The 270,000-nt window shown below is 40.8% G+C and overlaps 10 protein-coding genes and 1 pseudogene across 19 annotated transcripts in view; 3 read left to right on the plus strand and 8 right to left on the minus strand.

Annotated features, from left to right (window-relative positions):
- The window catches only part of rbbp8 (retinoblastoma binding protein 8), a 7,315-nt gene extending 5,946 nt beyond the window's left edge, over nt 1-1,369 (minus strand). Inside the window, exons 1-3 of the mRNA XM_072451330.1 lie at nt 1,076-1,369; nt 193-235; nt 17-112 (exon numbers count right to left, since the gene is read on the minus strand). Of these exons, the coding sequence (XP_072307431.1) occupies nt 17-112; nt 193-235; nt 1,076-1,163 (227 nt within the window). The 5' untranslated portion in view covers nt 1,164-1,369. The remainder of the gene's footprint in view (nt 1-16; nt 113-192; nt 236-1,075) is intronic.
- A 227-nt stretch (nt 1,370-1,596) lies between these two features.
- Nucleotides 1,597-5,831, minus strand: fam168b (family with sequence similarity 168 member B). Its single transcript, XM_072450533.1, has 7 exons — nt 5,695-5,831; nt 4,937-5,025; nt 4,443-4,523; nt 4,203-4,345; nt 3,704-3,905; nt 3,088-3,208; nt 1,597-2,995 (listed from the first exon to the last, which is right to left on the minus strand). The coding sequence occupies exons 2-6, from the start codon at nt 5,004-5,006 to the stop codon at nt 3,096-3,098; spliced, it is 609 nt and encodes a 202-aa protein (XP_072306634.1). The 5' UTR covers nt 5,007-5,025; nt 5,695-5,831; the 3' UTR covers nt 1,597-2,995; nt 3,088-3,095.
- Nucleotides 5,832-8,190: 2,359 nt separating this feature from the next.
- slc22a17 (solute carrier family 22 member 17) lies at nt 8,191-26,066 on the minus strand. The gene is made up of 10 exons (XM_072450535.1): nt 25,792-26,066; nt 23,992-24,453; nt 21,290-21,393; nt 17,852-18,006; nt 16,175-16,340; nt 14,870-14,994; nt 13,969-14,074; nt 13,039-13,262; nt 10,472-10,583; nt 8,191-8,625 (listed from the first exon to the last, which is right to left on the minus strand). Exons 2-10 carry the CDS (start codon nt 24,430-24,432, stop codon nt 8,355-8,357), a joined length of 1,704 nt encoding a protein of 567 aa, XP_072306636.1. The 5' UTR covers nt 24,433-24,453; nt 25,792-26,066; the 3' UTR covers nt 8,191-8,354.
- A 4,787-nt stretch (nt 26,067-30,853) lies between these two features.
- Nucleotides 30,854-41,984, minus strand: LOC140364949 (polyadenylate-binding protein 2-like; annotated as a pseudogene).
- On the minus strand, nt 34,401-34,976 carry LOC140364883 (polyadenylate-binding protein 2-B-like). Its single transcript, XM_072451269.1, has 4 exons — nt 34,916-34,976; nt 34,734-34,828; nt 34,503-34,590; nt 34,401-34,418 (listed from the first exon to the last, which is right to left on the minus strand). Exons 1-4 carry the CDS (start codon nt 34,970-34,972, stop codon nt 34,401-34,403), a joined length of 258 nt encoding a protein of 85 aa, XP_072307370.1. The 5' UTR covers nt 34,973-34,976.
- Nucleotides 41,985-49,786: 7,802 nt separating the features above from the next.
- Nucleotides 49,787-53,436, plus strand: fbxo45 (F-box protein 45). Its single transcript, XM_072450536.1, has 3 exons — nt 49,787-50,285; nt 50,780-51,136; nt 52,668-53,436. Exons 1-3 carry the CDS (start codon nt 49,941-49,943, stop codon nt 52,851-52,853), a joined length of 888 nt encoding a protein of 295 aa, XP_072306637.1. The 5' UTR covers nt 49,787-49,940; the 3' UTR covers nt 52,854-53,436.
- A 4,206-nt stretch (nt 53,437-57,642) lies between these two features.
- Nucleotides 57,643-61,144, plus strand: nrros (negative regulator of reactive oxygen species). The gene is made up of 2 exons (XM_072450537.1): nt 57,643-57,756; nt 59,192-61,144. Exons 1-2 carry the CDS (start codon nt 57,652-57,654, stop codon nt 61,133-61,135), a joined length of 2,049 nt encoding a protein of 682 aa, XP_072306638.1. The 5' UTR covers nt 57,643-57,651; the 3' UTR covers nt 61,136-61,144.
- A 3,058-nt stretch (nt 61,145-64,202) lies between these two features.
- sh3glb1a (SH3-domain GRB2-like endophilin B1a) lies at nt 64,203-73,289 on the minus strand. Its single transcript, XM_072450538.1, has 9 exons — nt 73,080-73,289; nt 72,229-72,370; nt 71,394-71,522; nt 70,393-70,526; nt 69,914-70,006; nt 67,770-67,859; nt 67,569-67,669; nt 66,734-66,965; nt 64,203-65,075 (listed from the first exon to the last, which is right to left on the minus strand). The coding sequence occupies exons 1-9, from the start codon at nt 73,140-73,142 to the stop codon at nt 64,968-64,970; spliced, it is 1,092 nt and encodes a 363-aa protein (XP_072306639.1). The 5' UTR covers nt 73,143-73,289; the 3' UTR covers nt 64,203-64,967.
- Nucleotides 73,290-75,367: 2,078 nt separating this feature from the next.
- On the minus strand, nt 75,368-85,379 carry LOC140364420 (crystallin J1B-like). Its single transcript, XM_072450539.1, has 9 exons — nt 85,269-85,379; nt 83,789-83,968; nt 83,147-83,245; nt 81,242-81,334; nt 81,012-81,168; nt 80,829-80,944; nt 78,194-78,271; nt 76,496-76,635; nt 75,368-75,652 (listed from the first exon to the last, which is right to left on the minus strand). The coding sequence occupies exons 1-9, from the start codon at nt 85,333-85,335 to the stop codon at nt 75,548-75,550; spliced, it is 1,035 nt and encodes a 344-aa protein (XP_072306640.1). The 5' UTR covers nt 85,336-85,379; the 3' UTR covers nt 75,368-75,547.
- An 11,635-nt stretch (nt 85,380-97,014) lies between these two features.
- LOC140364421 (guanine nucleotide exchange factor VAV3) lies at nt 97,015-224,688 on the plus strand. Its single transcript, XM_072450540.1, has 27 exons — nt 97,015-97,223; nt 123,263-123,379; nt 163,637-163,695; nt 167,527-167,592; nt 170,360-170,465; nt 170,944-171,039; nt 172,750-172,818; nt 172,923-173,026; nt 173,807-173,906; nt 174,398-174,493; nt 177,832-177,900; nt 178,158-178,244; nt 178,370-178,455; nt 180,241-180,373; nt 195,165-195,274; nt 197,924-198,025; nt 198,950-199,041; nt 200,947-200,969; nt 202,198-202,216; nt 205,071-205,201; nt 208,597-208,662; nt 209,752-209,786; nt 209,866-209,982; nt 213,834-213,921; nt 215,171-215,300; nt 222,072-222,223; nt 224,517-224,688. The coding sequence occupies exons 1-27, from the start codon at nt 97,017-97,019 to the stop codon at nt 224,559-224,561; spliced, it is 2,505 nt and encodes an 834-aa protein (XP_072306641.1). The 5' UTR covers nt 97,015-97,016; the 3' UTR covers nt 224,562-224,688.
- Nucleotides 224,689-252,093: 27,405 nt separating this feature from the next.
- The window catches only part of ntng1a (netrin g1a), a 146,827-nt gene continuing 128,920 nt past the window's right edge, over nt 252,094-270,000 (minus strand). For 2 of the 10 annotated variants that reach the window (XM_072450541.1, XM_072450543.1), the window contains exons 6-8: nt 266,871-267,038; nt 263,343-263,477; nt 252,094-253,643 (exon numbers count right to left, since the gene is read on the minus strand). In XM_072450541.1, coding sequence (XP_072306642.1) covers nt 253,390-253,643; nt 263,343-263,477; nt 266,871-267,038 — 557 coding nt within the window. In that variant the 3' untranslated portion in view covers nt 252,094-253,389. Of the gene's footprint in view, nt 253,644-263,342; nt 263,478-266,870; nt 267,039-269,354; nt 269,415-270,000 lie in introns of all 10 variants that reach the window. The other 8 variants (XM_072450551.1, XM_072450550.1, XM_072450545.1 and 5 more) reach the window with 7 other exon arrangements.

Consider the following 270,000-nt stretch of genomic DNA (forward strand, 5'->3'; position numbering starts at 1 on the left):
TTAAGGAGAGCGTTACCTTTCTTCCAAACCACTGACGGCGTCGTGTAAGCTTTTGTTTTGCTCTTTCAGCTGCTGGTTGCGGGTATAAAACACCTCCAGTCTCTGCGCGTCTCTGGAGGAAAAACAAAGTCACATTAAAATGAATAAATAAATTTAGCATGTGTGACTTTGCTTGTGAGTCAAAGCACTTACAGACATCGCTCCTTTTTCAGCTTGGCTACTTTGGCTTCCAGTTCTAAAAACACATTACAGATACAGCTAAAGTTAACAAAGTAATTATGAAATACAACTAATATGATGTATTTTTGTGAGGCTGTAGCTCAATTACAAGGGGCAAACGCACGGTGCTGGCAAAAGCTCTCAAAGCAAAGAAAAATGCTGTAATAATCTGACCCAACAATGACAGAAAAAACTAGTCAAACCATAAATGTAGATTCTATGCAAATTTCACACTCAACACGCCGACTTACTCTAGTTAACTCGCCTTCTCTTTTCTGCTGCTGTTCATATGAATCTTTAGCATCCCAATAAAATAAAAATGTTGGTCAACTAAGACTCCATGGACTGATTAAATCGACTAAAAGCGTACGCCGCCTTGGTTGTTTGTTTGTTTACAATACGCCCTTTGAACAGATTCATACATTTGTATCACAAACTTAATTTTGCACAAATCCCAATTATTTTTCCGTTTGCTTTCTTTAAAATTTGTGCAGCCCTAACAAATACAGCTAACGTTGACAAAACTGACAATAATAATGATGAAATATTACAGAAAAATAACTTATTTGTACTTTTGTCAACTCAGATAGTCCCACAGAGTTTATTAAGAATGATTCTTAGTAACATAATACTTTAAATTTGTAAGGGACTAAGCCTGAATTATTAGAGATAATTCTTTATGAACAAATGGCGTTTTGTCAATGTTTTGTGAAGACTATTTAAGGTCTTATAAAGTGTTGATCCTGTATTTTATGTAAATTGAGATACAGTTGTAGTTTAGTTCGTGAACAAGCCTGTATCCAATCTAATAATAATCTAACGTACTTATGCAATAAACTAAACGAGAGGAAAATACCTTGAAGGACATTTTGGTGACACTCTCCGAGCTTCTTCCACAGATCTTCAAACTGGACATCGGGGTTTGTTTCGTTACTGCTGCTCATTCTGAACACTTTACAGAAATAAAGGTTTATTTGTCGTTTTACGTCGCTGTCCGTTCATTGTGACCGGAAAATCCAATCTTTGCGCAGAGCTTGTGACACTTTGCGAGTTTCTGACCGCTTTAAGTGCAAATATATTCACTTCTTAAGAGAATAACACAGCAAACTCAAGCGAGAACAAACACTAACTCACTCTTTTGAATTCAAGGCACTCTAAATACTTTTAAAAAGCAGGTTTACTCCTCATAATCCGTGTTCGAGGCTCACCGTGCGGCTGTAAACAGAACTTCAATCTGGCGCGCCGCAATGCATCCTGGGAAGTGTTTTTTTTATTTTAGGTTTTTATTGAGTAACGCGAACAACATACACGTAACCTTTTAAAGTGTGTTTTTTATGGGGGCCCGTTTATATAAGTATAGGCAAACAAAAAACAATCTTTTTTTTCAACATTTTGTATTTATTTTTGGTCTTTCTTTAGAATACAAAACAAGAACTGAAATCACAAAAATAACATTTACAAACCAGATTTGAACTGAGGTGACTGAAGCAACATAGAAAAGCTTGTCTGGAGTGCTCTTGGTGATTGCCTGGTACCTTGAGGTAAAACGGCGAGCAATGCTAAAATGTCTGGCGTTTCACACGTGGTTAAATTAGTGTCTTTATTCAGTAGTGCTAGTCACGCATGGAGTCTAATATCATGTTTTAACATCTTTTATATTGTAGTGCATCAGGTCTATCTATCAAGAATGCATTGGTTATTATTGACACAGGTAACATAGGATTATGTTTCTCTAAGTTGCACTGTATGGCACCATTTAATGGTCTTTATATATTTTTTTTTTTATCTCAGTCATCCTCACACAAGGCTACCGTTGCTCATTCACGCTCACTGACATGGTGCAAATGACCTCAAAAACTTGTTTTCCTACAAAGAATACTTTTGGTTATAAAAGCAAATTGTCATCAAAATGTGTTTCAGGCAAAAAAGCTGCATATGACCTGTGGAACTAAATCTTCTATAAAATAGTGAAAAATAAAACATTTAAACACTTAATGATTACATAATGGCCATCAAAGAGGCACAAAATCAAGGTCCCATCTTTTTCCTGAAATACAAAAATGAAAAGACAAAATGCATACACTGCATCACTGAAAAAAATATAATAAAACCCTACCATCACTTTCTAAATCACAAAGCAGTGAAATTACAGTTTTATCTGCACTTTTAGTGCAAGAATGTTTTTGCATGAGCTAACATTTCATGTTCTCTTCTTTTCACATTAAGACATGGTCACGAGTGATTCAGCATCGCAGATTATTACTTCTCCTTTGGATGTGTGCCTTTCGTTAACTTAGCATCTGTAACAGCAGGTAGATCGAGCTAGCATTATTTCATATGCCTAAATACTGTATATACACATGCATTCAGCATCATATGTATTCCCAAAGAGTAATGAAATGCATTATGTAATAAAATCCAATTCCAAACTCTATTTTCAATGCTAAAAGGATTAAGCTTCAAAACTCTTATGGCCATCACACAGAAGGGCTAACATGGAGCTTTGTTATATGTGAAATGCAGCAGGCTCTGGGGGGCTGGCGTTGGGAGAGTTGGTTTAGGAATGCAGCCTTATCTCATTAACCAGGGTCACGTGGATCAGCCAATTCCCTCCCTTTTCCTTATTTAAATTGGGACTCTTTCTACGGTATATAGGGTTTAAGATTCACATTATGCTGGAAGAAGAGCAATTGGCTTCAGACAGTGGCTGGGCGGTCTTCACCAAAAGCAAAAAACACTGGAGTATAGCATGAATGCATAACTACCATCATTTGACCTGTGGAGAGAAAAGTAGATCAGATAAATGGTAAGTTTTACTATAGACAGGGCCTTGACTTTGGAAACAAATTACATATTGATCCTGCTCACCCTTCAGTTCACCACTGTGAGGGCACATAGCTGTAGCTGGGTGTGCCCGGAGGCCGATATGTTGGCATCGTGACCGAGTGAGGTGCAACAGGCGCTGGTGAAGGAGTGGTCAACAATGTTCCTACAAAATATCGACATAGACATTAGACGAATCCAGATAAATTGCTATATGTAGACATGTAAGGAAAGCAGAAATGTCAAATACATGTTTTCAGATATTTATACAAGACTATGGTGGCACATGCAATACTTATTATATTGAATACTTGGGCTGTCACTAACGATTATTCTAGTAGTCAACTAATCAGCAATTATTTCGATTGTACATTTTTAAAAAAGCATCAACCAATGACATTTTTAAATCTGGCGACTAAAGTCTTAAGAATATATACTATTAATGTCATAAATGTTAATATATGTCATTTAATGCTTCTACCAATCATGAGCAGACTGATTAAAAGATTAAATAAAAAGTTAAATATTAATATGAAACAACATCTTGTTTCAGACTATGGGCAGCTCACATAGTTTGCTCTTTTAATAACAAGCTCTAGATGCCATTGGTATCATCATCAAATGTGTCACCGTCGAAATGTGTGTGTGACGAGACGCTCACCTGCTGACATGGCCATGGTAGTGCCGGCTACCATCCCCATGGCGACCCCATTCTGGCGATGAGAAGGAGGAATGTGCGGGGCAAACATGGTGGCGGGCATCCCATTGGGCTGGACAACTGTCGTGTGATGGATGACATGAGGCGGAGCAGCGTAGAGCGGCTGTGTGTAGTAAGTGCCTTGTTGTTGCGAGGGTATAAGTGCCTACAATAAAGAAGACGCTTTGTTTTATTCAGAAATTTAGCAACAAAAAAAAAAAGCATTAATACATTTATGCAAAGGCTTTCAAAGTGAGAACAAGACACTATTTAAATACAATATAGGCCTCCTGAAACTACTAAAAAATCAGTGCATTTCTGTGTATGGTTGTCAAAAATACACTTTGTTGCTGGTTTGTATAGGTTATAAAAAAAAAAAAATAGCAAAATAGAACATTGTGGCAACACTAGTCTAATGACTCTGGGGGGTAATAAATATTAAGATAGAAACCATGATAGAAACCTGTGCGTAGGGGTTCTGTTGGGGGTAGGTGCTCCTGACCGGATACATAGCAGCCTGATAAGGGTTTGGCGAGGACGTATAAGGAGGCACAGCCCCAGTGTTTGGAGAGCAGGTCATTTTAAACTGAGTGCCTGTAGAGTATCCTGTAATAAAAGTACAATGTTTGACATGAGAAAAGACAATTATAAGCGTGGGCTCACAGAACAAATAAACACTCGAGCAAAATGGCATGAGTCTTACCACTGGGGAATGCTGGGTTGGCACCAGGATAGACACCAGGAGTGTACGTAGGAGGTGCTGCATAACCAACAGGAAAACCAGCTAACAAAATAATAGAAGATAAGACACAACAAATCTGTTTAAGATTTAGTCATTAGTATATAGGTACTTCTACACGAGAAATGTAAATTAAATGATGATGAACATTGCTGCATGTAAACAAATGTGAGGGTGAATGAATGAATAAGAGTGAATAAGAGCAGTAACTGAGAAGTCTGGCGTTCTCTCTTGGGTTTATACTTTAAAAAAACTAAACTAACATTCTTCTAATAGTTTGGCTGTCATTGTAGCACTGCTTTTTTAAACTATGGCTTCTATGAGTCTAAATACCAGCACTTAACCCGTTTTTGTTCTATCCAAATGATATCTTGGGACACACAATTTTTCCCTATCCTTATTCTGTTCTAAAATTACTTAAAAAACAGCCAATTAATTACGGAGGAGAGAAAACATACCTGGATATCCTATGCCTTTAGTATTGGTAAAGGGGACCCCTGTCTGCCCAGGGCTGTAGACCGGATTCATCGTGGTCACTTCACAGATTCTGCACAGAAAGATGTGTGTTTGGGTATTACAACATTGTTCAGAGTCATTTACATCAACAGCTTGGGATGCACTTCATTCTATTAACTAAAAAAAAAACATTACATCTATAGACAGACCTTACAAATCCATTTTTGTTTTATCTTTTTTATGCATTTACCCAAACCAGCTCATTTCCATCAAAGCAAATAATGGCTTGTTCCAAAACGTACTGCAATCAAAACACGAATATCCTTCGCAAAAAAACAGCAGGACGTGTTTTTTATAACATTTAGCTTCTTGCATTTGTTTTTAGAAACCCCTGCTTTAGATATACTACATGTACTAAAAAAAAAAAAAAAAAGATGGCTGAGGCACCTTTACTTCACAAAGATTTATAGTGAAGGTGAACGCAGCGGGACAGCTGTCATCATCTGTAGCCGACCTAGCTCTGAATAATTGATCACAGAAATGCCCATGCGTCAGAAAACTACAGACGAATCCGCCGATGTCCGCCTCGACCTGCGGATCACCTCTTTGACCGCGCTAAACCTCTGGACTGTCCTCCCGGAGCGAGCAGCGGATTGGGCAGCGCTTGTCAACAGGCCGCGCGGCAGGTAGCGGTGTCCCCCCCACACACCAGTCCCAACGACGGATGCGCGGAAATACGGACACTAACGACGGTACTCACGGTTCGCGGATTGAGCTGCCCGTTATTCCCCGACGTTGATCCTTTTGTTGGAAATGGAATGACGCAAAATGCTGGGGTTTCGCTCTCGGATGCAGCGGAACTCTTTTTGAGCACCCCTGCGTCACTTTCGGGAAAAGTCACGTGGTTTCTTCTTATTATTATTATTATAGCGGTTGGCGAACTGTAAAGAAAACGCATTACCGCCACCTGCTGTAGAGAATATGCTAGTGCAAGATGCTCAGGCTAACAATGAGTGAAAAAGAGAAGCAAAACTATGAAGGTTATTTAGTATTTTTATTACGATTTTTTTTCTTTTTTTAATTCGATGTAAAAAAAAAAATAATGAAATACGATGTCAAAAAAATAATAATTTGATGTCAAAAAAATTCAACGTAAAAAAAACCCACATCGTAATAAAAACACAAAATAACCTTCATAGTTATACAAAGACAAAATAACCTTCATACAAAACAAAACCATATGTATGTGGTTCATTGTATCCTCTCTGGTCAATTCCCGTCGCAAAAGCTCTTCTTTAGCGTGTTATCTAGAGCTTCCCCAGTGATATCATTGACCTTTAGGAATATTTTGGCAGCATCGAGGACCATGTCAATCCATTAAGTTAATAATTAGTGATGAATGCCAAGAAACACTTTTTCTCCAGACAGATGAAGCCCTGCTGTCTTCTTTCACCGTCTCCTCACACGTTGTCTTGACCCTCTTCACAGCTTCAGCCTACGATATTTTATTTAATTTTTTCATACTTCACCAACCTGACCATCCATTTTCACATTCATACTTTACACAATTTGCACATCTTTTTTCCCTCTACCACGTGGTTTCTTCTTCTCCTGATAGGTTTTATGCATGGATCTATTATGTTTTATTGCGGTTGGCATCCACGATTGTTGCATTACCGCTGTATGTACATTTTATAGTACATACAGCGGTATAACTTTTGTAGATTTAGTTTACTTGTGGAATCTTACCGCTAGATGGCAGCAGATATGCAACAGTGATCTTTGCAATCAATACAAACAAGTACTTACTTTGTTTGTATTGATGACTCAATTAAAATTACGACGTTGCCCTTTATTGACTTCGATGACACACTATAAACTCCATTTACTGATATACTGATTTATTTATTTGAAGAATTGACTAGTTTATCTTGTGGAAGTTGTACGCGACAATGTGGAATTTTGAACAACAATGTTTATGTACTTCTTTTTTAACAATCAACATTAACCAAATAATATTGTAGCCCACCCCCAGTGGGGCAATAGACGTGGGCAACTGGCCAGGGACTGTAACCAAAGTCCACACGAAAAGCTTACCAAGCACGGGAATCGAACCCAGAACCTCTTGCTTTAAAGCTCGCTCAAAGCAAACTCTACCATGCTACTGCCATTGTGAATTGCAAGAGGGGCCCACATAACCGTCTCAGCCAGCAGATGGCGCCAATTCGGCTTCTCATCCACCTGTGCTCAGCAGCTCTACCAGGGGCCCAAGTGCCCCCACGTTCTGCCGCATCAGTTAAGTTCTATTTAACTGTAATAATTAAAACGTCATCAGAACCTGGCAGATGCAAAACTGAGGCGCTTCATTGACGGATCAAAATGGTGTCACATAAAAAGCGTGATAACAGCCCCCAAAATAGGCTGAGAATAAAGACCGAACAAAACAAAAAAGATATATGGAAAAAGAACTCACGTACATCTTCATTTAACAAATCGGTCAGATGGTTATAACGTGTTTCTTTGTTTAATTTATTTGTTAGAATAACTCCTTTTTTTCAAGCCAAAAGATTCATCAAACATATCAAAGTGTTTCCTGTGATTTTCCTTTGTGAAACTGTTTATAATTTTTGTAATCCAGACTTTGAATCTCAAGGTCAAAGGTCAGTACTAGAGAGAGATTTACCCCTCTGTTTTATTATCTTTCCTGTTAAGCCTAACACTATATACATGTTGTTAAGCATGCTCCATATGGACATTGTGAGGACTGCTTCAGAGGTGTTTATTGCGACTAATTCTGCTGTATCTGCTATAAAAAATATATATATATATTTGCTCAGCTATGGAAAAAAGTTGGATACAGCCACTTGAACTTGTCATTTGTCATTTGAGCGAAACAGTAGCTTATATGTTGCATGCATCACCTCTCATTTTAACAAGACTTTTTAATTGGACTACTGTTAGATTCTGTCACACTGGCTTAAATCTTGACGCATTTTCCCTCCTCATAACACAACTTTGCAGGATAAAAATGAACCTTCTACGTCGTAAATTCCAACCACTAACAGGTTCTATGATTAAAAGCGATGTGAGTTTTCCAGGTGACACCGCTTTGGTCATAAATAAATAAAATATAAACATAAATAAGTCACAATGTTATGCCGGAATGCGTTGATTCTCGGATTCGGAAGGCAGCAGACGACTCGAGGACATGGTTTGTGAGGTTGGTGAGCCATGATGAATGCTGGTGATGAGGAAATACAAGCTGTCTTTTATTAATAATGACGCCTCAAGTCTGAAAGTTGTAAGGTCAAAAGGTCACACGGGGGTCAGATGCAAGAGACGACAATGTTAGGAAGCTTCGTGTCTGTTAAGCCCTTTTCTCGTCCTTCTTGTGAATATGTCAGTTGAGTTTGTTTAGGTCTATGGGTTGGGCGTGGCCAGCAGAGGCACATTGTCCCGCCTCCTCCTGCCCAGCGGGGGACGTCGGTACTGCTCACCCTCCGCCAGCGTTTGGGGCAGGGGCTTCTTCTTGCTCTCGGGCAGCAGCAGAATGGACAGCACAGCCAAAAGAGCGAAGGACGCGAAGAGTACGTGGTGCAGGAAGTAGCCATGGCTGTTCCTCAAGTCCATGAGAGGAGCGCTGAGGCGCCCCAAGCAGCCCAGCGCCAGAACTGCACCCACGCCACTGCCCCTGGAGAGCACAGCGGGGAAACATACGAGTGACCAAAAACAGATATACAATCCTACCATTTTGTCTAATTATACAAACTAAACATAAATGAATGAATGGAATGAGTGGAGACTAGATCTTAGTTCCATTTTCCACTTGGGTCCATTCCCAGAGTCAATGTCATTTCTGCATTTGTCCCACGAAGCTAAGACATATAATTGATCAAATAAAAGTATTTTCTGGTTGACAAAAACTAATGGATTTCAATGACTAAATTAGCATCACATTTTTGTCCACCAAATTACACAAAAATATAGACTAAACCTTGACTAAGACAAAAAATGATTTTAGTCAAAACATGAAGACCCATATTGTTATATTATATTTCTGATAGTTAACATAACGCTCTTTACTTCTCAAAGATCAAAACGTTTTTAATTGTAAACCTGCAACATTCATGTCAATGTGAAGTTTATCATTGTTACTACTTACACACCCTTTTCTAATTTTCTTTAAGCTAAAATATTACATACATTTGTTTTTTTTTACACAATATATAGCTGGTGATAAAGTTAGTCTCAGGTATAGACCTGATTCCGCCCTCTATTCCCATGTGATCACCACTTCCATTGTAATTGCATTTCCGGTCCAGCGGGAATTCCGTTAGTTTTAAATGCAGAACGAGGGAAAAGTCTCGCTGCTTAAATATGCTAGAAAGTAGATTGATTTGTGTAAAATGTCCAACGTTCATGTGACCAACAAGTCAACAATGCACCAATTCCCTTGCCTGACCCGCCAGCCCCGCCCACATTCTGTTCGAATGCGTAAGGGTCTGGACCCCGAGTCAGAGCCAATGAAGTCGTCGGTAATCCATTTACCGATCCAATCCCAGGTGGAGGTTTTAACGGGTCACACTGAGATACGGAAGTAGCTCTTCACCCCCCGTTCCAAAACATTCAAGATGGCGGACCCGGCTCGTGACCCGGTTCGTGACCCGGCTCGCGACCCGGCTCGTGTCCGAGTGTTTACTTCTGCTCTCGCTTCGGTTTGAACAATCAGGAAAGTCCTCTCTACTCGCCGTGATGAACATGCGTTAGATGCGGTTATACGAAGGGCGTCATCGCGATTCAGGAGACATTTTTTGCATTCGGGGACGGATAACGCGGAACACGCCTTGTTGACAAGGGCTACGTAATATCCGGTTAAGCGCGTCGCGTTTTATTGCGTCACTTCTGGGTTTATGTGATTGGTTCTGTCTCTGCTCTCTAAACTCCGCCCTAGAAATTGAAACGCAGCGGTCGAGCCCCAGACCCTCACACAGTTTTGATAAGTAGTCTGCCAAAACGTGTTGAGAATGGCTGGTCAGGCAACCAATTCCCTGGGCTGCCCAAAAACGCCATTTTAATCTGTGTAGAATTTAATTTCTCTCAGGGTCGGCAGCTCAATGTTAATTTATACAACTGGACGAAGGATTACATCATTCAGTATATCCTTCTATATCTTCTCAGTGATTTTAAACAATAATTCTGTATTTATTTGTAGGTAAAAAAATATATTTTAAATTCCAGATACTTTGAGGGTAAAACAGAATAATCCAGTTTCAAGTTCATGATCATCATCTGCAACTTTTCTCTGATAATCACTGACCCAGTTTTGTGGTGCTTTGTGGAGGTGGACTGTGTGGGAGCATCAAGTTCTGCATAAATTCACTTCTGCTCATTACTAATGCATTCAGATGCTTTTATTCCCTCGCTTCATTTGCACACTGTGGTTAATTTTTCATTCATCATTACTGGAGCAAGATGTGAAGACTAAAGTCCTTCTGTAACGTGCTTCTAAAGGTAATGAGTAGAGAAGTTTGTTTTACCTGATAATCGTGGGCATAATCTCTGCAGTGAAGAAGATGCACAGAAAGGCAGCGGATTGAGACGAGAAGAGCCCAAGGACTGAAAAGACTGCGATGGCCGGCTTACTCAAATCTAAAACAGAAAAGACATTTTAGAAAAGCCTTATAGGACATGTGACAGTTACTTTTAGAAAATTTAGGGTGCATTTTGTTAACAATGTACCTAAAAAACAACCACTATGAGCATAGATCTGACCTGCAACTTGACCTAGTAACACATTGACTCCTCCATGGAGACAGTAGTGTCATAGTGCTCTACACATTTCCCACATGGCATGGTACAAGTAAACCCAAAATATTTATATTTTGTTTAATATTTTTTTTAACTTCTATTACCGCCACTTTAACATGGTGGACAGGTTTTAGTGCCCTAATTATCCAAGGAGCTTCGAGCCCCTGATAGGGTAACCCATGGCAAACAGGTCTTAGGTGACGGGTCAGACCAAGAACGGTTTAGAATCCCTTAATGACAAGGCCAGTTGTGAACGGATTGGCACAGCATGAACAAGCCACGTGGGGCTGTCATTCTATGGACCCACCACCAGCGGGAGAATCAGTTAGGGGCTGGTACAGAAAGTTCTGTGCAGAAGTCGAAGGCGGGGGGCCTTGACTACCGGCTCTCCGGTCACAGAACCTGGTTCTAGGGAAATGGAACGTCACCTCGTTGGGGGGAAAGAGCCTGAGCTTGTGCGGGAGGTTGAGCGGTACCGACAAGATATAGTCAGCCTCACCTCCACGCAGAACCCATCTCCTTGAGAGGGGCTGGATGATCGACTTCTCTGGTGTTGCCCGCGGGGAGAGGCGGCGGGCTGGTGTGTGCTGGCTTATAGCCGCTCAGCCGCCATGTGTTGGAGTTCCCGACAGTAAACAAGAGAGTCCCTACGCCTTCAGGGTGAGGATAGGTCACTCACCCAAACAAATTCTGTCAAACCATCCAGCGCCTCAAGAGGGGGAAGCAGTGCTACACCAACACCATTTATGGTGCGGGTGGAGACTTTGTTGGACAGTCTTTAGTTTATCAGGGCTGTGGGGCATGTGATTGTTTGTTTTTTTGTATCTCTTTTTTAGTTGTCACATAATTTCGGTTTATGGGCCACTGTTTTGTTGGCCATGATGCTGTGACAGTGACAGGCGGATTAAACCAAGGACATAGAAGTGTGATCTCTCAGAAGAAGCACTGGATATGTCACTCTATACTGTATTGTGAAAATGGTGGGTTTTTTTTTATATCGCCTAAGCCTACCCCTCGTGTGACAGCAGATGTGGTGCAAAAGTGAGCATTTTCCAGGTCACTGAGCCCTGAACTAACATTCTTATCACCTTGTCCACACGCCACACCACTTCAAACACCATGCAATTACTATTAGCGGTGGGCAATATTGACACACATTTTTACAGACGGTGTTATGTAAATCCAACAGAAATGTAGAACAGAAAGAGGTTTTTAAATTGATATGTTGAGGTTTAAGTATGAAACAAATTTGAAAGGTAAAAATGTACACCCTTTTGGATATTTTTACAAGTTTTAGTTACCATTTTAATTTTTAATTTGCACTTTTTGCAACATTTTTTTTTATTAGAAATCTGATCTGAAATCTAATCTGTCCATAACTAAAGCTATGTCCATACACAGTAACATGTAAAAAATATACTGCGCTAACTCCCAGCTGATTTCCTGCCATTTAAACTCTCTTTCCTTCAATGCTCCCAGGCTTTTCTTATCAACAGCACAAAGTCACCTAAAGCTTATTACTTCCTTGTCCAATGCACCTGACAAGGCTTTGACTTTGGTGCCACTGCAGTGTCCTACATGAAACTGTGAGGTCATGGGAATGTTCTGACCACTAGAGGGAGCTGGAGACAAAGCAAACGATCCAAGCATTTCCTCCATTGACATCATGATGAGGACAAACAAAGGCACTTGGGAGGTATTTTTCCATGAGCAAGGCTGTCTGACTAACACTATCATAAAGTAAAATAAATTAAAAAAATACTTTGATATAAAGCTAGGTCAGTAAATAGAGGAGAGGTGCTCTGCTCATTGCAGGTATTCATATTTTTCCAAAGTATTTTTTAGCAATATAAACCCCTGTAACTTAATAAATGCAAGACATATAACTAAAATGCCACACTGTGGAACATAAGGCTATGCAATTAATCAATCTGAATCAAGATCAAGGTTTTGTCATTCCTAATTGTCAATATTATGTGTCTTTTAAGTGTAAAAAGTATACCGTAAAAGCAGCACTTTGTGACAAATTAAGCCCACTGCCCACTGCCTGTATCTAATAATTAACCATTTGATCTCTCGTAAACCCAAAAGTAAGAAGGAGGTTTTTGCATGTGTCTTAAAATGCATGTGAATATTAAGTATGTCCCAAAGGGTTTGTAAGAACTAGGAAAAAGTCAGATAGCTATAAATAATTCCTCGCTTTGTGGTTTGAAAATCAGGGACTCCATCTTTACCTCACTGTCAGTATGAAGTAAAGTATGAAGTTTACTGCCAACTGCCAAACCCATGTACTTACACTCCATGAGGCCAAGGAGGATCAAAGAGGTGAGGCCCGTCATCGTCATGAACAGGAGCAGGATGCCACGGCGACCGCACCTGTCCACCGTCACCCTCAGCAACACCCAAGCCCCGCCCCCCGTGGTGACGGACAGCAGGAACGTCCAATAGAAACTGGGCGCTGTGCCAGTGATGTCATTGCTGAAGGAGCTGTAGCAGTGACTGATGCCGTGAGAGATGAATCTGACAGAGAAGAGTTTTTAGGTGTGACATGACACAGCAGAAGTCTGTAAATAAAGTGATGAGCAAATGGAGCGATGCTGGTTTTACCCCAGGGAAGTGAAATGTCAAGGAGTTGAATCCCTGTACCATCCTGTCCCCTATGAATGCCGTATTGTTTAAATTAACCAGATGCAAATTGTCTTTTTAAGTTTTGCGTGAGGTTTATGGGGGAAACCAGAGCACCACAGTTCATGAGGAGGCACAGCTCTTTGTACAAGGCTTTCCATTAGATCTCAATGTGCATTTTTAAATAGAAGCATGAATAATAGGAATGCATAAATTGATACACATTTGAAATTCAATCGTAATGTTTAGTATTATTATTTTCAACTATGTTTGGTAAAAATAGACAAAAGGATTACATATTAGAATGTACGAGTCAAAATAAAAAAATAACAGAAACAAAACCAAAACAAGGTTAAATTACACAGACTTTTTAAATTTGGACTCGAAAGACTTGGATTAATTTGGGACCAATAAACCGGAATAATGTACAGGACTTTTAAAAAAAGAAATGAAAAGGAAAAACAGAATTGAAAAACTAAAACGAAATTCCTATTCCTTTTAGAGATTTAACAGAAAAAACAGCAAAAACAGCAAAAACATAAACTTGTGTAACACTCACTATATTAATCTATGTTTTTTAGTTTGAGGCTGAGGCACTTACGAGGTGAAGCCGAGCACGCAGAGGTTTTTCCAGATGTTTCTGCTGCGGACGAGCTCTGTAAAGGACAGATCCGGGCGAGTCGAAAGAGAAGGCTCTGAATCCAGCTCTGCATCAATCAAACAACAAAACAATGACCCAGTTTTTATTTCCTCTACAAAGAATGTGGGAGTGACAAAAGCAAGGAATTCAGTTATTATTATTCCAGTTGTATAATTAAAAAAAACTTATTTATTAGGCATTTTTATTATTTAATTCAATACTTTAGACTAAACATATTGACACAATCTTGGTTGAAGTCCACGCAGCATTTTTATAATGTACATAATTCTCTTATCAATCATAGTCAAAAATGGTGACCTTCGACTGCGACAGGAAATACAATTTATCAAGAGTTTGTCTGACCTCTATTTCACCTCTATTGACCTCTTATCTAACCAAAGAGGGGCAGTTCACCTTATTATACTATAACTTATACTTTGGTTTGGATGTCACATTTTAGGATGAGAAATGAACACAAATCTAATTAGTTTATTACGGTCATTTGTGCACCCTTTATGCACAAAAGGTGTCAATGTAGCTAATCATCATGCTTGCAGCTCTTCTTTCACAGTCTGGGAAACACATTTACATAAAGCAATTTGAGCTCATTGTCCAACTCAGACCAGGGTTATGCTTGTGCTCTGCTATGTTCAGTGAGTTTTGATGAATTATGATGTAGCCACATCTAATTTCCTGCTATTAGAATGCTCAATGAAAGGTAGTAATGATTTTAGTTGCGTTGTGGACAACATGAATAATTGATCCACTGAACGCCTCAGTATCACAAAGCCTGCTTCCTCCAAAGGCATAAAAGGAAAGCTATTATCCTCCAAGAGAAAACAGCCTGCAATTGTGTGCAAACCTGAAAGGCTCTCTTCGTCTCTGCTGTCCCGGTTTGAGTTTCGTCTGTCGCTGAATAAGTTCACGTTTGCAGATCTTTCCAACAGAAGCAGCCATCTTGGAGACTCTGGAAAAACCTTCGGAATGCTGCAAAACGACCAACATAATCAACATATTTCATCCTTTAACCTCCACTAAAATTATAGGCATGATCTGTTTGTAACTGGGCCACGATTCATATTTCTTACAGACGTTAAAGGACTATTGCACGTAAATCTTATCTTATCTTATCTTAAAACTACTTTAATCCTATTTCATTAGATTGCGACACTTCAATAAATCCTTATTTTTGAAACAGAGAACTGAATGTGCCTGGGGACTTTTAACAATGTAATACCTTTTGACATGAGCTAAAAGGCTCAGGGAAACCAGAGGATCAATGCGATCAAACAAAGCTTTCAGCGAGTCAGAAGCCATTGAGACACTTTATCAGACATGATACAGGTCAATACTGCAAGATTTACACCCTCAGGCAGGAACAAGTACTCAGTGTGCCACAAATATAAATATAATAACTGTAAAATAAAAAGGTTGTTCGTTCCCAACATCTTTGACAGCATTATTATTTATACTTTTAAGATATATGTGCAGTATACTTTGTTACAGGCTTCATTTGAAGGAAAATCTACACATTTACATTCCCAATTTGTAATTAAAACATATTTTGGTAATTTATAATGAAACACTTAAGTACCGTAGTTAGTTAAGCCATAAGTTACTTACCGTACTTGATCTTCTACAGCTAAAATATCATTGCACTACAGAGAAATCATAACTACTTTCCCACCCGTGCCAGAAAAAAGTACACATACAAAATACTGAGCCCAGGACAGGCCTACTCTCCAGTCCCTGCTCTTCACACCCGTTTCAACCCAAGGAATTCCTCAGTTTGATCGGCTTCTGACATTGATAGTTTTAAGTCTTTAGTAAAAAATCTCCTTTTTGCACTGGCTTTCAAGACAAGCTAAGCGAGACGTTGTACCGGTATATTTATTTTAGTTTTTACCTTGTGTTTTCTTTTTATGTACAGTTTTTAGCTCTATCATTGCCGATTTAAATGTTATCTTGTTCTACATTTGCACTGCACATTGAGCAGTGATGACTGTATTTGAAATGTGTTTTATAAATAAAGCTTGACCTTTTAAGGGCGCACTCACACTTTCCCTGACTTGGTTCCGGTTTGAGCTCATTCTTGCCCTTAAGTGGACTTGAGTTGGTCAAAGGTTGGTCATATCAGAGAGCAGTATGATAACATGCCGTTACATACCCATAACTGAGGAACAGGGTGAGAAATGCCGTCCCGGCCCCCAGTAGCCCCCTCCAGGACTGACACAGCAGACCCATGGCCAGCATCAACAGCTCGCCGCACACTGTCATCAGACCCGCTACCATGGTAACCACCAGCCTGAGGGAGGGCTCACACAGCTCCAGACCTTAAATAAACAAACAACAACTATCTTAGTATCTATTTAGACCACACAAGCACAAGCTGCGGTGTGCTTGATCCGCCGATACCTGTCAGCGGCCTCAAGAGTCCCACAAGCCAATAGGCCTCCTTCTTTAACCTGACGGCATCCATTACTTCCGGTGTCCACCACCAGGTTCAGGGTTGCCGCCCTGACAGGCACCAGAGACATTGCAATCACAGCTCCAAGCAGCCACATTGACAATGGAGGTCGAGAACATGGTCCACTCGGACTAAATGTCCCCAGCCTCCCCCGGGATCTGGGAGAAGCTCTCCGGAAGTTTGAGTTGAAGACCTTGCTGACAGAGGGCTCAGCAAGATGTTCCCAACAGACACTCACAATGTACAATCCAGTTTCCTCTTACGCCAGTGGATCCAACTCACCACCAGGTGGAGATTGGTAGACAGCTCAGCCTCTCTCTTCACCCGAGTGTCCAAGACACGAGGCTGAAGGTCGATCATTGATCTCTGGCCTAGGGTGTCCTGGTGCCACATGCACTGATGCTTGAGCACAAGGGCGTGGCGAGCACAAAAGTGCAATAACTGAACACCGCACAGGTTAAGATCGGTGAAGCCGTTCTTCCCAATCACCCCTCTCCAGATGTCACTGACGCTGCTCACTTGGGTGTTAAAGTCCCCCAGTAAAACAACAGAGTCCTCAGTCGGTACACTGTCCACTACCCCTCCCAGGGACTCCAAGAAGGTTGGGTGCTCTGCACTGCTGTTTGACCCATAGGCCGACACAACAGTGAGAGACCTGTACCCGGCCTGTAGGCGTAGGGACGCAATCCTCTCGATCACTGGGGGTGAACTCAAATGCGTGGCAGCTGAGCTGTGGGGCAATAAGCAAGCACACACCAGCCTGCTACCTCTCCTACCAGAGAAGTGGACCGCCCAGCCCCTCTCAAGGATATGGGTTCCAGAAGAGACGTTCAATGTCCCGAGAGCCAGTTTCTGTGTCCGGAGATCTGGTCGTCGAGGCCCCCGTCGTCAACTGATCCGATCTCTCTGCCCTGGCCCCTTATGGATCCTCCTGCTCGTGGTTGGTCCAAGGACCCAGCCACTAGACGCTCGCAGTCGAACTCCCACCCCAGGCGGTAACGCCAATTCAGGCGATGTAACTGGCCTTGCTGTTTAACTCATTATAAGAGGCTTCTGAACCGCTCCTGTTTGCCTTGGGTGACCCTACCAGGGGCTTGAAGCTCCTGACAACATAGCTCCTAGGCTTAGGAGCTCAAACCCCTCAACCACATTAAGGTGGCAGTTTACGAAAGTGCATAATAAAACAAAATTATATTTGGATCGCTGCTGTTCACCCATGGGACAACCTGAGTTTTGGGAACCAATAGATGGTGCCAAAACTATACTCACACCGTTTAAACAAACATTTTGTTTTTCCAAATACAAACTGTATAGCTGTGAATTACAAAAGGAATCTGTATAATTTGTCTTTGTTGTAGCGCTGTGTGTGGTCCTTACGTGTGATATACAGCGTGAGGAAGACTCCGGCACTGGCAGCAGCCAAACAGAAATGCATCACAATGAACACGGAGGGGTACGGAGAGACACACACCAGCACCCCAAACACCACAGACAGGGTCAGCGAGGTCAGGAGCGTCCTGGAGCGGCCCAACCTGAGGACAAGACCAAATAAAAAGGACACATTTAGAAACAAGGTGATTGTGCCATTCAATTATCATAGAGAGTTTTGCTGTTTTCACAGTCTGATATTCATAGAGGAAATAGAATGTGGGACAAGGCTAGGTATTTATGAGCAATTAAAGCAATTGCAATGAATAAATGCAAGACAAATAAGTTTAGTTCCATACAGTGGAAAACAGATAAATCTCCATGGACACCGAACGCTCCATCAGAAAAGTTACATAGTGCACCTTTAATAGAAATTGTCACTGTCAGACACGAGTATATTCATTTGCGTAGCCTTTATACTAAACTTTTCAAAGTAAGGTCGTTTTCAAACACACTACTTGAGTAACATATTTGACAGCGTAACAGTACTCTTACTCGAGTAAAAGGTTTGGTAACTTCTATCAGTGTGAGTAAGTCTACAAGTGACAAAAGTCTTATGATGACAACATTAAGTGATTTGAACATGTGTTTTCGCATCACTCCTTCAGTTATAATTTTCTTTTTCTCGGTTTGTGTTCTTTCTTTTGAAAATACCAGATTTTGAGCTTTATTTTAATGTTTTGCCTTCCAATTACATGAACAAAATTACAGACATAACCTTCAGGCTCTTATTAATCTCACTTAAAATAAAGTTTCTCTAAGTACCTTTTACTCATGAATAATTTCTTGGAACACTACTTTGTCCACTACTTGAGTATTTTGAAATTACTTGAGTAGTTGTTGGCTACTTCATCCAACTTTGCTAACCAGTAGAAGCAAACCTCTTTATTTGACGGAGGGTTAAGAAAATATGATGTACACACTGCAATTATTATTTTACAGATGAATTGTTTTAATAAGTTCTTAGAAACGCTTTGTTCCCTTTCCTTCTCGACTCTGTGTGTTGTGCTGATAAAAACAAACAGTGCCCACGCTCAATTGACCTCAAGAGGAATTAAAGCTGTTAGCGAATTAAACTACCCCTGTGTCTCCCCCAAACTACAGCTCCCCCCGGGCCATTCTCACCCTCACCGCACACAGGCTGCACCATCAGGACAATTATCCAAAGGACCTAAACAATGTGCTGGAATTCAGGCCTGTTTTTGTGCTAATGAAACACAAGTATGTGTTTTATGGCTCAAAGTGGAAACATCTACATTTCGTTTACGCAGGGTCAAATTTAGTAAAAGCCTCAAAAGCAATTAATCAAAAGTATATTCCCTGGAATTAGCAAAATAATAATTTGTTAGATGTTTGCCGCTAGATTTGGTTGCATATGCGCCCACTAAACCAAAGATTGACAGTTCAATCCCTGCATAAGATTATTGTAAAAAATGTATTGCAGAAAAGGTCCTCCGTCTGACAAAAATATGATGAAATGTGTTTTTAAATTAAAAAAAATCAAATCAATCCAAATTAGGTGGGTTGTCTCTGTTAAGTTCTTTATTTTGACAGAATTTGACTAATACAATAGGGAATGGACATATTGTTTTGTATATATAATATATAATCTTTAATTAAAACTAAACAAATAACAATAAAAATGTATATTACGTTACGTAAGACAGTCACTCCCCACATTTAAGTAATTTGTTCTTGTTGAAATAAGGCCTTCCCCGGTACCACTACATACTAAATCCTCCAGCTCTGTACTGAGGACGTTAACTGCAGACAGGCGCAGTAAATCTGGGGCTAATTTCATTTGCACATCGGCAGCATCCTTCTCTCTCTCTGTGTGTGTAGTGTGGGCTCATTCAGTTAATGACAAGATATGAATGGACAACAACGTGATATGATTCTCAAGACTGAAATGCAGAGTGGTGTGGTCTAAATTTGTCCTGTGTGTAAAAAGATCATGCCAGTGGTAAGCGGTCAGGGCAGTCAATGACTGACCAATAAAATCTAAAATTACCGTGTGTCACAACTGTATTTAAATTGTTCAGAAATATACCCAAATAGGCCTGTTTTCCCCTCGCTTCTGCTGCTGAAGCTTGCCTGGGAGTCACAGTGTATTTTAGTGGCCTCCTCAGGCTGCAATACTGTGGGAAGCTTGATTATTCTTCTCCCGCCCTTTTTCATGCTTTGACCGTGTTCAGAGGCCCGTATTTGCTCTAACATGTGCTTTTACAACCTGAGCGGGCAGAAGCTAGTTTTGAGGGTCTGCGCATGCCCTCTGAGGACAACACAGCCTCAAACCACGCTGAATACACTTGTGTGGGAATCTTGAATGTTTGTAGGTTGTGCCTAACTGAGCATGTGCAGAGGAAAGTGAAGTGACAGCAGTGCCAAGTTTCAACAAGTGACATAAAAACACTTTTAGAGACAAGTGTTTGTTTGTAGCTAAGGCTCTGCTCAGGTTTCTATAGATTAGATGTTAGTTAGAGATACTATACTAATCAATCCATCCAGCATTCAATACAGGTATGATAGTTTAGCTCAGTTGGACAGGCAGTCGCTCTTCACTCGAGACACCGGGGTTTGAGATCGGCTTTTGCATGTACGTTTTTTTAATTTTCACTTTTGTATGCAAATGTTATCCACAGATATTGCTGTTTGCCCATCCATCACCGCACGCTGTTGGATCATGTATTTCTCGGTCAACACAAGGACATAAGGAGAGTGGAGCGAATATGAAGTTTCACACTTTGTTTATGATTTAAAAAAAAATATGCACTAGTTTTGCTTAGTTACATTTTTATAGCATGACCGCTCAACTTGGTGTATTAACATAACACATTCAAATGTTTGGATTCATGTTAAAACTTAGCATGTTGTTTCTAATTTCAGAGGTTCAAACCAAGATGCAGCAATAATTTACCGGTACATGGCTTTGTATTTCTCTTTGGGAATTGTCTAATGAAAGAAGTGAAACACCTCCATAGTAAAATATCAAAGACTTTTATGGGTATTAAGTATTAAACATAATCATTATTCTACCTGGAGTCTGAATTTCTATAATATTTGCATGTAAGCACAGAGCAGTGAGTGGAGCAGTGCAGGATTACTCAGACATGCATGAACCAATACAAATACAACTTTGAGTAAGCAAATGTTGGGGGATACACAGTTATAACATAGTTAAACACTCATTAAAATTTATTTGTCCCCCTTTGATAATGGGATGATTACAAACAGGCACTGTAAAATGTGAATATTCAAGTCAGCGTTGTAGTTTAGTAGATACTATAAATATGTGTCGAAGTTGGCCTAAGTAGACAGAGTTAGCTTCAACATCTGGTACCATTAAACAAAACAACATCATTAAAAGCTCTTGTCGCATTGTCTTACCTGTCTGCAGCATAACCCAGGCCAAGGCAGCCAGCCAGGATGCCCAAAATGAAGCACACCTTCTCCACCGGGACCACCCAGTACTGCGCACACACTAAATCCCACTGTACAACACACAGAACACAACACTGATTAATACACATGAGCATTAGATAATAAGGGCTGTTATTTAGCCAGTACAGAGAACACACTCTTATGTATCAAATGTGTGGTTCAGACATGTACAAACGTGATCTGGGATGCTTGTTTAATTGCTTGAGTAGTTTTGGGTCCAGCAAGTTATTCTAATTCCTTATACGCAGCAAAAACATCTTAATTTTTAGATGACTACCACTGAAACCTTTTCTACGATGGACCACTCCTGGACGAATGTGGAATTACATCGACAAGTCTCTTAACTCAAATGTTAATGCTTCTGTTCTGGACGTGAATAAAATTTGCACTGTGGACTCGATCTTTATTTTAAAACTCAAAGCACCGATTTAATCATAATCACAGCGCTTGTCCTTGTTCTTAATAATTCACCGTTAGCAGAAGTTTATCAAGACTTTGTCAAAATACTAGTAGTTAAATTTCAGATTTTTGAGGGAAATAATAAAACACAAGCACAAAAAGATTGGAAGAGAGGGAACACTCAATTTACACCAGAATGTGAATCCTATTTTAAGCGTTCGTAATAATCAGTGTGCAACAAAAGCACCTCCTCTTCTCTTTTCCCGCCCACGAACAGCACCTGCATGTACCATCGAATCCCACCGAAACGCTGTCTCGGGGAAATCAGCGCCCACTTATATTACAAGTAGGTTAAGAAATCTCTTAGTCTGTGAGTGGGAGCGACTGTGGAGCCGACAAAAGAAAGAGAAATGCTCCCACTGAACATAGCATTATATAATATTATTTAAAGCTTACAGTGGGACGCAGTTGAGATTGGAGTGATTTTGGCGTTTACATCCCTGATGCAACTCTCTCAGTACATCCATTCTTTTTAAGACTTTGCACAAACGTTAAACTGAAGCTAAAATTAACATGAAAACTTACTGACCAAACGTTTGCCTTAATGCATGCTACTTAATTGAGTTTAGGTTCACACAGTCACTTTCAAGAGGGACCTGTTGACCATAAAACGGAACAGAAAATGCATTCCCAAGATCTAACAAGTCATTTGTTTAACTATATGTGAGAAATTTTAACGTAACAGTACCATTTTATGTAACAAGATTTGCACTTCTAGATTCAACTCGTTTCTGACTACTTTACAAAGTACACACGTTCCTTACTATCGTGGGACTAAACAAACAGACCGCTAACGACAGAGCGAGCACTGGGGACGTTTGCAGCTGTTCAAATCACTGCATGAGCTTTAATCACATCAGACCGAGCTACTGCCTTTGCACTAACAGCTGAGGTCAGCGAAAGTCGCCTTCTGACGCTGCCCAAAGCAAAATTATTTCAGTGACGCAGAGGAAGAGGAAGGACCGGGAGCGCTGATAAAATGAACAGCGGCACAATTTTGGACGTTGCTAAGGCTACCCAGGGATTTTCAAGGGCCTGATGGGTGAAATTATATGTATGACTGGGTTCTCTTTACAAATTGCACTTCAAGCACGGTTGACAGTCTTTCCCATTAATACAGAAGCGCACAGCAGTGCAAGCAGTTCAATTTTCTCCCCTAAAATCACGTGAAATAATTAAAAGTCCATTCGTGCCGAAAAGGGCTAAAGAGTAAAGCTGTATTAACTGATCATGTAAACTGTATAGAGCTTTTAAGGTTTATGCTTTGTAAGGAAATGAATAAGGATCAGCAAACCAAGGCCTAAACAACAGAAGTATGTTCACTAAACTAACTGTAAGCTGTGAACTAACTATTCACTTTTAGGCTCACCATAAACCAACACTCTGTCTTTTTCTCATCTACATTCTACTTTTTTCCTCAGGTTACAGATGTTTGTCTTAAAATAACACCAGAGGACATAATTTTAGTTGACTTCTCTGAAGCTAGAAATCTGCACCTGACTCTATTTTTGTCCAATTTGTGCATATCGCTTTGATAGTTTTGGAGGTTTAGTTCAAACAAGGTTCATTCATAAGTACAGCTTTACTTACCAGACCCTTACAAAATTGAGAATGTTTACAGAATTATTATTATTATTATTATTATTAGAACTACAGTTGCATAAGTTATGACGACCTTGTTTTATGCCACAAATCTTGACTTATTTTGAGTAACACATTTTAATATTGTACCCCTATAGCACCATCAAAGTGTTACACAATCATAATATTGTATTGTATTTTTAGTAGTAGGAGGAAAACTAGTCAAATAATGTATGAAAAAACGTTGCGTTTATAGCGGGTCGCAAATGAATTTGTCCTGCTTATATTTGGTTCCGTCTAAAACATTTCTAGAGCTTTTATCTTGGCTCAGGCTGTATTCAAGTTTACAGCCGATATTACTCATTACTCTAGTTCTGTGTTTTTTGTTTGTTCTGTTTTTTATACATTTGAAGACCGATTTTCTTTTCAAATAAAAATTAAATACAAATCATATTTAAACTTTGACCTCATATGGAGAAACCGTGGTGTCACCGCGATATATTTAGTTTGTTGTTATAGCCAATATTGCGATATTGATACCTTGTGATATTATGCCTTAATATACATAAAATGGAAATATAGTGCGTCTGAACAGCGGTGGCATTCACCTCAGTCACGATGTTGTTCTTGAGTCCTTCTGTCACGTTGTAGTCCCATCCGTTCTCACAGTCCACGGTGCCGGAGCGGCTGCTGTTGGTGAACTGCTTGCACTGGAACGGTCCCCCGCTGTCTCCGGGCCGGGCGTCGGCCAGAGAGGAGGACATGGGCAGGCGACAGTGGTGCGGAGGCGACAGCGTTATTAAATCATCTGACGACAGAAGGAACGCCAGGAACAGGTTGGGCAAAATGGACAGGGCAATGAGGATGAGCTGCTTCCTCCGTCCCAACGCGAGAACCATGACCTCGCCAGTAGGGGGCAGGGTGGGCGGCAGAGGGAGGGAGGAGGAGGACGGAGCTGGGGATGATGGGACGGGTGAGGAGGGCAGAGACGGGGGAGGTGGGGGGCAGGGAGAGGGGGAGACGAGCGGGGGAGAGTCCGGTGATATCATTATGAGAGAAGAGGAAGGACTCTGTGGAAGACAGGAAGAACTCATGTCAGGAATATCACACAACAACAACATCAACAACAACAATAACAACAACCAAAAACCTTACCAAACTGAACAAGGTACAATCAAAGTTTTTAGGAGGAGGCGCCGAAACATCCTTTCCTAAAGCTAGAAGCCTTCAGGGGGCGTTCACACTTGCACAAACACCACTTTAGAATTAGGACTAAACTAAGACAAAACCTGCAACTAAACTTGGACTAAAACAGGACTAAAACAGGGCTAAACCAGGTCTAAAACAAGACCAAATAAAGTCTACATCAGAATTAAACAAGTACAAGTGTGACCGCTCCCTCAGTCATCATATTTCAATCTTTATTTGGTTAAGAAAGGTATTTAATAGAAGTAATCATTTGGCTATCGTCAACTAATCGAAACATATAATTGCTGACTATTCAACGGCTTTTTCTACACTTTCTGTATTTGGATGATGTAACATATTATGCTGTTTTTGTGTTGCTTTTGTTCTTGCTTGTTCAGGACAATACCAAGTACCTGAAAATATAAGCTTCCTAATATGTTTGTATTTATTTACCCATTTGCACAGTTTAAAAAAGCAATTACTAATTACAGTTTTGTAATGCAAGAGAAAAAACATTTAAACATATTTGGCTCCTCCATAAGCAGGAGTATCTTGCAAGACTATAAACCTTGCATGCATATCTAAAATCACATGAAAAGAGATCCTATAGATGTGATTAGTAACACCCAGTACCACAGCGTGAGGTTTGGTCGCCCAGTTCTTGAAGGCCTTTTACGCATGAATAATGTTAGTGTTTTTAGAGCATCCCTACAGTCACTTTCTACAGAAGCTATACTAAAAGCCTTATATACTCTTCACAAAGTGGGGGTCACGGGGCATTGAGCTATTGTATATATTGTTAATAAAACCTATTTTATGTGTGAAATTAGGTCAGATGCCACGATAAACACGTTTTGACACACAAAATATTACTTTATTCTGCAATAGGTCATTTTTGGGGAGTCCCAGACTGAAAGGTTTGGGACCCCCTGTTCTAGTATAAGTTGTTGTTGTTGTTGTTGTTGCTTTATGGTTAGTTCCAATAGGCTTTGAAGTTTTCATAGTTTTATTTATTCAACTTTAGTCAACACCATATTTTTTTGAATACCTTTGGAATGGCAATAACACTTTGCTGAAGCTCCATTAGCTCAAAGTGTCATTCACAAAACCTTTTATTAGAAGAACTATGAGGGTGGCTACAGGGAAAATGTCCCCAAAAATTTTTTCAAGCATTATCATAACCCTAAATGTGTTAAAACATTCAGTGGAGCAGCCCTGACCCTGTGCAATAGCCTCCTCTTGTGTGGTTTCCAGCTGAGGGCAGGAATGTGAACAAAGTGTGCCTTCAGCAGCCTTCCTCTGTCTGAGTCTGAGGCGGCTGCACATGCTTTCCTACAGCAGCAGCATGAAGTCTTCCAGGGGGAGAGAGAAGAGAAAGGAAAAAAAAATAGTCCCACGGGGTTACGTAAGAAGTGATTTTAAACACGTGGGCAAAGGGCGAGGAGGGGACGACGCGATCTGCTGCCAGTCAGTGTGGGGCAGACACAAAAAGGAATGTCAAATAAAACCCTAAGTGCTGTGTCTTCTGGTCCACCTGCGGCCCCAAAAATAGCACCGACACACGCCGACACCAATCGCCTATTACAGCTGTATTATAAAACTGTTCCTCAGCCCTTCAATGATGCGTGAAGTCTGCTACTGCTAAACACACAAAACAGTGCGTAGTGCGCGGAGGACCGGTCCGGCAGCATTCCTCTTTGGCGCGTCGCTATGTTAATCCATTATTTACACCAACAAAAAGAAAAAAAAAGAAGACATGTCATAAAGAAGTGTCGTGGCAAAGGGCACAAACGAGTCCAGCGAGACCTCCGGTGGAAGATGAGAGGATGGTACAGCCAGGACAGCCCGGGCACACGGTGGATGCTCCTCTTCTTCTATCGCCTGCGCTCTTCTTCTTCTTCTTCTTCTTCTTCTTCTGCGGTTCTGTCCAGTCCAAGTTTATGCCCGCAAATAAGGCACGAAACACGCAGATAAAACATGATGGTCCCCGCTGTGGTCTTGAAAAGGGAAGCAGCGTAGGTCCATGGAGCCGATCGGGGAAAGTGCGACGGGGAAACGCTGTTTGAAAGCGGCGGAGACGCAACACTGTCGCCGGTGCCTCACTTCGACAAAAACCGTCGCCGATCGTCGAAGCCCGAGACCAAGATCGTGTGTGGAAATATAAGGGGCTTCTCCGGGCGTGCGTTTGGAACAATGACGCAATCGTTACACTAAATAGGCGGATGTTTTTATTCACAACACTTTTATTTTATATGAATGGTTTATGGTAAGTTATTTAGGTATATGCTTGTCTTATATGTCAGTTTGTTTCATTTGTGTCAATTAAAATACATAATCTAAACAAAACATTACAACAGTATTTTGTTTACACGCGGAGCTCAATTATTAATTAACAAGTTTCCTGACCTGATGTGTAATTTTACAGTATAATTTACACGTAAGGGCTGTAATTCAAACGTGTTGTGACCATTGAGCGCCGGAGTGAGACGTCTGTGTATTATTCCATCACTCAATGTTTTTCTTCTTCTACGCTCGCGCCACACGATGGAGCCATTCATCAAAGTGTTTACAGGAGACAGACATGGATGGATCTATTATCAGGTGTGAACAGTGAAAGTGCCTGACAGTCATCTCTGATCACCCCATATGGATCGATACTATCATTGGCCAAAATGTTTGTTTGCACGAAATACTAACTTACTTTTCATATCGTTTGAGGGGTTATTTTTTCTGCACCTTATGATGTTCTGCCTAATGGCTTGGAGTTCCAGACCCAACAAAAATATGCACATACAATTCACTAGAATAAGACTGGAATCTGCCCCATTTGACCAAAGAGCAGCACAATATTCCTTGTCAAACGTGCGTGAAACCCTTTAAGGTACACATCTTAAGACCAGTACTTACATTTTTTTACTGAAGTAGATTTTTATGTGCTACCTTTACTTTTACTTGAGTATTTGTTTAATTCTGTATCTGTTCTTTTACACTTACAACCTGAACTTAGTTAAAAAAAAAAAAAACTGATTGTGTGGAAGCAGGTGGTCACAGCCAGACCAAAGGAGACACAGCAGCAGCCTGAAGAACCGAAATACCAAAATATTCACACTTTCTCCCTGTATTTTATCTTCGCTTTTTGTGTCTTTTTTTCCTCTTCTCGTCTGGTAGAAAAATATTTTGTCGTAGTCAACCTCAGGAACGACCTGATAATGGCTGTTTACAGTTCATCTTGAAACTACTCTACTACTAAAAAGAGTAGTTTCAAGTGAAAGCCTTTATCAGGAGGGTCTGCCCTGTGGGCAGAGCCTACTCAGAGGATAAATATCTGAGTTCCCAGACTTGATCTGGAGATTGGATGGATGGATGAGCGTCGAAACGGCTTGTTTTTCTAAAAAAAACAACAGCATGGATCACTTCTGGATGAATTAGGGATTACAGTGACTCCTCTCCTCTGCGTGTTTCTGCTTTTGATGTCGGGCGGGGGTGAAATAGAACATATGGGGACCAGGCAGGTGCCTCTGAAAAAGGAGGAGAAAAAGAAGAGTTTGTTCTGTTTGATTTAAGCAGACACATCAAAATCAACCTGAAAAAGATGTTCAAGATGGTTTTGATCAAATATTATATATTCCTCCATTTTACGCCATCAGCCCTTTTATCAATCAATCAATCAAATTTATTTATAGTACAAAGCGCAATTCAAAGTGCTTTACAATGTTAAGACACATTTTTAAAAAATAAAATAAAAACACAATGCCGTTTATAAGAATATAAAACAGTTTATGTCAAAATAAATAAATAAAAACATTTTAAAAAAAATATGTGGTATTTAAAATAGAAAAAAACAGGTAAAAGTATTTCAGTCATAGGCGCGGCTAAACAATAGTCTTTAGCTTAGATTTAAACACAACCGGGGTGGGGGCCTGTCTCACAACTTCGGGAAGGCTATTCCAGACTTGCCCCATAGAACTGGAACGTAGATTCTCCGTGTCTGGTCTTGGCTCTGGGCACCAGCAGGAGGCCGGTCCCTAAGGTCCTCAGAGTCCGAGATGGTTCTTCATATGGCACACACATGCAAGGCTGTGGAGAGACTTATACACAAGTAGAGCTGTTTTAAAGTCTATTCTCTGAGCCACAGGAGCCAGTGCAGAGACCTGAGAACAGGACTAATGTGATGGTACTTCCTGGTTCTAGTCAGGACCCAAGCAGCAGCGTTCTGGATGTACTGCAGCTGTTTTACAGCTCGTTTGGAGAGGCCAGTGAGCAGGCCGTTACAGTAGTCTTATCTACTGGAGACAAACACATGGATAAGTCTCCCCAAGTCTGATTGGAACACTATATTTTTAATTTGGGCAATGTTTTTCAGATGGAAGAAAGCTGATGTTATTGAATTGATGTAGCGGTTGAAATTCAAGTCCATTATTACTCCTACATTTTTTACCTTGTTTACGGGTTTTAGAGAGAGAGACTGGAGGTGATTGCTAACTTTCTCTTGTTTCTGTGGGCCAAAGACGATGATTTCAGTCTTGTCTGAGTTCAGCTGGAGAAAGTTGTTTTGCATCCACTCACTGATCTGTTGAAGACAATGACAGAGTGAATCCACTGGTCCATATTCACCTGCCAACAGTGAAACATAGATCTGAGTGTCGTCAGCATAATTGTGATAGGTATTAGCTGTCCCAATGGCGGCATGCACAGATTGAACAGAAGGATTGACCCTTGGGGAACCCCACAGGTCAATGCCATGCTCTCAGAGACACAGTCACCAATCTCAACAAAGTATTTCCTGTTTTCAAGGTAGGACTTCAACCAATTTGAGGCCATACCAGTGATGCCCACCCAGTCCTCCGACCTCTGTAAAAGTATCCCGGGATCGACAGTGTCAAATGCAGCACTGAGATCCAGCAGGACTAAAACAGAGGCCTTGCCATCATCAGTGCTCAGACGGATGTCATTTGTAACCTTAATGAAAGCCGTCTCAGTGCTGTGATGCGATCTAAAACCGGACAGGAAGACATCAAAGGAGTCACTTATTAGGAGGAACTGAGTAAGCTGTTGATAAATGACTTTTTCAAGGACTTTTCCCAGGAAAGGTAAGTTTGAAATTGGTCGATAGTTGTTTAGTATTGTGGGATCCAGGCTGCTCTTCTTTAGCCGCTGCTTAATTATCGCAGTTTTCAAGGCCATGGGGAATGTTCCAGATTTAAGTGACATGTTGACTATTTTAGTAAGTGGAGTCAACAAACTACTCAGCACGTACTTTAAAATCATAGTTTCTCCATGGCGCCTTCTGCTTATTCTTAACTACTTTAACCTTCATAGGGGCAATGATATCCAGAACATTCAAAACACTTGATGTAACAGAGTTTAACAAATCATTGACATTAGAACATGGGACATTTTCAAAGTTGATCCTTTCCATAAACAGTGCACCTGTACTGTCATTTATGTGTCTCCTTCGAACAAGGGCTGCGTCAGCTGGTGGTTTAGGAGTGACAAGCAGATCAAAGAAGACACAGAAATGATCAGACAGCAACATCGAGAACATTAACGTTTGATATATTATCTCTCTTTGTGATTAACAGATCCAGAGTGTGCCCTTTGCTGTGAGTGGGGCCCATTCACATGCTGAGTAAGACCAAAGGTTTCAAGAACAGTACCAAGCTCTTTAACGTTTCTGTCACAGACATTGTCCATATGTACATTTAGATCACCTGTTATAATCAAACCATCAAAGTCTGTGCATACGACTGAAAGTATCTCAGTAAAATCATCAATAAAACTTTGGCAGTGCTGGGGAGGCTTGTATAAAACAAAGAAGAGAATGGATGGAGACTGTTTTAGCTTAAAGATACATACTCAAATGATGGAAACATGGACCAACACAGTCTTATTATCATATTTAGAAAAGGTCGATGGGAAAAGGACCAGTGGGCGTCACTTTTGAGCTCTAGTAGCGTTCACTCACGGGCCAAATCCCATTCCTCCAAACTTGCCTCATCAATTCCTTTGCTTTTAGGCCCACTCACAGCAGACAGACTCATGAGACTCCCCTCTACAAACTGAGGAATGAAGGAGCTGACACATCTCCAAACCACACATTATCCAATAGCAATATATAACAATTCAAAGATCTTGACCGGCCAAAACGTACTGTTAAAAGTGGAAATAAGAGGCAACAAGTGACATTTTACTCCAAAACTTGTGTAAAACCAACCAAATTCCACCACTGCCACCGTGTAAGCTTATTGTGATGTCCATCAGATAATTTCATCTTAACCTTGTTGCACATGTGAGAAAAGCCAGAAAGCTGCTGCAGCTTACTGTCCTGTACCAGGGCTTTTCTGAAACCATTTACTTCACTGCCAACACAATAAACACGATCATATTCAACCACTGCTTTTCAGAAATATATGGGACGTTCTACTGAAACAATTAGTCACAACAACACTATTGGATCAGACATTGGAATTAGTTTCATTAATTATCTGGCTCATGTTCTGCATTTGCCCAAACATCTGCAGCACAAATAAGCGTCAGACTCAAATCAACAAAGTGAAGTTGCCCCTCTCTAAAACGGCGACCCAAAGACATATTTAGAAGCAATGACAAAAACTTTCCAGGAGAAGGGGATTTCAAAGATTTCCAGTTATTTTGAGAACTTCAATCAATCCAAATCAATAAAGACAGCCTCCTGTTTCAGGCTATACTTCACAGATTCCCCCGTTTGCCGTCTCCCAGCATGTTGGATAAGGGAGCAGAGTTGACTGTGAGTGTGAATGGTGTGGTCCCGTGCATGCAGGTGGGTGGGGGTGCGGCCCGGGTGACGAGGGGCTCACCTGAAGGCCCACCCTCTGCCTTTGGGTGTGTATCCGCTGTAGTCTCGAGCCCGGAAGCCGCTTCCTTTGGTGCTGATGCCTCGTCTATTTCGGTACTTCGCACATACCTGAGAACAGCAGTGGAGAAATATGTATTGTTCCCTGGATTCCCTGGAAAATTATTTGAATGCATATTTTAAAAATGTATAAGCGGACGAGACAGTGAGGCCAGTTGTTTTGCAATATCTATAATATATTGGGTTGTTTTATTGGCTTTCAGTGTATTGCGCTCCAATAATTAATGCACTACATATTTTATTCATGTACATATCATGCCTATTTCTACCCTTATTTTAACTTTACTTTTTTTTTTTATATATCTGGTAGCTATTCATTGTTCATCGTTTGTATTCATTGTTCAATGTTTTGTTATTTGTGTTGCATCGAATCACCAGGACAAGTTCCTTATGTTTGTGAATTTTGTTCGTTGACAAATGGCAATAAATCTTATTCTGATTCTGATTCTGACACTTGGTTTGATTCTAAGACTATCAAATCTTATCTGGAATCTCAACGAAATACAGGATGTATTCCGTTAGCATAGAAACAATCTATTGTAGTACCAATACTGAAACCAGGAAAACCCCCGTCTGACCCATCAAGCTACAGGCCGATTGCCTTGACGTCGCAACTAGGGAAAACCATGGAACGTATGGTTACCGAGCGGTTGAATTACTTCTTGGATAGTCAGAATTTGCTTTCCACTCACAAAAGTGGCTACAGCAAGGGCAGAAATACCATGGATTCTGTGTTTAGAAACTGAAATCTAAATAGCCAAGACTAACAGAGAAATAGTTATTGCAGTATTTTTTTTATGTATGGAATGGAAGCATGGAAGCATGGAAGGAAGGGCTTCTTATCAAGTAATTTTGGTGTGAAGGGAAAGTTATTTAACTGGGTAAGAAGTGTCTTGTCTGGCCAAAAAACAGAGAAGGCAGTTTACTCTAAGGTTTATGAGGTAGAAAATGGAATCCCATAAGGAAGTGTGTGCAGCCCTATTTTGTTAAATGTCTTGATTAATAGCATCTTTAAATATGTGGATCACTGTTGGAATAAGTCTTTATGCAGACAATGGTCCATTGTGGGTGAGAGGCAGAAATCTACAATGTATTGTGAAGAAAATACAAAGAGCAATACAACAGGTTGAGCAGTGGACTCTGAATTGGGGATTTAAGTTGTCCACACAGAAATCGAAAGTGATTTGTGTGATTGGCATGAGGATGTTTCTCTAAAATTAGGAAGTGTCTGAGCTCTCTGTGTAGGAAAACACGAGGTGAAGGAGTATGTTTCTACATCAACAACGCCTGGCCTGGTCTTCAGATGTGACTGTGATCTCAAAACACTGCTCTCCTGCTCTGGAATATCTTTTCATCAACTGCAAACCATTCTACTCTCCACGCAAGTTCGCCTCATTTATCCTGGCCGCTGTTTATATTCCAACAAGCGCGAACGTGCAGGAGGCACAACGTGCGTGCATGGACCAGGTTCTGAGTGTGGAGCGGACCTTCCCAAAGTACAGACAGTTTATTAAAGTCCCGATCAGAGAGCAGAACACTGTTACACAACAGTCAGCAACACCTTCTGCGCCGTGGCCCGAGCCCCAGTGGGCTGGTCAGCTCACGCCATGGTTCACCTGATCTACAGACAGAGGCTGAAGCTCTCCAAACCTGTAGTGAGGACTTCTAAGAAGTGGACCAGGCAGTGGAGGAGATGAGTGCGTGTTTGTACATTATTGACTGGGAGGTTTTCAGAGCTGCCACAGATACTGTATTTTCCGGATTATAAATTGCACTTTTTTACATAGTTTTGGCCGGGGTGCAATTTATAATCCAAAGCGACTTATATATATTATCATTGTCAGAAGCTAGATCACAGTACAATACGCGTCTGAAGCAGCAGTTCTCTAACAACAACCCTGTGTGGGTGGGCTCCGGTTTCTCACCAATTACAAGCCCAGAGCCCTACGTCTGTAGTCATGAAGTCATTTGAATGCCTGGTCTTGCCCCACCTGAAGTCCTTCACCTCCCCCCTGTGCAGTTTGCCTACAGAGCCAAAAGATCTGTGGACGACACCATCAACTTGGCACTCACAAACACTGTTAGCCCTGAACACGTGTATACTGTCATAATCATGTGCAATACTGACATAATCATGTGCAATACTGACTTAATCATGTGCAATACTGTCATATCCATACGCAATGCTGTCATATTCATGTGCAATACTCTGACATAATGTCAACCATATTGGTGCAATATTCTCTGTCCATACAACTGCTGTAAATAAGAGTGTTACTTTTGTTACTATTTTCTTTTCTTTTTTTTTTGTTACAAGAGTTTTTTAAAAGAGCTTTTCTATTATTAAAAGTGTTTTTTTTAAGTCTTCTACAAGTTATTGTTCTTCACTTTTGTACCTACTTTGCTTTGTAACATTGGAATTTCCCCACTGCGTGGACAAATAAAGGCTTATCTGATCTTATCTTATTACTTCATCATGCGGCTGGGGAAGAACGTCTCAGACACTCAGCACAGAGACTATCAGCACAGGAGCTCCACAGGGCTGTGTACTTTCTCCCCTGCTCTTCTCCCTGTACACAAACTGCTGCACCTCCAGCCATGACTCCGTAAAACTGATCAAGTTTGCGGATGACACCACCCTCATCTTGCTCATCTGGAACGGGGATAAGTCTGTGGACCGGCTGGTAACAACCTGGAGTTCAATGTCCAGAAGACAGTGGAGATGATCGGAGATGTCACATCCTGTGTGATGTGAAGACTTATGTATAAAAACTGTAATCAGCACAGCCTCTTTTGGGAAAGACTAACTCTGCACTGACGGACTTGTGTCTTTCCAATTTTTGCTGCAAATATATTTTTTATTCAAATAAAACACACAAAAGATATTCTGTTTTCTTTGTTGTTTTTTCATTCATTATAAATTAATTTACAACAGCCTCAAGACAAAGACAAAGGCTGAGGTGAATCAAACAAGAACGAGTTGAATGCTACACAAAATCTGTTAAAATACTTTAGTTACTTCTGTTAAAATCTGCTAACCTTAATCGGCTTTCCTCTGAATAGAGACTCGTCCAATAATGTGGCCGTCCTAGCAGACTCTTCATCTGCAAATTCAATATATGCAAAACTGGATAACAAGGAGAGAAATTGAATTTACATGATGATGATCTGATGAAGAAAGGATTGTCTGTTTAAAATGTGCAAACTATATTAGTGATGGAAACTGGCAACCACCTTGGATGCCCTGTGTATTTGTCACATAAAACTTACTCTGTGAATTTGTCACATAAAATAGTAACTCTGTTGAGAGGACCGCAGCCATAAAAGTGAGCCTCGAGCTGTTCTGCGGTGGCACCATAATCCACCTGAGAACAGACAGAAACAAACGGTCCATCAGCGGCTGCTTCACAAGAATCAAATGATGCATTCAACCCTATTCAAATGTAACTTACATTCCCAACATAAATCGATCTGCCGTCTGCTTCCATCTTTTCCTCACTGGACATCATGATGAATCTTATTAATCAATTAACAATTAATTAATCAAACTTAATTATTATTTTTTTATAATAATAATAAGACTCAAATATGAAACAAACATTTAACAACAGTACACTACTGAAGTCAAGTTAGCTCACCTCTTGTTGTTGTTGTTGTTGTTCTTGTGTTGTTGTTGTTGTTGTTGTTGTTGTATGGCGGTTGGTATCCAAGCGTTACATTACCGCTTGGCGGTATTCATGAATGAGATAAATAATATCTAAAGTGACGTTCTAGAGTCATGGACTTTATGACACTGCGTCATGGTTACGTGTTCTTTGTTTTTTTATGGCGGTTGGTATCCAAGCGTTGCATTGCTGCCACCTGCTTCTTCTTCTTCGACATCATGGTTACAGTTTTTATGCAAGAATAGAACAAAAATAAATCAGGATTTGGGAATTTTAAAGAATGAACACCAGACTCTAAAGAATAAAGTGGGTGGTGGTAATGTAACACTTGGATACCAACCTCGAGGGAGGAAAGGGCCTTTGCTCGCATGAGGATGGGCCATACTGGACTCAATTGGTCATTGAGTAGGATAGACAAACATTCGACCGGTCTGTGTGATCACTGTCGAGTGCCAGAGAGACGGTCGAGCACGTGCGGATTCACTGTGCGGCCTATGAAAGAGAAAGGATCGGGTTGGCCTTGTGGTTTCGGAATAATAGGCTGGAATTCAATCTGTAGAATATTCTTACATTCCAGTCACAGGGTTTGTGTGAGGCTGTAGTTGCTTACTTATATAACACAGGGTTGGGTAGACGTTTATAGAGTTGGGGTGTGTTGAAGGACGTGCCGAGGATGAGGAGAAAGAGGATGATCTAATGTGCTTTGAACTTGTGGGCTTTGAAACAACAACATAGAAGGAGAACTGAAGAATGGAGTCTATTGGATAAAGTCTAAAGAATACAGTCTGGCGTGGGAAAAAGCCAGCTGGAATAAAGTCTAAGGAATAAAGTCTGGTGGTAATGTAGCACTTGGATACCAACCGCCATAAAACATTAAGGTGTTCATTGGGTTCATGTGCCATGACGTTAGGCCATAAGTTCCACCGCCCCTGCGTTGCTTTAAGTGCCAGCGCTTTGGGCATATTGCAGCGGTCTGTAGAGGGAGGCAAAGGTGTGGTAAATGTGCAGGAGATCATGAGTATGGGAAGTGTGACGTGGGTGCAAAACTGAAGTGCTGTAACTGTGGGGAAGAACATAGCTCTGCCTACGGGGGATGCAGGTTTAGCAAAAGAGCTGCTGAGGTGCAGAAAATAAAGGTCTCTCAAGGTATATCCTATGCAGATGCAGTCAAGAAAGTTTCAAGTAACGAGTTTAGAGTAAATACAGAGAGGAGCCAGCGCTGCTCCCAGCCAGGGCGAAATGAGAGAGGCCAGCGTGGCTCCCAAGAAGTGTGAAGGTTTCAAGAGTGGAGGTCCCAAGTGTGCAGGTTCCAGAATTAATGAGAATACCCTGGTTGTGGATAGGGAGGATTTTGTACTCTTTATGGTGGATGTTGTAAACTGTGCTGCTCAGACTCAAAGCAGAACTGAAAGGATCAGGATCATTGCTAAAGCTGCAGGGAGATTCCTTGGAACAAAGGAGCTTGATTGGGCAGATATAGAAAACAGGCTAAAGGCGCTAAATGGGAGTCGGAGTGATGGGGGTCTGCTTGTGGGGAGTCAGAGTGATCAGAGTGACGAGATGGGGGTGGGGGTGGTCTCCTGTCCTCGCCCAGTCTCGTAGACGCACGGCTACCAAGCGGCGACATCAGTGGACATATTAAAGCCTATAGAATGAAGCCTAAAGAATAAAGCTGTACGGTGGAAGCACCGAACGTCAAAGAAGGAGAGGAAGATGAAGAAGAGTCTCCCTGGAATAAAGCCGGTTGGTCTCTGAAACAACAACAACTATTTTAGTCACAAAGACATATCATGACCTCATGGGCTTTGTAACACCAAAGCAATGGAAGGAGTACTTTTACGGACTACGACAGAGTCTGAGGACTACGACAAAGTCTGAGGAATAAAGTCTGGCGGTAATGCACTACTTGGATGCCAACCGCCATAAAACAACAACAACAACAACAACAACAACTACGACAAGGTCTGAGGAGTGGAGTCTGGCGGTAATGCAACACTTGGATGCCAACCGCCATAAAACAACAACAACAACAACAAGAGCTAGTCTCCGGTCTGGAGAGACGGGAGATGGCGGAGGAGAGTGGATCGGTGGTCGAAGACGTTCTGGACGGCGTGGAGGAGCAGCCTTTTCTGGCTGCACGTGCCCGGAAACGTAAAAAGTCCCTTAGCTCGTCCGAGGGTTCTGGGAATGAGCAGCAGGATGAGGCTGAAGCTATTGATATCCGGAGTGAGAGCAGAGACTGTAAGGTGATCATAAAGCTTGCACAGGATAGTGCATCCTTTAAGGAGTGGAATTCAGTGGCATTGTCAAAGAGCCTAACTGTAGCTGTGGGAGTGATCAAGAGTGCGAGTGTCCTTAGAGATGGCTCGCTGCTGGTCGTGTGCAAGGACGCGGCTCAGCAACGGAAGGCGATTGGAACTAAAAGTCTGGGTGGAAAGGACATTCTTGTGTCTGATGCTGAAAGAAACACGGTCAGAGGAGTTATCGTAGGTGTCCCTACGGCGACGTCTGTGGATGAAGTTAAGGAGAATTTGACTGGAGCTACGGTGGTGGACGCTAGGCGGTTGAAGGTGACCCGGTCTGGGGTAAGATGTGACAGCTTGTCGGTAATGGTAACACTTGAAGGGAGGTGCCTGCCTAGTAAGGTGTTCATTGGGTTCATGTGCCATGACGTTAGGCCATATGTTCCACCGCCCCTGCGTTGCTTTAAGTGCCAGCGCTTTGGGCATATTGCAGCGGTCTGTAGAGGGAGGCAAAGATGTGGTAAATGTGCAGGAGATCACGAGTATGGGAGGTGTGACGTGGGAGCAAAACTGAAGTGCTGTAACTGTGGGGAAGAACATAGCTCTGCCTACGGGGGATGCAGGTTTAGCAAAAGAGCTGCTGAGGTGCATAAAATAAAGGTCTCTCAAGGTATATCCTATGCAGATGCAGTCAAGAAAGTTTCAAGTAACGAGTTTAGAGTAAATACAGAGAGAGGAGCCAGCGCTGCTCCCAGCCAGGGCGAAATGAGAAAGGCCAGCGTGGCTCCCAAGAAGTGTGAAGGTTTCAAGAGTGGAGGTCCCAAGTGTGCAGGTTCCAGAATTAATGAGAATACCCTGGTTGTGGATAGAGAGGATTTTGTACTCTTTATGGTGGATGTTGTAAACTGTGCTGCTCAGACTCAAAGCAGAACTGAAAGGATCAGGATCATTGCTAAAGCTGCAGGGAGATTCCTTGGAACAAAGGAGCTTGATTGGGCAGATATAGAAAACAGGCTAAAGGCGCTAAATGGGAGTCGGAGTGATGGGGGTCTGCTTTTGGGGAGTCAGAGTGATCAGACGACGAGATGGGGGTGGGGGTGGTCTCCTGCCCTCGCCCAGTCTCGTAGACGCACGGCTACCAAGCAGCGACATCAGTGGAAATATTAAAGCCTATAGAATGAAGCCTAAAGAATAAAGCTGTACGGTGGAAGCGCCGAACGTCAAAGAAGGAGAGGAAGATGAAGAAGAGTCTCCCTGGAATAAAGCCGGTTGGTCTCTGAAACAACAACAACTATTCTAGTCACAAAGACATATCATGACCTCATGGGCTTTGTAACACCAAAGCAATGGAAGGAGTACTTTTACGGACTACGACAGTCTGAGGACTACGAAAAGTCTGAGGAATAAAGTCTGGCGGTAATGCAACAATTGGATGCCAACCGCCATAAAACAACAACAACAACAACAACAACAACAACAATAACAACAACAACAACAACAACCATAAAACACTGAAGAAGAAGAAGAAGTCTAAAGAATAAAGTCTAAAGAATAAAGTCGGAGCGAGAGGAAGTGGAGAAGAATACAGTCTGGCGTGGGAAAAGGCCAGCTGGAATAGAGTCTAAAGAATAAAGTCTAAAGCATAAAGCCTTATAGATATTAGATTACTAGTCAAAATGTCTCGGTCTCAATAGAGCTAGGGATTGCTATGACAATGGTGCAACATTTTATTGGGGATTTATTATCAGGGTAACAGCGGCTATGGCGTGGCGAGGGCCGATCATTGCCGCTTGCGGCTATATTTATTATTACGACTGAATATCTTAGTATTTAAATCAAGTAATGTAAACGTAAAAGGTACAATATTAAAAATAACAGATTGTACTTCACTTTGTGGGCTTTAAACGATAATCCACACGGTGGGCTCTAAACCAAAATAATCATACATTAAAATAACATTCTGTGCAAATATTTATGAGCGCATGCTACAGACCTGATGAAGACTCTTGGCTGTGGGGCACAGGTCTAGAAGACATTTCTTTCTCAAAGTTTAAGCTGGAACGTAATGCATATTACCATAAGGTTGGCTGACAAATAAAATAGAAAATGCAATACATCGTATCAGAAAAGAATACCTTTTAAAAGATGTGACAGCACATTGCCGCAGTCCGTTAGGTAAGCCGTTAACACACTTAAAAACTTCCCGCTACCTCCTAGATATTTATTCTACTCTGAGTAGGCCCTGCCCACCGGGCGGAACCTCCTGATAATGGACGTTTACAGTTTCACTTGAAACTATTCTACTACTAAAAAAGGAGTAGTTTCAAGTGAATCTGTAAACAGTCAGTAGAATAAATATCTGAGTTCCCAGACTTGATCTGGAGATTGGATGGATGGATGAGCGCCGAATCGTCTAGTTTTTCTAAAAAAAAAAAAAAACAGCATGGATCACTTCTAGATGAATAAGGGATTACTCTGACTCCTCTCCTCTGGGTGTTTCTGCTTTTGATGTCGGGCGGGGGTGAAATAGACCATATGGGGACCACGCTCATGTTCCCCCTTGGCCTCTGGAAAAGAATGTTCTGTTTGGTTTAAACAAACACCAAAATCAGCCTGAAAAAGATTTTTAAGATCGTTTTGATCAAATACTTATTCCTCCATTATTTTACGCCATCAGTCCTTCAGAGTTGGATTTTACAAACAAGACATAATTAATTTCAGTGCCAATTTTATTTCGATGACTATAAAAGTGACTTCAATATATTTATGGTGTTTTAAAGTTTAAATTCTTGATTAAATTTGAACTCGGCTCCACATTAGGATTGTTCTCAACTAAAGAAATTCTCATTCGAATAAAGACATGACAGGGCTATCAATTAATTAACTAAAATAGGAATTGGCACTGATACAGGGCTTAGAAAACCAACTATGCACACAGAGAAGTACTAGTAAACAGCGTGTTGAGTTAAAGTAAAATTATTGATTGACCAGTAAATATTTTTGGTTAGGGAAGACTCCACCAGCCAATCGACTAAAAGGACTGATTTCTTCATTGGCGTTAGGAACAACACAGTCTTATTATCATATTTAAAAAAGGTCGAAGGGAAAAGGACCAGTGGGCGTCACTTTTGAGCTCTAGTAGCGTTCACTCACGGGCCAAATCCCATTCCTCCAAACTTGCCTCATCAATTCCTTTGCTTTTAGTCCCACCCACAGCAGACAGACACTCATGAGACTCCCCTCTACAAACTGAGAAATGAAGGAGCTGACACTTTGAGGAGGCAAGTTTTGTGAAACAGAAACCAAGCACACATCTCCATACCACACATTATCCAATAGCAATATATAATACTTCAAATAATGTGATCGTGACTGGCCAAATGTACTGTTAAAAGGGGCAATAAGAGCCTGGACTTCACAAGATTCCCCCGTTTGCCGTCTCCCAGCATGTTGGATAAGGGAGCAGAGTTCACTGTGAGAATGAATGGAGTTAGGGGCTCACCTGAAGGCCCACCCTCTGCCTTTGGGTATGTATCCACTGCAGTCTCGAGCCCGGAAGCCACGGTCTGGGGTGCTGATGCCTGGTATGTTTGTCCGCTTTGCAGACACCTGAGGACAGCAGCGGATGTTTATTTAGAAATACGTATTGTTACCTGGAGAGTGAATGGAGATTTGAAAAATGTAGAAGCGGACAAGACAGTCAGGCCAGTTGTTTTTGCAATATCTATAAATTACTAGGGTTGTTTTATTGGCTTTCAGTATATTTCTCTCCAATAATTACTTTTAAACCTACTAATTCAGCTAATGTATTGTTTTGATTAGGGCTGGGACAATATATCGCTTTGTAGTAGCTTTAGGAGTATTATTGATCAAATTTGTCATCTCGATTCAATAATGCCACCGTCTCTGTGATAAAATGTCCTTTGGCATGTGTTTTAGAGTCAAACGATCATTTTAATGGTTGATTTGTCGAGATTATAGCAATCATTACAGCCCTACAAAATACTCTTCTGCATTTCATACCGACACATTTTTATTTTTGCAGGCCTTACTGTGGATAGACAAAGACTGAGGTGAAGAAGTCCCCCAAGAACTAGTTGAATGATCTGTTAAAATAAGTACCTGCTGACCTTTATCCGCCTTCCTCTGAATAGAGACTCGTCCAATAACATGGCCGTCCTAGCACACTCACCATCTGCAAATTCTATATTCGCAAAACTGGAAAACAAAGGAGAGAGCATTTTTAAATTGAAAATAGGCCTGCTCATAGCTAATGAAGGAAGAAGGGTTAGGGTTAGTTTTTTGTATTAGTTTTGGACACTTACCCCCTGGGATGCCCTGTGTATTTGTCTCATAAAATAGTAACTCTGATGACAGAACCGCAGCCATAAAAGTGAGCCTGGAGCTGTTCTGCGGTGGCACCATAATCCACCTGAGAACAGACAGAAACAAACGGTCCATCAGCGGCTGCTTCCCAAGAATCAAATGAAGCATTCAACCCTATTTGAATGTAACTTACATTCCCAACATAAACCGATCTGCCGTCTGCTTCCATCTTTTCTTCACAGGACATTGTGACAAATCTTTAGTAAAACTTGTTTTAGTGACTCAAATATGAAGCACATATTTCATGACAGTTTAACGCACACAACTAAAGTCAACTTAACTCACCTCTTCTTCTTCTTCTTTGGTGTTTTATGGCAGCTGGTATTCAAGAGTTACATTACCCCAAGACTTCATTCTTTAGACTTTATCCTTTAGACTCCATTCTTCAGTTCTTCTTCTTGACTTGTTATTGTTGTTGTTTTATGGCAGTTGGTATCCGCCAGACTTTTTTCCAGCTGGCCTTCTTCTTCTTCTTTGGCATTTTATGGCGGCAGTTGTTGTTGTTGTTGTTGTTGTTGTTTTATGGCGGTTGGCATCCAATTGTTGCATTACCGCCAGACTTTATTCCTCAGACATTTCGTAGTCCTATGGCGGCAGTTCGAGAGTGAGAGGAGAGAAGATGGAGAGAAGTAATATAGCTAAAGCAAATATTCTATTTGTAGAATCTTGGCCTTTACGACACTGCATCCTGACATCATGGTTAGTGGATTTTTCTACCTTAAGGGGATTTATTAATAGATCCAACCATCACAAGCTGGCAAGAGGCTCTAGTCACCCGCAACCCTTAACGGGAACAAGTGGTAGAAAATGAATGAATTACCGCTTCTCCTCCGCTGCACCGGCGTTTCCGTGTCCGATCACCGGCTCCACCACGAGCAGCACGCACCGCCACGAGCCGCACGCGGCTCCGTTTCTCCTCCGCTGCACCGGCGTTTCCACGCCCGAACACCGGTTCCGCGCTCCCGCACCCGCCGCCCCGGAGGTCTGTACCTGGGCGAAGGTGTGGCCCCAGCCCGCCACAGGAGCAGACACGGAGAGCGGGGCACCGGCTCCACCCGGAGAAAAGCAGCCCCATACAACCAAGGTACAGCCCCGTTTCTCTGCTTTCCCCGCTCCACAGACGGGGGCGATCTGGTCACAAAACTGGACTCAAATGCGTCTTGATTGGGCTAGAGCAACGCCGGCGTCTGGTATGTGGACTGCCGCTTCTGTCCCAACGTCTTTGTTTTGTTAGTCGTTTCCATTGTTTTGTTTTGTTCCCGCGTCTCTGTGTTGTCTTCTGTCTACATCCCTGTTCCTTAACTTCATCGGACATTACTGCACCGTCCATCACTCATCTCCTCCCTCACTCCTGGACTATCTACTGCCCTAGCCGCCAGCTAACAGCTGGCTTAACACCTGCTGAGGTCCGTCATGGTATCGCGGGGCCTCCCTGCCGTGCAGACAAGGTCTGGGGCAACCAACGCCACTCACTCCACCAGCTTCAACACCCGGTCCACTGCTGCTTTTTCACAACTCTCTGCCCACCAGCTTCTAGTTAACCAGCTTCTAGCCACCGCCAACATACTAACTGGATTACTCTCATCTGCTGCTACGTTCCATCTCCTCCTCGGACTATCACTCCCGCGCCTCCAGGCCACCGCTCCACCAACTTCTCGCCTACTCACCTACACCGCTGCTGACCTTCACCTCCTCAACCATAACCACCGTCTCCCAGCTGCTGCTGCCTCTGCAGCTAGCTCAGCTGGGATCCTTCGCCGGCCCCGCTACATCCACAGGGGCTCTGGTCTCTCCCATAACCAACACTCCAACGACGGCTCCCCTATCCCCTCACTCTGGACTAGTTTTCGCCCCCCCGTCACCCCCACCTGCCGCACTGCCAACCTCAGCAACCTCCGCCCCCCCACCCCTGCGCCCCCATCCATCTCCGCGCCCCCATCCATCTCCCTTGCACTGCTGAACTGCCGCTCCCTCTCCAACAAATCACCTGTTATATCTGAACTGCTACTGGACAATAACATTGACCTGCTTCTCCTCTGTGAAACATGGCAACAGCCCCTGGACTTCTATGCTCTCAACCAAGCCACTCCCTCCAACTACACTTACACTGCCAAACCCCGCCTCTCCGGGCGTGGGCGAGGTCTTGCTGTTATTCATAAAAAATCTACATCCATCACTGAACTGAACCTCAACCTTCCATCCATCTCATCATTTGAATACCTCGCCTTCTCCCTCCCCAACTCTATCACCGCTATCCTGATCTATCGTCCCCCAAAGCCCCACCCCTCTTTCCTCACTGAATTGTCTGAACTCCTCACCATCGCATCCTCTCTCTCTGCCCGCCTCCTACTCACTGGTGACTTCAACATCCACATTGACTGCCCCAACGCCCCACTGACATCCGACTTCCTCTCTCTCCTGGACTGCTTCCATCTCACCCAACATATTGACTTCCCCACCCATACCAAAGGCCACACTCTGGACTTAGTCTGTTCCTCTCTCCTACCCATATCTAAGCCCCACCCCCTCCCCTTCCCACTCTCTGATCATCTCTGCATCCTTTTCTCCGCCCCCCTACCCTCGCCCCACAACCCCAAAAAACGCACCATCACCTACCGCAATATCAAGTCAGTCAACCCCCTCACGCTCTCCCAGCTCATTTCCTCTGCTTTCCCCCCTGACTCCCCCCCCTCTTCCCCCGACGACTATGCTATCATGCTCAACACCACCCTCTCCGACTCCCTTGACTCCCTAGCCCCCTGGAAAACCTCCTCCGTCTCATACATCAACCCCGCCCCCTGGTACACCCCTGAACTCCGCACCATGAAGCAGACTGGCCGCCAACTCGAACGACTCCTCAAAAGAACCCGCCTCACCGTCCACGCCGAAGCTTTCAAATTACACATCTCCTCCTACCGTGACGCTCTCCAAGCCGCCAAATCTGCCCACCTCTCCACCCTCATCAACAGCTCCCACCGGAGCCCTCGCACCCTGTTCTCCACCGTCAACAAGCTGCTCCAGCCACCGGACATCACTCCACCCTCCTCCCCTGACCTCTGCAACTCTTTCCTCCTTGCCTTCAATGACAAAATTTCCAAAATCAACAGCTCCATGACTGCCGTCTCCATTAACTCCATCACCACCCCCACCCCTGCCCCCCCCCCCCCTCTCCCTGACCACCCACCCTTCCCTCCCCTCACCACCTGTCCTCTGTTAACTCCTCTCATATCATAGCCCTCATCACCGCTTCCAAAACCACCACCTGCTCTCTCGACCCCCTCCCAACGACTCTAACCAAGGCCTGCCTCCCTGCTCTCATCCCCCATCTCACCACCCTCTTCAACCAGTCTTTATCCCTCGGCCATGTTCCTTCCATCTACAAACTGGCCTCTATCACCCCCATCCTCAAAAACCCACCCTAGACTCCGCCAACCTCTCCAACTACCGCCCCATCTCCAACCTGCCGTTCCTCTCAAAAACGCTGGAACGCATCGTCGCCGCCCAACTTCACACCCACCTCCAGTCAAACAACCTCTATGAACCCCTCCAATCTGGCTTCCGCCCACTTCACAGCACTGAAACAGCCCTGGTCAAGGTACTCAACGATCTCCTCACCTCTGCAGACTCCGGGGCCCTCAACATCCTGTTACTACTAGACCTCAGCGCAGCCTTTGACACTATAAACCATTCCATCCTCCTACAAAGGCTGCGCCAACTGGGTGTTGAGGGCTCTGCACTTGACTGGCTCACATCCTACCTCACCAACAGGCAAGAGTTCATTTCCCTCTCCGGTCACTCATCCACCCTCTCCCCAGTAACGCAGGGGTCCCCCAGGGCTCAGTCCTCGGCCCCCTCCTCTTCATCTGCTACATCTTCCCCCTTGGTCACATCCTCCGCCAACTCAACCTGGACTTTCACTGCTACGCTGACGACACCCAGATATACCTCACCACCAAATCCACCCAAAACCCTCCCCTCAGCCACATCGAAACCTGCATCTCTACAATAAAATCATGGCTCACTCTCAACTTCCTCAAACTGAACAGTGACAAAACAGAGCTCCTCCTCATTGGCACCAAATCCACTCTCAATAAAACTGGTCCCTTTTCACTCAGCATCGACACCTCGACCATCACCCCCTCTACCCTGGTACGCAATCTCGGTGTCATCATGGACCCCACCCTCTCCTTCACTCCCCATGTCAGCCACATCGTCAAGACTACTGCAACTCCCTCCTCACTGGCATCTCCTCCCATTCCCTCCACAGACTCCAAATGGTCCAAAACTCCGCTGCCCGCCTCCTCACCCACACCCGGTCCCGTGATCACATCACTCCCGTTCTCCGCTCTCTCCACTGGCTCCCCATCAAGCAGCGCATAAACTTTAAAATACTCCTCCTCACCTTCAAAGCTCTTCACCACCTTGCCCCCTCCTACCTGTCTGCCACTCTCCCTCACTCACAACATTCAAATCCCGCCTAAAAACATACCTCTTCACCCAAGCCTATGACCCCCCCTACCCCTAGCCTCCTCTACCCCATTGCCTACTCTTCTACCCCCTGTTACATCCCCATCTTTTTCTCTCTACTTCTTCTGTCTTGTTCATTTTATCTGTATATTAATGTGTTCTGTACGTGTTGTCCCCCCTGTCTGTAAATACCACCCCCTTTTTTATTATGTTCAGCGTCTTTGGGTCACTGAAAAGCGCTATATAAATAAAAGTTATTATTATTATTATTAATTAATTAATTGACACTCCTGGCATCACGCTGGACTCCTAGAGCATTATGCCAATACTTATAACTGCTAAAATGAATGGAAGTCTATGGTGAGTGAGTGGGCAAGTCCGACGGGGAAGGTGAATCACAAAGCGCGTGAACACGGTGACGTGGAGGAAGTCGCAACCTTTCAAATGATGTATAATATGTTTTGTTTGTTTTTTATACTTTTTTCATCACGACACCAGAAGAGGAAATGTTCTGTCACTGCCAAGAGCCCCAGCTCCACAAGCCCCCCCTTGAGATCCAGAATGGCCCCAGCTACAAAGAAAGCTCAACATCCACCAGCTGCTAGTGGAACCATTCAAGATGGGAACACCTGAACATCAAGTTGTACAAAAAAGACAACAAGAGCCATCAAGTGAGGAGTCGGTGCAACCAGGGGAGGCGTCCAAGGTATGGCCACCTACATCATCCCCTTCTTCCCCATTCCTTCATCCGGACAGTCTAATCACCTTTCAAATATGAAACAGATAAAAATGATAGAGAATGAATGATCACTTTTCTTACAGTTTTGTCAATTAATACTAGAGGTCTAAATGACAAATGCTTTTCAACTTTCAACTTTTTGCATGAAGAAAAGAAGGATGTAATACATAGGGAGGATTACAAGAAGACAGGAAAAACAGAACAAAATACTTTTTAAAGGGGAAAAAGAAGCCAAGAGGAAAAAACATTACCTGAACAGATTACAGAAAAAATGTCAACAGTTTTACACAATACTATGCACGATTAGCTATGGTGGAAGAAATAGCTATATTAAAGAAAAAGATGAATGGCTATACAACAGAATTAATTAAAGTCCTATCTGGAGTCGGACAGGGTTGTCCACTGTCGACAGTCCTCTTTGTATTGGCAATGGAGCCATTGGCGTGTGTAATAAGAAAAGACATGTCAATAAAAGGGCTGTGCATTCCAGGGAGTGGAACAAGACGAGCAAACTCCTTAAAGCATTGCATTAGTGTGACCTTTTTTCACTGTCATCTGGAGCAAAAGGGAATAGGTCTAAGAGCAAAATACTACAATCTAACAGGAGACTTAATTGGACTCACACAAAAAGAGGAAATGGTAAAAATTCTACGGTTATATATTGGGAAAGATATGGAAAAATACAATTGGATAATAACAACATGCAAGTACCGGTAGTAAAAGTAAATACTTACATCTCCCCTGTTACCTCTCTGCTGCCATCTAGCGGTCAGATTCCACAAGTACAAAATCTACGTCTACAAAAGCTAAACATTCAGCAAAAATAGTCAAATCAATTTATTTAATGCATCACCCCTGAAGCGAAACTTACAAAGTCAATATAGAGCATGCATAACAAGATGTCTCAATAGAGTTAGGGTTAACAGAGGAAAGATAAAGAAAGCTGGATAAGACAGTGTGTGAACCCCTCTCCCTCCTTTAAAAGTTGAACTTCACAATGGTGGAATTGTAATTTTAGCTGAGAGCGAGCTTTAAACGGGCTTTCAAGCTAGTGGTTCGGAGTTCCGGGCTTGGAAAGATTTGATGTGGACTTTGGTCACTCCCTGGACAGCTGGCCACACCTATTGCCTCAGTGGTGTTTTCATAGGATGTGTGTCAAATGAAATGCAAGAGGGTGAATCTTAGGCCAGCTACAAGATTATGTGGTTAATGTTGATTGTTATAAAAATAAATGACAACTTCCACAAGATAAACTAGTTAATTCTTCAAATAAATAAATTGGTACCTCAATAAAAATTACAGAGGCATCTAAAGATAGTGATGAAGCTACCAACTGGTTCTTTGCTGTGCTGATATTTACAGTCTTAGTTGTTAAAAAGTACTCCCCATTTCCCTTCAGTCCCACATGTGTGTCCCTTATCCAGTTCTCCATTGTGCCTAGTAAATCCTCTCCGGTGATACCATCCACATCCCAAAAAAAATGTTTTTGCTGCATCCAGAACCATATTCATTCGCTCTGACTTGCTCTCCAACCCAACAGTTTTGAACCATTGCTCTAAATGCTGGTGTTCTGCCCTCAGTAAAAGAGTGAATATTTTCTTGTCAAATGTGATGTATCTCTTGATGTCTTTCCTCACAAACGCCAGCTTCTTTCACTGCCTCGGCATGTGAAAACTTTTTATTTTCCCTCAAGTCACGAAAAATGTTCTCTTAAAATCTCGCATCTCGCCATAATAGGTCAAACACAGTGAAGTGCTAAACTCACTCACAGGAACAGGGACCCCACTATTCACCCTCTTCAGCTGAACTGTTTTGTCAAATTCAAAACCTCTCACATTAATTAATTGCTGTTCATGTTTCTTACCACAAATATCTAAAGCACTCTCCAACTGTATCTTAAAGGTGCCATAACATGCTTTTTTCATGTTTCGTAGTCTATCCTAAGTGTATAATTGATAATAATAAGGGTTGTGCAACACCCATAACATAATAGTTACGATGATGCGTGCCTGTGGTTATGACGCGGTCTTGCATCCACCCCCCGTCAGTTTGGAGATTCGAGGACAGGAGATAGTCTGTAATATAGCTAAACACTGCGGGAATCAATCAAAAAAACACTCTGGGTACATATATGAAGCACAAATAGCAATGTAAGAAGGTTAAAAGCTCTGAAAAGTCAATTTTGCATGTTTTGGGACCTTTAAGAGTTACAGTCAATTATCACAATTCCACTTCTAATGATACCGGCCGACCATTTCCATCCATTTCATCAATATACTTTCCAACCTCATGCAGATGAGTGAAAACCTTGTCAACTGGACGGTCTTCTCTACCTATAGCCACCATACCCACAATATAATATATCATAAATAATATTCCCCATTCGAGTCCTTTTTGAATTTCGCTCCCAGACGTCACGTGGTTTAAGAACGCTCAAAACAAATGCAGAGATTCAGAAGTGATAAGTTTAGTCAGTTAAAATATAATAAAATGTAATACACTAACATAAAAGCATGTCCACTTTAGGCAGTGATGGAATTCAAAAAGATTATTACAATTTAAAAAATAGTAAATAAAAAACGATTATGGCCGCTGTGAGATCCTAGCAGGAAAGTAAAAACATACACACAAATATCTCGCGTTTTGTCTTGTTGTTGGATAATCTATATTAATATTTTCACACTATTACAGATCAAGTTGAAGATATATTCTAATTAATTTTGTTAATTTGTTTCTTAAAAAAGGAAGATATTATATTCAAGTTTTGCTATCGTGACTGTTCTTGCAGGACCTTTGACGCGTCCCTTCCATTCAGCCATTGAGCGAGGCAGCCCAGGCTCCGGGTGTTATGGCTGTGATAAGCAACTTAACATGAGATTTCCTGCCGCTATGCTCATATTTAGCATGTTATAAGCGTCCGTCGAGAGGATTAGGCTCAAATCTACTGAGTGATATAGTTTGTAGCAGCAGATCCGTCATGTCCGTGGCGGCTGGCGGCAGTGGGAGCTCCTCTCTCGGCGCAGCGGCTCCTGGATGTCTGTCTGCTGGCTCACCCTACGCCGCTGCAGCCGGGGGAGGAGCGGGCTCGGCCGGGGGAGCGGCTACTGGCGTGGCCGGGAGACTCCCAGCTCGCGTCCTGGAGCACATTTTCTCTTATCTGGAGCTGTCGGACCTCATGCGCTGCTCGCTTGTTTGCTGGCACTGGTATAACATCCTGTCGGATGAGAACAGCGAGGTGTGGCGCAGTCTGTGCACCCGGAGTCTCAGCGACGAGGCTCTGCGGTCTGACGTGCTGTGTAACCTGCCCACCTACAAGGGAAAGGTACGCTGCTTGATCTGTGCACGGTCTGAGGGGCTTTTAAACCCGCAACATGTCTAAGTGCATGATCTGAGAGGCTTTTAGACCTGCAACAGTCCCACAATAGCCATTGTATAGTCTACGTTCTGTAAATAAGGCCTATACATAGTCTCACTGCATATCGGCACCAAAGCAAAGCTATGCAGTGTTGTATATTTCTTTTTGGGTATTTTCAGCCCTAGTCTTATCTAAATACAGTATCACAGCACAAGAATATCATGATACTCAACAAAGACAGTGGCATTATTAAATGAAAATGTCAACAACAACAAAAAAACATCTCTGATTTTCAGCTATAATACTCTATTCATAAATATTCTAGGTGCCTTCTGTCACCATATTTCAACCTTATACGGTAGTTAGGACCAGGCCTAGAATGTCACAACGTTCAGGAATGTACTGCACTGCATTATGATTGACATCTTGTCACATCTTGTCCTGCCTGTCTCTGTTTTCAGCTCAAATCCTACCAACATGCTCTTAGTTCCAACGACTGCTCTCGTAATGTTTACATCAAGAAAAATGGCTTCACATTGCACCGAAACCCCATCGCCCAAAGCACGGACGGCGCCCGGGGTAAAATCGGCTTCTCTGAGGGACGACACGCCTGGGAGATTTGGTGGGAAGGTCCTCTCGGCACTGTAGCAGTTATTGGTATCGCCACGAAACGGGCGGCAATGCAATGCCAAGGCTATGTGGCTCTTTTGGGAAGTGATGACCAAAGCTGGGGCTGGAACTTAGTGGACAATAATCTGCTTCATAATGGAGAAGTGAATGGAAATTTCCCACAATGCAACAATGCGCCAAAATATCAGGTAAGGACTCAACATTTAGAAGTGTCTTTCTCCTCCGTACTTTCTAAGTTTGTCAAAAAATAAATAATAAAACTGTTATCAAAACTTGATAGTTATTCTAACAATCCATTCTGAAAAAAATACATACATAACACGGACAAATTTGGACCTTTTGTGTATGTTTTGGTCTTTATGGTCTACATCAGATCTATAGTAAGATCATGTAATACTAAATAAACTGTTGTTATGTCTCAAAAATGACCTTCTATTGTATTAAACAATACATATTATTGTATTGATAGTACTGTCACAATAACACATTTGGAATTGTGTAGATTGTTGATGTGGTTTAAGTGACGTTCCCATGGGGTGGTGTGTGACAAGAAGAAGTCGCGGACACTGTTCTGTACTTTTCGAAGATGTTTAATACAGATAACAGCATCAGATAACAGGACAGCAGAAAACAGCGCCCTGGGTCCGCTGGTGATCAGGAAGACGAACCCCGTCTCTGGGCACACCCCACCTTTATATACTGAAAACGCACTAAGACCGATAAACAATATCTGACAGGTATGATATCACACATGTAAAGGCTGGTTAGCCAATAAGAGATCAGATGTAAAGAATATCCATATTTGGGTAGGATGAGGACCGAAAAGCCCTCCTCTGTAAAACTGGAGAACTTACAGAAATGAGATCATGAGAAAACACAGCTGTATACGAGGCATCTCAAGGCCTCGCAGCCAATGGAGACATCTCCCATTCGGTAGTTAATCAGATGTGGGCCCCTTACATTCCGTGGAATAGACATTTTGGTAGAAACACACATATTCCTAAAAGCCAGTCTCAGAATGAGGCCTAACTTTGCATGGACCTAGTTTTAATACACTTCATTGTTACAGAAAATATGGGACAGGAAATATAAAAAAATAAACTAACAATTGGTAAGTTAGAATTTAGAACTTCATTCATTGATGTTGCTCTTGATAAATATTGAGGCCCCAAGGATATTGTCTCAGCTTGAATAAATTGAACAATAAATTGGGTCATATTCAACGATATTGAATAATAATGATACTAATTATCGCGACACGCCTTGGTATCGAAAACAATATTAAAGCTTTATCCTTTGTATTGAAGTCGAGTTTCATACATAACCAAACTATCGTGGCCTTTTCTATACCTTATTCCCAAACCTCTGGCATCAGCCTCCAAGCTTCTCATCCCAATGATTTTCTTCGAATGCAATAGTCTATAACAGGACAGAAGTAGGTCTGAAATAGAAGGGCCACTCTATTTCTTCATCATTGAACAAAGACTATCCTAAAAGAAGAGGAACCCATGCCAAAGTTTGAGAACTACAGATCAAGGTGTATAGCTCATAACTTCAATAAAAAAATGTAATTCTATAAAAATCTAGCATCTAAGAAGATATCAGCCGCCCATCATTCACTTTTCCATCATCCTGCGCTCATTAGAAAGACCCTGCATGCCTTACTTTGTTTCAGCAATATTCAATAACAATCCTCCTTTCCATCCATTTCTTGTACAGATTGGAGAAAGGATACGGGTGATTCTAGACATGGATGACAAGACTTTAGCGTTTGAGAGGGGCTTCGAGTTCCTGGGCATAGCGTTTCGAGGACTGCCCAAAGCTTGCCTGTTCCCAGCTGTGTCTGCGGTTTACGGCAACACCGAAGTCACCATGGTTTACCTGGGCAAGCCACTGGACGGCTAGAGGAGGACACTGTGCCATCGATGTCTAACGTGCTCCAAATGTAAATAATGGTTAATATTACGAGCCACGACTCCCAAGACATTACCAACTGTCGGTGGTGGCATTTGCTATACATTTTTTAACTCTTCTGGAGGCAACGGACCAACAAACTTTTACAAAAAACATTTGCAACAGGACAGCTTCGAATAACTAAAGGGAAAACATGGATTGTCTTGACCAACGGACGCTTCCGATGCAGCTTCACAAAACTGGAAAACAAAACATGATTTTAATAGAGGTTTATTAAAGTTAGCACAGTTAAATTATTTGCGTCCATTCATCGATCATGGACGAGACTCTAAATGCCTCCATGCCAAATCAAGGTTCCCTGAAATTATTTGAATTAAGTGTATGCCAACGCGATCTACACATGTGCATGGTTTATGGCAAATTAACTACTGCATTTGCCATTTTAAAGTCATCAAGTAATATATGTATCTGTACCATGTGTTTTAATGTGCTACAGTAGTTCTACACTATTTATTTCTTATATCAATGGAACTATAGCCACAATATGGTTTAATAAAGTCTACATAGTGCCACTGAACGTAATGTTTATGTTGATGGATATTTTTTTGTTATTATAGCACGAGGTTTCATTGCAGAGTGCACCAGAGTCCACCAGAGGGCGCTGTTTAAAAAACTTTTACTGTCAAATCACGAATGAAAATTATGACAAAAATAGTCAGTATTGCTATATATCTGACTTATTGGGGTGTTAAAAATGGGCTCTTTGTTCAAAAGGTCAGACCAAAAGGATATTAAGCTTTGTTTCTACCTCTACCTTTAATACCTCTGTGGTTACAGGGCCACTCCAGAACACATTACACCAAGTTCAGCATCACCACAACTTACTAAACTTTGCTAAATGAAATATTTGCAGCGTTGCATTACCATTTACCATCCGTTGAAAATACTGACATCCAAGGTCTATGTGAAGGCAACCTGTTTGTCTAATGCATGTGTTTCTGGATCGTGGCAGGAATTCAGAAAATATGTGAAGCGATAGAACATGACGACACATATGACTAGGCTAGTTTATTTGTACAGTTTATTTTGCAGAGCACAATTTGTGTTGTAATCTTGTGTACCTCCCCACAAGTTTTTTCTCACTGCAAGTACCCCCTAACCCAGGATATAGGCAAATAAAACTGTTAAAGACTGTACAATATTGTCAGTTATTATTATTATTAGGCCCGAGCGCCACAAGTTGGCGAGAGGCCTATTAATCTCGTAAGGCCGTGCGAAGCACGGCTGCGAAAGTGCGCACGAAATCGAGCGCGAAGCGCTCGCCCACTTCCAAACACTCACTAACGCACTCCTTCACTCACGCACGCCCCGTGCATACTAATTAGTAGTAGGAAAATGGAACTTTACCGTTGTAAACGGGCGAAGCCCGTGCAAAAGTACGCACTAAACGAGCACTTTAAATTGGCGCGGTCGTCATCCCCATATAAAGCACTCATTTGCGCTAATTAGCTCACGAATACGTTCCCCATCTCTTGCATGTTCCGTGCATATAAGCATGTAATGCAAAAATTGAACATTATTACTGTATAGAAGGCCAAAAACACAAAGTGGGCGGAGCCCACTCAAAATTAATAAAAGTACCCGTCAGTGACCAGGGACCCACACCATGAGGTAGAAAAGCGCGAACGCTTTCCGAAAATGTATAGTTTATGATATTTGGAAAATGGGAAACATTGTTTTCGCATCGGAATATTATTCTTTCTTTCTTCTTCTTCTTCTTCTCGGGACCAACCCCCCTATTTTTCACCCAGTGAACATTGACGAAAAGTCACAAAAAATAGCACACCTCTAAAAATCGTGCCTCTCTACATTCTGGCTATTTCCTTTTTCTAAAATTAAAAAAAATTGGCGCGTCAGCGCCCCCAAATGTACCAAAAATGCATTGAGAGATGGGAAATGACCCAAAAAAAATCTGATCGTAGAATCATGAAATTTGGCGCAGAGGTAGATGGTGACAAGAGAAGTAAAAAATATTATTACGGCAACGCCGTCCGCCCAACCAAATGTCGGCCATATTGCTTCAAAAATGGCTAAACATGACTTCGGAGTTTTTCCAAACGTCGTACTTTTACGAACTCCTCCCAGGGCGTTGGCCCTAAAAAACTGAAATTTGGTGAAAATGCTACTGAGGAGTGGGACATCAAAAGTTATCCAAATTACATTGATACCTGTCACGGTCTCTGTGCGGCGAAGCCGCAAACTGTAGCTAGAATTTCAGAAATCTCCCAAATGTAACATTTCTGCCGTTTGCGCAGATAAAGTCCGAATTGCGTCAAATTAGAATCAGTTGTTAAACTCTTTGCCCTAAACCTACTTGAAGTGAAATAAATTAATTTGGCACCACAGCGCCCCCTACAGATTTTATATGGAGGTTAAATGTTTAGTTTTGCGAAATTATATGAAATTTGACACACAACTAAATTTTGGCAGACTTTCACGAACTCCTCTTAGGGCGTCAGCCCTATTAACCTGAAATTTGGTGAGACTCATCTTCAGGGGTGGACCGTCAAAAGTTATCCACATTTTAATCTAAGAATCACGGTCTCTGTGCGGCAAAGCCGCACATTTTGCCAAGAATTCTAAATAAAATTGCTTTTTGATGGTAAAACAAAGGGGAGAAGATGTGACAGCGTCACAGATTCAGCAGTAGGCGTAATAAAAGGACAATTGGGGCGCGTTAGCGCCCCCACCTCTTGCGGCGTGGTGGCGGCGTGGCGAGGGCCGATCATTGCCGCTTGCGGCTATATTTATTATTAGGCTTGTATTGTATTATCTTGTTTTAAAGATACTAATGCCCAAAATCCTCCACCCTTCCAATCACATTAACTTCCTTCTTTTAAAATCCAAAACTATTCCAAGTACCCGCTTTGTCTCGTACCCCTGGTTGGGAAAGAAACACTGCTTTACTGAACAAAAAGGGTGTTCAAATCTCAAAACAAATAAATTAGTTAATAAACAACAAATAAGTCTATAATGTCTAGAAGAAACACTACAACTATAGCCCCTATATTCACTTCAAATATCACAAACCCTTATTGCCCATTTTCCTTTAGACAAGGCAAGGCAAATTTATTTGTAAAGCACAATTCGTACACAAGGCAATTCAAAATGCTTCACACAACAGGAAAAAAAAAGCTTTAAAATCACAAAAACATGACAGAAATCACAAAACCTTCATTTCTATTCATTCGGATGAGGAAAGTTGGGCTTAAGTGGACTGTGTGTGTATTTCTTAAGCTCCACATCACCCTACAGTCAAATACACACAGTTTAATAGCAACATAAACACTTGAAAGTCTCTTCACGTACTCTAATTGCTCTCTAAACACATTTCCATTGTTGTGCGGGTCATCTTTAACATTCTCTGCTAGCATGTCATTCTCAGGAGGCAGGAAGGGTGTATGCCCCGAGTGGTTTCCTCTTTTGTGCTCTGGATCATCAGAGCGAGGCGAAGGTGTCAGGGGTGTGCTCTATGGTTTTGCGGTATCGCCTTTGTTACCGACCTTGTGTACAGCAGCGTTACTGACACACACACACACACACACACACACAAACCCGGCTTGAACCTTGTAGCGACTGCCTCTCTCGTGCCCTGGGCTTGAGAACCTCTTTCTTGATTGCAGCGTGTCCATGTGACCTTGTTTCCGCTGCTCGTTGCTTCCGTGAGTGGCAGAAATGAGCGCTGGTTCTTCAGTCATGAGTAGAACAGTCACACACAGAGCTTAGTGCGGTCTGCAGAGGATAGGGCTCCAGCGATATGGTCCGGACGGCAACTGTCAGGGGCCCGGGAGAGCCACACCTAACCACCACTGTGAGTACATGCTGCACTTATTGCACCGGCGACTATTTGAAGAAACTGCATCCAGTCATAGTATTACTGGACATATGTAGTGCTGACATGTGTTGCATTACTGTGGTTTGTCAGTTTAACCTACCATTGCAACGTTTTTTATTGTGTATTTTTTTTTTTTTTTTTTACTAAATCCAATGTTAGATTCGCAAAAAACAAATCATGATAAATATATTGGCAATAATAGTTGTCCATGCACAGCTTTTGTTTAGTCCTAAGTCATGCATTTTGTTAATCTGTTAAAATGTTGTCCAAAAACATATATTTGCAATTGTTGATGTGTGGGAAATCTATTGACGACGCAGCAATAAGTGAAGTGTGGCAAAATGCATCTGGCATAGAAGTTCCCTTTGTGTGGACCGCTACTCAAGGGCAAATTTAGTTTTATCTTTTTATGCTGTTCTTATGTTGAAAGGTGAGGTTTTTGTCCACATTTAGTTATTAATTAGCTCTATTGTTGTTCCTGAATACCTCACGTTATCAAAATTGTGAAGGGTTTGGTGCATTTTTTAGGTTAATCTGAGCAAAACCCCATTTTTCCATCGCTTTGTGCTACTTCAGAGGTCAGAACTAAACCTAAATATTTAATAATTACTCCAAATGCAGATAAAACCCTGTAAATCTAAGGGCACGACATGTCACCACGTGTAAGGCCATGTTTTCAGCACCAGTAATAATAATGCAGAGTATGTTACCATTGAAAGTATATAATCTTCATGTATGATTAGTAATGAGTTGTCACAATATTTCAAGTTATAATTAGGGCTAGAAAAAAATCTAGAGAGAGAAAACACATGCAAACTGTTTTATAGTTCAACAACGTGTGAATACAAAGTCATAATCGCTGTGGTTTATTTTCTCATCAGTAAGAATGTTAAAATGCCCATCCATGGCTTCACCTCCCTCCTGGTCGGGCTCCTTCCTGTGTGGAGACTCCTGACCCCAGTGACCTGCCATCCTCCCCCGGTCAGCCACTGCCCACTGGTAAGACCCTCCCTCACGTCTCAACATCTTACAGAGATCATTTGCTATCATCGAATTACAACAAATTACACTGACTCTCACACATTTCAGCAAAGAATACATGACAACAAGCACCACATTTCCTACTGGAAGAGTGGTTTCCAAAGTGAGGGAAAATGTATCTGTGTTTAGTGATACTGTGGGGGTCCCGAGTTGGTTGTGTGGTTATTTTGGGGGTCTGAAAAGCTTGGGAACCCCTGTATTTGAATATTCTCGCCCATATCTACAGTAGATAAGATAATCAAATGAACTTTCCCCATGTGTGGACAATAAAGGATTATCTTATCTTATCTTATCTTATCTTATTATGTCGACAGTGTTCAGTCGCTGTACACATCACATTTGACATATGTCACGCTACAAAAAGTACAAATACGACCCATGATTACATTTGTAAAGAAGAAAACCACATGCCACATTGAGCAACATGATGAGCGGGTGTAAATCTGTGAGGAAATATCAAAAATAACATGATTCTCTCAAAAACATCATCTGACGCTACACGGACGATTGTGAAATATGGAGCATAACGTGACAGCATTATAGAATTGTTGCTACTCAAACGGTGGCAGCCAGGAGACAAACCACAGACAATTTATTACATTTTAGAACCATGTACTTGGGCCTCAAAACTCCTGCCACGGAAACAATAAACGGTTACATTTCCTGTCGGCAGCGAAAGAGGCCCTCACAGAAAGATGAATGACACAAATGGGACCGACAATCATTGACTGGACCAACATTGTACATTTGGACTCAATTTGAAAATGGCCAAATTTGGGCAAAGTGGGACAGTTGTTTGGGTTTACATGTGCTTTAGTTTCCATGGTTTTGTTGGATGTCTATTGATTCATTCATATTTTTTACTTTTTATTAAGAATATAAGATCTGTTTTTTACTTCTGTACCTACTTGTGTTGCAACACTGGAATTTCCCCATTGTGTGGACAAATAAAGGCTTATCTTATCTTATTTTAATTGGTTTCAGTTGTTGTTTTGTTTTGTTTATTGTTTATTCATCTATTTATTTTTCATTGTTCTTTAAAAATTAAAAAGAAATTAATACAAATATAATAATACTATTTATATAAAGAATTGTTGCTTCTCAGATTTGACCTACATTGACATTGATTTGACATACAGCCACTCTTCAGCGCCCACCTCAGTTTTTGTTCCCTCTTTACAAACCATAACATTATGACATGTTTTACCGTAAATTACGAACTTAGCGCGTACTGTCAAGTGTCCGAAATACTTCATAGTATCCAGATCCTGTTACTGTCTGGCTGTTTTGCACCGTCGCCTCACAGCAACACGTTTATCAGTTTGTCATCAGTCAGTACGTGAATGCAGAACTGTGCAATCTGACGGAAAACACCGCTGTTCTTTCTTCGCAGATGCAGAACACGGCCTTGTGCAACCATCTCCAGCTCTCCGCGGTCCCTCCAGACCTGTCCCGGGACATCGAGGAGCTCCAGCTCAACTACAACCACATCACAACACTAACGCAAGACTCTCTGATCCACTATCCCTCGCTCAAGACACTTAGCTTAGCCTGCAGCGAACTGGAGACGATACGATCAACAGCCTTTCAAGACTCACCTGCGTTAACCAGTCTCAATATTGCAAATAATAATCTCAACGTCGGATATCAAGAAAGCGGCGCTGCATTAAACACATTACCGTGGCTTAAAGCTCTCGATATTTCTGAGAATAAACTGGATGAAGAAATGGCCGCCGTGCTGCTTGAAAATCTAACGTCGCTGGAGTACTTAAACCTGTCCGGAAACCTCATGCAGCGATTGGACGAGAGCGTGTTCAGTCACCTTTACCATCTCAGAGAGCTGGACCTGCAGAGAAACGTGTTGTTCGAGATCGACGACGCTTTCCAGAGCAACCACAAGCTCCAAAGGCTGAACCTGGCCTTCAACTATCTCCCGTGCCTGATGGACTTCCACATGACGCAGCTGGTGGTGCTGAACGCGAGCCACAACTTCATCGACTGGTTCATTTCGAGGCAAGATCTTAACGAAACCTTCCTGTTGGAAACGTTGGATCTTTCGCACAACAATCTACTGTTTTTCCCCTTTCTCCCGAGCCGCAGCCGTTTGCAGAACCTGTATCTGTCCTACAACCGCTTGAGCTTCTACGAACACCTGGTGGACAATTCGACGAACGGGAACTTGACCACCACCGTCGAGTTTTACAATCTGAAAAACCAGGCGGCAAACACCACGTCCCAGCTCTGGGAGGAGGATCGTCACGGGGACATTTCCTCGCTGCGACTTCTGGACCTGAGAGGGAATCGCGTGAGCTACTTCCCGCGAGGGTTCGTCCAGAAGATGCCTCTGCTGTCGAGACTCAGAATGTGCATCAACTGCCTGGAGACGCTGGATTTCAGCGCGGATCGGTTTTCCGGGAGCTTGTACGAGCTCGACGTCAGCGGGAACAGTTTGAAACAGATACGGGCGAGCGACGACGCCTTGGCCGCACTCTGCAATTTGACGTATTTCAACCTGAGCCGGAACGACCTCGGTTTGCTACCCACGAGGTTATTTGCGTCACTGTCAAGTCTAAGGTCGGTGGATCTGAGCTTCAACGACGTAGACGTTTGCCTGGACGAGCCGGCGACGAATCTTTCCCGTTGCGTGGACTGGAGAGGTGTGCCACGTTTGGAGCGGCTTTATTTAAACGGCTGCAACATCAGAAAGATTCCGAATTCAGCGTTTTCGGGGATGTCGCTCACGCACTTGGAGCTGTCGGGGAATCGAGGGCTGAGCGTCGCGCAGTCGGTGCAAACGCTGTGGAGGACTTTGCAGCATCTCGGTCTGGGAAACACCAACGTCCAGCGTTTGGACTTTTCGCGGTTTAAAAGCCTGACGTTTCTGAACATCTCGAGCAACTCTCTGTCCAAAATCCCGCGTTCTCTTTTGCAAATCGGGCTCAAAAGCCTTGACTTGAGAGACAACCATTTGTCAACCATACCGCAGGAGCAGGCTGGCGTTCTGGCCCCTAAACTTAACACGGTTTACCTCACAGGAAATCCGTTCAACTGCTGCCAAACGGAGTGGTTCAGGACATTTGAAACACAAAAGACAATGTACATAGCGGGGAAATCCGATATCGAATGCGTCGATCTTTTCCACAGGACACATATTGTAGAGAGCTTGGATCCATCTTTGTGCTCAGCGGAAGGAGAGCCGGTTTTCTGGTATATTATTCTGATTGTGCCGGTTTGTGCACTATTTTTGTCCTGTTTGGTCATTTTTATTCTCACACTGAAGCCAAAAGAGTTGGAAAAATCAATCAAGAAGAACTGTCTGAAACCTACTTCGTACTGACACTTTATATAGACCCACAAACACTATAATGTTACGTGTGGTGAACGTTGCCTTATCGTTCCGTGTACATTTGGTGAATGAATAAATGTGGTGACGTTTGGACCGGTAGTTGTCGAGGACGTGTTTGTACGGTTAATCGTTGTAAACAACTAAACTGTTTTATCTGAGCTAGTCTTAAACCACGATAAATGGAAAATGATGTTAAAACTGCCAAATCAAAATGTGAGCGACTGTTGGATTCAGTTTTGTGGTTTTCGGTAGTTAAATTCTACTTTTTCCCCACGTTACTCGTAAGTCTCAAAGATAAAAGTAGATTAATCCAAGTTTTCATGCAGCGTTGAGCACGTTTTCCCCCCCTCGAATTGATCCTTCACTGTTTTTGATGAGAACTGATTTTGTCTTATTAAAAAACAAATAAAAACGGCTTCCGATATTCATTTTCTGAACATAACCAATACAAACTTTGGCTTTTACTGGCCGAGGATTCGCTGTAGCGCTGCAACAAGTCAACTGATTCATTGCAACAAAATCAATTATCGAAATAATTGCTTAATGACTAAAAACTTCACTGAAAAAGTAGTAATTGTATAATCGTTATAATCCAAAACGATCCACGAGAATGGACGTTTTGTGACTCAAACTGAGCCGCAATTGCATGAACACCCTTTTGTCCACAACTACGCTCCGTCGCGATCCTCAAACAGCTTCCTCTGGGTCAAATTTAGCAAAAAAATCTTTTCGTCACGTTGCGTTCTAAACAATCGATTAGTCTAGCGATTATTTTTTCGATTAATCGACTAGCAGGAGCCCTAATTGTGCATGGATTTATATCAACCCCGGCAGATCACTGATTATTGGAAACGACTGCATCTTGATTCAAATTTTAATGATTGCACAGCCCTAATTTCACGCACAAATGGATTTAAGCTTCTAATTAAGTCAACAAAACTATTTACAAGCTCCGCACTGATCTTGACCCCTTTTGTCATCGAAACATGAATGCAACGCTGTGGGATATTTTGGTGAATGTAAATTTAACCGTGGCCCAAACATGAGTGTGAACATACATGCAGAAGTGCTGTGATGCAAGCGGTAGCTATAAGCAGTAAAGGAAACATGAAATTTCCTGTTTTGCTCAGATGTGCTGCAACTGCCCAGTTCATAGTCTTAAAGAGGGTGGGGCTTGTCACGTTCTTCCCATCAGAGAAAATCAACTTTTGCGTCGTTTTCAATCGAGTTGGATCCAAATCTGCACATTACGTTCACCGTGAAGCCGCTTTGTTAATGCAAAGTGGCGAGATAAAGACATTTTCAGCGTTAAGACTGATTTCTGAGCGTGTGTGTGTGTGTGTGTGTGTGTGTGTCTGTGTGTGTGTGTGTGTGTGTGTGTGTGCTGCTGCTCTGGAGGCCTAACCAGAAAGTAACCAGAATACCACTGTGGTGTTGTGTATAGGGTCATGGTGGTTGGGGCAGAGCAAGAAAAAACAAGACAAAGCATTGTTTAAAATGACACAATTTAGATAAATGGTCAATAATATAAAGAATAAAGAGATATTAATATTGTTCTTGGTGTGTAAACAGTTATAAGGTGTTAATACTTTTAGATTCATGAGCAAAAACCACATGCCAAAGTGTGACATGGGGTTGTTGTTTCTTTTTAATGAAATTCACAGGGTTTGTCAAACTGTGGTCCACGCGTCCATGAAGAGAGAGTTTGTTGTAGGTGTTAATCCTGGTGTTGATGTTACGTTCTTTAACCTCTTGACTTTTATAATCATAGAGACCTGGTTTAGTCATTGTGTAATTCATGTGTCGATCTTGTTTATATGTAGCTTTAGAATTAAATGGCTCAAACAGCTTCTTGCTAAATATGTTGGGATTTTAGTGAACGCTAGATATTCTTGAATGATATTTTCTAAAAAAAATGTCGTTTATGCTGATTTGGAGCTTGATGACGCATTATTAATGGGGAATGTATTTTGATTACTCAGATCTGTGGAATATGGTGAAATGCTTTGATCAAAGGTTATCCACCAATCATAGCAGTGTGGTTTAAAAAATAATCTGTATATCTAGATCTGTATCTAAGAAAGTGACTCAATGTAAAACTGAACATACAGCTTTTCAAAAAAACAACTTTTCTTTAATGTCACAGCATTTATATTTCACATAAATTGTATTGGAGTACAGTATATTATACGTATGTGTTAAGCTTGAATACTAGTATTTTATTTTTTTATTCAAACCTTAAATGTATTATTTCATATTATCTTATTTCTTTAGCATTTCAAGGAGTTTTTGGGAAAATACCAAAATGCAAGTGAAAGGGGAAGTGCTTTTCTCAGGCTTATACCATCTGCAGTCTGTGTGAAATCGTGTGTAAAAATACAGAAATACAAAGAAGCAAAAACTGCACTCACTGTGAAAACCAGTGCCAACGTTAACGTAGTGATGACTGTTCAATTTCAATTATACTTTATACTTTTAAATTTCATTGGTTTGACAAAGGTTTTGATCGAAGCCCAGCGCTTGAGTCACTTGGAGGTGGATGGAAATGAAGTATTGCAGCATGAACACCCTCCACGGAACAAAAATATAGTTAAAAATACTGTTCTTAAAAAATACTGAAAAAAATCTCAAAAAAGTAGTCTTAAATTGTCATATCAATTTTCCCTGTTTTTTGTATTGTTATAGGATAGATTAGTCAAAATTAGATTGTATTATATGATTACTATACCTATCACAATGTGCGTATGAATGGGGTGGTTTAAATTTATCATGGAAACTAAGAACAAGGCTATATTTAGAGTTTAGAGAGTTTCTGTGAGGTCAACATCAAGTTTTTTTTGTAGTCTATAGAGAGCTGCACTTTGGGGAGTGTGGAGTAAACAAACATCTACAGGGCATTAACTCTGGTCCAACAAATTCAGCTGTTTATAAAAGAGATGACAGATGGTGAATTGGTCAAATGCATTTCAATGAGCTCAGTATTTTACCTCTGGTGCCCCCTACTGACAACATTTATGAGCACAAGCAAAAAAGGGAAAAAGAAAACACACTGAAAAGCATTTTATCACTGTTTTATTTTAGCATCTGTATTTTCTTTACAATATTATGTTTACATTTTAAACACAGAGCGCATGTGTGTTGGAAGGACAACCCGTGGATATTTTGGATCGGGTTGAAATGTGGGGATGGGTTAGTAATACAATAAACAAACTGTATATGACAGGACCTCAGATTAATTCATCTCCCAGTAGTCAATAACTTATTACAGACATATTATGGTTACATTAACAACAATGAGTCGTTGAAGTGGTTTGAGGAACAGTTGTACTGCAGTAGGCACTTCAAATTTCAAATTTCAGTTCACTTTTTATGTCTTCAAATACTGTTTAAGGGGGAAGTTTAAGGCACTAAACATGTCGGTAAATTATAATTGTCAAACTGCCACTACAGCACCAAGAAGTACAAATATAATTTATAAAATAAGACTTATAACAAGCTCATGTTCCTTAAAATGTTCTCACTGCAGGAATATTCAAGAAGCAGTGAAGCAAAAGGACTCATAAAAGCCAAAGCCGTCTGAGGAATACACTGTAAACAGAAGCGTGTTTAAAATAAAGAGTTTGGGAGATGATCAGGCACACAACGATTGTATGGTATCAAATATAAAAGGAGTTTGGATTCATTTACAAACACTAGAGGGCGGTGTTCGTCTGCCCTTTCTACAATTCAGTCCAGAGTGAGAGTAAAAATGAGGAGTTGGAGGAAATGTCTGGAGAAGGTGCAACAGCTTTATAAATATGAGATCACAGCTGTTTGAGGGGCTTTAGTTCAGGAGTTCCAGGTACGTGATGGGGACTTTTCCTTTCTGACAGCCCCTCTCTCCCATCAGCCAGTCTGAGTCCATGCCCGGGACGCTGCTCACCAGGATCACCTGCAGGACATGGTGAAAATATAGTTACGTCAATAGTCCTCAGTCCTCACGTGTAAAGGAAACTAGGCGTATGATGTAGAGATCGAGGATGCGCCACCATTTCTCATTCAAAGTCTATTTAACAAGCAGAGAAATATATTGGTATGACAAATTATACTTTTTATTATTATTTCGTGTCCTCTCAGAAATGTCAAGTTGTAAAAATTGACAGATTAAGAACATGTTTATTTAATGGGGGTTTTAAACTACACATTACATTTAATTTCTTTGTTTTTTGTTTATGTTCTTTTTTTTTTTTTTTTTAACAAAACATAATGAGAACAAAACAATGAAATTACAACACACCGCTTTGATGCTTAACTTATAACTGTGGTCTTTCCCTTTTTCTTTTTTGAACTGTAAAGCTGTAAAGCACATGGAGTTGCTGTTCTGTATGAAATGTGCTCTATAAATAAAGATGCCTTGTCTTGGTAGTGTCTTATATTGTATTTAATAAAATGATTCCAATACAAAGAGTCAGTGGGGAATACTGTTGCAATATTAAATCATAATAGAGCAAACTGCTTTCACAGCAAAAGTCAAAATTGAGAGCCCACATTTCCTTCTCAAAGCTGGCATGTTGCATCTTTCAGTGTCTGTTCTTGCAGTTACACTTTTTCCATTTAAGTGCAGATTTTTCCTTGTGCCACTGCAGCTTCTACACGTTCAGCAGTTGCTTGATTTAGAATAAGTTGTGAAATTGGTTTGCTCAGCACACGACAGCAGCCAGCTGACTCACTACAATGTGGGCCTGGAAAAAGCCCCTAAACATGAGGTAATGCTGCTTCACTCTTAAGCGACCACAGATCATACCATTCCAAGAATGGGAGGGGCTTGATTTTCCATCAATGGACTGTACTGTGCAGAAACTGTTCCAGTGTCACGCAAACCTGATATTTACTGTTAGAAACAGCAGATTAGTGCATGTGATATGCAAATATATGTCACACATCCAACGTTACAGTTAGAGCGCCACCAGGGGGTTTAGCAAAGCCACTTTTTATCATTCATTTGTGCTTGGATTAAGTAACATTACAGCGCTCAACCACCAGGCCTGAAAACAGTGCGACTTAAGTTACATTAACCAATTTTAATCATCAGTTTATTAGAAAATGTCTAATAAAAATGTGCTCATGCTGGACATAATGTAAGTGTAACATGAAAACCTTTAAACAAGCTCTTGAGTAACTTTAATGCAGATACTGAAAGCACACATGACTTTCTATCAGTCAGGTGTTCCCTCATCAGGAGTTGGTGTTAGAACTCCATCTACTGTCCGCAGAGGGAATTACCCTGGGGAAACAAACAGCTCGATTGTTCCCAACATGCTAATACAAGTAATCAAGTGTAATGAACATGATTTGAGGCAGAAATGCTCAGAACGACTGCCGATTATTTATAGACTTGAAAATAGCACAAGAGACCTCTGGATTTCTACTTATGAAGTCACAAAATTGGGAAATTTGAGTGTTTTCTGAGGCTCAGTGAAGGATCAGAGAAGACAGACTCGTAAAACGGGATCTATCAAACAAGCGTGAGTGAAGCTGAGCACGACTCCAGGTATGTTTTTGATGAGGGAGCAATATCGTAATATAATCCGTGTTCTTTCACAGACTCACCTCATCAGCGAGCAGGGACAGCTCACTGCTGCTGGCCGCGTCGTAGTCGTACAGGACTCTGGCTTTGCGGCTGCCGCTGGAGCCGCGCAGCTCGTGGAAGCCTCCAGAAGTGGCAGAGTTTCCGTGACTCGGGTTCGGCAGAGAGGCCGTCACCGGGATCGTCGGCACCGAGATACTGCTTGCCCCGCCCGACACCGAAGACTGATTGTTGTTGGAGAAAGAGGAGGGGAAACTAGAAAGGGGGAAAATATTGTTATATGAAAAAGAGAGTTAAAGTTCCTCACGCTGATATCTACAACATTTCACCACTTCATTCACTTAAGGGACTGTTAGAAAAAAATATACCGTATTTTCCGGAATATAAGTTGCACCTTTTTTCATAGTTTTGGCCGGGGTGCAACTTATACTTACATTTATTCTTATATACTTATACTCCGGAGCAACTTAAATGTGATATTATTTGTTATGTTCACACTTGCGACCGCATTTCATTATCCAGTGCAACTTATATATGTTTTTTCTTCTCCATTATGCATTTTTTTGGCTGGTGCGACTTAAACTCCGGTGCGACGTATAGTCCAGAAAATACGGTATATAGAAATGTGTCATAGTATAAAATAAAAAATAAAACATGCAATTAAAAGTCTACATATTGTCACAATTTAATGCTACTATGAAGTTCTACAGTTCTACAAATTTGACCCATTTGTTTGACCCATCAGTTTTAGATCAACAGTGTAAAATCATGAACTATATAATGTAATACTACTAAATACATGAAAAAAGCACAATATTTCGACTTTAAAATCTAATTCGTAGTGTACATTTTACCGACCTGCCCAGCTGCTTTTGAAGGTCCACCATGTACTGGTAACACTGAGCGTAGTACGTGGTCTGAGCCTCCACAAAGTCATTGAGGCAGCGCAGGTGATGTGCCTGAAAACCACATCCCAAATATGTATGTATAGATGTATATATATATATAACCCTTATGCAACAAAATAAAGCAAGCTCAGGCCGTTTGAACAATACATACGTGAGTGCTGCTGACACCTTCAAGCAGAAGTCTGGTGATCTCCGCCTGTCGATCGAACTCGCTCTGTGTCATCCTCAGCTCCTGCTCAGCCTAAAGACAGGAACATGTGCGATTACACAAAAGGCACAGTAAAGGGAGCCAAAGAAACAAGCGAGAAAAACAAAACACAAAACTCAAACAAAAGAGCTGCGGACCGTGTATTCGCTAGTTTTAATCGGAAAAAATATCAGTCCGGCTGCAGAAATGACACTTCACGACTAGATTTCACATAAATAAACCGTACCAGATTTAGACTGAGAGGAACAAAGGGCTTTACTGTCTTACAATAAACTACACGGTGGTCTGAATGACTGTGGACTAAATATCTACATAGAGTTTATAGTAGTAGCATCTGTGTGTTAGCAACAAACCAGAGGAGCAGCCGCAAACGGGGATCCAACTTGTTCAGGGTTGTATCAATGATTTTGGAATATATTTCACAATGATTTATGTTTTGAAATAAAGATTCAGTCCACTGCGCACGTTCTAAACACATCCAGGAGCACTCACATTTGAGAGAAGACTGAAAACTGGACTAACACAAGAATCACAAACATTTTACACACGTCTAAACCACAGTGTTAGCAGGTTTTGACTTAGTTTCTTTGTTCACGTAGTTAACACATCGATACCAGTGAAATTGCAAGTGATTTGTACTTGCAGCTTTAGTATCAGACGGCTCGGTTTGTGCATGTTTAAAAAAAAAAAAGGAGAAAAAAGCTGGCGGCCACATTCCACTCACCTCGGTCACTTCCTCAGCTCACATCTGCAGCTTTGAGTTTTGAAAACAGTGACAGTGGTTAGAGCTGCAGCTGCCTCGCCAGCAGAAAACCAAGACTCAAGAATAACGCCACATTTTCACATTAAACTGTCCTCATTTTAAGTTAGATTCATATAAATTAATGCGGAACCAGTGCTAGTCAATCAGCCGTAAACCACAAGCGCATAGGTGAGATTTTTCCATTTTACTGTGATGTGTTTTTGCGTCGTTGAATTGTCAAAAGTCCCCGCAAAAGTTCACGTGTTGACAAGTTGCTATGACACCACAGCTCTTAACATGTCAAAAGGAATAAACTGAAAAATTGTTCAGACGCGAGAGGCCGTTATTAGCCTCACCAGATCCCAGCCGAGGTTTTGTGGAAAATTAAACTCAAAAACGCCTTTAATTTACTGCTGCAAAATAGCGGTGTTGTGATGTGAAATGCCCGTTTATTTTACAGTGCTCTCGAGTCCGGCTCTGACCACGGCATTAATACCAAGTCGTCGTTTGAATCCACTTTACAGGCGTTTTGGAAAAGGAAGTGGTCTTAAAAAGATTTGACAAAGCAAACTTCGGAGAGGAAAAGTAATGAATGAAAACAGAGCTTGTGATTTACTGGAACAAAGTCTCAGATTCCCAGATTTTCCAGGCAAACATCACTGAATCTGCACTTCACGCTTTTGTTACACCTCAAATATGAAGAGTTGACAGTCTAAGATCATTGGTTATGTCACAAAAGGTTTAAGAAATGACGGTAACATGAATACAATCATACGGCCAGTAAACAGTGTATAACTAAACTGAATTCAAGTGAAACGTGGCTTTCTGTAGAAAAAGGAGACAATGGGCTTAGAAAGAGGAAGTGGGCTCATGTGATACACGTCATAACAGAAATATAACTTGTTTCAATCATGTCGCAGAGAAGTAACATTAACATCGACATAAACGCCAGCTGCATTTTATACTTAGTTCTCCTACAAACTGACTTATTCTACCAATGTAAACCATATTTTTAGATAGAATCAACTTTATGACGTAAAAAGCAGAAGAAATATATATTTTAATCACAAAATATCACAACTTGGGGTGCGTTCACACTTTTTCCAGTTAGGTTCTTGTTTGAGTTTGACTTTATTCCTGATTCTATTCTGATTTATTCTAGTCCAGGTTTAGTTCTCTGTTTCGTCCCAAAATGGATGTAGTCTTTGTGTAAACGAACCAGAAAAATCCAAATTGTAGAGTAACGTTTGAAAAAAAGCCTCGTCACAGTAACCAAAGAGCAAAACAACTTCACCGTTTATTAGAAAATACAATACAATAACCTCGAGGCGTGTCTAACACTTACCGCGGCTCGAGCGTCAGTCATTCGCGCTTTCTTTAGCCTCGTTTTAGCCGCGTCCAAATCCAGGCGCTTGACCTGTAGCAACTTTCTCTCTTTCTGCAGAACCAAGCACACAACAAATCATTTAATCATCTTTTCTTTTTTTTTAAAAATAACACTGAGCCTCCATTTGTATCCACAGCAGTTGTGTAGTATGTGGGCGCGTTTTATACTGTACGAGACAGACATTGTTACAGAGAAAAAGCCTCTGCGATGACAAAAGAGGCAGGAAGAGCTCGGGTCGCAGCTGATAAGGAGTTTCAAACACATACATGTCAAAATGAAACTGAAACACGGCAAATAACTGGAAAAATACCACAATAACACAATAAAAAACAGCTTGTGTTGGGCTTTGGATAGTAATTATTTCATGTTACTTGGAACATACTAAGTCAAACAATAATCAAATCAATAATACCGCAATCAAGCAAGGACCAACTCACCAGGATCGTTTTGAAGTCGCCTTCCAGAAAGTTCCTGAAAGGTGTGAGGAAGTTGATGGCAGAACTTTGAATTAACTCCCGCTCCGCTCCACCTATTTGCTTTTCCGTCTCACCGCATTTGATCAGAGCATTTCCTGCAGAAGCACAAGAAGATGTCTGACTAAACATGATACGGCCGCGGAACAGCATTTAGTGAAGCCTCAAGATTAACATTAAAAGTAGAGTAGACGTCCGGAATACATTATGTTTCATGTTTCTTGATTCTGTCTTTACTAACTGTTGACATGTACTAAATAGTGAACAAGGACACATAAAACAACTACAAATTCGGTGTCAAATTGTGTTCATCTCACATTGAAAGGCGGCGTCTTTAAACCAAACGTATCCCTGACTTTCTCAATGCATTCCTAGGTTCTTAATCATCCACTGTGATGACTTTATAAGAACTTTTCACAACTTCCACAGAACAGAGCGTGCCAACAGCGCACTTCCTGGTTCTCCAGTGGTCTCATTTTATACAGTTTATACTTATTTTTATTGCCCCTTTAGCATTTTTCTTATAGCTTTAATACGTATGATTGGTATTGTGTTTCTATTGTGTCTTGGATATTTATTGGAGCGGCATCAACTGAATTATTTCCCTAGAGGATCAATAGAGTAGATTCTGATTGAGATTTTGACCTTCAAAAATTGCTTTTACAATATATCTGTACAAACAAAACACTTATTGCTCAACCACGTGCACAAATATAAGGTACAGCAACTTAAAGGTGCTAAAATCTGACAATGCTTTGTTAAAGATACATAAACCCATCAAACTTAATGTGGAAGAACGACAGTGAGGAAAACTGGAAATAAAGGAACAGTGAATCTAAGGGAGCGTTTGTCTAATCCCCCCAAAACAAAAGCCAAAACACAGAAGCTGTAATTAGAAGTGTCTGAAATGACAGCCTCATTTTACAGTTCTTCTTTGTTGTGCAGCTTCATCGAGCGTTTCTCACCGTAGGCCGTCCCAGGGCCAAACTCGTTTCCCGACTCGATCATGGACTGGCCCAGGAGCTCGTGGTTGTTCATACGCGTGGGGACCTTTTTCTCCAGCTTCTCGTACACAAATTCTTCTAGTCGGGCATCTGCGACGAGAAAATTTAATTAGAAAGTCATGAGATTACAGTTAGGGGGGCGGAATTTGTCGGGAGAGACGGTGGACTCAGTTGGCGTTACAAAGCATAAGAAAGTAGTCTAAACTTTCATTAAAAACTAGATATAAAGTCAATTATGTTGTCCGTACGTCATCACAGTTTGGAAGTGGTTAAGTCGTGTTAAGTGTGAACAAGCGGATGGTCACATTGTTAGTCTCTTCTTTACTGTAGTTGGCCAACGGCAACGTGGTGCGAAGTCGGGATGCACAGCTGAGTTTACACGCTTCAAAGCTTGACCCAAACACCAAAAAAAGCTGATTTTAACTGGGGCTTTAAAGATCTAATACATCAAACATCAGACTAACAAAAGTTTGAGACTTATTAAGTTGGTTAGTGAAGTAGAAGGTAAATAGTAAAACTGCAAGAAAATGTCTCACTCTTTTACTGTTAAGTCAGATTGTGCCAAGAGAGTAATTTCTAATCGCCAATTTAGTCTTTTTAAATCGAGTCAATCTTCTGTAAGTAAAAGCAAGTGGTTTGGAGCAGACTTTGGAGAAAGAAATTCACTTTTTATATCGAACAGCAATGAATCAAAGACAGTGAGGAGGACATGAGTATTGAAAACTATTATGATTTGTTTTTAATAAGAATTGTCTCTCAGAGCTTTTGTGAAGTTGAATCAACGTTGTGTACGTACTTGGATTTGGCTGTAATAACACTTCTGTTTGTTTCATGATCCGCTCTGTCCATTGTTTGGTGTTCTCCGCTCGGATCAAAAGGTTCTCCAGATGAGCGTCCAACTCAGTCTTCTCCGCCTGGCCAAGCTTTTCCTCTGTGAACTAATGCACAAAAATACATATTGAGAATACAATTTTTAAAACCGTTAATGATAAAACTAATACTGCAAAGATGCTCAAACCTAACACTGAATACATACACACAAAGCAGCACATCAAAATTGATAAGTAAAGTCAGAGTTTCTCATTAATAAGAGGAGAGACTATTGTATGCTTCCATGGTCTATTCTTTCCCTCATGATCTAAAACAAGCTGAACAAAAACAAATGCTATGCAAATTATACTTTACACTTGTGGTATTGTCATAACAACATAGAAGTAGCTTTATTTAATCTATGATAAGTGCTTTTTCTTTAACAGGAAATCAATGACATTTATACTCCAAACATGTTATTCCATATAATGTGCCACCAAAGTCTCAGCATAAAGCAATTAGAAACTGTGATAAATTGGTCTAACTAACTTTATTAATTATTAATAACATTGTTTTATGTTTTGTGTGGTTATAGAGGCCTGCTTAGTGGCAAATAATCACTTATTTGTGGCTGAAATCTAAACTAATAAATCACACTATGCAATCAAATTTGAGGAGGTTTGCAGAATATACACGTTTATTGTTAGTTTAAAGTAATGCCATTGACAATAACAGAGTTCTAGGTCTTATAATGACCATTCGAGGCTAATGCTAATCGGCTATGCTAAAGGCTAAGCTGGTTAGCATCAACTTCCACAAAATAACACGGAAACTTACTTGCACCGCACGGCTCAGAAAAGTACCGGCGTCCGCGGCTAATCGCTTCACGGCAAAATCCATGGTTTAAAAAATGCACAATAAATATACTGGACAGATGTTTCGTACTGCCAGACTTTAATCTCCCATCTCAAAAGAAAATGTCATTGAAGCAACTTTTTTTTTGCCCGTTGTTCCACCCAGCTGTTGAGCCTGCCAAAGAGTGTGAAAACAACAAGATAGTAATTGTCGCAAAGCGGTGAAAACATGATAAAAACATATAAAACAACATACAAACGTCAAAGTTGCATTAAAATGTGATATTTACGCATGTTAACAGGCTTCTGAATTTTGTATAGTGAATCATTATAAAAATATTTCACAAGTTCAATAGCAAAAAAGCGACGACGTTAGCACAGAGTAGAAGCATCTTGATTTGCAGTTTTTGGCATCGCATGCTGCATTCGTGTCATGTGGGTTTCAGGCATGTTATTATTAAATTGCTGGAAAATTAGCCAGTTAGAAATATGATAAGTAAATTAGTGTACGTTTGAATTAGCACATTGAGACACAAAGCCTCTAGCACTGTTTGCATTTTCTCTTGGTTTGAAGATATAGGCTATCTGCTATTTAAATTCCATTGATCTGAACAAGAGCTGACTGACAGATTATTAGATTATTTCAAATAAATAAATAAGTGTACATCTTATCCAATGACTCTAGGGCTGCAATTAACAATTATTTTAGTCCTAGTTGATTAGTCAGCAATTAAACTACTCTAATGGTTAATTATATTGTGAATTGAGGCTTTTATGTGTGTATGTTTTATGTATGTACTGTATAAATATGCATATGCTGATTTAATGTGTAGATGGAGATTATTTCCGAACACATTTTATTGTTGATCAAAATCTCAAAGTTGATTCTTCTTTTTGACATTTTGTTTAACAGTTTTGTCTTTGTGAAAAACAAACTCTCTCATTTATTTTAGAATTTGTATTGTCCAGATAAAAATATATATAAAATAGATCTTTTTAAGTCGTTTTTGGTCACAATTATTCTGATTTATCTTTCCAGTCTTAAACGTCTCAAAAAGTTTGTCACATAATAATAGCTTACAGTAAGGTTGAGATAAGATTATGGTTAAGCTCCATAAAGAAATAGGCGATTAACTTCACACAACATATTTTGTATTCTCTCTCTCTTCTGCTTTTGCACACAAATAGCCCAGTTACTTCAGGCCTGGTTGTGATTATAACAGCAGAGGCCACCACCACCTGCTGTGTTAAAGGAAGTCCAGGCCACAGGGCACAGAGCGAGCCGGGATGACTTCCTGTTGGAGCTGTCAGTCCCAACTTTAGCCTTTACACCAGAGGGTTTGTTCATCCACGGTGCATTTGTCACTGTAAACATGCATCTATCATTTGTCACGTTTGAAATCCCTCCACACTAAGCGACTCACTTTAGGTTGTCTATTTTTGATGGATGCTAAATAGACAAACATGACAAAAATGAATATCTAAATATGTTTTGCGTCAGGAATGTGCAAAAATGTGGTTGAGTCCAGCACAAAACGTGAATGGTCCATGAAAATGTATCAAAAAAGCATAAATATCACTTTACATGGTTGTGTGGAAGATTAAACTTGAGTTTCTCTCTCTTTTTAGGTTGTATTTAATAGTTTTAATTTCAAACGATACATTCAATTGTCCAATTTGATATTAGCATTCAAAAACAACAATTGCAATGTCATCTATTTTCCAAAGTATCTCCCACTTCATGAGATTTGATCAACTCTACAATCATTTAATCTGAAATTCTAAAATGAAAATAAGCTAGAATCTACTTTCTTTAATCGTTGATGGTTTAATTTTCATTGAATGTTATTACAATAAAAGACATTGAGTAGCCTAATTTCCTTTTATTTGTCTACTGAGGATTTACAGAAGCCATAAGGCACTGCACTATGTCAAAGATATCAAGTCTCTGGCAGCGTTTCAATTCTTTTTGCATTGCTGGGGCGTTGTAGTTTTCAGCACAAACGAGTCAGCACTTTTGAAGAAGGCGGGTCTGCTCCTCGGAGGCTGGAGTCAGTTGCAGTCGTGTGTTGTTCCAGTAGTAAATCTTGCACTTCTGTTCTTTCACTTTGATATAGAATGAAGAAGAAACTCGATGGGTTATGAAAAACAAAACCATTTCATAGGACCATTATTTTGTCATCAGGGTGCAGCATGTTTTTCTCTGGAATGAGGAAACCATAACTGTCTGCTTACAATACACAAAGAGAAACAAAGAGGAACAAAGCAGACTTATTGGAGTTAAATAGTCTTTATTTCTTCTCTTTTTGTTGACACAGTACATTGACTTGGAGAAAATAAGTTCAAGTTTCGTTCAGTGCAACACTTTAGAACAAAACTGTCATGGACTCCTTCATCAAAGTAACGTTGTCTTGAGTAAAAGACAATAAGGCAGTGTATTATTAACTTAAACTAAGCCTTTTGATATTTTGCAACCACATTTTGTGCCAACTCCAACAGCTCAGGAAATCTGAACGTGCGCTTTCTCCATGACTCCGGGATTCCCTCAAGACCAGTCTGTAACAGAAGTCACAGTCAAGACGTGTCTCTCAGAATACAAATGGTGGCATCAAGTGATAAATCTTTCATTTCAACAAGCAAAAATCAAACATCAAACCTATTTGGTTTAGGAGAAGTGCTTAAGCATGATAAAAATACTTTTCATCTCACACAATTGTGAGTCATTCACCAGGAATTGGGTGTTCTTCTTATGACATCTTATTGTCCCATTTACAGTAAATGGATCCATATTTGGATGACATCTATACATTTGTGAAGATTTAATTTTAATTTTCTTTTTTTTTTTTCACTTTTAGCATCTAAGAGGTAATTGAAAGCTGTGTACATCTGTATAAAGTTATGCTTTTCATCAAATTCAGACTTCTCTTGTTCTTTGATTTTATATAGGTTGTTTTATCATAGTTCATTGTTTTATGTTGCACTGTATCACCAAAGCAACTTCCTATGTTTGTGATTTTTTTTCATTGACAATGGCAATAAAACTTTTCTGATTTTGATCCATGATTGTCAGTTGAATTCTGATATGTGATCAGCATTCAACTGATCACATATTTGGCAAAAACATATTTACTATCTGGGGCCTTCGTAGGACCCACATGTGTGGCCCACGGTCGTAGGCCTTAGTATTGTAGTATTGGATAAAGTGGGGCCTATATGGGTTGTACTTGGGTTACCCAGATGGGGCCCACATAAACCCTACTTTAGAAAGCCCACCTAAGCCCACATTGTACCCACGTGGGCCTCACTATATAATGGCTGGTTTTCCAACAACAACATCATCACTTTCTCTTTCTCCCTGCAGCCCTTCTCCCCACTCTCCCCGTTCCCTCTGCCCTGTACCTGAGCCCCGAAGCAGGCCCCGATGAAGGAGGAGCGGCTGGCAGTGCACCCCCCGCGGCGCATGGTGTCCCTCACAGCCTCCTCCATCCCCGCCTGAGTCAGGACTCCATGTAGCGCCCCCTGGAGAGCACCGGGCAAACCTGCACACAACATGGAGGTGAGTTTGTGTATTTCAATAAAGGACCTAATGTGATAGGCGGAGTCTACAATGTAAAAGAAATGGACAGAATTAGGGAAAAGATAGGACAGCTCTCTTCAAAACTTCAAGGTAATATAAACACTGGAATTGGTCTGTCATGATCATTTTTAAACAATAAAACATCTTATTGTTCAATGATAGATGAACAATATTTCAGGCTCAATATTTATTGTGTCTACCTTTGCACCAGAGTGGATTTATTTCTTATTTGGATGTAGTATTTGGGCCTTTATTCCAACACTTTAGTTCAAATTGGTCAAATAAATAACATTATCGATAGGACTAACCATACAAGGTTTTGATTCTTTGATTTTTTACTATGGATCACTTAGAAAAGGTTTTCAGATGATTATGCTTTAGAGTATTTATGTTCGAGGTATAAAGCAGTTTCAATATTATTGTTTACTGTGGTATTTTCTGTTGCACTATATTGCACTTCAGAATATACTCACAGGCCAACACTAGAGCAAAACAATTGTTTAGACCCTGAAAAAAGTGCTGACCAATGTGCAAATGTATTATTAAGTGACTACACAGCGCTAATACAAGTTCACAGGGATCAGACAGCATTATAACTCTTATTAACTCTAACTATTATTGCATTTAGTGAGGATAGGCTTCAAGGTTTAAACTGGGTTATGATACTTTTCTGGGTGCATCACATATCACATGCCTGTCCCCATGGAGATGTTATTAAAATGACTTGAATGTGCCTTAAATATATATATTTTTCTTTACATATCAACAGGAAAACAGCAACACCGAGCAATATAAACAAAAGGAGGGAAAAAACATGAATTTAAAGAATGGCACTCATTGTGAACAACAGAAACATCCCACTTTGTCCAATAGTCGTCAAATTAAATCCAAATGTTAATTTTTTGATTTGTCCAATGTCCATTACAGTCAATCGTCCGCTCATTTTGTGTCATCCATTTCTTAATGATGGCCTTTTCCCCTGCAGCCAGAAGTGTGCTCCAAAGACACACATTTATTGTATTAATGGCAGCAGTTTTGAAGTCAAGTGAGGTTCAAGTGCTGAAAACACATTTGCAGTGCTTTGTCAATCCCAGTATTTATGAACACTAAGACGGTCCTGAAACACATGGTAATGATGGACCCTTTGGCAGTCACAGTTTTGTGCCATTAAATACATTAATCATCCAATTTTTCCATCAAAATCTTGTATAGATGAAAGTGCATCAACATAAAAGAAATGGGGGAAAATGTCACACCACATTGATTCGATTTGGGTCAATATTGAACTTTTTCATGTGTATTTCTGCAGATATATAACACATTTACCGTTACTGGAAAAATGTACTTCCTCTGATAGCACCAGTTTAACCTGAGCCTCACAGCACAGCAAGGAGCAGCCAATGAAAAGACCATAGAGGATGTACGCCGTTTTTAGGCAGGAGATCAAAGAAAGCCCACTGACTTTCAGAGCAGAGCCAAGTCCACAGACCTGCTCCGCCCTTTGCCCCCCACAGGCCCACCTCAAGTGTTTGTGAAGACCGCCGGTATCAGCTCCTGTGACGACTTGGAGAGGCTGTCCTTCACCTGCTGCACTTGAGCTGTACAACAGAAAACGGCTCATTTTATCATTCAGTAAAAGCCACATTTGATTATTTATACAGTCGGGTACTTTGAATGCTGAAACGTCCTCTTTATATAAGAACATTTGCTTCCGTGGTGCGCTCAGAGTATAAGTCTGCTGCTTGTTTTGGAGATGAATTGAGAGCAGGGTAAAGAGCATAATAAAAGACTTCCTGCATTATTCAAATCAAATCAGATCAAATCCATCCTCGAGGAGTAAATAGCAACATGCAGGCTACAGGCGGCAATTTCAGGTTCACACAAAATGGGTTTTGCCTTGAGAAATGACAAAGTACATGGTTTTCTGGGAGCAAAGAAAACAAGTCAGACGTTTGCGTACAATAAACAAATATCCATTCACTCTTGTAAGACATTTTTGACCATTGTATTGTAATGAAGCAAAAGGGACATTTGGTGCTGTACGTCCTGGAAAATGGAAACTTGTGTGACAAAGATGTTGACAGATCATTTGTAATGTGTTTACAAAAATGAATGTCCTGATTCTGACAATATTATGTGTTATGATATTAGGCCCGTTTTTGTCCCTGCTTTAGTCCTATTTTAGTTTTGCTTTAGTCCTGTTTTAGTCTTGCTTTAGTCCTGTTTTAGTCCTGTTTTAGTCTTGCTTTAGTCCTGTTTTAGTCCTGTTTTAGTCTTGCTTTGGTCCTGTTTTAGTCCTGTTTTAGTCTTGCTTTAGTCCTGTTTTAGTTTCGCTTTAGTCCTGTTTCAGTCTTGCTTTAATCCTGTTTTAGTCTTGCTTTAGTCCTGTTTTAGTCTTGCTTTAGTCTTGCTTTAGTCCTGTTTTAGTCTTGCTTTAGTCCTGTTTTAGTCTTGCTTTAGTCCTGTTTTAGTCTTGCTTTAGTCTTGCTTTAGTCCTGTTTTAGTTTCGCTTTAGTCCTGTTTCAGTCTTGCTTTAGTCCTGTTTTTGTCTTGCTTTAGTCCTGTTTTAGTCCTGTTTTAGTCTTGCTTTAGTCCTGTTTTAGTTTTGCTTTAGTCCTGTTTCAGTCTTGCTTTAATCCTGTTTTAGTCTTGCTTTAGTCCTGTTTTAGTCTTGCTTTAGTCTTGCTTTAGTCCTGTTTTAGTCTTGCTTTAGTCCTGTTTTAGTCTTGCTTTAGTCCTGTTTTAGTCTTGCTTTAGTCTTGCTTTAGTCCTGTTTTAGTCTTGCTTTAGTCTTGCTTTAGTCCTGTTTTAGTTTCGCTTTTGTCCTGTTTCAGTCTTGCTTTAGTCCTGTTTTAGTCTTGCTTTGGTCCTGTTTTAGTCTTGCTTTAGTCTTGCTTTAGTCCTGTTTTAGTCTTGCTTTAGTCCTGTTTTAGTCCTGTTTTAGTCTTGCTTTAGTCTTGCTTTAGTCTTGCTTTAGTCCTGTTTTAGTCTTGCTTTAGTCCTGTTTTAGTCTTGCTTTAGTCTTGCTTTAGTCTTGCTTTAGTCCTGTTTTAGTCTTGCTTTAGTCCTGTTTTAGTTTCGCTTTAGTCCTGTTTTAGTCTTGCTTTAGTCTTGCTTTAGTTCTGTTTTAGTTTCGCTTTTGTCCTGTTTCAGTCTTGCTTTAGTCCTGTTTTAGTCTTGCTTTAGTCCTGTTTTAGTCTTGCTTTAGTCTTGCTTTAGTCCTGTTTTAGTCTTGCTTTAGTCCTGTTTTAGTCTTGCTTTAGTCCTGTTTTAGTCTTGCTTTAGTCCTGTTTTAGTCTTGCTTTAGTCCTGTTTTAGTTTCGCTTTAGTCCTGTTTTAGTCTTGCTTTAGTCTTGCTTTAGTCCTGTTTTAGTCTTGCTTTAGTCTTGCTTTAGTCTTGCTTTAGTCTTGCTTTAGTCCTGTTTTAGTTTCGCTTTAGTCCTGTTTTAGTCTTGCTTTAGTCTTGCTTTAGTTCTGTTTTAGTTTCGCTTTTGTCCTGTTTCAGTCTTGCTTTAGTCCTGTTTTAGTCTTGCTTTAGTCCTGTTTTAGTCTTGCTTTAGTCTTGCTTTAGTCCTGTTTTAGTCTTGCTTTAGTCCTGTTTTAGTCTTGCTTTAGTCTTGCTTTAGTCCTGTTTTAGTCTTGCTTTAGTCCTGTTTTAGTCTTGCTTTAGTCCTGTTTTAGTCTTGCTTTAGTCTTGCTTTAGTCCTGTTTTAGTCTTGCTTTAGTCCTGTTTTAGTCTTGCTTTAGTCTTGCTTTAGTCCTGTTTTAGTCTTGCTTTAGTCCTGTTTTAGTCTTGCTTTAGTCCTGTTTTAGTCTTGCTTTAGTCCTGTTTTAGTCTTGCTTTAGTCCTGTTTTAGTCTTGCTTTAGTCCTGTTTTAGTCTTGCTTTAGTCTTGCTTTAGTCCTGTTTTAGTCTTGCTTTAGTCCTGTTTTAGTCTTGCTTTAGTCCTGTTTTAGTCTTGCTTTAGTCCTGTTTTAGTCTCTCTTTAGTCCTGTTTTAGTCTCTCTTTAGCCCTGTTTTAGTCTTGCTTTAGTCCTGTTTTCATTGCGAGTTGAGAACTATCACTTTAAACTTTTTCCAAAAATAGTTAGTGCATTTTTATTTATTTTTACTGTTCAAAGATCTGCACAACATTCAAGCATCTGTAAGTCTGACCAATGACAGCGTTGTCCAGATCCTGTGGACTCTGCCTGTTCGGGTCCTTCAGTCGACCCAGGACCACGTTAAGGACGCTCGGATCGGGACCATTGAGGATGAAGTGCTCCAGAATCCTGCCACAGACACAAATGTGATCCATCTTCCTTTTTAATCCTCATAATGTTGTTTTGAAGCGTTTACCTCGCTGCAGCCAGAGTCACAGCCACACAGGTGTCATCGTTCTGAGTGACCCTCACCGCTGTCTCCACTTTGTCCAGCATCTCAGGACGTCCGGCGAACATGGCCACTAGGGGCGCAAGTTTGGCGACGCCATCCATTTGACAGTCCGTCTCAGAACCTTAGAAGACCATATTGAGTTGACAAAACAATAATGGAAAAAGTATTTGCAGCGCAGTGAGCAGTGAGTGTACCTGTCTCTTCTTTGCCAGCGTCCACATTTCTCATGAAGGCCTTCATGCTGCCGTTCCTCCATGGGCCATCGATGGGCAAGGTGACTTTGGGACCTACGCATAAAAGTGGAAAGATTTTAGTTTGACATAAGTTACACCCTCTATGCTTCAGTCCAGACGTTCCAGTGATGGTATTGTTAAATATCGCATAGTAAGATTTGGACACACATTTAGAAGTGATCACAATAAGTACAAATACAAATAAGCAAAGATTCTTGGATTACATTTTACATGGACTTTCTATTTATCGATTAGAGAGCAGAGGTGGGCAGTACATTTACTTGAGTCACTTTTCACATAAATTGCACTTCTCAGGGTTGTTTTCAGACATATTAATGAGAATTGGCACGATCACATTCCAAACACAGTGCTGTACAAAGACCTTCCACTAATCAGCAACAAAATAAGATAAGATAAGATATTCCTTTATTGTCCACACAAGGGGAAATGTCGGTGTTGCAACGCAGTATATACAGGGGGAAGGACAGATCACTTATAGGAAGTTATAGAAAAAAAAGAAAAAAAAACACTCTTAAATAGAAGAACTCTTATAAACAAAACAAAAAAGGGTTAGGGAACTCTTATTAACAAAACTCTTCTTATATCTTAATAGGGAATGAAGGAAAAAAATAAATAAAATAAAATAAAATAATAATAAAATAAAGTAAATAATAATAGAATAAAGTAAAGTAAAAATAGCTAGCATAAGACTAAATAATACTAATACTAATGGTAAGTAATCACTGTTAGAAGAACGGGAGTCGCAACTCACTGTTATTAACAATCACAACAAACAGGGTTGTCCTTTGGGAAACCTCACGTGGGCCCAGAAAGAAGGGAACGCTGATCAAAACTCACATCGACTTCATATCGAAACTGATATCACATCTACAGAAGAACTCGCAGTATGTGGAGAACAGAGATGACTGGAGTGAAAAACAATGGGCAGTCTATGGGCAGCATTATGAATAAATTAATCATCTATACTGTTACTACTTAATATGTTTGATAGTACTTTTACTTGAATAAGTGAGTTTGATTGATTCTAAAAGTGACAAATCCTAATGTTGACAATATTGATTTGTTGTTTCTTGCACCACTTCGTCAGATGTGATATATTTTATTTTTGTTGTCCATCATTCCAATCATATTAACTTCAAATTATAAATCAGATGCTACTCTTAAAGTTACTCGATCTTGAGTATTTGTTTCCTCAAATACATTTTTACTTTTCTTTAGTAATTTCTTGGACCACTACTTTGCACTTCCACTTGAGGACTATTATCCTTACAAATATTATATACCGTAGTCCTACCCACTACAGCATTAATAGTAGTAGTAGTAGAATTAGTAGAAGTGGGAATAACAGAGGTTTCAGAATAATGAAAAATTAGGACCATTTCCATAGCGTTTAAAACTGAATATCAAGCCTAGTTATTCTTGAAAGTGCTTTAAAATGTCGCAGATTATATTAAGCTAAAACCCATGAATAGATTTAACCCTTCACATGTAATATCAATATTTAGTACAGTCTAAGTATACCGTAGTACTTGTAGTAACTGTGGTCTTTCTTCAACCCATTCATCTCTACATGACAAGTGTAAAGGTGGCGGTCTGCTGGGATGCTCTGTGTTGTTAAAATGAATTTCCATGCTTGTACATTTACATTTCTCTTTACACCACTAAAACAAACGAGGAAGCGGAATAATTCTTGGAGAGGGATTTCCCCACAGGCTCAAACCGGAAAAACACAATCCAGAGTCAGTGCTATCCTTCAGGAGCTAATGGTTAAAGCAGGCGCACGTCACACCAGCGGCTTGTTGTTTGTTACACGACGCATGTTCCATTTCAAAACACTGTCTGTACCTTCTTTCCCTCTGTAAGGGTCGTTCAGAGGCAGGTCGTAAACTGTCCCGGGACCGAAGAACTCGTAGTAGCGCTTAGTCAGGTCTGCCACATCAACATCTGTGGAAAAACAAAGTGTGCAACATCTATTCTTTTTTCTTTGGACATTTTAAGGGTTTTGCATGGACTGCTATAGTATTTTGTTCATTAAATTGTAATTGTTTCTTTCCCAGTTGGTTAAAAAATACGCAGATAATATTGTGAATGTGTGTGTTTTTTCAAATATATGTACAATTTGTATGCATATTGAATAAATGCTAAATACAATATTATTTAGCATTTATTCTTTCATTTCAGCCTTTGCCACATTAGTTTGCTCTTTAGTTTTGCATACCGGTAATTTAATAGTCAAATCCTGCACAGGTGGAACAAACAGAATTAAATCAGATTACTTGTCACGTCATAACTGCTTATATTAATAACTCCAGAAATCAGATAATGATCAGATTTCTGGCGTACATGTAAAATAGCACATGTTTAAGTTAACAAAATGTGAATTGATTTAGATGTAGCGTCTTGGCACTAAAGTCCTTCATCAGGCATTTATACTTCTTCTCCTTTTAGACTTCAAGTACAGTCTTGTTTGTCGTAGGTCTCATGTACCTCCACAGCAGCTGAGAGACTGCAGGAGCACATAGGCCTGGTCTCCGTAGCAGGTCTGTTCTCCGGTGCTCCTTCTGTAAAAAGGGTTCGCAGACTCCGGTCTGAACTCAGGACTGGGCTCCAGCTCGGACAGGATTTCTTTGAGTTTGTCCGGGCTGTAGATCCAGTGCATGGGCTGAGCTGAACACACATAAAACACACAAATATATGCCTTAAAATGACTGGAAAACGTCTTAATTTCAGCGGTTTTCAATGGGATTGATTTGATTGCTGATGCTACTTAATTATGTTATTTGTGGAAGGCTTTGTTATAAGTTTAAATGTTTAATCCTTACAGTTTTTAATTGCATATTTTGTGTGTGTGTGTGTGTGTGTGTGTGTGTGTTTTATTTGAACAATGCATATGTATTTAAAGGTGTACAATGTATGGTGGAGTCAATGCAACCTGCTTTTGTCCATTGTTTTCACTAGAATATTTCACAGCATAGCATTAAACATTTTTTTTTTTCAATTACAGGCCTTTTTATTTCACAAAATGACCAGGGTATTTGCAGGTGGCAGATTCTCCACAAGAAAGTGACATTGTGCACCTTTAAAATGAATGATCTCAATTAAAGTCAATTTAAGCCTTGTTCCCTTTTTGCAATAAAGTAAATAGTGAGATTTTGTTCATGCCATATGAATCGGGGGAAATGAACTAACGTAATGTTTTTTTTACTGTTCAAAGCGCCATGACAACAGGAGGAGGAGGTGTCTGTATTTTGTATGCGTCATGTACCAAACACACATAACCCCGCTCTCTATGGCCTCTATGCAAATGAGAAAACCCACCCAAGCATTTTATCTGCTCACACAGATGCGGCCTGCTTCATGATAATGCTCATGTGTGGCTATAGCACTTAAACAACATCTGCAAAGACATTCAAAGATCATCAGGAGTAAATAGCTCAAAGCACGGACACATTAAACAAAAGGTGGCATAAATAAATGACCAATGCTTGTCCTGCCATATGGTGCAGTTGCGAGCATAAAAAGAAATGTTGTCATTTTATTGATTTACAATTTACAAAATGCCTCATGCTAATTTTAAGACCAAACAAAAGACAATGCACCAAAATTTGTGTATTTCATTAAAAAAAAGGAAAAAAAGTTTCAAAAAAAGAAATACTGTTTGCAAATATATATATATATTTCATTTAAAATATATATCTAATGATAGTAATAGCAATAGTCTTTAAAAAAATGTTTTGCAATATCTAACCCATGCTTTGTCTTTGTGATATTTACCATGTCTAATTTTAGATTTATTTGTTTTATTGCCCTTGTGAGTTTTACAGCAATGGTCTTAAGAATCATTTGGACTGGCAAATTTATATAGCACTGTTTCCAGAGTTTGACAGGCAAACTACACGGTGTTTATGACAGAAGGCTCCACTTGCTTGGTTCTGTACACTTTTGTGGTGGTGGTGCTTTATCTTACCTGCTGCATCTGCCACTGCTGCCCCGATAATGGCCCCAACGGCACGCTCCGCCACGCTCGCCGCCATCTGCCTCAGTCCCGACAAAATAAACACCTCCAGATGAAATATTGACGCTTTAGTCCACGCCGAAACATTACTTTTACCGTTTGTGGAAGATGGATGTCTGTAATATTCATTATAGAAATACCACACACTCTGAATGGTCATGTGTAGCCAGGAACTGAACAACTTTGATGGACAAATTGGTTTTGATTTCATATTTAGAGATGTGATAGTTGAAAAAGTCTTTATTTTGAATGGTAAACACTGCTGTGCATTAAAAAACTTAAAAAATAACTAAATGTTGGCTAATAAAACTGTCAAATATTCATATATCACATTGGAAAAAATGTAATAATAAGCTATATCTCTTCGGAAAGTATATCAAACCCATCTGTTTCTAGTGTCAAGTGTATAGACTTAATTTATTTAGTTATACAGCACTATTTGTGTGTTGTGTCTACATATTATAAGCTGAATTAATGTCATAAATGAACAATTTCTGTACAAATCCTACTCAAATTATGAAAACACATTTTGTACTAAACATACGCCAACTTTAGCATTTTAAAACACCGTACAGATGTCTAAGATAGATGTTAAAGTTACTCACCACCGTCTGGAGTGTTTCAGGCTCTGACTCTGTCCCAGTTCTAAGGGGAAGATTGGCCTGGTCACTGATAAACACATGAGCACATCCCACACACGTAATCCTCCTGCTGTTTGAAGAATACATGTATATATAATGTCATTTTGCGTTTTATATTCACCCCTACATCAATTTCCATTCATATTATTTTTACCATAACGGCACATAGTTACAAGGGCGGTGATGCAGCATGGACAAGAATAAACCTTCTATCATTAATATTGTTTTCTTTAATGTTGAGCGGAATCAAAAATGTCATCATTGAATTCATTTTTTTTTTATTTACATAGATTTGCATTTAATTACGCTTACCTGTTCAAATACTACATTAAACATTCATTATTCATTGGGTTACGGCTCAATATCTTGAGAAACTATCATCACACAACAGAAAATGGTGATTTCGCAAAACAGGAAAAAAAACACACTAAACGTTTAAAATAAGAATAATATAAAATGTTCGAAAGGTACTGAAACTGCAGAAGTCAGACATTTTACTGAATGTCTGTCCTGACCCATCCCACCCAGTAAATTAATTGTTTAAAGCTGGGGTATTGGAGTGAAAAGGTGAATGTAAGCAGCAAATTCATTTTATTATTTATATTTGAACAAATTAATGTCTGGGCTTTTCTTTCAAATCCCGCCTAGATTTGACTGCGTAAGAGCAAAGCTGCTGTTGGGAGGTCCGGCCCGACTGACAGTAAATAAAGCATTTGTTGTGTTTTGTTGACGATTCCTTTTTCAAAGCTGAAGCGGCAAAATCCCCATTTCTTTCATCTTTTGTGGGTTTGGAGTACAAACTGACCCTGATTCATCACAGACATAGATTTGACTGAAAAAAGAGGGCCATAGCGTTCTTTGTTTACTCCCTATTGTTTAATAAAAAAGGAAAATTCAAATAATTAGAAGTCATTACTATCAAACTAGTTCCTAACTCTCATAAACTCTTTTACACAGTACTTATATTCACATTAATGAGTTTTCCAGCTTTTTTTGTGTGAAGTGAAGCAGCATGAACCACCAATGCAAAATGTCCTATAACGGCACACATGACCCTTTCTTACAAGTTTGCAATTGAAAAATATTGAATAATTAGATGTGGATGACACTGTCGTCTATTTGTGTCTGGTTTTTTAAGTAAACAGTTGGATAATGGCGCTTTTAATCTCACTTCCCAACAAAACATGTCCGAAAACGCTTCAGAAAAGCTATTTCAACTGGCAGACTGATGGATTCTTCTCCATTGTCTGCAAATCATTTCTGCGCCTGAGCGTCTAATTCTGTTAACACATGTTCTGCACTACGTGGAAGATTTAATGCAACATAATTTAGTGTGCAGCAACCATCAGGCAAATTACCGCAGCTGTATTTTTGGGATAGTCATTTACAGCGCCTATATTTAATCCTGCGGGGAAACTCTCCATCTCTTTCATTGCTCTCACTTCCAGTCCGCTGCCTCTTCCCAGATGACGCCCTGCAGTTGTCCGGCTCAAAGTCTTGGCTCTCGTGGGTATCTCAATTATTGATTTCTCCTCTCCCCCTTTTAAAGCTCCAAAATAGAGCGCTGAGTCTCGGGTCGGCCGATCGATAGCAGTTAGAAAACAATAGACAAAAGAGCTACGATCTTGTCAGAATAGGCTATAAAGAGGATTGTCACTGCATTAGAAATTTAACAGGCAGCACGCACTTTACCAAATCCTCTTCTCACTCAAAATATACTACTCGAAATATTCAATCCATAAATGCTTTATGTACAGTATTTCAACAGATAGTCAGGATGAGTGTATTTATAGTTGATTGCAATGTAGTGATGACTATAGTGTACAGTATACTATGGAAAATGTATTGAATGAGAGAGCCTGCCCTTCACGCAGGGGATAATAGAGCTGCACAAATAGACTGGCCACTGTCGCCAGATCGAGTGACACAAAAGCTCTGGAAATACAGCCAGCGCGACAAGGATTCAGTGGACAATATGTGGAAGGTACATGGTCTGTATGCACTAAATGGGGTGCTGAGTGAGACAGCTAGAGGCCAACACCCCGACAACACTACTGCAAAAGGAATAAGTTGGATGGAAAAGGCGATATCTTCTGAGTGATATAGCAATAAATAATCAAGTGCAAAAGTAGGAATTAATAGGCAATATTTTCCTTTACATTATCCTGACAATATTATGGCAATCAATCAGAAATGTACTAAAATGTGCCCATAAGTTTCTTTAGTTTGAAGTATAGTATAAAACTCAAATGAAAGGAGCAGAAATATGACTTTATGCGGTTGTTTTCGTTCTCTTTTAATTGTATTTTGCGGCTTTGAATGGTTTTGTCATAAACGATACACTCGATGTTGTAATTTTGTATGTCTCCAAAACAGCAACTGCCATATTATTAAAGTGTTTCTTTTGGGCTGTGGGTGCAACATAAGTCAATAAGTAGTAAAAATGTGTATATTAATCTTCTGACATCTAAAAATGTTAAGATATCAAATGTTGTTTTTTAGCAAGTTATACGAAATTTGATAACATGCAAATCAGTGTACGTCAGAATGCAGCAGTTTAAGCTTGAACCGTAACATGGAGATCATGTAACAGTCAAATGAGCATCAGTCGATAAACAATGCTAGACTTTCTCACAAACATTTACTGTGCAATGTTTTGAATATAAAACCAGAACACTTGCAAAGGAACTCCGCTGCTTTACATACCAGTGGCGGGATATAAAGCCCAGAATATGTTGATAAAGATGAGCATAATCTTTCATTTCTAATCATTTTATTCTCATTTCAAGTGCTTCCTTTTTATATTAGTTGTGCTTGTAAATCCCTTTGTTTATCCACTATGACAGTAATAAAAAAGTATTGGCAGTAACTCCACATCTGCCATATGTGCCCAGACATTATCACGCTGTTTCCTTGGACTCTCACCCGTTTACCCATTATTTTCTCATTCTGGTTTCACTCCAGATAAAAAATTGCAGAAACGTCCAAATTGGTCATCCATGCAGTTGATGAAATTAGCTGTATAAAACGCTCCCCTTGAGCACAGATCAGTCAACCGAGCTTCGCTAAATTGATAAATATATGTTGTACCACAGTAGTGTTCCTGCAGCTGTCTGTTTCTGTGCGTCCCCTTCATCCCGAGCTTGTCCTGTAATAATCTGATAACTCGAGGTACACGGCTGTCCTTCCAGGGCCGGGACAGGAAGCTGACACCTTAGACGGCAGAGATTTGCGGGCCTCCGTCTACTCCTCACCTCGTCCGACATGCCCGCTATGCAAGCTGTCAAATCCAGTGCCCGGCACATTTCAAGAGGAAACACAATGTCCTCTTCACACGGTTGTCAGATCTGAATATACCACGGTAAAGCAATGGGGAAGAAATGTGTCCAAATCTTATCCATAAAGCTGAATTCAACTGCAGCGTTTGAGTGATAGTTATGTCTGTACAGTTACTTATAGATTCAAAAAAAATCACCATTTGTTTAGTTTGCATCAAGTCTTGTGTGGGATATTTGAGTGACAGGGTTGGTTTGAATAGTTGCAAACGTAATTAGTCTGATCATAAAGTCCATATGACACATTACACTTTCAAGTAAACAAAGGGAACATGATTATGCTTAAGTTTACACCAAATAGTTTTTCTATTTTTGCCAATTTGGACATTTTGGTGCAATTTGTTCACTGCCGCCGGGCTCCGAGTATCTGCACCGGCGTTTCCACGTCCGATCACCGGCTCCACCACGAGCGGCACGCACCGCCACGAGCCGCACGCACCACGAGCGAGCGGCGCCGCTTCTCCTCCGCTGCACCGGCGTTTCCACGCCCGAACACCGGCTCCGCGCTCCCGCACCCGCCGCCCCGGAGGTCTGTACCTGGGCGAAGGTGTGGCCCCAGCCCGCCACAGGAGCAGACACGGAGAGCGGGGCACCGGCTCCACCCGGAGAAAAGCAGCCCCATACAACCAAGGTACAGCCCCGTTTCTCTGCTTTCCCCGCTCCACAGACGGGGGCGATCTGGTCACAAAACTGGACTCAAATGCGTCTTGATTGGGCTAGAGCAACGCCGGCGTCTGGTATGTGGACTGCCGCTTCTGTCCCAACGTCTTTGTTTTGTTAGTCGTTTCCATTGTTTTGTTTTGTTCCCGCGTCTCTGTGTTGTCTTCTGTCTACATCCCTGTTCCTTAACTTCATCGGACATTACTGCACCGTCCATCGCTCATCTCCTCCCTCACTCCTGGACTATCTACTGCCCTAGCCGCCAGCTAACAGCTCACTCTCAACTTCCTCAAACTGAACAGTGACAAAACAGAGCTCCTCCTCATTGGCACCAAATCCACTCTCAATAAAACTGGTCCCTTTTCACTCAGCATCGACACCTCGACCATCACCCCCTCTACCCTGGTACGCAATCTCGGTGTCATCATGGACCCCACCCTCTCCTTCACTCCCCATGTCAGCCACATTGTCAAGACCTCATACTTCCACCTCCGCCGCATCGCCAAAATCCGACACTGCCTCACCCTCCCCGCTGCTGAATCCCTCATCCATGCCTTCATCTCCTCCCGCCTTGACTACTGCAACTCCCTCCTCACTGGCATCTCCTCCCATTCCCTCCACAGACTCCAAATGGTCCAAAACTCCGCTGCCAGCCTCCTCACCCACACCCGGTCCCGTGATCACATCACTCCCGTTCTCCGCTCTCTCCACTGGCTCCCCATCAAGCAGCGCATAAACTTTAAAATACTCCTCCTCACCTTCAAAGCTCTTCACCACCTTGCCCCCCCCTACCTGTCTGACCTCCTCATCCCCCACCGCCCCTCCCGAGCTCTCCGATCCTCCTCCTCTCTCACCCTGACTGCACCAACATCCCGACTCAAAAGTTTTGGCGACAGAGCATTCTCCCGAACAGCACCCCAACTCTGGAACTCCCTCCCCCAACCTGTCCGCCACTCTCCCTCACTCACAACATTCAAATCCCGCCTAAAAACATACCTCTTCACCCAAGCCTATGACCTCCCCTACCCCTAGCCTCCTCTACCCCATTGCCTACACTTCTACCCCCTGTTACATCCCCATCTTTTTCTCTCTACTTCTTCTGTCTTGTTCATTTTATCTGTATATTAATGTGTTCTGTACGTGTTGTCCCCCCTGTCTGTAAATACCCCCCCTTTTTTATTATGTTCAGCGTCTTTGGGTCACTGAAAAGCGCTATATAAATAAAAGTTATTATTATTATTATTAATTTATAATGTTACTTCCTGGTTGGACATGGCCAGCAATTATGACATAGGTACAAGTAATTCCACAACTGCTACCTAGCAACCAGATTGTAAACATGAGCCATTTAAATCATACAATAGTTATGATTTGACAAATAATGACACCTTTATTACAACACATTTTTTGGGTTAATATCCTAAAAAGGTGTAAATCGTCTCTGCATGTTTGATGGAATGGCGCTTTTTGATGACATCACAGAGGTGGAGGCAGTCTGTTGTCTAAGCTCTACTTCCTGAGTTACCACAGGAGATACCTAAGCAAACATCATATTTAGAAAAACATCATATTTAGAAAAACATACATTCAGACTTTAAGTTCAGCAAGTCAAATTAGTTTATCATATACTTTGTAGTGTATAATCATGCATACCGGTCTTTTTGAAAATGTTTGTAAAAATGTTTGATTTAGTAGTAGTTGTTGTAGTAGCAATTGTAGTTGTTGCAGTAATAGTTGCAGTTGTTGTTTTAGTTGTACAAATCCTTTTATTTAACCCTCCACCAGCGTCAGTTGGGGTCACATATCCTTGCAGAGGGTACAGGAGATCATTATCATCATATGGAACCGTTGCGTTGCATTATACAATATTGTCGATTTGTCATTGTTAACAAACAGCACTTTAGATATAAGCGTCTAAGTGCACGCTGCAGTCATTTGTACCTCATATTTACTGCTCTTTCAGAAGCTAACAGTTACAGCTGTCAGTGGTGCTAACAGCAAGGCAGAGATCAATAGAAATGGTATAATCTTAAGTGTATTGCAGGAGCACTCTTCAGCCTCATATAGTTATAATCCCGTCTCCGGACCGCTCCACTGCAGCTTCGGCCTAATTGTCTTGTTCAAGGGCAATATGATCCTCAGCCAGGACTTTCAGACGGTAATCTCAGAGAGTCTGCCTGCGGAGCTCTCAGTAAAATGGTCAGGAGGATGGTGCAGAATAAAGAATTACAAAACTGCAGTCAGAATCTTTTTGGGGGTTGTTGTGGTCGACTGCAGAATGTTGAAACTGTTGGTCTTAGCGGTTACTCACAAGAGGTAATTTAGATTCACTAATTCATTTATAATAATAAGTGTCTTTGGAACAGTTGAATAGAAGGTTTAGAGGTGGTGGAAGGAGAAGTGAAAATGGACTTCATTGGTAAAAGTACTGCTGACAAATTGGTGAAAGTAAGCCAATAAAATATGCAGGAAAAATACTTAAAGTACTAGTTACTTTTGTAAGCAATTTTAATCAGTCTTTTATACAAAACTTGATCAATTAATTGGTTAAAGCTGAATCAAACCACGATCTGTATCGTCTTAACTCGGGCCAAGTTTAGAGAATACACAGCACTGCGTCGACTGCAAACTGTATGTGAGTTTGTGGGTTTGGAAAGGAGGAAAGATGATGGAGACAGAACTGTGGTTTGGAACGAGTGGGACTTAGGGTCATTAACTCTGACTTTGAAAGTTACAAATTATAATTACCTGGCTACATTAATATTCAAATACAAGTTCAAGTACAGGTTTAAACCTTTACACACACCTCTTGGTATTGGACATGTGACTTCTTCTCATCTGGACAATGTTTTACAACTCAAGATGTTTCGATTTCCACCCGAAAGTAGTTTTCAAACTGAAAATGAAAAATTGAAAATGACTTTTGGGTGGAGTTTGAAACATATAGATTTTTTAAAACTTTATATGGGTGGTTGCATTTGAAACTGTTTCTTCATATTGGGAGGACATGTGGAGATCATCCTTCTACAGTGAGATGTTATGGAGCTTGTCAATGTCAACAAACTGACAGTAAAAATGCAGTTTGTTCTGCATTGTTTTGGCATGATCAACTGGCCCAACTCTACAAGAGGTACACGCGCCTAATTAACTTGATTAAACGGGTTTGCTCAATACTGCCACCTAGTGACGACTAGACACGGGGTAGGGTTTACTTTAACTATACATGGGTGAACATAGACTCTTTATCAATAGACAATATGTATATAGTAAACTCTCATTAGGAAACTACTGTAAGTAGCACAAGAGTAGATCCAGTTTATGTTTCTAACTTCATAAAGTCACCCATTCACCTTTAATGCTACAATTAAGCATAAATAGGCTATAAGATAAGATAAGATAACCTTTATTTGTCCCACAATGGGGAAATTCCAGAGTTCCAACACAGATTAGACACAGAAGTATGGTAATACAAAAAACAGATAACTTATAGAAACACTCTTGTAGAAAAAGCTCTTATAAAAACACTCTTGTAGAAAAACATGCTTACTATTCTAATGGATGATAAATATAACATAAGATAAGATAAGATAAGATATTCCAGTGTTGCAACACAGAGACACAGAGTAGGTACAAAAGTAAATAATAAAAAACAACAACTTAAAAAAAACACTCTCTGTAGAAAAACTCTTATAAAACCCTTATAAAAATAATAATGACAATAGTAGCACTCTTATTTACAGCTGTACTACAGAATATTGCACCAGGATGATTGCCATTATGTCACAGTATTGCACATGAATATGACAGTAATGCACATGAATATGACAGTATTGCACATGAATGACAGTATTGCACATGAATATGACAGTAATGCACATGAATATGACAGTAATACACATGAATATGACAGTAATGCACATGAATATGACAGTATTGCACATGAATATGACAGTAATGCACATGAATATGACAGTAATGCACATGAATATGACAGTAATGCACATGAATATGACAGTATTGCACATGAATATGACAGTAATGCACATGAATATGACAGTATTGCACATGAATATGACAGTAATGCACATGAATATGACAGTAATGCACATGAATATGACAGTAATGCACATGAATATGACAGTAATACACATGAATATGACAGTATTGCACATGAATATGACAGTAATGCACATGAATATGACAGTATTGCACATGAATATGACAGTATTGCACATGAATATGACAGTAATGCACATGAATATGACAGTATTGCACATGAATATGACAGTATTGACCATGAATATGACAGTAATGCACATTAATATGACAGTAATACACATGAATATGACAGTATTGCACATGAATATGACAGTAATGCACATGAATATGACAGTATTGCACATGAATATGACAGTAATGCACATGAATATGACAGTATTGCACATGAATATGACAGTAATGCACATGAATATGACAGTAATGCACATGAATATGACAGTAATGCACATGAATATGACAGTAATACACATGAATATGACAGTATTGCACATGAATATGACAGTAATACACATGAATATGACAGTATTGCACATGAATATGACAGTAATGCACATGAATATGACAGTATTGCACATGAATATGACAGTATTGCACATGAATATGACAGTATTGCACATGAATATGACAGTAATGCACATGAATATGACAGTAATGCACATGAATATGACAGTAATACACATGAATATGACAGTATTGCACATGAATATGACAGTAATGCACATGAATATGACAGTATTGCACATGAATATGACAGTATTGCACATGAATATGACAGTAATGCACATTAATATGACAGTAATACACATGAATATGACAGTATTGCACATGAATATGACAGTAATGCACATGAATATGACAGTATTGCACATGAATATGACAGTATTGCACATGAATATGACAGTAATGCACATTAATATGACAGTATTGCACATGAATATGACAGTATTGCACATGAATATGACAGTATTGCACATTAATATGACAGTAATGCACATGAATATGACAGTAATGCACATGAATATGACAGTAATGCACATTAATATGACAGTAATACACATGAATATGACAGTATTGCACATGAATATGACAGTAATGCACATGAATATGACAGTATTGCACATGAATATGACAGTAATGCACATGAATATGACAGTATTGCACATGAATATGACAGTATTGCACATGAATATGACAGTAATGCACATTAATATGACAGTATTGCACATGAATATGACAGTATTGCACATGAATATGACAGTATTGCACATTAATATGACAGTAATGCACATGAATATGACAGTATTGCACATGAATATGACAGTATTGCACATGAATATGACAGTATTGCACATGAATATGACAGTATTGCACATTAATATGACAGTAATGCACATGAATATGACAGTAATGCACATGAATATGACAGTAATGCACATTAATATGACAGTAATACACATGAATATGACAGTATTGCACATGAATATGACAGTAATGCACATGAATATGACAGTATTGCACATGAATATGACAGTAATGCACATGAATATGACAGTATTGCACATGAATATGACAGTATTGCACATGAATATGACAGTAATGCACATTAATATGACAGTATTGCACATGAATATGACAGTATTGCACATGAATATGACAGTATTGCACATTAATATGACAGTAATGCACATGAATATGACAGTATTGCACATGAATATGACAGTAATGCACATTAATATGACAGTAATACACATGAATATGACAGTATTGCACATGAATATGACAGTAATGCACATGAATATGACAGTATTGCACATGAATATGACAGTATTGCACATGAATATGACAGTAATGCACATTAATATGACAGTATTGCACATGAATATGACAGTATTGCACATGAATGACAGTATTGCACATTAATATGACAGTAATGCACATGAATATGACAGTAATGCACATGAATATGACAGTATTGCACATGAATATGACAGCATTGCACATGAATATGACAGCATTGCACATGAATATGACAGTATTGCACATGTATATGACAGTAATGCACATGAATATGACAGTATTGCACATGAATATGACAGTAATGCACATGAATATGACAGTATTGCACATGAATATGACAGTAATGCACATGAATATGACAGTATTGCACATGAATATGACAGTAATGCACATGAATATGACAGTATTGCACATGAATATGACAGCATTGCACATGAATATGGCAGCATTGCACATGAATATGACAGTATTGCACATGAATATGACAGCATTGCACATGAATATGACAGCATTGCACATGAATATGACAGTATTGCACATGAATATGACAGTAATGCACATGAATATGACAGTATTGCACATGAATATGACAGTAATGCACATGAATATGACAGTATTGCACATGAATATGACAGCATTGCACATTAATATGACAGTATTGCACATGAATATGACAGCATTGCACATGAATATGACAGTATTGCACATGAATATGACAGTATTGCACATGAATATGACAGCATTGCACATGAATATGACAGTATTGCACATGAATATGACAGTATTGCACAAGATTATGAAGATGAATGACACATATCGGCGACATCTTTATATTTGTCATTGATTCAAACATGTAATGCGCGGTTTACACACAGGATCACAGCGGGGCTTTTGAACACACAGTGCAATAGTTCTTTTAGCGCACGAGCGGAAGAGAAGAGGAGCGTCTGAGGGGGAGGGCGCACGCGCGGAGGGGGGAGAGAGAGCGCGCGCGCGACAGAGGAAGAGCGCTGTATCCACACACGGCTTCACTCGCGCGGACTGTCACAGCATCGCCACATCCCCCTCCTCCTGCCTCGCTTCTTTCACGCGCGGATTCGCCATGACCGCGGCGTGAGGAGCGGCTGCCGTGCACTTTCTCCGCCGCCTAACCCGTCCTGCCCTGCCCGTCCCGTCCCGTCCTGCCCCCGGGGGCTCGCGGCGCGATCATGATGGAGTACTGGAGGCAATGCGCGCTGTGGCTGATCAACTGCAAGGTGCTGCCGGCCAACCACCGGGTGACGTGGGAGTCCGCGCAGGTCTTCGACTTGGCGCAGACGCTCCGGGACGGGGTGCTGCTGTGCCATCTGCTCAACAACCTCCGGCCGCAGTGCATCAACCTGAAGGAGATCAACCTCCGGCCGCAGATGTCACAGGTGAGCGGAGCCGCAACTTCCAAAAAAAAAAGCCCCGGGACGCGCGCGAGACCCGTGTCCCGTCGTTTACGCGCGCCGGTCCCGTCAGTGCTCGGGACAGTGGACAACAGTCACTGAAACATGTCACGTTTAGAACCAAGTCATGACTGTGAATATTATGAGCAGCGCAACATTAGATTACAACTTTTTTGGGGGTGAATTTGTTGGTTCGCCGTTATTCAGCGCGTAAAAGCTTTCCACAAAACGTTCATCCTCAAACCAATCAGTGAAGTATATTTACGTTTCGTCTTACAATGTATCTTACTGAGCTTCTATGCTAAATGTGTGCCCAATTAACTCAAATGACAAGTCACGTGTAGCCCAAAAACATGTAAATTGTCTGTTAAACGCGCGCGTAATTTGGCTTGTTTCTGCCGAAGCACAAAGAGCAATTTCACATTTTAAAATAAATCCATTAAATTTTATATAGTCAACATTCTTCACCGCAGACTGCACTTCAAAATTCAAATGTTTCAAAGCTTATAGAAGTTTGGTGAATAGAGCATCAATGTCTCTCTTACACGTTTTGGGGAAATTTTGTTCAAACATTTCATAAAACGGTGAATATATTGTACGTTTTCACCTGCACACGTGTCAAATCTGTCTTATTTGGGTTAGTGTGTGAAACCCTTGTATCGATTCTCCATTCTGCCCCCTAAAGGTGATGGATCATAGTGCAAAGGTCAACGGATTATGCCTCTAACCTTTGTTTAGAGGAAATCTACACCGCCACCTGAGTAATTGCTGGCATAATCCCGTTTCCCGCTATCCTTTTAATTGACTAGACTCTCTGTGGGTCGGGCGCATCAGTCTTCATAAAAATTGGTCGACAAACGCAGTAGGTGGAGGTGGACCGTTGGCTCCGGTGCGTCTGGTACCATCTGCTTCAATAACAGGACAGCCGGAGCCAGATTAATACTATATCTGTGAATCTCTGCCTTTGGCCCGGTGACAGAACACACCTACTAAATCTGCAGCTACTGATGGAAAAAGTGGACCAAATCAGGACAAATCTGCAGAAATCATTGCAGATATTGTTTGCAAACCGTGTCTGTCATTAAGAAACGATTATCAGAACAGTTGAAGCTCTATATATTTGCGGTTTTACATAAAAAGGGGACAAATGTTTCGTCGTTTTGTTGTAATGTACTTCTATGCACGATGTTGTTTATCAATGCGAGCGCAGTTGTACCAAGTTGCAAACGGATTATATGAATAATGCTTCAAAGATAAATTTCCATCGAGACAAAATGAAGCAATCTTGAAGTTGAAAACGTAAAATGTCAAAACAACTTCTCTTCTTTCCACTTTTAGAAGAAAAACAACAACTCTTTGGTGCAAAGTAGATTACGTCTGTTTAATATGAATGTCTTTTTTACAAGCGATGAAGACATGAAATGTTCTTGTTTCCCGGAAGAGCACTCTGAAGACCATGTCACAGTACAGCAGTCAATATAACAACGTGATACAGATACTGCACGCGCTCGGATCGGTTAGACTCCTCGGACACTTTCCCCAAGCAAACACATGTAACGTTATCAGCCCTCATTTCACATAATCGCTCTGAATGACGCGTTTACAATGGACAGAGTGTATTGAGTTCGAAACAAAAGGAGCCCATCGGTCCGTTGTCGTTCGAAGTCGCTGATGAGAAAGACGGTCCACATTCGGTGTTGACGTATAACGACGTAGTGAGGCCATGAGGAGTCGTGGATGTGACTGGGTTATTTATAGTAAGGGTTTTCTGCGTGAATGGCTGGCTTACTCACTGCGGTCTAGTCATTAACGCCGCGTTGATGTGTGAGTGTCTGTAACATAAATGAGCGAGTGTGTTTTGGAGAGATATAGGCCTTCTGTTTTCTATTTAATGATCCTCAATGGGGGATAACTGAAGATAACTGGTGTAGTAACAGTGTCCACTTCTGTACTGGACTGATGGACGTGGTCAATGATTCTGACTGTGTTGTGTTGAATGGAGTTTGAGAAGTTCTAAGTCAAATCCGGAAATGCAGTTGGTATAAAAACGTTAGTTAGACTTCGTGATGGGCTCTCAAAGAAATCAAGGTGTAGGACTGTCACAATCTTCTTATTGTTTAACAAATCTTAGATGTAACAACAATAGATGAAACACAAGTTTGGAATTTAACAAGCTAAACCAGCTAACGCGGGCTACAGTAAAAAACACGAAGATACAGACTTTACACAATCCTAAAACAGCTAGTTTCAAGAGACTACGTGATGTATTATGTTTTTGTGGCGAGAATGTATTGTGTGTACCTCTTCGTTGCACTAGTAGGGAAATTGTTTGACCTTATTGCGGTGGAAATATTTGTGCTGTAGAAAGAGTCATTAAGGATACAAACTATCCACTGAAGTGTTTCTTTCTGCTGTTCATTTATTGCAGCTCGGATTTTGTTGTAAACAATGTTGTACCTTTAGAAAAAGGTTTTCTAAGATGATGCTTTAGTGTTATTGTGTCAATGGAACAAAGCAGTTTCAGTTTCAACATTATTGTTCATAGCCTATAGTTTCTGTATTTTTTAAAAGGTGTTATTGTGTCAGGTTTAGTAGTGGTGATTCCCCCTCTCTATCATTTAATCCGATTTAATTTTGAACTACAAATCCTCATTAATAACCCATTATAATACATTTAATCACACAATGAATGTCACATGTTTTGTCATATTGTCATTATCTTTGTCTTGTGGCAGTAATGTAACAACTGTCACAGGAATTCACACACAAGAATGCACACTTTTCTGTTCTTCTTTTTAAGTATTTAATTTCAGTTTTTTGAATGTATAAAACATAACCAAAAAAAAGAACACTGAAGATGACACAGAGCACAAAATAGAGTATTATTAATGTCAATTATTGTGTCAGTCCAGGCCTTAATCATTGTTTTTTGTTGGTGTCCTCCATGTATTTTTGGAGAATTCACACTTTTCAGGCAAAACCATGGTCAGGACCCTTAATTCACACAAAGCAAATGACATTTCATCCCATGTGAACAAAGCAGAGTCTATGAAACAAAGTATATATCAAGTAACGAATTCATGATTGAGTAGAACTATACACATATTCATTCTCCTCAATATCAGTTTGAACACGACGTCATATTACATTGTTATAGTGCATCTTCTTTCCCCAATATCACGTAGACATAAATTGTGATGCAAGCCCCTCCCTATGTCTCCCCAAAGTCACATTAACATAACCGAGGGCGGAGTTGCTTCCTCTTTAGCTTGCATAATTCATGAAGCCCGTGGCAGCTACTTTATCATTGGCCAATGTTAACACATGGGACGCCACCGAGGCCCCACCCTAGGGACCCCGGAGAGGCCGAGACAAAGGCAGTAACGGGACAGTTCACAAAGAGGCCTGTCTGGCCCCCGTGCAACTCTCTCTGAGGACATCACGGGTCCTAAAGGCTCTGCTGCCGCGCCGATGTTAGCAAGTAATTAAAGCACAATGCGTTTAGATTCTCCGGAGATTTCACATGTGGGATGTTGGCATCGGGGAGTACTGGCCCTCTGCAACTTCAATTATCTTTTAGGACATTTGTATTCACATTTGGAGGGAAAGGAAGACAGATTCACCAATCAACAAAGAGCGTGTTTTAGAATATAACCAAACCAATGGACGTTTAACCCTTTTGTTTGCATATCATTAACCTTACAACATGTTTTTTTATTATTAATTAAAAGTCAGAGGTGAAAAGTAACTAAATACAAAAGGTTTCTGGAATTGAGTGATCTTTTTGGGGTAATTTCTTATCTTTTTAAGGGTACAATTTTTAACTTGTACTTGTAACTGATTATAATTTGACCTACAAATACACGCACAATGCCGCCACATCGCCTGCTCTGATTGGTCAAAACACAACAAATATGCGGTTTGCAACTTAAGCCATGTAGTAACTGTACTTATACTTGAGTGCAAATGTGCAGTACCCTCTTATTCAACCAGGAAATTCCCATGAGATTTAGATTTATTATCATTTTGTATCTAATCTTGACAGAATTACACGTAACCCTCAGTAGCTGGATTATGTTCTTAGAAAACTGGAACGAAAGTAAAACTATTGTGTAACCGTTTACAAATAGAAATGTAAATAGTTTGGCAGCTTAAGATACTCACTCATTCTACAAAGGTCATAATATTTTAGAATCAATACAATGTAAGATATAAGCTTTGATCTGCTTTTTGTGCCATAATTAATGTGTTAGTCTAGACATAGCTTGACCACAGCTGCTGCCGCTGCATTTTGTATTTAACTAGAAAAAGCACCACATAATCACTGGCTGTTTTTGTCACTCAGTAAAACTCTGGGGTTGTAGTTTTCTGAGACTGAGGCTCACAGTCATGGAGCAATGAGCAGTGGCTGTGGTTAACTCTGCTTGCTCAAGTTCCCCTCTTTTGTTTCACAAAAGGATGTTTTATATTGAGATTTATACAGACGCAGGAGCATGTTTTCTCTTCTGTAGCTAAGCTGTAGTGAACATGGAGTTTTCAGCATGTAAACAGTTGATATATTGAATACATTTATACAAATTAATAGAAAAATGACTGCTTAATATCCAACAAGGCATGTGTGTGGAATCAATCAGACATTACTGTATGAACACTTGTCAAAAGTAGGGATGTAGGACGCACACAGACCTTTTGATAACAAGACAGTGGCATTATGAAAGCAAAATCAAAGAAGAATGAGCAATTTTAGAGTTTCAACAATATTATACTAAAATATTAAATCATTGAGTGAATGTTATCGATCTAGATGCCTTAAATCAGAATTTCAACCTTTATTTGGTGGAAATTGGTCTCAATATACAATAGAATAGATAATAGATATTTGATTACTCGTCGTAAACTAAAATAATCAGTTGGCGCGCTCAGCATAAGCAAGACAATTGGTGTCGTTCAGCGTTGGTCCGAAGGTGGTGCACCCGGGGTAGATTTGTGTCCAACTACTCCTTTTCTTACTCTAATATCATGTGTTGAAAGCCTGTGATTGGTCTGATTACTGTAATAATCTACATAATAATAACAACAATATAGCCCCAAGCCTCGTCCCACAACGCAAGAGGAGTCTCCCCAATCTTCCTACTTATATTATATATTTATTACACCTACTGCTGAATCCATGGCACTATTCTCCTCCTTTGCTTTACAAATAGGAGCATTATTGTTGAAAATGTTGAGCAAAGTTTGTGGCTACGCTGCACAAAGATATTACAAAATACTTGTCCCAAAAATTTGAATTTGACTCCTTGAGATCATTTTCACAGAATTTGATCTTGTTCGGGCAAACGTTGAAGGAGAAGTTAAAGTAAAAGTAAAAGTAGTGAGTAAGAGAAGAATATGAAAGCTTAACTACATGTGAATTTCAGAGATTTGGCAGTTTCCCCATAGACATAACATTGGATGTTTCTGTCATTGCTGCATCTATAAGAAATATGTTTCTTTGACTTTTGTGATTGGGATGCCAGAACTTAATCTTGTATCCACTCTCGTCGATCATCCAGGCGAGGCGCAGCTAAACATGAACGTGCTGCCTATTGTTACAGCCAGTTCAGAAGCTCCAGAATTCATCCCCTCAAGAAGGCTTCATCAGTGCTAATGATCGGCTGCAGGTGATGGGAGCGTTTAGACAAAAGGTGCAAACTGGTTTTAGTTATATAGGATCTGGCAACCCAAAGTGAGAAACTAGTCCAGCTTTTTGGATAATAAACAAGCAAAACACAAAATGAAAAAATATACAACTTTCTCACCACGTTTTGGGTAATTATGAACCAATAAACATTTCAGTTATTTTAAGTTAAATGTATTAGAACATGGAGACGCACTATATGTAATGTTTATACAATATCAAATGACATTCTTTGCAAAATCCTTCCTTTCACCTTTTTGTATAAACTTCACATCTGTGACAGTATTGTACGTCCACGTCATCAGCAGCTGTGGGCCACACCGCTGTAAGACTTGTTTTGCACAGGAAATCAGGAAATGGAAGAGAGGAAGGAAGTGAAACTCAGCGTGGCCATGTGAAGCAGAGACACGACAGACACAAAGGAGACAATGGCCACTCGGCTCCTCACGCAGAAGAGTTCAAAGTCCATGCAAATGCTGAAAGTGGAATAAAGGAAACAGCTAGTTCAGTTCAGTTAAGTTCAGTTCAGTTCAGTTAGCACCGGTGGCAATAATGACTTGAAATGACACTTATGAGTCAAACCACAGACTAAAAATGAAGTGATATACAAGGCATCCAATGGGTTACCTCCTACTGCAACCTTGTCATATTTTTATTTCTAATTTGGTTCTAACCAGTGGGCGATTTGTTTGTGCAGATGAACATATTTCTCTCTCGTTCCTTTTCATTTTGGTGATACTGTCCAAATATATATATATGCATGCCGCTGCGCACACACACATGAATGGAGACGGCCAAACAAATGCTCGTGGGAGGCGGGACATGCGGTAAATAAACCAATTAGAGCTGCAGTAATTAGGTATATTAAATGCATCTACAGTATGACCATCTTCAATGTTCTGTATGTAGCCTCATTTTTATGTCTTCAAATTCAAGTATATAAGTAATTCTCTTCATAAATACAGTTTGTTGTAGATGTGGGCGATATTGACACAAATGTCTACCTCAATCTTTTTTTGGAGTATCCTAAGAACAATAGTTTGACAATACATCAATCCAACAGAAATGTGTTTGTCTTTATGTAGTAGTTGACTTCTGGTTATCAGACAAGTCTGTAAAATGAGTGCAGTAATAGCACTATATACACCTATTTGAAAGATTACAACATAACTTATATATGATTTTAACTTTTTAAAGCATTTTTTACAATAAACAATACACTCGACATCCAAAACAACATTCACTATAGTATCTAAATTTCGCCCGCCTTTAGTGCGTTTTTAAAGCAGCTGTTTGAGAAAAAAGAAGACTGACCTATGCATTTTGAAAGACATTTTGTTGGATAAGAACTGTATAGAAGGCACCATTTTCACTTTGATTAGTCATTGTTGGATGAGAACCATATGGAAACACCTGCATGTGATTATCCCAGCCATGGTTTGTGGGCGGGGTTACGGCTCAGACTTAAACATGTTCTTCACTCATGGTTAAAATGTCATCGTTGTTGTGAGATCGTGTGATGAGGCGGCAGTTAGGACAACCAGAGCCCCCGCCAGAGGAGACCGCTATGTGAACTTTAGGACCGCCATATTTGGACAGAAGCTTCTCTGTCAAAGCAGCAGGAGCCTGGAACTCCTTATCTTCAACTCTTAGGGACATTTTAAATTCAACCTTAAGAAGTGGCTAAAACATAATCAGAAGTGTAATCATTAGGGATCAGTCCGTAACAATTATGTCAATTGTAAATATTTAAATTTGTAGTAGGATTGCTGATGAGGTGGTCCCTCTGCTGGTGACTGGTTGTTGGTGTTTGTTTGTCTTTTGCCTTTTTCTACTGTATTTTAAATATTACATGGATAATTCTTTGGATTACCTGCACGCTGTGAACCTGCTGTCACTTTGCCTCTGCCCAGTGACGACAGATGAAAATGAGTTTGTTGCCATCTCTGCTCTGTACAATATATTAAATGCGCAATGTCCCTGTCAAATAAATAAATAGTTGGATTTTCTGTGTGTGGTCACAAATTGAAATACTACTATAGTTTTTCCTCTAATACAAAAACTACAAAAAGTCTCCTCAAATTAGTTTCTGTTTCTCAAATGTGGGAACAGATAATACATTTTACATGGATTTCTCTTAATGTATATTTTATCAGTGGCAGAAGAAGCTTTGAGCTGTCAAACAATAGACGAGCTGGTTTCCCGCAACACTAAATGCCAGACGCTTCAAACAGAGAACGTTTTTTCAAATTGACACAGAAAAAACTCACTGAGTAGCTTCATTCATTTAGTGACTACAAGAGAAGTAAAAGCTTAATATATAACACAAATGTATGAAAACCTATTCAAAGTTTTTGGAGAGAGCCTGTTGCCAATCAAAGGAAACAGCTTTACATAAATAGGTAGTAGGTATTGTCTAATAATTGCAACTGTCACTCAAGCCATGATCTTTCTTTGTGCCATTTTTAAAGGAGACACATTTTCTATGTTTTAACCATGTTGTAAAGTTTTCCCTCATCACTGGTAATCATGTCAAATTTCCATCTTCGCCCACTTCTCTGTACATTCTTGCGACTGTCTGCGAAAACAAAATCCAGGTCATGTACAAATGTTTTAAAATCTGTTGCCAGTTTTAAGAAGTAAAAACTATAAATCAAAATCATTGGCTATTTGTTAAAGCGTTTTTATTTTGTTGGATGCTGCACAAATGAATAAATCCCGGAGAGAGAAACAAAGTAATATGAATTAAACAGGAAGTCAACAAACCCGTTTCTATTGTCAGATCATTTTAGATAGATGTTTACTGTTAACACAATGCAAAAGAACGCCACATATGTGATAGTTTATTGCTAAAAAGCCGGTCTTCTTTCAGCAGAAGGTTTCACCTGGAAGGACATCTGACAATGAAAGTACATCATAATGAGACGAAGAACTTGTTGCAGTGTGTGATCTGTAGGCGACTCGTACAACACCTGACCGCCACAGCGCATGAACCGTTATTAACTCTGCGTTGACAGCTTTGACTGGCCAGCATATACCTATTTTAAGCCATATATCACACATGCTTTTGACTTTCCCTTGCGTCTGTGTCGTTTTGTTGCCTATACCGCCATAACAAAGCTCGTAAGATGATTTTACGATTCATTTGATACATGACTCTAAAACAATAAATGGTGTTTAATGAATAATGCAGTGTGAGTTAAAATATGTCTACGCTAAGGTTGTGTCACTTACAAAGGTTCATAAAGCTAAGAAATCAATCCAGTGTTGGAAGTATTGCCTATGGTACAGTTACTTCTGGCCTATAAAACCTCTTTTTTCATGTAATTGCATAAAAGCTGTGTGGATCTCTGCTCTGCTCGCCTTGGTCTGTCAGTTTATGGAGCCCGTCCTCCTCTGTGTTCGTTTCTATGGGAACAATAAGACTGGTCCAGGATAATTGGGCAGTTTGTACCGCGGACCATACTTCATCATTAGCCCTGGCATCATCCTGTTACATATAACCCATTATACTTGCATATAGTACAGTCATAGCTGCTTTATCTTCCAAAGAGTGTTTTTTTGCTGTGTTTTTTCATGATTTGGCTATAGCACGAAGCCTGTTCTACACTTCTTGACCAAACTTTTCTATTTATCCAGGTTTGATTTTAACTCCTCGTGTATATTTTAAAACGATGATCACTGGTTTGTAAGACCTTTAGTCGTATCAATTAATTGGCTGATGGTGTTTTAGTTGACCAATATTCTGATTATTTGACACATTTTTGGGAGGCATTTTACAGAATTTATAGTCACAAGGGACAAAAAGAGAAGGTAATGTGAGTTATCTGGAGATTTGGGAGTTTATTGTGAGTTTAATGGGCATTTTTACTGATGAAGACACTGTTTACTATTAGTTTTCTGTTTCAATATTTGTAATTGTGTTATCTCATGTAATATCAGCAGTGTTGGACAGTAACAGATAACCTTTCCAGTAATGTAATAATCTAACGCATTATTATGAAAATGAGTAATTAGTAACTATACAAAGTAAATCTGAGAAGAGATCTGTCTGAGTTTTAGGCTGTTCAAGCTGAGGTAATACAGTGTTGTTCATTGTTGATTAGGATTAAGAAGCAACATGCGTTTCACTGTGGAAATGTTAAATGGAGCAAATTCAGTCCAGAGTCCAGAGCTGCACAGTCACAGAAAGATGTTTGTTTTTATATTTAATGAAAGCCTCTTCTTTTACCAGATTGATTGGCTTCATATTCACACCTAACACTAAGATTAAACCATTTCACACGTAATAATGATTTATAAAGCCAGCCAGTCCAGTAAAACAGAAACAGAGTGAGCTCACATGTGAAGCATTCAAAAATGGCTTACAGATCCACCCATAGATCAATAAATGTGGTTTGATCGGGTTAGAAATAAAACACCAATAAAATAAACAGGACTGAAATTTGAGAGGAACTGCTTTATAAATGAATTAGAGTGATCTTTAACAAATATAATTCAAAATAAAAATAAATAAAATAAATAAAATAAATAAAATAAATAAAATAAATAAAATAAATAAAATAAATAAAATAAATAAAATAAATAAAATAAATAAAATAAATAAAATAAATAAATCGAAATTTAATAAGGGGAAAGATTTCAAAGTGTTCATAATTTATACTTTCCAAAGTAATCTGACCAACACTGAATATCGGGTGCAGATACATGGTGAAATCATTGAGATGCTTAAAAGGTTTTAGAGTCTTTGTGATGCCACATCCTTGTTAGTCTAGTCTTTATTCTTACTTCAATTAATAAGAAAGAAGTCGATTTGTTGATGGGTTTAGAAATGGTCACAACTTGACATTTTATCACTATGGAAATAAAAAAGTGCAACAGGTAATGAGATCTGCTACAAAAGATAATGCAGAAGAAAGATGTTAGAATGTAAAAAGTTCAAGATCAAGAACAAAATAAATGTGTTTATGTCAAAACCGTCATACTTTGCATTGTCTCGCGGGAATTATGTTTTCTCTCACCAATATTGTAAGTCCCTTAACAACTGTCCAGATGCAGCTTTAGCGTGGGTTGCCAACGTTGCCTGAGCCCATTTATTTTGAAGGAGGGATTGCACCTGTCAGTTTGTAAACACCATTTCATTGCAGCCGCGCTCGGGCCGGACGTTGGCGCGAGGCGTTGCAGCGGCGCCCACATTTTGCCACTGAAGGGAAACCTAATGCAATCTCGCTGGTTTGTTCTGCTCTGTCATCGCGGTGACAGGCATATTCAGCGTGCGGCTCATACGCAGTGACACCGCAGAACGTGTCGGCGCGGGAGTGTGCTTGTGTGCAAAGGGAAAGATTAGAGAACATCACCTAGGTAACGGACTGCCACCGCTGATGTCAAACGCAATGGTCAATAAAATATGAGACATTTTTATAATTAGTGGTGAGCAAGGCTGGATGGTTTAGAGCCAGGGACGGTTCTCTGTTGGTGATGGGCATTGGTTTATTAAATTAGTGGGTGATGTTTTTATGATTATACAGAGAACAATAATCAGATGATATGTTAGCAATCGATGTTCACTGAAAAACATGAATAAGTGCTTGAAATAAGTAGCATTTATCTTGTTTTTAGTATATTTTGACTCTTTTTTTTTAAGTAAGATTGCCCATGGAACAAGCATAGGATTTCTTGTTTTACTTAAAAAACAAAACATTTTATAACTTATACATATGTTACTACACTACACTTGAAGTAAGACCAAAACTTGCTTGTTCTATTGGCAAAACTTAGTTTAGGAAAGTCAAAATATACTCTGATCATGATAAATTTTACTTAATTCATTAATTATTAGCTTGTTTAAGACTGTACAGTTTTCCAGCGTATATGATTTCTTATTTTTGAGGTTGATCCTTTGAAAATACCAGATTGTGTGTTTCATTTAATGTACAATTATGTTTAATTGAGTAATAAACCTTCCCCAAACACTTTTTTTACTCTTACATGATACATTTTTGGCTACTTTATACTTGCTCCTACTGTTGATATTAAAATGAACCACAGCACTGCAGAAATATTGCTTTTTAACTTTATTTATTACACAGTTTCTTTTTTACCAGCTCTTTTTGCAGGCTTTAAAATATCAATTACTTACATAATCGATATTTCTACACAGTAAATGGCTCACATCTTTAGGAGAATCAGATGAATGCCTCCTATAAACCTCTTTGAGATAAAGTCAGAGGCCAGACTGCATTTTGGACAAGGTCATATTCGTTACATTGAATATAATAATGATTGAAGAAAGTAAAAGTGATCTGTTTATGTACATAAAAGTAGATAAGGATGTGACAAAAAAAGCTCATTCAGTTATTTTGTGTGAGAGAAGAGGATGCAGAGGATGAGTTGGAGCAAATGATTCAAACTAGTGAAAGCACCAAAATGAAGAAAAGTGAACTACAGTGTGTGTTGAATTTGTATTTGCAAACATAACTGACATCCATCAATATTTATCGTCCTTTAAATTATAATTCTGGCCTGGGACCTGCTGTTAATCATTGTTGAGTGCTCTAAAGGCTCTATCAAAATCAATACAGTAATACATCGCCTTTACTGGAATTCATATGAACTATGAATAGCCCATGACATAGTTGTGAAAAGGGAGGGTGCTCTAAATAAAAATGAAAGTAACACTTGTATATTTCTGAATGAAGAGTTAAAGGTTATACTATGTGAGTGAGCACTGCAAATGTGTAATTCTCAAACCAGTGCAGCCGTGGTCGTAGCCAGCAGCACTGTGAGCGGCCCTTTACTGTCAGAGTCATTGTAGTGGAAACCTGCGCCGAGCCAAGTGCATCCAGCTCTGCAAGAAGAAAGCATATTTTACTACCAAACATACATCCCATATACAGTTATTCCAGTTGTGTAGTGGTAGCTGCAATTGCAAGAATCTAACATATACAAGTGCATCTAAAAATTGTGAAAACATTACCTGTTCTCAAGTATTGTTTACTTTAAAGGGGACATATTATGCCAAATCTATTTCAATTTGCTTTATACCTTGTTACAATGATGTTTCCTCATTGTTAGTGTCCTCAAAGTTATGTTTTTGATTGTTTCTTTCATGTTTGAGTAATCCTGTATTGTACTGCAACCAAGGCTCAGAAATACATGAAGGATTTTGAAATGTCACATCTGCTGCTTGTTCAGGGGAAATGCCACTATGAAGAGGCCTTTTTTTTCTTTCTATTAATACACTATTTTAGAACAATACTGCGATTTACAATAGCCACTGTAATAGTGCAGAGGAATTGAGACTTAATTATGGACACAGTTTTTAATCGTAAAACCCAAGATGCTTTTAAACAGTTCTGTCCATCATATCTGCTCATTTTATACCATTCTTTTCACAGATTTAACTTTTACAATACTAATTACAATGGGTTTTTACACATAACACTACTAAGAACTAAGTCCCTATAATCACCAAGTCTCTATTTAGACAGAAGAACCACCCAGACAGTCAATCTCTGGTTCCTATAGTTTAAACGTGTATGAAATGGGGATTGGCACACAAAAAAGTAGCAGGAATTGCAAAATGCTCCTACAGTGCAAAAGCCCCTGTGTATAGTGTCTAAATATGGGTGTCTGAAGCTCTTTTCCCTTTGGCACATACAGGGTTAGGGTTAGGGTTCCTTATTTGTGTAATGATGACAGAAGGAGCTGAAGGACAAAACCTCAAAGGTACAGTAACACCTAAACCAACAAATGAGCTGTCACTGACTATAAATCTACTGACTATCGGCTCTGTGGATAGTGACAGTTATAATATAGCCCCTGATGTGTAGGGAAGGCTTCTGTGTTGGTGGAGAGGGAGAAGCAACATTATTAACTTGTCCAAGAAATATATGGGATCGTATTGAATGGCTGGCTCACAGGAAAATAAATCATGTAGGCTGCCTTTTCTGTAATTTCAACTCTATACTGTGTGACAACAGAAATATTCTTCACTTTGTCTTCTTCAGTTAAGCAGATCATTGTATTAGAATCCTAAATCTTGTACAAAATGTCCAAATATCAAACTAATAAGCAGTAATTAGGAGTGTATCAACAGGAAAGTGTTTGTCTATTTAACAGCTGAGATGTGATTAAGAGGAATAAATATTAAGGGCAGAATAATTTTACTAATTAATAATTAACATCGAATGAATCTCTTACACATATGCAAATGAGACGTTAGTTGCTCACCATGAAATAAAGTAAACAAGCACTTCAAAATCTGATTCTTATCTGATTTCTGGACATTATTTCAATGACATGCAAACCACAAAATCTGATGTGAGTGATCAGATGGAACATGATCAGAAATATTTCAGTTGCTGGTGCCGTTTAGATATCATTTTTATCATCTTTCAACTCCAAGAATCAAATTTTTAGTGCACATGTAACTGCAGCCACTTTTAAGTTGATTTTTGCTATTCTTTGGCATGTAACAGCATGTTCCGCTTTCATTCAGCTTCACCTCACCGTTCCTATCCTTGTCTCTGAGGGCCGGGGGTAAAAGGACATCTAGTCTTGGATGTCATTGTCTCTTTTGTCTCCCTCTTGAAGGATGTACTGCATTTTATCCTTCAAGAATAAGAGTGCAGATATTTTGGGCCCTGATAGAATAGCTGTGATTTTGTAGTTTGTTTTTTCTTACATATTAGTTGTCACTCTCCCCTTTTCCTCCAAGACTGACTTTATAGTTCTCAACAACAACCTATTCTGTGCCATTCACCCTTTAAACCCCGGCTCTTTACCCTTTATAAGCCTCCTTTTGATCAAATTACACACGAATGAGCTGAGACTACTTGACCTGAATGACTGTAGCCCAATGGATTCATATCACGACGGCGCACAGTAACAACTAATTCAATTCCCTTATCTGGAAGGGGGGCGGGGCCCACACTCTTTGTATGCATGTGGGGGTCAAGGGGTTAAAACCAGGATTTAATAGAATTTAGCTGACACCATAGCACTGATGTGGGGGAGGTACAAGGTGCAGTACAAAGCATGTGGGATTGGGCTTTACATTTAAACCACCGCAAGGATTCACCATTATATCTTACAATGATGTGAACCATTTCTGAATATTAATGATCATCACGGCAGTTTCTCATTTTGTGATTCAAATCAAGGTCTTTTTTAGTATTCTCAAAGCCATTTCCGTGTTTTGGCCCTGTTGTTCACCGTTCTCTACGGCCCAGTCCATCAATCAGTACCCAGAAAACCATTTAAAAGAAATAATTATTTGTGTGTGTGTGTTGTTTTTTTAGATTAACTGAAAGGGAACTAATTGAAGTCATAATAGAGGTGATAAATGAGTTGTGTGTTCATAAATGGACTGTAGAATGTATTAAACAGTCAAGTACTTTCAGAAACTATGCAGGAAACACTGTGGACAAAACAATACAACAAGCAGAGCCATCTAAGGCCAAAGGTACTTGCTGTTTGGCCGTTACTTTCGACAATGACACAACAATCTCGCTCATGCAAATAGGCACGTCTGCTACGGGTGAGCCACAACATTTACTTAAGTGCATTATAGATTTTGCTTCTGTAACACTATACTTTGTCAGAGTGTCTTTGATGGGAGCAAACGTGATTATCTTAAGAGGCGATAGAGTCTTCTCGTTGTAAAGTGGCTGTGTAGGGCGTGTGCATTTCCCCCTCAAAACCGACAGCGGGTTTCACACTTCAAACCACTTCAAACACGACGTTCAATCCACCAGCGCCGTGCATGAGGAATCAAATTGGCTGACTACCGGTACGCTTACACTTGTCCATTAGGATAAGTGTCTGACAGTTTGGATCTCCCTCTCTTTGGAATGACCCTAACCTCAGGTCGAGTTGTGTGCAGCTTCCCCGCCCACCTCAGCGCCTTCCCTTCACTGTTCCGCCCATTTTTCCCCTGTCCCGAGACGAGCCTTAGTCATGGTTTGGGGTTGGTTAAAAAAATAAACCTGTATTAGTCCAGGGTTACGCTTGGTGCTGCAGTAGATCAAGGGTGTGTGCACACTATTACATCAGCGTTTGGAAAAGCCCTGCCAGTAATGTAGCCACTGGAGGCTTCACTCTGACACGCGCACGCTTTGGAGATTTTTAAGTTTTGAGTAAGACGTTCAGTACCACGAGAGACCTGTTAGAGCAGATGTTATGACTCTGGTTCACTGATTCATCATGGTATTTTATGACAGCGATATTGGATACAGTATGTAGAGGAAAAACATGCCAAAAGAGAAAGCGGACTTATGCTAGACAGCGATTTTGGTTAAATCTACATCTGCAGGGTTATGTAGCAATGCACAGTAAATCTAGTGCCAACCGTAAGGTCAGAATGGGGTAAAAGTTTAAGGTGATCAAAGTGTATTGCATATCAGTTGTTCAAATATATCTATTTCCTTCATGCTAATTTGTAGACAGACAGCAAGCCCATTACATTAGAACAAGTTTTTTCTAATACCGTTACTGGTGTTGGTACCACCCAAACCAAATCTTTACTATATACTATAATATAATCATAAACTGTTTTTTTTCTGTCATGTCTTTGTGATTTTAATGCATTATTTCCTGTCGTGTGAAGCACTTTGAATTGCCTTGTGTAAGAATTGTGCTCTACAAATAAACTTGCCTTGCCTTAGGTTTCGTGTGCAGCTACATATTTCACTTTGGCCCAGTTCGACCTCGAAAAATAGGTCTCGATCTCAATGGGTTTCTACCTGGTAAAATAAAGGTGGATGAGTAAATAAATGCTATTTTAGTTCAATTGTTAGCACTGTAATCCTTTAGTCGTTTAGTCGATTAATCGGTCAATGGTGTCTTAGTCAACCCACGTTTTTACTAATCAATGACTTTATTAAGTATAAGGATTTATATGAGACAACACCAAAAAGTAAAAGATAAGGAGTGTGTGTTTGCTGAAGGAGTGAATCATGAGTTTAATGTAACTTTTATCATATTTCTAATAAAAAAATACACTTTACTGTATAATTAGTCGTTTCTGCATGAACTCCTGTGCAGTTGTAGTCTTTTGAGTGCAGTTTAGGTTAGAAACATGGAGATATTCATTAATTTGGGAGCTTTTGCCACACCCGCTAATCAAACAATCGGTCAATACGGCATGTCTTATCGACCAAAAATGTATATAGTCGACTACAGCCCAAATCGTCATACTGTGATTGTAACTACGCTTAAACACAGACACTTTTCCTCATTAAATCCTCTTATTGGTCCTTCATGCAAGAGTTGTTAAATGACACATACACATCTTCACATTGCTCTGATTGAACTCTGTGGTGAACATATTGAAGAATAAGCGCAGGATTTCATTAAACCTTGTGTAATGCTCGCGGGGGCCATAACTGAACACAGCTTGTTGCTACGGGGCTCCGACTTGTATGAGTGAATACGTAAGCAGAACAAGGAGACTTACTGTGGATACGTCGCACACGGCCACTGCTCATACGAGGATGCTGCTTGTCTTATTGGAAACACATTGAATGCCTTTTGTTCCAGATGTTTGGCTTCGCTGATAAAATGCGCAGGTGGGTTTGGAGCGACTGTTGTTTAATCCCCGTTTAATTCAAGCTGAGTCAGAGAGCGATCCTGCTGGGAGGAAATGGATGTAGAGGTATTAAACTACAAAGAGGTGATTTGATATTTATGAGCGTTGACAATGTTGTATATGTATAAAGGATTAAGTGCTGTTTCATTTTGTAAACAATCTATGTTCCCGACACCTACTCACGTTAAGGTTGGTACCAGTAATAAGCAGGCAATTTGTTTTTTTTTTATAAAGAAAGTACTCATCTAAAATACATTTGTGAAGTCCTTTGGTTTTAATAGTTTGTTGATAGCCTGGCAAAAAGCAAAGACTTTTGGCAAATATTAACATTTAGTAGAAAAAGCTTCAGTTGTAGTCATCTGGACTCAGTTTGAAAAAATAGACGTTTCGACTCTCATCCAAGAGTCATTGTCAATAACAGAATTTAGGTCGAGAACTCCGATATTAATACTGTTCTGTGGTAAGACCCGCCCATTGGGAGGAGCCTTCCTGAAGTAGAAAGAGTTGTTTGTTTCAACAGAAACTCCCCTTTGTATCTACCGAGCTAGCCTATTCAGAATCTTAATGGGCTATTAGAAACCTCTTTGTCTTTGTGAGACCCTGGCTCGACCACCCTGAGTACCTGATTAGCATCTGAATGTCCTTTACCTTTCCAGGGGTTCAGAATCCCATTATAAATAACAGGAAGATGAAACCTAAGCCCTCCATTTCTGTTTAAAGAAGGTCTTTCTTTTTTAACAAAAATAGCTTCCTTGACTCCTCTTTCAAACCATCTTTTCTCCCTGCTTAAAACCTTCACCTCACCGTCTTCAAACGAGTGATTAGAGGCTTCAAGATGGAGATGCACGGCACTCTGAGGTCCTGAACTAGTATTTCTTCTGTGCTGATAAAGCCTCTTGTGTAGAGGCTGTTTCGTCTCACCTATGTAACGTTCTTTACAACTTTCTTCACTGCATTGGATCGAATAAACTACATTGCTCTGTTTTTGAGTCGGCAACTTGTCCTTTGGGTGAACCAGTTTTTGTCTTAAAGTGTTTCCTGGTTTAAAATAAACAGGGACTTTGTGTTGTCTAAAAATTCTCTGCAATTTTTCCGACAGGCCAGACACATAAGGGATAGAGACACCCTTCCTTCTCTGTTCAGTTTCCCTTTTGTCCTGCTTCTTGGTTCTCTTCACTCTGTTGAGAGCCCAAGCGGGGTAACCACAGGCTGAGAGGGCATTTCGGACATGTTTTTCCTCTTTCTTCTTGCCCTCTGAGCTGGTGGGCACACCTTGAGCTCTGTGTTGTAAGGTTCTGATCACCCCCAGCTTGTGCTGTAGTGGGTGGTTGGAGCCAAAGAGCAGATACTGGTCCGTGTGTGTAGGTTTCCTATATACTTCTATTTGGAGTTTCCCGTCCTCTCCTCTGATCGTGGAACAATCAAGAAAGGCCAAGCGATTCTCCTTAGCGTCTTCTCTTGTAAACCTAATATGTGGGTCCACAGCATTGATGTGATCAGAGAAGGTTTCCAAACCTCTCCACGATCAGAGGAGAGGACGGGAAACTCCAAATAGAAGTATATAGGAAACCTACACACACGGACCAGTATCTGCTCTTTGGCTCCAACCACCCACTACAGCACAAGCTGGGTGTGATCAGAACCTTACAACACAGAGCTCAAGGTGTGCCCACCAGCTCAGAGGGCAAGAAGAAAGAGGAAAAACATGTCCGAAATGCCCTCTCAGCCTGTGGTTACCCCGCTTGGGCTCTCAACAGAGTGAAGAGAACCAAGAAGCAGGACAAAAGGGAAACTGAACAGAGAAGGAAGGGTGTTTCTATCCCTTATGTGTCTGGCCTGTCGGAAAAATTGCAGAGAATTTTTAGACAACACGAAGTCCCTGTTTATTTTAAACCAGGAAACACTTTAAGACAAAAACTGGTTCACCCAAAGGACAAGTTGCCGACTCAAAAACAGAGCAATGTAGTTTATTCGATCCAATGCAGTGAAGAAAGTTGTAAAGAACGTTACATAGGTGAGACGAAACAGCCTCTACACAAGAGGCTTTATCAGCACAGAAGAAATACTAGTTCAGGACCTCAGAGCGCCGTGCATCTCCATCTTGAAGCCTCTAATCACTCGTTTGAAGACGGTGAGGTGAAGGTTTTAAGCAGGGAGAAAAGATGGTTTGAAAGAGGAGTCAAGGAAGCTATTTTTGTTAAAAAAGAAAGACCTTCTTTAAACAGAAATGGAGGGCTTAGGTTTCATCTTCCTGTTATTTATAATGGGATTCTGAACCCCTGGAAAGGTAAAGGACATTCAGATGCTAATCAGGTACTCAGGGTGGTCGAGCCAGGGTCTCACAAAGACAAAGAGGTTTCTAATAGCCCATTAAGATTCTGAATAGGCTAGCTCGGTAGATACAAAGGGGAGTTTCTGTTGAAACAAACAACTCTTTCTACTTCAGGAAGGCTCCTCCCAATGGGCGGGTCTTACCACAGAACAGTATTAATATCGGAGTTCTCGACCTAAATTCTGTTATTGACAATGACTCTTGGATGAGAGTCGAAACGTCTATTTTTTCAAACTGAGTCCAGATGACTACAACTGAAGCTTTTTCTACTATGGAACACGCCTGGACGAATGAGGGATTACACCGACATTAACATTTAGGTGCAAAAATATACTTTTTTTTCTCCTCATAGGCCTCTATTTGTCTTATTCACCTTGCCTGATTAAATACATTAAATGGAACCAGCTTTAGTCTCCATTAGTCCATTTGTGTTTTTATTGGAGTATCTTGAGATCGATATTTGGACGATATTATGTCTATCAGCTCTTTTTGTGGCATTTTTTACTATAAATTATAAACTGAATATTCAAATTTAGCATATCTTCAAAACAACATTCTCAATATATATATATATATATATATATATATATATATATATATATATATATATATATATTTAATCTATTACCCACTCCTAGTTGAATTGCATTATTGAGGGAAATACATAGTCCTACCTTTGCTCCATTTCAACACAGACAACATGACACAACTGTTTTTACTTTTTACGTTTTTCGAATAAGTAATAAGTAATGGGTCATATCAAAGGCTTGTCAAGGCATTTAAAACAAAAGTAGCATATCTACTATTCTGTCTTTTCCACAAAATCGAAATAAACATTGCACTGTGAGACGTATGTCGTGATAATACAGCACTGGAACGATTTGAATACAGTTACATCCCACTGCATAATATAAACTGCACTGACTCTCTCTAATACAAAAGGCCGTGCATATAATTGCTTGTAAAACTGTCAGAACTCCATTATAACGACCACATTTATGGCCCTCGATGGCTTCATAAAAACAGCCTACTCAAAGTTCAACCCTAAACCTTGAACTTCAGTGACCCTTGCTTATTAACGCACATCAAACAGTCACATCGGCCCATTAATTTCACAAGCCCCGCAACCCCATGAAATACTGTATTGAAATAGCAAATGCCTCTACCGACTTTCGCAATTCCCTCAGTGTGGCCGCCATAATTTCAGCGGACGCGGCGCTGCCTTTGCGACGCTGCTTCCCTTAGATAATTCAAGGGCGCTCCTCTGGGACACTCTAGGCTGACAAGATGTGGTTTTGTGATAGAAGAAACAAGTGTAAACATCCAATATAATTCAACCCGTGCATTACTAGTCCATGCCATCTCTTATCTTTCTCGCTGGAGGGTTGACGGTCTTGTGAAGCCATCAGTACGAGCTAATTCAATTGGAGAGCGCTGTCTTTTCATGTTTCATGCATGGACCTGCGTGCGCCTCTGAGACAAATGTGATCTTGCTTTGTGGCGCAGAGGTGAAGCGGTGTCATGAATAAAGTAGCAACCTCGACTGCTCGGCTTCCTGTATTCTTTGGTGGTTTTTGTTTTGTAACAGCAACCAAATTACTTTCTCGCAGCTTGTCGAATGTTGTTATTGTTCGAGCGTGCACACAGACATGTAACAAGACTGTGAGAGATAAGTAAGAAATGACTAAAGCAAGACACTTCCGGTTACTAAGCTGCTTGCTCAAGACAGACGGAAGCTTACTCTGTGTTAACATTTCAGAGAGGCTGTTCACTTTGATATGGTTCTTTTGGCTCTCTCTTGCCTAAAAGTTGCCTGTGGGAAAGATTTTAATATCCCAACAGATTGAATATTTTATCCCTCTAGTTTTGAGTTTTGGTGGGCTGTTTGTTGGCCAATACAATCTTTTGACGAAACGTTGAAACCTGACAAACGCAGTAGTACTTTTGGGAGTAAAGGTGTAGCAAAGTGGTTGGTGCAAGTTCTTTCCTCCCAGTTGTGGGCTCAGTCTTTGGGATGGCCAACACATGCTTTCTGTGGAGTGGAGTTGCTTTTATGCAATTAAAGCATATATTCGAGAGGTCTACAGTCGACCGAAGACGTTCTTGGTTGACTAAAGACATGTTCTCTGCATCAGGTAGTCGACTACAAAAAGGAAAATGGCGCTGACAAAAAATCTCAAACCTTAATGCACTGACAAGACCACGAGCTCACAGAAAATACAAATATCTATACAAAAATAAACTAGTGAACAATTCCAGTAAAAAAAAAGAAAAGGCAATTCACCCCAAAAGCACAAAAAACTCACCCCATGCCTTTTCTTAGCTGTTGTGGATATAAATCACTTAAAATCACCCGAAAATACAGTAATTGGTCAACCAAGACACCATTGGCCAATTAATTGAATGAACGACTAAAGGTCTACAGAGCTTGAATTTGTCACCTGTTTGCCCAAAATGAATGGGAGTGAATGACTCAGTGTCTCTGTGGCTCCTGGTTGCAAGAAACCACACGTTCCCGAGCTGTAGTCGACTAAAGACTTGCCCTGTGCATTGATCGCTCATCGACTAAAAGAGGATGTGGCGTGGCACTGGTAAAAGATCTCAGAATTGTGATCGTGCACAAAAACAGTAAATGGCATCTTCAAAAGTGAAAAGGCTGATTAAACTGTCCAGGCACTCCCAAAACTCCAAGCTAACTCACTGTATTCTGCTCTCAGCTGTGGTCCATATAAATCCTTTTATATTTCTGATAAATGAAATAATGATTCTCACTACATTCACTTTGGGAATGCAAAATATTTCATTACAGTTTATTAGTCATTTGAGCAACACCGCTTAAGCCAAGTATCTATAGTTGTCCTCATATTGGTCTTCCATTGTTTCGTATTTACTTGTAGTGTTGTGTGACCTTGCTTTGCTTCTTTATATTCAAAGCAGCAGCAGATGAGAGAACATATTTATAATGACATAAGGTGACTTTGCAGAAGTCCTTTTACCTTGCAGCTGTCCATGGTTAAATGAGCTACTTCTGAGCCTTATGTAAGAATTCATTTTAATCATAGAACCAAAATGACCTTGTAATGTTCAATTAGCCTTTTGTAATTCAATTCTCTCTCAAAGCACTAATTCCCACCACCTACATATCTTTCCTTAACTGTGGTGACATTGCCTTGCTTGTCATTTTGAAAGTATTCGAAGTGTACTGAAAAATGTATATGTGCATCTAATTGTATGTACGCCCACAATTTGAAGATTATATCCCTCCTGACGGGTTTACATGTTGCAGACGAATGAATCACGTTAAAATGCTTTGGATCCGTTGACACACTGATGACATCATTAGCTCGAGACAATCCCAGTTATGGGTCAAAAGCATCATTTCCTGATATATTTCTGTCGGCGGCATCATTTGGCCCCTTCCTTTTTGACACAGGAAAACTACAGGCTTACAGGTTACAGGCTTTCCTTTTAGCGCTGAACTTTGCCATGCCACAGCAAAAGCATATTATATCTTGTGTATTTTTTATAGTGGAGATGGGAGATTTTTCAAAAGATTGACTGTAACGCGAATGTTTTTTTTTGGGGGAGATTTGTAAAATTTGAATATTACTTTAGGCATAGTCATGAATGAAAAAAAAAACTGCAAAATTAAAACAAATACATATAAAAAAATATATAAATAAAACAGATCTTTCAAAAAAATAAATCGTAATTATATTCTAATTTATCACATTTGTTATTTTGCGATATCTGAATCCTAACCACAACAGTTGAAGACACGATTTAGCACATTTCTAATCGATTGCTGGAATATTGTCTGCAATTATTGACATTGTGAGACTTAAAATCACAATTTATGAGTTCATAACATGGATAAATTGTTTCATTCCTTGGACATTTTCGGTTGCAGTGGAGGCAGGCGTGCATGTCTGTGTAGTGTTTACTCGTGAAATTGGGAGGCCATATTGATTATTGTATGCAGTTTTCTTCAGTGCTGCCTCATGTAATTACTCTGTATGATAAAAACTGTTGACAAAGCGTGTTTCTTTCACCTATGCCATCTTGTTATTTGCATAGTGTTACATAAATGCATTAGATACAGACAGTGATTAAAATGGTCATTAATATACTGTACATCAAAACAGGTATTCTAGGTCTCAGAGGGATGTAGATGTAGAAATGCTTGAATTGAGTTTGACACAGAATAATGCAGTAAATGTGAATCGTTCATGAACAACCTTACTTTATTGTACTGCATTGTCATCATGTAATTAGTATTGGAGATATGAGGAAGGAAGTAGATTTTTTATTGAAATGGAAAATATAATTGAAGCACAGATTTTTTTTATTTGCGATAGCTATTGGACAGGATAGATTTGTGTGCTTGTCAAATTATACTTCCCTATTATAAACCCATGAATTGCTTGACTGCTGACATTTTATTTTGTGTGTCATTAATCAAGTATATTTTAGTGACAAACAAATGGGCAATATGACAATTTAAAAAAATCTATTTTCCTCATGCAATCATAATTTTCAATCCGATTTTGTCTTAAAAACTAATAAAAATGTCTTTCAATATTAATCTCCTGAACATAAACAAGATAGATTTTTAATAATTGCCATTTAAAACAAAAAAATAGTCACCTTTCCTTCAAAGACTTCAAATTTACTCCAAACTACATGATTTTTCTGACAGAAGATTTACTGCAGAACTTTCTATTTAAAAGAACCAATCATCTTATTGACAATTAGAGACGACTGAATCTGGATCTTGATTAAAATTGATAAATTGCTCAACGCTTCATAAAATATCAAGGCATTCTTTCTTGATCCAATCTGACTTGTCTCACTAACAATAAGAAATCAGTGTAATAAAATACGTGTTTTTCAAAAGTAAATAAAAGAATAAGAGTCATTTATTTTGCAAATAAACTCTTCATATGACTTTTTGTCAAACTTTTTTTTAAACAAGTCATCTTTGAATCAGAGTTGTGACTGTAGTAAATCCATCAGGCGTCAGTAAGTTTAAACGGCATTACATATCACGCTGGCACAGAATCGCAAAACCCGCTCAATAATTCAAAACCCGATGTGAAAAACCTACAAATGTGAGAGTCCATTTCATCGCGCTGTTCTCCTGAATGCATTAGCGCTTACTTTAGGGACGTGTCTGCAGCCTCATTGTTAGGAAGCATCCTAATTAAAGGCTCATTCTGGGCCATTTCAACAGGATGTAGTATTAATGAATGGCCTCACGGTGGCTATAAACAGGGATTCATGTATCTTTCAGAGCAGCCTCTTCCACATTGTCATTAGCAGCGTCCTCATTACACAACACTGTAAAAAGTACATAGACATAGCAGTCAGTGGAGCCACTCGGCAATGAACAGAGATTACACAGAGTTTTCGGGAAATGAGTGAAACTGCATGGATTTAGATACTGCATGTGCGGCGTTTTAGTTTAATGTTTGGTTTTAGTCTAGTTTAGTCTTGCTTATTCATTCGACTAAATACGTAATAGTTTGGGACGATCGCAAAATTGTATGAACAAATCTGAATATATGAATATAATGAACAGACCTGGGATGATTGGTGAATAAAAGGCAGCTGTGGAAAATTAAGTAAGTAGCAAAAGATGGAGCCGAACTTGCTGGGAAATGGAGTTGGACTGTGGATAAACATGAAAAGAAAAGGAACTGTGACATTTAAACTGTTGAGAATGCTTGTTTTGTGCTGTTGGAAACTCAAAAACACCACATACACCTAAAATATATTTGTCTTTATTATGAAGGCCAGTGGTGTTTTAATGTAGAAATATTATAGAGATTCTCCACTTACAAAATATTCTGGTGTTGTTATTTTTTTATTTATGTATTTTTTATGTATTTGTTTTTATTTTGTATACATATATTTTAATTTGTATTTAATGTATTTAATGTATTTAATTTATTCATTTTATTTATTGTATTTATTGTATTTATTTAATTGAATTTATTGAATTTATTTATTTCATTTTATTTATTTTATTTATTTTATTTATTTTATTTATTTTATTTATTTTATTTATTATGAGTGGCACAGTGATTAAGTACCTTGGATGCCTCATTGCAAAAAGGTTTGGGCTTCTTTTTGCGGGGGTTTGCATGTTTTCCCCCCGTATCTGGGTTGGTTTCTAACTAAAACATGCACACTAGGTAAAATCCCCCAACTAAGGTCATAAGATGGGTCCTCACTGCTCCTGACCCCGACATTGAAGGATGGGTCAAATGCAGAGGACGCATTTTCCTACCTTCATGCAGTTTTTCATGTACAATTGACAAAACATTCAGTAATAATCTCAAGGGTCTAACACCATTCTTCAAAGATTGCATTCAAAGCGTGGTTTAATTTTGCTCTTCTAACAATCGACTTGTTGTCCACAGTTCCTCTGCCTGAAGAACATCCGGACTTTCCTGTTTGCCTGCAGTGACACTTTTGGGATGAAGAAGAGCGATCTGTTTGAGGCGTTTGACCTGTTTGATGTCAGGGACTTTGGAAAGGTAAGAATGACTGTTTTTCTAAAGTATGAAGTGGAAGAAGTACTCCAATGTTACATGCAAAGATCCACACTCTGTAAATTGATGTCACTAAATGCAAATATGTTGTAATTAATTCAGTTGGAACAAGACAGACAAGTGGGTCCTCAATTGTTTATTGAGGAGATTTATATTAGATTTGATATTTGGTGCTTAGACTCTGGCAGCAATGTAATGAAGGAAGATTATGATGGATTTGTTTGCAGATAAATACTGTATGTCCCCTGGGAACAATGCAGTAGCAGTGATGAGGATGTATAAAATTAGAGGCTGATTGTTGTGGAACAGGCTGGATGTGAAATACTATCTTCTCAGTGAAAGCACCTGTGTCGGGAATACAGTTTATACAATTTAATTTCTTCTGGTAAAGATAAATTGTCTTTACATTATACTGTGTATTGTATATGCAGATACTGAGATTAAATGTAGAATGTCAATGTAGTCATTGGCAGGGCTAACAGTTGTGATTTATGGAAAATGACAAAGATCCGAGCGAAAACAATATCAATAAATTAACCACAAAGTAACATACATTTTACATCGTACATACATTGTAAAGCAATTTATAAACATCATGTTTGAAAGAAAGTGAACATTATTTACTCGTTTCCTTAGTTTTAACGGTATTTTATATTTGCTGATGTCATCCCCAGTACTATTACTACTACTTACTATTGGGGTGGGCGATATGATAATAACCCAAAAACGATAGCCGGACGAAAATATGACGATTATGATGAAAAACATGTCTTTAAACATATTAGATAAGGTTTAATCATCAGACAAATGTGAAATATCTGTAAAACTATTCACAAAAGTGTAGAAATATCACCTTATATCCTTTTACAAAATTCATAATCTACATTCCGATATACATATATCGTATATTTCTTTGCTTTTCAGTCATTCTTGTCTTCCATACACTATTAGCCGCAGTTTGCAGTCCCCTCATTGGCCCTCATCTCACTGTCAGTGCTGAAGTAAGCAGCGTGAGCCAGCACTTTAATAGCTTCCTCTCATTAAACTAAAACGCCATTTTACAGTGACTTTACACAGGGTTTGAAGTCTGGCCTGGGGTCCATTTCTTTGATAGGGCTCCTCAGTCGCTGTGCCGTGTCTGCTGCCTCTGAGGCTTAATTAGAACCCCCCCCGGCCCCGAGCAGAGATGGCTGATGGGACAGTAGTAGTAAGACGGATCGCAGACCAGGGAACACGATATGATGCAGCCACAAGACGACAAGGTCACGCCCTTTCTGAGGTATAAGAGATACAGAGGATTTATGAACGGTGCGGGTTTAATCTTCCCCTGCTTCATCATGATAAATCTAGTCTTCTTACTACAAAAGAGCAAACGATACACATTATACATTGTAAAGGGCTGTTTCCTTTTGTATCATGTAAGTAGTGAGTTGATAGTGCTTTTTTTCATTCAATGCTTGAAATCTTTTGGGATAGAAAGTTATTTGTTAAACGGCACTGGAAAAGCTGCACATTGTTGGAAAAAACAGAATATGGCTGTTATTTATGGATATATTGTTTTATTGCGCTTTTATTGTGCTCCTTTCACATCTAAACTTAAATGTTCAAATGTACTAGTGGAGACTTTGTCAAAATAAAAACGTAACATTGACAAAACCAAGATTAAATCCAGGCTAATTTAGTTCTTTAGTAAAATAATACATAAAATCTGCAATTTTCATGAAAAAAACAAGATGGAGAACCCTGGTGCTATTGCGATGTACTGTATTTACTTTGTTGCTATATCGATTAATGTGTCAGCCCATTTTGCAAAATGTATACTTTTGCAATATATTATGCAGCTCTAGTTTTGTCCTTATAAATAAATATAAACCTTATAAATTATTGTATTTTGTTTATTTATGTTTGTGAAATGAAGATATTTCTACGTTGCTCAACATTATTAGAAATGTGTATTGCTCTATTTGAAATCAGAAACTACCTGAACACAGTGATGTAGTTTAAATTCAGCTGTGGACCCAGGCAAAGACATAGACAGAGCTTAATATGAGCATAATCCAACGATGTTAAATCTTATCTTCACAGAGCTTGTGCGTTTCCCATTAAGTCCCATCCGACAGAACAGAAGAAACGTTTTCATTTTCCAACAGTTTAAATGAAACACCTCAGATAAGGCTGTTCCCATACGACTTCTTTTTTCTGCATTTTCTTGGTCGTAACAGTGATTTGAGGGACTGTCTTATAAAACCAGTCTCTTTTCTTCTTTTATCATATATAACGTAAACCTTGGAATGTTTAAAGTAACATAAATTCCCTATTCTTTCCATTCGGCCATAAAATATATCCCTTGTGTTCGTATTTTTGTTTCTCTTTCTGTGAGATTGTGGTAGTCCTTATAGGCAATGACAGTAGTATTAGGTATGAGTCAACTGAAGGCCATTTTGTCCCATAGCAACAATATCCATGTAATTGCACTGCTTTTCATACCTAATGTGGCCCCAATAGAGGTCTAGTTTTCTCATTTTCTCTCCATTATTGCCATTTCTGGATATTCAGAATGACTAATTGGGGCCGGGAGACTTTCACATTTACCACTGAATTAGCCGTTTAATAGTATGTAATATAAGTGTGATATTTGTTTCAGACGTTGTAGGAAATATGGGAGGAAAGAAACCTTGTGGGTAAAGAAATAAGAGGATGTGAACTTGTTTCTGCCCTGCTATGTAATATGCCAAATTAAGTCATTAATATTGTATTGATATTTTTGAGGAATATTGTTTGGATACATAAGATATTACAGATGCGTCTAACTTTTTCCATTGAGGAATGAATTATATTAAAACTTTTGATAACAGTTTCCTCAAGTGGCTGGATATATATTGTATGAAATGATGAAATAAACTGATATGTTATTGCTCTTTGAAAAGTTGTTTTTTCGTTGTAGAATATAAAGCTGTGTGGAATTCTGCTTTTGCACTGATCAGAACATCACACACTGGACTTTGTGGATGGACTCTTTTTTTTAAAGTTCTAAAGTCAAAAACACTTCCTAAAATGAATGCATCTGGAAACTAGAAATGTGGCAAAAGGTTTGTCAAAGTTTCGAAGAAAGTTTTGATTCCTCCTTCCTCATTTTACAGCCTGAAAATGAATGCAGCTTTGTTGAAATGGACACTTATCTACTGTATTTCACCAGTAGATTTCATAATGTAAATCACAGACGACTGAACCTTATTACACGCCGATGCGATCATTCTCCGCAGTGTTATTAGAGGACATTTGATTTGAACACGTCTTGTCAAAACTGTCCAAACACATTTGAGTACCAACTCCCTTGAGCTCTAGTTTAACCTCTTTCCGATCTCGTTATCCCTTCTTAAAGCTCAAAAATGAATCTCGCAGACTGATTCTCGGGATGGATTTCGCCCGTATTCCCCCGCCGTGTGGTGGGTTTGTGGGGCAGAACACTTTGATGGCTCTCTTGAGTGAAGCGCGCTGTGAATTTAACGCGTGGGAAATTAGACAGAGGGTTCTTCTCTGTATTCTCCGCTTGGCTGCCGGCGCTCGGGGCTAATGGACTGAGCAGGGCCAAACTGCCACTCACCTGCATTTCGCTGCACAGCTTTTGCCCCCTTTGTGTAAAAATAGAAGGAGGACAGCTGCTAAATAAAACATCAAGTGCATGTTAGCTGGTAAGAGTTAGTTTTGATGGCTTTTTGTGTGGAAACAAGTGCTGCTGTGGGTTATCTCAATCAGAATGTATGTTTCCATGCTGTGAACTTCTGTGTTTTAGTGTATTCAGCCAATGCAATGGTTTCTCGGACAAATGATGTTAAGATTATTGAGGTTGGATTTCTGAAATGGACAAAAGACTTTCTCATTGTCCATACATCCTGCATTTCCATACGCTTTAGCTTACAAATACATGTAAATGACATGCCCTTATTGGAAGTAGGGGATGCCATAATATCAAATGTTAGTGTCACAATGAATCTGAGATGAAACATTATAGTTTCACTACTTTTCATGATGACCAATGTTATAACCAAACAGCGAAATCCTTAGTTTTCTTTCATTTCCATTGTCTTATGCATCACAATTACTCAAGTATCAGCAAATCAAACTTTATGAATGATAAAGTGAAGGGCGTGACAGGAACATACGTTTGTTTACTTTTTACAGTTTATATTAAATTCAAATTTCTGAGTCTAAAATGCATGGTTGGTTATTACAATATTAATTTATTTTTTAAGGATTTTTGGCCCGTAGGCTTTATTGGAATCGAATGGTTATTGTCTAGTCATTGTCTAGTTTGAAAGATTATATTGTCTGTGTAATCACAATTATTGATTATATTGATATAATAATGAATCTTGATGATGGCTTAAAGGTCATTTCTTTCCTACAGCTCTAGGTGCAAAGACAAACTTATTCTTATGAAGTATGAAATGGCCTTTAGTCTGCAGACTCTGAAATGTTTGACCATTGGAGGATTTAGGAAACATTGCCGTCAAACACCTCTGACCTTTTCAGTCTAAAGTCCATCTCTGGGAAGCAGACACAATGCTTCCCCTGAGCTGGATAAAATGTCATATCAGTCACGATGTGGTGGACTGTTAAACACCCCGAGGAAGCTTCCTCCAGTTCAACATCTGCAGGAAATGTAATTATGCTTTTTGCTTTGCATGAATGTTCTACACTCTACAGTATGACATTACACAGAGGGGAATTACCAATTTGTTTAATTTTACTACAAATTATAACAAAAATAGGAAATAAATAAAAACATTTATAAATCTTAGTATTTAAATTAATTTATTCACAACACGCCCCCGCATTTATTAAATTACCGGCATTATTATTGCTAAAATACATTGAAAAACATGAATTCCAATTGTTTCACAGTCCTGTACCCTGCCTGGGGGGCACGACCTGCCTGTTTCTGACTTTAATGTCATTCTGTGGAAACTGCTGGATGAGATACTGAAATATTTGACTGTGGCTGCTCTGTATATCTGATGAATAGATATAAAGTGTAATATTGCATGTGTTTTGTCTAGCACATGAAATTTTACACTGGAAACTTTTTGGGGAATACTGTAAATTTGAACCTAAATATTTCCAAGACTTTATTGCGTCCGTCCCGGGGGATCGCTTTTATCACTCTCTCACTTAAACCATGAAGAAATCCAGACTGCGAGAGAACAACACCCTGAGATAAGAATCACGTCGGGAATCTGAACATAACAATGTGGAAAGAGATTTTGTGTTCACACTGACACAACATTACATTCACAAACCATCAAAACAAGTGTAGCGGGGTTGTGTAGGAGGCTAAACATCTGCTTTACACATCTGCGCTCTGTCCTGGAGGGACTAGAGCAACTGGCTGCGCAGGGGAAGTGTTCAAACACAGGGAAACATACTTAACCGTTACATCTAGTGTTACCTGCACCTTTTTTAAACGGTGAATAGATCAGGCATTGCAACCATAGACACATAAATAAATAGACGCGGCGTTCGATGCTCACGCCATCAGTCACTTAGCAACTCGGCTTGTCCGATAATATTTAAAGGGCTCCAGAGCGGTTCCCCTGTGTTTTTTCCCTATAGCTGTAATAACAAGGCACATTGTGAATAATCCAGTGTGTGTCGACTGGTATCAACCCATCGATCACATATATGAGCTATCAAAGCCTCAGCAAAAGTCACTGTTGAGTGCGTGAACCATTTGGTGTTTTATTTTTAATTATAATTAGCGTGTAAAACAGGCATAATGAGCTAAAGGCGAGGTTTGTGATGTTGTGTGCGTCTTATAAGCGTCCAGTGATCCCTGAACATCCTCTTTTACATGTGACTGGTGAGATGAATGACATAAATATCATGAAATTAAAGTTCTGTATACTTTAATATGGGGATTTGCTTCACCATCCAGTTGTATGTGAAGGAGGGTCCGAGTAGCAGCGGTTAGCAAAGTGATCAAGCCTGAGCGAAGAGTTGTAAATGCACAATATTGGACACGATTGCAATATGGATCCTGCGATATCAATGTTATTGTGATAGTTTAATATACTTTATAACAAAATGTATCAGTATTTTTATCATTCTCATTAAAGTGACACCATGTAACTTTGTGTTTGTAGCATATAACCTAATTGGATGTTGAAATAGAACTTTAAAACCACACTTTTAAACATTCTCCATGGAGGCAGATTAAGTGTTATCCCATGTGGAGGAAGCTGGGACGTTATCCATTGACTACTTCCTCTAAATGTTGGTTAATCTGCTTCTGTTATTGCCCAGTGACTGTTTTATTGTTTGATTGTCAAACTATTTGATGGCAAAATCAACAAATTTGCTGTTGTGATTTTGGACGTTATAAAAAATACATTGAATAGAATTGAAACGTTTGTGGATGTGCAAGCCTGCTCACGGAAAGGATGCATGTTTTCAGAGCAATAAAATATCCGACATGAAAACGAAACATGCTTTTATTTAAGTCTATTACTTGGCTTACGTGACTGGGAATTAAGATGTAAAGGCTAATTTATGGAACAAATGGGCTGGCTCAAATTGCAGAGGGTTAGTACTTTCACACGTTGGACCTTTCTTGAATAGTTATAGTTTTATAATGGTCTTTATTGATATCAGAAAAGAACAATCTATTATTTTGCATGGAAGATAAACTATAAGGCCTTAATGAAATGTCTTAATTTTGCGATGTTGTTATTGAACTATTGACATTTTTGTGACAAATATAAGGCCAACATTTTTTTGAGGATCATGATGATGTTAAATAACTAATAGTCTCACTTCTTATTTTGGGCTATTTTAAACATCTTAGATCATAAATAGTGTTTAAATGCTGTTAGAGACATCACATGATTTGACAGAGTAATAGGAAAATGACACAGTGACCTCAGCGTGACACATGCCGTCTGCTTATCTCTGAGGAAATGACTGTGTTCAGTCAACTTGTCGACGCGAGCCGCCTCCAACAGAAGGCGGGGTCAAGAGGCGGCGTCACAAAATAATGTTTAAAGTATTTTCAAGGTGTTATGATGACCTCATTTTGATAATCACAATTTTTGAATTCATTTTACTTTCTTGCCTTACTAAAACAATTACAGTAGTTTTGAATATGTATTTCCTGAATAACAAGAAAATGGATGTTTAATCTTTGCCATTCAACACAGAAAAGAGTCATAAGTCTTCCTTCTTTTTACTGACAGAGGATTGGCTGTTGTAGACCTTTTGATTAAAAAGACCCAAGCTGATCAGTGACAATTAGCAATGACTGAATCTTGATTTTGTAAAGCACAAATATTTCTGCATCATAGGACATCATACTGTATTGATTGAAGCTTAACAAGGCAGGTTACATAACAAGCATTATTGGGAAATGTTTGAAATGTTTCAGTGCTGTGTGCAAACCTCAAATGAAAATAATTATTAGGGTCTGAAAATGTTTTGCCTGGGAAAAAAATGGCTGTGCTTCACCCCATTTAAAAAAACAAAACATACTGACGACTTGAAATACTCAATCTTAATTAAAATGAGATTTATTGCACAGTTTAATTTATTCATACGGCATAGGATATTGTTTTTAGATAATTTATGAATATTCTGCTTGTTCCAGTGAAGGGAGTGGGAAAGAGAATCATTCATTTCAGTGCATTTAACTTTGGTGCATTTGGCACATTTATTCAGGCTTGGCACCAAAATAAAAGGTCTGACTGTGAACGTTTTTTAAATTGATAGTAAAAAGTGCTGCTTATGGTAATTTGGTCAAATCACCAGGACACAAAAAAGGTCTCTGAGGCCCGCATTTGGTCCCTGGGCCATAGTTTGATATTTTGGTCATGCTTGGAATAGTTGGTTGTCTAAATGCCTAGAATCTGCATTATTTTTGGATATTGGAGATGGGTTAACAGAGCAAACCATTAAAGTGTAAACCCCAAAATACAAACTCCTCTGCTTCTTTTACCTTCCTTCCAGTTTATGCTTCTCTTTTGACTGATTAAGTACCAAGGATTTCCCTGTAAAACCCCAAAAATGACAGGACATCCCCTCTTGACTTCACAGCAGCAGATTGACACGAGCAGCTTTGAAACATTGATGCGGTGAAAGTCGATATGCATATTCAAGACAAGTGCTTTAGGCGACCGCGTGCCAAAGACGAGACACCTGCATTTACTGTATCCAGATGAAGATGCTATTGTCTTGGCAGCTGCATCCCAAACCTCTCCTCCGTCTGAAATTAAATCAGTGCATATTTACAGCCCGAGTACACAATAGTATACACTTTGCACCTTTTCATGTCACTGAATACAAGATTCAGTGACATACAAGTCTCAAAACTGGGAATGCCTCTTTGTACATTCCTAAAATATGTGATAATTGGTGATAAAATGCCCAATTTGCAGTTCAATTAAGTCAGAAAGCATACAATACAGGTCATTATCTTTACTCCAGTACATTGTGTAAGTGGTATGTCTAGACTAAAAAAAACACTTCTTCTCTTTCCACAATGTAAGAATCAGCGCACATTAACCACTGTTCAATGTTATTCAACTGAAAATTTGCTCTTATTATGAAATTGCACAGAAGAAAGCAAGATTCTAGTCACAAAATCATACTAAAATGACACAATAAACCATTTAGTTAAACAAATCGGCCTAAGTACGTCTAGACTTGCTCTTCTTCAACTCAAAAGCATCTGATACTCGTTTCTCTACAAAATTTAAATACAAGATGTCATGAAATACAGGTCACAAAACCTGAAACCAAGGCCTACTTTTGTCTGTCGTGGAAGCAGGCTAATTACTGACTTTATTGAATATAAAGAATGCATAATTAGCTATTCAATTTAGCGATTTGTTTTGCGACCTTAAGTTGTCTAGACTTGTTTTAGCATTGGGTCTAAAACGCCATAAACTTTCTTAAACGTTAAACTTTTTTCTTTTTTTCAAACTTCATTAGTTTTACAAAAGTGGTACACGATGACAGTTATTTGTAGTAAACAAAACAGTAAATAAACTAACTTTCTAATCCCACCCGAGGCTCTTTTCAGAAAACAAAACTTCAAAAGAAAATACAAAAAGAAAAGTAGCTTCATGCTATTCATTTAAACATCCAAAGATATATATTTTTTAACATAATCCTTAAATGTGAAATTGAACTTGGCGAGATTCCTTTCTGTTTATTCTGAACAAAAATGCAAATGAGTAGAATTCAGTAACTAAGTTGTTCATTTAGCGATTCAGTTTCACTTTCAAAACAGAAACAAATGGTTAACACAATAATCCAAGCGACGTGTGTAGATCCTTGGTGTTGTCCAGATTTTGTTTTGGTGGGGGTTGAACCTGCCACAAAACGGGGGGATGGGAAACATTAGACGAGGAGGAAGCGGAGGAGAGAAAAGCATTATTGATTGGTGTGTCTTCTTCCTCAGCTGACTGTGATAAATTTAACTAAAGGCAGCACGGACCCCTCCCAGTCAGAAATCATCTCCTCCACTCCCCCCTCACATCCTTTTGTCCTTCAGAATGGGCTGATATCAGGTGACGCCGGCCGGAAGTCGACACATGCTCCTTTTGCATCTTTGGACTGGCTTTGTGGTTCAGAGATGCCTTTAGACAATTTCAGCATTAAACTTATGGCTTTATTCAATTGTATTAAGCAAATTATAGAGAAAGTGCTGTCATCATTATCAGTCAAATTTGGTTATATGTTCTCATAAGTGTAAGATTTTTATGAATGACATTTCTGGAACACTTTTTGCTCTTTTTTTTGGGTCGGGTGAAGTGTTGTGATTTGAATTTTGATTTGAAATGGCTCAGAAATCAGAGCAGTATTTCAAAATATATATAATATTGAGCATATCGCCTTTATCAACATAAGCTTGTCAAATCAGCTACAAATCAATACTGAAATTAGCATCAAAACTAGATGCACATTTGCGCAAGTTTTGAAAAATAAATAAACCATATGACAAAACATGACCAAACTGGACCGTTTCACAGTTTTAGAATGATCTTGAGCTTTTTTAGAAGTTGTACAAGACCACATACTGTAGTTACATAGAGAAAGTACTTTTATTCTGTGTTGAAAATGACTGTTGTATTAAAAAGAGCATATTATTATCATTGTAGTATTGAGTATTGAGACAAACTAGAGTATAAAGTGATATTTCTGCTCTTTTGTGGAATACTTGAACCTGAACCAAGACATTTACCGTCACTTTACAGCAAATTCCTGATAAATTGTTAAAATAATGGTCTGAATATCAGTATTGGAATAATGCAAATAAAGATGTGGTTGTGTTTGTTGGATGTATTTGAGTAATGCTGGGTCAAAAATAAGCGTAGTACTTTCCAGGTTTCCTTTGTTTGTTTGTTTTCTATGCCTTTTTTAAATAGATATGGGGTTGAATAAAGCACCGTGCCATTTCCTCTGGTGGTTCTCACTCGAATTTTGAGTAGCTGCAAGGACAGTTCTGTTGAGGCATGTGTGTGAATTGAAAAGTAGTGTGTGTTTTTTGTTGAAAAGCTGAATCGTTTTCTCTGTAAGTTGACTCAAAAGTAAAGCCCTGCACCACATCTTGCTGAAAGATTTACACTGAAAACGATGGATTTATTCACCTGTTCTTTCCATGTTGTGTCCACCTGTGTTATACTTTTCAAATGTACTCGCAGCAGTAAAAGACACACCTGCTCGGAGCCTTACTCTCTGTATCTGAGCCAAACAGCTGCTCCTGGACTAAACGTCTCCACTGCAGACAAAAGTGTGTCTCGTTCTTATTAAACCTTTGTCCAAGAACTGCTTTTTGATCTTTATGGACATCTGTGGTTTTCCAAATGCAGTTGTTCCCCCCAAATAATTCAAACTAAATGTGTGAGATAAACCATTCTTTGGCTTTACATAAATGCATAAACGGATGAATAAAACTTTGGATTCATATATTATGTTACATTTTATCGAAAACATTTCTTTCTAATAATAATTTAGACTTTTAGATATGTTTGATTGGATTAAACTCAAATGTAAGTCAATGTGATTTATCTAAATGATAAGGAAAACTAGATTAAACTTGTAAACCCTATCGATATGTCACGATTTCAAATGCTATTGTAATAATTGTTGATTACGATTTCAAGATTATTTGCAATTATCACGGCCAAAACAGCAATAAAATCCTAAAAATCTTTCTCCTTGTTTTTTCTAACACATTATCGCTCTTCAATATCTCACCTGTTTTATGAAATCAAACTTTCTGAAGGATTTAACATAAACAGCAAGATAAATAAGCATTATACCTTTTAGGTTTACATTAATGAGGAAAGGCTGAGCAGAAAGGACTTAATTTTGCTTCTAGAATCGTCTTATTTCCTTTATTTGAACAAAAATACCTAATTTAGCCATGAATCATTTTTCATCTAAATATGTCATTATTATATTTTTTTGTCTTGAAGATAATATTTAATATTGGTTCATTAATACATTACCACTGTTTTTCCAAGAACATGTACCCTTAAATTTTTTTTTTAAGTGTACATGTTCTTGGAAAAACAGTGGTAGAATAAAATACTATTACAGTTTGTATTCTGTATTTATTACATTGTAAAACATGATATTGAAGTGGTTTTGACGGTATTCCTCGTACAGAGTTCAGCAGGGATAAGCCACTAAACCTTTATATCCGTCAAGAATGCACCACAACTAATTATGTCTTTGGCTGGAACTTTCTGACATTTTAGCTGAATTGTGTGGATTCATTTAACGTAATCTCGCTTTCTTAACCACATCATAATGACATATTGTGATTGCTGGTATTTGAACTGAAAAGGGTAATTACTATTGATTGCAGCATTATTTATAATATGAGCTCATGCCAAAGCCTGTACAAATGTAGAAGCCAGAAATGTTGTGTTTGTGTCTGATTTTAGAAGATTGTAGTTCATTTTCGCCATTCAAAATATGTTTGTCTGCTTAACTTTAGCATTTTTCTTACAGATGTAGTTTTATTTGTATCTTTGCGTTGTGTGCTTTGTGCATAAGATGTTACATAAATGCCAGTAGACCCTAACGTGCGACCACAGAGGTAGCAGAGCGCCGAAGCTGCGCACATGTGACATTTGAAAAGCCACATAGACCTTTTCAATAGGGCATTATATTTGTGCCTGTGGAGAGAGCCGTAAGTGTCTCCCCTGAGGTCTGACTCATCTCCACTGTGCTCTGGGGAAACAGGAACAGGAAGTAGCCACCGCAGAGCTCTTCATCGAGCTGCTCAAGTATTCAAAAGTATTTAAATGTGTTAGAAGTGTAATGGCACGTTCAGGAGAAGAGCGGTGCATTATGCCACGTGTGGAAAAATAACTTGTTTCTGCCGTGATTGTCACGTTAGGGAACAACAGTAATTCAGGGAGTTTCTTCTAGTTTTACTTTTTTTTTTTCCATGTTGTTCATTTAGAGAAAAACTTAAATCGTGGCAAAATCCATCACATTAAAATAACACAATGTAACTTTCTGGTTTCATTGAATGTTTTTTTGCATTCATACATGCATTTGCATTTTAATCCTCAAAAATAACTTGAAAAACATGCATATTTACTGACCTGCCTGCTTATCTTATGAAGATAGATGTGTTTAATGCCATTCTGTGGATCGTTTTTTGCCAAGAATAAACATTTCTTCAATCATATACAATACTGGTTTCGTCTCCCCAAGTTCAGTGATTGAAAGGTGGACTAGCCAATACAATATGGTTGCTTAGAAGGTTATAAAGAAGGATATAAAAAAGGGGGGGGGGGGGAAATAGCACAGAGGACTGAAAAACATCGCTGATAATGCAGAATCAATGAGTGAAATAAACAAAGCTTAATGCGTCAGTTTAGTTTAGTTTGGTCAAAAACACAACAGAGGAAGTGGTGATCCTTGGCCACTTGTTGAATCTCCCTCAGCAAAGTGCATACATGTTGCTAAAAAATGTGCTGGAAAAAGACATTTAAATGCTTCAAAAGTCACATAGTGCAATTTTAAATGTCAAAAAAGAAAAGGAGTAGAAATAGATTAAAAAAACAATATAATGTCCAAGCATACGATCCCATTAGCATTAACAATGATAGCTTTACAGGTCTAAACGAACAGTTGTAGAATCCACTGCTCTAATGCATCATGGGAAAAGCCGTTTGATTCAAGAGTCATTTAGGCCTTTGCTTCACTTTAATATGACTGTGTTTTTTAGACTATTCTCCTATAGAGCACACAACTGGCATGACCTATATTCTGTTTGTGACCGAGATGAGTGGATTTCCCCCAAATTTCCTGAGCTTGTGCTTTGACCCATTCTCTGAAGTGCACATGAAGTTTATTAGTGGCCAATAGGAAAACGTGAGTGCGCCGGTGCCTATAGGAGGGTTCAGCCCAGAGGAGTTCAAAGGAAATCTCCCATTGCGATGTAACACGGTCTCTGCAGGATTGTGACTTCACGGAAACCTCAATGTGCTTTTGTGGAAACCCTGTGGGATTTCGCTGTGATAAAATACACTTCTGAAATAACAGGTTCACACCAGATCAAAGTGATGTTATTCAAAGACAATGGGTGCATTCAATGAAATTAGGTAGGACTAAAGTGAATTATAGCAGCAATTGAAAAACACCAGTGTAATAGTAAATTGTTCAAACTCATTTAAAGGTGCTCTATGTCAGTGGTTCACAAAGTTGGGGTGAGCTGGGATCTGGAGGTTGCGAGATACTCTCAAGATATTGTTTTTAAAAAAATATGACACTATATTTTAACATCCCTGGCTCAAAGTTTGGGAAACACTGCACTATGTAACATTTCTGGTGGAGGGTCCATGTGCCGTCGTGAAAATGTTCATGTGCAATTACTGTCGTGATCACATGCAATGGTATTTATGTATTTATGTATTCATTTTTATCTTTATTATTTTTTCCCCTCCATCCCTTGTTGGGTTTTGTCTATGGGAGTTTTTGTTTATAGGAGATCTTCTATCCTATAAGTGATCTGTTCTTCTGTATCTACCTCTGTATCTACCTGCGTTGCACCAATGAAATTTCCCCATGTGGGACAATAAAGGATAATCTTATCTTATCTTATCTTGTGATAAAGGTTTGCCTGGAATATTCCACAATATAGCAGTATTTCCCTGGAGATAAGCAGGCCACGCCATCAGCTTACATCACCTCTAAAATGTTTTTCAAGGTCTTATAAACCTTTTGCATCAACTTTCCATTTAAGCGGCTGCGTTTTGGCATTGGTGGAAACTGAATTGAAAACAAGTGGCCCTCTTCAACTGTTGAAGTGTCTCCCTCAATGTCTTACCTTCAGGTTTATAGACAAATGCACTGAGCTCCAGCTGTTCCTATGGTATTCACGTTATTCTGCCCCGCCCACTTTCGGTGTAAGCTTTCCGCACATTAAAAACAAAACGGAAGCTTATATATTACCAGGAAAATAACCCTGCATCTCACTGTACCTTGTAGGCAGCTTGTGTTATTGTGAGGTTACCTGGCCTGTGGTGTTTACAGGCTGCACTGTCGAGTGGGGCCAGCTGAGAGGAGCATGTGAAGCTAAGCCACCGTGGTCAGGATCAAAGACATGAACGGAGGAAATACAGGTCTACAAACCAGACCCCTGGGCTCTTGTCCTACTTTTACTCTCTGCCAGTAGCTTAACATGTCCTGAAACCTGAAGGAAGGAGAGGAAGACCTACCTAAAAGTCTCGGTGGAGAAGCGGTGGAGTACAGAATAGGGTTAGACTGATAGATGAGCTGCAGTTTCTTTTTGTTTGTCTTTCTGTGTGAATGGTACATGCTTCTACAGATGTGGCTGTGAAGTAAAACATAACTCAACGTCCACAATCTCCTTTGTACAGGGAGATTTATGCAATGCTCAAGTTATTCGGAAATTAAATTATGACCCTAAACAAGTGTGTAAATCATAAGAAATGATTTACTGACCTCAATGGCTTTGTACAATGAACATGAAATAATAGGACATGTATATTTGAGATAAATTCAAGTTTAAATCTACTTTATTTTCTGGTTAATAAATATGCAAGACTAATTTATTGTGCCAAGTCCACAGTTAGGAAGGACATCTGGTGTAAACATGTGAAATGCGACTGCAAATCATGTATTCAGGAGACTAAAGAGTTCCTGAGAAAACTTGTTAAATCGTGACCATATTTACAATCAACGGCATTCACAGGTTTTTCAAAGTGTTCTCGAGCAACAAAAACACCTGTAATTGAACAAATACAACACACAAACATACATACTGTGCCCACTTTATTGCAATCCCCGAGCTTTTGTTGTAAAGTGCCTCCACAACACAGACGGATACAATATTGAACAGGCCGAGATGGTAAAGTTCACGCCAGTACAAAGTGCACTCAGTCTGTGAACACGCGTCGCCTACAGTCTCTACAGTCTCTTCTTCCTCTTCCACACGAGCGGCCATGTCTGTTTATCCACTCCACTCTCCTCCACCGCGCTCCCCTGGGCTCCTGCAAGGTCTCCGGCTCCAAAACCAGAGCCGTGCAAGGATTTTTCATTCTCTAGTTGTTCAATCCCGGCGATTCACACATCTTTATGCAAACTTTTACGGTGAATCTTTTATGAGAGACTGTGGGCCTTTTCTGTCATCTCTTGTATTTTTTTTTGCCGACCGTGATAAATGGGAGGTTTTACAGTGACGCTTGTATGTTCTTGTGATCTCGTCTGGAGGTTTTGCGTAAGAACATAAAAAAAGCTGCGCGTGGTCTCTAGAGGAGCAGAACTAAGAACGTTGTCACTTTATTGAACGTCTTTGTAAGTCCTGTGATGGTTGGATATGTGTTTTTGGTGTTTGAAGTGCCCGTCGTCGCCCCCTGCTGTCTCTGGGGGGAAAACCAGCCTTACAACACTTGCCGACATCGACCCGAAGACAACTCGGCTGAGGAACTCTCGTTTTTTGTTTGGCAATGTGAATTTATGTGATTCTATTGTCTTAATATGATGGGGGAAGCACTATTGCCCACGTTTCTTGGTTCTGCTTTTTAACTTGTTTATTTTCAAGACTGTTTACTACCAGTTGTGGCCTTTACTTCGAGATGATTGGATAATGTCTATCCATATTTTTTTTTTATTGTTGATTATGACCTGGTTTTGCTTGCCTGTTGCTGGTGGTGAACCCTGGTGTCTGTCTATGGATAATTATTTCAAATGTAAGAACTTTTTGTTTATTTTTCAGATCACTTTTTTTAGAAGTTTACTTTTTATAGTAATGTAATTGCATTTATGAAAACATTACACAACAAGACATGAAAAACAACTTCACACACATCAGTCGTGGTCCTTACATCATCTAATGGTTTGACCCGCTTCTCCCAGTCATGCTTACGCTTTCTACATCTACATTTCATCTATATTTTGGTCCCACATGCATTAAAGTGTGACTAAACACTAACTGTTTTTTGGTCCCAAACTGTGTACATGGTGTTGATCATCCTGGTACACTAAAATCGTGGTAAAAAAAGAGTTATGACTTACTTCGCTTGAAACTAATCCAACAGCCCTGTAATGGGTTATCAGCTCCCTCACCACTGATAAGTACCTGATTAACATCTGAATGACCAGGGCTTCTCCCACCCCAGGGCTTCAAAACACTATTGTATACAACCGGAAAGTAGAGCCTCCATTCCTTTTTAAAGAGGGATTTTATTTGTGTTGTCTGCGTCTCATTTCAGAGCATTTTATTCTCTGCAAAGAAGCTAATTATTATTTTTTTACTTTACCGTGACAGTAAACTCTTCTCTCTGCTCTGAAAAGTGCTTGTAAATTCATCGTGGTGAATAATGTTTGGACTGCTGCAAAAATTAACTACCGGCAGTTCTTTTTTTCATGTTTTTAAGACCGTAAAAATCAGGTACAGAGCGCTTAATACATGGACGGCCTCTATTGGTTTACTTCTCATTGAGTCCCTATTTAGTCCGAGTTCAAGCTTTTTTTAGCCTGTTAAATTTGATATATTGCACTTGATGTTGAAAAGTTTGCGAATCACTTTTCCTATGTGTACACTTGCGATGCTTTTTCCAGATGCTGAGTTTAGTGCTGGTGATGGGGGGCTGAAGGAGGTCTTTCTTGTACGTCTTCCCAGAGGTGGAGGAGGAGTAGGCGGTTGCGCTGCTGTCAGTCAAAGTGTGGGTGATTTGAAAGAGCTAATCTCCATCCTCTCTCTGCACCCACCATCTTCACAAAAACAGACCTCACTTAAATTCCCCACTTATGTAACAGCCAAAAATATATACAGTTTACGGAAAAGGCATTCTGGAGCTTTAGCCAAGAAAGAGAAGTTAGATTGATTATTCGTGCAGAAAATGTTGTGGTTTTACTTACAAGAAATGTTAAAGTTGAAGTTGATTTCTATACACATAATATACTAATGGATTTTACATGAATGAGATTGTCAATGGTTTGTATTGTTAAGAGAGAAAATGTATTTGGCAGTGAAACACATTGATTGATTGCACAATAATGTTTTATATTAGATCAATGCATTCTGGTCCAGCTAATCAACATAATGGACACGAATGGATGATGTGCTGTGTCTATTTTGATACATAAATTACACAACGGCACCTGGGCAGCTCCGTGTTGGCGTCAGTACTTCCTGTCTGATTCTTCCTCTATAGTACGGCAGGGTGTGCATTCCGTGCACACCAGACACAAATGGCAATCACATTTTTTTGGTGATGTGAACGACCACATTTAAAAAAAAAATATGATTTAAACACAAAATCTGAATTGGGCATTATAAAAGTAAAATCTATAAAGGAATAAAACAAATATTCATGCTTCAAACCAGACAGTAATTCATCAATTTTAATCAAGCAAAACAATGCCTTTTATTTAAGTTAACCATATACTTCTCATTTGAAATAGTCTTTGGTTATTTTCAGTGATTCTGTTTGTATTTTTATTTCATACACTCAAATGATCAAATTTGTGCAAGTAAGTTTTCTGATTAAACACTAAACAAGCCCTAACATGGTTCTACACTAGCTATGAAAAGGATATGTGCCCTCAAATGACCACATCCTTGACAAAGATGACATGTCTCGCCATCTGTAAATTTCGGTTCTGCTTGTGACTGCCTCTGAGTAAGTTAAAATCAGTGCACAATCTTTGCACTAACCTGAATTTAAAATGTATGTCTTCATGATTATAATGGAGTTCCTAAGGCGAGGCACAGCTAACCCACTTATGCTGCTGGTTTTAAGTGAACGTGGAGTAGAAACAGCACAAAGCGAGATGTTGAAGAGTTGTTTTGCACCGCAGCCTTGTGGATTTCAACAAGATTTTGAGCACTTACCATAACTTACATCATAGTTCTACAGAGGATAGCATGGGAACAGTCGACTGCATGTGTAAGACAGCCTCATAACATAGCGCTAGGGTCATTTGAACAGATATACTTGTATATTTGAAATTATATATTTGAAGCATGGGTGTCATGGGGGGGTGGATATCTTGATAATCATGAGAACCATTAATGTGATTATATTTTGCATTGGTTGAGGTTGAGGTATCATGCAAATGCGAATAGACTGAAACTTGCCTCAAAGCACGAAAATGTCACTTCATTACCATTACAATGCAGGTTTCTTTTGTTTTTTTCAAACTCAGATCTTTTGCAGCTTTTTCTATTTTACCATGTCATAACAGAACGTGGTGTTCCAATTTTGTATAACTAATTATGAGTTGCTTATTGCTGCATTATCTGTATTTGTTGGATGGTGGTGATAACGGCTGATACAGTATGTAAAGCACCACATAACAAACCACGAGCTACAACATGTGTTAACATAAAGCCTGTAGTGAATCGTGTTGTGGCTAATGGTCCAAACCCAGTGCACTGAATATGATGATAGCCAGGTCTGGACATGATACCTCTGTTTAGTTTAGTTTAGGTGTGTATGACATCAGTTGAATACAAATGGGTCTGAAAGCATTATATCTCTGCAATGTTTAGACAAATGTGACAATAGATGTAAACATAAAACAATATAGACTGTCAAAATGAAGAAGACAAAACACTAACGTGTCTGAGAATCAGGTGTGAACCTAACAGAAGACTTATGCAATGAGTAATACATCATTTCTTTCTGCTATTCCCAAATGACAATAATTAAAATGGGGTGCGTTCTCACTTTGAGCTGGTTTGGTCCTAGTTTGAGCCCAGTTTAGTTCAGATGGTTTGTTACTGTCCTAGTCCTGGTTTAGCCCTGTTGATCAATGCTTATTACATTTACATATTATATTTGTGAACTTGTCATAATATCTGCAAATGCAATAGAGATGCTTCACTGCTGTCCCATCGCTCCTGTCCCATCGCTCCTGTCCCATCGCTCCTGTGTACCAGTGAGGAATTTGGGCTGTGATCCTGTTTCTTCCCACATGTTCGACAGCACAGTTAATCCCCAGGCGTCATGTCAGCAGTGGGCTGTCCCAAATAACACGGTCCCAAACCAAACAGAGGCGCAGGGGCCTTCTCTGACACAGCGGGATCTCACGCTCAAGGAATAAAAGGGCCAAAGATGGAGTTTTGAGTGAGCGCTGCAGGGCAGTTTCAGACAGGCAGCCCTCTCACATCAGGCCTTTTACACTGTTATGGACCCAGTCTTTCAAGTCTTGAATGAGCCAATGAGGAGATGGCATGTGCAGCTTCTGAACCTTCTATAGTACACAATTATAGTTAAACATTTATCACTGGCCAAGTACCAGTTCCAGTATTTGGTCAGTTTTGGACAGTATCTTCTGTTCAACAATGTTCATTTTGTAACCGGAAAGATGATGGTTCAATTTTTCTTCTTCAAGCAGTTCAATTCAAGTTTGTTTATACAGCATATATAGATTGGGATTGTGTTGTCACGCATCATTGAATTTACATTAAGTTTACCTATGGAGGTTAGCTGTTGCATGTGATGGGGAAAGACGGTTTAGACATTCGAACTTGCAATGCCCCAGTGCACGCATTTGCATTTGCATTTGCAGCACCTTAAACTACCCAATGGAGGTTTTGAGATGTGCAGAACGTATTCTGGCACTACTGTGATAAAAATGTATTTACCAGCCGTGATCCAGCAGCTTATGAGGCTGTTCTACAGCTCTTTACTGTTTGTATTTATTTGGACGTTCGGTACAGCTGTAATGTTGTTAAAGTTTTTCATGTTTGTCCTCGAGCTCTATTCAACACATCAGGTTACCAAAGTGCTTTACAGAAAATGCTTTATTAAAGCGAGTGACTTTGGGTTTTCTGTCAAAAAGCATAATTTTGGCCATCTAATATGAAGATTAGATGCACAAAAGGTTGTCAATCTTGTAAATGATATACATAATATACATATTATAAATCCTTGTACTTACATTACTAATATACATTGTCAAAAGCTGGCACTGCTGTCAGACTAAAGGGCCTGTGTCACGCAAAATGGATTTTTCAAAGGCGACTTTTACCCTTAAAACAGTGGTAAAACAGTGGTAAAACAGTGGTAAAACAGTGGTAAAACAGTGGTACCTTAACAAACCAAAAGAAGCAGCTATTGAAACACAGCTATGGTCTCATTTATAAACCAATAAATTTAACCAGGGCTAAACATGATCAGAATAACCACTAGCCCCCAACAAATTTAATTAAAATTAAAGCCGCAAGCGGCATCCAACGGCCCTCGCGGGCCGCCGGCCTTCCGACTCTGCGCTTTCGACTTGATAAAGATGGCGCCCTTATTGTGTTGAATTAAAAAAGAACTTGACAGACGGCGACACATTGGACATGGCCAATCCAGTGCAAATGAACACAAGTGTCAGTCAAATTTGCTGCGCCGCCGCACAGAGACCGTAGCACTTGGAATAAAAATATGGATAACTTTTGATACCGCGCTTGTGTAGATGATTTTTCCCAAAGTAAAGCTTGATCGAGCTATTGCCCACGGAGGAGTTCGTTAAAGTGTGAAGCGTAAAAATGTGGTCATTTTAGAGATTTCGCTGTTTTCCCATTTCTGACATATATTTGCGGGTCCGCCACACAGAGACCGTAGCACTTAGAATCAAAATATGGGTAAGTTTTGATGCCCCGCTTGTGTAGATGATATTCTCCAAATATGAACTTGATCGGGCTATCGCCCTAGGAGGAGTTTGTTAAAGTGTGAAGCGTAAAAATGTGGTGATTTGAGCGATTCTACGATTTTCTCATAAGGATAACATGGGATGTTTCTGTCAACGCTACGGTTACGCCGTACAAAATATGACTTTGGCTCTCATGCTTTTATGATTAGGATGGCAAATTAGAATTTTGTTCAAAATATCATGTCATTTGGAAAAACTCTGTTTATAGGCCACTCTGAAGGCCAAATAGTCAGAATTCTGGGAAACGTTTGCGGCTCCGTCGCACAGAAACCGTAAAAGTTATCCTTAAAATTTGGATAACTTTAGATGCCCCACATGTCTAGAGGACGTACACCGATTTTGAGGTTGGTGGGCAAAACGCACTAGGAGGAGTTCGTTAAAGTGTAAAACAAAAAAAATTGGTAATTTGAGAGATTTTGTGGTTTTCCCATAGGGATAACATGGGAGGTTTCTGTCATCGCTACGACTACGCCGTAAAAATTTAGGCATTTTTGTGATTGGCTTTTGTGATCGGGACGGCAAAATAGAATTTTGGGTAAAGTTTAGACAATTTTGGTAAAACAAATTTTTGACCTTCAATGTTAATTTAAAGGTCACTCTGTAGGGGGCGCTATCGCGCCCATTTCAATTTTGTCAGCCTAAACTGGTCCAAACTAGAAAGTTGAACAACTGATTCAAATTTGGTCCTAATCGGACTGGTTTTGATCAAATGGGAGCAATTTCTAGATCTGCAATATTCCAAAATAAGTTGTCCAACTTTGCGGCTGCGCCGCACACAGACCGTAAAAGGTATCTCAAAAAATTGGATAACTTTAGATGCCCCACTTGTCCAGAGGACGTCCGCCGATTTTGAAGTCGGTGGGCAAAACGCCCTAGGAGGAGTTCGTCAAAGTTTGACGTGAACAAAATGGCTAACACAGCTCGTTTTCATTTTCAAAGGAAGATGGCGGGCATAGGGTAAGTCTGGGGGCGTGGCCACAGTAATATTTTTTTTTTTGTCCTCACAAGAGGAATGCGTGTCCCGAATTTGGTAGCTCTACGACAAAGTTGACCTCGGGGCGTCTCCCATAGGCGCAATGTATTTTGACTTTTGTTGGTGGCGCTGTCGCGCCATTTTTTAACGAAAAAAAAAATGGCCCAGAAAAAACAAAATTTTTCGCCGATTCTGAATTTTGGGCAAAGTTTGGTGAGTTTTTGAGCATGTTCAGGGGGTCAAATTAGAGTTCAAAGCGCTGAAGAACAAGAAAAATAAAAATAAATATAGCCGCAAGCGGCAATGATCGGCCCTCGCCACGCCGCCGCCACGCCGCAAGAGGAGGGGGCGCTAACGCGCCCCAATTGTCCTTTTATTACGCCTACTGCTGAATCTGTGACGCTGTCACATCTTCTCCCCTTTGTTTTACCATCAAAAAGCAATTTTATTTTGAATTCTTGGCAAAATGTGCGGCTTTGCCGCACAGACACCGTGACTCTTTGAATAAAAATGTGAATAACTTTTGACAGTCCACCCCTGAAGATGAGTCTCACCAAATTTCAGGTTAATAGGGCTGACGCCCTGGGAGGAGTTTGTGAAAGTCTAAAGTGTAAACATGTTCTGGCGATTTCCCCATTGGAATAACATGGAAGGTTTCGGTCATCGTTATGGCAACGCCATAACAATTATGACATGGGTCTCATTGACTTTTTTGATGGGGATGCTAAAATTGAGTTGTGTGTCAAATTTCATATAATTTCGCAAAACTAAACATTTAACCTCCATATAAAATCTGTAGGGGGCGCTGTGGTGCCAAATTAATTTATTTCACTTCAAGTAGGTTTAGGGCAAAGAGTTTAACAACTGATTCTAATTTGACGCAATTCGGACTTTATCCGCGCAAACGGCAGAAATTTTAAATATGGGAGATTTCTGAAATTCTAGCTACAGTTTGCGGCTCCCAACGCCCTGGGAGGAGTTCGTAAAAGTACGACGTTTGGAAAAACTCCGAAGTCATGTTTAGCCATTTTTGAAGCAATATGGCCGACATTTGGTTGGGCGGACGGCGTTGCCGTAATAATATTTTTTACTTCTCTTGTCACCATCTACCCCTGCGCCAAATTTCATGATTCTACGATCAGATTTTTTTTGGGTCATTTCCCATCTCTCAATGCATTTTTGGTACATTTGGGGGCGCTGATGCGCCAATTTTTTTATTTTAGAAAAGGGAAATAGCCAGAATGTAGAGAGGCACGATTTTTAGAGGTGTGAACATTTTTGTGACTTTTCGTCAATGTTCACTGGGTGAATTATAGGGGGGTTGGTCCGAAGAAGAAGAAGAAGAAGAAGAAGAAGAAGAAGAAGAAGAAGAAGAAGAAGAAGAAGAAGAAGAAGAAGAAGAAGAAGAAGAAGAAGAGAAGGAAGAAGAAGAAGAAGAAGAAGAAGAAGAAGAAGAAGAAGAAGAAGAAGAAGAAGAAGAAGAAGAAGAAGAAGAAGAAGAAGAAGAAGAAGAAGAGAAGAAGAAGAAGAAGAAGAAGAAGAAGAAGAAGAAGAAGAAGAAGAAGAAGAAGAAGAAGAAGAAGAAGAAGAAGAAGAAGAAGAAGAAGAAGAAGAAGAAGAAGAAGAAGAAGAAGAAAGAAGAAGAAGAAGAAGAAGAAGAAGAAGAAGAAGAAGAAGAAGAAGAAGAAGAAGAAGAAGAAGAAGAAGAAGAAGAAGAAGAAGAAGAAGAAGAAGAAGAAGAAGAAGAAGAAGAAGAAGAAGGAAGAAGAAGAAGAAGAAGAAGAAGAAGAAGAAGAAGAAGAAGAAGAAGAAGAAGAAGAAGAAGAAGAAGAAGAAGAAGAGAAGAAGAAGAAGAAGAAGAAGAAGAAGAAAGAAGAAGAAGAAGAAGAAGAAGAAGAAGAAGAAGAAGAAGAAGAAGAAGAAGAAGGAAGAAGAAGAAGAAGAAGAAGAAGAAGAAGAAGAAGAAGAAGAAGAAGAAGAAGAAGAAGAAGAAGAAGAAGAAGAAGAAGAAGAAGAAGAAGAAGAAGAAGAAGAAGAAGAAGAAGAAGAAGAAGAAGAAGAAGAAGAAGAAGAAGAAGAAGAAAGAAGAAGAAGAAGAAGAAGAAGAAGAAGAAGAAGAAGAAGAAGAAGAAGAAGAAGAAGAAGAAGAAGAAGAAGAAGAAGAAGAAGAAGAAGAAGAAGAAGAAGGAAGAAGAAGAAGAAGAAGAAGAAGAAGAAGAAGAAGAAGAAGAAGAAGAAGAAGAAGAAGAAGAAGAAGAAGAAGAAGAAGAAGAAGAAGAAGAAGAAGAAGAAGAAGAAGAAGAAGAAGAAGAAGAAGAAGAAGAAGAAGAAGAAGAAGAAGAAGAAGAAGAAGAAGAAGAAGAAGAAGAAGAAGAAGAAGAAGAAGAAGAAGAAGAAGAAGAAGAAGAAGAAGAAGAAGAAGAAGAAGAAGAAGAAGAAGAAGAAGAAGAAGAAGAAGAAGAAGAAAGAAGAAGAAGAAGAAGAAGAAGAAGAAGAAGAAGAAGAAGAAGAAGAAGAAGAAGAAGAAGAAGAAACAATGTTTCCCATTTTTCAAATATCATAAACTAAACATTTTCGGAAAGCGCTCGCGCTTTCCTACCTCATGGTGTGGGTCCCTGGTCACTGACGGGTACTTTCGTTAATTTTGAGTGGGCTCCGCCCACTTTGTGTTTTTGGCCCTCTATACAGTAATAATGTTCAATTTTTGCATTACATGCTTATATGCACGGAACATGCAAGAGATGGGGAACGTATTCGTGAGCTACTTAGCGCAAATGAGTGCTTTATATGGGGATGACGACCGCTTCGCGGCCGTCATCTCAATGTAAAGTGCTCGTTTAGTGCGCACTTTTGCACGGGCTTCGCCCGTTTACAACGGTAATGTTCCATTTTCCTACTACTAATTAGTATGCACGGGGCGTGCATGAGTAAAGGAGTGCGTTAGTGAGTGTTTTGAAGTGGGCGAGCGCTTCGCGCTCAATTTCGTGCGCACTATGTGCGCACTTTCGCAGCCGTGGTTCGCACGGCCTTACGAGATTAATAGGCCTCTCGCCAGCTTGTGGCGCTCGGGCCTAATAAAAAAAAAAATTATAATATTTTTAGCAAAAACAATATAGCCGTTTCCACTATAACAACAAATTATACATTGTTTGAAAGCTCTAAGCCTTCCCCATGCCGCCATGGGGTGGAATCATCATTACGAGCGCTTACGCGCTCGTCACTCCCTATTTCGTCGGGATGCCCCGCCCACTCCCCATAGACTTCCATTGATTTTGAGCAGATACAAGCATGGCCCATGCCTGCGGCATAGACTCTCGCGTACGGGACGATGCCAGGAGGGTTTTTGGAGGAATGCAGCGCTTCGCGCTGCTGTTGTCAACAATTAGTGAATGGGCTACGCCCATTCACTAATTGTTGACTATTTCTGTCATAGCAGGAGTAAGTATGCATGATCCATGCCTTCGGCATGGGCTAGTTCACTGTACTTGCCAGGGGCGACGGGGTTAGACAGTTGCAACGCTGCCTTTGGCAGCGTTGCGGGAGCAATAGGCCCTCCGCCCTGCTGGGGCTCGGGCCTAAAAAGAAAAAACATTTATATCAGATCTTGAACGAATAAAGTCTCGAGTATCACTGAGAAAAGGCTTGCTGTTTCTCATTGATACTGCAGACATTCCCTGTGCTGCTCAGATTACTGCTGCCACATACAGGTCACGTGACTTCACATATTTTTCACACACACCTACACACGCAGCCCGGGGCCTTGATACAAAACACACCTCACTGTGAATCCTCAGCCGGCTGTCAGCTGATGTAACCCCAGCTCCGAGTCTGAGATTTCAGAGACAGTGGACACGGATGACCAAAGGAAAATGAAATCACTCAAAAGGCACCAGCGATAAAATATGAAACTATAAACAATATACTTGAGTTACATTCTTCCCTTGAATATGTCATGGCTTCCAAGTCTTTCCCATATTATGAGGCGGTGAGAATGGTGTAAAATCTCTGATCGCAATTCCACCTTACACTGATTTATGTAGAAGTAAAAGCGACACAATGTTAAACTAAAAACAAAGAGTATTAGTGTCAGTATTATGACAGATGATTGTAGTGATTAACGGTTTAAAACAAAGTAGAATACAGTTTGAATAGGAAAAAGTCATAGAAATGTTGCTTATAACACGAAGCTGAAACCCATGAATACATTAATGCACAGCGTTTTGGTAAATTCATCCAACAATATTGTTATTTTTGGTCCCTTAACTAGATTGGAGAGTGGATTCAGGGAGGGAACGTGATATAACATCATAGTTACCTAGACATAAAGTTATAAGGATAAAATCTATTGACTATAATGAAACTGGGTGAAAATACTTGTTCCAAATGACAAGAGCATGGCCAAAAAACCTTTGCTGAAATGGTGAAATAAATACATATATACTGCATTACTTGGATGTTGCATGTCAAGCGTAAATGATCAAAGATTCAAGGTCTTGTGAGAAATCCGAGGTTGATTTATTCATTCATTTGAACTCTCTGGCGCATGGAAATAAACGTGCTTCTTGTACGACACCGAAATCAAACTTTATCATCTAATAAAGCTCTGTTGATAACACCCTGGGCTCTCAGGAACCCTCCAGCGCTTCTGCCATTGTGCTCAGCGCTGTTATATTCATTGAGGAGACCACGCGAAAGACATAACCTCATCCCAGCTCCGCCCACTCCTCATCTACCACACAATCGCCATTGTTTCATCACTTTGACGCGACGCTTGCTGAAACTCTATCGCGCCGTTAAGTCAGTTTGAAACGACGAGGGTGGAAAAGTGGGCTCCCCATGGGGACTTCAAAAGCAGTCATTTCAAGAGTGGAGTTCTTTAAACACGATCTTCAGACTATTTTACAATTCTGACAACATCAATATAAGCACACGGTAGGAGTAGAATAAAAACATACATTTGACGTTAAATCATTGTGCATCAACTGTCCTTTCTGTGGTAGTACTTTTAGTTCTTAATACTGCATTACATCATTTAAAGCAGGACTAGAGCTCCTGCACCCGTGTGACTACATTTGTTTAGTGCATCTTTGTCATTGTTCAATCAGATTAAACCCAGCGAGCCTTACCTGTTAAGTGTGCCGTTATTAAAGAGTTTAGATGGCATACATTGTGTCCTAACTCTGCAAAATCTGGAATCTGATTCACTTTCCACAATCTAATATCGTCAAAATATGTTTCTGAAGATATATATATATATATATATATATATATATATATATCATTATAAAGCTCTAAATAACTTCACTGATATTGATCGTTAAAATGTTGTGATCTTGACAAAATTGTGATGAATATTTGTTTAACTCTGACTAATGTGAAGCTGTTTTACATGACAACAGGCTAATTCACTCATGTCAATGTAAAAAACACCTGAAAAGTATTGATTTAGTTTGTGATTTTCATGGTCAGTTATCAACAGTGTTTTTGTGATTGTTGACCCAGTCCATACCTAGCTTTCATCAAATTTAGTTTTCTCTCCTATTATGTTGTCAAAGCATCACTTTTTATCGAATATAATAATGAGCCTAATATGTTGCTAAAATAATAAATGTGCTTGATATATTTAAATACCTACATTCTCCTTTTACAGTTTGAAAAAGAGGAAATCCAGCTTTAAGTAAATGTTGTTCCTCTCCTTTAAATATGGATTAATGCTCATTCAGGCTTATTTCCATCAACGACGTGTAATATTATGAGAGCGTCGTGCATCTCTGTGAACCGTGTCTGTGATGGTGAGTTTGTGTGTCCTCAGGGGCCGCTGCGGTGCCGAGTTTGATGTGATTTACCTGCACAGCGATAATGACCTTGGCCTTCACTTTATTCTGCTCTGAAGTTCAAACTGAAACGCTTGTAATATTCACACATCTGAGCTCCAACAGCGAGACGAATAGAGGCTGGTTCAGGCTGGAGGAGGATAACCACGAGCTGTGGACCTCCGGACTATGCTGTACTATGTAAAAGAGCTGAAAGGGACAATAATTGACTTATAAAATCATTAAATATGGATTGTATGACAGGGCTGACGATGTGAGCAGGGCAAAATGTGATGTCATTTCTATCAGTTTCAATAAAACCATCAGTCTTCAAACATCTGTTTTTTTAATATTAGGATGATAAACAAAGACTAATAATATTTCTTGTTTCTACAGTTCCCAGTCCATTTCTATTAATAATATGTAGGCCGTATGTGTATATGATATCTGGTTCATTTGTGGCTGCACGTGACTGATATAGACTTTATCAGAAGGAGTAAAAAAAACCTAAAACTTTAACATTTGATCGTTGTAAATATAAGACTGCATAATATATGGCAAACAGTATTATTTATTTATTTATTAACCTTTTATTTAACCAGGTAAGAACACATTTGGATCGAGACTTTGGACAAACATCTCAATATGTACATTTTAATGCAATAATCAATATTAGGGCTGAACAGTCGTGTGGGTGTCGCTGCAGAGAGGTGACCGCGCACACAGAGAAGAGGCCAAATGTACAGTTGTGCGGGTGTCGCTGCAGAGAGGTGACCGCGCACACAGAGAAGAGGCCAAATGTACAGTTGTGCGGGTGTCGCTGCAGAGAGGTGACCGCGCACACAGAGAAGAGGCCAAATGTACAGTTGTGCGGGTGTCGCTGCAGAGAGGTGACCGCGCACACAGAGAAGAGGCCAAATGAACAGTCGTGTGAGTGTCGCTGCAGAGAGGTGACCGCACACACAGAGAAGAGGCCAAATGAACAGTTGTGCGGGTGTCGCTGCAGAGAGGTGACCGCGCACACAGAGAAGAGGCCAAATGTACAGTTGTGTGAGTGTCGCTGCAGAGAGGTGACCGCGCACACAGAGATGAGGCCAAATGAACAGTCGTGTGAGTGTCGCTGCACAGAGGTGACCGCACACACAGAGAAGAGGCCAAATGAACAGTTGTGCGGGTGTCGCTGCAGAGAGGTGACCGCGCACACAGAGAAGAGGCCAAATGTACAGTTGTGTGAGTGTCGCTGCACAGAGGTGACCGCACACACAGAGAAGAGGCCAAATGTACAGTTGTGCGGGTGTCGCTGCAGAGAGGTGACCGCGCACACAGAGAAGAGGCCAAATGAACAGTCGTGTGAGTGTCGCTGCACAGAGGTGACCGCACACACAGAGAAGAGGCCAAATGTACAGTTGTGCGGGTGTCGCTGCAGAGAGGTGACCGCGCACACAGAGAAGAGGCCAAATGAACAGTCGTGTGAGTGTCGCTGCAGAGAGGTGACCGCGCACACAGAGATGAGGCCAAATGAACAGTCGTGTGAGTGTCGCTGCACAGAGGTGACCGCACACACAGAGAAGAGGCCAAATGTACAGTTGTGCGGGTGTCGCTGCAGAGAGGTGACCGCGCACACAGAGAAGAGGCCAAATGAACAGTCGTGTGAGTGTCGCTGCAGAGAGGTGACCGCGCACACAGAGATGAGGCCAAATGAACAGTCGTGTGAGTGTCGCTGCAGAGAGGTGACCGCGCACACAGAGATGAGGCCAAATGAACAGTCGTGTGAGTGTCGCTGCAGAGAGGTGACCGCGCACACAGAGAAGAGGCCAAATGAACAGTCGTGTGAGTGTCGCTGCAGAGAGGTGACCGCGCACACAGAGATGAGGCCAAATGAACAGTCGTGTGAGTGTCGCTGCGGAGAGGTGACCGCACACACAGAGAAGAGGCCAAATGAACAGTCGTGCGGGTGTCGCTGCAGAGAGGTGACCGCGCACACAGAGAAGAGGCCAAATGTACAGTTGTGCGGGTGTCGCTGCAGAGAGGTGACCGCGCACACAGAGAAGAGGCCAAATGAACAGTCGTGTGAGTGTCGCTGCACAGAGGTGACCGCGCACACAGAGAGGAGGCACTTACACATGTTTTTATGAAAAGCAGAACTGGTTTTGTGCTCAGACCAAGGCCGTCACAAACATCGTTCTGCTGAGAATGACTTACAGATCTTGGACTTACAGTTAATAAGGTTAACTTGGGCTTAAATGGGTGAAAAACAGATCCAGTTTTTAACAGATATCAAATTACTCTAATACAATATGTTAAAATAAAAAAAGTTATTAGAAATTTCAGAAATGAATCACAATATTCCTTGCAAAACAATCCCAATTTAATTTTTTGCCAAAATCATTCATCCGTTATCAATACAGCAACAAATCAACACCAAGCTCCTCCATTATGTTTTACAATTAAAACAATGAAAACAGCTTTATTCATAATTTCCTTATTCACCCTTAATTTTAACCAGCCTTGATTTAGTCTCAGTTTTCTCTCTTTAGTTTTTGTTCTGTTTTTGTTTAAAAAATTAAAACAAAAACAGAACAAAAACTTAAGAGAAAAACTTCTTAATGTGTGCTAAAAGAAATACTAAATCTAAAAAACTTGTCATTTATAAAGTATTTTCCACAAATCGTTAAACTACAGCACTTATTTTAGTAAAAGAGGAGATTAAGTTAGTCGAGTGAGAAAACAGGATGTCGAATAAGGATAGAATTAGATGACTTGCCTAAATTGATCCTAAGAATAAGTGATTTGGAAATGTATTTGATGAGTTCAAACTAATGAGGAAAATGATTGAGTTTTGGTGACAATGGCAAAACGTGGTCTGCCTCCTGATCAGCTGCTCCTCTGTGTATCCAACACTCTAATTATGCATAATGGTCGTTAATGCGCCATGTCACTGATTGCCAAACATTAGCTACTTTTTTTTCTCTGAGCTAATCAGGGTTTTATTAGCTTCTTTGCACAGGCTGCGTTGGTCCGACAGAGGATGTGTTCTGCTGGAGGAGATATGAAAACACTGAATTATGCCGTGGAAATGTGTTACGGCTCGAACAGATTTGATTTCAATATCTGCAAAACAAATGAGCGTCTATTGTCATTAGTGTTTCTCTGTTTTGAATCAGTTTGAAACACTCGGTTACAATTATTTCATGTCTTTAGTGAAAATAAGAATAAATAGTTGTTCAATTTGTATTTATTTTATTTATTTAATATGGACATAGCATTGGACAAACCAGATGTTATGTTTTTTAAGTGTTATAGCAGAATATGCTAATTTTCAACATCTGTCCATAGGGCCAATTTAGAGTTTCCAATTTGTACCTAACACATGCATGTCTTTGTAATTGTCTGTAAGAACACATTTTCAATTTTTTTTTTTTTTTAAATGAAATGTATTTAAATTGCCTTATGGACGTTCATGTCGTTCTCAGTAACTCAGGATTTTTTTTTTTAACACTCACAAAAGTCGGGAAAACGACTTGAGAATTTGGGTCAATTTATGTTAATCATTTAGCTGATTTGTTAATTTATGTTAAAAGTTTAAGCTCCCTGACTAACCATTACTCAATTTGGGAGTTTAGTCAGTCTTCCACATCATAAGAGAAACAGATTTCATAAGTAATTACCTATGTAACATCAGCTAGCTTGAATAAAAACGGTAGGATGCTTATGTTAAGTGTTAGATTTTAGAAAAGCTAACAATGACACTGTTGTTCGCTTCTTTAAACGCCGCTAAATTGTGGACTCCGAGATTTTTCTAGTCTGGTCTTCTTGAGATAAAAAGCAAACTACCTGTAGTCATAACCCTGACTTGTCATCTCTGTTCCCGAGCACCTGAGGACCACATGAACGCAGCATTAAACATATCTATCTCCATGGAGACCAGCAGGTGATGACAACAGGCCAAGTCAAGGTCAGATCTGTGGAGAGGTGAGACTCCGCTCAAGAATGCATGGTTTTTAGTGAACTTTCTCCAGCAGAAAAACACCTGCAAGTTCGCTCTGTTTTACTGCCATACTGTGGAACATAATGCACCTGTGGTTGCCTATCTTTAGGACTTCTCTTGAGCTCTTGTATCTGACGTGTCTAAACCTCATAGTAATAGTGGCCACAAATAAGCTGATCCCCATTTGTCTTTGACGTACATGGCTTTTAAAGATCACTAACCACAACAGAACTAAAACGGCTTTTCCATCAACTGTGTATGTTATATTGAACACTTATGGACTGACAAAACGAGGGTGCGAATGTTGCATAACCTTTAGCCTTATGTCACTGACCTCTGGAGCACGCTGCAAGGTCTTTGGGAGGCAGTGTGGTCAGTATATTTACATGGTATCATATTAGGTCGGTGCATATCGATATAGTTACATAAATACATTAAGGCAGTGTGGTCAATGCATGAAAATATATTCAAATCTTCTATTTAGTAGGGTTGTAGTCCAAACTAAAGATATTCCCTGCTGCTCCATTAGTCGACTAAAGGGAGCAGCAGTCTGAAACTTGAAAAAGCTCTTAAAACCTTTTCCATATCTCAAATTGTACTTTGAAGACCACAAACACACAGGCGTTTATGGAAAAAAAGGGGAAAAAAACAACTACAACGACTAATTCGTGTTGAGTTTGCATGTTCTCCCTGTGTCTGAGGGACTTTTCTGGTTGAATATAGGTCAATAAAATTAGTCGTCAATAAGTTATAGTGAAATTCCATTGGAAAAGTTAAGTGTATTTATTAATAAAGGCAGCTTAAACTTATGATTCACCAACAGATCTTCAGCTAACTCAAACCCAACTTCTGCTTGTGTCCCATAGAAAGCCTTATCTAAATAAAATAAGACTAAACCGCTAAAGGTTGACAGTCCTAGTATGTCGTTGTGACTGCGGGTATATATTGCACGAAACAATTGACAGTTTTGGAGGTAATCCGTGGGTTTCAGAACGATGAGAGTCTTGAACTGTTGCCATAGGAACCGAATGATGGTATAAGTGTCTTGCATAAGGATACAATTCAGTGCAATATGATAAGAGTGGAATGGCCGTCTTTTAAAATCACCTGGACCTTGAGTTCGGAATAAAAGTTGAATCAATGATATAAACTGTGTGTGTCTGTCTGTGTGTGTCTGTGTGTGTGTGTCTGTGTCTGTGTCTGTGTGTCTATGTCTGTGTCTGTGTCTGTCTGTGTCTGTGTGTGTGTCTGTGTGTGTGTGTGTGTCTGTCTGTGTCTGTGTCTGTGTCTGTGTCTGTGTGTGTATCTGTGTGTGTGTCTGTGTGTGTGTGTCTGTGTCTGTGTCTGTGTGTGTGTGTCTGTGTCTGTGTCTGTGTCTGTGTCTGTGTCTGTGTCTGTGTGTGTGTCTGTGTGTGTGTCTGTCTGTCTGTGTCTGTGTGTGTGTGTCTGTCTGTCTGTGTGTGTGTCTGTTTGTGTGTGTGTGTGTGTGTGTGTCTGTTTGTGTCTGTGTGTGTGTGTGTCTGTTTGTGTCTGTGTGTGTGTGTGTGTGTGTCTGTGTCTGTGTGTGTGTATGTCTGTGTATGTCTGTGTATGTGTGTGTATGTGTGTGTCTGTCTGTGTCTGTGTGTGTGTGTCTGTCTGTGTCTGTCTGTGTCTGTGTATGTCTGTGTATGTCTGTGTCTGTCTGTGTGTGTGTCTGTGTCTGTGTATGTCTGTGTATGTGTGTGTCTGTCTGTGTCTGTGTGTGTGTCTGTCTGTGTGTGTCTGTCTGTGTGTGTGTGTGTGTGTGTGTCTGTGTGTGTGTGTCTGTGTGTGTCTGTGTGTGTCTGTGTGTGTCTGTGTGTGTGTGTCTGTGTCTGTGTGTCTGTGTGTGTGTCTGTCTGTCTGTCTGTCTGTCTGTGTGTCTGTGTGTGTGTGTGTCTGTGTGTGTGTGTCTGTGTCTGTGTGTGTGTGTGTGTGTGTGTGTGTGTGTATGTCTCAGTGACGTCACATTATTTTTGAACTGGGAGACCAAAAGCTATCAATTAAACAAGTTTAGTTTATCTCGTCTAGAGCTGAGGACACATTTTTATCCAGAAGGGCAGACAAGATGAGTCTCAGGTGTAAAAAGTGACCTACATCAGCCGAGTGGACGCTGTTGTAGCTGTGTTCTCTTCTATCAAGTCATTTGTGTTGTGAACGGTCCATATGTGGTGTGTGGAGGGACTGTAGTGGTCAGACATCATGTCGTCAATTACTCTGCCTCAGGAAACTGCAATTTTCTTCCTGTTGAATCACATTTAAATTATTTTAGAAAGACTAGTATTAAAAGTAATCAAATCAATTTACTGCCAGCCCTTATGATGTTTCGGGATTATGCAACACCTCCCTATTTTTAGACGCTAATCAGTAATTTAAGGAAGAAAAGACTTGGAGTGAGAGAAAAGCACTGGGCACACAGAAAGTGGGGCAGTCGCTGCGTTGTGTGAGATAAAGGCGCTTGTGCTGTACTTTCAAAGCATCACCCATTTCCCCGATGCCCAGAGACATTCAGAGATGTGTCTTTTTCTCTTTGGTTTAAAACATGTTGTCCATATGATGATGTTTCTTTAGATAAACAGACCAAAAATGAAAGATTTAAAAGGTTATAATAGTACAGTTTGATGATTTCATGCTAGTAGGAAAGTGTCAAAATGCTAAGCTGGATGTACACTAAAGACATACAAAAGGCAAAAGATCATTATTATTATTATTATTATTATTATTATTAAGACCTTTCTAGACCTCAACAATTTTGGGGAAGAATACAGTTTATAAAATATGTTTCTGATAAGCATTTTACATCTTTTGATAGGATTCTACTCTTGACCTGCTAAACTAATACAAGAATCCCATGCATTTCTGACTGATTGTAGACTGGATCATTTGTTCGTTGCAAAGGAAATTATTTCAAATGCTGTTCTAAATCACTGCAGTCTTTGCTATTTGTCATTTAGATTCAATTGCAGTATATATATGGCAGCCCTCTCAGACACTTTTGACTTGTTTTTGATTTTAATTTTATTTCATGCAGAGAAAATTGATTAGGTTCAAGCTAGGGCTGTGTAATTAATTGCATTTAGAGTCTCTAATTGTCTATGATCAGGTTTTTAATCAAGAAGTCCACTGCCAATTCCCTGTCAGTTAAAGGAAGAAATGTAACCGAAGATTAAAAGTGAAATTGAAAAAATACATTTGAATTAAAAAACGTGATCGAAAAGCCCTAGTTTAAGCATAACAGAAACATTTTATTTTCATTTGTATTTAATGCATTTGATGCTTAACCTGATTCTGCTTCTAATTAGATCTTTCTTAACACTCATTACTGCCTTTTAGTATATGATGTTAAGACATTTTTTTTAACACCAATAAGCATTAATTAAAAATGCATTTCTTTTGGTCTCTTCACAACATGCTTATTACCAAAATCTTAAGGAGTTTTTTAATAGGAAACAAGACGTGAATAAGAGCTGAATAAATACTAAAGAACACTTAATCCACCACTTTAGCAGCTGGTTAGATCTTAATAGGTTTACCCTAAAATAAAGTGTTCCCAAAATAATTTCACGCTAACATTGATCTGGTAGCACAGATCAGAAGCTTTTATCCGTTCTCTCCGCCCACACACACTCTGTCTGTTTCACGTCGTCTTTCATCTTTCCAGACGCTTCCCTCACCCTCTTTTAATTGGCCTGGTGTGGATCATTACATCAGCAGTGGTCAGACATGGGCCAATGATTAAGCTCCATCAAAAGCTCCATCAAAAGCTCCATCAGTCCCTCCATGTTCCTTCTCTCGCTCTCTTCCTCTTGCTGTGCACCTCATCTGTTACATGACCCCAGTGACCTATAACAAACCGGACAGTTCCTCTAATATGGCGCCTTTTGAACCGTCCTGGAGAGGAGATCTCTCCGGCAAGACATCAAATCATGTCAGGGATCAGCGGTTAGTGAGACTTTAAGACGGATGTGTTAAGGTCAACTCCATCTAGATGGGAAAAAGAAAAAACAATTACAGACAGGAGCAATACAAGGCTCTTGTTGCTTTGTACGTTTAAAGTGAAGGTGTATACTTTATTTTCTGTGCGGGGAAATTTGGTCTTTGTATTTACACTTTCTTTAGTGCGATGTACAGCCTGTTGTAGGTTTACTGTGCCAGCAATAAAGTTATTTATAGAAGATTACACGTTTGGATCATGAATTATTAACATGTAAAGTGCAAGATCTGTCCTTTCTGGGCTTCAAAAAACTAATAAATAAGAGGATGTGATATGGGAATATTTTAGTGGACAATAATATTGTCCACTAAAATATATGTTTGAACTTCTAAAAGTAGCGTAAATTCATCTTGATTACTGTCTCTATGACTTCAAGTTAATATGAACTGAAAATGCATTTATTAAATTTTTTACCTGCTTGTTTTGTCAATTTTACCTATTTTACTTATCTGTCCTGTATTTTGTGTTTTTATTGCTAAAACAAAAACTATTATAGGGCTCGGAAATTCATCGAAATTGAATCAAGATTAAGATTCAGTCATTTTTGATCATTCATCGAGGTCTACTCCAACCGTTTCAGAAATGTGACTATTTTTGGTGTTAAAAAGCAATGATCTAAAGTGTAGTTTATGTTCAGAAAATTCATATTGAAAGCTATTTATATAAAAACCAATTGTTTTTCCCCCATATTGCCCGTGCCCTACATAGCCTTCCACAGATCTGACCTGTAACTTGGCCTTGTGGCGTGACGTTCATAAGTTTAATTACTAACATTTCCAGCAAAGTAAAAGCATCTCCATGAAGACGAGCAGTTTGCAGACCCTCCAACAGCTTCCTTGTCTGTATTCAATTGTTCTTTTTAAAGTCTTGGAGAACTTTGGGGAAATACATAATGTGAGCGTCTAAATCTCTTGCACATGGGCAGTTTTGCTCATCTGAATCTGTGAGTCAGATGCAGCCACTGAAGCCAAAACACCTCACGACTCATCTCCTGTGAAACGCTGCCAGCGAAACGTGGGAAGACGTCCAGAGAGTGTGCGGATCGCGGACGCTCTGTACCTGCCTTTGGCCCCGAGAGCTCCTGCCCTTCGCTACTTCGGAGAGAGAAAACCTTCAGCTTTAATGTCCCCAGATTAATACGGCACGAGGACGAGGAGCAGCCACTGAAAAATGCATTCACCCGTGTCAATGTGCGGTTTGATGCAGTAAGCCGAATTTACATTTGAATTTTAACACGATAATACATAAGCATAACATTAAGAGGCAGAGTGGCTGGTTCACCTCACAGCATCTCACAGCAACACGGCCCTGTGCTTTATCCTACAGGGTTAGGATGTGTTTTAATTGATTTGATAATTGCTATGAATCATTCAAATTGTGATTTATTGTGCATTCCTAAAACATGCTTGTTGGGGTTCCTGATTTTCAAACCGTACAAAGGCGCGTGTATCAAAATCTGTTCCTGGCTTTCTCAATTCACTTTTCTTAACTTTTGTGCATTGCCAGTATTCACATGCATGAATTTACTAGTGTATATATAAAAAAATAACTAATTCCTTGCCTAATTTCTTATGAGTTTGCCATCAATAACATGTTTTGCAATTAGATGCCGACTCATTTTGCTAATTTTATCTCAAGATATTGCTTTTACAACACTTTTAATACACTTTTCTTTATTTTTCTAAAGATTTTGTTGCACGTAGGCTTTTTTAGACAGGAAATGACGGAGTGAGATGTGGGATGAGAGACCACCGGGCAGTACAAAACCACCAATATTTCATACATACGCCCACTCTTTCCTAAACACGTGTCACAGCTCATCGTCATTCCTCTCGTCTGCACGGCACTTATTAAGCTTTAATCAGAACCATAACGAACGCAGCTCCTTGTGACGGAGCGGAGGATGACAAGCTCTATTGTGAACCATGGGTCTTAAATACGATCTCTAACTTCACTCAGCATTATTTACAGGTAGAACAACAGAAGCTGCAGGGGGAAAAAACACTGTGGCTCATCGTGTCGAGCTTTCACCCACCAAAACGAAGATCAATTCCCGCGCATAAGGCTGTTGCGTCCTTGGACAAGACACTTCACCCACATGACACACGCTGTTGGAAATGCTTCTCCCCCCCTCAAACTGCACGTGTGTGTGGACATTCTGCACACTTAGCTCCTGGCCCTTGTCTTCCGCGTAGCCATCTGCAACTTATAATTAAATTGGCCTCACACTTGAAGTTTGAGCCTTGGGCCTGCTCAGCGGTGCTCCAGAAATCATGTTTTCGTCAAGACACGGGATGATGTCATTTTCTGTCGGGCGACGATCGCAATAAGCCGCATTGATGGTTTAAAGATGTATTAGGGATTCGAATGAGCAGTTTGTTCTGTCCGTTGTCTTCTTGGTGTGTTTGTGTGTTTGGCGTGTGCAGTGTTGGGGGCAGGGGCTGGTCGGTATTGATCCGTGAGAGCTTTAGCCTGGAGGCAAACGTATCTTGGTTACATGTGCAGCTGGTGTGAGCTTTTATTGTGGCGCAATGGCACAGTCTGATCACCTCAGCTTATGTCACTACTGACCCGATACTACAACCGCCGCTTTTAGTGTCGCGGGCCACTGTCCAGACGGTAAACGGTGGCGCTGCATGTCGCCAGAACAATACAGTATTTTATCACGTTTAGAAAGCGTTATGGACGTCAAGATTCCGAGGTTAATCGATAATCGGGATTGTTCAGGTCACAATAGTGAGAACAAAGAAGAAAATCATAATTGTGACAAGTTTGGGCATGGCAAGGCAGGTTTATTTGTAGTGCACATTTCATACACAAGGCAATTCAAAGTGCGGAAAAATGCATTAAAATCACAAAGAAATGACAGAAATCACAAGACGGTTTAAGAAATTAAAGAGAAGAGTGCAAAGAAAAATCCTTTCAGTCATAATCTATAGTCCAAACATACTCATACAAGTAAAAAGCTTTTTATCTGGCTGTTTTTGTCCCATAAACAGTTTTTTGTCATTCAGAAAGTTTGATTTCCTAAAGCTGGTCACAAACTTGAGCGATAGTAACATGTTAGGCAAGAAAACTAACTATTTCATTGTGCCCTGGAAGGCGCTGAACCACAAATGTTTTTTAATGTTGCATAAGTGATAAAAGATACAATAATAGATTTGGTGAAGGGAAAAGACAAATACAAGAAATCCTAGAAATAACATGTACTCAGCATTACTCACATACTTCACAAAAAACACTTACTCTTTCAATTGGTGGTGTTCAGAACATCATTACGTTCCTGAAATCGTTGTAAAATTGTTATATTTTAGTCGTGGATGTCGTCATAAACCTTCCTCGGGTGTAAATGTACAACGTGTGCCCTTTTGAATGTCCTTTTAGAAGTTTTAGAGTTTCTAAATATTCAGGGATGAACCAACCAGGCCAAATTTAAGTGTTCTCTCTTTGTCATTGTCACACTTTTATTTCCATCCAACTTTGATAAGCCTATTATAGTTTGTCGTCTGTAACTAAACTGTCAGTAGACGTCATTCCTTCTTAGCTCCACTTGTTAAACAGTGATTAGTTGCTCTGGGTCACGTCCTGCTTTTGAAAACATGCGGGTCGATGGCGGATGCTGAGCAGCGCAGCGTGAAATTGCTTGTCATACTTACTGCAAACATGTCAGCCAGTGGGACAACATGGCTGACTTTACCCCACAATCAATTACCGATCACTTCATACCAGGACGACCGCAGAAACTGCACCGGACGCTGTGACGGACACGTGGACTCTCCATCGCGGCTGGACTTGAACCGCGAGAGCCGCTTGTCCGTGTGTTTTCCCCCGTCGTTGTTAATAGTGACGTGCGGATGATGGATTTGACTGAAGTTCTTGTTGAAACTGTTAAGGTTCATTGACTGTTTGTGTTCAGGAGGGTGCCATGGTTTGTTGGAAAGTCTGTAAATGCTGCCCTCAAGTGTTGTGTTTGAAAAATACACCCTGACGTTGAATAGCACAGATTATAATGAGACTTTGGTGACATAAACGAGATAAATTATGTGTAGAATGCCTAAATTGTGCTTATATAATTGCATGGAAAATGTACTTTTATCATATAATGTCTGTAGAATGGGTATTAGTGATATAAGATAAAAGATGCAGCAATAGGATGGTATTTTTTGCTTTGCTTATTTGGAGTTAATCTTCCACCTTGATGATAATTTTGTACACATGTCGAACAATATTTAAAATGTTGTCTTTCTTCATTTCATTACAGGTTGTGGACACATTATCCAGGCTTTCCTACGCAGCCATCACACAACAAACTGGAATCAGGTAGAAGGCTTCATTTGTGATTTCGATTCAATATCATTATGATGTAGTTAATGCCCAAACTTCTTCCTTCGATGGGCCACAATCAATACGCAATCATGTCTGTGGTGTTTATTTTAACGTTATGTTTGTCTTCAGTTATTGTGTTTCAAAAATAATGCTTTGACAAATCTGAGCGCCCCATTTTGCACGCCAATATAGACCCGACTTTTGACTGCCCGAGTATAACGTCATTGAATCATATGTGAAATACATAAATGCTTCAGGTGAATAAAAACTTCTTGAATTTAGAGTTAATTTTGAGTTATCAATGTGAAAGTTCTTCTGTAGTTTACATAAAAAAATGTCGGGAAAGAAATGTCAAATGTCAAAATTGCACATATTTAGGACATATAAAGCTGAAATATTAATAGAGCCAGTTTGAAATGTATTGCTTCATTTTGTTGATATATTCGAACAAAATTATTACAAACAAGATAAGATAAGAGTTAAGGCAAGGCAAGGCAAGGCAAGTTTATTTGTAGAGCACATTTCATACACAAGGCAATTCAAAGTGCTTCACAGCAGGAAAAATGCATTCAAATCACAAAGAAATTACAGAAACAGAAATACAATAAAATTAACTAAATTAAAAATGATCAATCCAACTGATTTTCTAAACTAATAAAATCACAAACAAAAGAGAAGAGTGCAAAGAAAAAATCCTTTCAGTCATATGCGCAGCTAAACAAAACTGTTTTTAGCTTAGATTTGAACATTGTCAGAGTAGAAGCCTGTCTCACATCTTCAGGAAGACTGTTCCAGATTTTAGCTGCATAAAACTGAAACGCAGATTCCCCATGTTTTGTCCTGACTCTGGGCACCAGCAAGAGGCCGGTCCCTGAGGTCCTCAGAGTCCGAGATGGTTCATATGGCACTAACATATCCAAGATGTACTTTGGTGCTAGGCCATGGAGAGACTTGTACACAAGCAGAGCTGCTTTAAAGTCTATTCTCATAGCCACAGGGAGCCAGTGCAGAGACCTGAGAACAGGACTAATGTGATCATACTTCCTGGTTCTGGTCAGGACCCGAGCAGCAGCGTTCTGGATGTACTGCAGCTGTTTTACAGCTCGTTTGGAGAGACCAGTGAGCAGGCCGTTACAGTAGTCTAATCTACTGGAGACAAACGCATGGATAAGTCTCTCTAAATCTGGTTTTGACACTATATTTTTGATTTTGGCAATGTTTTTTAGATGGTAAAAAGCTGCTGATGTTATTGATTTGACGTGGCTATTAAAGTTCAAGTCTGAGTCCATTATTACCCCCAGATTTCTAATTTGGTTTGTAGGTTTTAGAGCGAGACTCTGGAGGTGACCGCTAACACTTTCTCTTTGTTTCTGTGGGCCAAAAACGATTATTTCAGTCTTGTCTGAGTTCAGCTGGAGAAAGTTGTTTTGCATCCACAAACTGATCTGTTGGATGCAGTGACAGAGTGAATCTACTGGTCCATAGTCACCTGCCGATAGTGAAACATAGATCTGAGTGTCGTCTGCATAATTGTGATAGGACACATTTTCACTGCGTATCAACTGACCCAACGGCAGCATGTAGAGGTTGAACAGAAGGGGACCCAGGACTGACCCTTGGGGCACTCCACAGGTCAGGGTCATGTGGTCCGAGACACAGCTACCAATTTCAACAAAGTACTTCCTGTCTTCCAGATAGGACCTTAACCAGTTTAGGGCAGTGCCAGTGATGCCCACCCAGTCCTCTAGTCTCTGTAAGAGGATCCCATGATCGACAGTGTCAAAAGCAGCACTCAGATCTAACAGAATTAAGACTGAGGCTTTGCCCGTGTCAGTGTTCAGGCGGATGTCATTTGTCACCTTGACAAGAGCAGTCTCAGTGCTGTGATGAGGTCTAAAACCTGACTGAAAAACATCAAATGAGTTGTTTATTAAGAGGAAATCTGTGAGCTGTTGGTAAACAACCTTTTCAAGGACTTTGCCCAAAAATGGCAGATTAGAGATGGGCCGGTAATGACTCAGTACTGCGGCATCAAGACTGCTCTTCTTTAGGAGAGGCTTTATGACCGCAGTTTTCAAAGACATTGGGAATGTTCCAGATTGAAGCGACATGTTAACTATGTGAGTGAATGGTGCTAACAAACTGTTCAGCACAGACTTTAGAAATCTGGTGGGTAACACATCAAGGCAGCATGTAGATGAACTCAGACTGGTGATGATCTCATGGACAGTTTTGTCAGTTACTGGTGCAAAGTGAGTTAGCTCTAAGTGTCTTGGTGGTTTTAGGGTAATTTTTTGCATTGTGGGATTTATAGCATTTTTAATGCCCTGAACTTTGTCATTAAAGAATAATGCAAACTCATTACACTTGGATGTGGAAATGAGTTCTAACGGCAGCTGAGCTGGAGGGTTTGTTAATCTGTTTACTGTGGCAAACAGGACACGCGAGTTGTTACTGCAGCTTCCAATTATTTCAGAAAAATATCTTTCCCTAGTTCTACATAAGATTAGGTTGTACATGTTCAGCTTTTCTTTGTAAATCTCTTTTTGAACCTGGAGCTTTGACTTGCGCCATTTCCGTTCGGCCCTGCGGCACTCCCTTTTCTGTGCCCTGACCGAATCATCATTTCTCCACGGCGCCTTCTGCTTATTTTTAACCATTTTAGCCTTTATAGGGGCGATGGTGTCCAGAACATTCAAAACACTAGATGTAACAGAGTTCAACAAATCATTTACATTAGAACATGAGACATTTTCAAAGTTTATCATTTCCATAAACAGTGCACCTGTGCCATCACTTATGTGTCTCCTCTGAACAACTGCAGGACCAACCGGAGATTGGGGAGAAACAGACAGGTCAAAGAAGACACAGAAATGATCAGACAGAGCAACATTGATCACATTAACATTTGAAATATTTACCCCCTTTGTAATTATGAGATCTAGAGTGTGTCCTTTGCTGTGGGTGGGGCCTCTCACATGCTGAGTAAGACTGAAGGTTTCAAGGACAGCATCAAGCTCTTTAGCGTTTCTGTCACAAATATTATCAACATGCACGTTGAAATCACCTGTAATGACCAAACCATCAAAGTCTGTGCATATGACTGAAAGCATCTCAGTAAAATCATCAATAAAACTTTGGCAGTGCTGGGGAGGCTTGTATAAAACAATGAAGAGAATGGATGGAGACCGAGAGTTAAGATATTCCTTTATCGTCCCACATGGGGAAATGGTATTTTTGTTTTCTTATTTACTATTTGAGAGTATATCTTACTGAATTTTTGAGTTAAAACTTTAATAAATTAGGCTGAGAATTAGAATTCTGTAAAATCTGTTTTCTGTGTTAGTCCTAATCTTTGAATTGGCAGAAAATGACCTTTTGACGTCACAATGTTCCATATAAATCTATGGGTGACTGAGATAAACCAGCTTTATTTGCAGACTGGACAGTTTCTGTTGTTTCCACGTGAAAGCTTTTTATGCTGAGAAAGAAAACTCACCAAAATACTAGAAATGAAAACTAAAAAAAGGCCCAACATCTGATCCGTTAAGTGCTGAGGCCTTCCCTGTTCCACTTCCCTGTTACAGGTTTCACAATTACTCGCCGCCTTTATGCAATGGTGGATTAACTGGAGTTTCCGCTACTTTTGTAAAAGAAAAATGCTTGCAGCGCTCTTTATAAATTCCCTTTGACAATCAGTATTTCATGTTGACTTTCTAGACTGTAAAACCAAATGCAGAATCAAGTAGTTTAACATGATTTGTAATAAAGAGTGTGGCTTAACCTTTCTTCTTTTAACCTTTCTTCTTTTAACCTTTCTTCCAGGCCGTTTCCGACTGAGGAGAGTGTTCAGGATGAAGAAATCTACAACCATTTGGAAGATCTCATAGAGTACGTCTCATTCTTCTGTCCATAGAGACTTGATAAACCTTTTACACCATGTTTTTGCATGGAAAAAACACACGTTCCCGGAGTGTAGCCTGGAAACCCGCCACCTCCAACTCAGTTCACAGCATGAGTAATCCGCGCTCAGTTTAACACGAGCCATATGGGACTGTGGCCGATCATCTGTTCAGTTTGCGTCATATTTTTTACAGATTTTGTCCAACGCACGACAAACTGGTCCAACTCCTTGTTCTATTACAATCATGTATCAGTTTGAAAAAATGAATCACCGTTGTCGACCACTGAAACTGTAAACGGCTTCATGTGTCGACGATAAATCACTCGAGAACAGCACCAGAAACTGAAACAGGAGCAGTTACTGTACTCACTTAAGAGTATTATCACTTTGAAATTGTAGTAGTTATCCAGGAAATGTAATATTGTCAACATAAAGCTTTTGTTACTTGTACACTTGAGTATTATTCAAGAAGAGCTCAAAGTATTCAGTGTGAAAACTACTCCAAGAAGTATAGATTCTTTAGAAAGTTCCTCAAGTTATGTATCTGAGTACTACCCACCTCTGAACTGTAGATATTCTATGTATTATTATAATATTAGTCACCAATAATTGTCATTGTATGTTTGTACTTTTGTATGTTGGTAATTGATTGGTAATAATTGCATTTTCTAATTTTAATCTAATTATGTCTTCGGAAACCTGTAAAAAAAAGTCTTAATTTAAAAGAAAAAACAAAAGCAATTTATGAAATTTGCATTGACACTGGAGAGTGAATTCATGTATGATGTTTGATACTAATTTTGATATAATTAACTTTTTTTTATACAGTAGAATGTAATGATCAACAGCAGCACTAAGGTCCAGTTTGAGAACATGTGCACAAGTCAAGGTCCTGAAGAGGATTTTGAAAATCAAGACATTTTGAAGTCATTATCAATCTGTGTTCTCAGACCAAGTCAGCAGGTTGAAAATGACTTTCGGATGGAAGTTGGAAGAAACGTCTTGATTTTCTAATCAGCGTCCAGATGACTAAACTTCAATCCTTTTCAATGATGTAACACTCATGTGAAGCAGAGTTCTGCTTTTGCACTGATCAGAACATCCCACACTGGACTCTGTGACTGACTTTAATCTGCCCAAAACGTCGCTGAATGCAGCGATGGGATTGGCTGATTGCCGTAACATACAAAAACCTTTTCCATCTTTCCCTCTCGTTTCTCTAATGAGCGGAAAAGTTAAGTGTTGCAACATCTGTCAGATAATAACAGACTGATCTCCCGCGCAGTAAACGCGTTCTCCAGCTGCGCTGCAAACTGACTGACGCACAGAGACGCTGTCTTCAGACGCCAAGAAGTGATCGTTTCATAGCAAGAGGTGATCGTTTCATAGCAAGAAGTGATCGTTTCATAGCAAGAAGTGATCGTTTCATAGCAAGAGGTGATCGTTTCATAGCAAGAGGTGATCGTTTCATAGCAAGAGGTGATCGTTTCATAGCAAGAGGTGATCGTTTCATAGCAAGAGGTGATCGTTTCATAGCAAGAGGTGATCGTTTCATAGCAAGAGGTGATCGTTTCATAGCAAGAGGTGATCGTTTCATAGCAAGAGGTGATCGTTTCATAGCAAGAGGTGATCGTTTCATAGCAAGAGGTGATCGTTTCATAGCAAGAAGTGATCGTTTCATAGCAAGAGGTGATCGTTTCATAGCAAGAGGTGATCGTTTCATAGCAAGAGGTGATCGTTTCATAGCAAGAGGTGATCGTTTCATAGCAAGAGGTGATCGTTTCATAGCAAGAAGTGATCGTTTCATAGCAAGAGGTGATCGTTTCATACGGGGCGAGTTGGCTGTCTCATGAAAGGCTGACCACTGTTCCTGCGAAACATGCACCTTTGCATTTAATTAATTTCCTCATTAGGCAATTTCTTCTGTGAATCTGAGTCGGATTGTAATGAAACACACATCATTTTGCAGCTTAACATAGATCAAACGCGTCTCTATTGTCCCCACTGTCTGTCCGCCTCCCTGTGCTCGCCTGTGCTCATCTGTGCCGGCCCTCCTTATGCCCGCCCTCCTCCCTGTGCCCGCCCTCCTTGTGCCCGCCCTCCTCCCTGTACCCGCCCTCCTTGTGCCCGCCCTCCTCCCTGTACCCGCCCTCCTTGTGCCCGCCCTCCTCCCTGTGCCCGCCCTCCTACCCCTCCTCCCTGTGCCCTCCCTCCTCCCTGTACCCGCCCTCCTTGTGCCCTCCCTGCTCCCTGTGCCCACCTGTAATTCTAACACTGTTCAGGAAAGATCGTTATGTTGTTCTGTTTAATACTCAATAATGAATATCTAGCTTTGATACTAGTTTTATTATAGATTCATATCACATTGTTTAAAACTCGATACATAGTTTAAAACAGCTTGATGCATTTTTAGCACACACTTTTCCTTCTCTGTGTCTGAATATACAGTGCACTATGTCCCTGCTTGCTGACTTATACATGGTGTGTACTAGTACTATAAAATATTGATTACTGAGATCCGAGTCCATTTACAGGGCACAAACCCCAGCGTAAAGCCTGAGTCATGCGTTTGGTGCCGTTGGTGCAATAATGGCTTCAGTCAGACTTATGTGTGTAAGCCACTTTCACAGCTGAGGATTAAGTGTTGTCCCTCTAACAAGATTTGTAGGAAAGTATTAAAATCAAGTTTGAAAGCAGCAGATGCTTCTTATATGTGATTTAAATGTCAAAATCATTGCTTTCTGTTGCTTACAGTGAAAAAGTGGAGGACGAGGAGGACTTGTACGACTGTGTTTTCGATGATGAAGATGGAGGAGAGATTTATGAAGATTTGATGAAAACAGAAGCCATTGCTCCTCCGGTCAGTCTCTCTCACATCTCTCTGAATTGCACTCCAGTATCAGTCGTGATGAGAATTGAATGTATTATTTAAAATGCTTAATACAAATAAGTAAACATCACTGCGGAGTTATCATTCGGATATAACATTGGATTTGGATGAATTGTTTGTGACAATATCTGACAAAACAATTAAATGAATATAGAAAACATACCAATAGCCATATTTTCTCAGTAAACATTGTAGGAAAAGTACAATTTGTTCAAAGTAAATTGCATTCCATCACTTCAGCTGAGGTTTATTGTGCATTTACTTGTCAATTTGAAAGTCACTAAGGAGAGTGTATATTTGTGTAAGTTTTCAAGGGCATGATTTCAGCAGAAACTTTCCTATATCTTTTTTCCCTCACTCTCTGATATGATCTTTCTTAACACGTGTCTGACATGTGTCTCCCGTGTGAACTCTGTGTGTGTTTTTATGGTTTCTGTATTATGTGCAGACATGTCAGAAGCAGTCGGACATCAGGAGTTGCTGTTTAACCGAGATCAAACAAACGGAGGAGAAGTACACGGAGACCCTGGAGTCCATAGAGAGGGTACTGAACAAATCAATACATTTGACATGAATCTGAACGAGCAGCTGAGCAATAATTCACCAGGTTATTTATTACTATTTGTTTTAATTTTGTCAGGACAGTGCATGTTAATGAACGCGCAGGATTGTACGGTAGCATGATCTTTATTGGCAAAAACACATCAATATAAAAGTCTATATATATAAATAAATAAATACATAATGTAGCCTATTAATAAATATAATAAACATACACTCATACATATACAGCGTGATAACTAGCATACATTTCAAACAGTGTCAAATCTATTGTAATAATTCTGTCTGAGGTATTATACTGATGTTATGGGGGTTAAGTCCCGGTTTGGATATGGTTTGAACAGACTTGTGCCTGGATTAGTCATATACTTGATTCTGTCCCCCTGAGACCTGGTTTAGTCCTGGTTTAGAACAGGTTTAGTTCCACTTTAGACCTCGTTTTGTTCATTCATTCGGGCTTAGTTCTGGTTGAGACTTGGTCGTGCTCGCCCTTGTATAGTACCGGTGTAGTCCTGGATCAGTTCTGGCCTAGGCTCAGGTCCTCTTCCCGGTTTGGGATGGGAACCACTTGCAAATTGGGTCTAAACCAGGACTAAATCCAAAACTATAGCTGGACTGCATCACTGAACAAGGACTAGAACAGGACCAAAGGGAGTCCACATCAGGATTGGCTCAATTTAGGCCCAAATAACGTCTTGGTTTATTCAATATGTTCTGTCTTCTTGTAGACGTAGGGTTTATGTCCTGGTCAAATCCTGATTTAGTCCTGCTTTAATCCCTGGTTCATGGTCTCGTTCTAGTCTGGTTCTGTCCTGGTCTAGTCTTGGTTTAGGTCTGGTATAGTCGTAGTTGAGTTTAAAGGTCCCATAACATGCAAAATCGACTTTTCAGAGCTTTTAACCTTCTTACATTTCTATTTGTGCTTCATATATGTACCCAGAGTGTTTTTTTGATTGATTCCCGCAGTGTTTAGCTATATTACAGACTATCTCCTGTCCTCGAATCTCCAAACTGACGGGCGGTGGATGCAAGACCGCGTCATAACCACAGGCACGCATCATCGTAACTATTATGTTATGGGTGTTGCACAACCCTTATTATTATCAATTATACACTTAGGATGGACTACGAAACGTGAAAAAAAGCATGTTATGGCACCTTTAATGTAGTGAACTCGCCCTTAGTTCTGTTGTAGATTGATTTAAAGTCCTGTATGAGTTTTGGTTTAGTCTCGCTTTGTTCCTGGTTTAGTCTTGTCATTAGCAATAAACAGACGCATCTTTGAGACCTCTACGTCCCTCATAACTCGAATGCTTTTACTTTGCGTGCGCCGCAGTCTACCTCCACCCACAGCCACTCATCTTCCCTGTTGTGTGCATCTCGGAAAAAAGTCCCGCTGCTGATTTCCCAGAGGAGCGTCGCACTAAATGACTTTGGCTGTGAAGTGGATGTACAAGTTTAGCTCGCACTTTGAGATGTAGAGGCGACCGCGCGACACTGGAAGGGGAAAAAAGTCGTTACATTTCAAACTCGGAAAGTGAGATTATTGCCGGGGCCCAGACAGACTCCTCGCTTTTGCTGACGGCGGCGCTTTGCTACTTCACATTAAATAATAGCAAGGGCCAAACGACTTTCCCCATTCGCACCATTACCCCAGAGGGACAAACCTCATTCTCTTCATGCTCTCTTGCAGCACTTCATGTCGCCCCTCGCCGGCTTCTTATCCGCGAGCGAGACTGAAAATGTGTTCGTGAATATACCGGTAAGTCATTTTACTTTGAAGTTCAACTGTCGCTCAAGGACGGTTGATCATGTTCACTTTCAATGACTGCACAAACCATTCTTGATTCTTCTTTTTTTGTTCAGGATCTGGTCAAAGTTCATAAAAGTTTGCTGCTTGAAATCCAAGACTCCGTGCTACACAGAAGTGCCCAAAACCTCTACCAGATATTTATCACTTTCAAAGAGAGGCAAGTACAACTGTCAGACTGTGTAACCTTCCCAAATCCCACCCGCTCCCATCACTCTTTATGTACACGGACTTTGCAAAAGCTATATCTGTCTGTCTATGTCAATTAAAAAATACTGATAATTGAAATGATGTTTTAGAAAATATGAATCATTATCGTGACAGTTACAGTTGATATGACTAATTGGATTTATTTCTGATTGTTCACATCCGTCATGCAAGATCATGCAAAAAAAGAACATGAAAACAACAAAAACAAAAATAAAATACATTTTTTTAAAGATTGAAAGACAAAGTATTATGGATTTTAATAAAAATACAACAGATACTTCATTTTGATGATCAAATTTCACTAAACAGCTGGTCTATTTATTAGATTATCTGATATTACAGTTATCTGTTTCTGTTCATGTAAATGTACCCAGTGTATTTATCCCATACATGTGTCGTAAGTTTTGTATGTGATAAATACTGTTCATTAGAAACTTGAAAATCTCCCAAAACTGCAACCAGAATAGTTTGAATATGCAAACCATGAAACGATTGTATATTTTAGGGTAGTAAGTGATAAGATTAAGATTACGTTAATGATTATATGTCGGTGTAATCCCTCATTCGTCCAGGCGTGTTCCATAGTAGAAAAAACTTCAGTTGTAGTCATCTGGACTCAGTTAGAACTTCCAACTGAGTCCAGATGACTACAACTGAAGTTAATGATTATAGTTAAAATAATGTCTAAAACTCCATACTTTTATGTGAACTTTTGCTCCTTTTGCTTCAGGTTATTGATCTATGGGAAATACTGCAGTCACGTGGAGACGGCCATCGCCACACTGGACAACATCTGTAAAGACAGAGAGGACGTCCGCATGAAGCTCGAGGTGAAATATATATCTTTGCAATAATAAGATCAGCCTCATTCTTTACTGTCTGTCTGTGAGTGGTCAGACACCGCCCTCGTGTGTACATCTGAGGTACTGCAGGAAACATACTGTGTTGTTTTTCTGCTTTGGTTCATTTATATGTGTTTAACAGCTCATTGAAACCATTGAATGTACAAAACATGGTGAATTGATGAGTTAAGTTGTGAGTTTTACAGTTTTGGAATGAGCTTGATCTATATCAGAACGAATCAAACAAACGTAATAAATGTATTTGTGTGGAGCAAAAGAGCAGTCACCTTGCAGAGCTGAACAGAAAGTTTGAAAATCAAATACTGAAACACAGTCATTGTTAAATAAACCACAAGCAGACTAACCAATATTTAAAATAAATAAGCAAATGGAAATCTATTATGAGACCACATGGCAAGATGAAAGAAACTACAGTTTTTTAATTGTGTTTTTAAATTATGTTTTGTGTCTTTTCTCAGGAATGTTCGAAAAGAGCAAACTACGGGAAGTTTACCCTGCGAGATCTTCTGGTTGTTCCTATGCAGCGAGTTTTGAAGTACCATCTACTTCTACAGGTACACAACAATCAAGATTTAGTGTATCAAGATAGTATTTCCCCGCATTTTCATCACACGTCTGACAAATGGAATAGACACATATATATTTCAGCTTTTGACAGCCAAATAATTCTCTGTCATCTGTGTTTCAGTCTTTTCCATTCATATCTATCATTCTCTTTTGAACCTTTTCTGTTATATGACGTCAAGACGAGCCATTCTGAATGACAAAAAGAATATAAACTTGAAGCAAAAGGCCTTGACTAAATGTGCAGATGACAGACAGAGCCCATCAGGGAGTTTTCAAGCCGTCAACGCCTCATTCACTGTCACGCCGCCTCTCAAAAATGTGAAGCAGCGTCAAATGTGTCCACCGGGGGTGCTCTTGACCACATTTGAGTCCATCCTGGGGCCCCTGAGATTTGGCTGTCTATCACGGCTGCTTCATTATGGCCCCCGCCTTGTGAGTAATTGCCGTTTTATCGAGATGCTCAAGGAGAAGTGACAGAGGAATGATGTAAGGCTGGACGAGAGCAGCGGCAGCACAAAGCAGGTGTATTTATATGGAGAGATCTGCAAGTACAAGGTGAATTAGAAGCACTGCTCTCTCTATTATAGTAACTTGATTATTATTAAGGTCATCTAAGTTACACTAGTGTCAGTGTCATCCACGCTATTAACATCTTTACATTTCGTGTTCCATTTCATCTCTATGAGCACGTGTGTTTTTAACCTTAAAGATACATATCATACTGCAATACTATGTAATTGCCATTCATTTATGTCTTTTTGATCCCACTTTGTACAAAGCACACTGTGTTTTAACTTGGCAGAAGATAGATTAATGTGTAGCACTCTTGACTCGAGTTCTTCAAATGTAAGAGGAATTTAAGTAATTGTTGTTGTGTGACGGGGCGAGACGGTCTTCAGTCATGTTTGTTTTTACTCACTGATGTGTGAATGTGACTGAACAATACATTAAACACTGACATTAAACTGCGACATAATTCTGAACTAATCCTAGACTAGAAAAAGACTAGACCAAGACTGGACTGGGACTGGACTGGGACTGGGACAGGACAGAACAGAACTAGAACAAGACTAGAACTAGAACAAGACTAGAACTAGAACAGGACTAGAACTAGAACAGGACTAGAACTAGAACAGGACTAGAACTAGAACAAGACTAGAACTGGAACAAGACTAGAACTAGAACAAGACTAGAACTAGAACAGGACTAGAACTAGAACAGGACTAGAACTAGAACAGGACTAGAACTAGAACAAGACTAGAACTGGAACAAGACTAGAACTAGAACAAGACTAGAACTAGAACAGGACTAGAACTAGAACAAGACTAGAACTAGAACAGGACTAGAACTAGAACAAGACTAGAACTAGAACAAGACTAGAACTAGAACAAGACTAGAACTAGAACAGGACTAGAACTAGAACAGGACTAGAACTAGAACAGGACTAGAACTAGAACAAGACTAGAACAGGACTAGAACTAGAACAAGACTAGATATTTCACATTTATCTGCTAATTAAACCACCACTAAAACATTTGCAGACATGTTTTAACACATTTCTGCTGGATTGACTATCATTATCAGGCTACAACAAAAATGTAGACATACATTCTTGTCAATAAGGCCTAATATCGCCCCTGCTGAAGTTGTGCCTCGACCACACTAAGACCCACTTGTCTTGTCACTTGTCTCCTCATTGCTTTTCCTTCTTTCACCTCAAACCCACCACGACACGACTCTGTAACTCCATCTTCTGTAACTCCCATCTCGGCCCCGTGGCCCCGCCCTCCCCCCTGTATCTCCTCCGTGTGATGAATAGTCCCCTGTCGCGCAGACTACTGATAATAATGCCCCGGTTGAGCTTGACTGACACAGAGGATTTGAGCGGTGGCAGTGGACGGATAGCTCCCCCCCCCCCCCCCCCCCCCCCCCCGCGCTGTGTGTTCGGGCCCGGTGTGGAGGACATGCATGGCCTCCTCCCTTATCCCGCTCGGCCCGCTCTAGATGTCTTGTTTACGCTGCAGCCGAGCGCCGGGCCAGCAATTTCAAGATGGGGCTCACACCTGAGATAGCCGACCGCATACGCCGCTATCTGATGCATTTCCCCTGGACTGGATTCTTTTCCCAATTACATTTTTTTCATTTCGTATCTAAAGCCACTGAATCAACAGTTTGTACCTCCATGTGGGGAGTGACAATTCTCCTTAATATTCTTGCTTTTACTGTTTTAGGGACATGTCACTGTAAATCTGTAACTATTAGATTATCTGTAGATGGATGGCCAGGATATGAAGTCAATTTCTCATTATTTTACCCCGTAGACTTGTCAGAATATGAATAGCCTTATCATTGCGGCTGATTTTCCCTAAAACGCTTGAACGAAATGAGCCCCAATTCAAACCAAAGCTGTTTCTGAACGCTTTAAAGTGCAAACAAAATGGCTGTGAACTTGAGTAGTTTTAATCTCTGCTGCCTGATTTAAGTGGTCACGAGCTCTACACGGGGAAATCTGGAAATCTGATTGAAATTGCGCCTATTGGAGTCTGGAACGGGAATTATTTGGGTTTTGACGATTCTTCTTTAAAAGCTCAAGCTGATTTAACAAAAAATGAGTTTAGGGATTTGTCATAAAGTAAGAAAAACTGTAATCCGTTTAAAGGTCCTATTTTATTTTAGGGTCATTTTTGTATTTGTTGGTTTGGAGGACAAACCCTGATTCATCCCAGAATGGTTGATTTGACTGGACATTACAACATTCAGGTTCTGTTTAACAGGTCTTGCAGTCACATTGTGTTTTTGTCAGTTGTTGAACAAAAAGAAATAGATAAATAAAAGGTCAGATAAGACTCGATGGAAACTAACCAGCTGTGTCGTAACTTATGTCCACGACGCGATTATTTTCAGTCCAAAACTTGACATGCTTTAATAATGTTGCAGTTTATAAAGTTTCCAATGCATATTTTACATACAATTATAGATCTTATGCTCATTTTAAAGATGAGTTTCCTTCCCAGAAAGTCTATTGTAGCGTTGCCTGGTGGTCGAATCAGCAGCAGCAGCAGCAGCACATATTATGCCAGGCTTTGTGCCAACCTCAGCATTGTGACATTGACCCCTGGCTCCAACAAAGTGCTGAATGTCCTCCCTGTTCTTCTCCCTTTTAAAGTTACACTGTCCTAAACAGTAAATGTACCTTTGAAACCTCAAAGTGGTTGAGCTTCATAACGATTCACGAGCTCTCTATTAATAAAAAAAACAGTTTGACCACAGTACAGAGGATTGTACTGTAAAAATATACTGAATATAATTTGTCTTTGTTCAATAGGAGCTGGTGAAACACACACACGACTCCATGGACAAGGGCAATCTACGCAAAGCACTGGACGCAATGAAGGTACAGAAAACATATGAGGAATACAGATACTTAAGGGATGAAAGGTAGTTGTGTCTGTTGTGTCGTTAAAGTGATCAAACTTGAGATAATAAGTCTAAAAACTGTACAATACAATCAAAAACCCAGCTGTAAACTCAGAGTATCTAACAGCGATGCAGTGCGATGGGAGAGAGTACTTTTATTATGCAGTAGCTTTGCGGTAAGCCACATCCTGTACTTGCAGTAGATCTCCATTATTGTGTATTCTGTGGGCGCAGGACTTGGCTCAGTACGTGAACGAGGTGAAGCGAGACAACGAGACGCTCCGAGAGATAGATCAGTATCAGAAATCCATCGAAAACCTGGTAAGTCCCGCGCAGTTCACCGGCCCTTATCCCGGCCCAAGCTGCGGTGGAAAAGCGGAATACCCCAATGATCATGCACACCTCTAAACTTCCTTCTCTCCTCTTTCCTCTTTCCTCTTTCCTAGAACCAGCCGCTGAAGAAATACGGCAGGCCCAAAGGAGACGGGGAAGTGCGGGTGTCGTCTGTGGACAAGCGAGCCAAACAGGATCGGTGAGATGATTGACAGGGAGATTGTAAAACTGAAAAACAGGCAGAACTGCAGAACTAAAAGGAAGGTGCTGAGGATTTAAATGTGCCACACGGGGCATTCTCTCTTATACAAACATGTGGTACAGCGCTGTGCAGGAGACTGAATTGTTTCAAATGAATAATCGAGTGCTCTACAGTCAAATATCTGTCAATAAAAGCATGTGGTTTGGAGCAGTGGACAAAATATATACTTTTGTAAGAGATGGAACTGATTCAAAGTCATACATTTAATACTGAGAGTCATATTTATCAGTTTTTATTAAGACAAAAATAAGTGAAAATGTGATTATTATTTGATGTGATCATGTAAAACTTCTGTGGAACACTTTATCTTGACAATTTTTCTGCACTTCATTTGAAAACGAGTAAAATATAAAAGAGGAGATTGTGATATTTCTAGACTTTCATTATGACATTGCTGTTTTTCACACTTTACCCAATGTGTGAAATGCGAGGAAACATTTAAGCACCAAAATGTCATCTATACCTTTGATGCATTTGACAGTTACGGTCTCCACCTTTTTCACACATGTTCATTACATAATTTGCATATTCTTAAGATACTTGCTTCCTACATATTCCATCAGCATATAGGAAAAGGAAAATGTGTACAAAGCCTAATTTAGCTGAAGGAATAAGAATAATAAAAACACAATTTGAAGCATTAAAGTAGCTTGGATTTGAACAAATTCAGCAGTACATAGACTTTTCATAACTAATTGAGCGATATTGACAGAAATGTATAGCTCAATATTTTCTGCGCTATGTCGAAAATTACGTTCATGTTATGGTTGCATCAGGAATGTTCTAAAATGTCGCTTTTGTGTCTTAGTTGAGGTTCAAGGGCAGAAATATCACTTTATACTCGTTTTTATTACACTTGGCGTTTCTGTCTCTTTTTTTGTAACGTAATTTAGAATCGTTTACACCAATTGACGATATACTCAATATTTTAATTTTGCAATTTTATACATTATATATGTTTCGATATATTGCCCACCTCTAACTAATAGTCAATCGCACACGCACACACACGCACACACACACACACGCACACACACACACACGCACACACACACACACACACACGCACACACACACACACGCACACACACACACGCACACACGCACACACGCACACACGCACACACACACACACACACACGCGCACGCACACACACACACACACACGCGCACACACACGCACACACGCACACACACACACACACACGCACGCGCACGCGTACACACACACACACGCGCACACACACGCACACACGCACACACGCACACACGCACACGCACACACACACACGCACACACGCACGCACACACACACACGCACACACACACGCACACACGCACACACACACACACGCACGCACACACACACACGCACACACACGCGCACGCGTACGCACACACACACACACACACACACACACACACGCGCACGCACACACGCACACGCACACACGCGCACACACGCACACACGCACACGCACACACGCACACACACACTGAATATACTGTGTGATAAGAAATCTAAACTTTTTTTGATGCGGTTTTTGAATCAGACCCTGGAGAACCTACATCTCCCACTTGTATCTCCTTTTGTATCTCCACACTTCACCGCCGCGTTCTCCTCCTTTGATCGATGGTGCTCGTCACCTTTGACCCCCCGCGCACAAAAGCCGACCACGACCTGCTCCTCCGCCGCCATGACCGCACCTCTCCTCTCCGCAGGCACATCTTCTTGTTCGACGCCGCCGTGATTGTCAGCAAGCGTCGCGGAGATAATTACGAGATGAAGGAAGTAATCGACCTGCACCTCTTCAAGATCACCAACAACCCCACCTCGGACAAGGAGAGCCGCAAGGTCAGGCGCCGCATTACCGCTCGCACTTCTTATTCAGCTCAATAATATATGGCTTGACTTTGAGCGAACCGTACAATTCTACTATAGGAATTGCACAGTCGCTGGGTCATGGAAGTATTTTCTGCCCTCTTGAAAGAAAGTCATGGAAAATTCATGTTATGGTGGATGGCAGGCTGGTGGTTGCCTCAGACTTCACAGGGATACGTCTCCCCTGTGAGTCTTCGCAGTGTACCTGCCAAGACACATGTTTTTTTTAAACTTCACATCTGGCCTTGGGAAGATATCGTGGTATATTTTCAGTCTTTTTGTTTCGTTCTTGAGCTGGATGTGGAGAACAATGTAGCTATTAGTGGGTATACTGTGTTTTTATTTGCTACAACTCAAAGGACCAGGTGTAGAAACCTAAAATAACTATCTATTTATATGATAAGATAAAGAAACTGTATTATTTGGTGTTTCAAATGAGACTAAGACGTCAAAATTGGGATTAAACTGTGACTAGACCTTGGACTAAACCAGGATTTGAACAGGACTGAGCCAAGTCTACAGCAGAACTAAACCAGGATCAAACAAATCAAAGTGTAAAGTTGAAATGGACGTGGCGAACAATTGTCCAGTGCCTTTAATCTACTTGCTTTGATTGGCTGCTGATTCACATCGACTTCACTTTGACAGAAATATGTCCCTTTTATCACCACTTTGCAATCACATTAGCGCATGATTCTCAGCTTTTTGGCAGCACTCAAACCCTACGAACGTTACATAAGCGCCGTGTTAAGTTTTGCATGTAGTTTGACAGTCATGAACAGAAATCACTTGTTAACACGGTGTAGAATGTGAAGCGTCTGCAGCACAAAACGGGGGAATATCTTGCTTCACTGCGTTCGGAATCGCTTCTTTATGGCCAAAGCTGGACCAGTGACTAACCCAATTAGGAACATTACACTGCGTTGTAATGAGCAGCCGTAACCATCTATCAAATAAATGTAGATTCGCAAAATGGGCTAAACCTAAGCTGTCATCGTGCATGCTACTCCTAAAATAATGAATGTTTCCATTTCAACAAATCCCTCAATAGAAAAGGCTTCTTAAATAATTTGGTGCACGCTTGTTCCAGCACATGTTTTACATCTTCTGGTTCATTTGGGACAGAAACGGTGTCAGTTTGCCGGAGTCTGCCTCTTCCCAGATGGTGCTATCATTAAACTGCGCTTTGGGCCAGGCATTCACGGGCACACAGTGAATACTAAGTGCCAAGGGGTGGGAAATATTGCCAATCAAAATGAGGAATGAGATGCCAGGACTCAATGATTTGGGTAATAATGAGTCTGTAAACAGGGAGCGTTACACACGTCCCATTCATAAACATGTTTAGAGCTCGTTTGCAGACACTCACTTTGAGACAATAGACTTAATGTGGTTTGACACTTTAACAGAACAGGTTTGAAAAGGTGAATGTATAAGAAATCACAACCCATACATGAGTTGACTTAAAGGGGAGCAATGATGCAAATAAACATGTCTCACGTTTTAATTCATAATTGCTCACACACCGTAACTGGACTCATTTTATTGCTGTCACTGTAAAGATGAAAACGGCTAACAATCCGTCCAGAAGCAATCCATTCATTTGAATGTAGAAGAGCTGCTCTATCACTTATTGTTCAAATACTACAAGAGCAAACACGGATATTAGGAGTTACTTTGTGCCAAGTACAAGAAATGGAGAAGAATAAAGTGTTCCAATGGCCCAAATTACTATAAATATTCAAGAATTCTCACGGTAGCTGCGCGCTAAATTCTACTGCGATGCTACAGCGCTGCGGCCTGCTGTGTCGTAACATCTACAGAACACCATGGCAACAACCTTCATTAATACCTCCTGCTGGGAATTTACTTGAAATTGTTTTAGGAACAAATTAGAAGAGTGAAAAAGGTGTTTCAACTGAGCATTTAGCTCACAGCCTAGAGATATAATACTGGTATTATGATTGAAAAAATAAATAAATGGCAGTGTAAACTAAACAGATAAAATTAACCTGAACTAACAGTAGCCTAAAGTTTTAGTTCCATAAATGCATTTTTAGTACCAGTTTCATTGTCAATAAATAGATAAATAAATCTTCTCAGCTCCCTCTGTCTCTCCTCTCCTCCTCTCAGCTCCCTCTGTCTCTCCTCTCCTCCTCTCTGCTCCCTCTGTCTCTCCTCTCAGCTCCCTCTGTCTCCCCTCTCCTCCTCTCAGCTCCCTCTGACTCTCCTCTCCTCCTCTCAGCTCCCTCTGTCTCTCCTCTCCTCCTCTCAGCTCCCTCTGACTCTCCTCTCCTCCTCTCAGCTCCCTCTGTCTCTCCTCTCCTCCTCTCTGCTCCCTCTGTCTCTCCTCTCCTCCTCTCAGCTCCCTCTGTCTCTCCTCTCCTCCTCTCTGCTCCCTCTGTCTCTCCTCTCAGCTCCCTCTGTCTCCCCTCTCCTCCTCTCAGCTCCCTCTGTCTCTCCTCTCCTCCTCTCAGCTCCCTCTGTCTCTCCTCTCCTCCTCTCAGCTCCCTCTGTCTCTCCTCTCCTCCTCTCAGCTCCCTCTGACGCTCCTCTCCTCCTCTCAGCTCCCTCTGTCTCTCCTCTCCTCCTCTCAGCTCCCTCTGCCTCTCCTCTCCTCCTCTCAGCTCCCTCTGTCTCTCCTCTCCTCCTCTCAGCTCCCTCTGACTCTCCTTTCCTCCTCTCAGCTCCCTCTGACTCTCCTCTCCTCCTCTCTGCTCCCTCTGTCTCTCCTCTCCTCCTCTCAGCTCCCTCTGTCTCTCCTTTCCTCCTCTCAGCTCCCTCTGTCTCTCCTCTCCTCCTCTCAGCTCCCTCTGACTCTCCTCTCCTCCTCTCAGCTCCCTCTGTCTCTCCTTTCCTCCTCTCAGCTCCCTCTGTCTCTCCTCTCCTCCTCTCAGCTCCCTCTGTCTCTCCTCTCCTCCTCTCAGCTCCCTCTGTCTCTCCTCTCAGCTCCCTCTGACTCTCCTTTCCTCCTCTCAGCTCCCTCTGACTCTCCTCTCCTCCTCTCTGCTCCCTCTGACTCTCCTCTCCTCCTCTCTGCTCCCTCTGTCTCTCCTCTCCTCCTCTCAGCTCCCTCTGACTCTCCTCTCCTCCTCTCAGCTCCCTCTGTCTCTCCTCTCCTCCTCTCAGCTCCCTCTGACTCTCCTCTCCTCCTCTCAGCTCCCTCTGACTCTCCTCTCCTCCTCTCAGCTCCCTCTGTCTCTCCTCTCCTCCTCTCAGCTCCCTCCTCCTCTCCTCCTCTCTGCTCCCTCTGACTCTCCTCTCCTCCTCTCAGCTCCCTCTGACTCTCCTCTCCTCCTCTCTGCTCCCTCTGACTCTCCTCTCCTCCTCTCTGCTCCCTCTGACTCTCCTTTCCTCCTCTCAGCTCCCTCTGACTCTCCTCTCCTCCTCTCAGCTCCCTCTGTCTCTCCTCTCCTCCTCTCAGCTCACTCTGTCTCTCCCCCTCTCAGCTCCCTCTGTCTCTCCCCCTCTCAGCTCCCTCTGTCTCTCCTCTCCTCCTCTCAGCTCCCTCTGACTCTCCTCTCCTCCTCTCAGCTCCCTCTGACTCTCCTCTCCTCCTCTCAGCTCCCTCTGTCTCTCCTCTCCTCCTTTCAGCTCCCTCTGTCTCTCCTCTCCTCCTCTCAGCTCCCTCTGTCTCTCCTCTCCTCCTCTCAGCTCCCTCTGTCTCTCCTCCTCTCAGCTCCCTCTGACTCTCCTCTCCTCCTCTCAGCTCCCTCTGTCTCTCCTCTCCTCCTCTCAGCTCCCTCTGTCTCTCCTCTCCTCCTCTCAGCTCCCTCTGACTCTCCTCTCCTCCTCTCAGCTCCCTCTGTCTCTCCTCTCCTCCTCTCAGCTCCCTCTGTCTCTCCTCTCCTCCTCTCAGCTCCCTCTGACTCTCCTCTCCTCCTCTCAGCTCCCTCTGACTCTCCTCTCCTCCTCTCAGCTCCCTCTGTCTCTCCTCTCCTCCTCTCAGCTCCCTCTGTCTCTCCTCTCCTCCTCTCAGCTCCCTCTGACTCTCCTCTCCTCCTCTCAGCTCCCTCTGTCTCTCCTCTCCTCCTCTCAGCTCCCTCTGTCTCTCCTCTCCTCCTCTCAGCTCCCTATGTCCCCCCTCTCCTCCTCTCAGCTCCCTCTGTCTCCCCTCTCCTCCTCTCAGCTCCCTCTGTCTCTCCTTTCCTCCTCTCTGCTCCCTCTGTCTCTCCTCTGCTCCCTCTGTCTCTCCTCTTCTCCTCTCTGCTCCATCTGTCTCTCCTCTCCTCCTCTCAGTTCCCTCTGTCTCTCCTCTCCTCCTCTCAGCTCCCTCTGTCTCTCCTCTCCTCCTCTCAGCTCCCTCCTCCTCTCCTCCTCTCAGCTCCCTCTGTCTCTCCTTTCCTCCTCTCTGCTCCCTCTGTCTCTCCTCTGCTCCCTCTGTCTCTCCTCTCCTCCTCTCAGCTCCCTCTGTCTCTCCTTTCCTCCTCTCTGCTCCCTCTGTCTCTCCTCTGCTCCCTCTGTCTCTCCTCTCCTCCTCTCAGCTCCCTCTGTCTCTCCTTTCCTCCTCTCAGCTCCCTCTGTCCCCCCTCTCCTCCTCTCAGCTCCCTCTGTCTCTCCTCTCCTCCTCTCAGCTTCCTCTGTCTCTCCTCTCCTCCTCTCAGCTCCCTCCTCCTCTCCTCCTCTCAGCTCCCTCTGTCTCCCCTCTCCTCCTCTCAGCTCCCTCTGTCTCTCCTCTCCTCCTCTCAGCTCCCTCTGTCCCCCCTCTCCTCCTCTCAGCTCCCTCTGTCTCCCCTCTCCTCCTCTCAGCTCCCTCTGTCTCTCCTTTCCTCCTCTCTGCTCCCTCTGTCTCTCCTCTCCTCCTCTCAGCTCCCTCTGACTCTCCTCTCCTCCTCTCAGCTCCCTCTGTCTCTCCTCTCCTCCTCTCAGCTCCCTCCTCCTCTCCTCCTCTCTGCTCCCTCTGACTCTCCTCTCCTCCTCTCAGCTCCCTCTGACTCTCCTCTCCTCCTCTCTGCTCCCTCTGACTCTCCTCTCCTCCTCTCTGCTCCCTCTGACTCTCCTTTCCTCCTCTCAGCTCCCTCTGACTCTCCTCTCCTCCTCTCAGCTCCCTCTGTCTCTCCTCTCCTCCTCTCAGCTCACTCTGTCTCTCCCCCTCTCAGCTCCCTCTGTCTCTCCCCCTCTCAGCTCCCTCTGTCTCTCCTCTCCTCCTCTCAGCTCCCTCTGACTCTCCTCTCCTCCTCTCAGCTCCCTCTGACTCTCCTCTCCTCCTCTCAGCTCCCTCTGTCTCTCCTCTCCTCCTTTCAGCTCCCTCTGTCTCTCCTCTCCTCCTCTCAGCTCCCTCTGTCTCTCCTCTCCTCCTCTCAGCTCCCTCTGTCTCTCCTCCTCTCAGCTCCCTCTGACTCTCCTCTCCTCCTCTCAGCTCCCTCTGTCTCTCCTCTCCTCCTCTCAGCTCCCTCTGTCTCTCCTCTCCTCCTCTCAGCTCCCTCTGACTCTCCTCTCCTCCTCTCAGCTCCCTCTGTCTCTCCTCTCCTCCTCTCAGCTCCCTCTGTCTCTCCTCTCCTCCTCTCAGCTCCCTCTGACTCTCCTCTCCTCCTCTCAGCTCCCTCTGACTCTCCTCTCCTCCTCTCAGCTCCCTCTGACTCTCCTCTCCTCCTCTCAGCTCCCTCTGTCTCTCCTCTCCTCCTCTCAGCTCCCTCTGTCTCTCCTCTCCTCCTCTCAGCTCCCTCTGACTCTCCTCTCCTCCTCTCAGCTCCCTCTGACTCTCCTCTCCTCCTCTCAGCTCCCTCTGTCTCTCCTCTCCTCCTCTCAGCTCCCTCTGACTCTCCTCTCCTCCTCTCAGCTCCCTCTGTCTCTCCTCTCCTCCTCTCAGCTCCCTCTGTCTCTCCTCTCCTCCTCTCAGCTCCCTATGTCCCCCCTCTCCTCCTCTCAGCTCCCTCTGTCTCCCCTCTCCTCCTCTCAGCTCCCTCTGTCTCTCCTTTCCTCCTCTCTGCTCCCTCTGTCTCTCCTCTGCTCCCTCTGTCTCTCCTCTTCTCCTCTCTGCTCCATCTGTCTCTCCTCTCCTCCTCTCAGTTCCCTCTGTCTCTCCTCTCCTCCTCTCAGCTCCCTCTGTCTCTCCTCTCCTCCTCTCAGCTCCCTCCTCCTCTCCTCCTCTCAGCTCCCTCTGTCTCTCCTTTCCTCCTCTCTGCTCCCTCTGTCTCTCCTCTGCTCCCTCTGTCTCTCCTCTCCTCCTCTCAGCTCCCTCTGTCTCTCCTTTCCTCCTCTCTGCTCCCTCTGTCTCTCCTCTGCTCCCTCTGTCTCTCCTCTCCTCCTCTCAGCTCCCTCTGTCTCTCCTTTCCTCCTCTCAGCTCCCTCTGTCCCCCCTCTCCTCCTCTCAGCTCCCTCTGTCTCTCCTCTCCTCCTCTCAGCTTCCTCTGTCTCTCCTCTCCTCCTCTCAGCTCCCTCCTCCTCTCCTCCTCTCAGCTCCCTCTGTCTCCCCTCTCCTCCTCTCAGCTCCCTCTGTCTCTCCTCTCCTCCTCTCAGCTCCCTCTGTCCCCCCTCTCCTCCTCTCAGCTCCCTCTGTCTCCCCTCTCCTCCTCTCAGCTCCCTCTGTCTCTCCTTTCCTCCTCTCTGCTCCCTCTGTCTCTCCTCTCCTCCTCTCAGCTCCCTCTGTCTCCCCTCTCCTCCTCTCAGCTCCCTCTGTCTCTCCTTTCCTCCTCTCTGCTCCCTCTGTCTCTCCTCTTCTCCTCTCAGCTCCCTCTGTCTCTCCTCTCCTCCTCTCTGCTCCATCTGTCTCTCCTCTCCTCCTCTCAGCTCCCTCTGTCTCTCCTCTCCTCCTCACTGCTCCATCTGTCTCTCCTCTCCTCCTCTCAGCTCCCTCTGTCTCTCCTTTCCTCCTCTCTGCTCCCTCTGTCTCTCCTCTCCTCCTCTCAGTTCCCTCTGTCTCTCCTCTCCTCCTCTCAGCTCCCTCTGTCCCCCCTCTCCTCCTCTCAGCTCCCTCTGTCTCTCCTCTCCTCCTCTCAGCTCCCTCTGTCTCCCCTCTCCTCCTCTCAGCTCCCTCTGTCTCTCCTTTCCTCCTCTCTGCTCCCTCTGTCTCTCCTCTGCTCCCTCTGTCTCTCCTCTTCTCCTCTCTGCTCCATCTGTCTCTCCTCTCCTCCTCTCAGCTCCCTCTGTCTCTCCTTTCCTCCTCTCTGCTCCCTCTGTCTCTCCTCTGCTCCCTCTGTCTCTCCTCTCCTCCTCTCAGTTCCCTCTGTCTCTCCTCTCCTCCTCTCAGCTCCCTCTGTCCCCCCTCTCCTCCTCTCAGCTCCCTCTGTCTCTCCTCTCCTCCTCTCAGCTCCCTCTGTCTCTCTTCTCCTCCTCTCAGCTCCCTCCTCCTCTCCTCCTCTCAGCTCCCTCTGTCTCCCCTCTCCTCCTCTCAGCTCCCTCTGTCTCTCCTTTCCTCCTCTCTGCTCCCTCTGTCTCTCCTCTGCTCCCTCTGTCTCTCTTCTCCTCCTCTCAGCTCCCTCCTCCTCTCCTCCTCTCAGCTCCATCTGTCTCTCCTCTCCTCCTCTCAGCTCCCTCTGTCTCTCCTCTGCTCCCTCTGTCTCTTCTCTCCTCCTCTCAGCTCCCTCTGTCTCTCCTCTCCTCCTCTCAGCTCCCTCTGTCCCCCCTCTCCTCCTCTCAGCTCCCTCTGTCTCTCCTCTCCTCCTCTCAGCTCCCTCTGTCTCTCCTTTCCTCCTCCTCTCCTCCTCTCAGCTCCCGCTGTCTCCCCTCTCCTCCTCTCAGCTCCCTCTGTCTCTCCTCTCCTCCTCTCAGCTCCCTCTGTCTCTCCTCTCCTCCTCTCAGCTCCCTCTGTCTCTCCTCTCCTCCTCTCAGCTCCCTCTGTCTCTCCTCTCCTCCTCTCAGCTCCCTCTGTCTCTCCTCTCCTCCTCTCAGCTCCCTATGTCCCCCCTCTCCTCCTCTCAGCTCCCTCTGTCTCCCCTCTCCTCCTCTCAGCTCCCTCTGTCTCTCCTTTCCTCCTCTCTGCTCCCTCTGTCTCTCCTCTGCTCCCTCTGTCTCTCCTCTTCTCCTCTCTGCTCCATCTGTCTCTCCTCTCCTCCTCTCAGTTCCCTCTGTCTCTCCTCTCCTCCTCTCAGCTCCCTCTGTCTCTCCTCTCCTCCTCTCAGCTCCCTCCTCCTCTCCTCCTCTCAGCTCCCTCTGTCTCTCCTTTCCTCCTCTCTGCTCCCTCTGTCTCTCCTCTGCTCCCTCTGTCTCTCCTCTCCTCCTCTCAGCTCCCTCTGTCTCTCCTTTCCTCCTCTCTGCTCCCTCTGTCTCTCCTCTGCTCCCTCTGTCTCTCCTCTCCTCCTCTCAGCTCCCTCTGTCTCTCCTTTCCTCCTCTCAGCTCCCTCTGTCCCCCCTCTCCTCCTCTCAGCTCCCTCTGTCTCTCCTCTCCTCCTCTCAGCTTCCTCTGTCTCTCCTCTCCTCCTCTCAGCTCCCTCCTCCTCTCCTCCTCTCAGCTCCCTCTGTCTCCCCTCTCCTCCTCTCAGCTCCCTCTGTCTCTCCTCTCCTCCTCTCAGCTCCCTCTGTCCCCCCTCTCCTCCTCTCAGCTCCCTCTGTCTCCCCTCTCCTCCTCTCAGCTCCCTCTGTCTCTCCTTTCCTCCTCTCTGCTCCCTCTGTCTCTCCTCTCCTCCTCTCAGCTCCCTCTGACTCTCCTCTCCTCCTCTCAGCTCCCTCTGTCTCTCCTCTCCTCCTCTCAGCTCCCTCCTCCTCTCCTCCTCTCTGCTCCCTCTGACTCTCCTCTCCTCCTCTCAGCTCCCTCTGACTCTCCTCTCCTCCTCTCTGCTCCCTCTGACTCTCCTCTCCTCCTCTCTGCTCCCTCTGACTCTCCTTTCCTCCTCTCAGCTCCCTCTGACTCTCCTCTCCTCCTCTCAGCTCCCTCTGTCTCTCCTCTCCTCCTCTCAGCTCACTCTGTCTCTCCCCCTCTCAGCTCCCTCTGTCTCTCCCCCTCTCAGCTCCCTCTGTCTCTCCTCTCCTCCTCTCAGCTCCCTCTGACTCTCCTCTCCTCCTCTCAGCTCCCTCTGACTCTCCTCTCCTCCTCTCAGCTCCCTCTGTCTCTCCTCTCCTCCTTTCAGCTCCCTCTGTCTCTCCTCTCCTCCTCTCAGCTCCCTCTGTCTCTCCTCTCCTCCTCTCAGCTCCCTCTGTCTCTCCTCCTCTCAGCTCCCTCTGACTCTCCTCTCCTCCTCTCAGCTCCCTCTGTCTCTCCTCTCCTCCTCTCAGCTCCCTCTGTCTCTCCTCTCCTCCTCTCAGCTCCCTCTGACTCTCCTCTCCTCCTCTCAGCTCCCTCTGTCTCTCCTCTCCTCCTCTCAGCTCCCTCTGTCTCTCCTCTCCTCCTCTCAGCTCCCTCTGACTCTCCTCTCCTCCTCTCAGCTCCCTCTGACTCTCCTCTCCTCCTCTCAGCTCCCTCTGACTCTCCTCTCCTCCTCTCAGCTCCCTCTGTCTCTCCTCTCCTCCTCTCAGCTCCCTCTGTCTCTCCTCTCCTCCTCTCAGCTCCCTCTGACTCTCCTCTCCTCCTCTCAGCTCCCTCTGACTCTCCTCTCCTCCTCTCAGCTCCCTCTGTCTCTCCTCTCCTCCTCTCAGCTCCCTCTGACTCTCCTCTCCTCCTCTCAGCTCCCTCTGTCTCTCCTCTCCTCCTCTCAGCTCCCTCTGTCTCTCCTCTCCTCCTCTCAGCTCCCTATGTCCCCCCTCTCCTCCTCTCAGCTCCCTCTGTCTCCCCTCTCCTCCTCTCAGCTCCCTCTGTCTCTCCTTTCCTCCTCTCTGCTCCCTCTGTCTCTCCTCTGCTCCCTCTGTCTCTCCTCTTCTCCTCTCTGCTCCATCTGTCTCTCCTCTCCTCCTCTCAGTTCCCTCTGTCTCTCCTCTCCTCCTCTCAGCTCCCTCTGTCTCTCCTCTCCTCCTCTCAGCTCCCTCCTCCTCTCCTCCTCTCAGCTCCCTCTGTCTCTCCTTTCCTCCTCTCTGCTCCCTCTGTCTCTCCTCTGCTCCCTCTGTCTCTCCTCTCCTCCTCTCAGCTCCCTCTGTCTCTCCTTTCCTCCTCTCTGCTCCCTCTGTCTCTCCTCTGCTCCCTCTGTCTCTCCTCTCCTCCTCTCAGCTCCCTCTGTCTCTCCTTTCCTCCTCTCAGCTCCCTCTGTCCCCCCTCTCCTCCTCTCAGCTCCCTCTGTCTCTCCTCTCCTCCTCTCAGCTTCCTCTGTCTCTCCTCTCCTCCTCTCAGCTCCCTCCTCCTCTCCTCCTCTCAGCTCCCTCTGTCTCCCCTCTCCTCCTCTCAGCTCCCTCTGTCTCTCCTCTCCTCCTCTCAGCTCCCTCTGTCCCCCCTCTCCTCCTCTCAGCTCCCTCTGTCTCCCCTCTCCTCCTCTCAGCTCCCTCTGTCTCTCCTTTCCTCCTCTCTGCTCCCTCTGTCTCTCCTCTCCTCCTCTCAGCTCCCTCTGTCTCCCCTCTCCTCCTCTCAGCTCCCTCTGTCTCTCCTTTCCTCCTCTCTGCTCCCTCTGTCTCTCCTCTTCTCCTCTCAGCTCCCTCTGTCTCTCCTCTCCTCCTCTCTGCTCCATCTGTCTCTCCTCTCCTCCTCTCAGCTCCCTCTGTCTCTCCTCTCCTCCTCACTGCTCCATCTGTCTCTCCTCTCCTCCTCTCAGCTCCCTCTGTCTCTCCTTTCCTCCTCTCTGCTCCCTCTGTCTCTCCTCTCCTCCTCTCAGTTCCCTCTGTCTCTCCTCTCCTCCTCTCAGCTCCCTCTGTCCCCCCTCTCCTCCTCTCAGCTCCCTCTGTCTCTCCTCTCCTCCTCTCAGCTCCCTCTGTCTCCCCTCTCCTCCTCTCAGCTCCCTCTGTCTCTCCTTTCCTCCTCTCTGCTCCCTCTGTCTCTCCTCTGCTCCCTCTGTCTCTCCTCTTCTCCTCTCTGCTCCATCTGTCTCTCCTCTCCTCCTCTCAGCTCCCTCTGTCTCTCCTTTCCTCCTCTCTGCTCCCTCTGTCTCTCCTCTGCTCCCTCTGTCTCTCCTCTCCTCCTCTCAGTTCCCTCTGTCTCTCCTCTCCTCCTCTCAGCTCCCTCTGTCCCCCCTCTCCTCCTCTCAGCTCCCTCTGTCTCTCCTCTCCTCCTCTCAGCTCCCTCTGTCTCTCTTCTCCTCCTCTCAGCTCCCTCCTCCTCTCCTCCTCTCAGCTCCCTCTGTCTCCCCTCTCCTCCTCTCAGCTCCCTCTGTCTCTCCTTTCCTCCTCTCTGCTCCCTCTGTCTCTCCTCTGCTCCCTCTGTCTCTCTTCTCCTCCTCTCAGCTCCCTCCTCCTCTCCTCCTCTCAGCTCCATCTGTCTCTCCTCTCCTCCTCTCAGCTCCCTCTGTCTCTCCTCTGCTCCCTCTGTCTCTTCTCTCCTCCTCTCAGCTCCCTCTGTCTCTCCTCTCCTCCTCTCAGCTCCCTCTGTCCCCCCTCTCCTCCTCTCAGCTCCCTCTGTCTCTCCTCTCCTCCTCTCAGCTCCCTCTGTCTCTCCTTTCCTCCTCCTCTCCTCCTCTCAGCTCCCGCTGTCTCCCCTCTCCTCCTCTCAGCTCCCTCTGTCTCTCCTCTCCTCCTCTCAGCTCCCTCTGTCTCTCCTCTCCTCCTCTCAGCTCCCTCTGTCTCTCCTCTCCTCCTCTCAGCTCCCTCTGTCTCTCCTCTCCTCCTCTCAGCTCCCTCCTCCTCTCCTCCTCTCAGCTCCCTCTGTCTCCCCTCTCCTCCTCTCAGCTCCCTCTGTCTCTCCTCTCCTCCTCTCAGCTCCCTCTGTCTCTCCTCTCCTCCTCTCAGCTCCCTCTGTCTCTCCTTTCCTCCTCTCTGCTCCCTCTGTCTCTCCTCTGCTCCCTCTGTCTCTCCTCTCCTCCTCTCAGCTCCCTCTGTCTCTCCTCTCCTCCTCTCAGCTCCCTCTGTCTCTCCTCTCCTCCTCTCAGCTCCCTCTGTCTCTCCTCTCCTCCTCTCAGCTCCCTCTGTCTCTCCTCTCCTCCTCTCAGCTCCCTCTGTCTCTCCTCTGCTCCCTCTGTCTCTCCTCTCCTCCTCTCAGCTCCCTCTGTCTCTCCTCTCCTCCTCTCAGCTCCCTCTGTCTCTCCTCTCCTCCTCTCAGCTCCCTCTGTCCCCCCTCTCCTCCTCTCAGCTCCCTCTGTCTCTCCTCTCCTCCTCTCTGCTCCCTCTGTCTCCCTCTCCTGCAGTGGGACAGTGGAGAACTGGTGCTTCTCTGCAGTGAATGAGGTGTTTCAGGGAGAAGATGCACTTCTGTTACTTCTCTGTCACAGTGGTCACTTCTATCGCAGACTGCTCTCTGCATATTGCGTACCGATGCACTCATGTAACCCATTTACCCTGAAAAGCATGCGGGAAGGGGTGGATATGAATGCACACGCAGCATATTCAGATATGACAGGCTTTATATCACCAAATGAGCAGTCAGTTTGAGGAGTTGGTTGGTCACGGAAAGGGAGGAGACAAGCCCAGTGGGACAGAACCAATGGAGCGGCAGAGGGGCTCGGAGAGGGACAGAGCACATGTTACAGGGCCACGGCTCCTAAACCCAAGGCAGACGTGTGGGAGACCAGGGCACGGAGAGACAGACTGCTCCACTCCTCTGCTGCTTGTATGTAGAGATTAATCCCGTGTTGGCGCTGGCTGTTTGTCTGTTTCTGAAAACACGTCCATTGCGCGTAATGTGTAATAAAATTCTCGCCCACCCCCCACCATGGCTCAGTGCCACCCCCCACCTGCCCGGCACGGCTCAGCGCCCTCCCCAAACTGCCGCGGCCCACACTTTAAGAAGCTCTGCTCTATAGAGATAAATAACTTAATATCTTTTGATTAAAACTTTCATAAACCTGACCAATCTGTGTCCCCAGATACAAGGTAAACAAATATAGCTTTTGCTGGCAACAATGTTAATGATGATTTGTTCTTGATTACATAAACATCGGACATGATGTCCACATTGTTTATGTTGTACTTTGGTGATTTGTTCTTAACACAATTATCCAATCTGAAAGCAGAATGAGCCTCATGAGTCTCTCATTTGGGTTGGCAGTTCTTGCACCTAAATCCAATCCAAAACCTTCCAAAGCTCAGCACCTGGAGCCAATCTTTGAACAGTGCAGCCTGTGAAACACTTGGATGTGTCTCTTCTGCAGGTGAAGGCTCTGGCAACAGCTCCAGTTATGATCGCAGTTCCTTTTTTAAACCAATAAGAACACAGGCTACATACTCTACCTTTAATGTCATTGTGTGAAATGTTCCATGGAAACAAGCAGGTGGCGGACCTCAAACGTTACACAGTGCACCTTAGGGGTTAGGGTTACTATATGAACTATATTTAGTTGTTCATTGATTTTAGTCAGAATCAGAACACTTTTTATGAATGTGAATAAAAAAATAAAAATAGACTTTCACTAAATATAATACAAAATGTACAGTACATTCAGAAGATTTTAACCTCACAGCGAGAAGTCTGCATGTTCAATTGTCAAGCACCTAGGCCTCCTTGGCACAACTAACACTAAATCACAAGACTGTAAATTCCTCATTTTTACTCCACTTAGGAGCAAAATGGCTAAACATTGTATATTCTGTCAAAATAGCTTTGGTTCCTTATCTTCAGTCTCTGTTACTGTCATTTGTCCCGCTGAGATTTCTCTCTAATCGCATCAGAACAATGTATTTTCTGAACCTCGCCACTCTATAACATCCTAATCTTATGTTTAAAACTGTGCTCTCAACAAGCCCAAAATGACAGAAACAGACAACCTCCTCCTCCCTTTTTTCTCTTTACAAATTGGTATCCAGACGTGATCTTTGTCGAGTTCCAGTCACTCCATCCACAGGGAAAAGCCTCTGTAAAAACGGAAATGCCTCAATTTTTGGGCATTTTCCTTTATGCCTTGACGCGTGTGGGGCAAACAATTACCACATTAATAGTTTAAAACCTGTGAAACAGTGAGACCGGTCTAAAGAACCTCAGCTAAGGTTTTATAAAATAGCTTTAGTTGACTTTTCTATCTTAAAAAAGCCTTTATGGACCACAAGTCGAGGTAGTGTTAACTATTCATATTACACAATCAGACAATGTATTTCATGGTCAGCTATTGTTTTAAAATCAAAGTGTGTGACTTTCTGGTTTATACTAATTTGTACAATTAAGCAATGATTTACCAAGTCTTCTTAGTGAGATAGTAGACAAAAACAAAAAGTGCTTTAGATTTGAGGAGGAGCTTTTCATCACATTGAAACAGAATTATTCAAATATTCTTAAAGGTGTTTGTTTTTCTTGTCTTTATCGAGCTGTTATATCACAGCATGTCATTAGGTTTCTCCATAGAGACGAGCAATGATACCGCAATGATAAATTACAGGTCAAATCTGTGGAAAGGCGTGTTCGCTCACAATAAGAATGTATGATTTTTAGCAACAAAAACACATGTAATTGAATAAGCGTGAGCTAAACGGGATTAATGTCAAGTGTGTGTGATTTAAATACATGTGTGGCGCTGGCATTTACAAACCAGCCAATACAATATTAGTCATTAGCAGGAGTGTTGTTGTCGAGTGATTAGCATTAGCAGCCTGTGGACTGGCTGGCGTTGCTCTGAGTGTCTGATGCCCGGCAGTTCAATGGCGTCTTCTCATCTTCTGCTCGTCTCTCCTCTGTTTGGTCTCGTCTGTCACTTCCTTCCAACTCTTTCAAGTCTTCCCGCGCCGTCTCGGAAGCATCGTTCTTTCATTCTGCATTTCTTAGCCTCCATCTGTCCACTCTTGCATCCTGCGTCGCTCTGGCTCCTGCAACCTTCTTCCTCGTCCCCCTCTTCCTGTTTCCTTTTCGCCAAAAACGTGTTAACAATGTTGTGTGGTTTTTTTGTGTCCACAGTGGTCCTACGGATTCTACCTCACGCACAATCAGGGACAAAGCGGATTTGAGTTTTTCTTCAAGACCAAGGAGCTGAAGAAGAAGTGGCTGGAGCGGTTTGGCATGGCGATGTGAGTGCTGGGCTGGATGTTTGTGCGTGACATGTGATAACAGGGTTGGCATCAAAAGACACAGGCACACGGCTCATCCTATTCCTCTCGTTGGACCACTCGAGCAGGGACACAAACCAAAAGAAGAGCCCTAAAAGAAAAGGCTTGGGTCTGCAAACACGCAGGTAGCAAGTGTAAAAGATGGAAAAAACATAAAAGCTGTAGAAAAAAACAAGACAAACCAAAAAACACACATATTTGTTAGCAAACAGTGTCATATATTGTAACATTGGCAAGAATGATCCATGCATGGTCCAAGTGAAGAAATCTCAATGATTTCAGATCGCCAACTTGTAATATATTTCAAATAAGTCAAAATGTCTTCTAATTTCACATACAGCATAATATTATGTGTATTGTAGTCATGTGGTAGACTTGAAGCTCTTCCAACAAGATACACTGGTGCGCTATTTATAGTAACACCAATAATGTGTGGGTGTTGTTTGGTGCACTCTAACTTTTCTGGCTGGAGGCCAATATGTATTGAAATATAACACAACATGGCATTATATTTAATTAATCTGTTGAGAGGAAGGCTGCAATGACAAAACGAATAATCAGGATTAATCGACTATTAAGATAGTCGTCGTCATATTTTGATAATGGTAATCACCATCTGCACTGTACTATACTACAATAGACTCTAAAACACATTCAAAAATACCAGTACGAAGTCAGCTGCATTATTAAATCCAGATATCAAGCAAGTTCTGATTTTCATCAATAATATACTGAATTTGTAAATATTCTCCATTTAGATGACTTCATTGAGCATATTTCAACCTTTATTTGTTTGATAAAGTGTTTAAAGTCTCAATATACAATGGAAATATACATTTGACATGACGGCTAATGGAAAAATATAATTGCTGACTAGTCGGCTATTAAAATAATTGTTAGTGACAGCCCTGGTGGAGAGGGGACCGCGCTCATAGTAAGAGCCTTTGTATATCATGATATTCAGTAAAAATACCTGTTGTAGAATAAAAAGATTGAAGTCAGATTGTGGAACATTAAAGAGTTTATTTTATTTATTTATTTATTTATTTATTTATTTATTTATTTATTTATTTATTTATTTATTTATTTATTTGACAGGGACAATGCAATCATACATAGTTACAAACAAAGCTTGCAGCCGATGTGATGCAGACAAAGTTTATAGCCAGAGCTAATTTTCAACTTCTGTCCCTGGTTGGGCTTTTCTAAATCCCTCCACAGATATAAAAGGCATTAAAACACATTTCCATTATTGTACATAAATGGAAATGTGTGACAGGACTGAGAAAGCATAAACAAGTGCAAACTAGTGCACTTTCAACAAGCAAAAAAAGTGTTAATAAGTTAATAAATCACGTTTACTACAATGACTCTGGCTCTCACGTTCACATACTGTTTATTGCCCAAGTCTGAGCTGGAAAATAACTCCCTTTGTTTGTGTGTTTACCTAAAATAAGTAGTGTGTGTGATGGAACGTCCCAGTCCTGTCATCTGGAGTCAAGCTGGTGCCAGATGTGACAACTGACACACTCCACGTCAACCACACAAAGTATCAGTGTTGACCAAGTGTCTCAGACCACACACACAAAGAGCTGTAGAAACACACACACTCCACATTGTTCAACAGGGCCAAGTCTCGAGTGCCGTTTTACCAGCCCTCTTTCATCTATAGTCGGGGTCCAGTGCTTAATTTTCTCTGTTTTAAACCATGAAATATAGAAGCACTTCAATATAATTAGAAATGCTTTATTCATCAAAGAACATGGCGAGAGAAGAAGAAGAACAATGGAACAATATCGAGCCTGGAGCAAAACGGAGGCGGTAGCGCTGCAATGTAATTTATGAACTTTTTTGTAGTATTTCAAGCATTTTCTTAAAAAGTTGCAGTACATGTTTTTTAATTGAATGCATCACTGTAAATCATCAAATGGAAATAAAGAGATTTTTTCAGTATTGTGTGTATAGAGTGACCATCAAATGAAATATCCCATTTAATTTAGACGCACAACAATGAACCATTTCAAGTATGTGTTATATCTTGTTTATCTGTATTTATATCATGGATTATATCAGCAGTGATGATGAACTCGGAGATCTCTAGTAAACATCCATCCTTTGTCACAATGATCACAGGGATTTCTTATTCAGGGACAACTTCTGGGCAAATGTAACTGCAGAAACTGTAATATAAAGATGTGTTCAGAGCCGGCAAAGCAGTCTTGTCCATTTCTACAGCCACACGTGCACTCTCCCACGTGCACTCTCCCACGTGCACTCTCCCACGTGCACTCTCCCACATGCACTCTCCCACGTGCACACCTACAGCACAGTCCCCTGGGCCTGAGCACACTTGAGCGTTCACTTGAAGCGGACCTTGCTGGTTTACTTGAACTTCTTTCCTTCGCACTTCAAAGAGATGGATCTGTGAACATTTTTACTGAAGAATAAATATTTGTTGGCGCTGATAACAAGATAGAACATGCATTTATAAGTGTGGCTTTCAAGCGAGAAGGAACGGAGATATTTCATTAGTTCAAAGATTATCATGCGAGTTGCTATTATTAATAAAAATCTAATGTTTCAATGTTTTTTTCTTTTCTTATTGTTTAGATCCAACATTCGTCCTGAAAATGGCACCAACAACAATCATGAATTTCGTATGCACACTTTCGAGCGGATCACCTCATGCAACTCCTGCCACATGCTTCTGCGGTAAGTCGTAAAACAAACCCAAAAAAAGTATATTTTTGCTCAACCTAAAGACTCGACGGGGCTGCCCCATTACCGCCTGAAAATCCATCCCCTCAGCCTTCCTCTGTGCACACGTGACTTAGCAACACCGAGTTTCTGCACAGTTTTGTGAATAGATTTGGTCGTGTGGAGGAGCAGCTCTTGTCACACTCCGGCTCTTCTTCAAGGAGACGATTATTACAGCTCACACTCACCTGCACAAAATGAAACACATGCACAAATCCAGGCGGCAGAGCCAGTTTAATAGCGGCTTGCTTTAGTAATGATTAAATAATTATTGTTCTTTGTGGCGCAATACTTGAAGGACTCGCAAAAGAATATCTGATTAATGCACAAACTCATTGTATAACACAAGTGGCTCTTATGTGTCAAGTGTTTTGAAGCTAACAAGGTCAAGTTTGTTGGTTAACCATTTATATAATTCACACATGTTCAATTTACATGTATGTTTTTGTAGTAAATGATGACTGAGTTCATGCAATACCAAATAAACATATTATAATGGGCATAAAACATGTTGGAAAGCATTATGTCGACCATGTGGATTGGCACTGGGCGCTCGCTGGTTGTACACAGTGTTCTTCTGACTGCCTATTGGCCTCTGGATAAAGTTTTATAGATGTTTTTAGTGTGATGGAGTAGATTTTATGGTAGGCACGCTGAATATGGGTTTACAACTTGTTATTATTGCTGACCTGGTGACTCAAGCTGAAATATGTACCGTACATCACATCATGCATTTTGTAAACACACACGTCAAATTACAAATAAACTGTAAGAAATTATTGTTTTTCACACACTTCAAAGTGACAGATTGTGTTTGATCTTCTTGTGGATTGTGTACTGTAGTCAGATTTAATGGTAGTATATTATTATTTTGTTCAGGGGAATCTTCAACCAGGGATATCGGTGCCAAAAGTGTGGCTTGGGCGCTCATAAGGAATGTCTCGGACGTTTTGGCTCATGCGGAAAAACGGGTAACTCCACTACTACTCACTCTACTCCTCTTAATTACTACTGCTTGACAAATAATTGACAAAAGTTAACATGGCATTTTGTTAACCTGCCAGAGTCATGTTGAAGACCAAATGGTTTGTTTTTCCTTCATCTTCATCCTTACCACGTTTTACTTGGGGAAAGATTTAAAATTAACCAATTAATAAGGCCCCATGGCATCTAATGGTCTAAATCTTTCTGATAATGTATTAAATTTGCACTGCTGTCCTGGAGATTCATGAATTCCTTTAAGTTTCTTTAATTTACTGCCCCTTAAATACTGTATTTTCCGAACTATAAGTCACATTGGAGTATAAAAGAGTATAAACAAATATATATAAGTTGCACTGGAGTATGAAATGTGGTTGCAAGTGTGAAAATAACAAATATTATCACATATAAGTTGCTTCGGAGTATAAATATAAGTCGCACCCCGGCCACAACTATGAAAAAAGGTGCAACTTATAGTCCGGAAAATACGGTAGTTTTAGTATTTTAAAAGACATTTAAAAAGTTTGTCTTTTTAACATCTTTAAATCTCCCGCATGCCCTTATTTCTACCTCTCAAGGTCGTTCATCTATTCAATCACTGACATTCACCAAAAAGCCATCCCTGGACACTTTTCAAAACAGAGCCACTTAAAGGCAATGTCAGAGAAGGCCCGCGCACGTCCCCAAAGTTTGAAACTCCTTTTGCGCCGTGGAGTTTAAAAAAAAAAGAAAGTCTTGACATTTTTGAGCGCGCCCCTGTTGTGTGTCTGTCAGTCAGCCACTGGTGTAGAGCAGTGACAGCTTCAGACGAACACAGGGAGAGCAGGGCATTAAACACAGGCGCTACACCACGGTGACAGGGAAACGAACAGCAGTGTTTTAGTGCACGCGTTTGTCAAACTAACTTGCAAGAACTACTCCAATTTGTGCATCATTACTTCAGTTATATTTTGTGTATTTATTTTATTGTTGCTGGTACAAAATTATACTTAATATAGTCAACAAGTAGTATAAGATGAGGGCATTGTAGGGGAAAATTTGCTGATTTTTTTTTTACCACTTCTAGTACTAGTATTCACTTTAGTTATACTTCTACCTCGTATCTTTTCCCTCATTTTATGTTTTATGTACCGTATTTGTCATTCCACAATAATTCGTGTTGCAACAAATGGTCAAACAGAAATAGTCTACTTCAACTACAAAACAAAATATCATAGGAGGATTAACACCACTGACCGCAAGTAATAGTACAATTACTCCTTTCTTCATCTGCACAAAGTAATCGTAGCAACATAACACATCAAGAGCTGATTTTGCCTTTTTTGTGCAACCCAATCTCTGAGAAACATCTTAACTATTCATGGTTAAGATGGTCATTGTTTGCACGTTCACGAAATTCGAGTCAGATTTTAGCTTGCGTTTCAAAGCCTGAGCAGATTTATTTGTTGACACGCAGCGGAGCAGACAACACATGTGTTTGTGTGGTCTGTGATAAGCCATTGTTTACTTGTCTCCGTTATCAGCTGCTGTTTGCGTAACAGGCTAGAGTTCAACCGCAGCCCTGCAGAAAGAGCACGCTTAAGTGCAGTAATGTGTGTCTGTCGGGCAGGTACAGGGGAGTGTGTGCGAGGGGTGTAACCTGTCCTCTGGGAGCCAATGAAAGAAAGCGCCGAAGCACAAAAAGCACACTAACCCTCGCCCGCTTGTTACCTGCTCTATCCCGCCTGTCAGGTAGTTGCAGCCAAACAAACTGCCTCGTCCCGCGGCCAGACAGGAGTGCGCCTTCTCCACACTAATGAGGGACTGTTGTCTTGTAGCGAGCGCGGCGTGCAAGTGTTGCCGTTCACCCGCTTCTCGCCCGTCACTCACGATGCCTGTTCTCAAACTTCTTTCAGATCCGGGCTCCATCAGAACTCAGGTGAGCTGCCTCCTCCTCCTCTGCCGCCGCCGCTCTGTTGTTCTGCCTCTTCGCCAAAGATTTGCTGCACTTTGAAGACGGCTCTCTCCCACAGCGCTTTGCAGAAGGGAGAGAGAGCCAATTGACTGCAAGCTCGACGTGATGCCGGGAGCCTCTGCGAGCTTCAGGCATCCATCATGTGCTCTGTGCTACATTACTCAAATATCTGTAGACAGACGGATCCAAACACAGGCTGTAGAGGACAGTGATCATTGATGGAACGCTCACTTTGTAGATTGTATTTCCATGCATCATCGCAGGGTTAGCTCACAGTGACATCAGTTTTTGTCTCTGATGTCAAGCTCTGTAAGCGGACAGGGCCAATAGTCCCAGTGTTTAGGCTAGAAAACAAACAAAAGTGCTCTTGCAGTTTGTTAAAGGTGTACTATGTACATTTTCTGCTTGTCTGCATGGGAATGTTATTGCTTTGGCTTGACTATTCCACAATATGGCATTAAACATGTCTGCCTCCATGGAAACAAGCAGCTGAAACCTCCTGGTCAAGTTACAGGTCAGATCTGTGTAGCAAAATATAAGGTGATTATCATCATAAAGATTTTTTTGAGCAATAAAAGTTTAATGCCATACTGTGGAACAAACCAGGAAAAACAATAATGTCTCCATGGAGATGAGCAGGTTTGCAGACTCTCCACCCTGCAGAAAAGCTACGTAGTGCATCTTTAAATAAATTATGGCTTTGAATCTATTTGGAAAACTGCTTATTTAGGTGCAATTTGATATGCTTTAGATGCTATGGACTTTTTCTTCTTGTTTTCTTTTCTTTTTCATTTTTAGTAACATTTAGTCACTTTAATAATAGTTAAAATGCACAGAAATATCCCAACTGCTTCTTCCATAGAGCCTTACTTGAAGTGCATGCTGTATTCATTACAAGCCACATTTTTAGGGGAACTTTTCCCAGTCAAAGGATATAATATATTAGTTCAAAATTGTTTTTTGCTTTGGCGACAGACCTAATTTCCCATCACTCTGACACCCATGAATACATGAAGCGCTTGCATTGTATTCGGATGTTAGTGCGCGTCGCTATTCTCTGTTTTCTTGCGGTGAATGATTGTCCAATGACCTTGCTACAGCTACAAGTAAAGATAGAAAAAGTTCTTCTTCATTGTGCTGTGGTTGTGAACAACTTTGTGTAACTTTGTCTCCTTTGTGTTTTTCTCTCCAGAGCAAGGATCGAGACACAGGTGAGACAACGCTCCATGTGCTCCGGCTCTCACATATTCTTTACTCTTTGTTTACGTTTGCGCCAACAATACTTTTCAAACTTCTAACTGCTGTCATGCACTAAAAGTCGTCGAAGCTCAGGGAATGTACACGTTTTCCTTTCCCAGGAGATAACTTTGCAGAGTCCGACAGGTATGACCAGATTTTAACACCGCTGCAGGATTCATGAGTAATGTTAAAAGAACAGCGTGTAGTGTTGTAAAGAGTTTGTGTCGCCTAAAGCTGGGGTTCTGCAATGGTGGGTCAAAACACAAACGCAAGCGGAAATGATGCATTATTCTGTAAAATAAAAACATTGGTTTTGGTTTAGACAAAGATTGCGACACCTTAATACACAAACCTGCAATTAGTGTTGAAGAGCAATATTATGCGTATTAGTACTATTATTGCATTGACATTTTTTTTTATCAGACGCCCCGTTTTTTCATGCCTTAAGTTGCATAATGAGCTGCTCTGTTGCTTGGGTGAACTTCTGTATAATGTAGATACACAGTGGTGAAAGAAGTACTCATTTTGTCAAGTAAATGTACAGATACAGGAGAAAAATCTATGTAATCTAAGTAAAGGTATTGAAGTATGTGTCTAGTAAAAAAGTAAAAGTAATTCCTGCAGATTTTGTTATTTTGGCATAACTGGTATAGAGTGAAATTTGGTTAGGTTGATACAGAATGTCTTGATTTTTAAGTCAATCAATTTCTCAATTTTTCTTTTTAAATGTATGTTTTTCTCAGGACTTGAGCTCAAAACATGTAGGTAGAATGTCACCATTAACATGCTAAAAATGAAAACCATGCCGAAAGTACTTTTCTATCCTTTTAAAAGTCATTGGAGTAGAAACTTCAGATACCTGCTCTCAAATGTAGTTAAGTCAAAAGTACCCATGACAAAATGTACTGAAGTAAAGTACAGATACCTAAAAATATTGCAAAAAAAAAGGACTAAATACTTACTTTTGTAATTCATCATTTTCCACCACTGATGATACATGAGGATACATGGGAAACTGCATTCACAAAATAATGCCAAATAATGAATTACCCCATTTACCACAAAATCGTAATAGAAAAAATGTAAATAGATGATGTCGTGTATGTTACCATTGAATAGAGAAGTCGTTTTATGCAGCCAGTCCAGTAAAAAGCCTTCAAACTGCATTGTCGGCTCACCCCTGTTGCTTTCCTTGTACTCTTTCTCAGTGAATATGCCCAACACGCTGCATCCTCTCCAGTCGTGTGTCTAAACACCACAGAAGCCCTTTAATCGCTCATGAAGCTGCCCTCAACCTATTTCTCCACGCCGCCGTCCATTATGGCTCAGAAAATCATTTTTGACTGAAGACGCATTAAAATCAATAGGCATTTGATTGGCCTTGGGCCCGTGACATTTCATAATATTCCATAGTTGTTTGTGTATTTGCGTCTGTATTTCAAAGGTGGCTATAGCGCTAACACACACACCGCTCGTCCTTGCAGTGGATTGGAATGCAGTACATGCCCCCAAGTCGCAATTCTCCACGGCCCAGTGTCTTCAGAAGTCATATTGAGGCGAGCAAGCACATGTCAGACCGCCAGCTCCACCAATGCGATGGAAACTAGACGCTAAAGGAAAAACAGCAAAGGCAGATAGAGCTGTATTAGCTTTCAATACAATGTTGACTTTCCTATTATGCGCCTTTAGCCTTATCCTTTTCTTCACGCACCGAGTTGAATGCATTTCTCTGCCTCGGCCGCATAGAGACGGCTGCACACATACATTTCATCCTATTGTAAATTTGAGATAGGAACATGCTGTTTGCCTGGGTTTACTAACTATATTAAAAATGCTTTTGTAGAAGTTTTTTTGCGCTAAAGTTGTGCGTGCTTGTTTGAATGTACTATCAAGCCAAAAACAATATTTGACAACCTGAACTAACCAGTATTTTTCAATTGCCCGTGGTGCAGTTTAGCACTCAAGCGACAACTATGTGTGCGTTAGATAACCACAAAAGGGAGGAGTCTGATTTGAGATAAGAATTCTATACAATACACTGCCTTGTGACTTTGTGTAATACTTATTGTACTATTTAGTTGCAGTTGGCAGACTTAACAGAGTTTTTGAGTCTGATTTCTTTCTGCCAGACTGAAGCTCTAATCTGCAGGATAAAGCAATAAGTGCTCTGGATTAGCTAACAAGAGTGCTTATGTTCAACTTAACAATACACATTTCAATAAAAATTATAAAAATACCTGCGGTTTTCTAGTTTTCTGGTAGTACTCGCTACTTCTCTCTCTAAAAAGAAACATCAAAATAACATAACATATTCTGTATCCTGGTCCTAAATCAATATAAACTAGGACAGAATCTGAAAACTAAAGCCAGATAAGAAAAACAACAACATTATTTCATTATAATCACTTTAACAATGTAATTGCATTGTTTTGCTTGATTAGTCACATGCTTGGGTCAAACTTAAAGTGGCATAGAAGCTAAACTTGACTTCTGCTGAATCTAATTTGTGCACCAGACATGACTGCTGTTATCTATCTGTAACGCGATAAGGAAAGTGACAAGGTAAATGAATTAGATTTGCAGGTAACAGGCGTGTTTATGGTCCATGTAGTGCAATAACAAGAGGCTTACGTCATCTTAACAAAACATGCTCTATTTTTGTTCAATTTGAGCCAGAGTTGCACGAAGAAAGGCAAACATTTCATGCAGAATTGTGTGAAAACAACTTTTGCAAAGGTGGCACGACAACATACAAATGCAAAAAAATAAACACTGTGTTGTTGTTTTTTTTTACAATATTCCTAAAAATACTATTGTTTCATCTAGATTTTCCCAAGATGTTGGTCGTCAGGAACTACTTTGGCGTCCCAAGTCCTGCTTCTGGTCCCCCTCTGAACATTCAAACTGGAGACATCGTTGAAGTGTTATGTGCCGACTTACACAGTGCATGGTGGCAGGTACGATTTCATTCATCATTTCTTTCTCTCTTTTTTTTGTGGATCATTGTTGAATTACCCTATTTTTAAATGTAGACGGTTACATAAGTCTTTCGTTTGGCTGGCTGTTTAAAGTAGCTATTATTAGGCGTGTGGCTGGCAGTGGAAAATTATAGCCTTCGTGTAAACAAGGAAATCATCAATGTTGGCACGCTACTTCCTCATGCTGCAGCTAACCTCACGCAAATGTGTTTTTATGCAGCTAAATATAATCAATGCAATATGGTGTTAACAATGAGTATGATAGAGTGGCAGAGTGGTTAGCCTCCATGCCTCTTAGACTCATACAGTTAAAGGACAAAATAGGAATAGGAAAAGATTTGTAAATATTGCCAAACGTTCCAATACTTTTTGATTGTGATGGTAATTTATGTTAATGTAAATAACACACAATTAAAAAAATAAATACTGGATTCCATAATAGATACAAAGAAGATTACAAAGGGGATTTTGGATACTTAGAATTTGAACGACAATTTACTGAAAATTGCCGTTCAAATTTGACTTTTTCATCTTTTTTAAGTTAAAATAATAAATCAGGCTTGGAGTTAGATATCAACATGTCCCTTTGTACAATCCATCATTGTATTGTTTTGTACAAGATTATAAAGTTTGGTGTGTGCAGTTGCTACTTTAAGAGATGATCTTTTTGTCTTTATGGGAGAAAAATGCACGGATTTGAAGTTGGTTGCAGTTGATTAAAAAAAAATGATCAAATATCTTTAGGTGCAGATTGAAAAATGTTGAAAAAAGGAGTTTTGCCTGTTGTCTCTCCTTTCAAATCGATTGATATTACTTTACTTTTCTTCTTCTTGCGACGACAAGCTCCTGCAATCAACAATTTCAAGCAGAAATGAAAAGAAGGTTAAGGAGTCTGTACGCGTATACAATATATCACTGCTTGTGCAATATATATACAGTACTACCGTATATGTATAAGAACTCAAGTCGTAACTCCATCAAGGATCCAGCAAAGCCACATGCCTTCACAAAAGCAGCCACAGCAGCAACATGAAATCAGTTAAAGAGAAACTATACATCCTGTACATTATATATTGTGTGGATAAACAGGGCTTGATATATAAAAGTGCAATTAACCCTTTTGTAGCAGCCCGACTAGAGCAGCGAGCACATCCAGTAAACATTCAATATCCATCACCTTTAGAGGCAGCCGGGCGTAATCGTTTCTGTTCGGGAGGATGCGTGACAAATCCAATCGATGGCTGTAATTTTATTTCATTCAGCAGCGAGCATCTGTTTACTCTGCCAATGGGAGCGGCTAGAATCATTATCACACCCTTAGCAAGCGAAGAGGAAGGACGTGCAGGAATACCAGTCCTGAGCAGGAAGAAAACTACAGACTGGACACTACAGATCCGACACTGCAGACTGGACATGACGGACTGGACACAACGGACTGGACACTGTAGACTGGACACGACGGACTGGACACGACGAACTTGACACGACGGACTGGACACTGTAGACTGGACACTGTAGACTGGACACTGTAGACTGGACACTGTAGACTGGACACTGTAGACTGGACACTGTAGACTGAACACTACAGACTTGACACTACAGACTTGACACTACGGACTGGACACTGTAGACTGGACACTGTAGACTGGACACTGTAGACTGGACACTGTAGACTGAACACTACAGACTTGACACTACGGACTGGACACTACGGACTGGACTCTACAGACCGAACACTACAGAAGGGACACTACAGACGGGGGGACACTACAGATTGGACACTACTGCTCGGACACTACAGACTGGACTCTACTGCTCGGACACGACGGACTGGACACTACAGACTGGACACTACGGACTGGACACCACGGACTGGACACCACGGACTGGACACGACAGACTGGAAACTACGGACTGGACACGACGGACTTGACACTACAGACTGGACACTACTGATCAGACACTACTGCTTGGACACTACAGACTGGACACTGCAGACTGGACAGTACAGACTGGACACTACGGAATTCACATTACAGACTGGACACTACAGAATGGACAGTACAGACTGGACACGACGGAATGGACAGTACAGACTGGACACTACGGAATGGACAGTACAGACTGGACACTGCGGACTGGACACTGCAGACTGGACACTGCAGACTGGACAGTACAGACTGGACACTACGGACTGGACAGTACAGACTGGACACTGCAGACTGGACACTGCAGACTGGACACTGCAGACTGGACACTGCAGACTGGACACTACAGACTGGACACTACAGACTGGACACTGCAGACTGGACACTACGGAATGGACAGTACAGACTGGACACGACGGACTGGACACGACGGACTGGACACGACGGACTTGACACTACAGACTGGACACTACTGATCAGACACTACTGCTTGGACACTACAGACTGGACACTGCAGACTGGACAGTACAGACTGGACACTACGGAATTCACATTACAGACTGGACACTACAGAATGGACAGTACAGACTGGACACGACGGAATGGACAGTACAGACTGGACACTACGGCATGGACAGTACAGACTGGACACTGCGGACTGGACACTGCAGACTGGACACTGCAGACTGGACAGTACAGACTGGACACTACGGACTGGACAGTACAGACTGGACACTACAGACTGGACACTGCAGACTGGACACTGCAGACTGGACACTGCAGACTGGACACTGCAGACTGGACACTACAGACTGGACACTGCAGACTGGACACTACGGAATGGACAGTACAGACTGGACACGACGGACTGGACACGACGGACTGGACACGACGGACTGGACACAACAGAGTGCAAACCTGTATAATATAAACAGGAGAAAATAACTTAAAACTTGAAAGTAAATCTTTTTTAGTCGCCAGGTCAGGCGCATCACTTCCCCACTTTCCAAACTCAATTGGACAGCGCCTCCTTTAGGGAAATAATGCTTCACTTTTCCATCTCTTCTATTCAAATGTGGTGCAAACAGTGAAAATTCAATGTGATTTCTTTTCTGCAGTGTACAGCGGGACTGGTTTATTGTCCCCTGTGAACTGAATATTTTCATTTTATTTCCAGTGAATAGCATCAGGCCACACACATTTCAAACTTCTAAAAAGCCTTAGTCTATTTTGTGTTTATAAATCTCGACATTGAGCGGAGCAAGTTGGCGCCGTGGGAGGCATAAGGAAGTAGTCGGCCTTCCTTGTTCCTCTCGCTCGCTGCTATTTCAACAATCACTAACCAGAGCTGCACATTTTGCACTGCTGCTACTGGTAATTGTTTTTGAATGATGTCGTCAGAGTCATTCAGTTGTACCTAACATCATTATCTGTCTCTGCTTCCAGGGGAAAATCCTGTCGACAAAGGAAGTTGGCTTTTTTCCAAGTGAAGCTGTGAAGCCCTGCCCTTGTGTGAGTGTTCTTTTCTTTTCCTTATGTTTGCACTGGGGCTTGTTGTGGCACTGCGGGTTTGGCTAAGCTGCGAGTTCAAGATGTTTCAGGAACAGACAGGAACGTTAGAGAAGCATTCCTGGCGCCGGCACAAAGTTATGTTCCAGACAGGTACACAACTGTTTAGGAGCTTTGATCAGCATGAAATATGTTCTCTAAAAAACACTGAAAATTTGAAATGGAAGGTATTTTAAAGCGCATGTCTGCCAAGGCACTATCTCACAATTGTAAAGATTTAGCCTTAAAAACAATAGGGATAAATGCTCTACAACGAATCATTGTTTGCTTTTTATTCATTATTTTAATTTAAAGGTTATTGAGGTTATTAATCTTACATTTTCAAGGGAATCCTGGCCAAGACAACAGCACAGTTCAGTCATAACAACAACAACAACAACAACAACAACAACAACAACAACAACAACAATACTTTTAGAAAACCATTTAACCATTTCAATTCTAACTTTCTACTTTTACTCCTTTACTTTTTATGTTCTCCCTGGTCTAGCACCTTCTATTTCCTGTTGTTCTGTTGTTGTTCTTCTATGTTCGAAATAAAATCAAACATTGCCAAAAGAAGAACATTTAGCATTGCTTTAAACTGTAAACAAATGATTTAAACTGTAAAAATATGTTTTCTTTTTCGTAAATTGAGTTAGTACTTTTGTTTAAATCACAACACGTCACAGAAATCCTTTGAAATATTCTCACCTCAAGTTTTTCTCTTCATCCTTGGCTCTTAACTGACCTGAAACTGTGTCCTGAACATTGCCTCATCGCTCCTCAACTTCCGCAGTATTGCAAATATGACAAAACGCTGGATATATCTGCTCCGTGTTTTGCTGGACCGTCAGCTGTACACGGGGCTTATCTATAGAGTTGTAAAGATAAGACGGGCGTTGCGTAGCTTTACTGCAGTGATGTACGCGGAGGTAAAACATTGCACTGTAAAATTTCACGGCGCCAAGTCTATCATTTTACTGCAAACAGATGGTTCAGCTATAACTTTATGGAAATAGACTCAATACAAGGATTTGCTCTTTGCTCCAGGTTCCAAAGCCCATAGACTACTCCACGCAGCCCTGGTAAGCTCGCAGTAAACGCAGATAAACGTTCAGATGGTGTCATTTGACTGTTTTATGACTCGCGTCGTGGTGTTTTTAGGTTTGCTGGACCCATGGAGCGCTTTCAAGCAGAGGCCGAGCTCATCGACCGGGTCAACAGCACGTACCTGGTCCGACATCGGAGCAAAGAGATCACAGAGTACGCCATCAGTATAAAGTACGTCCGGACACACTCCTGTAACAGTAATATTACATTTGATTTATCTTAAGATACTGCATTATTCTTTCCACACTTGGTAATAAGATAGTAAGTAAGTAAGGAGGTAGTTTTTATTTGTATAGCACATTTAAAATCCAAAGTGCTTCACGATGAAAAAGACAGAAATTAAAAGATGATGAAGATAAGATAAGATATTGAGCTACTTCTGGCGAGTGTTGAACCACAAACCTTTGGGTCCATGGGCAAACGCTCTAAAAAGATTATAACCTGCTTGTGAATGCCATTGAAAGTAAAATAATAAACTAATTAAATGATTGTTTTAAGGACACTGCTTAACCAAAGCCAAAACTTAAATAAGACATATCAAGCTTTTGTCTGCCATATTTATGACACCATTGGATCATTATTTTATATTTGAACATTTCATATCTCAATATTGACATATAATGATAGTGAAATGACAAACTGCGGTGCTGCATCACTGTAAACTTCATCAAAACAAAGTACTGCACTGCCGGACTTCCTGTGGATTGTTACAAATCCCTGTAGCAATCGGTAAAAAATATTCCCATTTCATTTTTCTGTGCCAAAATTGCTGAACATTGCTGACCCCCACATGGATCATAGTTTCAGAAAAAGGAAAAAAAAAGAGAGCGATCAAAGTAAGCACAGCGCAGTGGGCTTTGTGTAGCGGTAAAAGCAGGGATTTTCAGCGCAATGGAAGCTTGAACAGAAGAGAATAAAGATGACTGAACTCTAACATGCATGAGTCACTTTAAATACAGCTGTGACGGCTGAATGCGAACGGAAAACAGTTAAAACACGGTTAAAAGCACTTTACAAGTCAATATATATAGTCATGTTGTGTCTCCTTTCAAATTGACTCCCATTCATAATTTATTTTGCCCGTGTTCGTACCATCTCTGTGGTTTCCCTCTGTCCAGACCACAGTATTGACCACATGAAAGTCCCAGTCCTGCCCTCACTTTGACCAGGGTTTAGATTTTCTTTGAGGTCGAGACACTGGTTAACCACAGTACACGCTTCTAACCCACCGCTCAATATACAATTACGGGTACAAGTATTTGTTTTTTACATTTTTTCATTTATTTAAGATTCATTTTTCGGTGTTGATCTCGTGCAGTGGTTTGAGGACACCATTTTGTGACCCCAGGGACTGTAATTAACCTTTTTAAATGTAAGATGCTCTCGTACGCTTTCCCAGACAAATTAAATATTTAGTTGAGCCTATAATTAGATTCTAAGTAAGTGTACAGACATAGAACTGTTACGCTGGGTATTATCATTTGGAAATGAGGTGGTAAACTTGTCATGTGCAAGTTTAACCGCAAATGTCCTGGTGAATCCTGGTAACTAGGGATGTCGTCATATCCAAGTTTAGTGTTTCGATTATTGTGAAAAAACAAAGAAAAAACATCACGATTTAACGATTATTCACATTTATTGAGACTGTGACCGAACAACAGTGAAATCTTACATTTTATTTCTTTCATGTTACTGAAATGAACTTCCTGAAAGACAAAATAAAGTTAAATGTGACAAAAACAGCCGAGTCATTTAAATGTAAGTGTATTTTGTGGGCTGTATATTGAACAAACATACCTAATTTTGCTTCTAAAATGGTCACGATCATTATTTTCTGTTCTTACCATTACATCGTGACCTGAATAATCGCGATTATCGATTAAACCTAATAATCCTGACATCCCTACTGGTTACGCTTTTCCATCAATATTATCTATCAAAGACGGCCCATAATTATGCAAAATAGTTGCTGTTTATAGCTCAAATTGACAAGCTGAATACATTTGATGCTCATAAACAGATAAAGTTATGCCCCGGGCGGAAACACAGAATTTCCACACAGACATTTTTATTAAACAACACCGTATAAAGTAAGTGTAATCGTCGGGTTTTATTTGCTTATTTCATGAGCGCATGAGTTAGCAGGGACTTTGAGTGGGAGATAATAGTCGGGAACCACTGCCCAGATGTACTGATGACATTAAAATGGATCGTAGTGCAACAGCTCCACTCATTTGTGATAAACTTTGACGGCAGAACATGAATATTTTAAACTTCTGCCGCTTCTGTCTAAACTGTGCACTAAAATAACCCCGCTGCATTTAAAAGAATTACTTTTCAATCTCGCAGGAGCACTTTGCAGTCCGTAGTGTGAGTGTACATTATAATGGCTTCACTCGACTAAGCCTGTTCTTTTGCGTATCAACCGCTCGAGGAAAGCCCATTGGAGTCGAGTCGGTGCGTAATGGCTTGTGAGCCGCAGACAGAGGCGAGATGAACGGAGCGGAGCATGACTGTAACATAATGAGACTCGGACACATACGGCTGCAGCTTTTCAAATGAAAGTCTGCTCTCGTTTGACGTTTGGTGGTAGGGAGGTCACAATATCACATTTCCGTGTTCAGGTTAGAGAAGAAACAGCCGAGTTTTGCAATTATTCATGATTATTTATAGGATTTTTGTCGAACAGGAGGCAAACTTTATGAAATCCAGCTTTATGAATATCAAAGTAAAAGTGAATATGACATAAACAACCAGATAAAAAGTACTTTACATTTCTATTAAAAGACAAATGTTTAAAAGATGATCAGAAAGCCATAATGGGCAGTTAGAAGAGAACTACAGACTCACATGTTCACTATGAGCTATTTAGACTTAATTCCACTAAATTCCCACAAGACGAGACTTGTTTTTGGGTCCTCGAGAACAAGAGAAGATGAGATTTTTTTCCCATAGTTTATAATGAATAATTTGTGCAATTTTGGCTTCACTGTTTTTGATGTATTTCATGATTTTGATGTTGTTGTAGCATTGCTTTTTGTACCGACTTTCAAGAGCTGTAACTCAGCCGCAGTTTAATATCGGTTGTGGGGAGGTCACAATATCACATTTTCGTGTTAAGATTAGAGAAGAAACAGCCGAGTTTTACCATCATTCATGATTATTTACATTCTGTTGTCTTAAAGATTGTCTTACCTCTAACGTGTGGCCAACTTTATGAAATCCAGCTTTATGAATATTAAAGTAAAAGTGAATATAACCAGATAAAAAGTACTTTAAACTTCTATTTTGCTCCTAATGTTCTCACAAGAGTTTTATTTTTTTGTTCCTGTGATTATCTTGTGACCTGAATAATCACAATTATCATTTTAACCGATTCACCTTGACATGTCGTAAGTCTGTATCTCCAAGAAGTAAATCTTGCAGAACTACTTGTCAGTCATTTGACATTTTATGAGTAATTTGTTTGACGCGTGACATTCCTAACATTTCAAAAGCAAAATCACCTCTTTTCATATTTGCGTCGCAGTCTGAGAAATGACTGAACACATTGTAGACGAAACTGGAATGTGTTTTTCGATTCAAATCCATTCTTAATTGCATTTCATTCATTTTCCCATCCACAATTTCTCATTTCAGAGTGAGCATAATTCTCTTTGGCTTATTCATCCCACATTACCTTGGCCTTCTTTACAATATGCATTCTATTGACAAGTCTTTGAAATACGTTTCAATAAAGAGGTCAAAGGCGGCGGCGGGATCAAATAGCTCAGTGTTACACCCGCTCTTCATCCTTCGTGCCGATCATTAATTGCGGCTTCGTTGTGCCGTTCGGGTTTTTCCCCCCTCACTCCACGGAAAACAGTCAGTGGCCTTTTACATCCAGGGCCGTTACCTGCCCCTGTGCACACATCACTCAAACGCCACTGACCTCTAGGACCCGGCACATTAGCGGCAGCCTCCGATCGATGCTCTGATCAAGAGGGGGAAATTACGCTCATAACTTATTCACTGGCCCACAGGTACAACAACGACGTCAAGCACATTAAGATCCTGACCAAGGAGGGCTGCTTCCACATCGCGGAAAACAAGAAATTCAGGAGCATAGTGGTGAGTTGTTGCTGTTTTCCTTTTTCCTCAATGCCTTCGGAGAAAGGTATAAATAAGTCACGACGTTGGGTTAATGAAGTGTCAGAAGCGGGATTTTATTTTGGCGGTGCGCACCAAAATAGTGGTGATTAGAGCCCTGTTTATGTTCGCCGCGGGGTCTGTAGATAAGTCCAACGTGAAGTGAAAAGGTTGGATGCGGATATTCATGCCACAAACTGGAAATTACCCCCTTCTCAGATTTCTATTAACGACATTTAGACTATACAGCTTGAATACCAATGTGTGTAAACAACGGTTCATTTGGCGTTTTATACACACTTTATTCTGTCACATTTTGTAATAACTGCACCTTTATTTGCCTAAAAAATCATGAGAAAACACTCAACACAAAAGAATGATTCAGGCTGAGTAACTACTTCATTAATGCCCTAATCCCTAAATTACTTCACCTGAATCATTCTTAATCTTCTTATCTGTTCTGTATAATGTGAAGTTGTTATAAAGTGATGCCTTAACAAAGCATTAACAAAGAGGATGAAATCTAATGACCTTATAGTTTATAAAGTATGATTCTGGCTTAGTAACTACTTAATTAAGGTTAGAGTGTGATTACTAAGCTGTGATTATTCTATCAAACTTTAACTAAGGTGGGGAAAAAGCATGAAAGTGTTACAGACTTTTCTTGTCCTAAGTTTGTATCGGACAGGCCAGTTGTAGCGTGAAATAAGGAGAGAGAGGGTAAAGACATTCAGCAAATGACGCTGTAGTGTTGGTAACCACACAAGTGCAACGCCTTAAACCACTGCACCACCAGCAGGCATGGATGCGTGTATTCAGAGCACACTCGTTATTAGATAAATGCTTCTGTTTTTGGTCTATTTAAAACTGAAATGTTACGCAGTGAAGCTTTAAGTTTATGTAAAAATTGTGATACAAATAATGTAACTGTGTCATCCATTTAGTTCATAATCGCACCTAGAAGATGAATGGTAAACAAATAGTAAGGTTTATTTGGAAGGGGTTTTTATGGCCAAATCAATATATATTTTCACATTATACCTTTTTGCAGTTTCAAGGATTTGATTATTATTATTTTATTTTTCACATATACTGGCCCTATGTGGAAAACTAATATACAAATCACTGCTGCTGTGAAAACACAAGTGGATAAATCTCCCTAACTCAGCCAAATAAATGTAATTCCTGCTTTTTGTTAATTGTATTTCTTATGTATTTTTGCATCCAACAGGAGCTGATCGAGTACTACAAGCACCACTCGCTCAGAGAAGGATTCCGAAGTCTGGACACAACTTTACAGTTTCCTTATCGGGAACCAGAAAACACTGCGATGCAACGGCTCAACCGATCGGGCAGCAACAGTAAGCAACCATCAAATCAGTAACGTTATAATAAAAGCTATGCATATTAACAAGTTATAATGAGATTGGTGGTGGTCCTGCTTCTACAATCGTTTGAATTAGCATGCACTGACCGTTAATTTGACATAATTTACATCCTAATTCTGTCACTCTCTTCTGCCGACCATTCCCAGTAGTTTTCCCCTAGTTTGTTTTTACCTCCTTACCCTGCTTATTTCCCCCTTTCCCTCCTGTCGCTGCTTTGCCGCACACGGGATAATCTTAAAGAAGCCGCGCAGATTTGTTTGTTATAATAGTCTGTTCGTTTTGCCTGACGTTAATTGTTTGTGACGGAGCAGGGAGTCGCTGGTTGGAGAGTCCACTGACCGTGTTATTAGATTGGAAAGCGCTCCCTGGGCCATTACTGAAGATCAAGTCAGTCGTTCCAAGGGATTCCACTGATCTAGAGGGACGCTTTAACACGTTAACCAGCATTACTAAACAACTGGGCTGAAAAGACACATGTTTAAAAGACGATCAGAAAGCAATAATGGGCAGTTAGAAAAGCTGACGCAGATATAATGTAACTACAGACTCACATGTTCACTATGAGCTATTTAGATTTAATTCCACGGATTAAATTCCCACAAGACGAGACACAGGATTGACTTAGACATTGTTTATAATGAATACCGTATTTTCTGCACTATAAGGCGCACTGGATTATAAGGCGCGCTGTCAATGAATGGCCTATTTTCGTATATAAAGCGCACCGGACTAAAATACAAACAAAACGGTCAGATAAGTCGGTCAGTTGAACTTTATTAATGCAGTAAGAGCGGGAAGTGGCCAGCTTTTCTTTGTAATCTTTTGGCAGTTGCCGCGAGATATTAATGAATCCATAAGGCACACTGGATTATATTATATTGTTTTTTGAGAACGTTAAAGTCTTTTAAGTGCACCTTATAGTCCAGAAAATACGGTAATTTGTGCAGTCAGTTACAATTTTGGCTTCGCTATTTATGATGTATTTCATGATTTTAATGTCGTCGTAGCACTGCTTTTTGGAACCACCGACTCTCAAGAGATGTAACTCAGCAGCAATTTAATGTTGGTGTTTTCTTTAGTCAGAGCAGAACGTAAACACGTGGGAAAAACTCAATTATTTTCAGCTTCGTCTCTACAGTTTGCGCACAATGCGAGGAAAGTCAGCAGAAACGACCGCTGTGTCACTTTAAATCTCAAAACATGGTTAAAAAAAGAGAAAATGAAAGATAAGATGTACTTTTCGACTATTGCAGTTACCCACAATATAACTCATCTATAAGTCGCACCTTTTTTCATAGTTTTCGCCGGGATGCGACTTACACTTATATTTATACTTATATACTTTATACTTATACTCCAGAGCGACTTATATGTGATTCTTTGTTATTTTCACATTTGCAACAGCATTTCATACTCCAGTGCAACTTATATATGTTTTTTCTTCTTTATTATGATTTTTTTGGTTGGTGCGACTTATACTCCAGTGCAACTTATAGTCCCGAAAATACGGTACTGCAACTTTAAGCAATATTTGTCCTGATTTCTCTCAAAACTGGTGTTAAAAGTGCACTAAAATGATCTGCTTGAGTATGTAGGAGAACAAAACGCATTGGGAATTTATGTTCACAATACCCTTAATGTCAGAACACAATTGTTGTATGAAAAATGTCAGCAGATTCAGCCTTAATAAGTCTCAAATACACACGGTGTTCATCACAAAATACTGCCATATTGTGTATCGAGTACAGCCCAAACCTGATGCTTAGATCTTGGTCGGAAGAAGAATACTGCAGCTGCAAATCTACTATGCATGTTTTATCTTATAGTATAGTAGTCTTGATAATACTCCCTCTGTGAGACATTTTCATAACACTTTCCGTCTCAAGATTTAAACCTTTAAAAAAAGATTAGAATCCACTAAACGCTGTGGCGGCTCATCAATCAGTTAATGGAAAATGTAAGACTTGTAAGAGATCGTGTTTGATCTCGGCGGTACATTGTGGCGAGCGGATGAAAGGAAGCGATGGCGTTCAAAGCGGCTGAGAAGTGAACAGATTGTGCTGAGAAGCCAATAGTTTTTAGAGGAAACGCTGTGTTGTTTGGGACAGCGCTCATCCAAATGTCCTTTGTTGTGGCTGGTGCTTTGTCTTGTCGGACAGCTGCTCCTGGTGGAAACACTCGAATCCATTCTCCTTATAAACGGATACATTTGGATCATTCGGCCTCTGGTCCTGTCCCACAACAAGTAATAATATCTATATTGCACTAAAATGGATAGACGGAACTATACAACTATATAACTGCTGAAAGGTTTTGAGGTGACATTGAGCAAGCAAAAAAGTATAAAATCCACTTGAAAGATAAAGAAATTGATTCGAATAGCGACTGAACTCTTTATAAAAGTCACCATATTTACTTTTTCATAGTTCTCAAAGTTTGTGTGAAATAGGTTTTACTTTTTACTCTTGAAGTACATTTTAAAAGGGTACTCAGTAGACTTTTATGTGCTTCTTCCACCACAGTGCGAATTGCAAACCGTCAACATTTTTGTTTCTAATGCTTTTTGCAAATGCATTCTTCAAATCTTTATTCATAGCTTTTGCCTATACTTCAGTTCTTGAGGTACTTGATACTTATTAAGGATAATCATGAGCTGCAATGTTAGGTTTAATTAAGCGCTGTAGAGGTGTGTTTTTTGCCATTTTATTCCATTTGCTTTTTCTGCGTTGAACAGACAAGTTTACAGAACTTTCTGACTGAGCTACTGCACGATAATGGAAACAAATGATCATTATTTTGCTGTCTGTTTTAATGCAATTTAGTGACAGCAACTTAACCTTTTTAAAGTATTCAAACTGCACCTTGTACTTTTTACATGATAGTGAAATGTGGATAGTCACCGTGACGGCAAAAAGCCCATAATAAAAATGATTTTGAACAGCGCGGCGGAGCAGTCGCTGATTGTATTTTAGCTCTCATCTTCTCCCTGTTATTTAAATTGCGCCTGTGTCCTCATTCACAGTTTCTATTAGTGCTCCTCATTGTGCATTACTGTGTGTTCTGAATCCTACTTACTCAAAATGAAGCGTGTTATATTCACATCGCGTTTCTCTGGCCATTTGAAGTGGAGGGCGATTCTTCTTTATATTACTGCTGCCGAGCTGTATCCCACTGCCTGGTTAGTATTCATTTTATAAGGGCTTCCACTGGCCCTTCTGCATATCAATAACATGAGCCAGTTCACCCGGTCGAGGGAGGCACATTTTTCATGAAGTTTGGACATTTATCTGCCTTTGTGGCGATTATACGTGTTCCTATTCCTGTGTGACAGAAATGTATAATGCTGCTGATGTGGTCGTGCGGCGCCGTGTAGAAGTCGAGCGCTCGTCGTCTCCTCCATCTGTCAGAATGTGCATTTACATAAGCGGCTCATTGTTGGGATCTGAATTAATGGAAACTTAATTAAAGGGGGAATGTGGATTTGTACGATTATAGAAGACACAAGGGAAAGTAATGTGTCTTTAAGAACCATCATTGGGGGAAATAAGGGACAATTAATAAGGAAAATACAAGGGAAAAAGCATCAGAATCAGATTTAGACTGGTATTGGGCGGATCAATACTAAATATATTGAGGTATCGAAAAGTATCCAGTGTCCGGCAAAAATACCAAAACTTAAGAATTGCTTTGTTAATAATATTTTGGAAATGCTTTTCTATATTTTGTATTATCTGCACATACGTTTAAATTTTGAAATCAGTTCAAGCTAATGATAACAACTCTAGCAAAAACATTTTATCATGTGAACTTGACATACTGTATATTTTAAGAGTGAAGCCGTTTTAGGAGTGAAGCCGTTTTGCCACTCATCCAAGTAGCTTCTTGGCTGGACAGCTGAGGGACTGTACAGATTACTTCTATATGCCTATGTGAAATTCTTTATAGTAGAGACATTTGAATGCATTTTAATACAAATTGCAATGGTGAGTAGGACAAGAATGGTTAAAAAAGACCAATATGTTTCTGAAAAACAAGCAGCTAATCAACAAACAACTGCAAAAACACATTCATTTGATGGACGACTTGTGTAGTATTGTGCATTTTTAATAGAATATTGCTGATATTCATTGTAAGAATTCAGTATAGAGTCACCATAAACATAATTTTTATTGATTCTAACTTTTCAGACTTCTTGTTTAGTTGGCTGCAGGTTTTACGGACAAAACTTCCCATCTTGCCTAGCCCGAGAAGAACAAATCAATGTAGTTTTAGCAATATTCAGTAACATTATAAGATGGCAGGCTACATGGTTATGGACTTCCAGCTGTTTATGAAGAGAACGTTTCAGTTCAAAACGACTATGATCCACAATCCAGGGAAAGCCGCGGTCATAAATGGTTAAGAAATAAAGAAAACCCTTCTGAAGCGACACATTGTTGGTGCAGTATACGGCGGATACGGCTGTTACTGAACTACATCTGGCTTGTCATTATAAATATGCAAATCCCAGACTATTCCCTGTGAGGTAATTTTGCGACTGTATGTTCTCTCTAATTAAATGCACGAGTAAAGATGTCATATTAACAAGGCAAACATCCCTCCGGCAATTGTTTCGACAGAACGACAAAAAGTTGTCGTATCGAATTTCTCCGGGGCCTTTTCATAACATAAAAGTTAATTTCCGTATGATTTGTAGGTTAAACTGTTTTTTCTTTTGCTTTCCTCCCCTCCTGACCTCCCTTTGCCTCTTGCGCCCCCTGCCTGGCCTGCCCCGCCATAGCCCCATTGCTCTGCGGCCTGTCTATAGTATCTCCCACCGGCTACAGCTTTGTACCTCCCTCTTCTGCCCCCTTCTGGTCAGGTACAGGTATCACTTCTGTCTTCTTTTTCTATGTTTGCCCTCCCCACCCATTTTGTTGGCATGCTCCGCCTTGAGCTCATCATTTCATTTAATTGCTTTGTTCTTGGCTTTTTCAACTTTGGGTGTTTCGTTTTTGGCATGTGCATGTGTAAAAATGAGTATCTGTTGTGTGTTTGTACAGTTTGCATGTCAACTATTAAGACACAACCTCATTGTGCTGAAGTTGGTAGTTGGTATAGTACAAAAAGGGTAGTAAACTATCTCTTTAATAGGATTTTAAACCATAGCAGCCCACAAAAGAACAATTTGTGGTTAAAAACGGACGCGTTATGATTACACAATGTTGAGTGATTGCTGTAATTGTTGTATTCAGGTGGTAATTTTGCATTAGTGGGTTGTATTGTATTGTATTGGGATGTTAACCCTGCGACGAGTTGGCCACTGTCCAGGGTGAACCCTAAGGCCCGAAGTCACTGGGATAGGCTCCAGTCACCCGCGACCCCAAAAAAGGGAACAAGCGGTAGAAAATAGATGGATGGATGGGTTGTATTGGGGACATAATATCAGTTAGTTGGGGGTGGGCAATATTGAGACAAATAAATATCATATTATATTTTGGAGATCATAACAATCCAATACAAAAGGTTCCCCGAAAATGTCTTGTTTGAGGAAATGTTAGGAAATCTTGAAAGTTTCTCGAGTCACCAACAGTTTGCACGTTCTCCCCAGTGTTTTTTGGCTTCTTGGAGTTTTGTGGCTAGCTTTGGTCTTTGTGTGTGTGTGTGTGTGTGTGTGTATGTGTGTATGTGTGTATGTGTGTGTGTCCGTCAAGGTAAAGGTGTCCAAATGCTCGAAGCGCCCACTGTATTAGACATTCTACCCCCATGGCCGGGTTGTAGAAGTCTGACACACCATTTCCACCTGTCAGCTCCGGTGGGAGGGGATGGGGGGCGGGGGGGAGGGACGGGGGGAGGAGAACAGGCGAACCCGCTCCCAGTCTGTCTGTCAGAGCCCGGCAACCATACGAACCTGTCAGGAAAATCCATGCACTTTGCCAAGAGCTACTGTAAAAACTACAAGGGCCAGAGAATGCGATTGTTCATTTTTTTGACAAATCAAAATATAAAACTCGGTACTGCTTTAAAATAAAGCTCCTTTATAATTAAACTTGTAATAAACCATTAATACGCACTTGCCATCGTTTTATGCATTTTACTAGGATTAGTAGATGGCTTATAATTACTTAAAAATGTTAAACTTTTCACATAAAACATGTGTGTTATACAAAATGTTGAGCAAAGGGCATTCATAAATTACTTATTTTCAATTCACTGTTGTTTAAGAGATCAATTCTTGCAAATGCTTTATAAACTAATAACTAGTGCTTATTAATGCCTTGTAAATAGTTTACAAAGGAAACTTGTTTTAAAGTGTTACCAAAAAGTTTGAGGATTTCTGTACTTGGGGAAAAAACACACTGTACCTGATTTTTAAGTGTTTGCAGCAGTTTAAATTTCTCTCTCACTTTATTACTACATTATGTGCATCCTACAGTATTTTATTCATAAGTACGTTTTATCCTCTAGAGCGGATTTATACGGTAAATTCCTGGGTTGCATCTGTATAAATTGATGCACACAGCGGCCTTATTTTGACCTGAAGAGCTGCGTCTATAATACATTTGTACTGGAGCAGAACACACACAGTGAACATACAGGGCATTTGTGGAAATCATCAGATTTCTTTAAAAAAAATTATTCTTATGAAAAAAAAAAAGTTAAAACACATTGTTTCATCTAGCTTTTTCTTTACATAACAAAATCCTTGAGTTATTTATTTTGTTATTAATCTTATTTTCTCTATTGTTTTGTGTTTTCCTCTAGTGTTTACGCCCAAAGTGATCGGCGTGGCCATCGCGCGGTACGACTTCAGCTCTCGGGACACGCGGGAGCTGTCTCTGCAGGAGGGGGACGTGGTGAAGATCTACACCAAGTCTGGAGCCAACGGCTGGTGGAGGGGCGAGGTCAACGGACGGGTAAGACACCACTGGACCGTCATCCAACACGCTTATATTTTAGATTTAAGGACCGGTAATCCAACTATTCTCTTAAACCTTTAAACAAAATACAATAGCTTTAAAATGGTTTTACAATGGTTGCCAAATTCTAGGTTGTTAACTTTTCTGCGAGGGTATTACTTTGCCTGAAATGTTCCACAGTACGGCATTAAACATGTTGCATTTATTCTATGGCATTTGCTGTTATTGTTTAAAAAATGAAAATATAGAATAACTTGAAAGACGTGCATTCTTACTGTGAGTGGGGACGTCTCTCCACAGAGCTGAACTGTAACTGTAACCTGGCTTTTCCTACACTTTAATGCCACATTGAGGGGCATTCCGTAGCGGAGCCTCCACCTGAAAAGTTACGTAGTGCACCTTTAAGTACTCTTTAAAGTACTTAAGTGTTCATCCACGTTACTCCAGGACACATTCTTTTAAAAAATATTGGATTTATTATGAATTGAGTTCCAGGCGTCTCATTTATAGAACTTAAACGTGCCATTCGTACTAAAAGTGTCCGCAAACTCGCAATAAAACCCCTCAAACTTGCTCACTTCTCGAACACAAATCTTCTCCTGCCTCATCTCTAAACGCCCCAAAGTTCAGAGTTTTTGCACCAGAACGCTCATGTCCATGTCAAGTTTGCATCCATTACAAACTGTGCAAAGCGGAAAATTGCGTTTCTTTCTTTTTTCGACGTACGTATGCGTGCCCAGAGGGTCTGTCTATGCATTTCCTCCATACACATCTTTCCAACTTGCTCGTGTTGTGACTTGAAAGCGTTCATTTGCTCCCTACACGTTCCTCACATGCATAAATCTGCAGCGGTGAAGACCCTGTAGAAAGCGCACGCTCATTCTGAATGCAAATATATATGTGTCGACTCCCACAGACTCTAGCTTGGCAATGTCATGTCATCGGTTTATTTTCTTCCTTTTGTTGCTAATCATTTTAAGTGTAAATCTAGCCTCGTTTTCCTTGCTGTAAAATCTGGCTCGTCTTTAATAGAAGGAGGTGAAGAGGTGTCGACTTCTTTTAACATTTTACCTCCTGCAGGCGTCAAAAATAAACAACTTCCTCATTGTTATTTCTTCTAAATTATTGCTAATTCCCTCCACTCCTCCGCACGCAGTACAATTAGCTCGCCTGTGTGGGATGTTGAAAAGAAGTCTGCTATATGTAGGAAGTAAGAAAAAAAGGAATGTAAATTGGGCTTTAGGGGGAAATGTGTGGCTCTAAAGAACAGGAGCCAAAATAGTCACAATATAAACTGGCAATAATAATGCTTGGTTTGTTGTGGAACTCTTAGCGTGAACATAGCAATACCTTCTGAAATAAATAACAATCAACATACAAATTAGCGTCATGTTTCTTGAATTTTCCAACATAACTTTCAGCAATTTTATGAACAAACGGCTCCGACTAACAATTTAGTTTGCAAGTTTTTAAACATATATTTTTTCCTCCAAAATACAAAATGTACAGGTTTCCGGTGTAATTTTTATGCAATTCTTGCTTTTCCCGTGCCAATAGTCTGTGTATAGTCCAGATCAGGATTATTCGATGACTAAATTAGTCGACAATTATCTCAATTAGTTCCGATTCATCAATTAACTGATGAAGGGATACGGTAGACTTTCTTTGGGAATATATTCTATTTAAGGGGCTTAGATTCTGGAGGTGGTAAAGAGGAGATGAGAGGCTGAGGGGGCTGAGGATTCTGTGGTGGAGATGGGACGGAGGAGAAGTCAATTAACCAATCAATCAATCACTCAACCTTACTGCCTTTTACGACACACATCAAGTCATCAAACTGCGTTCTAATAAAGCTCAAAGCAACACAAAAGCATAAAACTATAATACAATATATTCAACAGAGCGAACATTAAAACAAATGGGGAAAAACAAATGAAATTGCAATTTTGTGATTGCGGTCAAATTCTCCTTTTATGTTTGAATGATAGGATTGTGTTCAAAGTTCTCATTTAAAACGTGTCAAATCTAAACTACAGCGTTAGCCGTTTGTATTCAAAATAACAGGGCATTTTGTTGTTTGTGGAGGAAATTACGCTGCTTCAAAAGTGTGCGATTTGCTGTTCACGTCCGTAAAATTCCACGATTAAACTTGCCGCCGAATCGGGGTTGAAACTGGTTGAGAGGCAAACGTGAAAAGACTGCAATTGTCTGACAGTGACGTACATTTGATACATTTTAACTTTCATAGCTGCTACTCAAAAAACTCGACTACTCTTTGTGTGTTCTTCAGGTCGGCTGGTTTCCATCTACATACGTCGAGGAGGGAGAGGAGTGAACACAGCGCAGACGAAGCCAAGAACATAAACTACTGGCGATGGGGCCTCAGCTGCTCACTCCAGTGTAAAGCAGGGCTGTTCCAGGGCCGCTGCTCCTGAACCGGAACCAGGCCTCTGGGACACAAACCAGCTGAAAGGGCTGCAGCACATCGCCAAGGCAGAGAAATGGCCCCTTCGTTTCCGATTGGCTGTGCGGTTACAGTAAGTGACTCCCCCCCCTGCCCCGCCCCGCCAAGGAGGACACACAGCCCGGTCCCTCCTCATCCACGCTTCATCTGCAAGTCTCCTCCCGCTCGGGTCGGCTGTGGAGTCTTTGCCAGTCGAAGAAAGGTGTCGTAACTACCACTTTTCTGTAAGATTAAGACGTCAACACATGATTTTCCTCCAATTTACAGTGAAATAGATGTGGTTAAGCTTTAAGACTGGCTCCAGTTGACTAATATTGAAAGGACTCCAACATTTGCAACCAATGTTTGTTATAATTGGTAGACTTGACAAAAACATTCACTTATCTTCAGTATTTATGGATCATTTGGGAAAGGACCAGGACTAAACCAGGAACAAATCGAGTTACATCTGAATTAAACTGGGCTGAACGCATGAAAGGTTGACCATCAGAAGAGTTGCATATTGCACCTTTAATTAAGCGTATCATGTCCACCTACTTAAAATCTATACTTTTATTCAAGTTTTTAGATGGAAAACAAGGGTGTTCATTACATTTTCAGTTAATCCTTAATTTTTTAGTGCGAACAAAAGTCAATTTTACTCACAGGGAGTCAAAGTATTGCATTTCATGAGTAAAAGTACACACACGCCTGCTCAAATATCACTCCAATACAAGTAAACATGGGTCAGTCGAATTATTATTTAAGCTCAAGTACAGAAATATCAATTACAAATCCTTTTTCAGCACTAAATTGTTGTTAATGATAACGTTGTAGCTTAAAATGATAAAATACGGTTGATTATGTTTCTAAAGACAAGATGCAAGACATATTTCGGGTTCATCTTGTTCAAAATAAAAGCAAGAATAAGTATAAAGTTTGTTAAAACCCGCAGATATTTTCAACCAACCCTAAAACATTGAAGAGTGAACACCATAAAAGGCTTTAAATGGCACAAAAAAGCAGAAAACTCCTCAACAAAATAACAAATACTTGGAACTTTGGAAAGTAATAACTGATATTTTAAATGTAGTGGAGTCAAAGTAATAAGTACTCATTTAAAACAACCCCAAGTCAAGTATAGATTATAAAACACTGTACTGAACTCGCTCTCTTCTAATGTTTCCATACACAGCATTACATAACTAAGACCACTCTTTCTTAATCCACCCGTGCCACTATCAATAACAAGCCACGACCCTGCCTGTTTCTATTTCGATCTCTTTTATCTGGATATTGACATCCCAATCTCTCCCGCTCCACACGTGCACCTCCCACATCTCCACCTCCTCAGATTAAGATACAAGTGGCCCTCTGGATCTCATCTCTGAGCGCTGCCAACAATTGATCGCTGTTGTTCCTATTCTCCTCCGCGCCTTTATCTGCAGCGCGCTCGTGTTTTCCACTTGTTACCGATCCTCTTCTCTTATCAGTGGCAGCTTTGATGGCAGGAGACGATTTTCTCAGGGTTTATCTTTTTGCGGGTATTACCTGAAAGGCCCTCGTAAAGACACTCCAGACAAATGGGAACGCCATGCAGATCAACGTTGTGTCTGTTTCGGCGCCTCTGTCGTTTGACCTCTCTGCTTTTTGGCCTTGGGAGGTTGGATTATTCCCACATAGGAGACGTAGCATACACGTTTATGCATTGGGACGTTGATTTAGTGGTTCTTTTTTAGACAGTCACTCTATTATTCCGCTGCTGGGCATTTCTTATACGAAACATTCTCCAAAAACTCATTATTTTTTAACAGTAATATCAGAATTACATATTTAATTTTTTTATAAAGGCCCCAAAGTGCAATGTTTCAGCCAATAAAGACTAGAGTAAAAGCCTTTAATAAATTAAGGTCTATATTTTGAAATGTTAGGCAGCTTATTGACTGAAAAGTTAACTTCATTTTTTCATTTTTTCCCATGTGTCCTGGTGCAAAATGGCAGGATTTATTCTTATTTAGTCTAATTATACTTTTACCGAACCCATGTTACAGTTTTAATAAGCTTTACAATAGCTTTTCACATGTTTTATTGACACATTTAACCAGTCAATTCTATGCCCATTCATATTCACCCTTGACTCGCTCTTCAAAATGGCACCAACGCTAGAAAATTTGCCAGGAAACATCTATTCCCAGAGTGCTTCAGCTCAAGTAACACATTTAGCCTTAGTCAATAGTACATTAAGAGTGTTTTTGGCTGCGGGGTTCGCCGTTCTCCCTCTCGCCACATTCAGCACCACTTTACACGCTCACCCCGTGCACTCGAGCCCACTGTCTCCTTAATCCTCGGTGAAAAGAGGATTCTCCCACTTTTGAGGGCATTCGATAGCTTTTACCGCGAAACACACTTCAGTAATAGACTTACAAATAGTCATAGAAATCACTTGTGATTGGCGTAATCCTGCACACAGTATTTCATTTTTTTTGGGGGGGGGAGGGAACTAGCTGTGCAAACAACATAGAAAGACAATATCAAGAACACATTTTGGAATATTTTGTGACATTATCTTGATGGAAACTGCCTTTATCTTACAATTTTTGCACATTTGTAACGTCGCATTTTACTTAAAAAAACAAACAAAAACAAATGCGGAATGAAACAGGATGCAAGGATAAATTAGTCACAAACATTGCTTCTGCCAACACTTCTCTTTTTTCCCACTCGCGCACACCTACTCTTGGCATTTTAAACTCCCGTCTCCAACTGCTTCACATAACAGATAATGTATATGATTGCAAACGAAACAAACAAGCTAACCACGTTTTCCTTTCTTAATCAAACGTACCCTGGTGAAATGTTGCATCAAGCGCCACGTTTGAGTTAATAGAGAAGTTTAGCGACTCGAGGGGATCAGACAGCCTTTGTGTGTCTAAGTCTGGGTGGTCTGTTTCCCAGCAGCCTCGGGGCAAAGCTTTGATTCAAAAGCCTTCCTCTTTCCCTGTCATGTCTTCTTTTTGTGCGGGTGCCACTGGGTATTGTGCAAGAAGTGTTTGAGAGAATTATATTTGAAGAAGCGAGAATGAATTGTTACGACATGCTTTTAAATGTAAGCTTAATGGGACAATTATGTTTAAAAGCCTCGTCGCGGCACTCTAAATGCTACAGGAGGAAGACGTGTGTCAATGGGAAAAGTGCCGTTTGTCAGAAGAGAAGATTCTTGTGCTCAACTTGACTAGAACTGTGTCCTTAAGTCACCACTAGATGGAAGCATCACAAACTCAACTTTTTAAAGTTTGGGGATGACGTCATTAGATTTCTCAGGAGCCTAAACTAAAGGTTAAACAAACATCAGTGTCTTTAATGGGAAATATCAAATTCATAAATGAGAAAATCTTTTTGTGTTTCAGTAGTGCTGTTTTAAACCACTTACATAAATCAAATATAACACATTGTCTTAATTATTATTGGCCTGGTCACTCTTCTCCATCACGTTATAATAAAATCGCCTTAATTAGCCTTAATATACATGAACAAAGACTTAATTCATTATGATTTTTTTTATTAAGAATGATTCAGGTTTATTAAGGAGTTATGATATTACTATTACATAAAAGAGACATATTGTTTTTTTTCCCCTTAGTATTAAACTGTTCCATTGATCATCATTTTACTCAAACATTCATGAATTAATCAAAATACAGCTAACAATGAGGATACAACATTGTAACAAGTAAACATTTGACATTGATTTAGCATATTAAGACTGAATCGTTAAATATGTATATATAAATGATTTATTCATGATTTAAGTCTTTATGCATGCTTTACTTACCCAATAAACGTGTAGTTACAAAGTGTCACTCCAATTGAAAAGTTATAGCTTGTCTTTGGGTGTTACCAGACTTCGACAGCATCATCTTCTAACACTATCATCCCACTCTTCCTCTTCCTCACATGAGCTCTTGACAGCAGGGCCATTTACCAGCGAGGCCCTTCTTTCTCTCCAGGTTCAGGACATTGTGTGTGTGTGTGTGTGTTGGGGGGACCGTGTAAGGCGGCGGGGGGGGGGGCTCAAGGGTATCAGTGATCTAATCATTACAGCATCTGCTCACCTCAACGACACGGCTGCATCCATCTTCATGTCACAACCCACAATAGCACAAACGCACAGACACTCAAAACTTCTCCTCCTCTGCTCCCGTCACTGCTCCCTCTCTCGTCGCATCTATCTTTTAACCAATGTCCGTCTGTCGTCCGGTTCAGTCGCTTCTCGTGCTGCTGGCTTGGAGACAGAGGAAGCCGTACAGTTCGATAAATAGCGGTTACAATAAGCAAAATACCATCCGTCTTAAGCTGTTGGCGTTTAGAGCAATGATTCAAATGTTGGCAGGGATTAGTGTATTTGAGATCTGATTATATTGTAGTATGTCTATTAAATACTTGGCAATAACAAATGGTCTTAAATGAGAACTACAAAGAGCTCAACCTATCTATTTCCTACTGTTATAAATATGGATAATTCAGTAAATATAAGTTTACATTGCTGTAAAATGCTTTCTAAAGATAATATTACCTCAATTTTGTTCAAACTATTACTGACAATTCTTATCTTATTTTGAACATAAAGGGTTATTCTCAGTTGAAGGTGGTACTCAAAATTTGTGTTTGAAGCCGTTTAGAATTCCTCCAAACTTGTCGTAATTTGGTCCTAAATTGAGTTAATTTTATTCTTGACGTTGGCTTGGTTTGGTCCGGTTCTAATTCGTGTTTAGTCCTGATCTAATCCAGGTTAAGTTTCAGGTTTAGTCCTGGTTTAGTCCCAGTTTTGATGAGTGGTATTTCATGTGCCTGGAGCCAGTCTTCATGTGATGTCCAAATGTCCAAAGATAAAATACTGTTTCATAAATCCAACATAAAACTTGTGTATCATCCGTTTTGAATTCCATACCTGTATAAAAATGTAACTGAAAAGTAATTTTGTCATGAATCTATTCAACTCAAACTGGAGAAACGACGGTGTTGTGTCATTGTCCATTACAACTGCTATAATCCACACTCGAGGACGTGTTTTGCCCTTATTCCTGACTGAACTTTGTCATCCACATGTTATCGCTGTTCATGTGTCATTATTATGAAGCCAAAGACGTTCGCTGTTCTTGCCTGTGTGTCGCTCTCCTTGGGACTGACCGACCGCTGTGGCCTGAAACCGAAACCGTGCAATCCTGTGTAGCATTATGTGTATTGTTGTTGTATTATAATGTAAATAATGTACATAGCACATAATAAAGTATACATTGCTTCTTCTTATTATGTCGTCTCTTTTTCATAATTCACTTTGTGTCATATAGATTTTGTTATATTCAAATAGTCAGAGCAAATGGAAGGAAAGAAAACTACAATGGCGTCGGCCCTCGTCAGAAAAGTTCCGTAGTGCACCTTTAATATCTTTACGTCATTCATTTGACCACTCACCATTTAGATCTGTAATGTATTTGCAAGTGGAGCAGGTAAAGTACAATCATATTTTACATGAACATTTTCAGAAATAATTAAAGGCGAATATCCAAAAATGGTCATAAAATATTTCAGGAAACTATATAACTTCATTGTCACAATGTAGCATCCACTTTAAATTGAAGTAGATGTGATTGGAAGGACAAAACATCAAATAATGCACAAAATATGGTATTTTTAAAGGACTAACCACAAGAATTGGACAAACTAAATCATAGCTGAAGATGCGACACAGGAAACACAAATGTTAAAATCATTTATTATTGTCAGCATCATTTTTGGTCACCTGTAGACTCTGTACCTGTAGAAAAGTAACTCAAGCGTTCACTTTAAGAGTTTTGTCACACAGTAAATTATATGACTGAAGTAGGAATAAAAGTACGTGTCTGTAAATTACTCTGTGAAGTACAGTTTTCAGTAAATGTATAGCCGAGTACACACTTCTGGATATAAAGTCAGTAAAGAACAAAAATCTTGATTAAAATACTAGAAAATATTGATGCAACACTGTATTTGCGTAAAAGAAAAGACATGAAAGAATGAGCCGTGTGTCACAACAGACGTGGAGAAGCTGCAGTCCCTCCTGTTCGCAAAGGTCACACAGCATTAGCCCAGCTCTATTGTGACTTTTAGCTAAATTTAGGCCTGAGCGCTGGAGAGCGGTGGAGCTCATTAGGCGACAGGTGGCTGATCCCCTCTGCATCACTCGCATCACCCACAAGATAAAGATATGACAAGTGTGAATGGGAAGAACGTTGAGAACAGCTCTTAATAAGCTGTTACAAGTGTATTATTAATAATCGTGTGTGCAGCATTGTAAAATGTCGCTTTCACTTGACAATACACCATTTTAGAATCCTTATAGTTTAAAATTGAGCTGGAGACTGGTCAGAAATGTGTGGTGGGATTTGCTGTTTTGCTGATTTGTTGATGTGGTTTCTTACTGGGCCTGTTCACATGAAACAAAAACAGGCAAAGGGACATTATTTTTTCACAATAGCAAAAAAAGGTGCCATTATTCAACCCCAAAGAAGACGTGATAGTTGTGAGTGGAGGAGTGTGAGTGGACTTGAATATAGGCCAGTCCCAAACAAATGATAAGGTTTAATATTCGTAGATCATAAGTTTGGATATTTCTTTCAAAAAACAAAGCTCCTCCCCTCCAGCTAAAATGAAAAACAACTTAAAATTGAAGATCACAACTTATAGAAAACATCAGACTTGTTTCAGCGAGACACATTAAGCCGTTAAATGCTGTTGTGAACGTTGAAAACAGCTTTTGTAATAAAAAAGGTCAAAAGTCCAGACGTTTTTGGCTTGAAACCTTGTCTAGACGGCTTTTAATTAACTTTGGTTTGCTTCACAAAGCCACATTCTGATTTCATTTACACGCTTTTTTTAAACAACAACAACAACAACAACAACAACAAAAAAGAAGGTAAATTAGCTTCGCCGAAGAATTGACTTTACATCAAGAGGGGGGTGGTTCTCCGGATGTGTGAAACATGCGGTGAATAGTTGTATCCTACAAGACACGCACCATATGCCACTGCTTACCGCGGGAGTTTTGTGTGGGCCGAGGCTGCTCCCTTTGACCATCTGCTTCCTGGTTATGGCCCGGCTCTGGATCCCGCCCGCAGCTTGGACACTGCCCGCCCCGGACCTGCCAGCTTTGGACTTGTTATTGGCTCCGCAGGGGGGGGACGGAGACGGAGACGCTGTATTAAAATGTCTTCCAGGTGGGTCTATAGTCTGGGCCAGGTCACAGCGGTGCACCTCCAGCAGAGAGCGCAGGCAGCTCCAGACTGACAGATGGGCAGCGAGAGCGTGACATAGCACTCTGAGAACTTCCTGCGCCGCAAAAAGGAACTTGGAACGATGCAATTTTAAGTTTTCAATATCAAATAAGACGTGTAGCCAAAGGAGTGAGAGGGATTTCAAAGTGGCAGAGGACAAGCCAGCGCGGTTACATTTGTCTAAAGCTTTCTGAATAGGGATTTTTGTGTTGCAGACGTGGAGCTTTTTCACTTTAATACTAGAATGCGTGGCCAGTCGCCGTCAGAAATCAGCATGGCAGCTTTTCAAACGCTACTATCAGGACGAGAGCCTGGCCAGCGTGTCTGCATTCACTCCTGTTGACTCCTCTTAATTACATATCAAACTTTTTAAAAGGTGCATGTTGGCAAAGAATGCATTAGGTTTGGTCCTCGAGTTGTCTGATCACCAAATGGAGTCTGCGCATGTCTCACTTCCTGTGAAACATCGACTCATTTGTCCTCATTTGTCCTCATTTGCACCGACATGCATGAAGCCATTTGTACGTTAAGCACCGTTGTTTGCAGTGCTAAGCAAAACTGAGAATGGAAAGATGAATGAAAACATCTCTTTGTGTTTCCCATTTAGTATTGTTTATTGTTTTAATTGAATATTTTGAGCATGAGTTAGATTTTTTAAACCATTTGCATGTCATAGCATTAGATGAATTGCTGCAGGAATTGACAGTTAGAAGCTAAATAGGATGTGTAGGTTATGAAACGTATAAAGAGGAAGCTGAAGCCTATGAAAGCAGAACAGGGCGTGGCTAGTGCTTGGATGGGTGACGTTTGGAACACCAGGTGCCACAGTGGGAATGCTGTTGTGCCCTTAGGCAAGACACTTCTCCCACATTACCTAGTCTGAATCTGGTGTGAGCGTGGATGATTGGCGGTGGCGCAGATGAGCAGCCTCGCGCCCGGTTCTGACAATTTGCTGAATGCCATTCCCTCTCTCACCCCCTTTCACACTACACTGCCCAATCTAATAAAGCCTATCAGCCAAAATAAGAATAAAGAAGATGAAAAGGTTAAAGAGAGATTTCTGTGTGACATAAAATAGAAAACAAATGTCCTTTTTGGAGGATTGGTCGTTGTGTCCTTCCAAACTGCTGGATGTGCCACTCCTGCTGGAACAAAGACGACTCCACAGACATTAGAGTTTCGGTGCACAGTTCAGTTGCATTTGTCTGCAGACTTTTATTGGTTCCTGTTTGAGTTGGTGTTCAGTGGGAACGGCGTGATATTTGTCCTGGTCAGCAGAAGGACATCCCTCATCTCATTGTTTGGACGACTCTCTGCTCTTTCCAAGTGTGCGGGGCAGAGGGCACGAGAAGTTTTCAAAGTCTGGCACATGATGAATGGAGTTTTGGGGGAAGACTCTGATTGTAGTTTGAGAGCGTTCAAATCGAGAAGGACACAATGACCCGCTTCTGATTCTTTGTGCCAAAAAGTAAAGTAAATATAGTTTTTTTCTATTGTCTGATGATGAGAAACAAGCACATTTTTGCAGCCACATTGAATTGTTCTGGAGCAGTTCATGTATTTGTACTGATATCTTATTCTTCATTGTAATATCATTTCTTTTTTGTTTTTATTAATCTATTACTGCTGAGCCTACATTACCATTTGCAAAGACTTGAACTAATCCAACTAATCCATAACTAATCCAAACTATTACAAACAGTACGCCTTTATACCAGGTTTGCATGTCTCGCTCAATTTTTTTGCCAAACCAGTTAAAAGTTGTAGCAAAACGCCTTATTGCTTTTGCATTTCTTGTAAAACCTCGCTCAAAACTTTCTATCTCTTGCTCGCAATCACCCAAGTCTTTTCTGCCTCGGCGCCGCAATCATTTGTCCAACTTTACTTCAATCACACTCTCTCCAAATCCCTACGTCTCCGTTCGGGACCGCGCCTCTGTCTTGCGGGGACCATCATCATTGCCAGGCGTCGCCACGGCTGCTGCGCTGTGCAAATATCAAACTGCACGTTCTCGCCTTGTTTTTCCCGTCGACTATCAGCCCTGCATAAACACTGTCGACAAAACATCCTTGACAGCCCATCACCATAAAACACACAGAGTCTCGCTTGGCCATTCAGCGCACAGTTCGCCGGTAATACCCCGCGCAGCCTGTAGCTTACTCTCCGCTGTAGTGGTTATATATATTCATGCCACATTGACTTTGGTAGTACTCGCGTCCGCAGAGGGCTCGTGTTGACAGGGCGGGAGCTGCTAAGAGGCGAAGGGTGCCTGCAGTGATTGCCTTTATTTCGACTGGGCGAAATGAGCACACAGTCGTACATATCTATAGGGCGAGGGTGAGATGGTTTGTGTGAGAAGGATGTGGAAGGATTTAAGATGGACGTTATGGATTCCTCTCAGTGTCAGCGTACACGGGAACATATACAGGTATACAGTGCTGTTTCTACCGTCAAATCGCTTTACATGAAGGACTGAATTCAACCTGTGGATCTGATCGCTCTGCATAACTATTAGTGAGAATTAGACACAAAATGTTAAAAGTGTAACTCTTCAAGATGTATAGCATGAAATTCTGGACTCTACACATCTTGGTCGGCCTAAACAACCTGTTCTCCATGATTAAAACTGCACATAAACGATTTTGTGAGCCTAAAATGTGTTACAGTATAGGTCTATATATATATATAGAGAGAGAGTTTTGCATTAAGGGTATTCAGAATGTTTATTTCAAATTTCATAAACATAATTGATCCTTGTCCCCTGATACGAAGTTGCTGAAATCAAATATTGCTCTTATTGATAGGAATTGTAATGTTGTTTAACTCTTAATTACATAAATAATGGCGTAATGGTCAAGTTGTTGCAGGCACTATCCAGTCTAATCCTCTCTGAGCAGAAAAATATGTTTTTCAGGAATTATTGAGCAACAAAAACACCTGTTCACACCTTGTAATGCCAAACTGTGGAACATTGATGTGCTATTCAGAGCAATGACATCTCAATGGAGACAAACAAGGTCTTTGCATCAGTTTTACACAAAGAAGTACTATATTTATACGTTCTCAGCATTTTTTGTCTCTACACTAATGCATCGCTTTTAAACTGTGGTGCATTTCCAGGCATAATGTTTAAACAAGTGGAATGGAGATGAATTATTATTATTTAATCAGCATAAGATTTAAATTCAAATAAAGAGGTGAGCGTTGAGATGAAGGACATTAGGCTCACTTACAATACAGTCGTACACAGTTTGAAAATACAGAGCTCTGAGTACATTTAGAAATAACACTTTTTATTCTCTTTGAATAAAGTCTGCAAAGTTCTTCAAGGACAGATGCGAGTGTGTATTTAGGTGCGTTTGTCAAGCTTTATAAAATTGACTCAGACTGGATTGTTTTCACCAAAATCCATCTTTTATTGTTGAAGTTAGAATTTATTTTGACCCCTGAGTGATGAGTTCAGCCCACAATTTATTCGGTGTTATTTCATCTGCACACAGCGGTAATTTGCAAAGACACCGCATTTGTCAGGCTGAATTGTGAAGGCAGCGCAAGACAGACATTTAACTTGATTCTGTGGCCTTGCGAAAGACGAGGGCACAAGTTTAAACTTTCCTGAATAACTCTTTGTAGAAAAAGAGTTAACAATTTTGTGAAGTCGTTTCAATCTTGTCCTCAAAAAGTGTATTGTCTTATTTTCTCTGTGGCTCTTACACTCTGTGGTGGATTTTAAAGTTACAAGTTTGTTAGAAATCTGTAAAAAATGGTTAAGGATAATCCATTCATCCTTCAATGTTGCTTTAACGTTTAAGAATACCGGTAGTCAAGTCAGTTTTATTTGTAGAGCACTTTTCATGCACACAGACAACTCAAAGAATTAAAAAAAAAATCATACAATTTACACATTTGCTGTAAATACATACTACATACATTTACTAATACATTTGACATAGGCAATGCTAAAAAGATGATTTTTTAATTTAGACTTAAACATATTAGGGCTAATTTCAAAGCGTAGATCTTCTGGAAGGGAGTACCACATCATGGAGGCATGAAAAGAAAAAGAGGCTTCACTATTTTTGGTTTGAACTTTAGGCACCACCAAGAGCCCAGCACCAGCTGATCTCAGGGGTCGACGGGGCTCAGAAGGAGTCAACAGGTCCACCAGATACTTTAGACCTTTAGACTTTAGCATTTAGTGATTTGTGGACCAATAAGGGCATTTTTAAGTTAATTCTGTGTGGGACTGGACGCCAGTGTAACATTTGTAATACTGGGGTAATATGTGGTCTTTTTTTGTTTTGGTGACAACCCAAACGGCAGGCCATTACAATAGTCCAGTCTATTCGAAATAAATGCATGAACTTTTTCAGATCTTGTCACTGAGGCGCGTAATGTTTCTTAAGTGATAAAAGGCCGACCTACTAATAATTTCAATATGATTATTAAAACTCAAGTTATAGTCTAGAGTGACCCCAAGACTCTTCACTCGCATGTGAAGGACAGAGCTTTTCACACACAGTATGTCTTTCTTTCACTGAACCAAGAACAATAACCTTGGTTTTGTCCTCATTTAACATAAGAACATGATTACACATCCACAGTTGTACGTGTTTCAAACAATGCATCAATGATTCAAGGCTGCATCATCTCCATATTGCAGTTCTGTAACAGTTTGGTTAACGGTGTAATATATTGAGTAAATAAAAGAGGTCCGAGGATTGAACCTTGGGGAACGCCATACATTGTTTGAAATAGTAGAGTGTGTTATCAAAGTTTTAAGTGCATCTCAAACTTTGTGTTTTGACTTTGTACAAATTTAAACCTCCATTTTGCAGTATTCATGAAGATAAGTTTGTTATCTTAAGTGGGAGCAGGACCACACCCCTTCCGGCGGCTGCACTATTAAATCATCCAGATCACACACACCTGTCTTCATGATTTTCGTGCCCCTCCCTCCCACCCTGTTTTAATCGTTCTAATTATTCAAATTTATCTCCTAGATGAGGGTATCGAGGCCCGGGAGCCTCCAGCCCTCATCGCAAGAAACCCCAAAATGGCATCAACTTCTGTACAATTGTGTTGTTCATGTTTCTCGCCTGCCAATAAACTCTTTGCATCGTAGCTGGGGTCGTGGTCCTTGCTAGTGACTCGGGGAGTTAACGTCCCACGTGTTTTTCAAATATTTTTGTCCCGTAGGCTTGGCTTTATTCGACAGAAGAGGAACGTGTAAAATGGGGGATGAGAGAGAGGGAGGACATGTAGTAAATGTTGGAGTCGGGATTCGTAGATCACAACACTGCTGTACTCGGAGCCTGGCATACATGTGCTGTGCCTTAACCACTCGGCCACCGGGCAGCACCCCCTGTGGATTCTACTGGCCTGGTCTGTCACTGATCTGGTCCAATTTGGCTGCAGAGATGAGCCTGCGCTGAGGAGGAGCTGCACCGAGGGCCAGAGTCAGAGCGAGGAGATTTTCTGGAAGTCTCATGTAACAGGAAACTCAAGTCTCTGTTCTGTTCTGCTGTTGGTTTGGGCTGAACCAATGAAACGTGGAGGTGACGTGTTTCTTTTGTGAGCTCCAGGTGAAAGGAAATAAACAATTAGCCAAGAATCTTGAAATCTTTGGCCCGGAGAGGACAAAGCAATGTTTATATTATGTGCTGAAATATAATGCAGAGTCATGGTAGATATCATCTTAGTATAGAGAGAAGGGAGTGAAATAGTTTTACTTCCAGCAAATAAAAAACAGAACCGGGTGGTGGGTCTGCTACTTGCTTATCTCCATGGAATAGTATGACAAATAAAGGGTTTTTAATTCTATGAAGAGAAGCAGGTGACAGGTCAGGGTTCTCATTTATAACTAGTGTGTGTACGTACACTAATTTTATGACTCTTTTAAGACTATCCACTTTCAATTTGAGATCTATAAAAAGACATCACGAGGTGGAAATGGGCCATCAGGGGCACAAACCCTGAACCCTGCCTGCAGAGAAAAGGCAGAGGCAATCTGTGCCCACAAAGACCCACCAAGTCCCACAGAGTTTGAGGAAGTTTGCATTTTGTCCATTTGTACACTTGAATTTGACTTAATGTTTTAAATATGAGAACACAAATCTGCAGAATTTTGACCCTGTTCACAGTAAGAATGCACTTTTATTCATGTGTTTTCATTTTATTTAACATTTTTCAATATAAACACCTGTGTAGTGAAGATGGATACATTTAATGCTACACTGTGGAACATTCCAATGAAAGTAATAACATCTCCACGAGACAGACTTAACCCTCACCAAAAACCCCACATACTGCACCTTTAAGTGGTTTTAAAATGTGTATGTGCGAATTCACATGACACAAATGTTATTTTTGTTGATTCTATCGTTTTTTTTGTACATCAGTTCTAAATACGCAGCTTTAACTTGGGCAGAACTGACAAACTGCTAATATTATTTGCGTTTCAGCCCAGAAGCTTCAGATTCCTGTACATTGCTGTGAGAGCCGAACACATCAATCTCTTGAGTAAAGCGTGAATTGACTGTTATTGGATTCATATGGCATATTTCATTACAGTGCAGCTCATATTGCACCTCCAGCCTCGGCTCTGCTCTGCTCAGTGTGCTGCGTGTGTTGTGTGTGTGTGTGTGTGTGTGTGTGTTGTGTATGTGGTGTGTGTGTGTTTGAAACTTCGCCTATACCTCAGGATTATTCGTCCTCCTGCCGTCTCTCTGCCTTGGCTCCTGATGGAGATGTAGAGGCCCCACTTCTATTTAAAAGTATTTTTCAGTTTTTTCTTTCCCTTTCTCTATTTCTTTCTCTTTCCCTCTTTCTTTCTTTTTTTTTATCTCTTTCCCTCTTTCTGTGTGTCTCTCTCTGTCCCTGTCTCACTCCTCCCACATTATTTGTCTCTCTCAGCCCCCCCTGTCTCTTAGCTTTATCTAGTTCTGTCTGTCGCTCTCCCTTCCCTTCTCTCAATCACTCTCTTTCTCTCTCATCCTCTTTCTCTCCATCTGTTTTTCCGTCTCTCTTTACTCACTGTGTCTTTCTGCGTGTGCGTCAAGCTCTCTCTCCATCTCTAACACCCTCTTTTTTTTTTATATCTCTTTATCGATCTTTCCCTATCTTTGTCACCATCTCTTAATCTCCCCTAATCCTTCTTCCTACACTTATTTCTCTCTCTTTGATCTGTGCCTCTCCTCTTTCCCTTTTTTAAAATATCTCTCTACCTTCTCTCCCTCTTTTTATCTCTCTCTTGCACTCTCAGTCTCACTCTACATCCCTAACACTCTCCTTTTGTCTCCCTACAAATCTTTTTATTCCTCCACTAGCTCTATTTGTCTCAATTGCTCTCTCTTTTTATCTTCCCTCCCTATGTCTGTGTCAATCTCTCTCGCTCCTTCTGTCTCACTCTTTTTCTTTCTTGCTCTTTTTCTGTCTCTCACCCCAATCTCTCGGTGTCTCTCTTCTCTCTCTCTCACACACACATGTTCCCTGTTGCACCATCTATTTCCTTTCTTTTTCTCTCTCCCTTTCTGTGTCTCCCTATCGCTTCTCCCTTCCGCTCTCTCTCTCTCTTGCACTCGTCTCTCTCCCTCTCTCTCCCTCTTGCACCACTCTCTATTTGTCTTTCTCCCTCTCTCTCTCTCTCTCTCTCTCTCTCTCTCTCCCTCTCTCTTGCACCACTCTCTATTTGTCTCTCCCCCCTCTCTCTCTCTTCCTCTCTGTCTCACTCTTGCACCAGTCTCTATATGTCTTTCTCCCTCTCTCCCCCCCTCTCTGTCTCTCCCCGCCCCTTCCTCACAATCTCTCTCTCACTCCGCCCTCGTTGTCCCCCTCTTTCTCCCTCTCTCTCTCCCTCTCTCTCAATCTTGCACCACTCTCTATTTGTCTCTGCCTCTCTCTCTCTCTCTCTCTCTCTCTCTCTCTCCCTCTCCCTCTCTCTCTCTCTCTCTCTCTCTCTCTGTCTCAATATTGCACCACTCTCTATTTGTCTCTCTCTCTCTCTCTCCCTCTCTGTCTCAATCTTGCACCACTCTCTATTTGTCTCTCTCTCTCTCCCTCTCTGTCTCACTCTTGCACCTCTCTCTATATGTCTTTCTCCCTCTCTTTCCCCCCCTCTCTTTCTCTCCCTACCCCTTCCTCACAATCTCTCTCTCACTCCGCCCTCGTTGTCCCCCTCTCTCATTCCCTCTCTCTCCCCTCACCTCAACCGGCAATCGTGCCATTTGCCGTGTGCCCATTCCCCAGTGTCCCCCGGAGCACCTCCACATGTATCCAGCTTCCATTTGTCAGTGTTGGGGAATGTGAGCGTCAGCAGTTCCGTGGCCCCTCCACCAGGGCTCCACCAGGCTGCTGCCTCAGGTCACCCACACCCGTATTACACCGTTATATGTTCACCGTGATGGATAATGATGATAGTGGTGCCCTATTTAGACCGCAGCCGTAACCAGGCACGCACATCCCAGGCTCATTCACATGTGTTTATTTATGCAGCGTGTTAGCGCGGAAGTGAGGAACACGTTTGAGACTTTTTGGCTTGCTATTCCGTGAAAAGAAAGTCATCTAACAAATTTACCTGAAACAACTCAAAGTGTTTTTGACTCCACTCGCTGTAAGGACACTGCTTTAACACAGGTTTGTGCAAAAAAACATCTGAAAGCTTGAAAGAAAACTGACTTGGCCACAAATACGCTTTACTGTTTGAACTGTTTTGTGTTGTTGTGTTGTAACAGAACTTTTTCATAGATCTAACCCAACATTTTGACCAAAGTTATGGGAAATGGCTGAATGACTGAATGAAGCTCTGTCCTTTGTGAGAAACTGCTAAAAAGACCTTGAGATACTGCTAGTATAACAACGTTTCACTTAGTGACTGGTTTCATTGTCTCTCCTCCTTTCCGTGTGATGTGAAGACGCATGACGGAGATGTAAATGGTATAAGGTATAAATACTGTAATTAGAACAGCCCCTTTAGAGAAAGATTGTAACTCTGCACCTGAAGGACTTTGTCTTTCCCCTCTTTGCTGCAAAGATATTTTTCATTCAAATAAAACACACAAAAGATATGCTATTTTCCTTGGATTCCTTCATTCATTTAAAATAGTAAAATTGTATTTCCACAACAGTGAACCAAATAACCACATTTGTTTATGTATCACCTACAGCACACTATACATTTATGCCTCTGAAAACGATCCTTAAATTCCCTGAAAAATGAAATAAGATGCTCTTTATTGTCCATCCACCAACTGCACTTTATATAATCCAATTGACAGACAGTAATGGTATTGACCCAGGAGCTGTCAATCATCTGATATAAGGTTCATGTTCACTCAAATATTTTGCACTTATATCACACAATTCATTCACATCTTTTTCCTGCACAGTACTGCTAATTCTTCCCTGCATGTTATTTCCCCATTGTATGACATTTAGCACAAAGCTTGATAATACACGAGCCCGATGATGATTGACATAAATGCTAGATTTTACATAATGACAGATCACAACAGCCGGTGTACACAGTGTTGACGCCCCCAGTCACTTGTTGCGCGGCCGACGGTGGTGTCATTTGACTTCTCTCTGACAGCTCGTCTCACCCTCTCAGGTCCACCACTCGCACTGAGGGAAGAAGCTCAATGAGTCGCCGTTTTCGTTGTATTTCTGCAGATTAACGGAGGCCTTTTGTAGTGGTGGTGGTGGTGGTGGTGGTGGTGGTGTAGCTGTACAACAATTTGTCATGTTGAAGAGCGGAGATTATAAATGAGGCAATTAGCAGCGTGTCAGATTGGAGGCAAAGAGCTGCTCCGGTCCATCTATTTTTTGAGAGAGGATTGGCCGTCACATGACCACAGCGCCGGTGCCAGACACTTCACCACGGCGACCTGAAATATAGATAGCGTCCTTGATCCTGGGTCTATTCCGAAGTCTGCCGAGGGAGCGCGGCCTGTTCTGTGGGTAACTGTTGAGTAATTTAGTAGTTTTGTGCTCAGATTTTTTTTTGTTTTATCCGAGCAATGTTCATTTCTGACACTAATACAGCAAATTTTGATTGTGTTGCAGTAATACTGTGGCTAACTACAGTCGTTATAGCCTTAATAAGCATGCACAACGTCTTTAATCATAATTAAGTAGTGAAGGAGCAATAAAGAAGTGGTTCAGGCTTAGTAACAATGGAATTATTACCCTTACCCACCTTAACTAAGTTGTCTGTCGTCAGCTACTATTAAGTGTTACCTAAATGTGTAATCTAATCGACGAGTGACACAAAATCAGCAAAACTTGTGTGTGAAGTTCCATCATAAAATAGAAGTATATATAAACGCAAATCTTATTCAGATGTCTTCTACTGCAACTCTGAAACGCCACTCATGTCTACTTTTAGTCAGTTCCAGTGAGCCACATCCACACAAAGTTGCCCTGAGTCGCATACACGCGCCGCTGCTGCCAGTGCGGTCCCCAGGCGAGTGCTGGGGCTGTGGAGAAGGGGAACACATTAGCCTAATAAGGGCCATCTGGTGGCCATTCATTAACTTGACCATCCTTGAAGTCCCCGACCCGAAATGTCATTTTTCTCTTCGGAGCGCGATCCATTAGGTGACAACATGTACTTGAGCCAAATGAGAAAAAGATGGAAAACCAGAACAAAACACAGACCAAGAAGAGACGAGTGGGTTGATTGTAATGGAGGAGAATGGAGTGGTCAAATTATAGGGTTAAACAGAACGAATAAATCAAGTGGTTATGACCGAGTCAAGAGAACATTTAACTGATTGACATGTGCCAACTATAGCCCCATGTCTGAAGTTTCTTTAAACGTACATACTTTCTTACACAATCTGATCAAATGTTAGGAAAGCCACAGAAATGATTTATAATGCATTACTTTTTGCTTCGACTACGACTGATACTATATACAGTATGTGGTTCTGTGTTGGTGAAGACAAATTTCCACCTTGGTAGACAATAAAGCTATTCTATTCTATTCTATTGTAAAGTCCGCACTTTAGCTCAAAAATGGGTATTATATACAATATCATGTACTGTAGTATTGGCCTCTGCCTCTCGTGTTCTGCTCTTGAGCTTCACATATTCAGTCATGTTCATATGAGACGTGAAGCCCTTCTGCACCAGGAGGTCTGCACTGGTTTAATCAGTCTGATTACACTCCTTATCTTTCTGTCAAACCAAAATACTCCACAAGGTCGAATGCAAATTTCCTAATATTCCTTACATTCTGTCAAGTGGGGATGAAAGCTTCTCCTCATTTTACATAATAGAGCTGCAAGTTCCACTGCCTGAGAGCCCAACACAGCAGCGGTAAGAGCAATTTAACAGGTTTGGGCTTTTGAACATACAGTACCCATCAAGCATGAGGATGTAGCATGTTTCATTATGTATAGTGAGAAAGTAAGTTCAACTCAACTCAAGGCTTCTCTACAGCCAGGTACTGATCACAATCCTAAGCACTGGACCTTCACTTCACAATGGAGACAATAAAGTCTACCTTTATATAACGTACCTATGGCTACATGAAGATTCCAATCCTTCCAAGGTCATTCTATCATTCAAACATTTCCACTATCAATATTTACAGCACAATGTCTTTGATTTATGTTTCAGGCATATTGTTATTAGAGCTGGCATTTACCTTTGTTTCCAAGTATGCCATGAGCAAAATATCCAGGGACTATATAAGAATTCACCACTGGTCTCATCGCAGTGGGTTTCTTACAAAGTGCATTTTTATCTTGTGAAGCTGTTGCGATCCGCAGCGGACTTCAGAGCAAACAAGCGCTGCATAATTATTCGTCTCGCACCTGTCCGTGTCCTTGGGGATCGCAGGGAGAGAGGAGGTATTTTCTAGTGGTCAGTGATGAGGCCTCTTTAATGAATCCTTCCCAGGCAACGCTGAAGATTTGCAGATGCATTTGTTTAACCGGAGCCCAAACGAAGGAGACCAACGGACACAGATCCAGGAAGCAAAAATGCCTCATTATCCTTTCACTACGGCGCCACATCAAAGGTAGAAATGTCACTTTGAGCCAGCAGCGAGCCACTGTTTCCCTGCTCTTTGTCTGCACAAGTTACATGAGTATTGTCCTACTTTATATTTACTTTTAAAGGTTGTGTTTCTAACTTTCCTCACAGCACAAGGTTATTGCACAGACTTCATTTTTCATCTTCATTTTTGCTACAGAATGTAAACAATGTTGTTTCCTGATCAGAAAACAATGTTCTTTTATCATTGCATACAGAATACTTGAAGGCTGGAGGTTTTATATATTCTTGTTTTTAAGGATGGTCCAAAATGTATCTATTTCTTTATTTTGTGCAGGTATTCGTTGTCGTGACACATAACCAATATTTGACAATGTTATAGTAAAGTTCACAAATTGGCTTTTGTAGAAATGAATAATTGTGCTTTGCATGATTGTGCTAACACACAGCATCAGTTTTATTGCTGTGTCTAATTTAGGAAATGAGAATAAAAATCCTTCCAATGACAAGAAAGGATATATTACCCATCGCAAATTCCTTTTGCTTTGCGTCATCTTGGGGAAACAAATTAAGTCAGTAAAAATGTATGTCCTTAAACACCCCAAAATGTATTAACCTTGATGTTTTTCTTGGCCCAGCTGAGGCCAAAATTGAAAAAAAAAAAAGAGCGGTAATAATAATAGTAATTGAATTGAAACATATACTAAACCCAAACAAGACTGAGGAACATAAACTCTATCCAGGTGTGACCGAGTGAGTCTTAATTTGCCAGTTTAAAGCCCTGGAGCTGTCCCTGGTCCTGACTGCGGTGTCTCTATTGTCCGAGCAGGAGCGCTCTGATCTGATGCCAGATTGTGTTCTTCCCATAAGCAGCGACAGAGCACAATGCAGCTGATGAGCACGTCCTTATTAGAGCTGCACACGAGCCATGAGTGACGCACAGAGCTCTTTTGTTCTGCAGGTGAGGGAATGAGACACGGATCTGCTAATGACATCACACCATTCATGTACAGCTAGCATGTGTAAGTAAAGAACCTGCAGATGTATTCAGGTGGAATTAATCTAGCTTTTTAAAGGTTTGTAATGTAGACTATTGTTTTGAATCTAACACAAAAACATGGACAATAGACAAACTATACCAGTAGAAGAACTCACGTGTGTATGTATGACAACACAAAATTTGACTTAAGTAAATGTCTTGAAGTATCCATTTGGGAAAGTATATTTTGTGTAAAAAGGTAAAAGTATTTCACACGGATTATGAGAACTGTTAAAGCATTAAATGTAGTAATTTTGATAAAGAATTGTGCAGATTTGGGACCAAAAGAAGCAAAAAAGTCATTATTTATTTTTGGTTTAAAAGTAAATGCTGAAAAGTAACCACTCAAACAATGCTGAAAGTACTTTTTACTTTACAGTTCAGTCTACTGAACTTCTACTTTCCACAACTGCAAACTACACCTGTTCAGTTACGTTATAACCTTAATAATAATGCACATTGGAAAGACATAATACCACTTGTACCATTTGTACATTTAATTCAAAGCTGTTTTAAAACCAGTGTTTTGCCTTTGTCACTGGGTTAGACATTCATTCTTATTTAAGAAGCTGCAGTTTCTATTTTTGAACAAGTTACACTTATTGAAGAGACGTATTAATTTAGTTTTACACATTTTTGTTCTCTAACTTTTGTACAGAATAAAGTGATCGAGCACAGTTATTCGACCACCCAGAAGAGTGATGGGGCCGTGCTCTGTTTGGCTGACCGCCTCTGTGTAATCTGTGAGTGTATTTGAGTGTTGGTCCACAGTACACATCACATCAGGGGAAAATGTCCAGGGTTTACTCAGGTTGAGACTCTCCAAACACAAGAGGATATAATGATATGTTTTTAGCTGTGGAAGTCACAATTTGCTCACGTCTTAATAAGGACAAATTATTCTAAATCAACCTTTATGAGCATTTAACCTTGTTACAGTGGCGTTTCCTCATCATTTGTTTATTTTGATTGATTCATGCATGTTTGAGTGATTCTGTTTTGTCCTACATCTGAGGCTCAAGTGCTCAGAAAATTCCTGTTTTCACCTAACCCTATCCCCGCCCATATCCCTGCGTTTAGTCACAATTATTTGTAAAAAAAACAAAAAAAAGTTTTGCAGTTTTGAACAGGAAGTCAATGGATCTGTTTCTTTTGCCCAACTGTTTTAGATCAATGTTGAGTTTTACAATGAACAACATGTAACATAAGGATCTACTCAAGTCACAGTTCAATACTAAGTACCTCCTTTGAAGAAATAACTTTTTGTCACACAATGATGAATACTATTATTTTGTATTGATTTTGTGCTGGTTGAATCATTTTTTTCTCCAAGTCTTATTTATGTTGACACTACATATTCATGTGCAATTACTGTCGTGATCACATGCAATGGTATTTATGTATTTATTTATTTATTTGTCTATGGGAGTTTTTATTTATTTATAGGAGATCTTCTACTGAAAGTGTTTTTCAGACTTCCTATAAGTGATCTGTTCTTCTGTATCTACCTCTGTATCTACCTGCGTTGCACCAATGAAATTTCCCCATGTGGGACAATAAAGGAATATCTTATCTTATCTTATCTTATCTTATCTTATTTACTTCCATTGATTTCACCCTTGGACCAAAAACATTTAAAAGGGACAGTTCTGCAGAGGTTAGAAAAAAGACAGTATTTCATTGCCTGTCAATGTGAATAAAATCCAACTAATTCTGCACTTTTTAAGTCTCTTGATGGGTGACTAAAGGGTCTTGTCGCTCACAACCACAAATTATATATTTATGAATTACTTTAAAGCCATTATTAGGTTTGAGTCAAATTTCCTTCCTTGTGTCCGTATGCAGGAAAGAACTGTCACGTCTCACTCTTCCCTTCAACAAAGCAGCATCTGACATCCATCAGTGTCACTGGGCCTCACAGGGACCCCTCTTTACATTTCAAACAGCTCGCGGCTCACAGCTGGAAGGTGACTGTTGAGGACTTTAAAGAATGGGACCTATGCAGTCCCGCTCTCTGCACTATAGACTCAGACTTGAATGAGTTGTCACCTCTCAATCACGGCGTCTCTCAGGTTTTCTTTTCAACCTCATGTGATCAAGCCCCATGCTGAAGTGACGTTTGTGAACTTGCAAACATGTCTCCAACTTTATCAAGCAGAGTTGCACTATTCCAAATAGGCCAAATATGTGTTGAAAAATGTTTGAGTTTTGATCTGTATTACAGTTTAAAGTAATTGTATTCCTTTGGCTGTGGAAATTACTTTATGATGAACCTCCAATACAATTATGGTTTTGGCTTGTGACAGGAGCGAAAATAACGCACACTTGTTGTGAATTGATCTTTTTTATAGACCTAGAGCACAGATACTTACAGTGTCTTGTGATGCTGCCGTGATTGTTTGAACTCAAATTAGTTGGTGCAATCCCTCTGAAAAAAAGTGTGATTTATAATCCGGAACATACGGGTACTAATAGGATAGTCATTTGAGGATCAATAGTGAAGAAAGTCACATAAACAGGACAAAGTTGGACCTTCTTTCTTGAATAGATTTACAATGGACTTGATCTAGAATATGCTTTAGACCACATGATGATATCAAATAAACTTCTATTATTTTGTGTTGAAAATGTAATTATATTGTCTAAAATAGTGTTTATTTATTATAATTGTGAAATGTGTGTGAAATTGGCATTGAGTATCGATCTTTTCCTAGTATCGTGTTTAAAACAAAGTCATCTGGACAATGTTTTTGAAAAAAGGACTTCCATCTGAAAGTCATTTTCAATCTGAAGGTACTGTTTCAAGAAACTCAGATTGTATTCTCTCACTATCTCTCTCTCTCTGAAACTACTGAAACGTGCCCCGCCCCTGTTTACTCCGCCCACCTTACCTTCCAAGCTGTCAAGTGTCAGATTATAATTTGATCTCTGCAAAAGTTTGCTGAGCCTGACGTCAGCACAATGTATCACACCGGTTCTGTTGAAAGACCCAAACTAGTAAACAAGGACAAGGAAAAGGACCCGTTATGATTCCTCCCATAGGTCAAGGCTAATCTAGCTCAGCAGTGTTCACATTTTAGCTTCCCAACGCAGCACTTTCAGACGGAAGTCGAAAGGCCTCCGTCCAGATGACCTTTGAAATATTTGTGCTTTCTGAACCACAAATTCCCAATAACACGCAACATGCCACAATACACACACAGCATATGTAATTGACCTGATTTTAGTAGCAATACCCTTTATGTATCGCAGCAGCTACCTTCAAAAACAGAACATTTCATTATTTTTATGTATTGTATATCTAAGCTACAAAATACATGATCAATGCACAGTTTTGGAGGTATGGCACAGGGTTCATCAAACTAAAGTACAGCGCACATGAAGACTCCAGCACTTGCTCAGCTGCAGCCAAGTGTGCCACAGTACCACCTTCAACTCTCCCGTGCCCCAGTCTCTGAAGGAATCTTTTGAGAAATGGTGTCTAGAATGTATTCATTAGTTAGCCAAGCATTGAGATTACCCCTGCTAATGCCGCTATAGTTCAGAAGGCAGACATGTAGGCCAGCGCTGTGCAACTGAACTCGAATAAAGCTGGCTCTACAAGCTCGTGCATCCATTAATAGATCTACTGTACATGGAGTAGAAGCGGGGGGTTGAAAAGCCAAGTCTGTGTCAGCCCAGCGCCCACCGGTAGAAAAAAGGAACGGGGATCGATAAATGCAATGTGCCAGTCGATACGTGCATTGATCATCGCACAAACAAACATCACAAACCAGAGCGGGAATAAAGCAGCGCAAAGCAAGGTCAATACCTCTCGACCTCGGCTAATGCAGGGGCTGCTCCGGCATATTTAACATCTCGGTCAGATGACAACTGTACAGCGCACTTTTCTGTAAAATGTAGAAATACTATATTCTGTAGACTCATTTGAGGATACTGGACATGAAATACATTCTGTTTTTAAGTACTCAGTGGAAAGATTTGCATTTAAAGAGCCTGTACCTGACTTATTCTTCACCTTACACTCCATATTTAATGTAGTATATAACGTAAAAGTAGCTAATTGTGAAAAATATAGGTTGTTGAAAGCGAAACGGAAGCATTTTCCAGGGATCAACATTTTTATCTCAACTTCATTGTCTTCATGAATGTAAATAATTTGCCTGAAATGGTCTGCAGTATGGCATTAAACTTATATAATATCTCCATGGAGACAAGACGGTGACGCCATAAGGCCAAGTCGCTGGTACCATGGTCAGATCTATGGAGAGGCGACCCCTTTCACAGTAAGAATGCATGGTTCAAGAAAGTTTTTAGCACCTGTAATTTAACACAGATGCGTTTTAAGTCAAATTGTGCAAAATTCCAGGCAAAGCAATAACATCTCCATGGCAACAAGCAAGTAATCAGACCTCCACCAGACAATCTATAATAATTCTTGCATGGATATACTACTTTTTACTAAATCTCCTTTTATAATCTCCATATAAATTGGTGACCTCCTTTCCTTCAGGCACCAGTTCCAAGCGCACTGACCGACGCCTAGTTCCTGGGGCTACGGTGGCCTGTAAGTGACATTAAGAGCAATTTTATTACACCTCCAACTAATTACAGCCATGATCTAAGAATATGTGGCTTGAACGTCTTTGTCGAGTCAATGAATCCCAGAAGATACACAGCACACAGTTTTTGCTTTGGGGCTAAAAGAAAAAAATCACTTCCCGATAGATCTTTTTTAAACACTTTTGGTCGGCCATTTTTTCTTTTTAGATTATTCCGAGGTTTCGCTTGGAGGTGTCGGGCGACGCTCGGTGGTTTGGGTCAGCTGACAGATGCTGGAGGTGAGGTATCTCCCCAAACGCCGAGGACTCTATTTTAATTCACCACGCGGCACGGAGCATTGACAGCACCTGGGCTCATACGCAGAATAAGGCCGCTGTGGAAGACCTTGACAAACCAGTGACTTTGACTGTGGTTTATCACCTGAGAGACAAGATGCACCCGTCCCGAGCTGAAAATAGAGGGTTCTTATGGATACACCTGGTAAGATCCAAGATGACATAATAGGTCATTTGTATGAGATCATAATGCGTAATATTCATCTTTGAAATCAGCAATTTACGTTCTAATACTCCATGACAAATAATACTTTGCTTGTCAATGTGTGCCATGACTTTATTTAATTTATTTTCACTTTCTCTTGTGTCATGTTCAGTGTTCTTTGTTCTCATGTTTTAAAAAAAGGAAATATGTATTAAAAAAGGAAGGATCATGCATCAGTATTAAAGGGTATGACGTCTCTCTTTGGGGATGTTGCTGATCTGCCTTAAATGTTCCTTTAATTATGGCTTTAAACTTTCCTATCTTGCATTTATAGTGCAAATAGCTTGAAAAACAGCCATTCTTACAGTGAGGGGGGCTCCTTTTTCTTTGCACTCTTCTCTTTTGTTTGTGATTTTATTAGTTTAGACAATCAGTTGGATTGATAATTTTTAAATTAGTTAATTTTATTGTATTTCTGTTTCTGTAATTTCTTTGTGATTTGAATGTATTTTTCCTGTTGTGTGAAGCACTTTGAATTGCCTTGTGTATGAAATGTGCTCTACAAATAAACTTGCCTTGCCTTGCCTTGCCTCCTCTCCACAGATCTAACCTGTAACCTGGCATAGTGGCATTACCTGTCTCCATGAAGATAGCTACATTTAATGCAAAACTGTGGGATTTTCCAGGCAAAGCATCAACAGACAAGCAGGAGGCGGACACCTGAAGTCTGCTTTTTCTTTCTCATGATTAATAATGTACCAAAGACATATTCAAGTTGATTCATCAATAGAAGGTTTCTGTGTGAAAAGCTGACACAAATTATTATTATTTTTTTCCATATTATAATGGTTCTGCTTTCCAAAGTTTATTTTCTTTACTCATTCTTTATTTGAGCTAAAAGTGTGCTCAGAAAGACTTGAATAAATGTAATCATAAGCTTTTCAAGCGTCATTGCTCATTAAATCTGCCACCTGTGCACTGCAAATTGGAATATTATTAAATGGATACCAGAGGCCCTTCTTCCATTCTGATCCACGCTTGGGACCGATACTGGAGCATTTGACCCTTTGTGTATTTTCTTTTCATCATTTTCTATTGGGAATTAACTATGACCGGATTAACCTTAAAAGAAAAACCTACACTACCTTTAATATAATCATCAGCACAAATCTACGTGTAGTCTCTATGTAACTTTTCTGATGGCGGTTGCTTTCTTATCTCCAAGAATGTTCCACAGTAAACTTGCATTTATAAGATTAAAGCTTTTTTATTGCTCAAAAATGAATGCCATAATGTGGAACCTTTCAAGCTAAACAATAACATCTCCATGGAGACAAGCAGAAAAGTTCCGTAGTGCACTTGAATACGTTTATTTGAGCTGATTTGCTGTACTTTATATGATTTTATGACTAAATTCCAATGATATCCTAAGTGCAGTGTGGTCATGAGGAGGAGAAGGCCCAATATTTCAGGTTATAGATGAGCTGTCGACTTTCTGACAAGACCCACTATATAAACTTTTAGCACCGCCTCTCTGGGAGACATCAATACTTGTAAATATTTAATTCAGTGCCTCCGACAATGCGCGCCGCTGAAACAAATCTTCAGCAGATTGGATTCAGAATAAATAGCACAAAGATATTACAAAGCAGATTTGACCATCATTTTGTCAGTGGAGAACTACTTCATTTGTACATTTGTGGGATGGAGATAGTGGACCTGCCGGATGCCTGTGGGAAAATATACAATTGATATGAAACATTTAAATTGAAAAGTGTTTATAAAGCGATTTAACACGTGTACCTAATAAAAATGCCCTGTAAATGTTGATATGAGTGACTGTATCTGACACTTCTCAAATTTATTGTTAAAATGGGTTCTTAGCATAACATTTTTGTAATCTTTAGTTAAATTCATGAAAAAATTTTACTTTAACTGATATGTGACTTTAACTATACATCATTTTGTTCTTATCCACATATAAAATGACTGAAATCATGCACCTTACCTGCAGTGAAAGACAATAAAAGTGTAGGTTATTTTTAAACTTTTATTCACTTAAATTCTCAAGTGTTAAAGCAAGAACAAAACATTTATAATGTCCTTTGGTGGGATTTTATTACACTTTATTAATACTGTATATGTAAACTGATATTCTTTGATGCCAGCACGTTGCCAATACAAAGGAAAATCAACTGCACAACAAAAAGTAAAATGAACAAAAACAAGAAATGGGAGGAAAATCTTCACTGAAAATAGGGGAAAACATTATTTGGTTGTTTTGTGGAAATACATTTAAGATCGCCTTGTTCAGTCACTGGCAAAGATACAAAGGGACTACATGACGTTTTTGTCGAAGAACTTGCAAATACAATGAGCATTTTCTCAGCAGTTCTCATCAGATCAAAACTATCATCGGACCATGAAAGTAGGACGGTTTACAGCGCGAGGGAAAAGATTTTGTCAGGACAAAAGTGGGCTTCTTACACGTGTGCGTCATCGTCACTAACATCAGACAAAAAGAATCTTTCAACCAACGAGGGTTTTACGGCGTTTTCACGAAAGCACGGGTTGGTGGCAGCATGGCAGGAGAGAAGAGGCGGGAAGAGGAAAGAGGAAGAAACAGAAGATCGTGACCAAAGACAGAAACAACATGGGTTCCTCAAAATGGCAGTCCGGTACAGATTCCCTTCTATCCACAATGCACTGACAGCAAAGAATTCTTCCTGTGTGTGTGTTGCTCCTCTTTTTGCTTATTTTTCGGCGACTTCGTTTCTTAGCTGTGTATAGCGTTCAGCCGGGACACTTTTGAAACCGTCTTCGAGATCCCGAGTCCCGCCAACGCTAGAGCAACTCGCGGGGAAAGAGAGGCGTCCCACGGGAGGGGGCGGACCGGCGCGGACCACCGTCGAGCAGAAGAGGAGCTGATTGCCGATTGGTCGCAGCTGTTGTTGCCGTGGCGATAAGAGAGGACGTGAAGGAGTCTGTCATCTTGGGTTTTGTCCCGTCTGGAAGGAGCTCAAGTACCTGGTATGGCTTTGTGGGAGGGGGAGATGTCTTTCAGTCGTCTGTTCCTTGCTCATTTTTATTCTTTTTTTTCTTTTAAATAACATCTGGCATTTTTAAAGTTTGTATCTTTTTTTTCTCCATATATATTCTTTAAAGTTAAATGAAAAGTTTTTGCACTCTGGCACATTCCCGGTATCGCAAGTGTCCACTGGGGGCAGCGAAGCTCATTTAAGTCCCGAAAAGCTCATGATTGTTCTTTGTAAATGGTTAATTATTTGGAGGAGGATGAGCAGGTGAGTAGTGGGCGTTGTGTGTGTGTTTAGGCTGGCCAGCAGGGGGCGTCCCTCAGCAGCGACCAGCCCGACAGCAGGAGCAGGAGCAGGGTTTTGGAGGACGGGCCGGGTGTGAGAGGGGCCTGTCCCGAGTTGGGCCCCACACAGCCGCCCAGCTCGTTCTCGCAGCGGGCTTTCTCGCACAGGATCCCGGTGAAGGCCGCGGGACAGGTACAGCGCACGTTGTTGACGCACACGCCTCCGTTCTGACAGCGCAGGAGCTCGTTGTCGCACACACGGGCTGAAGAAGACAATGAGGCACAAGTTAGGAACGGACATTTTAGATTTCGGCTTCAAGTGATCAAACATTACAATTAGGAATCATTATTAAGTTATAATTAAGTTATTACCGTGGACCGGTGCATACGTTTTGAGTGGAGATCATTTCATTGCAATCACAGAACTAGAACTATTGCTAAATAAAACAACCAAGTACTGCGTCTAATTGTGAACAGTAAAACTTAATCAGGAAGTCAATATAACAAGTTAAAACATTCTATCGAGTGCTATGGCTTTTTCTATTTACAAATGAAAATGGAAATTGGTTGGTTGGAAGTCGTATTGACCACAACAAAGCTACAACAGAAAGTTTATTAACGCAAATATGAAATCATTCAGGCATAAACACCTGTGCAGCCTACAAAAAGTATTACCAAAGTGGAATTCTGTCAACTGGACAATTTTTTTTAGAGCGATTTGGATGAGCGGCGAAACACATTCACTCCAAAAACTTTTGTCCAGTTGACAGAATTCCACTTTCTTTGGCATTGGACCCTGTTTCTGAATGACAGTTAGGGATTACACATTGTTAATGCTAACTGTGTTTCTATTTCCACCTCAATTTCCTCAAAAACCATTGCATAAAGCATTTCCCCATCATTTTGTCTCCACACAAAAGCCCAACTTCAGCGAGGCATCCCCCCCAAACAGCAGTGACTTTCCACAAGCTGAGCGTCAGGTGAAAATTGGCGTATATATTTAGAGCCGGGGACGCCGAGGCCACACAACTCCCAGCGGAGGCAAGCTGTCAAGCAAGCTGCAGGCAAACAAAGGCTGCAGCGTCCACGAGCTAATAACGCAGCACGCACAGATAAACAGTGACGAACAGAGACCAGTTCTGCCCATTCTAGTGCTTTATGGAGCCAGCACCGGGACACAAATACCATAAGAACAAATATACGGCCGCTTTCCTGATACAAAGAGCTGTGGGAAAGGGGTTAGCAAGAGAGTGACAGAGGTAAGAGTAGTAGTAATAGTGGCAGCAGCAGTAGTAGTAGTAGTAAAGCAGTAGCAGTAGTATAGTAGCAGTAGTAGTAGTAGTAGTAAAGCAGTAGTAATAGTAATAGTGGCGGCAGCATCAGTAGTGGTTGTAGTGAAGCAGCAGTAGTAGTAGTAGTAGTAGTAGTAGTAGTAGTAGTAGTAGTAGTAGTAGTAGTAGTAGTAGTAGTAGTAGTAGTAGTAGTAGTAGTAGTAGTAGTAGTAGCAGTATTGTAGTATTAGTAGTATCAGTAGCAGTAGTAGTAGCAGTAGTAGTATCGATAGCAGTAGTAGTAGCAGTAGCAGCAGTATTGTAGTATTAGTAGTATCAGTAGCAGTAGTAGTAGCAGTAGTAGTATCGATAGCAGTATTGTAGTATTAGTAGTATCAGTAGCAGTATTAGTAGCAGTAGTAGTATCGATAGCAGTATTGTAGTATTAGTAGTATCAGTAGCAGTATTAGTAGCAGTAGTAGTATCGATAGCAGTATTGTAGTATTAGTAGTATCAGTAGCAGTATTAGTAGCAGTAGTAGTATCGATAGCAGTATTGTAGTATTAGTAGTATCAGTAGCAGTAGTAGTTGCAGTAGTAGTATCGATAGCAGTATTGTAGTATTAGTAGTATCAGTAGCAGTATTAGTAGCAGTAGTAGTATCGATAGCAGTATTGTAGTATTAGTAGTATCAGTAGCAGTATTAGTAGCAGTAGTAGTATCGATAGCAGTATTGTAGTATTAGTAGTATCAGTAGCAGTAGTAGTTGCAGTAGTAGTATCGATAGCAGTATTGTAGTATTAGTAGTATCAGTAGCAGTAGCAGTGAATGGCTCAGATTTGAAGCGCTGTAGGCATATCCCTAAGCCCATTCTAAAGAGCCCCAGTGAGGTTTTTTTAGCAGTTGGGGCCATTTTAAGATCTCCAGGCCAAGTTCTGCAGTACACGGTCCTTGCTCCTCACTGGGTTCCTCTCTTCCTTCTGGGACCCTTTCCCAGAAGCTCGCACCTGTGTACACTCCACCTGCCCAGGGAAGCGAGGCAAACAACACGCTTTTTTCTCACTGGATTACTCTGGGCAAGGCTTATATATAAAAAAACAAACAAAAAAAAAACGTAGTAGTAGTAGTAGTAGTAGTAGAAGAAGTAGTAGTTGCAGCAGAAATAGAAAGAAGAATCAGAAATCAGATTAATTTAGAGTACAATTTACAAATGATTTAAATTGGGAACTTGTTAGCAGATAACACTAAATAGGAGAAATGAGGAATGAGTAGTAGTAGTAGTAGTAGTAGTAGTAGTAGTAGTAGTAGTAGTAGTAGTAGTAGTAGTAGAAGTAGTAGCAGTAGTAGTAGGTAGTAGTAGTAGTAGTAGGCAGTAGGCAGTAGTAGTAGTAGTAGTAGTAGTAGTAGTAGTAGTTGTTGTAGTAGTAGTAGTAGTAGTAGTAGTAGTAGGCAGAAGTAGTAGTAGTAGTAGTAGTAGTAGTAGTAGTAGTAGTAGTAGTAGTAGTAGTAGTAGTAGGTATTAGTAGTAGAAGTAGTAGTAGAAGTAGTAGTAGTAGTAGTAGTAGGTAGTAGTAGTAGGTAGTAGTAGTAGAAGTAGTAGTAGAAGTAGTAGTAGTAGTAGTAGTAGGTAGTAGTAGTAGGTAGTAGTAGTAGAAGTAGTAGTAGTAGTAGTAGTAGTAGTAGTAGTAGGCAGTAGTAGTAGTAGTAGTAGTAGTAGTAGTAGTAGTAGGTAGTAGTAGTAGTAGTAGTAGTAGTAGTAGTAGTAGTAGTAGTAGGTAGTAGTAGTAGTAGTAGAAGTAGTAGTAGTAGTAGTAGTAGGTAGTAGTAGTAGTCACAAAAACACAGAATAAAATAATGAAACACGAAACTCGAGCAATATTTATAACAATATAAAAAGTATAATCAGTCCCTAAACAACTGTAATTAAAAGGCCTGACTGAATAAGAAGGTTTAGAGGATCAGTAATAGTAGCAGTAGTGGTGAAACCAGGACCAGTTAGGATTGCAGTAATAGTTGTACTGTTGGTGAAAGTTATTGTGTCCTTGGTTAGTTATCTCCAAAAGTATGTGCGCGAGCAAATGTGGAACTAACGATTTAAATCAGTTTAGCCTGGGAGATGAGAACAATCTATCGAGTCATTACATACAGTAAACACCTCTACAAATATAATGCCTCTTATACTGCGAGGGAGAGTTATTGTGCACAGTCAGACGCAGGGCTGTGACTGGAGCCTTATTAAGAACCACAGAATCCTGCTCGAGAGGATCCGCCGCTGTTTTGGCCCTGCGCCTTTTGCCGGAGGGCCACAGCTCAGCAATTACAAAAGCACAAACTGATCCATCTGAACTGTCTGCGGCTTTTACCAGTGACAATGTGTCGGATTCGGAGCCCTCAGCAGCAGCAGCAGACGAGAGTCGATAAACGGATGAACAAAGTCGTGTCACTGAGCGAGGACTTTGTTTAATTGTTTTCTTTATTGAAGCCGGTGGAGGAGTCAGCGTCTAAAATATTACAAAGAATTGCGAAAGACGACGGACGAGATGTGAGATTCTTTAAATGCACTTTCTGAGCAGATTGTCAAACAAAAACACATCTATGTAAAGTCCTTTATTAGTCACACGTGCGATATAACAACATTGAGTAGATCAGATGGAGAGTTAGTTCTGAGCTGCAGGTTGAGGACACAAAAGGAACACGGAGGAGCCAGAAAAAAGCTCCAAACTCCATTATAATCAATAATTTAAGGCTCATTTGCCATTCTTGACCAATTACAGCATGAAACGTGTTTTCCGGGGTATAAGTCGCATTTTTGGGGGAAATTTATTTGATAAAACCCAAGACCAAGAACAGATATTTACAAAAATAAATTGATTTGATTTGATATTTAATCTTGAAATGCAATCTAAAACAATGACAGATTAGAGAACATGGTGAATAGATGTACGTATGCTAACGCTAACACCTTCAGCTACATGACGCACAGACAGAACTGTGGTAAGTGTCTGGTATGTTAAAGGTGGTATAGACGATTTTTTTCAGCAAATTTTTTATCATATTTCCTCGTGGCGTGGATAAATCATTTGTCCTGCCACGTATCAATCATAAAACGCACCTATCGCTCACCTGCAGCCGCGTGCAGTTCGTGCCCACGTTTCCGCGTGCCTAAGCGCATGGATCTATCATAATATAGTTCCCTCAGTGTACGGGGCAAAATGAAGACGGAGAAAGACAGTTCGAGCTGACGCAGAAGTGGACAGAAATCTACGGGAGACGAGAGATGCGATGCGCTCCGTTGCGCTAATAAACAAACGCACGTGTGTGTTGTATCGGTCCGCACGGGGGAGTGCGCATGCGCACTTCCACCTGCGTTCTCAAATCGCCGAAAAATTGTCCATTGCGCCTTTAACGTAACATAAGAACAGTTCTTCAGATAACTCTAGCATAAAGAACATGCTAACAAGTTTACCAAAGCATCAGTTTTACCCCAAATCACTAAATCCATTGAATTCTTCTTCCTCTGTGTCACTTCTAAACAACTCCACAAACTCCAGAGGAAGAGGAAGTGCAGATTCTTCTTCTGCATCGCTTAGAGCCTAGAGCGCCCTCTCGCGTTTGCCAGTGTGAAAATAACCAATTATATCACATATGAGTCGCTCTGGAGTATAAGTCGCACCTGGACAAAAACTATGAAAAAAGTAACAGAAGCATTTTTAACTTGTGAGAAAATTGGGGAAACGACGAAGCCTCTTCTTGAATAGTTTTCTGACAGATAAGACCATGCCATTGTCACAGAAAATCATTCAAATGTGGGGTTTGTGCTGCGGAGAGGAGCGGAGCTGAGGAGCGGAGCTGAGGCGCGAGGCGGCTGGTGCAGGTGAGACTGCTCATGGCTGTCAGACGGAGACACGGGTCAAGTCCCAGAGCTCGGGGGACACGTTCAGCCTTTATCCCCCTTCAAAAACTCATTGTATTTTTCAAACATTTTGCAGTTTGCCATTAGAATAAAACAATTACGTTTAAACACAAAACAAGCCAATACTTAATTATTACATCTGCCTTTTACGCTCGATCGACTCATTTATCCAAGTGTGAAACCTCCAAAATGTCACTTGATTATAATAAGTCTGCAAACCAACAACGCAAAAAAAAAGTCTCCATTAAAAACCAAGGCTCAGCAGCTTAAAATTCTATTTCAAAATGACCAGTATAAGAAGGTGTTTTTGAACTGAAGTCCAGCCGCTCCTCCATCAGACGGTCGGCACGGTGCTCGGCACAGCTGGTTCACTGGGCTTCAAAGAACGGCGTGAGCAGCAGCCGGCCCCTGTGCGGCCCCTGTGCGCTCGGCAGTTCATTTGGGCCAATTAAACAAAGTAAATCCTCCACATGGTGTTCCCGTATTGATTCGGTCAAGTTTCAAAAAACAGACATAAAAGATTAGGATTTAAGCGTGAAATAGCCATTTATTTCTAACGTTTGGATAATAAGTCACCCCTCAACAGCACAGTTTGAATATTTTGAATGTATTCTGAAAAAGGCTGTTCTTATGCTTTAGTACAGTAGTATTTCAGTAGCCCGCTTCAAAAACTGAGACAAAATACTGAAATTGTGTTAGTATAACCTGAATATTAGCTTCTCATCGGGGCAAATGCAATGAAGATGAGAGCAATGAGATTAAGTATAAGAATAACAACTTGCTATGATATGTAGATCCAATCCTGATGGAAACAGTTTACATTTATCCAAACTTACACTAGTTTGTGGCCTTTTGTGGCTGAATTCAAATACTATGGTCTGCAATCTGCTACTGTTAATTTATTGTTTTTACTTTGGCACAGGTCACAGTTGAAAAGAGGTTTCGATCTCAATGGGTTTTTCCTGGTTAAATAAAAAAAAAGAATAAAATGAAATACAATACAATACAATAAATAAAACAAATAAAATATAATTGAAAAAAAAATGAATCAAATGAATCAAATTAATGAGATGAATAAAATACTGTGGGTTCTCCGGGTTTGTCCTACCATCCAAAGACATGCATGTGTTTGGTCAAAATGGCAACTCTAGATTGGCCCTAGTGACTGTGAGAGTGAATATTCGTCTGCGTGTCCTGTCTCTGCGTTAACCCTGCAACGAGCTGGCCCCTATCCAGAGTGTACCCCGCCTAAGGCCCAAAGTCACTGGGATAGGCTGGGATAGTCACCCACGTCTGAACAAGCGGGAGAAAAAAGAAAATCATTAAATAAAATAAATAAATCCTATTTTTCAAATTTTCTATACAATTAAATTCACTACCATGCCCCAGTCGCTTTGGGAGTTAAAGTCGAGCCATCGTCGAGAAGCTGATTATTTCTTAACAATGGGAAATGCCTCTAAATGTCTGCCATATCGAATCCTCTAAATACAGTCTTTTTTCTGTAATCACGCTCATAACAAAGCAAACCACAATTAGTGGCGATGCACAGCTGTGATGAAAGCCCAGACAGAGGCTCGGAGGTGGGATGAGCCCAGTTCAAATCCTGCTCCATCTACTCCTCCTTCAGATGCAAACACAGCGCCACTAAACGACGAGATCCGAGCCGTTTGCTTTTGATATGAGTGATAATATTTGGAAAGCTAGGTGTGCCTGTCTGGGACTGTCATGTGTTTGATGAGAGATTTGAGTTTTTAATTGCCTTCTCCAATCTGCATGAACAAAGAGGAACGCCTGTGTGCATAAACATACAGCAGTGAAGAGGAGTGGAGCGAGGTCAGAACGAGTTTTCAGACTATTTCTGCGATGGAGAGCTGCATCGCGAGAGACGCCATGATGGGCATTTTCACAGACCACAAACAGACTTCATACTGTACAGTAAGTGGAACAGGAGGACGAAAAAGTTTGTTGAGGACATTTAAGGACATTTAGTAGTCTGGAACTGTCAAAAAACACATGTTTGCATCTGTAGTCACTGCATTTTAAAAGAGCTGGGACATAAAGCACCTCTGATGTCATGAGAGGCTCTAAAACAAGGGTCACTCTCCCCTTTTGTCCTCCAGGCAACGCCCTTTCTCCCCCCCTCACTCCTTTAGTCCTCCAGACCTTGCCCTTTCTCTTCCCTCACTCTCCCCTTTAGTCCTCTAGATCGTGCCCCTCCTCCCCTCACTCTCCTCTTTAGTCTTCAAGGCAATGTCCTTTCTCCCCCTCACGTTCCTTTCCAGGCCTCCAGGCTCTTTCTCCCTCTCATTCTCCCCTTTAGTCCTCCAGACCTTGCCCTTTCTCCCCCCCTCACTCTCCCCTTTGCTCCTCAAGACCCCTCCTCTGCCTAACTCTCTCCCTCCTGTAGTCCGCCAGACCTCGCCCTTTCTCCCCTCACTCCCTGTTTAGACCTCAAAGACTCACACTCCCCCCGCCCTCACTCTCCCCTTTAGTCCCCTAGATGCCACCCCTCCTCATTACAGTAATAAACCACTTTGAAACCTATTTATTTGCTTAAAACTCGTGCTAGGTGTGAATGTGAGACAAAGCTTAGAGGGTTACATGAGGGAAAAAAACATTTAAAAAACTGGTTTAAGGTTTTCATAATTTGTTATATCGGTTTACAGAAACAAGAGTCTACTTCTTCAGTAATGAACTTAACTTCAGACCTTGAATCTCACAATCTCACACTTTAATACCAGTGTGGGGCGCATTCAGGCATTCAGGCGCATGTGGTAAAATATGCCATTTGCAGTAAAAGTGCAAGAAACAATAGCACAGTTTCACAGATACTTCAGTGACGGATAAAAATAACCAAATCACCTGTTGTCGCTTCTTGTACCACTACATTCCAACTTTACACTGGCTTGAGGGCCCTGACCGAGTGGGGGAGAACACTGCATATTTTAATCAGGGTGAATTTAAAACTTGGAAGCTTGAAAAGATGTATCTATCTATTTATTCATCTATCTTTTCCGTAATATTGAGCAGCATTGTGAAATGTTATGGTCAAAACATCTTCAATATAGAAAGTGACAGTTGACATAGTATTTGAACATTCTTTAGAGAGAGATAGATTAATACTTTATATATTACCAGTATAAATTGTAATACAGTCTGTTCATTCACACGTTATAGAAAATAAATGAAGCTTTTTTAAGATTTAAAAGTGGCAGTTTATACATGCCACAATAATTTAAGGTCAATAAAGTGTCTATGCTGCTGTCATCTTGGCTCCTATTGTCCTTGCATCATTTTAAATGTTTTTCACAGGACATCTGGTGATAAAAAGTGAAATATGCACATTTTGGCATGTTATGGAAGCAATGCATTTGCAAAGGAAAGTTGCTAAACATTGACTTTTGCCATAACAATCCATAAAATGCCGTAAATATCTCCCTGCGATGTTTGAATTCAAGACCGTGATTTTGAGCATACAGAGAACGGACAATAACCTCATTCCCTGTCTAAAATAGAAGCTCATTCCAAACTTTTGTCCAGGTGGCACGAGTTTGATTCAAACAAACAATGACAAATTGGTGACATTTAAAAGTCGGAAAACATCACAGTGCATGCTTTGTGCTATAGCCAGGGGAAATCCAAATATATAAAAGAGCGGACAACAAATAACAAACGAGCCTGCAGTCAGAGTAAGCAGTGTTTCCTCCTCTCAAAATGTTGGAGTTGGATGACATTGTGGTGTGGTGGGCTGGTGTGGGGAGAGGGCTTTTCAAACAGACCAAAGGCAGCAGGACACCGGTCAATATTGGCTCAGCTGTTGTGTTGGCGGCTGGTAACAGAGTACAGAGCAGCATGCATCCAGCCACGCCATTGAGCTTGCACTGTTAACAGTCCTGTAGGCCACAAGCTCATAATATGTGGTTAACAAGGCCATACAATAATAAAGACATGTTTGAATAGAAGCTCAGGTGATTGGGGTTATATATGTATGGCAGTTTGTACATTTACAGTGACAAATTGAATAAAATGCATAAAAAATGATGATTTATTTAGTAATCATGAGACATTAAAGGTGCACTGAGTAACTTTCTACTAGTGGAGGGTCTGCTACCTGCTTTTCTCCATGAATATGCTATTGCCTTGCTGGAATGTTCCAAAGTATGGCATTTAACATCTAGCTAAACGCCTTTCTCTGAGGAGCCAAGCAGGGGACATCCACCAGGTCAAGTGACGGGTCAGATCTGTGGAGAAGCGACCCCGCTCACAGTATGAATGCATGTTTTTCAAGGCATTTTTTTGGGCTATAAATAATAATAAATGCAAGATAGGAAGTTTAATGTCATACTGTGGAACATTCTTGGCAAAGCAACAACAGCTACATTAAAACAAGTGGCCCTTCAAAAAGTACTAAGTGCACCTTTGAAAATTGGTCATGAAAGATTACTTAGAAGTCAAATTAAATGTTTAAATTCTCTGCACTTGAGGTTAAAACATGTACAACTACAGCCAACTGCTTTGTTTACTCGTCTAGTGTGAACATAACTGTAGGAAAGCAAAGTTTGTCTTGCACGATATATGCAAATGACTAAAGCTATAGTTTGAAGGCTTTAGATGAAGGCAATTTCAGAGCTTTCGAGGTGAACAAGTTTGTGATTTTTAACTTGCAAATTGCATATAATAGCGCGGCAAGAGCAATAAAAAAACATTTGCTTTTAAAAGGCAGAGAGCAGAGCCAAGACTGTAGCTGCAAAGGAGAAGGCAGAGGGTGGTTCTACTTACATTTGCAGCCATTGTCCCACATATATCCAGGCAGACAGTCCTGACACTTGGGCCCCGTAGTGCCCTCCTTACAAATACAAAATCCTGTGCCATTACAGCGATCACTGACTGAGCCATAGGGGTTACAATTACAATCTGTAAAAACAGAAGACACACACACGTCCAATGACCCTGCAAGATTTTCACATCTTCAAGTCGACAATAATGTTAAACTGTGTAAAACTTTTCTGACAGAGTTTACATTGTAATGCTACCATTTCAACTGTAATGGAGAGAGAATGGGAGGATAGTGACTGAATATAGATGACACGTTCAAATTAGCATCAATCTGTACAGTTAGACTTTACATTTTTGATAAACAACATGTAATGAGCACTTATGCAAAGCACTGTCGGTAACTTTGTTCAAATGGCAATAATGGGAAATCCACACATGCTGTATCTAAAACTGGAATCATTTAAACAGAGTTTAAGAGAAAGGAGTGAGAAAAGACAGGAGCTGATGGCAAAGTGTGATGAGAAAAGATGGAAAAAGTGACATAAAGAGAAAATGGCTGGAGTTTATGGTACATTGAAATGGGCATTGTAGTAATACTTACAGTTTAAGCCTGGTTAGTCTCTAATTTAGATCAAATCTGAACCTGACTTGTAAATTTGCATGTGAATCGTTAAGAAGCTGAACTAATTATTGCAAACCTACGGAAGAAATTCACTTATCTTGAACTGGAAAACAAACAACAACAACAAAAAAGCATTTACAAAAAAAAACTATTACATTCGACTGTTGATATGTGATAGGATTTTTTTGTCGGTTCCGTGAGCCTGTGTTTGATTGAGACGACACATCAGAAGCAACTATTAGTCTTCAGACAGTTATGTTGTGTTTTATGAACTCTTGGATTTTTGCACTTCTACCAAGGTTCTTTGTGCAGCCAAAAGGACACTACAGAATGGTTCTGTACTAATAACTTAAAGCTTTGGCACCCACCTTTTTTGTGTGTTTTCACTCAAATCGTAGATTGTAAGTAACACTTTGTGACAAAAAAGGCCACTGCATGCTGTCTGCGGTTTTTAATAAAGTATTTAATTTCTTGTGAACAAGGAAGTAAGAGCAGAAAGCAGTGCTCTGATTGGCTTGCAGTCTGTCATATTTCACTTTCCCATCTGAAAAAAGCTGTTCTAAAGTCATGCACGTGTCGGAAAATGAATGTATGTGGATAACAGCTTTGTTAACAACAAACAGATAACAACTCCAGTTTTGTGGTATGAAAATCAAGTATCCCAGCTTTAATATGCAAAAACAGCTAGAGAGTGTCAAATCTAATTTAGCCTCTCTTTGTAACCTGTTGACTATAGTAACAAAAAGCATTTTACAATTGAACTCTATTTCTATTTCTAGTGGTACTAGTGGTACAAGTCTGACAGAAATGAGCTGAATTTCAGGTCCTGTCCTGGTGCCAAATCTACTTTACACTAACATTTCACCAGGATCACGTGTGCAGTAACTCTATCACACATCTCACACTCCCAGTAGAGCGTGCATCGAACAAGAGCTGCTCATTAGTTAAACCTGCCTGCTCTGACCTTCACTTCTCCTTAGCCCATCCAGACTGACAATGCTTCTGACAGCCATCCACCGTCACATAGCACCCCGCTCCGGTTCACGTGTCCCTGCCCCAGTAGCACCCACGGGTCATCCATGAGGACAAGGGTGACGTCCATCGTGTGTGTGTGTGTGTGTGTGTGTGTAGAAGGCGTTTGGGGAGGGGGAGGTAACGCCTGGCTGAGTCTTAACGCCTCGTGACGGGTTTCAGCTGCTGCTCCTGGGGCCACTTCATGGATATGACATATGCACTCTGGTGACACCTTCCGACCACAAACATTTCCCTCAAAGCTCGTGTTGCCTGTCAGAGCAGCCCCCGTGGACTTCACCAAACGCACCTGGCACTGTGCGGCGCACACACTCTTCACAGGCAATCCAATGGGGAGGCTGACATTGGCGCCCAAGGAACTATATTCACACGTTTTATGCACCAAAAAAGAGAAACAGACGACAGGAGAGATGAATGCTCTTCAAAGGTCATGGACGAAATAGCAGAAAGACCCAAATTCGAAAACTGCTTTTAACTTTGACTCCTTTGTGTTTCAAAAGCAATTCTTGGTGTTTTGGATTTAACAAAGTGAGGTGATTTAGGCTATTTTAAGTCAAGTATCTGAAGGCATTCTCACCTTTTGGAGGCCTGAAATAGTTTGGATTGAAAGGGAATTATGAACAAAACTCCAATCAGATCCTGCTGATTTGATTGGGTTACGTAAAAGTGTGTGTGTGTGTGTGTGTATGGAGACATAGAGGAGAGATGGACGGGCTGACAACTTCCCCATGTGCTGTGGACGATGATCGAATACATGAGCCACCAGTACAAACGTGCATATTGTACAACACAGTATTGGAACAGTGGTGGAAAGTAACTGTACTTAAGATAAGTATCTGTACTTTATTTAATGATATTAACATTGGATACTTTTTACTTTTACTTCTAGGTATTTGTACTTTCAACTCCACTACATTTAACTGGATTGAAAAAGTATAGTACTTTTAAGACCACATGAAAGGGTTGTTCATGGTGACATCCAGCCCAAAGATTTTGAGTTAAACGGTCTGTACCTGATTTTCACTGTTCACTGCACCTTTAGCAGGCTAATGCTTGTTAGCTTTTATCCAGGACGTGATATAAACGGTGAATATTTAGGATGCTGGGAATGCATTAGGTAAGTGAGCGATACATGTGGACTACTGCGAACAGTTTAACATGATACAGCTGTTTTTCACATTTCAAAACAATAAAAATGAGGTACAACCCCTTTAAAGATCAGAATTTGAGCAAACACAAATATATATAAATAAAAATGCCTATTATAAATCAAATCTAAAAGTACATTTTTTGATATCATACTTTAAATTTCCTGCCACTCACTCTGTACTTTTACTAACAACATTGAGTACTTCTTCCACCACTTAGTAATAATAAAGTATTTGTAGGCATTACTAAGATTTTCTAGTGTGTCTAAAGTGTTTCTCTCTTGGACTTGTGGCAACAGTCATGCTCTGTTACTGTCATGTTACGTTAGCCGTAAACGCAGGTGAGAACTCTGCATTGCATGTCACACTCGCACCATGCAACGCCTCAGAAAAAGATTGCAAGATTCAAACTTGAAATCTGGCTGCTCTTTTTGACAAGAAAGATGACTTTCAAAGGCTGAAATGTTCTGCCTATTCCTTTTATTGGATGAACAATAGTTTTATGTAAAGTTTATTGCAGTTTGTGAATGAAATGGTGCAAAGCTGAAATAATACAAATAAAAAGATGTGGTGTTTTTGGTGTCACAGAAAAAATAAATCAAAAATACAAATTACAAAGCCAAACACTCAAAACAGACGTGCATGAGCTGTTGCCCTGGAGACCAGATGATTGACAGAGCAGTGTGACAGCAGTGACAGTGAGAGGGGGCGGGGTTTTGGGGGACTGACCTATGCACACATTTTCATCGTCCAGTTCGGCAGAGGCATTGCGGTAGTAGCCCAGCTTGCATAGCTGGCAGTGCTGCCCCCTAGTGTTGTGCTTACAGCTGACGCAAATGACGGTGTTTAGCAGCTCGATGTAGCTGCATCGGTTGGAGTGGCCGAAGCATTCGCAGTCTTGCAGGTAAAGTTAAGATAGAAAAGAAAGAGATGGAGAACAGAAAGAAAAAGAAAGAAGGAGAGAGACGCGATAGAGTTGTGGAGGTTACTGCGAGGGCTGCGGCGGAGGGTTTAGCAGTTTCAGAGCGAGGCGCCGGGGCATGCCATGGGACAATGGGTTTCACAAATGAGGGGTTTTGTATGGTTAGTCTGGCATGGGACGGCCTGAGTTAGAACACATGACACAGAAGCACAGCGTTAGTACACGACTCTGAGGAGGTTAGATCACCACAGGCACAACAACAACCACAGGAGGCGGAGAAGCCGAAGTGAAGGCACAGACGTTACACGGTTATGAGATGGAGCTGGAAAACCACGGAGCATCATGAACGCACTGGGAAATGTACTATCTGTAGTCTTGAAACTGCCATGAAATGCACAAGAAGGTTTCATGTTAACTGATGCAAGGTTGAAATCGGTTCTCCCTGATCTCTCGGCTCTCTCAGAAGCCTCAATGAAGAGTACAATGTCAGTGATTGAAATGAAGCAGTAAAACTAATGCTTTTCTGTAGCTACATCCTACCCATTCAGAATGCAATTGACTTTACTCTGGCACTATCCTCACCTGACTTTAAAATACCATAGTACCACCAACATAAAGAGAAAACGTTTGTTCAGACAGAAAAATGAAATAATGATTCAAAAACCACAGCACAAATATTGGTTACAGGGCTAAACAGATATTGGAGCTATCAATCCGGTTGGTAATCAAATCAAGTCATATTTTATCTATTTTATCAGACTGAATATCTTACTGAAATATTTTTTTTGCTACCAGAATGAAGTATCACCCTGTCAGGTGCTTTTACAAAATATATGGGTCTTATATCTTTGTTAATTGAAGTTTCATTTCAGTTAGATAACAACAGCACATCGTACAGCACGACCACATTTTAAACTACAGGTATGTGTCATTTATGTATGGCCTGAAATCCAGAGCTTTGTATTTTCTAGTACATTTACTTTATAAAACTGTTCCTTAGACAATACCTGAGTAAAATATATTACACTGTAGCCGCACTCTTTCTACAAGAGTAAAAGTGTTGTTCCTGTGAGTAAGTTACAAAAGAGTCGTGTTGACAATATCACACTAGAACATTTGTGTTTCTTGCACTGTTTCTTCAGATTCAGATTTAGCTTTTCCAATATTTATGATCTGTCCTTTGCAAATATAACATTTTATGCAACCGTTTGTCCATCCTATTACATGGACTTTTTGTGAACCAGATGCTACGTCCTAATTGTTGGTAGAAATTATAGATGAACTGCAATTACTCGAGCTTGAGTAGTTTCCTCAAATGCTAGTAGTACTTTCCTGGATCACTATGCACTTTTACTTACTTCAGTACAATTTGTTCTACTCCAAGCACGTCTGCTTGGTTCCAAACCGCACTGTGCACTACTCAAACTAACATGACTAACTCACAGTGCATGGTGTATCTTGCAGCAGTGCTCATCCTCGTTGGCGCTGAAGTGTTGTGTCATACTAAATCAAATATCTGCGACTTAAACGTGGAGTGAAAAAGCCCGGGCCAGTCTCTGGCAGGCTCTAGCAGCTCTGCCCTAGGGTGTTCCGACTCCGCTCGTCTCCCTGTGAATCAGGATCAGTGGGCCGCGCTTTACTGACCACTGACAACACGTGTCACAACGTGGACAGATGCAACCTCTGGCAACTGCCCAAGCACAGACACACCAAAACGTAGCCAAGACGGAGGAGTAGGAGGCGGATGCTGGCTTCTTTTCCAAAGGTTATTAAGCAACTGTATTGAGGTTAGGTCTGTGTGTCCCTGGCTAACAACCCAACAAAATAAAGCGCACCGGAATCTTTCATTATCACCTGCCGCAGCGCTTTTCCTCTGGAGTTAACCGCTAAGATCTTGTGCATTAGATGACTATATCTTTCACGGACTCGCTGAAGACAAATAATCTCCTCTTTCCAGAAATAGGGTAAGGTCATAAATCATGCATACCCAGGGAATAAAATGTCTTCAGACGCAGAAGCATGGTCCCCCAAAAATAGTCGCATCGCCTCAAACAACCAGACGAAGAAGATATGACTCCAGAAGACTTTTACAGTGTTTAGAAACAATTGCATAGATGAGTGAATCTTTAATGTGCCTTGAGCCATCTGTCGGGCAGTGAACTGGAAAAAAAATGGGCGTCGTACATAAAGTGGCTGAGATATCTGGTAAGAACGACAGGGTTAAAGGGGAAGGAGACATACTTGAGAGGACTGGGAGTCATCTGGGGGGCAAAGCAAAAAAAAGCTCCTACCTCGCTTGCTGTTTGCAACGTGGACACTAGGGGCAGTGGTCAACGCCACTTGAGGAGCTACTAGACAAATTAAAAGAAGAAAGAAACAAAAAGAAACAAAACAAAATACATGAAATCAAACATAAAGCATGTAATGTCAGGAGTCAACAGTCAACAGAATATAACGAGCCGAATGAATGATATTAAAATTAAAGAATGAGCTTGTGTTTTAAATGCCTCAGAACATAATTTTTGGCAGTTTTGTGGCTCTCCAATTTATTAACAAGCGCTAAGTATGTTTCAGCGCCTACGAAAAGCCTCCCCTGGCTCTCTGAATCCCCCAAAAGACCATCCCCGCTGCACTGGAGGCTCGCCAACATCACCCACAACATAAATCTGTGCACAGGAGCGTGGATAAGGGGGAAACAAACTGCCTCTGTAGCACTGAACACATCAATCCCTCCTTTTCTTTACGGTCATAAAACAAACAGTGGGGTAATAGGAATAATGGGCCAAGGCTGCAGCCGTTAAAGCCGCTGTCACAAACGCTGGGTAGAGTCAGATGCCATTGAAGGAACGGAGCACAGCGTGAGGGAGCAAGTTATTGGTCAAATGCTGTGATTTAAACAGTACGCACAGCTGAACTATTGACTCTGTGGAAGATCTG

The sequence above is a fragment of the Eucyclogobius newberryi genome, unplaced genomic scaffold (assembly GCF_026437365.1).
Source record: "Eucyclogobius newberryi isolate DKJ021-1_F unplaced genomic scaffold, fEucNew1.0.hap1 SCAF_18, whole genome shotgun sequence".
In the NCBI taxonomy this organism is placed as follows: Eukaryota; Metazoa; Chordata; class Actinopteri; order Gobiiformes; family Gobiidae; genus Eucyclogobius; species Eucyclogobius newberryi.

Excerpts from the sequence above, each read along its gene's own strand:
- fam168b (XM_072450533.1), bottom strand. The coding sequence starts at position 5,006 with ATGAATCCGGTCTACAGCCCTGGGCAGACAGGGGTCCCCTTTACCAAT. Across the intron at positions 4,524-4,936 it reads TAAAGGCATAGGATATCCAG|CTGGTTTTCCTGTTGGTTAT; the intron begins GTATGTTTTCTC and ends TTATTTTGTTAG. Across the intron at positions 3,906-4,202 it reads AACAGAACCCCTACGCACAG|GCACTTATACCCTCGCAACA; the intron begins GTTTCTATCATG and ends TCTTTATTGTAG.
- slc22a17 (XM_072450535.1), bottom strand. The coding sequence starts at position 24,432 with ATGATATCACCGGACTCTCCCCCGCTCGTCTCCCCCTCTCCCTGCCCC. Across the intron at positions 10,584-13,038 it reads CCTCCTTGGCCTCATGGAGT|ATTTGAGTAAGCCGGCCATC; the intron begins GTAAGTACATGG and ends TTTCTGTTTTAG. Across the intron at positions 8,626-10,471 it reads ATTATGCCCACGATTATCAG|GGGCAGTGGCGTGGGTGCAG; the intron begins GTAAAACAAACT and ends TGTGCTCTCCAG.
- LOC140364883 (XM_072451269.1), bottom strand. The coding sequence starts at position 34,972 with ATGATGTCCAGTGAGGAAAAGATGGAAGCAGACGGCAGATCGATTTAT. Across the intron at positions 34,829-34,915 it reads GATCGATTTATGTTGGGAAT|GTGGATTATGGTGCCACCGC; the intron begins GTAAGTTACATT and ends GTCTGTTCTCAG. Across the intron at positions 34,591-34,733 it reads TTATGTGACAAATTCACAGA|TTTTGCATATATTGAATTTG; the intron begins GTAAGTTTTATG and ends CTTGTTATCCAG.
- fbxo45 (XM_072450536.1), top strand. The coding sequence starts at position 49,941 with ATGTCCGTGGCGGCTGGCGGCAGTGGGAGCTCCTCTCTCGGCGCAGCG. Across the intron at positions 50,286-50,779 it reads TGCCCACCTACAAGGGAAAG|CTCAAATCCTACCAACATGC; the intron begins GTACGCTGCTTG and ends CTCTGTTTTCAG. Across the intron at positions 51,137-52,667 it reads ACAATGCGCCAAAATATCAG|ATTGGAGAAAGGATACGGGT; the intron begins GTAAGGACTCAA and ends TTTCTTGTACAG.
- nrros (XM_072450537.1), top strand. The coding sequence starts at position 57,652 with ATGCCCATCCATGGCTTCACCTCCCTCCTGGTCGGGCTCCTTCCTGTG. Across the intron at positions 57,757-59,191 it reads CGGTCAGCCACTGCCCACTG|ATGCAGAACACGGCCTTGTG; the intron begins GTAAGACCCTCC and ends CTTTCTTCGCAG.
- sh3glb1a (XM_072450538.1), bottom strand. The coding sequence starts at position 73,142 with ATGGATTTTGCCGTGAAGCGATTAGCCGCGGACGCCGGTACTTTTCTG. Across the intron at positions 67,670-67,769 it reads AAGGTGTCAGCAGCACTCAC|GCACATCACCTGCGCTGCCT; the intron begins GTATGTATTGTT and ends TGTGGTTTTCAG. Across the intron at positions 66,966-67,568 it reads CTTCAAAAGCAGCTGGGCAG|TTTCCCCTCCTCTTTCTCCA; the intron begins GTCGGTAAAATG and ends CCCCCTTTCTAG.
- LOC140364421 (XM_072450540.1), top strand. The coding sequence starts at position 97,017 with ATGATGGAGTACTGGAGGCAATGCGCGCTGTGGCTGATCAACTGCAAG. Across the intron at positions 195,275-197,923 it reads GAGCGGTTTGGCATGGCGAT|ATCCAACATTCGTCCTGAAA; the intron begins GTGAGTGCTGGG and ends CTTATTGTTTAG. Across the intron at positions 209,787-209,865 it reads GACTACTCCACGCAGCCCTG|GTTTGCTGGACCCATGGAGC; the intron begins GTAAGCTCGCAG and ends TGGTGTTTTTAG.